The 253,065-nt window shown below is 40.8% G+C and overlaps 3 protein-coding genes across 6 annotated transcripts; 1 reads left to right on the top strand and 2 right to left on the bottom strand.

Moving 5' to 3' along the window:
* The first annotated feature begins 6,828 nt into the window (after window positions 1-6,828).
* LGMN (legumain) lies at window positions 6,829-32,449 on the top strand. 2 transcript variants are annotated; one of them, XM_071557641.1, is made up of 16 exons: window positions 6,829-6,916; window positions 7,966-7,998; window positions 10,983-11,076; window positions 12,503-12,656; window positions 19,677-19,774; window positions 20,618-20,699; window positions 21,229-21,314; window positions 23,794-23,869; window positions 24,320-24,382; window positions 25,266-25,332; window positions 26,926-27,044; window positions 27,709-27,798; window positions 28,461-28,658; window positions 28,960-29,130; window positions 29,939-30,006; window positions 30,801-32,449. In XM_071557641.1, the coding sequence occupies exons 4-16, from the start codon at window positions 12,519-12,521 to the stop codon at window positions 30,838-30,840; spliced, it is 1,296 nt and encodes a 431-aa protein (XP_071413742.1). In that variant the 5' UTR covers window positions 6,829-6,916; window positions 7,966-7,998; window positions 10,983-11,076; window positions 12,503-12,518; the 3' UTR covers window positions 30,841-32,449. The 2 variants fall into 2 exon arrangements, with proteins under 2 accessions (XP_071413742.1, XP_071413744.1); XM_071557643.1 differs by lacking the exon at window positions 10,983-11,076.
* Window positions 32,450-38,015: 5,566 nt separating this feature from the next.
* Window positions 38,016-105,879, bottom strand: RIN3 (Ras and Rab interactor 3). 2 transcript variants are annotated; one of them, XM_071557645.1, is made up of 10 exons: window positions 105,501-105,879; window positions 85,616-85,802; window positions 82,005-82,119; window positions 64,830-64,902; window positions 61,770-61,861; window positions 56,558-58,048; window positions 53,841-54,149; window positions 45,224-45,355; window positions 41,197-41,360; window positions 38,016-39,291 (listed from the first exon to the last, which is right to left on the bottom strand). In XM_071557645.1, the coding sequence occupies exons 1-10, from the start codon at window positions 105,545-105,547 to the stop codon at window positions 38,983-38,985; spliced, it is 2,919 nt and encodes a 972-aa protein (XP_071413746.1). In that variant the 5' UTR covers window positions 105,548-105,879; the 3' UTR covers window positions 38,016-38,982. The 2 variants fall into 2 exon arrangements, with proteins under 2 accessions (XP_071413746.1, XP_071413745.1); XM_071557644.1 differs by lacking the exon at window positions 105,501-105,879 and adding an exon at window positions 86,369-86,514.
* A 3,483-nt stretch (window positions 105,880-109,362) lies between these two features.
* On the bottom strand, window positions 109,363-204,010 carry SLC24A4 (solute carrier family 24 member 4). Of its 2 annotated transcripts, none has more exons than XM_071557646.1 (17): window positions 203,346-204,010; window positions 200,783-200,893; window positions 148,683-148,759; window positions 147,445-147,519; window positions 145,489-145,573; window positions 141,690-141,793; window positions 140,889-140,963; window positions 139,859-139,884; window positions 139,116-139,169; window positions 137,912-138,054; window positions 131,274-131,443; window positions 130,316-130,460; window positions 120,433-120,599; window positions 120,047-120,161; window positions 117,765-117,877; window positions 117,089-117,154; window positions 109,363-115,464 (listed from the first exon to the last, which is right to left on the bottom strand). In XM_071557646.1, the coding sequence occupies exons 1-17, from the start codon at window positions 203,500-203,502 to the stop codon at window positions 115,312-115,314; spliced, it is 1,836 nt and encodes a 611-aa protein (XP_071413747.1). In that variant the 5' UTR covers window positions 203,503-204,010; the 3' UTR covers window positions 109,363-115,311. The 2 variants fall into 2 exon arrangements, with proteins under 2 accessions (XP_071413747.1, XP_071413748.1); XM_071557647.1 differs by having other exon boundaries at window positions 137,969-138,054; window positions 203,346-204,009.
* Window positions 204,011-253,065: the final 49,055 nt, after the last annotated feature.

Here is a 253,065-nt window from a genome sequence, read left to right on the forward strand (position 1 = left end):
CCTCTTGGTTAGATTAGTGCAGCTGTGCCAGTCAAAGCACAAATCCCTCTTTAAAACTGACCAACTGCAGGTGATGAGGGAAGATGAATAACAGGGCACAAGACACTTCTCAGCTACTTTCTCCCTAGAATTTTGACTCAGTGACTTCCAAAATCAGAGGTGGAATCAGCATTTAAAAGGCCTTCAAAGCCTTTTCTTTTTATTTCTTTAATAATTAATAGAATATTTCAAAGCATACAGGTGCAAGAGCATCTTAGCTAGAGATTTTGTAAACAGAGGCACAATTCTGTTTCCTTTTGCTGGAATACACACCCCTCTTTTGTTTTCCACAGTATCACAGAATGATTTATAAAACGAAAATTATCAGAAAGCAAACCTTCCATAAACATCTAGCATAGAAAATGTTAGAATAAACTGACAGGAGTCTGAGGGGGAATTTTAAAAAAGCTACATTTTAACATGAAATGATGGAAATTTTAAACTCTACCTAGTGGCTGTAATTGTGGGTACATAAGTACACAAGGTACAATGGACCCAGGCTAAAATACATAACCAGCTCAGAGGTGGGATATTTAAGGTTAGACCACTGTTCATTTACACCCTGGAAAGGTTGCTCTGTCTCCACTGTTGCTTCCTCGCTTTTGTGTCAAAATGAAAGACACAAAGTTTGGCTGTGCTTGTATTCCTTCTCCTGAGCACACTCAGCTGCTTAACTGTATTAGCCACACACACACACACACACACACACACACACACACACACACACACACACACACATACATTCTTTCAGTCTTTCTGTTGTGACTGGTTTTCTTTTCTTTTGTTACTCCTTTTTCTTTCTTTTCCTGCAATAAATCACAATGAAACATTTTCTGCAGTGTACTCGCTACCTTATTTCCTTTCTCCATACACAAATGACAGAATTAGCATATTATTCTTACAGCAAGAAACAAAGCCAGCTCTCCTAGATGCTGCCAGAATTACCAAAGTTACAAGATCAAAAGGGTCTAGTGACATTTAAAAAAATAGCAACCTGGAGAATACAAAGTCTGGAGAGTAAAATGCCATTTGAGGATTTGGGGGTTTATTTGCATTCAGCTATATACCTTTCTTCATGAATTTTCATGACCTCAAGGTACTCAGAATAATTCTCTGAAAGGGTAGACGTTTACTTCAAACAAGAGGATGCAACTGGATGAAAAGAATAATGTGAGTGCTGTGTGAAAAGTCTTCACTGGGCCAGTTTGGCAACTTCCTGGCTTAAATGTGAATTATATGGATTAATTCTGGAGCTGTAAATGTATATATTGCCTGGGATAGCCTGAATCTAATATGAAGTGAAGTGGATTTTATCCAATAGAGAGAGAAAAGAGCATTCTTCCTGAGAGTGGCAAAGGGTAATTCAGCTACTTGGAATCTGAGTGTAGGTATCCACAGTGATACTGCAAACATAAAATATATTTAGACATTATTTGTGTACAGGGAAAAAATCATTATCAATGGGCTGCATTATCAAAGGGCTGCATGCAGTGAGGTTTAGGAAATATGTCAGTCAGATATGAGGGTTCCCACAACTGTCTGGGACGAACTAAACAAATAGAAGTCAATTTCACAGAATATAATTCTGGCTCCATATACTTCATAATTGCCTTTTTTTCCTCCCCAGTTTTCAGAGGATATTCTACAGGTAAGAAAATGCTGATAAACTAGATTTGCCTACTGCTGTCCAGTACCTTATTTCACAATTTTAAAAATACATTCTCCATTGCATAGTCACAGAGTTATTTGGAAGCCACTGTCCATAAGGACATGTTTGTTGTCTTTTAACCTTTAGACTTCTTCCTCTTTTCCCTCCTCCTTGCTTGTTTTCTCTGGTACACGTTGTCATTCCTTTGAACTTCCTGATCATACGGACATCTGAGTCTTTCACCTCACACCTACTTTATTCTACACCAAACCTTTGGTTTTTTCTATACAACTCACTTGACTACACTTGACAACTACTTGACTACCAAGGCAGAAAGGTGTTGTCTGCAGAAGAGACACACAAAGAAACCAAAGTAATTTTATGTTTTGTGTAGGATGAAAATTGAAACCTAACCTGAGTGCATCTAGCTTTTCTGATGAGCCTTTTCTCAGCTCTCCATGCAAGTGTATGTTCAAGGTCTGGGTTTGCAACCAATGCTATTGTGTATGTGTTTGTAGTGACCAGGAAGTCTTGCACTTACACTTTCTGGCATACTTACCAAACTTCTCCGGGTGCAAATATAAAACAGCTATGTGCAGACAGGTCCTAGATCAGGATCTCTAGGTTCTGTCTTCAACATATGCATCTGTATATGTTCCTATTCCCCTGCTTTTGACACAGATTAGGGTAGAAGTATATGCCCCAAATTCTATGCACCAAATCTACTTCCAGCGTGAAGAAAATTACCAGGTGCAGTTCAGTCATAACTTCACTCTTCCACTGCTCCTTTTTCAGATATGCAGAAATCAGTGACTTGAATCTCCTGGCATGCTTTCATACTCTTGTTCATTCATTGATTTATTGACCAGAAATGGACACAAAATCTCATAGAGTAAACCTCAGTTCCTCCTTCTCCAGCATAGCTCTGCCTGGAGAATCAATACCTGCTAGAAATATTGTATATCCATGGAGATTGTTGTCTTTCCCCATAAAGCCCATAGGAGAAAGGAACAGTAAAAAGTACCTAACTTCTTTCAGTCTTGCAAGAAACTGTGTTTGTATGGCCATGTTTATAGGCTTTGGTACAAAGGACCCTTCCTAGGCCAATGCTGTAGTGCCTTATCATTAAAAAAAGTTTTCTACTCTCTAATCTCTGAGTATCTGTTGCAGTATTTCTTGTTCTGTTTTCTGGAGATGTTGAAATATTTTTACCTTCCTCTTGCAACAATCTATCATGTTAAAGTACCTCTCCTGGATCTTTGCTTGTCTGTACTAAATTGCCCCAGGTTTTTCATTATTTTCTCATAATAGATCTTTCTGCAGCCTGTAACTGGTTTTTTCTACACTACAATTCAGTCAATCATTTATTGACATGATATACACAAAACTTAACTAGGAACTGCTACATGCTGAGGAGCTCTGCATATAAATGAGGTTCTGATCTGCAAATCTTCTCCCCAAATTGGAGCATTTATGCTAATGAGTAAAATTAATGTATATACAAATATATATATGGCCTATGGTTATTCTATGTCAAGATACATACAAATAGTTTTTCTCTCTACAATATATATATAGAGGGAACAAAGTGATCCTTTGCTCTCACTCTTCTCACCTTTCTCTTCCTCTAGAAAGGGTCATTGTGCTCACTGTTTTTCTCTGGTGTTGTCTCAAGCCCTTTCCTTCTACTTGCCTACCTATTTTCAAGAAAAATATAGGAATCTGCTACACTGAACACTGTCAAATGTAGTGAAATATGTCAGAACAGTTGAAGAAAGCATGTGAAAAGCTGTAGGGATAAGATTTTCCCTTACTTCCTCTCAAAATGTATGTGTATATATTCCCTAAGCGATGCAAGTGAATTAAACATCTGAATCCTTCTTCCTCCCAGAACTGCTTAATTTCAGTTTATCTCCGTAATGATATGCCTGACATTAACTCTCTTTCTTTCAGAATTAAGGTCACTTATGATTTTCCTCACAAAATAAGTATACATATTTTTTTCCTTTAATCATTTGATAGCTAAGATCACTCTGTTGTTATTCTATTAATTTTGCTAAAATGAGAATTAAATCTTCCTTCATTCCAAATATATGGAATAACCCTGATTGATATTTGCCTTTACAAGGCAGCTAGTCATGCATCATTACTAGTCTGACATCTAATCTCTTTGCCAGTGAAGATGTGAAAAGACCAGGCTCAGCACATTGTTTCATTTACCCTAAATCTCTCCCACTCTTTAGCTTAAACATTAGCTTTTTCTTCCCAGAATTGTTTTTTTGTTTTATTATTAGTTACCAAGTTAGTGCAACTACAAAGAATTAGCACACCCTAATTAAGCTCGATTCATGATTCCAGTCCATTTTCTCCCAGCTAAAAAATGTCTTTGAGTCGTTTAAAAAAATTATTGAACAATTCAGCAGCTCTTAAAGGAAAGTGTAGGTGCAGTACAAAATGGCTTCCTGTACATTTTTAGTATGTTTTCTGCCACATTAAAACCAAAATCAATGACTTTTCAGTCTAAATTTTGTCAGCTGTCAAGTTAGTGACATGAAACCATAAATACCTGTGATAAAACATCTCCAGAGTTGTGCCAAAAATCTCAAAACCTCTTTTGGGGAAACCTGTGTATTACCAGAACTACTACTACCATGCCAGCACTACCAAGCCAGCCTGTGCTCAGCAATGTCAGATTTAGGAGTTAGAATCCTCTCAGTGCACTCTTAGCAAAACTGAGTCGGAGCTAAACTACCCACCCTTAGTGTACGGCAGCCTTCTGGTCTGTAGGACTTCCCATCCCTGTTTGGTAAAAGCTCTTAAGAAAGAACCTACCTTATCTGCAGTTCTGAAGTTTCACATATGGGGTGGGTGGTTTTGGTTCTCATATGGTCAACACTTTCAGAGTTTGTTGGCATCTTAGTTATCATTTGTAGCGTGTGGGTTTGGTGGGTTGGTGGAACTGCCTTCCACTGTTGAAGTTTTGTTATGAGACATACGGGTGGTGGCTACTTTTGCTTTTTAGCACTGTCAGAGCAAGAGTAAAATGTTTCATAGAATCACAGAATGGCTGGTGTTGCAAGGGAACTTAAAGATCATCTAGTTCCAGTCCCCCTGCCATGGGCAGGGACACCTTCCAGTACACCAGATTGCTCAAAGCCTCATCCAACCCGGCCTTGGGCACTTCCAGGGATGGGGCAGCTACAGCTTCTCTGGGCAACCTGTTCCAGTGCCTCACCACAGTAAAGAATTTCTTCCTAATACCTAATCTCAACCTGTCCTCTTTCAGTTTAAAGCTATCCCCCCTTGTCCTATCACTACTTGTCCATGTAAAAAGTTTGTCTCCTTGCTCTCTTGTGGCCCCCTTTGGGTACTGGAAGGCTGCGATAAGGTCTCCACAGAGCCTTCTCTTCTGCAGGCTGAACAACCTTTCATTTCATTTCAATCTCATGAATCCATCATGGTTTTACCTACTTACGTGTTCTTCTCTTTTACAAAAGGTTGTATGTATGTTTGTTTACATAATCATAAAATACGTACTTTTGTGATGGACAAAAAATTATTTCTTTAATTTCCTCTCTTCCATGATAGCAGCAGTCTCAAGGATCATACTGGATTCCTGTGCAGGAGATTAGCTGCTTCTGTCTGAGCCCCATGCCTGTATCCTTGTAATCTCTCTGCTTACTTCAGTCCATATACTCATCAACACCACTCATACCTTTCCCTTAGGCAGACTTCCCACTTGATTCCTAACTTTTCAACTCCATCAAAGAAACAACTGTATTCAGTAGTAAAAATCCGACTATTACTCGAGAGTCTTTCGTACCTCCCTGATACATTTTGACAGAGATGTAGGATTTCTGTAGCAGTCTTCCTATCTGTTATTTCTCACAAAAAAGAAATTCCTGATGATGTTTAATTAGTGTAGAATTTATAGACAGGTCTTTAGCAATGATAGTATTAGACTTAGAACTGACAGCAGACACAAGGTGTACTTACCTCATGTAGCCCAGTAACAAGAAATGGTATAAAAAACACCTTTGGACTTGGATGATGGGTCAGCAATGCTTTTAAGTGATATTAGATATCTTTTAGGGCAGGAAGGTAATAAAACATGAGCAATAACCCACTTGGCTGCTAAGCTCAAGTTAAATGAGGTGTAAGGAAGATTTAGGGCTTGCTTTTCTCCTGAAGGATAATCATCGTGATGGTCTTGGTCAGTTCGAAAAGATAATTCCTGAACTGAACCAAATTCTAACAGCTGGATTGTGTCAGGAGGCATGTCAGGTTACTGGCCATGCAACTTCCAAAGAACTGATGATTAACTGTAATGACCCCTTGCATTTATGACCGTAAGCAAAACAGAGTTGGTGCAACAAATGCAAATGGCAGAGTCAGAGCAAACCCATGACTTTCCACAGACTTTCAGAAACAGTTGGTCAGTCACAAAATGCAAAGTTAATAATTGGGGGGTTTTTTTGCAGATATGCAAGTTCTTTGCAGTCAGCAATGAGGAAGCTGGTGTGCTACTTTTTATGTGGTTTACTAGGCGAAAAAGCATGTGCCTCTACTTTTCAAAACGGATCTTTACTTCTACTTCTCTCATTGAGAACGAACAAGACTTTACAGAGGTGTTAGTTCATGACCAAACGCCGCAACACCTGACGTTGCGTGCAGGTTTCGGAGCATCCGGGACTCTGCCGGCCATCCCTGCTGAGACACACAAGAACCGTGTGGGGCCGGTCGTTTTCTTCCATTGTTTCCCTTTGGGACATTTCTCTGCCTTCCCATCCCGGACCTCTTGCCTCCATCCTGCCCCAAAGGGACAGGTCCAACTCCGACGGGAAGGCGCAGCCCGCGATGTCCTATTCCTGTCCCGTGGGCAACTTGCGCAAACTCCGCCGCCCGGGATGCTCCCAGGATGCTCCCGGCGGCTCCCGAGCCGCGCGAGACGGGCTCCCCAGGGACACCCGGGACCACGCGGCTCGCCGAGCAGCCATAAAACTACAACCCTCATCATCCTTTGCATGCAGGACTCGCGGCTCTCTTAGCTCAGGAACGCGCTAGGCCTGCTGGGGCTCGTAGTGCTGTCGGACGGGTGCCCGGCCCCGCCTCCGCCCTCTCGCGATTGGGCGCTGCCTGGCTCCGCCCTCGCGGGCCGCGGTCGTCTGTCCCCGCACGGCGGGGGCCGCAATCACAGCGGCCGCGGCGGCGACTCCTCCGCACGGCGCGGTGAGGGCGCGGGGCGGGGGTGCGGCTGGGCGAGGGCGGCCGTGAGCGGCACGGGTAGGGACGAACGGGTCTAGGGGAGCGGTCGAGGGCGCTGGTTTCTCTCCGCGTCTCCGAGCGCTGCCAAGCCCCCACCGCTCCGCCCGGCGCCCCTCGGCCCCGGGTGCGGGAGCTGCTCGGGGGCCGGTCGGGCGCGACTGCGGTTCGGCAGTGCTGCCCCTGAACAGAGGGGTTCGGGCGCTGCTGTCCGCCCCGTCACGGGCCCGCCTGGCCCGGGAGCTGCGCTGGATCCCTCCCTGCTGGAAGCACTCGAGCCTCTCCTTTCGAGGGTCGTTGCCCAGGGCTGGCAGAGGAGAGAGGAGGGAGATCGGGGGGAAGGCAGTGGCAGCAGCTCCGATTTAGTCCGCAGTAACACGTTTTTAACGGGGCAAAAGGATAGAGTGACAGTTTGTGGGGTTTCTGCAGGGAGCTGGTGCTGCCCGAAGGGTGCTGCGCAGGGTCTGGTTGTTTACAGCTGGGGGACACCCTTGCCGGGGCTGCTCGGGGCCAGCAGCGCCGCCGGTGCCAGGTTGAGATGGGCAGCACCGCGTTGGGTGCCTGCGTTTGAGGGTTAAAATAAATGTGGTAGCGAAGATCGGAAACGCTAAGATAAACCATAGTAAAAGACGTGTGGAAAGCAGGAATCTCGCGTAACTTCCCCCAGGAGTTTCTGCATAATCACTTCTCCACAATTTCGTTCTGTCCATGCTCCAAACATTTCCATGTTTGCTGGACAGAAATACTTACCCTTGGCTGACTTCACCTCCCAAGTCGTGCAGTTTGCACTGCAGTTGTTCATGCAGTGCTTTAGTACCTGTTTTTTCCTACTACCAGGCGCTTTGTAAATTTGTGGACAGATGTGAAAGAAAATAGAAGAAGCAGTTTTACTGAAGGCTTAAGATCTGCCAAATTTGAATTTGGGGTTTTTGAAGGGTGTAGAGAAAAAAATCTCCTAATCCAGTTGTGTTAGACTATCACCATTCTAGGAATGATTTTATTTTTTTTATCCCCAGGTAAATTGTGCCATCTCTCTGCTGCTGAGAAAGGTAAATCTGCAAACAGTAGAATAAACTTTACTTATACCTTCTTTAAAATACATTTGTTTTACATTAAATATCATTCTGAATTAACATAACTACAAATTCTTGGTTTTTTACAGTAAAAGTAACTTACACATCTTCAGTAACAATAAAAACCATTTTACTATAAGTTTGGATCATATTAAGCCAGTTCTTAAAGTGGTTATTGGTAGACTTTGTAAAGAAATGTTTTGCAACAGAGACCGTAATCTCCTTCAAAATGTACCTTATCAGAATTTACAGTGATAAAGATTTTTTCTTTCTACCATACAAGTGCAGAAAGAAAATCAGACTAATTCTGCAGGAGCCTAATCACGGGTTTAGGTGCTTCTGTTTCTGTAGCAGCCAGCACAGCGTGTAAGCAGAACATTGCTGACGGAACTGTGGACATCAGTTTCCCCATGAGGAGGACTATAGTGAGTCACATACTTTGTGGAAATCAGTGTCTGAGTATTACAGTGAAAGGCAATATGCAAGCATTGTGTGGAGACATTAGTTGTGGCTTGATTTTGGAAACTAAAAGGTTACAAGAAGTGAGCTGAAAAAGAGAGATTTCCTAGCAAAGCTGGAATGATCATCTGATTAGCTTAAGGCTGTTATTTTTCAGCAAGATTGTTGTTAGTTTACTTACTTCACATGAAAGGAAAATAGAGCTATGGTTTCTGTTTATGTATCTCTTGGAGGTGCTGCTTGAGCTGTTTGGAGTTTAAGCTACTCAAGTGTCATAATTCTAAATAGTAGTGGAAAATACTTCTGTCATCTCAACCCTCTTTCTTTAGAGTGGTATCCTGTTGTTCTGTGAGTTTTGATCTTGGAGAACTGTTTCCCAAAGGAAAGTTGAGAACTTGGGGAACAGGCAGTTGGCCAGAAAAATTGTTCCATCAGCAGCCAGCCATTTCCACATGTGATCTTTCTTAAGCATCCCTCTCTTATCAAGGCACAGCTGTGTACTAACTATCTAGTGGGAAGTGGTCAAAGTACCTCTATCAGGAAAGACAGGTTTTAAGAGTGAATTGTTCTGACAAAAGCCACTCAGTTCTGGACATGCATCTTCCACTGACTGCAAATGCACAGCACCCTATCTTTGTATGTATGTGCTGTGGTTCTGTCTGTAGAGGTCTGATGCTCAACCCACTGTGTCTGAGATGTGCCTTTTTCCTGACATGATCTCAAAGCAAAGTTAATTAACTCTTCTGCCAAAAAGAGTAGGCAGGACTGATAAAATCTTTTTATATTTTGTGGGTGCACCAAAGCTCTAAGATGATCTTTTAGTGAGTTTTCAATTTTTCCACAGTCTCATCTCACTCTCTGCATGCATTTAGGATTGCATGTGACAGATCTGTGGAGAAGGGCTTTTTATGTACCTGTGGTAAGCTGCTCAGCTGAGCTGCTTTCTCTTAGTATAACTTGAAGACAAAGCATGTGATGGGGAACTTTCTCTTCTCAATTGTAGGTCAAGAACACTTCAACACAACCCAGAACAGTGTTTTAGATTGCCCACTTGCACTTGGAGGCTTTCTTAAAAAAAGTAGAAATATGGGGAGTGTGGTTGTTGGTTTGATGGGGTATTTTTGTTTACTTTTTGCGTTTTTTTAAGTAGTAGTTGGAAACGAGGAATGAAGACCTATTCCCACCACACAGATGTTTAATGGTTAAACCTATTTTAAGTGCTGCTTGGAGAACCTTGGGGAGCTGACCATTTATTAATAATGGTTTATTAGTGCATTGTGGTATGTCTGGTTTTGGGTTTTTTCCCCACTTCTTTCTGGTGTTAATTTGATTTAATTGCAGTATAGGGAAAGACAGATAAATGAGATGTCATTAATTAGTGCCAGAGAGGAGGTTCTTTTTGAAATAATCCATGACAAAATACATATAATTTTGCTAATACAGTGCAAATGTTTCTTGGTGTTTGTCGTTTCTTTTGTTTTTTCCCCTGGGTGTTCTGCATCATTCACAACTTTGTCTCTGCAAGAATGAGAAACATGAGGGTCTGTCTAGGTACCCACATACCACATGGGAGACTGTTGAATCCCTCGTGGAGGGACTGCCTGATGGCCTTGATAGCTTAAGACTCTGTTCCTGACCTGGCCCTGGGTTTTTCTGTTGTGTGCCTGTTTCCAGGCAGAGTCAGGGGTTGGTGTGTGGTACATCTGTGCCTGCTACTGGCTGGTGTCCTGAGAACTACAGATCTGTGTTGGTATAGTCAGGAGTGTGAACTCATCAGGAGACAGTCCCATCAAACTGTCTCCATTTCAGGACTTGGCATTCCATAGTGTGGTTTTTTTGTGAAGCTGGTTGAGTCTCCGTTGTGTGGTGGTGTCTCAGTAACTGGCAGTGAAGTGACTGTTTCCATGTGGTGGAGGCCTCAGTGCCAGGACCTGCCTTGAAAACAGCCATCATGTTACATGGCACAGTGAACGGCTGGCAGCAACACAGCTGCTATTGATACATCCTGGATTTCAGTGAATGATGTCTCAAAGAGCTAAGAATCATGTGAAAGGATCTCTAGCAATCATTTGAACCATTTATTGTCTCTTTTTTTTCCCATGTAAATATGATTAATGTTCTGGCTGGAGAAAGGAAAAGTTAGACTCTAATAAACATGGAAAGAAGTTTCTTCTTATGATATCGATACTGAGCTCTGAGGGATCTGTTGCCATGAAATTCAGCTCCATATTCCACTAAGGCAAACTCAGTTAAGATTTCTAAGCAGGTTGACTAAAAAATACTGATTTTCTTTTCTTACTTAAAATTTATAGGCAGGTTTTGCAGATTTATTTGGTTCTATTTTTTCTGTTCTGGAGTTTTTCTATGTGGTAACAGCCCTTCCTGTAGGAGCTGATTTGCTAACATGATTTCTTTACTTTGTGCTAGCTCTAAAAAAGGATAAAAAAGCACCCCAACTTCCAAATATATATATAATATATTTTTCATACTATTGCCTGCAGGACTAAGTCTTAGTTACCAGTGGATCCAATCTTGGAAAAAGACCCATTTCACATGTTAGGTTAGCAGTCTTCACTGTACACTGCTGCTTTGGAGGTGAGCTGGCTGCTTTTCTCTTTCAGCCTCATTTGACTGACTGCAGGTGGGTGGTTTTGACTGGGAAACTGAGACTGACTTTAGATACTGTTTAGATGGTTTAGTAGTTCTGATACTGGTTTGTTAGTTCTGATATTTTGTCTTGTGACCATATTGTGTTGTGTGGTGTGGGGATTTCCAGCTTTTATTCCAGAGAAAACCATGCTAAAGGAGACTACCTCCTACTACAACATCTCTTCCATACATAGTAGCAATGATGAACTGCCAGGATCTCTCTTCTGTAAGTAGGCCAGTGTAGAATCCCAGATGGCAGTGCATGGGGAAGTACGTAATCTTTGTGCTTGTGCTAAGAGCATACAAATCTTCAGGGGAGTTTGCTTTATGAGTTACCCATAGGATGCAGCAGACCTGAGACTGTGACCACTGTATGTAGCCTGCCTGCCTCCTCCCCCCAACCCAAAGAGCAAACCTTTAAACCTGTGATTAGATATGGCCAGATTGTTTGCTTTTAGTGCAAATGCTTTTTCAGACAGTCAAGGTTCTTAGAAAGTTCCCTGGTGAGGACCCTTCTAGTCCTCACAAGAAAGTAGAAACAGCTATTTCTGCAAGGGTTTTAACGTCCCCTCTGGCTCTGCTTTTCTGAATTTGACATTCACAGCCTCAGACCTTTTTCGTCTTGTGCAAACACTTAACCATTGTGCAAAAGAGTCGAAAACGCTACTCTTTCATGTGGTACTGGTTTACATTTGCTCTCCACTAGCATAACAAGTTGCACAAATAGCATGAGGCTCTCACAGCCTGCACTTCCACCCAGCCCCAGCAGTTAGGGCCATGTCTCTTGCAGAACAGTGGCACGGCCTCTTTCCACCATGTCTGGCACAGAGACATTTTGTGACCCTCTGACCTTCCAACTCCCCAGCAGTTCTCCATGTCTGTGTCCTTGAGCCTGCATCACCTGGCATTTGACTCAGTAATAATGGGCTAATTGCCAATGAGTGGAAAGCAGGGAATCACATAAGCAGAGTCCAAGAGAATAGTATTAATCTGAAAAAGTTTAATCTGTGAAATACTTGATAGTGAGGCTTGTTCCATATTTGAGGCTTATTCATTACCAGCTATTATAGAACAAAACAACCAGAAGGAACTGAATGACTTGGTTGTCCTATTCAGAATTTCTTTCAGTCACATTTGAAAGGTGACAGAAAACTATTGTAACTAGTAGCAGCTTAGTGCTAAAGGAAGATATGACTAGAAATTGTGCTGTGAGTTAAGTGGTCTGTAAAACAAACAAAACACCACAGGCAAGAAAACCTTCTACTATGATAGTACTGATGTTTGCCTTGCATTTGTATGTTGACTGATGTAGTCTCATCTGCTTCTCTCCAAATTCTTCATTAGGAAACTAACTTTTCTCCCATTTGTGCAGTAAATAAAGAAGAGAGATGATACTGAAAGCAGTTGTGCTGCTGGGCTGTGCTCTGTGCATCAGCATGTTCCCCATGGAAGAACCTGAAGATGGAGGCAAGCACTGGGTGGTGATTGTTGCAGGTTCGAATGGCTGGTACAACTATCGGCACCAGGTAAGCACGGCTGGTTCCACGTGCTGGTGCTGTCCATGCTGCAGGAAACGCCTGCTCCCAGACTTGTGGGAAAGTGATAGCTGCCTGTCATCTAGACTAGATCAGACCTTCTGTCACTTGGGCAAGTGCCTCCACCTCTAGATTCCCAGGTGTATGTCAGGTGTTCAAAACAAACAGCAGGAAGATTTGCTCAGCACCTGCTCTTAGTTCGTGTTACAGCCCCAAGAATTCCCTTCCACTGCTCCTTTTACAGTGTGATTTTTTTTTTTTTTTTTTGCTTACAACTTTGTCCAGTCTTTTATCTCCTGAAAAAGCTGTCATTAGCAGGAGAAACACATTCTGCATCCTGGGAGACCTGTGTCATTTAGGATAAATACTCCATTGCTAGGCTAGAGGATCTAACCTCAACTTGCAGGGATACAAACGATGTCTAGAGTCAAACCTCATTTTGAGACATGTGCTTTTTTCCATTTTTTTTCTTTCCATTTGTTTTCCCCTTTTCATTATGCTATGAAAAGTTCCTTTTCTTCTCTCCAGAGAAAAACCTGTGAAGGCTGCAAATACATCAGATGTTTTGAGGGGTGGAGTACATGTAGAAGAGGTTGCTTTATAACCTGATTCAGTTGCTGACTGTTCAACATCATGACCTTGGAGCTGTGTTGTCACAACAAGGATACAGTGCACCAGGGTGCAGGGATCAAAGTGAGTGGTGGAAAGAGGAGAAAAAGGAACAGGAACTTCTGAGTTTGACACTGCTGTGAAAGCCAGTGTGTTGTGGAATTATGGTCTGAGTGTAGGTGGCAGTATGGACAGGATTAAATCCAAGTGACTTAATTCTGATTAAGTTCAAGACTTATAATCAGCAGTCAGAGGTCTTGTGCAGTATTTTCCCTTGACGAATTCTCAGGCAATCCTTTAAACAGATTAATCTATGCTTAAATGCAGTCTTTTCTTGAAGCTTAAAACTACCTCTTGCTTTCCTGGAGAACAGGGTCAGTTTAATCCTGATTTATGTATATATTGTAAAGGTTAGAAAAGTAGTTTACTAGACTATTGTTGGTTAAGGTGAACTCAAATGGAGATTTAAATACTAGTGTACAAAACCAGCATTTTAAAAACTGAACTGTATTAACTGAACTGTCTACATCTATTTTGCTGAACACAGGAATTTTAAAGTACTGCCTGTAAAATCTAGAGATGCTTCATTCTTTCTCTTTGTGTTAATTGAGGAAGAAATGAACCTTCTATATGTTGGGTGCATTGGGTTTTGTGCAAGTTTCTCCTCCCCCTCAGCTCATAATCAGTTTGTAACTTTCAGTGTAGTGATGAGTTTAAAACTAAATGAACTGACTGACAGTCTTGTTGCATCTGAAGAACTTGTTACTGGCGAGTGCTAGCTCAACAGTTTGACAGGCAGGTTTTAGGGATTTTGCCAGCTCCTTACACTGTAGCTATCACCTGATAATCATAGTTGGTGTATTACAGCCTTAATATAAACTATTCTTGTTTCAAATTAAAGAGAGTTTTAAAGTTGAAATTGGAAAACAATTATGAAAATACTAGTTCTGTACTTGATCACTGCCTGTCTTGGAGTGTCTAAATATAATAACTGAGTTGTGCTCTGGTTGTCGCTACTGTTGTATAACCAGTTTAGCTGGGGCCCTTCCACTCCAGGAGGAGTTAATATCACAACATTCATTTGTGTGATTCTTTGCTTTCCAAGGGAGAAACTGTAGAAGAAAATATGTTGTAGTCTAATTTGCTTTCCTCCTACCATCATGTTTCTTCCCTAGAACTTGTCTGACCTAGCCTGTGTACAAGTGGATTTGTAGATGTGAATGTGGCTGTAAGTAGTTACTCAATCTGGCTTTTTTTATTACCCGGACTGGTTGCTATTCTGTACATGTGACTAAGACTCATAATGTCCTTTTGTAATCTGAGACCTCAGCAGACACATCTCTGGGTTTCAGTGGCTCCATTCAGCTGTTCAGGGTACAGTTAATATATGATGTTACATGTGTGTATTACACTTACATTTTGTCAACTCCAGTTGTTTTGCATGCTGCCTGCACACAACACAGTCAAAAATGCTGTGTTGCCTGCCACAATAGTGGTGGTATATGTTCATCTAAGTAAACAACTAGAAAAACAGAGGAAATAGATGACACCTTGAAAAATGTCTCATTTTGTACATTAGAAGTTTTGGGGAAAATAATCTATCATTGTATGCTGTACAGACCCCAGGAACAGTAAGTTTGTAAAGGCTTTGCAGACCCTGGAAACACTGAGTTTGCACCTGTAATCTCAAGGAATCTAAAACTCCATCTATGACTGGTTGTTTAGCTGTCAGGGATCGGGATCCACTCTCAGCTGTGCAAACCAAGTATAGACAGGGTAAGGAAAAACCCCACCATTTGCATTTATATATGAGTGAGATTCACACCTTCCAGGCAGTTGTTTCTGGAACTGTTTCCTAATCAGAGTAGTCTAAACTTGTCTTATGCATTTATCTAACCAAGTTCCTAAAATAAATTTTAAGTTTTGAGTAGTATAGAAACCCAATGTGATAGGCTTAGTGTCATTGAAAAGCTGGCATGCATATTGCTTTGTGTTTGTGGCTTCTCAGTTCTTTGGTGTTTTTGTCCTTATCTTAGTGGTTTTGATGAGAGTTGATTGGGCTCTAGAAGGACTATCAATGTGCTTCTCTCTTCTCACCAGTTACTCGACTTTTCTATAGCAGCCTTTTGGTTACCAGACTGGCTGCTATTCAAGAGTACTTTCCTCATTCCTTGGGAAAGTGGCTCAGCTCTCTACTACATGAAGAGCTGGATCAAATACTTCTGGAAAGCTTACTGGCATACATGAGCAAATACAGCACTAAATGCTTCTGGTAGATTTAGAGAATGAGTCAAGAAACTAGTTCATGTGAAGAGAAATAGTCTGCCTCTCCTGAGATGATCGTACCAGCTGACTGAAATCTAAAGTTGGCTTCATGTCAGATCAGAGACAGACCAATACTTCCTGGATACGCCAAAACACATAATCCATGAAAAGCCTGATGTGAAACAGTCTTACAAAAGATGGATGACATACTGAAGGAGAAACATGCCAGATAGAAAAAGTCTCGCAAAATTCAAAAAGAATTTGAATTTGCATACATGGGTTTGTTTTCAGTTCTTGGTTTTAGTCTTATATTTACTAGGCTTTGTGAGTCAGGGACTGCATTTATTCAGGGTTCCAGTCACTACCAGCCAGAGCGCTGTCTTAATCCAGGACAGTCTTAAAATCTCCAGCCTTGCAAGTAACAGACATGATGGATGTCTTGGCTGCCTGGCTTCAATTAACATTTTCTCACTGTGCTTACAAAATTGAAACTGAACTTACAGGAAACCTTTCCTAAGTCCTTGACAGAGCTGTAGCTTTTGACTCATTCATTGATGTATCTTTAAGCATAGCAATGAGACATGGCTGGCATTTCAGATATACTGAAAGCATTTCTACCATGCTTATATATTAGGGTTCATTCTTTTTTATGCTGTGGTGTTTCAGTGTGTCTGTAGTGGAAATTGTGCCACTTTGCAATGAAGCTGACAGTTCATTACATGTTTTTCAGTCATGAACCTGGCAGTCATAAGACAAGAAGTAACCAATTTCACCGAAGTCCAAGGTTTTCCCTTTAGGAACTACTTATGCATGCTTTGTCATAAACAACTTGCTTTTTCCAAAAACCTGCCCAAGTGGTCTACTTAAGAACTGTGTCATTCAAATGTGTAAATAGCTCTATGGCAGAGGAAAATAGGTGTTAGGTGGTTTTTTTTGGTTTTTTTTCCTTTTAGAATTTCCCCCAAATGTACAATTTTGGGAAACAAACTGCCCATCCCAGGAAAATAGGCTAATTCACCCTCTGATCCCTATGTTTTCAAAATCTAGGAGTTAATTATTTAAGCAGATCTTCCATAGAAATTTGCTGATGTAGCAACAGGTTTAGACTAACCAGGGAATGAAAGATCTGAACCATGTTAACAGCATTGACTCTGGAGATGGCCTAAGGTCAGTTGTACACCTTCTCCTATTCTGTGCAGGGCAGGTGCTGCCTACACCCAAATTGTGGTCACAAAAGCATGATTTGCATCTAGTGACAATTTATTCAGTAAATATTTATAGCATTACTTTCACCGACTAAACCAACAACAATAATACCAGTGAGAGATTTGGAACAACTGAACAGCTATCTGTTTGACAGTGGTTTGGAGGTACAGATAAGCCAGAAATATTTCTGAGAGAAGCAGTCTCAAACAGCTGTATTTGAGAGGCAGTTACATATCAACAGGAAATGCTGTAGCTTCACATACGCCTCCCTACTCTGGCAGCAGACTTTGCTATTCTGCTTGTATAGACATTTATGGGGTTTTTCATGTATGCGAAGGGAACAAAGAGAAGCATGTGACTAAAATCAAAGGTGACTAGTCAGGTCAGCTAATTCTGTGCAGTAAACCCTGACTGTTTACTCAGAACTGTCCTACTTTAGCCCATGGAGTTTAGCAGCAAAACATGTTTTTGCTGCTCTAGCCTTTGTTAGTGGTAACATTTATGCTACCAGCAGGTACAGTTCTCTTACCCTTGAAAGGCTGGGACAACCCCCAAATAGGCATAAGTTGAGGTTGAGAGGAATTGATTACATTGATCTGTCTCCCCTCACTGTAGGGAATTTAACTGATTAATATTTACTATTAAAGTCTAATTTACTGTATAGTAAGACAAGACATACTAAGCCAGCAGTCAATGAACCAGAAGGAAGGAGAGAAGGGACAAAAAATGCTGATAATATGCATTTACAAAGCTTAACGAGTTTTGTGTATTTGGTATTAGTTGAAAACACCTCTGACATCCCTACTGTCCAGCCACATGTCTTTGGGAGCACAGACATTTGCTGGTTGAATATAGTGATACTGTATCACTGTGGTATGTCTTAAGTGTTTGCCTGCCTTGCCAGCCTATAACTGTTTCTGTCAGCATAATAGAGGTGTATTATATTTTGAGAGCGGGAGGGGATGTATGATCTACTCATCAATCAGTGTAGAGAAGCCCTGGTTAGTGTTTTCTTCTGCTCGGTTTGCTTCTGAAAATCAAATACATGTTTACTCAAACCTCTACTCTTCTATTTCCTATTATATGCAATACCTTTATAACTTTGTTTAACCTCTACCTTTTGACTTGTGGAGGCAGCATCTGGTATAACATTCAGGGAAATGCAAAACTAAACCCTGGGAGTTGTCTGGAATAGGTGGAAGAGAGCATAGGCTACTTGCAGTAAGAAGTGGAACTGCTCTAGTAAGAATGGTTTAACGTTCATCATTAGTCACCTGAGGGATTTTACTGTGGGAGTGTTCCTTAGCACTGAATGTGCCTCACCCTTCTCAGTATCTCGTACAACTGTCTTCTCTTTCCAGCTTCATCTGCCCTTAGAAGACCAAGAATTATAAAGTTACAGGATTTTAGAGTGTCCTTTGTGTTAAACTAGTATTCTGAAGTCATCTGAATGTACATTGGTCCACTTAAACCACTTCAGTTTGCTTTCCACTCTATCAGATTATATTAGTTCAAGAAAGTAAGCTTTGAAGCTTGCTTCTTGCCTGCATTTGAATGTGCATTTATTGCATGAGGTGGAGTTTTAATGGAGATTTCTTCCATTAAACCTGCGCAGCTTTTTCTAGCATGTGGTGGGTTGTAGTTCTTGAGTTTAGGAATAATTGTTAATGTCCCATTAGGTTGCTCACAGACTGCAAGGTTAAAAGAAGATAATCATTTGAGCTGGGGTTACTAAGAATTTAGCATTCTGACTTACTGTAATGTCACTTTAATGCATATTGTTATTTCTGCATATTGTTATTTCTTCATTTTTTTTATTCTGTTAAAAAAATCTGCTTATTCATATCCTGTACGAGTCAGGAAAAGAGCCTGAATTGCAACTCTGTAATTCTGTTTTCCCCTGAAATCTCGTCCTACTGCCCTGAAGGTGTTACTCTATAGAGTAAGCAATATGTAATTAGAAAGAAAATTTTCCTTAACCAAAATTCTCACCTAGTAAAACAAAATTTAATATATTCTTTGCAGTGATGGCACTGGTGAACCACACTTGCTTAGGCCAAGGACAGTCTTCAGTGCCTAGTCTTGCAGGCTTGGTGCAGAACTAATTGAAATTGGTGGAAATCCAGCTCTTTTCTTCTTCTGCTTGGCACATTTTGAATTTATCTGTCAGTGCACAAGGTTTTAATTCAGATTTTCTCACAGAATGTAGAGCATTGCTGAGAACCTTTTGTTAAATTTTGTTGTCTGTACCAAGGCTGAAGTAACTTCTGGTTTGTTTAAGTAAGAAATAAAATTAGGTAGCAAGACAGATTTTAGTTATAATGCAACTGCTCCTGATTAGCAAGAGACATTAAGTTTTGGTCTAACTTCTAGCAACTGTCAGTCTTCTGTTTTGGAATGCAGTTTCTTGTGGACAGTACCCGGCTCTTAGGTCTGCAAAGCTATTTTTCGCCTGGTCTCACAGGTGTCCTAGTTTTGGCCAAGGACAGAGTTAATTTTTTGCAGTAGCCATGAGGGGGTGGAACCTGGAGCTCTTTGTGGGTGGCCAAGACTCTAAATTTATTCAAGACTGTCTCAGGTTATTGTTGGGGTGGGGGATGCTCACTTCCAAGAAGGGTGTTGTTAATCTGGTCAGGAAAAAGTGTGATGTGGTTGGGAAGAGACACTATTTGTTGTGGGCTTCTGGTGTAATTCCTTCTTTGTCTTACACCTTTTGTTTTTAATATTATTGTTGTTACTGTTCATTCTTTTATCTCCTTGCTGTTTCCAGTAAATTGTTCTTACCTCAACCCTTTGAGATAACCTTTGCCTTTGTAAGTGACAACGTGGGTTTTTTTTAGTGGGACTACTGAATTGGAGAACACCATTCCTAAACCGTGACAAAGGTGACATTTCTGTTAAAGGTGGTAATGAAAATCTGCTTAATTTCAGGCAGATGTGTGCCACGCATACCAGATTGTACACCGAAATGGAATACCAGATGAGCAGATCATTGTCATGATGTATGATGACATTGCTGATAATGAGGAGTAAGTGATGAATGTACACTAGTTGCAAACTATATGGTTGCTACAAACGTGCTATAGTCACCAGTATGTTTGTGTGTGTAGTGGTTTTGTAACAAAAGCTTTTAAAATGATCTGTGATAGGCATAGAGACATTTTATCCATCAGCACAATAATTCTCCTGTGAAATGTGCTCATGAACTTTCTCAGTCTTACTCCACAGCTCAGCATCAGTTGTGGCGCTGAGGACTGCAGAGCTTCGTTGTTAGAGAGGAAGGGCCCTTAACTCCCAGGCAAACAGGGCACAGCAGATAAATAGCCTAAACCCACAAACCCAGGGAAGCTCCGTGCATGACTTGCAGGGCTTTTTTGAAAGGACGTTATCAGATTAGTTTCTAGCGTGTACATTCAACGAAGAAGGGTACAGGTCCCATTCTTGGTGACTGTCTAATTGTGCTCTCTATGACACAGTTCAGTTATACAGCCTCTAATTCTGAGACAACTTCTGTCAAAATCAGCAGACTTAAGTGCAGAGCAGCACTGGGAGCAAAGAGTTAAGGGGAGTAAAGGCAAGACTGCAAAGAGAAAGATGATAGTATAAGAGACCACCCACCTAAGTCTTCAGATTAATTGGCATGATTTGAGGTGGCATACTTGAATGTACTTCGAGGGTAAGGACACCTGAGAGAAGCATATATAACTGTCTGAAATGAAAAGGCCTTTATATTCTGAGATCACTTAGTGCAAGTTCTCATACTCTTGGATGAGCTGGCCAGTCAGGACTGTTTAAATGGTTTCCTGGTTGTTCCATGGCCATGGTATGGCATGTGGGTAATTATTCATATTTATGTTCCATTTACTTTTCAGAAATCCAACAAAAGGCATTGTCATCAATAGACCTAATGGCTCAGATGTGTATGCTGGAGTGCCCAAGGACTATACAAAGGAGGTAGGAATGAAACCCCATTCCCCAGGGAAGGTTCAGCATTAGCCAATATTCTGAATAAATCCTTTCAGCCTATAGCTTACACTCCAAAATGTGCATACTGTAAAGCCTCCAGCTTGTTTACCTGCATAGTTTGGCATGAAGATGTTCATGAGATGAGTATAAACAATAGATGCTTTGAGCTGAAGCAGTGGTCATAAAAGTGAACCTTTATACTATTTCTGTGCTGGCACATGAAATAAAGGAGGAAAGGTCTTGCATTCCTAAATGTTGTGTCTCTATCTGAAGAACAGCTATGTAAGACTAAATGTTTCTTTAAAATAGAGCAGTAACCCAGTCACTCAGTGATTTTATGATTCAGTAGCCGAGTTATCAGTGGCCAATGCATTAGATAATAATGGATTGAAAAGGATGGCCAGCTGAACTTGCCATCTATGCATGGATTCTCACTTTCAGGAAACTGTCTTTCTAAATGAAGATTTTGTTGTTGTTTTTATGATCAGATTTAACTTTAATCCTCTCAAATCCTCAGGATGTTACTCCAAAGAATTTCCTTGCAGTTCTCAGAGGAGATGCGGAAGCAGTGAAGGGAGTGGGATCAGGAAAAGTATTGAAAAGGTAAGACAAGTTTAATTTAGAAAATAATTGCATGTATACATCGACACTGATTTTAAGTAAAGAATAGGGTAAATTAGATTATTGATGGCAGTTCAGGTCATTCACGTTACAGTGGTTCTGATTTCTTAAACTATCCATCACGAAGCAACTGCTGATTATTTGACTAGTATGGAATCTGACATAGGTTAAGGTATGAAAACTAGAGCATACTATCAGTTGTATTAAGGTATTTGTTATTTAGACTATTGTCTTTTGCAACAGTGGCTATTCAAAGAGAGCATTATGAAGGTTTGGAGACCTCCAGAAAGGGTTTTCTAAGGCTTGGCTTAATGTTTGTGAATAGTGATATTAATCACCTGAAGCAGTGAGACTTAGCAGTTTGCAGAGGGTCAGAGAATGCTTAAACAGCTCATCAGCTGTAAGAATTGCATGTCTAATCCCAGCCCTGGTCTTTGGGGCACAAATACAGTTATTGAGGATGAGTATAAATCATAATTCCATTCCCAATGAAATGGAATTATGGTTTATACTTGATGCAAAAAACCCCCAAACTCTGTGATTGAAAAAGTAATGTAAGCAAATAACCTTGTAAGTGATGTATTATGCTTAAGTTATTTGTAAACAAAGTTACACAAATGATTTTAAGTTTGACAACTTATGTGAGCAATGATTCAAGAATAAGGGTAATATATTTGAGAGCCTGATTAGAAATCCTCTTAGAAGGGTAGCTGGTGGCAGTTATTCATCTTGGTTTTACAGAGTTTGAGATATGAAAGTATGATGCCTACTTACTAAGGTGTGTTCTATTTCTTAGGGCTGGTAAAGAGTTCTATTTTTTTAATGTACAGTAATTTCTGTAAAACGTTTAAAAATTTAAATTTGACCATTTGGAAGGATTAACATAGTTAAAGAAAAAATGTGAAGTGTCTGTCTTCATCTGACAGTTTAATTTTAGAAGCAAAACAATAAACAGAACAGAAGAATCCCTCCCTGGCATTGAGGAGAATAATAAAAAAGAAGGGAAGGACAGTAGTCAAATAAGCTATTTTTCTCAATTGTTTGAACTTCATCCTGAAAAGCTGAGGTAGAAAATTATACATGCAACAGATATGGGCAAAAAGTTAATAAAATTCTGCACATTACTAGATTGTGCCCTTCTAGTATCTAGGATGAGTCAAGAGGTGACTTGAAAGCATGTTTTTGTTTGGGAGAAAGTACTTCTGAACATACCTCACTTAATGAAAGCTTGATGTTCCAGTTCAAATAAGGGAGTAGCTCTGCAGAGGGCCAAAGACTTTTATGTACTCAGGAAGACAACTTGAACCCACACATAAAAGTTCTAGTTATTTACATTTCACCTTGTTTGAATTTTTTGCACTTAAAATCAAGAGCCACAGCCAGAAAGTAGCACCCAGCCCTTCTTTATTAGGCTCTGCTTTGTGAATTATCAAGTGGCCTGACTTTTGCTATTGGGTGGGACAACAACTGGATTATCCTTTGACCAGAAGGCTTCCAGGTGGAATTCCAGGTTGTGCCCCTAACTAGCAAGTTATTGGCCAGGGAGAAGGCTGGAATGTGTCCGCTTGAGCTGCTGCAGTTGCACCTCTTTGCTGGACCCTGGTACAGAGGATCAGAGGGTGGCCTGGGGACTCCTCCCAGTCTGTTCACACATTTTATACTTAATTGTCACTGAATACAGTTTAAAAGCAAAATGCCTTTGCAGATCTGGCTGTTTGGGCATGACCTTGCCATCACCCAGACATGATCCATTTGATTTAGAGTGCCTGCAGTAAGACTGTGCAGCAGTCTGCTGCACAGACGTGAGGGAATCAGTCTGTGAGCATTCAGTGCTCCCCTGACTGCGGGGCCACTTGGTGCCAATGCCAGTCTGGCCTTATGGGTGAGTGTGTACCCACACCAGTTCATCATGGAGTTGTAGGCTGGCACTGATTTGGCTAATTATGGTCATACAGACCACAACAAGGTGGTACATGCACATACCTAAGGATCTAAGCGAAGAAGTTTTTATGATTTGTCCCAGTGTTATTGGTGCCTCAATGTAACTTAGTTAGAAAAGCATTCATTTTTTTACCAGACTGATACAAATGCCCACAGTATAACAGATTCTTCAGATAGCTATTAAGAAACAGTTGTGCTTTCACCAAACCCTACATATCAGCCCCTGCCTCACAATTAGTTTATGGTTTGAAATGTGAAGTGTAATTGCCATATTCCCTGTGCTTGAGGGATTAGCCCATATCCCTGTTTTCATTCCTTTTGCAGGCACTCATTTCCTCTCATAAGCACTCAAAGTAGTTTGCTTGGGAGGAAAAAGTATTATGAAGAGGAGGAGGTGCTTCAGCTGTATCATTTTCAGATATTGACACATCTTGACACTGAAAAGCAGATGATTGTTGTTGTAATGAAGATTAGGCTGGAGTCATTAAAAAGAATTTTATTTGCAATTTTTTCGTTACAGTGGTCCCAAGGATCACGTGTTTGTTTACTTCACTGACCATGGAGCCCCAGGACTTCTGGCTTTTCCTGATGATGATGTAAGCATTTTGGGGATAATATAAAAACCATCCTTTAAGTAACATACTAAAATAATAAGTAATAAGTGTAAAACATGAAAATATCTAGCGCACTGCTCTATTGAAGGGAGAGGCATTTTGGATTTTTTTCTAGTTAGAATCTGAAGCATTCAGTTGAAACTAAGTTATGCCATTTCATGTTTCATTGGACTGTGGTGGTCCAAGCAGACTGTTTCACACAGGTATGACTTGGCTTCCTGGTGGAATGTACTTTACCTTCTGGGACCGTTACTCATCTTTTCCAGAGTGGTAAATACTAGAGTATTGTATTTCAGAAAGGCAAAGCACTTTTTTTTACATTTGTTGGGAAAATAGTGTACATATTCACAGCAGTTAGTATTTATGCTTATTAAGTGAATTGTGTATCTGTTGAGCATAAGAGGTTTTAAAACAAACCTTCTTATTTTACAGCTTCATGTGAAGGACTTGAATAAGACTATTTGGTACATGTATCATCACAAGAAATACCAGAAGGTAAACAAGCATATCAGAAGTTGTGAAATTAAAAGGAGCAGCTGGCATGGAAGAGAGAGATATATCTTCATTTTGAGAGTTATTCAAAGCAGGAGGACTCTGTTACATGCGGTGAAACTCGCATTAGGATTTTGCTCTTAAAAGGGTTGATCCGCTCCAAATTTTCTTTCTTTTGTTCAGCTTACTGTATTTGTGCAGTCAGTGGTGAGATGTAGTGTGCTGCCATTTGCTAATGCTATATATTCTGACTAGAAGAACAGGATTTGTAACTACTGCATCTCCATAATGTGTACCTGACTATTTCTTCCTGTGCTTTGTTCACTTCAGACCACGCTGTTACTACAGGAAGTTTGTATATACCTCATATTTTTCTTACACTTAGTAATGAATTTTAAGAGACTACCTCTTTTCAGAAAATTCTGTGCATTTATGTCATCATGTGTACTGTTAAGCAAAAAAAAAATCCATATTTAGAACGTTTTATTAGTGCTTTTTTTTAAGCAGGTCTTTGTGGTAATATGTCTGCTGTGGTTGGCTGTATTTAGGAAAACTGACAGCCATCAGTTCCAGAAATACTGCATTCAATAATGATACATTTCTGTGCCTAGAGAGTGACTGTATATTTGATCTGTGCTTTTGTCAGTAGATCCCTGTGTATTCTATAGGGATTAATATCACCTTTTCATTATGATTCTTTCCCATTTTCACATAGTTTAGTTACTGAAAATGAAAAATTGTTTTTTGTTTTGTAGCATTATGTATAGCTTTTGCTTCCAGAATAGCAGTACAAGCCAACTAGCTACAGCTGAAAAGCACTGAAGGACTTTTCTCCACTTCCTCATGGAATTTCTTAAGGTCTCTGACACATTTTTTTGTTTCATAGATGGTGTTCTACATTGAAGCATGCGAGTCTGGATCTATGATGAATCACTTGGCTGATAATATCAATGGTGAGCAATCAGATAACTTACTGGACTTAAATGTCACAACTTGTCACAGACCTTAACAGGTATTGACTATGTCAAGAATAGGTGCAAGGCACTTTTAATAGTTTTAGCAGGGGAGCACAAGAAGTAGGGTAATTAATACTTTACATTTACATGAAGTTCCCTTCAAAGAATTAATGGAGTCTTATAAAAGACTAATAATGCTTCCAATTTCTTGCAAATGAGAAGTTGGACAGGTATTTCTTTTCAGAAACCCTGCTGTTGCCCTTAACTGGTAGAAGTTATACAGACAATTCTTAGCCTCAGCACTGCTAGCAGCAGGTGTGAAATTCCTGCTCTCAGTTTCATTGAGAAGCAAAGGCACTTGTGAAACACTGTGGTCAGGCAATTTTGCTGCACATTTGCACAATAACCCAGGATATGGAACTCAGATTTTTCAGGGTTTCTAAGGTCCCTGCTGCAGAGCTGGAGGCTCAGCCTTGATTAGGGTGAGGAATCACAGTCTTTTGAAACTCCTGTTCTGTGGCAGGGAGACCAAGTAGTAGTTTTGAAGCTGTGATTCCAGAGATCAACCATGTATCCACCCATGGTATCCTGGTTCTTTGGCCCTGGAGTATGTGCCTGGCACCCACCTAGAGTTCTTGAAGCCCTATCGAAGATTTACAGCAAGTTTCATGTTGGTGATTGTTTAAGATAAATGCTCAGTAAATCAGCATTTTTCAAAGTTTGTTTTATCAGAAGTTCCCAGTCTGAGGACTCTGGTTTTATGACCAGGTCAGCCACAGATATACAGAGGCAAAAAACTGACAGTTTATATATTACAGTACAAAGCTGTCTCTGGCAGCTCTCAGTGGTTAGCCAGGAAGTTTAACTTGTTACTTAGTAAGCATTGTAAAGGCTGATAAAATGGAGCGCTTTACTACACAGACAAGATTCAAGACTTTTTTTGACTTCTGAACTTTAAGCTGGGTAGAAACAACATTTTAGCTCTATAAAATTATGGGTAACACCTTTTCATTTGAAATATGGACTTCAGTTACACAAGTATGCTATGTGTTGACTTTGGCAAAAAGCCAAAGTAGCTTTTGTCTTAATATCTGTAAAGATGTATTTACAGTATTTCTGGTGTGTGAGCACATGTAGTTGTTTTGCTTTTCTCTCAGTGTAGAGTGTTATCTAAGAAAATATATTACATACAAGGTGGCACTTTTTGGAATAAAGATGATTTTTAAGGGATTCACTTTCAAGTTTTGGGAAAAGTTCTCCTTATTGCAATAAGAAAAAAAATGCATAGTTGTCAGTGCACAGTGTTCTCAAGCAGTTCTTCGAATAGTAGATTTTTTCCTTCAGAAGTGCATTTTCCAGACCACCTCCAGACCACACATTTGGCAGCAAAGAAGAAGCTCTTACAGGAGCATTGAGGCTGATAAGAGAATTATTAACAGGCTTCTTTCCTTCCTGCAATTTAGAAGTAAACGATTGAAAGCAAAAATACTTAGATGAATATATCACATGCAACTAAGTATTAAATCCCGTGAGGGAAGTGGGGGTTAAAAAAAAGTGAGGAGAAAGAAACCCTTTCTGTTTGTCTTACAGTTTATGCAACAACAGCTGCCAATCCCAAAGAGTCATCTTATGCATGTTACTATGATGATGAAAGGCAGACTTATCTTGGGGACTGGTACAGTGTGAATTGGATGGAAGATTCAGATATGGTAACTTACTTAGATAAGTTTTCTTCATTTTCATGTATGAAAAAATCAGTAGGCTTTTTAAAAATAGCTCTATTACAGGATTTATGATAATACTGGGGTTTTATGTGAGACTGAAATCAACAAATTGAGTTGGTAAAAGTATTTATCTACTGCTCAGAACCATATGTAAGCTTTATTTGTTTGGGCTACTTAATTTTTTTCCGAAACTAACTTTGACAAATACCGTCTTCTTTGGTTATTTATAAGATAGAAACTTTCTAACTTCCATTTCCAAATTCACATAATCTTCGTTAGCTAATCTGAGACCACATCTCCAACTGTGTTGAACAAATTGGGCAGTTCAGTAAGTTATTTAATACTGAACAGCAGCTAACCCATTTTTAGCATAATGGAGAACAGTATTAATGAAACAAATCTGTGGTTTGTATGCTAGCCCACTGCCTTCTTGCCCTTTTACTGAAAGATAAGGAGATCACTGAAAGCAACATGAGACTGTGTGTCAAATATTGTTTTCAATTTTAACTTTTGTCTTTCAAAGGTTATATAGCTATTGCCTCATACTTCCTTCTGCATACTGGCAGCTAAGACCCTTTTTGGGTTTCCTTGCATTTTTAGAATAGCTGAATTTAAGTATCTGTGACTTCATGGAAGTTTCTTCATGCAGGAGGATCTAAGAAGAGAAACACTCCACAGGCAGTTTCAGCTGGTGAAGAAACGCACCAACACCAGCCACGTGATGCAGTATGGAAACAGAGTATGTATTGGAGTGAACTTCCTAGTCAGATATATCTTGCAGCCTTTCATGCCCTATGTTTTCATACCTTAAAACAAACAAACTGAAACAAAAACAACTGTAAACTGGCAGAGTTGATTTAAAAAATGAAGTTTATCCTAGAAAACCACTTAGCATTTAAGAGATGATGGCCCCAATGCTAAGGGAAATCAGCCTTGCATATGCTTTAATCCAAGGAGTCAGGATCCTAGTTGTCTTCCAAGCTCTGCCAGTGATTTCACACTTCAGTCAAGTATAAGAAGGGTATTTACCACTTCCAGGCATATTATGAATATTAATGAAATGTTAAAAAGTACAATGATCCTTCAGAGGGGAAGAGCTAAGAGGTGATACAACATTTATAATAGTCCCACTATTCAACAGATTAAATATTTAAAAAAAAAGATGTGAGGTTACTTCACCTGGCAGTCTTTCTCCCCACAGTGAGTTTTGAAAATAAAAATTCCCTCATTTTTGGCACCCCTGAACTCATTGTATTAAATATCCAACATGTGCACACAACACACGCTTACAACCCTATGATCTCCTTTATTTTGTCAAATAAAGCAAGTTTAGAGAGTTAGGTTTTCATGGCAAAGCAAAGACAGACTACAGCTTCCATCTGTTTACTTTTAATCTTTCAGAGTATTTCCTCCATGAAAGTGATGCAGTTTCAGGGCAAGGGAAGGAAAGCTGTGCCCATTTCTCTGCCACCTGTAGAACACTATGACCTGACACCTAGTCCAGATGTGCCCTTTGCAATCATGAAAAGAAAGCTGATGGCTACCAATGACCTTTATGAGGCTAAGAAGATTGCTGCACAGATGAAAGCATATCTGGAGGTAAAATCAAATAGCTCCTGCAGAACAGAAGTCAGTATTGGTGTTGTTACTGCTTTCTTTATTTGACAGAACACTAGAAGGACTGAGCGATTTTGGATTCCAGAAGTCAGACTTTGTCTCCCTACTTTTCATTTTTATGTTAAAAGACAAGTCCAAGAGACTGCTAAATATAAAAGGCAAAAGTGGGTTCCTTAAAGAGCCGAAAAGCTGAGTGGGGTTTAAAGAAAGAGAAATTTAATTCAAAGACTTCAAAGTAGATCTAGAAAAACCATTTTTTAAGTTCTTATTGTTTTATATATAGGTGAAAGAATTTATCCAAGAATCCATGCGAAAGATAATCACTGTAGTAACAGGATCAACAGAACAGACTAACCAAATTCTCTCAGAGAGATTAACCATCAGCAATTATGACTGTTATCAATCAGCAGTGAACCACTTCAAAGCTCATTGCTTCAACTGGCACCTATCTGTGGTAAGTCAATCATTAGATGTAACCTGATCAACATACTGGAAAAACTAGCAGAGTGGTCACAGGCACATCTCAGAATCATCTTTTATTAAAGTTTAATTAATATTTTTGGAAGCAGGAGAACACTTCCATTACACCTCTAGGTAAGCAAGAAGATTATTAAAAACAGACTCCAAAATAATACCTAATTTTTACTAGTTAGTGCTGTCCATTCAACAGCTTCCTCCCCAGAAATCCCTATATTAAATAAGTAATGTTGTATTTCTGCTCAGAGCATTTCTACTGACAAAACACACAAGCACCACCACTGAATTCATAATCTGGATGCATTTAGATTTCTGTATTATGATTTTGTTGCATAGTTCCTTGCAATAGCCTTGCTGCTATTTCCATGGTCTTGTTGAATTCCTGAGAGCCACTTTTTTGCTTGGGGGTTTGATTACCATTTGCTCTTCCTGGGATCCCAGTGGAGCATCAAATCCTGGTGTTAGACAGGTTTGTTAGACTTTTTAGACAAGAATAAGAGAGTCCTGATGTCAGGCAAGATACCCTCTTTAGTGTTCTGGTTTGTGTGATTTCAAGAATGTCACTGGTTGGATGGCCTTGCCTAAGAGGCTAATGTGCAGCACAGCTGAATTTACCTAATGAAGTTCAAAAAGCGAAGTGCACAGAACAAAGGTTTGTTTAGCCCAGTACTACATCATCAAGACCATCAATTGAATGGCCTTGAATATTAATAGCATTTCTAAAGTACTTGTGCAGTTCAGTTTGGAGAAACACTGAAATTATTAACAATGTTTGTTCATTTCAGTATGAGTATGCCCTGAGACAGCTGTATGCCTTGGTCAACGTTTGTGAAGGAGGATACCCCATTGACAGGTAATGAGCTTCCCAGATACACAGTGTGTTTCTTCTCTGTGGCTAAAAAAGCGGAAGTCAACAGGCAGATGAAACCTAATCCTAGAAGCTTCTCACTTGTTCTGCTCTATTGACAAATTTGTCAGTAAAGTTCTCACTCTACCCAGAAAGTTAGAAATGTTTATTTTAAAGAGGTATTATTATTAGTCCCTTCCCACTCATAAAGGTCCATGTTACCTGTAACCCTTTAATTTCCTTGTTGAGCCTCAAGGGAAATTACCAGTCAGAGGATCCCACTGCACTGCACAACATAAAATAGCATGACTGGTGCAAGGGTGTTGCCCTGCAACTCCTGTGTGATCTTACACTGAAGCAAGGTTGGCAACTGCTGTATTTTCTCTCCTGCCCCCTCAGATTCTGGTTCAGAACCCCACAGGGGTGACAAAAGGGAACGTGGTGCTAGGGCCCTCATCTATGAGAGTGGTAAGAAAGCAGGGAAGTAATGGGCCAGGTTGACCCTTATGGTGGTGTGGTAGGGCCAAGGGGAGCATGATGTTGAAATTCTGTCTTGAGTGTTTGTGGTAGAGCTTGGGATCCTAGCTTGTGAGTCATACAAGAGGCAGGAAAGGGAGAGAGCAAAGCAGAGGGGTTGGGGAATGTGAGAGTGGGCTAGTGGTTCAGACAGTATGTACCTGCAACCCAGAAGATGAAGAACTGCTGCCCCCACTCCTGGTGGAAGCCTGCTGCAGGCAGTTTGGGAAATAGTTTGAGAGCAGAGCATCTGAAAAATTACTCATTATTTTTCCTTGTTGCAGAATATGCCTGGCCATGAATCAAGTGTGCCTTGGGTATTGATGGAAGAAACAGTTCCTAATACAACCTTTACTACAAGTGTTAACCTTTCGTAACTGTAATAATCCAGACTTTACATGCATGCAACCTAAAGAGAGTCAACCACTGTACTGGAACTGTGCTGGGATCTGAGGCACCTGACCACAAGCAGTGCAGCACTTGCCAGTGCTCTCCTCTGCATCCCCACCTGCTGACAGCCTGCTGCTTTGAGAGGGGCATTCTGGCAGACCTCCTGGAGTATTCAAGATGGAGAATTTGTTTCAAAAGTACAATGCTCTTAATACGCCACTATAAGCCACCTATGTGATTGCTAAATCCATGCTAAACATGGGTTTAAACATTGAGTCATTAATTCTGGAATTCCTTTTATACAATTGCTCACTATTAGCTTTTTAAAAAAAGTTAATGAATTTCATTACAGTGACTAATTTGCAGATTGGTTAAAGAGTGAAGAAACCAAAGCTTGTTCTGTAAGCTTTAACTCCTTAACAGTTTAAAGAAATGAGTTGCATTAGAGAACTGTTTGACATGAACAAGACAGTTAAATTGTGAGTAGTAAAATTCTTCCTAGGTAGTAAACACTGTTTCCCAAAGAAAAAACATCTAATGCTGTAAATTTAGCACCAGTATTCTGTAATTAACTGTATATACACAAAACCTGTCAGAAGTCACAGAGTACTGGAATTGCCTGTGAATGAAAATAAAGTTGACAGTTTCATCCACCTAGAGGGCAATGCAGTATTAAACATCTTGGGTCTTGAAAATGGAGAGTTAATTAATTCTATGGCATTGCATTAAAAGGTTAACCTGTCCCTGTAGGACTTTTATAAGGCAGGTCATCAAAAAAAAATACCCATGACTGAACAAACAAAACCCCAAACAAACCCCCAAACTACAACTGAAAAGCAGCACTAACAAAAAAGCATCAACAGCCCTGGATCAAACTTGAAGGCACCACTCCACAGAGATGACTCAGTAAAGCACAAGCAGGGGAAGATGAGAGGTTGTGAGGTGACTCACAAGGTTTCAGGTTATCCATACCTTTTTATTCATGGAGATGGGAAGCACAAATACTTCAGAGTTCTTTCCAAAAAGTGTGTTAAAATATGCATGAGAAAAGAATTAGTTTTGACAAAAAATACCCCTCCATCTCCAGGATATAGTTTTGTGTAGCTCCACACAGAGTAGAGGGAGTTGTAGGAGTTGTAACTGAAACTATTTGTGTATAAAGAACTAGATAAAGCCAGAAACATGAACACTTTCACCTGAGTGAGAGAGGTTTTACTGAATTAATAAATGAAAGTTTACACATTGGCAGTTGTTAAAAGTTCAGGTATGTGCTGCTTTTGAGTTTCTTCTTCTTTCTTTTCAGCTGTAAAGCTGTCTGTTTTTAGCAGAAATCCAAAAATAAGAGTATGAAATTTGTGACTGAATGTGTTGCCTGTGCCCTCATGGCAGGGAGGAAAGGCTGGCCACACAGGACAGCTTTCAATCAGTTTGGCTGCTATCATGAAAGAGTGTACCAAGAGCCTCCAAACTATTTGAAAGAGTAATTTCTCCTGTTCTTTCAAATCCCTGTTTGAATATATACATTAAATCTGTTTTACTCATCTCTGCATTTAGAGTTGTTCTCTTCTCTAGAAATCCAGGCTCTTCCTCAAGCACATAGCATTGTCAGTTCATAGGTTTAACAATTTTTTTCACCCTTTATAAATACCTGTTTACTTCTGAAGCATTCAGAAAAGGCTTTTGTTCTTTTGGATTTTCATGTCTAGAATGCAGAGGTAAAAAAAGCCCTCCTAGTTCCTCATAAGTGTTATCACTTGACAGCCAAGAGTCTCCAGCCATACTAAATAGACCTCAAAAAGTAGCTATCAGATGAAAAATCAGCTGCTAGCACATGTTCTTATTTTTACACATCAGTGACACCCAGGTGGCACTTGTTACCAGCAGGTGCCCTGTCCCTCCTGCACACCCTTGGAGCTCTGAGGCAAAACTGAGACATGAGAGTGGGACTTTGTTCCCTTTTCCTCTTGCAAGAGTGATTTTCAGAGCTTCGCTATCCTAGGTGCCATTGTTACTGCTTCCCCAGGGGCTGTGCCGAAATAAAAGCCGGACAATCTGCTGAACATGTCACTGCACCCACAATACTGTCTGAGATGCAGCAGGTTCTCATCCATGCCCTCCAAAAAGCACTTAGGTCCTCCTGAATTTTCAGTTTCTAGCACAAGACTCTGCAGTTACTCAGGGAACAGCCCCACAGAAATAAAAAACAATAACCTTCACCTGCACAGATCAATACATTTGTTTTAAGGCCTCCAACTAACATTATACAGGCACTGCGGGTTGTTTATTTTGGAGTGGTAATAGAACGTAGTGAGAAAACACTTTTAGGATTGTGCAAGGGCAATCTTATGCCAGAGCATCTTGTGGTGTATTGGGCAAGCGCAGGCACTCTCACTCTTCCTGCAGGCATGGAGCTGCTCAGGCTACCGTTCCTAGAATGTTGTGGTGACGGAATGCAAAATAGGGAAAACACTCAAGTTTCCAGCAAATTGTCACCACCAGGCAGAACAGGGCAAAGTTGAGGCTGTGTTAATTAAAAAATTGCAGAATAGTTGCATATATCCGTAACCCCGGGGAAGAGTGTCATTCACCCCAGCCAGGGCTTCCTGTTCCTCTTTCTGCTACAGTGGAGTTCAAGGCCCTTTTCCTACCTGTGTGACAAATTTGCTGTGTGTTTCTACCCAACATCCTGCTGCACAGAGTCTTGCCCTTGAAACCACCTGGAGGGCAGATCCATTATCAGCCTCCACAGTAGCCAGTGTGGTGCTGACTGTTTCTATAGAATGCAACCTTAGATGGACACTGGTTCAGAGCATGGGTAACCACCCTTCCTTCTCTACCAGCAATATAGCAGAATACAGTTCATGTGAGTTGGAGATACTGCACTTTTTTAGACATTCCAGTAAGCAGTATTATTTAGCTCTCTTCAAGTTGCATCTTGTCTCATCAGCACAGCTTGAGGTAAGCACTGAGCAGCAGTTGGCAGAAATTTGAGAGCCTCTCATTCTCTCAGCCTCTGCTGAGAACAGCAATGGAGGAGCAGCAGAGGGAAAGGATGCTTAAGCTAAAGTACTGACTAAATAGCATTTTGTGCTAAGTGCTTGGGCAATTCTGAATTAGAGGCTATTTCCTTCTTAAGGGCACAATACCCCAAAAGAGACAGGAGACAAAAGAAGTACTACAATTCTGTAGTCTCACATACCACAGGCAGAGCTAGCCAGTAGCCCACAGAAGAAACACCCATCCGCGGAAGGACTCTGGTGGGACAGGCAGGGTCTTCACACCAGCTGGATAGGAGGAAACCATTTTTCACAGTGCAAGGGGTTGAAATACTGGAGTAGGGCACCAGGGAGACTGCATGAGCTCGAGCCCTGCAGACAGACTTGCAGCACTGGAAGATGAGGCCCTGAACAACCTTGGGAGGCAGAGCTACCTGAGCAGGGATTGACTGGTGACCTCCAGGGGTCCCTGCCAGGCAGAATCACTTCACAAACCAGTGGAAAAAAGCTAGTGTTATGCCAGGTTTTAAAGTACAGTTGGTGTGACTGGGGCAAGAGGAGGCCCAAAAGCTCTTGAATTCAGCACAAAAGCTGCCTTTGATCCAAGGGCTTTTACTTTAAGTCATATGTGACCTGCCAATGTAATCATTCCAGTGAATTATTGACACATTGCATTGCTGGGTGAAAATTGGCATTAAATCAGCTCAGTGTGGGCAGTGGCTACACAGGCTTTTTGTTTCTTTGAACAAGTTGCTGGGTTCAGCTGGTCTCCCTCTTCCTCTTTCTCACACTAGGATCCTTTTCTTCTGAGCAAATGCATGATCATTGCACAAGGTTTCTCTGTAAGGGAGTGTTTGAGGAGGCCTTGGCTGGTTTGCACAACCCTACTTGGTCAAACCCCCTTGAAACACTCCTGTCTGCTGAGGGCTCACATGAGGGCCGGTGCGTGACTCACAGTGTGACCGCCTTGGAGGTTGCAGATCATCGGACTGGGCTGCTTCCTTCTTGCCTGGGTTGCAGTGTGAGGAAACCCCACGGGAAAGTCAATGAATAAAATCCCATGGAGCATTTCAAAATGCACATTTCATTCCCACATTTGACTTCTTTTTCTCTCACCATTCAAAATGTCAGATAACAGCCCAAAGCAGCGCAGGGCCCTGCACCAAGGCCAAGAGGAAGGGATGTGCTGAACTCCACTCCAAGCTTTGCCAGGGTCACCAAAACATCAGGTTTGTTCCAGACAGGCTGTTTCTGCGTGCCCCGATGCAGGCAAAACCTGAGTCCCATCAATGAGCTGTGAGCTTAGAGAGGCAGCAGCTGTCTCTGCACTGAATCCTCCAGGATGCCATCATATGGATCATCTCCCATCTTGTGTTTCCTGACAAGATACAGCTGTGGTCAGACTCTGGAGGATTCAGGTCACCTCTGTGCCCCAGAGATGTATATTTACTGAAGTTGTTGCTGGTGGTTTATATGGGACCAAACAGACCAGGTGTAGCACAGCCCCTGAGCAAGACCTACTCTGCACCAAGTCCTTCCACAGGGATTTCCTTCCAGGCAGCTTGCAGCCAGGCACAGTTATTTGCATTCCTGTCAATAATCTCTGAGTTCAGAAAAACCATGGCAATCTTTGCAAATCAAATCAGAACTTTGCTGTTATGCCAGAGGAAAATGTTGCATGTGCTGTTTGGGAGCCTTTGTAAAAGTCCACAAAAATTCAGCTGGCACTCTTTGCATTTCAAAAACTGGATTTTGGATCTAGACTTTAATAAATTTTAATCTGAGCCCATTTGGATTGCAGTGATTTAGCACTGTCACAGTTTCTACAGGCTCCACTGACCAGCTCTACATCCTGTAGTACCCCCCAGCCTCAAGTCCAGCTGCTGACACAGATGTCCCAGGACACTGTGAGGTGTTGGAGCACTTCAGTTCTGTTGCTCGACCTTGGCTGGAGCAAAGTCCAGTTGCTTGACCCTGGCTGGAGCAAAATCCAGTTGCTCTCCAGAAATATCCAGAACAAGATCAGTTCTAGCTTCCTTCCTCTCATGTTTCTACTTTGACCTCATACCCATCAGATTACTCTTGGGTTCACAGACTGTGAATGTTACAGTGTAACAATAACCTGATCAGGCCAAGGACTGTAGCACACATATACGTCTTTGCTTAACGTAACTTGAAGCAGCCATAGCAAACCCAAACCGTTGGTCACACATTCTGGTCTGGTGCTGGGAACTCCCAGCTCAGCCATACATGGACCTCATGCAGTGGGATGATACCTGTGCACTAGTGGTGGGAAGCAAGGTGGGTACATGACTTGGAGTTCTAACAAGAGGGGTGCAAAAGCTGGTACGAGGTGGACCAGAGCGCTAGTCTGGGCCCATGGTTTGGATGGAAGGATGTGTCTCTTTTGGGAGAGTGGGTGCAACAGAGGATTTGAAGAGTGTGTGGGATGATAGGTTTGAGAAAAAAAGAAGGTTTGTAAGTGATGCTGCCCAGAGGCTGGACCATCCTGCTGCTACAACCTCAGAGGTGACAGTCAAGATCATCTTCAGTATAGTCAACATGGAGCAGGTCAACTCTCAGAAAACAGGGTGATTGTACCTATGGTGGAAACAGGACAACCATCCTCTCTGGGCTGCATCAGGAATTTACTGGCAGTGCTCCAACCAGAGGGGAAAATTGCCATGAGCTTGCCCTGTGCTCAGGGCTGGTGGTGGGCTGAGGAGCCAGGCAGGGTCAGGACATGTTGCCTCACGGCTGGAGCAACCCTGTGCCCAGCCCCTCTGTGAGGGCCTGCTGTCAAGCTGTTGGCACAGAACATCCAGGGCAGGGTGCCAGAAGGGCAAGTGCTGATGCCCTTGCGACAGCCTGAAGGATGGGCATGGGAAAGGTGCTGTTTGGGCAGAGAGGCCAGCAGCTCCCAGGGCCATGAGTGCTCTCTGGGGGCCTGTCCCATCGCTACAGCCCCAGCCCTGGGCATTCCAGCATCTCCCTGGAAATGGTGACAGGCTGAGGCCAGGCAGGGCAGGGCTGGGGGGAGCTGGAGACCAGCCCTGCTTCAGCATAACTGGGGCAGTGGCTGACAGCCCTGGGAGGCTGAAATGGAGTCCTGGGCCATGGTCAGGATGGGAAGGCACTGGGGAGGCACTGGAGGCAGCCATGCCTGTGAGTGCTCTTGGAACCTTGATGGCAGCATCACTGCCCAGATCAGTACTGGAAACCTGTATCTCAGGTTTGGTCATGGCATCCTGAGTGCAACACTGAGAGCGGCGCAGGTTCCCAGCAGGAACACACAGCCCTGCAAGAGGGAGGGGTTCAGCTCTGGCATCCTGTGGGTGTGCTGCCCAGAGGCAAGGCGGAAGTACTGACAGCTGCACATAAGCATAAATAACCACGAATTTGGAGTCAGCTCAGAGCCAGTGTCACACACTGCAAGCTCTGCACATGATATCCTCGAAACCAAGATTGCTGGTATTCACTGTTCCTCATTCTTGGTTGTTGTCCCTTTCTGGCAACACGTGCATGCAGCCCAGGCTGGCAGATGCACAGCACTGGTTTGCTGTCTGTAAGCAAATTTGGCCACTGAACTACAGCTGGGACACGTAGACACAGACATTTATTTCAAGCACCAGAGACTAAGAGAGTAGCCAGTTCAGTGTGATACCATGTTGCCTTTGGAGCTTCAGAACTAAGGTAGAGACCTTGGGCAACTTGACCCAAGGGGTCCCAAATATTTTTGAATGCTAATGGAAAGAAACAGCAACTTTGAGCAAAACCCAGAGTAAAACCCTTTTTTTTTTCTAATCAGAGCTTTGCTAGGCCTGATTCCAAGTTGCTGTAACATGCAGACAATCCAGTATCTTATGCTCACAGTGGGAATCTTGCCTGAATGAAGGCACACAGAAACAGGGACCTGTATTGCAATTAAAATTCCTACTTCCATTATCCAATCCTGAAAAATTGTTTTCAAATTCAATGAAATGCATTTTTGCATTGGTTCAATGTGTTCTGTGGGAATTTATGTTTTCAGGGAAATTTAAGACTGCAATGACTGAATGACTGAACGCACAGGTAGAAAGGAGAATTAGGAAGTCCTGCCTGCAACAGCCTGAATTTATTAAAGTAATAATCTGTTGTGACTTATAGGTAGGATAACACTAGTGAAAATGACAGCAAGGTAAAAAGGGACAGGTATTTAATTCTAGCTCTTTGTGACCTTAAAATTTTAATCTGATTTGATACATTAGGCAAATTATTAAATTCTTTACAAAGGCTTATTTCAAAATAATTGCACCATATCATACATTGAAATAAATATACAATTAACCAGACACTATCATACAACCCATGTGATTTAAACTGCTGTACATGTAAAACATGGTGAAGACTTCCAACCTTTAAGAAAAATGCATCTATGAAAATGCCTATGCTACCTGATTTCAGTGACAAATAGATGGAAGAAAATGTATTCTTAGTGAAGGTACAGGATCATCTTGCATGGTTTGTAATTATGTGGATTTCAAAAGGCAAAGATGTGTTGTTGACAGCAGGATAGAGATAGGGTTCTGCTACAGGTGGCATCTCTATGCCACTGAATACATCAGACAAGACTCAGTTTATTCAAACTGGGTGAACAGATATTGTAAGGCACAAACACAGTCTTACCTTCAAACAGAGTGAGGTGTGTGCAGACCTTTCACAGGCCTTGTGCACAGAGGTGATTCACACCTGCCATAATTTATTATGAAGTAAACATCCACATTTCTGCAAGATATCTGGATTTTCTCCACTGTCCATTTACATTCTGCAATGTCAGTGGGTTGCTAGTGGGAGGTTCTGAGGCTTGATACTTCAAGTTTTCCAGAGGATGAATGTTCTGAATGCTAGTTTTACTGCTGCAAACGAACTCTGCCAAGAAATGCCTGTTGTTCAGACAGCATCTACAATTAACCCACCTGTCCTGTGTTGAAGGCCACACTACAGAGACCTTGGGAGAACTGCAGCTACCAGAGGATCTCACAAGGTAAACTATCCAGCCCTTCCAGGAAGACAGCAAACAGCAAAAAAAGCAGCACAGCCCTTAGAGAAAGTCTGACTCTTTGACAATTGGAACTGGTGGGGTTTTGGGGTCTATTGGTTTATAAATAAAATGGAAATCTTTCTTGGTTTCATTCTTCAGCAGAGAGGATTTAATATGGTGAGGAAGGGCATCTTTGTCCAGCTGCAGCCACTGGTCATCAACATAAACAAAGAGTCTGTAGTCCTTGGGACTGGAGACTTCAAACTTCTCAGCACACTGCTGGCTCAGCTTCTCAGCTGTGGTGTCGCTGCGGGAAGCAAGTGTCCTTGATTGAGCACCAATTTCCAGAAAGGAGATAGAGATGAAATCCTGAAGAGAAACATGAGGATAGACCTTGCAGTTAACACAATAACTTAGGACTGAAGGAGGTAGAATTCAGTCCCAAACCCCTAGCTGCCTAGAGCTCCTAAATGCTCCCAATATCCTCCAGTTGTTCTCCAGTGTCCTAGTTATTCTCTCCTTTTTCCCCTCTGACAAATAAGTAAAAGCTTTTTTCTGATTTTTGTGAATATCCTTAGTGAACAGTCTGCAACAGTTCATTCTCCCACTTTTTAACAGCTCCTGAAGAAAAAAAATGTGCAAAGAAGTGACAGACCAAAATAAACAAATCACAAACATCAGAGATCTGACCTGAAAACTCCATTTCCCAGAAACAGGAAAAGACAGTGTTGTGACCCTTGTAACTGCACAATCACCCAAACAGCACCTTGGCAGTGTGTATTCTGAACTTCCTTCCATCAGGAAGGAAATAGCAGAAGATGTTCGGCTGAGAAGGCTGATTTACTTGTATCCTGTTTCAGGCAGTAACAACTGTTGTGACAACTTTCCTTTTGCCAAACACATGAGGAATGAAATCTAGAGAGCTTTTGGTCACAGTGGAACCTGCATGTTTAATTTGTATCTGTAAAGTTCAAAAAAATTCCCAACCATTTTGGTCAGAAAATACAAAGTTTTCTCAGCAGAAGTGAAATTTGCCAAATGTGTGTCAAGCTGCATTCATAGAATATCACTGCAGATGATCAAGGCAGCCAGTAGGATGGGCAGGGGCTTCTGAACACATCATCACGCTGTTTGTCTCTGCCAAGGATGGGCTCACACGTCTCTGATATTACCACTCGTTCAAAGGGGTGGAAAACAGCCCTTCAACTGCTACAGGTGGTGGAAATCTTCTGGGGAAATGTGGCATTTTTTCACTCAGGTATTACACTTCATGCTAGGTACTTGCTATGAGCTACTGCCAGAGAAGCGTGCGGGGCTGGATGGATATTTGCTGTATCTCATTCACCATTAACAATTTCTGAGATCATCAAGGACTGGTTTGACTGCAACATGGGAAACCTGTTCAACATCATGCTTTCACAGGGCTACATGGACTGTGTCTCCCCCTCAGGAGTTTTTCCCCTGGCTTTCCACACCACACCCACACCCACAAGCACACACACTCCCAAACACATACACCCTGCCATGCAGTTTTCAGTTCTGCATTGTGAAGGCTCTACTGAACCTAAGATGCGGCCTTTGCTGCCTCCCTGTGGGTGACGATTCAATCACGGGACATGGGGATGACAGGACATCCTGCCCTCCCAGACCTGTACCCAGCCTCACCATGGCTAGAGGCCCAGAGCACCCATCCGTTTGGGACTCTCTCCCGCTGGTGCATGGAGAGGTCTTTGCCAGGCCATGCACAGCATGGGCTTCAAAGCTACCCAGATGTTGCTGAATCTTTCCTGCTGCTAGACAGGAGAAGATAGGCTCTGGAAGATGCTTAGACTGACTGGCTCTTGGGCTGTCTCAGATCCTCCTCCAGCTTTATGCCATCTAGCAAAAGCCCTGCATAGCCTGCTCACATCTCCTCAGTTTAACCCATGACTTCGCCAGGCACTAAGGGTGATGGAGAAGAGGGGTTCCCTGCATCCTCACCCTGGCTCTCCATATGCGAAGGCTCCTAGAACAGCTCCTTTGAAAAGGAACAACAAAATCACTCTACAGTCATATTTAAAACTACATTACAAGGGTACTTCAAGACTTCAAAATGCATTTTGTAAGTAGTATGTGTGTTTTTTTTAAGATCTGGAAATCTTGCACCATATATGCTCTTTTACTAGTGATTTTAATTAATTTTGTTTTAAAGTAATTGCCATATTAAAAAATGGTAAGTATGGAGAAAGAATGCTCATCTTACAGGTTTTTACCCTGGAATATAATGCCAGCTACCTGCACTGATGAGCGGGAAGCTCGGGCCTTGTTCAGTGTCCTCCGTCGCTCCCAGCGGTGAATGGAGTCCTGAACCTCCACACTCAGCTGCCGCGTGACAGTGATTTTGTCGTAGTTCTTGATGTGCTCCAGGACCCCATAGGTGGTTGTTAAATAATAGGAACCTGCAAAAGGCACAAGTCTTGTATGAACAACACACCAGGACGGGCCATTCACTTCCACTCCCACCCTGCCTGCTGGTGCCCATACAGCAGCAGCAGCTGTCTGACCCTTGGACAGGGAGAACAGCAGTGACTCATGTTAACCTAACAAAAGGAGACCTAACAACCAGTGTCCTCCATTCCCTCCTGCTCCACATAACTGTCACTGCCCAGACAGGAAAGGGTGTAGATATACTGGGAGGGAACTCAACCTGAAGAGAAACAAAAACTACTTTCACAAACAGACCCAAGCCAGAGATAGTTTATTCTTGGGGACATGGCCATCTTTTTGTTGTGTTTGACAGAGCCCATGCAACAGGTCTGTAGCCTGGGCTCTTGAGAAGTCCCTATAATGTCAGGACATAGGAACAATCATAAAGTACTTGCAGGGGAAACACAAGGCCTGGATCCAGCCCCTCCAACTCCAGCTACACTGCTGCAATATTTAGACCCCGGATCTCCTCCAGAATCAGCACTGTTGCAGGATGTGTCAGACCTGCAGGAACAAGTCACCCTCCTTTCTCTATTGACTACACAGGGAGCCCAGGTGTTTGCATGTAATTCTTGGACTATTTAGAGTTGCAGGATAAATCTTGCTCAAGGAGAGAAACAGGATAACGTGGCAAAAGCCCTTTTCTCTCCGAAAGCCTCTGACTGCTGTGGTGTTGGTTGCAGCAGGTAATAAATAACTAACTGCAGCCATGGGGAAGCAGTTGGACCATAAGAACCTGTGGCAGGACAGTCCTACCCTGATGTGCATACTATGCAAGGAATATGCACAGGAATATGCAAGTTAACTGCTGGCACCAGGATGCTCTCTTGGTATTAAATTATGCTAAAATTATGCTAAATTATGCTAAAACCATCCTGGTTCACCAGACTTTGAATACACATCCTCCTTTCTGAAGCAGGATTTGACAGATAAGATAGTCTGTGGGCTTGTAAATCTGTGACTACCAGTCCATCACTTTATAACTCTAAAATCCCAGTCCAACTTCCATATGGCAAATCTTTCCACATACTTCCTTGAAGTGTGCAGCTTCTCCTGAGAAGCAGGGACAGCTCTGCATGGTCCCAGGGATTGAGAGAGAGATATGGTCACTCTCTCATATGGTGAGTTATATTGATCTTTGCTTAATGGTTGTTTCTTTTGCTAGCTTTGATACAATTACTTTAATATAATTGCTTTGTTACAGTGCACTATATCACTTTGTTATAGCTTTTACAATGTGTAGTAATTAATCTTGATTAAGATCTTTCATCTGTTCACCTATTTGTTAATTTGCCATGATAAATAATTCATTTTACATAAATATGTCAGTTTTGCCATCACTAAAACCTGCAGGACAAAGTGATTTAATCACATCTCTGTAATTCCTCATATTTAAAAGATTGACAGTCCGAGGCTAAGATCAGATTCAGCTGCACCTAAACCCTTCTCTGAGAAGCAGTTTAGAAAGCAAGGGAGTCCTTTCTTCGCCTTCTGACTCAGCAGCAAGGCTTTTTGATAACTTTGTCTAAGCCTCCCACTCTCCCGTGACAGAACCGGCTTCATCAACAGAGGTGAAATAAGCCCTGATAAGGACAGAGGTGAACATGAGGAAGCTGCTGCTTTGGTTGCAGGGCACCCAGTGACTGGTGTGTTCTTTCCCACCTTACCCCCCGGCTTGGCTCCGCTGACCAGCGGAGGAAGGGCAGGACCAGCCCGCAGAGTTTCAGGGCAGCAGCGCAGTGTCCCAGAGGGGCGAGGCCAGCCCAGGGGGCCGCCCCAGCATCCCGGCGACAAGAAGACGGGGAGAACCGTCCTCTGCTCGTCACCCCAACGGGGACCCCTTTCTAATGTTTCACACTCATTGCAGTTGCCTCTAGATGGCACTGGCGCACCATCCAAACCTTCCGAGCGCTTCAGCAAGCACTGCTGAGCTCCGCGATCAGCGCCACTGGTAGCTGAAGGGTGGCTAAGACAGCACTTAATATTTAAGAGCAGTATTTTTAAAGCACCGTTAAAGTTTGGTGTAGAGGAGAGACCAAGACACTGCCATTTGACTTCACATACTCGGTGGATCGATGAGGAATGTTCCACAGCTATGCAGGTCTGCACACACCCAAAATACTCTTATTTTTCTTGTCTCCCACAAAGAGACGCTGAGAACAGACTAAGAAGCCTGAAAGTGCCATTTCCCCCTTCTTAAATACAGTTACTACTCTCCCTTGTCTGTCATTCACTATTTCTCCTGCTCTGGCTGCATCAGAAGCCCCTGTGAGGGGACCTGCAACCTTGTGCATCCCTTCCTTCAGAATCCAGGGAGGAAGATTTCATAGTCCCACCCAACAGGAATTCATTACAACTTTTTTACGAATTAATTTTCTTCCACTTCTAAGTATCCTTGTTTCCACTCAGTCATACCCCGTCATCTGTCCTTGCCTTTGCCTCAGCAGTCAACATTACTGCTGTTACAAAATCAATTCAAGTATAGCTTTTATTTGGAGGAATTTAAGTGATTTTGTGTATTGACCTATGCAGTGTCTCAATTTCCTTGCATCTGCTTTACTTTTCTTGCCTTTGATTTTGTATCTGAATCACCTTTTGCCATTCAACTTTGAAAGGCCTAACTCAAGTTAACTTTTGCCAGTTCTGTATTTTGACATCGCAGAGCTGTCTTCACTGAGAAGTTCCTTCTTTTCCATTCCCTGTATCTGCAGTTACTCTGTCTTCTTTCTGATGTGATTATTCAGCCAGTAAGATCTGGAACTCTGTCACAAAATTTGGCCTCTTTGACTAGAGTGCACATTTCACACACTGCTTGCATCGAGTTAAGAGAACTTCCAGGAAGCTTTGCTTCAATACCCTGAGCGCCTCAACCCCGCTGATTTCAGTAACCAGCCTGGCTGGTAGTGTGCCCATTTGAAATGAAGAACCTGTCAGCAGTGTAGTCACCAAAACCAGCTTGGTTATGTCAGCAAAATGCTGTTCTTTGGCTAACATTTTTTCTGCTAACAATTCTTTTCAGCAGAAAACCTAGTCTGTGTAGAAACACATAAATAAAATTAGTCTGCTGTTGTTCACCTAGGACTCCTTTCTAGAACCTCAGTATTTACCAAAACAAAGTCTAAAATAAACCCCATCTTATTGGTTTAGTGACTACTTGGTGATAAATGATCTATGTTCCTAATTCAGAATGCATAATTGTCACTTGGAAAGCATTTGCTTCCCAAGCTATTTTTAAGAAACTAAAGGCCCACAGTTCCCTGGGGTATTTGTTTCTCTAATAACAGAGGTCTTTATTCACATCCAAACTCAATTTTCCTCTCTTACCTGACTTTTCTTTCTCTGCCTCACTATGATACTCAGTCAGAGAACTTTGTCAGAGAGTTCACTCAAACTTAAGAGTAGAGTGACCGTAAGAATGATGTCTAGCCTCAGGCATACAATGCAGTGTAAGAAATGTGATTTTTCCCCATTAGAATAAATAAAAATGTTCACACAATGGTTTGCAGCAGCTGCTTAATTTTAGGCAAAGACTTTCTATCTTTTTAGCCTTTGGGCCAGGGAACACAAGCTATTTCTGTTTAGGATACTAATTCAACAACTTAGTTCTCATTTATTCTGGGTCCCTGATTTTGTAGCTGGTGTCTAAAGGCACTGCACAGCTAAAAGGAGTTAAAGTGTTTGACAATAATTTTAGAGTTTCAGATTTGAAAAACTTTGCCAAAGCTTATCCACAAAGTCCAGCCAGAGCCTTTCTGCCCCACTTTCACAAACACTGAAGTGAGGTAAATAATGACTTCCCAAGTGAATATCCCACAAGCAAACACTGTACTCTTACCTTCCCCTAGCTGCAGAGCAGGGTCCATGAGCTCCATCATATACTCCACATTCAGAAGGACTTCAGTCAAGTTGCAACGGGCTAACACATACATGAGCACAGGGAGGAAGTCATCTGCACCATATGGCTTCCCTGAGCAAAGAGAGACACAGAGTGGTACCAATAAACTCACTACAAAAACGTGTTCCCACATAACAATGACAACTTCTCACCCAGCATGTCCTTTGCAGACTTTGGCTTGCATTACCTCATGAGTTAAAGCTCAAAAGCATCAGCAAAGAAAAAAATTCTGAAAAAGGGAAAGTTAGATCACTTAAAAACTTGCTTCAAGCCCAAAATATGAGCTTGAAAACTTTTGTGAACTCCATTTCTGCCATTCTGTATTGACTGGAGAAAGAGAAACTTCAGTTTCATTGATCACAGACATATGGCAATTTTTGAAGAGTGCAAAGCCTTCCATTTTGTCACTGTGATTTGACACTGACATCAAGACTGCAATTCAGGTTAACAATATTAGCAGGAAAGTTGTCTATATGCATTAGGGGTATTTATTCTCTAGGCTTACTCTATGTGTGGGACCAAAACCCAGAAAATAGAATTTGAGACAGAATTTTAGGACTGAAGACTTCTGTGTTTATATTCATTCAGAAGGCAAAACATCACACTGTGTGTTCTTAATCAAAACAGTTTCCCAAGATCTAGGATCTAAGAGGAATCACCTTTCTAGCCATGATGTCTAGCTAAGAAAATAAACATCCCTTCTACATTAGATTTAGATTAACTTTTGAAACTGGTGTGCAGCAGGTGCTCAAGATTTGCCGTGCTTAAAATGTATCAACAAAGTCAACAAAGTGATCTAATGCGTAATCTAAACGAGCTCTTTGGGATCACTGAGGACAAAACTCCATGCATGTTTACAGTCATCATTATAAATAATTACCACTTAAAATAGAATCCAAACTTAAGATTTGCTACATAAATCACAAAGAATACAAGTATAATTTTTCTCATTTGAAGGATGTTTTCACTTTTCACTGACATGCCATAAATTCATCAGAGAAAATCCATAATACCAAGTTTCTTAACAGGCCTATCTGCCCAAAATTCAGAGTTGACCATTCCTCTCAACCTAATCCCAAAGTGCTTTTGGTCAGAATGCCTTTCCTCAGACTCTGGGCAGATTTTCTCACCTGAGCATTTGGATGTGTTGGTTTCATGGGCCATGTGTGTCTCACTTGAGAACTGCTTGCCTCACCTCAGAGAAGCAAAGCTACCCTTGATGTAGCTTTGGTGAAATTAATGCTCTAGCCTTTTTTGGCCCATAGTACACATGATTTTCCATGGTAGGGCATAAATTCCTATTTCTCAAATGTTCCCACTGACTTATTTCAAATCTTTGCCATGAGTAAGGTTTCTTTTTTTGTCATTCATAGCTGACACAGATTCTCCACTGGCAAAGAAAAATATTCTTCTGAAGCCTCCAATAAACATGAGCTTAGCCCATGATTTAAAAAAAAAAGTGTGTCTTTGAAATAAAACCAGTAATACATCTACTGAGCATTGATCCAGTTAAAACAGTGTTGGAGAATGAGAGATTGTCAGGGCTGTCATTCAGTCTGTTTCTGACAGAGCCCACACACACCACAACACAGACAATTTATTTAATGAGAGCTGGATTAACACTTTCAATTCTGATTGCTTTTTATGGCTACCTTTAGTTAAAAGAAACAGCCTTCAGTTTTCAACCAAACTGTATGTGGATTTTATTGTTCTATTAACATCTGGCTGAACATTTTGTTTGTCCATTGTTGCTTTGGCTTATGTCTCTGTGAAAGCTTTAGCTCTCTGAAGGGCCCAATTCATTACTGTCATATACATTACCTTAATACAAGCAGCTTAGTATTACAGCTATTCAATATTTTCCAGAAAAAAAATAAAAATGACACAACTGAGACATGAAACGTAATAGAAAAACTGCACAGGGAAAAGCTCTATTCTCCTTTTGATCCAAGTAAACGAGAGGCCAAGAGGGCCAGTTCTGTATAAAACTGGTATAAAGGAAGATGAAATGCAAAGATTTGGTAGGCTATTTTTCCCTTCTTTAAAACTTTTTTCTTTATTATATAGTAGTTACAGACCAGTGGCATGGATAAAATGATTCTAATCTCCTGAATGCCAAGGGATATCCAGTACAATATTGATTGCAGAATTTTCCCTACTACTTCTCTTTTATCTGCTTAGGCATCCATGAAAGTTGCTACTTCACAATATAAATTTCTATCCACTGGGGAAAAACGCCCATCAAACAAACCAAAACCTGGAGGTTTTGTTTGCTTTTTTGTTTGTTTGTTGTGGGTTTTTAAAATACCCCCAGAGAAGATCAACAACCAGACAAGGGACTGATCAACTAACACAGAGTGGAAACAGCATCTTGGAACTAAACATTTCCATGTCCCCATTCATCAACTTCTAGTGTCAGCTGAAGTGAAAGTTAGAGGACAATTTTCAAGAACTCCTACTGAATCTCTCTGTTTCTTTTTTGTTGACTGAGAAGTGGTTGTATGTACAAGCAGGCATGGAGTCTATTTTTCACTGCTATCTCATTTCTACAGCTAATTTAGCTGCTTTGCCCACCAGTTCTTACTATAAACTTTTCTGAACTTTAAGATTTCATAGGAATATTATTGGACTTCCATCTGTTTATATAGTTTAAACATGAAAATTATATACAGTTTCTTTTTTAACAATAAATGCAAAATAGGGATGGCTGACTGCAATAATGGAAAGAGAACACATTCTTCCTATACTGCATGCTCACAACCTGGATAAATTACTAGACCACCCTAATCCACCTGTGATGCCTGATTCTTAAATACCCAGATGTGCAGCTAAAGCTGAAGTCAGCAGGAGCAGAATGTGTCAACAAGAGAAAAGCAAAACTAGTCATCAAGGACCTAGCTCTAGTTCCATGTGTTGCCACAAACTTCCAGTGTTGCCAAGGGCAGGTCAGACACGATATATTGCACCTATTCCCCATAGGCATTGAAACAATTTCTCTCACTGAGTGCACATGGGACCAAGGACAGGTGCCTGAGGGGGCAGGATTCTGGATCACTCCTTGTTGTCCTGGCTCTGGATGCCACAGCAGCCACAGGAACTAGCTTTGACATGTACAGCCATCAGAGCAAGCATGGCCCTGAGGTGCTCTGTATCTCAGGCCATCTGTGGTGATAATAGGTGCTGTCAGCAATTCAAGTATGACCTGGAGCAGGAGGCCACAAAGATATATGAAATAATGCCTGTGAACCAAGATACCCAACAGGTTGGTGCTGCTCAGCATTGCGTAACCCACATGCTTTCTGTGCCATGAAAGGCACCAGGGCAATAACCAGGGGCCATCTGGGAGCTGCAGAAGGGATGTTCTCTGCAGGCTGCTGCCTCTTCAGCTCTGCTTTCAGTCTGGGCCAGAGCCAAATTCCTAGATCTGCATGGCTTGCTCCATCTGTGGTCTCTCACAGAAGGGTATTTTTGTGGCTGGCAGAGTTAAAGCTAGCTCTGACCCTGCCTCTGGTCTCAGTGACAGTGGAACTGAGCTTGCTTATTCAAGGTGGTAGTGTCCTACTCCAGATATGACTTGTTTGCTTTATTTCCCCTTCTTCCCTGCAGGGTCAGAAACATTTATTTCATAAATATCTCTAAGAAGCTTAAAATAAGCCTTCTCTTCTGCCACAAACTCATCCTATTATGTTTACAGCAAAGCAAATACAACGTCAGCTCCTGGCTGAGATGCAGCACTTGAATAGATGGATATTAATTAAACACATGATTTAAAGCAACTGGAACTCTGCCCAATCCTCCATAGAGAAATTACAGACTATTTTAACACATTCATACATTTCTTTTTCCTCTGTGTAGATTCTGAAAACCAGCAGAGACTGATGATGTCCTGCACCTTGTTCCACTATTATACAAACACTGGCATGATATCTAGCAGCAGATCTCTAGGAAGAGATCAGCTGGGAAACCTGAGGTACAGAAAGGTTAACAAAGATTTGTTCAAGATCATAAGAAAAGATTGTGACTATATTTTTTTTTGCTGTCTCATATATCTCATACTACTTTAGCAAGGTTGATTTATGTATAGTTGAATTAAGCAAGTTAATAGATGCAGATAGCATGAATCCACTTCAAAAATACGTGGTTTAGAGATCAGAGGAGTTTGTTCCCTATCAAAAATTTGAACTGCCTCTTTGATTCAAATGTAGAAATTGGTCTAGCTGGCAAAACTCAGTCCCTCAGTCTTCATTAATAGTAACTTAAATCAAGCATCCTCTTCCCAAAGATATCAAAGTAAAACTGTTTATTTTCCTTCTCAGAAGTGAGATATCATAACAAGCAGTGTGGTGAGATTGCTCTGATTTAGTTTTAGGAGCTTCTAGCATGGGTTCTACACTGGCTACTGAAGTATTTGAGTTCAGTTTCCTTTACAGAAGCTCAGCTTCCCCACTGAAGGCACATATACCTTTGTTAACTGCAGAGCCATTTAGAAGTGCATCAGAGCAGCTAATATTTGTCTGCTCAGTTCTATGGAGGGTGACAAACTTCTTTCTAAGAGCTAAGGAAGAGAAATATTCCAATGGAATATATGTCCTATCTATCCTCTTTTCCCAAAAGCACTGGCTATGAAAACCTATGCAATAGAAATTATTAAATCAGATGTTTCAGGGCCAGTCACCTGGTGAATTCCATCATACTACAGAACTAGTTTTGAACTATATACTCCAGCTCCACGTGCAGTTCAAAGATGGCTCAAAAATTAAAGCTTCATAATCTTGGGTAGTTCAGAAGTTAAAAGTGCTATAGTAAGAAAATTGTTCTATTTATTCTTTCTGAATTACCTTAGAAATCAGTCTGCCCATCTTTCAAACTTCCAGCTTAAACTTAGAGCCTTTCCATGCCAGATCTTCCTCACTCATGGACTGATTGAATTTGGCCTGTTTGTCTCACAGTTTTTCTTGGTAAACCAATGCCTATTGCTGCTCTGTTTTTGTTTTTCCATCCGTTCTCTTCCACAGAGTGGCAGCTCCCAGGCCTGGTGCTCCAGTACACACCACACATATTGCAGTTTTGCATCTTATTCCCCACTCTGCAAGTGTCACTTGTGTTTTTGATGAAAAGCAGAGACTCTTATTCTGCTCATATCACAAAATATGCCTTTAATATTTTGTCTGAGTAAAGGTATTTCAGAAAGATACATAATAAGCATGTTTTTAATCCATAAGATTACAGTGCTTCTGCATAAATCAGCTATGTGCCCAGTTGTTCCTGTGGGTACTGTGACATGCCTTCCAAATGCAGGAGTAGCATGATTCCTGCCTCTTGCCTTTTCTAGTGCACAGAAAAAGTAATGCAACGACAACAACAAAAAAAAGCCAGCTAATTTGTGTGGGGTGAGTTTCCAAACTCTATATTTTCTATTATTTTAATGCATTTTAATCTCACTAGCTACTCCTAGTATTTTTAGCAGGCAGGTGACATAATTTTAGGTTGTAGGTTACATTCTCAGAGGCATATGTTACTTTTATTCTGTTTGCATATAAGTTGGAAAAGCTCAGCGAGACACCTCAGTACTATCATAATTGTCCCTTTGGGGAACATTCATTTACTAATATTACTGCCTACACAGTACATACGAGCATCTGAATCAGTACTCCTAAATGCCTTTTATAGCCAGTAATGAATTAATCAATATTGTCACTGAGGTTTGTCTTGAGTCATCTCTCCCTAAAGGAGAAGCTTACATGTAGCCAGATGAGTCACCTGAACCCCACTGATTCCTCAATGTACGTAATGAGAAGCTGGGCACGATACCCATCAGTGGCCACCTACAGCTCAGTGTAGCTACAGATTAGTCCTGTTTCAACTCTATCTTGTAATTGTACTCAGCAGTCTGTTGGGAGAAAGGTGTATTGACAAAGCCAGTGAACTTTCCTTCCTAATTCGCTCTGACAAATCAGACCCACAAATTGATTGCCTTCAGCTTAAGGAAGAAATGCTAGTTTAAACCACTGAGGATCTGACCTGTTCAGTTCTTAGTCTTAAGTATCAGGGAGTTCAACCACAGCCTGTTTATCAGCCTTATTTTGTCATGTAGTATGAATTGCAATCAAACCAAAGATCTCCTCCTTTCTTAAAATGCCTTCATATACATAAAGTCAGGCAAGGTGGACTTCAAAGTTTCATGGCTCTTCCAGCAGTGCAAAGATGGGCACTACCACAGGCACAGATGTTCCTGAATAAGTCTATCCTTAGTTTTAAAGAAAACTCGGTACCTCTTGGGACATCCTGGCCAAACCTGGGCCTCAAAATGTTAAAAAAATCCTGTTTTCATTTGGGACTGGAGAAAAACAAGAGTGCTTGATTTGGTGGTATTTGCACTATTCTTTGAGATATGAAACCCTATTCTTAGGTCAGCTTATTCTGTGGTCATCCTAAAGTGAATAAAGACCTAGGCTGAGCTGATCAATTACTAGTTAAAGCAGAAAACATAAGTAGTTACCATGTTATCAAACATAATTCTTCTGACAGTGGTAGACTGATTTTGGTCCTTCAGCAGAGGGAATGATTAGTTTTGTGTTTCACATGCTCTGATCTTGGAAGAGGAGGGAACTTCCTAGTTCAGCAGTGGGGAAAAGGAGCTTAAAGAAGAGGGTATTGCACAGGAAGCTAAGCATGGTCTCTGCTCTTCCTGTGTGAAGTACACTGTGCTGCCTCATGGCTGGCTGAAAGCAAAAGGGGCTCTGTGCTGTTGCTCTTGGGATGGGCAGGCAGCAGGATGAGAATTCCTACCTTCTGAAATCTGGTCTGAGCAGCTCTTCTGCACACCAGCAGCTGGAAATCTCTGCCAGAGAAATATTTCAGGTTGCTGAATACTAGTCTTTGCCAAGTGGAAAATGAAAGTGATCTGGGCTCAGTTCTTTCCATGAAAGGGGTTTCACACATTTCACTTCTAAGTGGATCTACAAGGCATTTCCAAGTCTCTCCAAGTCCACTGTTTTTCAGGAGTTAGGCTGTAGCATTCTCCTCCCCTTAATCCCTTTTTCTGGTCTGAATTAATTGGGGTGCATTTCCATAGTTCCAGGCCAGTTTTTTTCTTACCAGGCCCTGATAAGCATCACTGGTCATATATAAGGGTGAGGGAACTGGATGCATAGGGTTGAAATGTGATTCTGACCTACACCCTGCTGGCAGTAGTACTCATGAGAAAACAGGTGAAATGAAGCGCTTTGGTTGGCATAGCAGACCAAAATGAAGTCATCTGATTTCAGGAATGTTAATATTTCAAAACATGTAGGTTTTTTAAAATTATTTCCCTGACTCCTAATTTTTGTTACGTAAAATAAAACAACAATATTTCCTTCAACTGAGAAATCCCAGCCCTGTGCTAAGGTGTGACATACAAGAACATACCACCAGCATCAGAAGGAGGCCATGTCTCTTATGTGGGTTTTAATTAGTCTTGCAAGTCCTTGATCTATACCAAATTTATTCTCAAGCATAAAACAACGTTAAAACAAAGTTACAGCAAATTTGCCTGCATATGTCCACATCTTCTCATAATATCTAAAGACAGTGAGAGGTCCTGTCCACCTTGTAGCTATGGCTCAGCCCTGGGATGGCTTCTTACTCTGCTGTTAATGTGTCTAGGCTGGTCACTGAACCTTGCTGCTTACTGTCCAAGGGATGACCTTGAGGTGAGGCTCAGCAGGGATGTAATCCGTGTTTGAGTGCTCCAAGTGTTGCCAGTACAAAAAAAAGAACAGCTAAAAGCACCTTTGGAGATTGTGAGTTCTAGAATAGGTTATTGCAAATACCTGGCTTCCCTCCAAATTTATGCATGGCTGGTCATCAGCTCACCAGGATACAAAAAAAAGCTCTGGCAAGGCAGATTGCTGGAGGAAGAGAGATCCTGGTCTATCTGCAAAGATGCAGCCTGTCTGCAGGCCAGTGGTTTAATGTGTGCATTAGTGGTTGGCCTGAGGCTCAAGTTATGTTTATACTCAGAGCACGTACTTCCTCACACTGATAAAGCAGTGGCTTTTGGAATTTACTGGAGTATCAGGAATTGGTAACAAACAATACGAGCATCCTGTGTCTTCTCCTCAAATTAGGCAAAACTTTGTGAAGACCAAACCAAGAGACTTGTCTCAAAGACCCATTCCTAGAATTTACTATTACTCTGCTACAAGCTGGAACAGAGCCCTGAGGATATATGGAGACCTGTGTAAAAAGGACATGACAAATAAAATACACACTTAGAGGTAACTGGTTTTTGGAGTTATGGAGCTTAAAGTTACCCAGATAACATCTTATACCTGCTATTACGGTCACTTCATGGTCACTTACCATTTAATTCTTAATGCAACCTGTGAACAAATATATATGTACATATATACACATATATATATACACACACACACACACATATATAACAAATACATCAACCACCCCTACTACCTCCAGTGTGAAAATTATCAAAACAGCTGTATCATAAACCCTGTTCCTTTGATACATGTAGAAGGACCTGTGAGGGCCCACTTCAGTAGGAGCACTGTACCTGGGTTTCCCTGAGCCATGGAGTCATAGATGAGTTTGCAGGTCTTCAGCAAGATGGCAATTTTCTTTTCTGGTGAGTAGGTTTTGTGCATGGTTGAGAACTTGTGAAGGATCTTTTCCATCACAACTGTTTCAGGCACACTGGTTGTGATGCCTAGGTCAGTAGTAGTTGTGTTTTGTATCACAAGTTGGTTCTCTTTCAGCTGCTGTAAAGATCCATCTTTGTTGTGTATTTCTTTTAATGAAGAATTAATGGCTTCCTTCAAGGGTTTCAGGACACATTTGTACAAAGCTGTCTCAGCAATCACTTCTGCATAGAGAAGGGAGAACACCAAAACATGTCAGAAATAATCACTTACAGTAATACAGGTGAAGTAGGAGTCCTAAGGCAGCACTGCTGCATAGCAGTGAACAGCGAACAGGAATTACATCCCAGAAAGTAAACATTTCATTACCAACACCCTTCACAAGTCCTAGATGGGCTTGAGATGAACATCAGTGTGTGGTCTTTGCCACTAAAGCTGTAGAAGACCTCCTGCTACCAGCAGTCCCTGCTCTCTCTGCCTGACTCCTGGCTGACCAGCTTGACAAAATCAGGCACCAGGAAAGCCAGCTCTGGGGAGAGATGATGAACCTCACATAAATCTGCTTCTTTTCACAGACCTGTCCTTACAGATGCCCAGGTGGGATTCATCTCATGTACCTCTCCCTCTGACTTGTTCAAGATATTCACTTTGGATGAAATTAATTGCATCCTCAAAACACCCTTTTTTTCCTCAGTGAGTGGAAAGCTGCTGAAGCCACCAGCTCAGAGACAGACACCAGCATCTGGTCAGAAGTTTCCCACCTTTACTGCTCAGTGACTCTTAATTACTCATATTTCAGACACCTCTAACACCAGGATGAGGAAATAGTATGTGTGGGTTGAGTGTTTGATAAATATTTAGCAGGAGACAAAACACAAAAGGAAGCATGAGAGACTGTGAGAAAGTCTTCTCTAACTCCTAGACCCCAGAGGCAGAGCTAGAGGGACTGCCAGAGATCCTCTTGTTCCCCTGCACTGAGGCAAAAGGGTCACTGGCAAAAGAGCTCATCTGCTCGTGCAGTAAGGAATGAAACAGGAGGCAGTAAGACTTATGTATGCAAAATGCAACTATTTTTAAGAATCCAGAGAAACAATCAACCTGAAGCAGGACAAATTCAGATGGTAAATCTTCCACAGTGGGAATTTCTGTCCTCCACAGAAGACAGTCCTCCTGAGGCTGACTGGGTCATATCATCCCGTTAAGCAACTGTCAGTGAACAGAGCTAGATCCAACCAGGCCCATCTGTGGGAAGGTAGTAGGATCCCTGTACACATGCAGCTCTACCAAGCATAAGGACACTTCTTTCTGCCTGCTCTCCCCCTTCAATAATCAAGATTTAAGACAGACTTTTCTATGCTGATATACTCCTTCTGCCTCGAAGGAAAAGGTTATTGGGACAACAATTGCAGGTGTTACATAAGGTGCATGAGAAGTGAAACTGTAGGTCTCCTCTCCTAGCTATGGCAAGGTGCTGGCAGAGGGTCTCTTCTGCTGGGCTGTCTGCAGGATCACGTGAAGCCTTGCTGGATGAGCAAGAAATCAACAGGGCCTGCTGAAACTGGCAGCAGACTGCCTCTTAGTCCTGGCTCACCACTTAGCTGGGTCCCATCTAATACTGGGGCTGCAAAGTCTCCCAGAATCCCTGGTCACTTCTCTTACTGGCCATGCTCTGGGGCTTCCAACTCCCAACTTGTTTTCAGACAGCTTAGGGATCCACACATAGCTCTGCATTGGTTCTCAGATCCTCAAGAAACATACTTGAGCTTTCAAAAGAGCATTTGAGTGTATACATGCACACTTTTTCTGGCTGTGCAGCTTTGACTTGGATAAAAATCCTACAGCTCTCTGTGTATTCCCTCATGGATACACATTAAACAGACCAACCCAGTCCTTAGCAAGGAGGGAAGTAGCACATTACTCCCTCACAGGATATGAATGGAAAGCAATGACACACCTGTGAACAGTTAAAAACCTTATTTTTACTCCAAAAAGGCAAATTTTGTGTGTGGCAAATAGGTGAATGCTGCATTTTGGATCCAGCAGTAGTCTTACAGCAGGCAGCTCTTCCACACCTCTGAGTTCTGAGTCCCATAGAGCTGAAAAAAGGGATTCCTCCAGCCTGCCACGCAAAATCATCATAGTCTTGTCCCTCCCACTGTGAGATAGTGACTGACCCCTAATCTGTCTGCCACATGCAGGGAGTTCTCCATCCTCACAGCAGAGCAGTGGATGTGGAAGGCCATGGGGAACACAGCTGTGAAGGGAGAAGTTGGCCTTTTGTGTTTCCAGTGAACTTTGTGTGTGCATGCCTACACAGACTCATATTTGCATGAGTGTGAATGCATCTATACATACATGTATGTCTCTCTCATACACACAGACACACACCTCTTCTGCTTAAAATTTTCTCTTTAAAATGTTCATGATGGGATTTTCCCCCTCACTGGTCTTCAGGTGTTAGAGCTGTTCCTCCAAGTGCTGGCAACACCACAAAGTAAATTTCAATTCGTACCCCTCAGCTTTTAGGCGATGGTTTATAATTATGTAAAGCAGAACCTGTGTCTGCATAATCCTGTCTTCCTCCTCACCTTCCCAAATCATGCCCAAGGATTAATAAACCACAGTCACCTACCTAACTGTTCCTCGGTGTGGGAAACTGGATCTGTCAGAGATTTCAACTCAGTGCTCTGCACTAAGTAACTCTTCAGCTGCGTCATCATCAACCGGATTTCTTGTAGCATCTCTGTGCTGGAGCTCTGCTTTGCCATCATCTCTAAACTGTACACTCTGTAGTCCCGCACCAGGTTGCCAAAGTATGAATCCTTGTCCTGTGCCAGTTCCACTATCTTCTTCTGCAGCTTCCTGTCACTAGACAAAAAGACTGTGAAGACGTTGGACAAGTTCACAAAGGACAGCCTGTTCTTGGCCTTGGCCAAGATTACAGAGTGTGTCTTTTTACCAGATGAACTACTCAGCATCTCCATGTCATCCTCCGTGCTGCTGGTGGAGTAGGAGTCTGGTTCAGATGCTGATGCCTGAGCTGTGGCATTACCTACCAGCTCCTCCAGGGACATGTGTGAACCCTTCAGTTCAGCTGAGCTTAGAGATTTGTGGCCATGTCCTGGTTCAGTCTTGTGTGTGCCAGTGGAATCACCTGCCACTGTAGCTGGGCTGTCCTTGCACACAGACTGCGCTGTGGCTGTGACCGTCTCTGCCACTGTTGTTTGCTTCAACTGGCAGGAACTTTGGATCCTCGGTACCTGGGAAAGCCTCTTCCTTCTTGGTGGTGGAATAGGAGGTGGCTTTCCTTTCCCAATGGCATTGATTTTTATCTCAGACATGCCCTCCTTTTTCCCTGCAGGTTTGAGTTTTGCATCCTGATACTGGGATACAGCCCTTTTGGGAACCTCCCCAGGCATTTCTAAAGCCTTATTACACAGCAACCATTTATCTCTGCTGTCTGTACTTGTATCTTCTTTTTCTTCTGCCCCTTCCCCTTTCACTATTTCACAACTTTCAGGCTTACCCACACAGCTCTCCTGCGAGGTCCTCTCACTCAATCTCCTCCGTGGGGGGACAGAGGGCTGGGAGCCCTTCTTGGGGCTCACAGAGGGCTGGGAACCCTTTTTGGGGCTCATTGCCGAGGGCTCACTGACCGAGCAGCTCTGCTTCCTTTCTTCTTCTTTACTGTCACCGCCCTCAGTTCTCATTTCCTCTGTGCTCTTTCCTGGTGGCTTAAGAAACGGCTTGTTTTCTTCACAGGCAGTCATAGGATCCTGTGGGAGTTTCAGAGAAGATTTCTGAACCAGAGCATGAGCAGGTGGAGGTGGAGGGGGCCGGCGAGGAGACCTTCTCTCAGTAAGCATGGTGGCAGCAGGGAGATCGACATTCACGGCATGGCTTTTAGGAGGAGTTACATCTGGAGAAAAAGGATTACTGTACTCTTCTATAAAAATAGGATTCACAAACCACAGCCTGTCATTTCCTATTGACAGCTCAATTTCACATGAGCAGTGGTTTGTGCTACTTGCAAAACACTGGGTAGATCTTGAACTATCTGGGTCTTTTGCAGGGTGGGATAACTCCTCTCTTCTTCTGTGGTTTAAGTAGGAATCCCAGAAATCTGACCAAACAGAAAAAAAAAAAACAAGAAAGAAAAGAAGAATGAAAAAATGTTCTGAGAAAATTTTAGCTGCTAATGATAATGTAGAAGACCTACCTTTTGTTAAAATAAATGGTACACAAGTTTTCAAACCTCTGCACAAAAAGTGCGAAGAAAGGGTAGCCTGTATTATGTGTGTGAGATGCTTAAAACCAGGAGATAAGCTCAGAAGCTTCACCTCTTTCTTGTCAGTGAGCAGGAAGTAACAAATACAAATTATTGTGAAAAGGGATCTATGGCTTGTTCTGTGATCGCTGCCCTCCAAATAATTGTGGATACCTGAGGTGAGGATATGAAGACCCCAGGTGAGTTCTGTCTCCCTATTGTTCACCATGGGAAGGTGAGCTATGCAGCTTATAGGTGAGATATACAGCCTGGATCCAACATGCACTGGGAGCACAACAGATGAAGATGACTCTACTATGCAGCAAGCTCATGTGGAAGACTCTGCTCTACACAGAGGTCTGATCCTGCTTTACAGTACAACCAGTCCAGAAACATATGATTTTAAACACCTTCCCCAGAATAAAATTACCCTTAAAGTCCATAACTCTGGATGACAATTATCTATGGTCATGCCTACTCTGTTTTGCACCTGCCTGCAGGTGTCAGAGAAAACGATAATGCCAAAGACTGTACATAGGATGGACTAAGGAAGAGTTAAGGGCTTCAGTGCCATTACCTGTGATTGGAAAAGACACAGTGTTTCAGATGCAAGTAGTCATTTCTGTATGCCAGAAATCTCTTACTAAAATTTGTCTTTGAATTACTGTTTTTAAAAAATTACAAAGGATTTTTTACAAATTTTGCATAGTATTCAGTACCACATTTAATCTTTTTCCCGTCCCTTACAAGTCTGATGGCTTTTAATTACTCTTAAAGTTCTTAATCCAGGGTCCACTACTGAAAGCATCAGGAAACAGGACCCAGCAAACTCCATGTGTTCTTACCAAGGAAAAGGGTATAAACCCCTGAGTATATGTATTAGGTGATGACTATGTATATGCCTACAGATTTAGGGACAAGGAGAAGATGGGAAATCCTGGAAACAGGATGCAGATATCTAAATAACTATTTCATCATGCTTGGTCCCTGCAAACAGAGCTGACACTGACAGCACACTGTTCTGGGTGGATTTCAGGGGACACAAAGAAGGCTGGCATATAATGCCTGAACCCTGCCTTGTGCTTGGTGTTGTTGCTGTCTCGCTGCTAAAACATCACACCTTGGGCCCAAGAGGGGCTGGGTCTGCACACATGTGGAATGATTCTCAGTGCTGAGTACAGGGTACAGCTCTAAGGTCTAGAAGTGAACTAAAAGACAGTCCATTCCCATCAGGATACAATTGCTGATTTAGCCTCTCAGAGCCTAGGCTAATGTCCATGGCAAATTCAGCTTTATAAGCATGTCAGGATGTTTTATTAGGGTGGCTGACATTAGGACAGCTTTATTCTCTGATTCCCTTCCACGAGAGAGAGAAGAAGAAAGAAGCTTAAAATAAAAGTGTTGTCAGGAACAACAGCATTCTTGACAACAGAATTCAGGAGTAGATGTACAGATGTAACTGCGCACACTGGCATCACGCTGCCAACAGCCTCATATCTGAGACTGTTTAGGCTACTATTTTCCTTAAAAGCTCCAGCTCCAGCTCCACTGGGTATCAGCAAATGACAGTGGAAGTTGCTTGTTTACATCAGATTATAATGCTGTGAAGTCTCATGGGCTGAGGAAATGGTAAATTAACCAATTTACCAAAGGGAAGTTGGTAATTTTTCTCAGCAGTGGCCAGGATAAGATGCTGTGATGAAAATGCAGTGCTCAGACTGTGGGACCAGATGAGATGGTCCTACCAAGAATTACACAGCTGCTTCAGAGTGGGTGTTTCCCAGCACAGCCACACTGTCTCATACAGGGAAGGCCATTTGATCATCCCCCACTGCTGTCCTGGCTCTTCCCTTAGTTTGCACCCTGGGAGAGACAATTACACAGTTCTTTGAGTCTTTGGCATGTCTGTGATGGTAAGTGCTCTTTTTATGCAGTGCAACACACTAATTCTCCTGCTAAAATGCCTTCTGTACCACCAAGATCAGGACTAAAGGCCCTGCAGTACTTCCTCAGAACAGCCAGATCCTCTGTGGAACAATTCAACTTGCAAATAGACATTTTACTTTTATCTCCTTTGAAACACATGTCACAGTGAAATAAATAAAAGCAACATGTGAGAATTTCGACTGCTATCTTTCCTTCAGGAGTGCCATTTTGAGCAGCACTTGTTTGTATACCCATTTGTACCCAAAATATTTTGTTCTAGCGAGCAGTGAACAGCGTTACTCGGTAGTTGAGCCTGTTGGACTTTGCTAAGACAACATGGCACTCCAGGAAGTTGGCATTGTTTCCCAGGAAGGCTGTACACAACAGCAGCTTTTCTTCTGTTGTCAGACACTTTCCTGTCATGCAATATACCATGACAAACAAACCTCCAAGCATCACCACTTTTATTACCAACAGTACAGGAAAGAAGACTACAACCAACAGTGTTTTGGTTCTTGTGCTTTAGGTCATCCTTCCTTTCAGAAGTTGCTGGAAACTGTTGCCTGAATCAGGATATCCTCTCCTGGGTCAAATTAAACATGATACACTTCCTACATTTTAATCCAAATTTTCAGACTTGTTCTAATAAAATAAAGTTTGCAAATTGTGAAGTGTCTTTTTAAAGCAATACATGCTGGATGGACACCCATATTCAAGGATGTTTTGACAAACTGGAACATACTGAAAATAGAGGATGCTGAAAATGTTAGAGGCAAATCTGGTGGTCAAATTCAACAAAGCTCCCTGAACTGAAACCAGTGGGGTTTGTCCCTGTCTTCCGGGTAGTATGACACAGAAGATCCAAAAATAGATCCCTAAAGGCCCAGGATGCTCTACTGAGTATCTCTAAGTGAGCAAACTCTTCAACTTTCTCCATTGGTTGGTTGTTTTCAACACCTGAGGGAAAAATGAACAGCAAAGGAGCATGAGAGGGGCTAACCGTAAGAGCTGCCTCAAGTGGAGTGTGTTAGATGGGAAGGATTAGGAAGGAGACTTCCTTTAGTGAACAGAACTGCTTTTCCCATCTCTGTAACTTTACATATCTGATCTAAAATTTGCTTGTTTGGTGTTGTCACTAAAAATAATGTTCCATTTTGCATCTGATTCGTGTGAACCAAGAGGACATGCTGGGATGATACACATTTCTCTACAAACTAGAAATTCTGCAAGAGGAAGCAGAAATATCAAAATTCAAAAGTACCACACCTCCATCAGTATTGCTCCCACGCATCAGAAGGGGAAATTGCAAAGGTGTTTTCCACATAGCTCTGATGCCAGCTACTTCCAACGTGTGTAAGCCATTCTGAGAGACTGTGCCATGCTTTAGCTGTCAAAAGCCCCACAGTAGGACTGTAGGTCCCATGCTCTGCACAGAGGGCCAAGTGGAAGTTTATGTCCAAAGGGGCAACTGGCCTTTTTTTCAGCATCCTTCTATGAACACAGAGGTCATAAACATCTTCCTCTTGCATTTTGGCCTCCTCAGCTATTCCAAAGAAAATAGTTCATCTGGCTTCCTGTTGTATTACATCTGTGCAAGATGGCATCATTCTCACAAGTCTGAGTCAAAATCTGGCTGCTTTGAGGGACTTACCTATCCCCAGACTAGAGATAATTTCAAGGTCTTGAAAGCTACTGGCTTCTAATATTGCTTGTGGCAGCTTCAGAGTGAAGGGCAGCAAATCCCTGTGAAAAGAAACAACGAAAAAACAGCAAAAGGATAAACCCCATAATTATTAGGAACTCTAGATTTCACTTGGTTTTAGTAATTGGATCAGCTCACAATTTCAGCCCTGTTCTGCAAAGTCCTGGCTGGTAAGGCATCATGGACACTGTGCTGGCCTTGGTTGCTCTGATTTCACAAGAGACCACCAGCTTTTGTTGGTGATGCTTCATGCCATGGCACTGACTTGATCACTGTGTCTTGGCTTTGTCCTCTGAAAACAGTAAGAATGCCTCTCACCTCAGGGGAGGCCACAAAGGTTGAAATACTTTCCCATGGAAAGTTTGGAGTCGCAAATGGTAATTATTGTAATTAGAAAAGCCAATCTTTTTGCTGTGGAAAGGATTTGAAGTAATTTTTCTTTCTGTATACCCCTCTCTCCCTGCTCTGTTTCCTCTCTTACAAAGCTTTGTAAGTGTAAGGCATAGGGACAAGGCAAGACTCAGAGAGATTAGGGAAGGAAAACCTCTCTTGGGGAAAGGTAACACCTGGGTGAAGGGACAGACCATGATGAAATGCCACATGACACTGAAAAACACATATATCCCTCTACTGTGAGGGCTGAGACTCTGAGGGATACCAATGAGACTTCGGACTGCTTGGTTTCTGGAAAGATGCTGTATTTTTACTGAAAAATGGATACAGTTTCTCAGAGGATGTTCGCTGAGTTTCACTGAAACACACCCTAAGTCTCAAATTATTTAATGGAGCTCTTGGGCTGGCAGTGAACTGTTCAGGTTTGCCTCTTGCCCAATGACAATTTGCTAAACCTGTTCTTACCTCAATTCCCATTCTAACAAGGACCAGAAAAGCCAGTCCCTAAAAGGTAGCAAGAAATGTTGCAGGATAATTTTGTACATTAAAAATGTTAACAAAAAATTCTACAAGATGCAACAAGCTGTTATAGACAAAGCTGGCCTTGTGAGTAGGAGGTCTCTGTTACACAAATGCACACCCCAAAAATGCATGGGACTGCAGACCCCAGGGGGCCTGAACAGTTGACATATGAATGCAGGGGGCCTATTTTTGTCTTTATTAGCAGATACACACCTTACTGATGTGCTGTGTACTCCACGGGTTCTCTGTGCACCACTGAGCGCTCTGGTGTCACATTGTTTGACATAAACTGATTTGATCTCTGGCTTATTACTTTTTTGTGGGAGATATCAGGTTTAAAAGAGGAAGAGAGTCTTGGACCTTCTGCTTTCTTTGTTATTTTATATACATGAATAGTTCCCTTCAATTTTTTTTTTTGGGGTGGTGGGGGGGAGAAAAATACAGCTAAAATCAGAAAATATTAAGACATTGCTCTAACAGAAAAAGAATATGGTTTGATTAATGGGGGAGCATCTTGCAGACCAGCCACCAAGTCACCTGTTAACTACAGGTGTTATGATCTAAAGTAATCTGTCTAGGCCAAACTTTCTTTTGAGAGGAGCCTGTCAGCCATGGTGAGCTGTTTCCGGCTATTCATGAACGATTTACTGCATCCCTGAGAACAGGTCTCTCCACTCACTGGCACAGAGACCTCCTACAAGCTGCCAGTAAATTATATGACTGTGCCTTTTTATTACCTGCTTCTCTCAGAAAATTATTCCCTTTTTATCTTGTCCTTTGAAGCTACCTGGGAAACCATATGAACCATCCGAGTGTATATTTGACACTCAGGAATAACATCCGTAACAGAAACTAACAAAGAGCTTACTTTTCTTTCTTTCTTTCTGAGACTTTATCTTAAGCCATGATCCTTTTTGCAGGTAAGCAGAAGTGAGCATATTTTCCCTCTCACCAGCTATTTGACTACAAACACGCCAATTCTTTTTTGCATTTGGGCTCTTTTTGGCTTTGGTAAGACAGAAATCTTTCTATGAGTCCAAGATTTAATTTACGATCTTTCTATTGGGTCTGTACCCATCTAGATGGCTAAATATGTTTTAACTGATGAGGGTGAGAGAGGGCATGGTCTCTTGCATGTGGGTAGGAGTTGTGGCCCAGCAGTGTTGAGCTCAGCTGGCTGCAGGAGCAGCCCTCAAAACAGTGTGAGTACGACTGGTTGGGCAGGCTGCAGCACACTCTGTCATGCTCTAGACAGGCTGTTCCCACTATGTGACCTAATCCAGTGACTAACATGACTGCCTTGTAAACATAGCCTGGATTGCTTTTTCCTCTTAAAAGGAAATAGCTACTTTAAGAGTCATTTTAGTTTATATAGGGGAAGTCAAAAGCCTAAATTCAACTGAAAACCAGGCCTGCTGCAGTAGGGATGGGGTAAGTAGGCTGGGGAGGTATCACTGCAGTGTGCTTGGCACAAGGACACAGAGTAGAGGAGGCTGTAGACACACGGATTTAATCACACAGAGGGACTCATCAGCTGCCATCAAACTCTGCCCTAATGAAAATGACTGCACAGTTCCTTACCACCCCTGTGCCCATTATGTTTGTTATTTCTGTGCTGAGCAAATAAACAGTTGGTTATATTTATAAATTTTGGCTAAAAAACATACATTGTTTCAGGACTACTCTCCTTGACAGATTACCCACAGATGACTAAGTCCTTTGTGCCTCCCACAGGCAGCAGTCCACCAGTAGGTTTGCTAAGTCTGTTTAAAGCTGCTTTAAATAAATGGTTAATCCAAGGCCCTTTACCCTCCCTGCACTCCTAGCCCCAATTCTGTGCCTCTGTCCTTTTTGTGTACACACCTTCTTCAGACAAAGCTTCCAGTTGCAGGGTTGCAGCTGTAGTTATGGTCTACTTGGCTAGAAACTGGGTGATCTGGCCCTATTGTACATACAAAAACTCCTCCTTGGTCTGGCAGGTTAGAGAACACCAGAGAAAACAGTGGGGTCTGTGCTGTGACTGGATACTGGATACTGACAGTCCAAAGAGGAGAGCAAAGTGGTTGTGCCATGGAAGCAATAAATCCAACTCACCTACTGACACAGTAGAAGGCAACCAGTTTGAAGACATCCTCAAATACAAGGACAGATCCTTCCAGGTACAGGACTGGTGAAAAACAGAAAAGACTAATATGAAGAGGCATAAAGAACTGGCTTTAAATTCAAGACCAAACTCAATGAGACTCTTCAGGGAGACACTAAAGAAGAAATATCTCGGCCTGGTTTTCTGAATAGTTAGGTCAAGATATCAGAGTGCCGTGACACTAATAAAAACAAAGGGAAATAAAAAAACCCTCAGGCCACAGCCAAAGGGTTCCTTACAAGCCTATCTGTCTTTAGGGGTGTGCATATCTGCAGTACATACGGGGCTGACCTTGTGACTCTTCATCCTTGAATCTGGTTTGGTCTGAATGGACAAAGTGCTTTGAAGTAAAGGAAAAAAGAAGAAATTACCGTTTCATTACTATGTGTGTGGGCCCTGACCTGGGTCATGCAGACACTGTGAGCACAGTCTGTTTGTATCTCTCCTGTCTTCTCCCTCCTGTTGTGTTATTCAGTGACAGCACTCTCCTTTAAGTGGGAAAAGACAATCTATACCATATTGCAGAGTTCTTCAAGATGACCTCCTTTATAATAGCATGCTCCAGCATTGTGTAGCCCAAATCTAACATGTTAATATAGAGCTTTTGGCTGTTAAGCTAGAAAAAGTTCATGGGATGGTGAAGAAAGTTTCACATTGACTGATAACCCAAGGCACAGAGAAAGACTTGGATCTGCAGTTGAGACATGTTCATCTTTGCTTCAGCTTGATAGTCTCACAAACTGTCTATACCTGTTTGGACACAACACACCATCACAAACAGATGTTGGTTAAGGAAATCTGTGGTGGATTCTCAGAATTGCCCAGTCACTGCTAGGAAAGAACTGGAACTCAAAGTCACCCTGTTCACAGTGCAGGAGCATGTCCCGAGTAGCTGGGGAGGAGAACCAGCCCCCACTCCTACGGCAGTGCTCACAGACACTACGCATCTTCCTTCATGCTGTTCTCTAGGCTGCAGTTCAGAGCTGTGCACATGAAGCTTCCTCAGCCAGCCATGATTCACAGCCCTGGGAAACATCTCCAGATCCTTGCCGTGCCTGCCTGGCTGTTAGTCCCCTACAAAGCAGGACCTCCAGCACCTGCAAGAGGAAGGCATCCACCTGGCTCTTGCCTCTGTGCACTGGCTTTTGTTCTCAGTAGATGATCCCACTGGAAGGAAATGCTCAAGATTGTCCTTTGTTCAGCTTCATAGCTCATTCCCTAAACAAGGCATTTCCTCCTTTTACTTCTCCCTTTGTCCTAGCCCAGGCCCAACAGATTGCTATTTTGAGCTGAATACACCAATGTAGGCATTTTTTAAAGAGACAAAGGCCATGTAATTCTCAGAAGTCATTCCTAACATCAATTTATGTGGGATCAGCACAAACAGATTAACCTCAGTGTGTGCACTGATACCAGACTGCTATGTGGATTTTAAAACATACTTCAAGAAAAACAATCCCTTTCCCTTACTTTATTTTCACAACTGGAAAAATCATGTTTGGCAAGTTTTTTCTTTTTCCATAATAAGAATCATGTTTCAGTCATGGATTTTTCATTAAGCATCTACCATGAAAAGTTTCTGTAGTTTGAAACGCATCTGCTTTGCAGTTCTGACACAGGAAACAAAAATAAAGACAAAACCCAGTCCTGTTTTAGAGAATGAATTAAAACCCAAGAGTCTGAACTCACTTGAATCCCCAGCAATTAAACAAAGCCTTTTGTACAGATGACAGTTTTAAGGGCTTTTTTTTCTGTTAAGAACCACATGTTCCCTTTGGCATCCTGAGTTGCAGGTGCCTGTAAGAGAGCAAACTGCACCTGTACATGTTCACACGTATGAGCAAATTGCTTGGATTTGGACTGCTGATTGTTTCTGCGCCAGGAAGCTCTGCCATTTGGGAGCTTGAATGTTAGACAAAAAAATATTAGTCCAAGCCTCTCCATGTCAGGCATATCCATATACAAGTGCCTTGCCACCATACAGCTACTTCTACTCATATGTATAGTTAAATAGCATAAGCCACCACTGATCATCAGGAATTATATAGCAAGAGCAGACTAGGTACAAAAAGCTGCTGGAGCCTAAGCTGGACTGTCCCTGCTCTGAGAGGTCATAGGAGGTAACAAACCCAAGCATATTTCTCAGCAGGCAGCTCTCATGGGGATATTTTTAGGCAGCCTCTGAACAAGTAAGAATAGATGGAAGAATAGTAAGAATAGTGCTTTAGATGGGTCATTACTCAAGGTAGTAACACCAGCAGGACCAATACTCAACCCAAAATTTATTCTGAACAATGGCAGTGTCAAGTAGCCTACACAGGTCTGCTGTGGCTCCTTGGACCTGCTCCCAGCATGACACCCATGGGGAAAGCCACACAATCTCTTGTGAGGAACGTCTTCATTGGGAGAAACCGTAATAGTTACTCCTTAACCTGTTTTTATCTAAACACCTGCTGACACTACTAAGTAGTGCTTTGCTGTTGGATGGCAGATGATGGGTTTGGTACAGGAGCATCTCTTGTGGGAATGGTTGTCATTCTCTTGTGGAGACCATTAAGTGCATCCTGCTGCATGTTTCTGGTTCCCAGAAAGACAAGAAAATAGCAAGTTTGTACAGCTAAAAGGGCTCTGCTGACTGTTGGGGACAATGTAGTTCTCCCCCACTGCCATTACTGCCCTTAAGATATCCTGCTCCAAGAAGATAGTCAGGAAGAGGTGATTTTCTCTGGCTGTGAATGTGTTGTGGGTAGATGGGGACATTTCACTTTCATAAGCACTGCTGCTCAGGGAGAGATCATGATGCTGCCATTTACAGGAACTCATGCTTTTTGCAGAATCTACTGGCAGACATCTGCCAGACTGCTGTAATCCTGCTGAAAACTGCAGAGACAAAAGTCACCTTCCTTGGCTCGTAAAACTAGACCCAGGGCACCTGAAGAGCAAGGAAATATCTGCAGCTTACCCTAACAGTGGCAGAATGTCAAGAATATGATCAAAAGCAAGAGCAAAAATAGGCTGGGTTCTGTGACAAAATATATTGCCACAGCATATTGAGTTTTACCTGATATTTAGAAGCTTATAGAAAAACGTCACCTTCAGGAAATAAAAGGGGAAATGTGTAGATCAGTGAGCAATTTTGAGCAGTCTGAAACAAAGAGATAAGAATTAATTGATTTTTTTTTAATGGGTGACAGAAGCATTAGCAACATGAGTTAGTGGTTCATTGTTGAGCATACACTGTTTTGTGTCCTTTGTGTAACTCAGTAAGTGAACAGGACATGGCCAGGTTATGCACTGCTATAAATATTTGTGATTGTTGTCTTGTCTTTCCCTTTAAAACAGCAGCATGCCCTGAAGAGCATCATCTTTAGGCGCTGGCAGGAATCACTATCCATGTTTCCTTTACTCTTTAGATCTCCCTACCAATTTTTCATCCAGATCCAGAGGTCTTTGAGTCACTGAGTATTCTGCCTTCCTTTCCTTTTTGATTTTTCCCCACAGAATTGTGCTTGCTAGTCCTGCTGTTCTGGTCACATGGACAAAACAACCCAGTTTCTGTCTTACTGCTTCACTGGCTTATGGGACCTAATTACTTCAGCTTCTTCTCTAATGGCACTGTTAGTCCTATTCACTGTTTTTAGTATCTACGTAATCCTTCAGAGACATCTGAATTCAAAGATATGAATTCCTTATTCTGTAGCAGTTGTATTGACAGAGGACTACTAAGAACACAACCATCCTCAGAAGTCCTTATTGGATGTTCTTCAGATGTTCTCATTTTTCCGGATTGTGGCAGACTGTGAGATTTATCATCATGGCTGTGATTCCACTTTTCTATTTCTACTTTCATATTATAAATCCATAGTCTCCTAACAAGAGATGTTTCCCTCCTCTCATAGAAGTAATTGGTTTGATACCACAGTTGCCATGACCTTGCTTGCACTGACCTTTGCGCTAAGCAGCACTGGACAGCGTTGCTGCTGTTCTGCTACCGTCAGCAAGTAAATCTCACTGTGAAGACGGGAACACTCAAGGCAGAGGTTACCAGCTTTCCTACTCCCAGAAACTGATCTTCCTTGCTGTCGCAGGTTAGCAGTTTCTTGCCCCTGGGGAATGACCTCTGGTATTTTAATCGAGAGCTGCAGTGTCTACTGCAGCTGCAGTGCTGGGCCTGTTGTGTCTGTCACAATACACTGCACTTGTCCTACCTGCTGTGCTTTACAGTGATGTGCAAGAGCCTGATGGAATTCCTTCAGGTTATCGTTTCAGTGCCCCAGCCACATGCAAATCTCCTTCAGCCACTTATACATTCACTTGGCTCATGATGTATCAAGAGAAAAAGCTTTAGCTGGATGTTGCTAAAGAAGAAAATGTGGACTACATTTGTAGAAGTCCATAGCATGTTTATGGTACCTTTCTGCAACAACTCTGTTTGTTTGAAAGTTCCTAGTGTCTGTCCCTAACATTGTTTCTTGTTATTTCTTGATGACCTTCTGGATGGGACTGTATGGCCTTCTAGTGCTGTGTTCTTGTAAAACACTGTCACTGTTTGTCTGTTTTCTCTTCTCAAGGCCTTTTTATTTATTCTGTGATCTGATGCCTCTGCTTCTTCCATCTGATGTCTAAGCTGTAGTTTACTTTTTGGTTGCACAATTCTAGACTGTCTTGGTCAACCTATGTCTGTTTTGTCTTTCTTGTCTTTCCTAATGCTTCTTTCATTAAACTGTCAGTGGTTTGGGTTTTTCTCGCTCATCAAGGAAGAGCTGAAAGTTCCCTAGTTTGAATTTCTACCAGAGTCTCCTGTTGTGGATTCAACTCATACTTTTTCACAGGATTTCAATTTTATGGCTTCCTACAGAGTTTAATCTTTTTGGCCATGATGAAAAAAGTCACTCCTCATGGCAGTTCCTGGGAAATTGGAACTAATGAATTATGAAAGTGATAAAGTGTTAATGAGCTTGGTTCTAAAGTGTAAGAGAAATCTATTTTTAAACTGTGTTTTTCACAAAATATAATTATGTTGTGCAGAATAAAGTTATGTCACTAAAGAAGATGCAAACCACAGGTCTTTGCACTCTTCTCAGGCTGGGACTGAGTAGAGGGGACACTCAGCTGACATGAGTGTTTCCCTCTGTGTGCATTCTGATGCTAAGAAAAAGAACTGTCCTCACATCTACAGCCCCAGAGGTCTTGGCCACTGCACCATACTTTGGCTCATCAGCATTCACCCCTGCAGGTGGGCAGCACCTTGGTGTCCCCTATGATTTTATGCCTTTTATTCAGCATAAAATCCAGGGACTGCCTGGCCTCACTGTCTCTGCTTCAGGATGCTTGAGCAGAAGTGTGTTACAGGCATTTTGCTGCTCTGTTTCCTCCTCATTATGATCAGTGTTTCATCAAGTGTTGAGAGGGTGCCTCAAGCACAGCTATCCCAGTTCCTCAGTGCTTTCCTTAAAGGTAATGCCAGTGAGCAGCTGGGTCAGGGGTTAAGGGCAGGGCACAGGCTGGAGGATGGCTGTTTGGTTTAAAAGCACTTGACTTCCTTGTTAGATCCTCACCCTGCATCCCCTTTCCAGATATGGAATAAACACCTGAAAGTCTGTGGAAATTCCACTGTTTCTTCAGCCGGACACTGGGGAGATCCAGGACTGCTTCCCAGGACCAGATGGCAACATGAGTTATAGCTGGAGTTCTAGGTGTAACCACACAGGCTCTGTTTTTGCAGGGATAAGGGGGAAAACATGGTCTTTCTGAAATGTTGAGGTCTGAGTGGGCTTCCAAGGACATGAAGGAGAGTAGGATGACACATTTAAATGATATAGTCCCCACAGTAAGCAGCTGAGCCAGTGCTGGGATCATTGCTGGAGAAGTCACATTTTGCAAGTCATTCAGCATCCACTTGTACATCACAATGGCAGTACAAGATTTATGCTGCCCAAATGCCCATTCAAAGTCTCAGGGCTGAGGGCTATGGCTGAAAAGACAAACTGGATATAAATACTTGTAAGTTGCTCTCAGAAGGCAAATTTCTTCGGTAGAAATTTGTGAAGCGAACAAAGCATTCAGATATATAAATGGTCTCCCCTGTGCCTCATGGAAAAGGAAACAATGCTATGATCTGAAACTCTGGGCATTTAGTTTTTAGCAGCAATCTCCAGGTCACATGGATAATCTTGAAAATCAATCTTTTTGTGAAAAATTTATGCCATCATATGGATGTATTTTTTTAAAACCCATTTTTTTTCCATTTACTTCGGAGAAAAGTCTGGCTCTGAGATATGTCATGAAATACCATAGAGTTGCAGCTAATCATACAGAAAAGGAAAGTTTTCTGAGCATTTTAAGGAAAGCCATCCAGTATCCAGAACCACATTCTGCATGAGAGAGTTCCAGGAAGAAAGACCTTTCCAAACAAGACACTTTCGAAAGGAGAATGATAAAAGGGAATATACTACTCTGAAATGGCAGAGGTCAATAGCGTGGACAAAAAAAGGAAAAAAAATACATTTCTGTTTTCTGGAGCAGCAATCCCACCTAGCTGCCAACCTGGAGAAAGAAATTCTTCTGGTTATCACTTCTGGGGGCATAGATTGCACTGTCACTGACTTTGACAGTCCTACTCAAAGTTCAAAGTATGAAGTCCTTAATGCCTTCATTTCAATTTGAACAGTGTCTTATTTACCTCATTTGCAAGTCTAAACTCTCATTTATTAAGCTCTGTAAGATCATCAGATAGCAAATGCTGTCCAAGGACAAAAATTATAATTCATTCCAGTTTAGTCACTGAGACAAGGGCAGTTGTATTATGGGTACTGATTTAGAGTAGATGTTTTAAAACCAGTAAGCTTTTTGGGCTGTGTTCAAGATACTAAGCAGAGTAGGGTAAGATAATATTATCCTGGAACAGCACGCATAGTCTCTAGCTCTGATTACACGCAGATTTTGCATTATGCCTCTTGGGAGTGAAAAATAAGCCAAAAAAAAATCCAAAGTGAGGATTAACAAAGCTAACAAGACCCAGAGGGCTTCTTTCCAACAGGCTTTCCCTACAATCTGTCAGTTTAAAGCTCAGAGTAAAAATGAAAGTGTTTGTATGGAGAGAGGGGAGGTTACTCTTCAGGATGAGAGCTTAAACAAAAAAAAAAAAAAAAAAAAAAAAAGAAAAAAAAGGCCACCAGCTATAAGCAACCAGAATGTTTCCAAAACAACTTGAAAACCACACAGAAACCTGGCACTGTTACATCTTGAAAAAGCAACTGCACAAGTGTCTTGTGTTTTAAGTGTCTTGATTTTAAAAGTGCTCTATGTTTTAAAATAACCAGTGTGTCAAAGCAATGTGGAACTCAGCTCACATGAGATGGACTTGGTGAGTCTTTCTGCTTTCCTTATGCATGGCTGCATTTTGATGAGAAATGATGAACTTGCACAACAGGTCATAAAATGTGTCCTCATACCATGTTTTACAATATCCCCCAGGCCCTTGGTCACTGCTCTTGCCAAACCAAAACTCTGAGCTACTAGTTCAGAGGAGTCACCTCAATGGGAAACTCCTTGACTCTAACCCAATTTTCAGGGTTAATAGTGCTGTGGATAACGGAGAATTCATCCTTGGCAGGCAGACTGACCTTGGGAAAATGTCTAGGTTAGACATTTTTAGGGAACTAGAAATCATTCAGTCTCTATGTCTCATCAAGCCACAGAGAGCAGACCAGACAAAGAACATGTCTCCTATGCCCTTATTACAGCTCACACAGAGCTGGTCTTGGGCCTGATCCTGCCTGTGGAGACAGATGAGATCCAGCAGAAACCAGCAGCAAAAAGGCAGCTGAAGACCAGCACTAGGGCAGAGCTGCCCAGTTATCCCATGCCATGGGGCAGACCTGCTCAGTGGTATGTTTTTCATATAAGGAAGCTGAGTAGGGGATGGTAGGCTTTTTTGTCTAATGAGAAACATGAGTAACCAGAGGAAATTAGCCCATGCTGGGACCTGGGTGATGCAGACCAATTATTATCTGTGTCTGAGAGGCTAATCTGAAGATAACTAGAGTAGCTCTACATCTTATAGGCAGCAACAGGAACCACATTGAAAGACAATGTTCCTCAGTCTGATCTCCTTAATGGCAAGGTGTCTGCCGCACTGAACAGGAGTCATTTACTACAAGGAAAACAGGATACTAGCTGCATGCCCAGAGGCCTCCTTATATGCAATTAAACTCTTTAAAATTTGAACCTTAGGGTCAACTGAATATGCAGCTTTTCCAGTCTCTCCTGCTAAAAATACATGAACTTTAGTCATCTACTCGGTAATCCTTGAAAAAAATTAGTCTTGGAAAAGTTCTGCTACTGAAATATATAATTTGCTTAACTGAGATGGAATCAACCAGTTTTGGTTGAAAGAATGGAAGAGGGATCTTCTATCCCAAGGGTGTTGATAACTGTTGCTATTTTTTCCAGCACATTTCTGCTTTTTTCAGGCTAATCAGGCCCAGGGTTGACAGCATTTTTTTACTTTGCCTCAATCACATGCTCCATCATGCAACAATAAAGGAAAACATTCCCCTGAAGCAAATTGGAAAAACTGACTCTCCTCAGAGTAAAGCAGCAGAGTTGACTGCCAGGCTATACAGAAAGCACACCAAAAAGTCTGAATAGTTCTGTTGGTACCTTAGTGCTGAACAATGTCAAGAGTTTGGCAGGCAACAGGCCTGTCTGCAGCCCAGTAAATGCAGTGCTGACTGGGAGCTGGTTTGTTCTGGGCTTGTGATGCACAGCTGGCCGAGTCCCCTCAGCAACCTGTGCCTCAGCCCTCAGCCTGCAAAATCAGTGTCAGGACTCTGCCGTCCTTGGGAAAAGTCAGCAAAGTTCAGTTTGGCAGGGAGGTGAAAGGGCAGCTTCTCAGCACACTGCCATTGATGCTTTGCCATGGCAAGGTTGGGTACTGTGTGGCAATTTGGTCACAGTTTGGCACTGAGTTCTCACCATCCCAAAAGTGCTTTCCCCCTACCTGCAGCATGCTGTCCTGGACCAGAAAGCAGCTCTGATGGGCTCCTGCCTCCACAGTCAGCTTCCTTTCAGATTTGCCCAAAGCACACTGGAGGCTCATGCAGTCATCCATCACTACAGAATGTAACCCCATTCTTGGTCAACTACTGCTCCTGTCACCTTGTTGTCAGACTTGTCTCCAGTCTGCCAGTCACCCTTCCCAAAGTCACCCGTAGCCCCTCCAGCCCCTTCTCCTTTCCAGACTTTATTTCACATAACCCAACATAGGGTAGCACCTCTAAGGAAGTATTGCCCCCCCACACCCTTCTGCTTTCACATCCACATTGTTTCTCTTTCCCAGTTATAGCCTCCATGAGGCAGAGACAGACAGGGACCAGAGGGGCATGAGGGCATGGACACAGGCAACGGAGAGCTGAGGAATGGCAAGGGCTCCTCTTGTGACAGCAGTATCAGCACAAAGTTACAGCCTGACGGTAACAAAAACCTGGTTCCTGTCTTTTCTACCAACAATGCCCATACCCTTTTCTATCTACTTTACTTTTGCTCATGAAGCTACAGTACCTTAACTACTGGTTACTGGGACTACTGATGTTTTTTGCCTTATACACACACACACACACACACACACACACACAGACACACACACACACACACACACACAGACACACATTGAGTAGAGGCATATTCTGCAATAAACTTGAAGCTGAGGGTGCTTAATGACCTTCCTGGATGGTAGAAAGTCTCAAGGGCAGTTCATGAGCTGGCTGCAAAGGCAGTCTCCTCTTTGTCTGCTTTATCACTGAATAGCAGTGTGGGGTATAAAAAAAAACCACCCACACAACCTAAAAACAAAAAAAGCACTACCTTGATCTTTTCACCCTGTAATGTCAGGTTCAATCTCTAATCTACTCAGAGGAAACCATATCTATAAATAGTCCTACCCAGTTTTCATGCCTTAGTTTACAGAATTAATAATTCTTCTTTCTGGTGTTGAAAGCTGCAGAGCTTCCACCCAAGGAGGCCAACTCTTTTGGTTAAAGTGACCATTTAAAAAAGAACTGTGCTACCATTACTGTGATAACAGAAGTAACCACATATACTTTCTGATGGGCCCTTCTGCCTGCAGTCTGTTGAGCCAGAGATTATCTTGAGAGGTTTGACTTGGGAAGGATGGAATCTACATTTACCCCTCGGAATGCCACTATCCAACCAAAAAGTCCCTTTAACATCTGTTCAAAAACAGTCCAGGAATCTTGCAGTGCTATTAATGACATGTGATGAAGTCTATTTCAACCTGCAGCAAGCTCAGCTCTCCAATATAGTAAGGGGCATATAATTACATCTATCAGGCATTACTGGGCCTTTTTGGTATGTTGAGGTACCTGATATGAGTTAACTCCAATTTGCACTGATTAAATAAACTAAGCACATTCTGTCTTTTCCCATACACAAGGGGAGAAGGAACCAAAGAAAGGAAGGTTATGGTTTTTGAGGAGATCACAGGAGAGACACTAGCACAGAAAACACTTATTTTTTCACCACCATCATTCTGTAAATCCTAGCAGTATTTCACAAAGAGTTTGGCTCTTAGAGAATGGGAACTGGTTTTGCTGCTTTATTGAAACATCCCTTCTGAGAACTGCTGTCTGCCCCAAGCTTGCCCACGGCCTGGCTCAGACTCACTGGCTGGTTCCCTCTCATGGAATTCCTCAGGATGGCAGGGACCCCAGGAGGTCTCTGCCACAACCCCCTGCCTAAACCAGGGTCATCCACGAGGTCAAACCAAGTCACTCAAGGCTTCATCCAGCCCAGTCTTCAAACACTGCCATGAAAATCTGCAAGTGCTGCCCAACTAAATGGCTTCATCTTAGAAGTCAGGGTCATGCATACCAGCACATGTGCCAGTTTATTCACTTTAGCTCTGAAGTGAAATACCCAGTCTTTCTGACCACAGTCAGTACCACAGAGTTCTACCTTTTCTGTCTTCATTTCAGTTCAGAAGGAATCCAAAATAAATGCAATTAAAATTAATTTTAAAAATGGTAGATTGTCTTCTTTTAGATCATTCTCATGTGTTTTTTGTTTTCCAAGTATTTGCAAAATTTTAAGGTTGCTTCTTTAGTTGTTTCTCTGCATTTGTGAAGGTTATTTCTCTTTCTGAAAAATAAAAAACTGTCTATCTTCATTCTGCTTCCTGATTCTACCAGGCAGACTGTTAGGTAAAAGACTTGCAAAACTGAGGAAGTTATTGCAAGAGCTGTCAACACTTCCACAAAAATATTCATATCAGAGTTCATCTGCACAACTGGCCACTCTCATTAAAGGAACCTAATTGTGAGCATGCTCCAGTAACTGAGCTATCCTCCCATTTTCCCCATGACCTAATTTGTGCAGAACTTTAATGCTGTTCACATGGGAAAATACCACCTGTCCATGCTGTGACATGTTAACAAGTACTTTGGTCTCTGAGTTTGCTAATCCAGCCTCAGCGTTATGTATTAAAATAAACATTAACAAAATTAAACAGGGAAATCTTTTCCAGTTGATTTCACCCTTCTAAAATCCAGGGTGGAAAGGAACACCTTTGTTTGTCTAAATTGTCGTTTGGTCTCCCCAGCAAGGCCTGCCCTCCTACTGCCTCTATACCTGATGTAACTCTTCTTTCTGTCCTGATGGACAGAGTTGCTGGGAGGTGGAGGTCCAAAGTGGTCAAGGCCTCATAAACTTTCATGGCAAACAGCTAAAGACAGTTAGAGAATTAACCAGGCAGGTAAACTACTACCACATGTTTCACTCAAGTTGTGACCCTCTCCTAAATCCCTACTGTCTGTGTCTAGCATTTTGCATCAAACTCCATTCCACACTTCCTGAACTCAGACTTTAAGAAAGGCTAGATGAGGTGACAAGGGCAGACACTGGATTTCTTTATCAACATTGTTTTTGCTACTAGACTTGCAATTTTGCAGCAACACTCAGTGATTTCTCTAAAACTGCTTTTGAGTGCAGTAATTGCCTAAACCTTTTCTGTCAAGGTGTATTGTTGGTGCTTACCACAAGTCCACACCACATATCCTGAAGTGCTGCTGTCCATAAACCAGAAATTGAGTATAAACTACCATGTCCAATGGCACCATGTCTCATCTTCCAAAGAAGGTATTAATCGTGCTCTGCACATTTTTGTATTACTTGGTGATCATTTATTTTTGTTTTCCTATTTGATTGTGTAAACGTTATTTCAAGACCGTCATGACACTCTATCTTGTTCAGGGTTGGTTGCCAGAGAAGCTGGAAGGGTCAGAGCACACAAAGTTTTAATTTAAATCTCATAATTTTCCTCTAATAAGTTAAATAACCACACTACAGACAAGACCTCACTACAAATCCCTCCTTCAGCTGTGCACTCATTGATTTTGTGGGGCTTAACCCAGACTTGGCCCTGTGTGTTGGAAAACGTACTTCTGAACAATTATGCCCGGTGGCATATTGGCCCACGTAGTTATGGCTTAAATAAGGAACAATGACAGCAACTCCAAAACACGGCCTCCTGTGAACTGCCTCTGGAAAATAAACCTCCAAGTGAGGAAAGCCAGTTGCAGCCATGGGGATGCAGGAGCATGATTACAGGAGGCGGCACCCATGGCAATTTTAGGCCAGTCTTGATCTCCTTAGGGCATGAGCCTGAAAAGTTCAGTACTGACTGGGCAAATAAATTCCATCATTATTTCTACAAAAATTCTAATATTATGAATAACACGTTCTTCTTTATTCTGTGCAATTGCAGATACTTCTTTTAGTGTAGTTTTGCTTATTTGGAAAGGAATCACATCCTCTCTTTTTTGGTACAGAGAGTTTGGAAAACAATTACTATACATTTCATACCAAAGCATATGTGAAAGACTCTTGAGAAATATGTAGTCAACTCATGTGTTTCATGAAATCAAATTATTTTCAGCTATTATTCAGAAAATTTCCCAGGAGAAAAGAAAGCATTTACCACAGTTTAGGGTGCTACAGCCTTCTTCTATTAAAGGACTTAACCCCTGTGGCAGGTGTCTTCATAACTCTGTGAAAGTAAAATCTACTGCCACTGCCTACATCCCATAGTCTACCATACTCAGATGCTTCTTTCAAGCTCTCAGTTTATGCTACTTCAGAAATACACATTAAAATTAAACATATGATTCTTTTCTTTTTAATACTGCCACAATGGAGCTGATGTCAGTGGAATGACTTCCCATGGTATATACATAAAGAGGAGGAGGAGTTGAACTGAGGTTACCACCAGTTTGCTAAGAAGAGCTGAGGAAATGGTCCTCAGTTCCTGGGATGTTTAAAGTATGGCTCCATCTTGGAATGAAGCAGAAGTAAATGACAACTCTCAGAACAGAAAGTGCACAAAGTAGTTGAGATTTTAGCAGAGATTGAGAGGTAGCTTCCAACAGTGCTTCTCTAAATGGAAGAAATCTTGTAACAAGCTTTAGCTTTGAGAGCTTTCCACTGTTTTGAGTAAGAAGTAAGGGATCTTTCAGGCTGAGAGAAAAACCACAGAGACACAAGTCTTTGAAAGCTTCTAGGTTCCTCCACTTTCTGATGAACTACGTGGTACTTGGCATCTGGTCTTTGGTCTTTACCATACCTTCTGACATCATCAGGATTTAGACTTCCTGTCTGGAGGAATTGCAACCAAAGAGGAAGCACCAGAAGAAAATTTTGTAAAATCTATTCTCCTATTTCATGACTTTAAGGGCTACTTCACAGAACAGGTGAAAATTTCCCATTAAAAAAAAAAAAAGAAAGTGGAATGAGGTTTCATTTCTTGATTCTTTTACCTAGTGGGTTCTTTGGGGATTTCCACTTAAAAAAACCAATCACAATTACATCATGTCTTCCCCTCAGAAAACTGTACTTCCCTAAGTATTTCACCAAACATCAACAAAGCAGATCTGATATGGGGAAAAGAAAGTGAAAAGCAACGATCCACCATTATTTGGCAGTGCAATGCTAAGAAGGTTCCGTGTTTTTTTTTGTCATTCACTGCATGGCCATCTATATAAGGATCACAGGGGCTGGGAAAGAACCTCCACATTTGTCATTATGATACCAGGGAAAGCCTCTTCAGATACTATCTGAAAAGTAGGAAGGAATGAGAATAGCTTTTAACAAGCAGCTAAGCAGCAAAACTTGCTGGTTAATGCTGCATGTGGTGAAAGTAAGAGATGGATACCACTATAGAGATGGCACAGAACAATCAGCAATCATGTCAGTCTCTAAGGGTAGCACATCCTTCTTTGTGTGTCTTGTAATGCTGAGATTGCACTGAGTCTCCCTAAGAAGGACAAGAAGCAGCTGGCAATGTGCTTTAAAACAGTAAGCTGGTTGCAACTTGAATTTTAACTGAAGAAAGGATCTCCATAAAATCAGAACTATATATGTCAAGGCAAATTCAGCTTCCAGTTTACATCTGAATTCATCTAGTCTGTGGAATCTAACAAGTTGAACTGAGGTAAAGAGGAAAGAACTTGTTCCCACTTCTTCCAATCCTTTAGGAGGAGCTCGGTCTCAGAAAGGGACAAACAGCTCTCTGTGAGGCACATTACACAGATGATTGCTTATGTGTCAATCCAGAAAGGAAAAACTGGGAGCAGGCCAGCAAAACCAAAGGTGCTTGGTCCCCACTACAGCTGAGAAGGGGAAATCTTGAATGGCAGGGGAATTACAGGCGGTCCTTTTGAAAGGCATTGAAAGGTCACCAGCTCTGCTCCAGTTCATGCAGACTCAAAGAGCAGGTAGTTCTTGGGAGGATTCACCTCTGTTTGCAAGGCTCAGTGGCAAGCTGAAGCCTCTTTGTGGCAAGTCCCCACCTGAAGAAGGACTTTCTACAGTTAAAGACCAGATTCTTGAAAAACCCTGGCAGTTCACAGTGGTTGTGAGGCTAGATGGGGTGTTTTACACCCTTTCAGGGGTGTAACAGCAAACTTTCAACTGACTTGTGTTGCACAGCAAGACAGCAGCTCTGAGGATGCTCAGAGGTCTCTTACCCTGACACAGAATACCAGAGAAGAGGGAAACTGAGGCAAGACAAGGTACTTAACTAAGAAGATCATGTTCTAGTCTTAATTATTTTAAAGCATTTAGAAAACATATAATTTTATTTTTGAAGTGGGAGTGGAGTTATAAGGTTAATATATAAAAGTTAATGTAATAGATTCCTCTGTGACACAGGTTTACCATCTGACCTTTGCAGTAGACATAATCATTTGGCTTTACTAACAGGAAATAATTCAATTTCTCCTAAACTTAAAAGCCAGGCTACTTACCTAAGTGAGAAAGGAAGCAAAAGCACGACCATTTCCGTATTGAGTGTGTTGTTGTCAAAATGGTGTGGGATAGAGAACTGAGGGGCTTTCTACAGCTCAAAGGTGAGATAACCCCAAGTAAAAATAATGTGAATATCCACCATAGGAATGCATGAGCCTCATGGCCGCTGTGATAGCTGCACATGTGATGGCAGCTCTCCTGCTTGTTTCATGAGAGCTGAATTTTAATTACCCTCCTCTATTTTTTGTCACTTGTATGAAAGTGGTGAAAACTGATTTAATTCTTGTTCCTACCAGAAAGTTGTGTCTCTGAATTTATCCTCTGCATTAAGTTAGTGATAAATTAGAAATAACAAGCAAGCGAGTTGGAAAAGCATGGCAGAAAACTCTCTCTAGTTAGGCTAGCTCAGTGATATTTTTGTACTAAATTTTACTTTGCCCGTCCTCAAATAAATCAGATTTTATGGGACAGAACACAAGTCAAGAAGTAACATTTCTATAAAATAATTTTTCTAGGATGATATGATTCAATTTTTAAACTTTTATTAAAAAAACCTCCACAAACCCCCGAATCATCAAAAACCTATTCCCCACCATGCAGAATCTAAGCCCTAGGTCAAGTTCAAATAGCTAAATAAAGAAGAGTTTCCTCACCCCGCAGCCAACCCTTGCCCTTGTATTCTTAACTGAACACCTTAAGTTGTGGCAGAAGGTTTGCTGTTCCTGCCCTCAATGCAGCATCTCTGCAGTTGGTGCTCCGAGGAGCAGGTGGATGAGAGAGAGAGCTTTCCAGGGGAGTGGAGCAGCCACACAACGCTGTGGTCTGGGTTTGAGATCAGAACAGATTAAGGGATTCAGCGGTCCCTCTGGCTTTAAAGCGTGTTAATGATGCAGAGGTATGCGAGGAACCTTAGGAGAAGGAAAACATTCTTTTGAGCAACTGTCAAAATTCATTTGAGCAAGAGGGAAAGAAATAAGTCGCAACACTGATCTGCAGAAACAAAAGTGGTTTAGCAGAGAATATAACAGCTACCCTGGGGAGCTGGCTTTGGGGCAGAGCTCAGCAAAACAGGATTTGGATGTGTTCATCCAAATAAATAACAGTGTGGAGTTTTTTGACAAACTGTTTTGAGTGCATGTTTCCATGACTACCCTAAAATTCAGGTGCTTACAAATATTCCTTAGAAAGTGGAAATCACATGCCTTACCCATGTGTTTACACACAGGACAGCATTAGTCATGGCTGGCAGTGAACTGGGGTCATTTTCACTTGCTTGTGGCAGACTTGGCTATCCAAGGAACAGCATGGATACCACCAGCCAGGAGGCCCAGTTGCTTCACAGAAACAGTGAGGCATTGAAAACAGTTTAGGAGTAACTGGCTGCTCAGTGTGACTGAAAAGGCAATGTAGCATCAGTTAGATGACTGGTGACCCTCAAATTCAGTGGCAGAAATAGACAGATTCAGTGAGTTAACAAGGCTTAGTCTGCCAGTGCCTTGCACTTTTCTCAGGACCACCTGGTGAAAGGCAGCTTCTCTTGCTTGACCAAAGCACTGGCCCCCTCATCTGGAGGTGCTTTATTTTCCTGTTGTGAGTCTGTAAATGTTGCACAAGGTGTGGAACCACAGGGGAGTTGAGGTAAAGCAGCTGCAGGAAATACTAACTCAACTACACCATAAATACAAGGTCTGCTGCCGATCACAAGAGGAACCTGCTCAGTGCAAGTGAGATTACATCAATACTGGTGATCACAAGAGGATTCAGTACAATAAGCAGAGCAAGACAAAAGAATGTATAGACCTTACTTGATTTTTCTTCTTTAATGTTGTATTCCAGCACACCAGGAGCCTCGTTCTGCACCGGCAGGCGGACTGCGAGGACCATGTTGTTCACATTATCCTCTTTCCTAACTAAGAATATCTGAAAGAGGAGAAGAGAATCAAGAGCTCAGCTACATTTTGTGAGCTTCCAAACTTTATTTTAGGTCATTGGCAATGAAGATTTTTATCAGTACAATCCACCTTTAAGTGGTCTTATTTTAGCTTTGTTCCACTTAGTTGAGCTTTACAATAAAAATAATTAATAAAAGGATATTTCATCTGGGTGAAATTCAGGCATGTGAAGGAAGTTTCCATGCATCACTGATGTCCCACTTAAGCCCAAGGCAATCTATTTCACTAACTGAAGAATATAAAACTGCACTCACAATTTGTCAAGTGATGTTTCTCTCCTAAGTGCCCTAAATCGTGGACAAGTCACTCTATAATGTCCCAGTTCAGGTCTAAAGCAAGACAGTCACCTGTGTATTGAGTGGGAAAGGATTCAAGTGTCCATGAGTAGAACATAAGGCCAAAGATTTTGGTGGCTACAGAGTCTCATGACAGAGCTTTTTTCAAGGACCAGAAGATTATTCGGGTATCCTGGAAGGACTCTTCCCCAATTTCCTGTGTGAAGGCATGAGGCCAGACCAAGTTGCTCAGGGCTCTGTCTGTACAAGTCTGGAGAACTTCCAAAGGTGGAGACTGCCCCTGCAGAGTCTCTTCAGGTTACCTGTCCCGCTAGTTACTGTTCTCACAGGGAGAATGTGCTTCCTGAATCCAGTCTGAACCCCTCTGGTTTCACGTCTTATCTGGCCTGTCACGTCTTATCTTCCCACCATGCAGTGCTGAGCACAGCCCAGTTCCATCTTCTTCATGACCTTCCTACCTATCCATCCAGCAAGGTACCAGGGACTTGCTGTGTGGTCCCCCCGAAGCTGTCTCTCCTCCTGGTTGAACAAACCCTGATCCCACAGCCTCTCCTCAGTGGGTCTGTGCCCAGCTTGCTGCCCACCATCCCTACAGGTCCTCTCCCATAGAGCTGCCCAGGCAGGCACTGCCAGCCCTGGATTGGTGCCAGGGCTCTGCCTTTCCAGAGAAAGTGCTTTGCCTTGCCCTTGTTGAATTTGGGCACAAGCCCTGTCTCCCCAGGGACAGATCCCTCAAGTGGTCATTCAGGTGTGTTGAGTGGTCCTGAAATCACAGAACTGATGTGCTTGAAAGGAACTCTGGAGATGATCTAGTACAAACTCCATGCTCAAAGATGGATAAACTACAGTGTTATTCAAGATGGTGTGTTTTGGGGGTTTTATTATCTCCAAGGATGGAGGCTCTGCAGCCTCTTGCATAACCTATTCCAGCACTCAATCATGCTGACAGCAAAAAAGTTTTTATTAATGTTTAAAGAGAATTTCCTGTATTTTAGTTTTTGCCCACTGCACCTCATCCTTTCACTGGATACACTGAGAATGGTCTGGCTCAATCCTATCAGGTATTCACACACATTGATAAGAGGCCCCTGAGTCTTTAGTTGGAGCCAGTGGAACCACTGTAGCTATTGGTTCCCATCTAAGAGACCAATAGAACTGAAAAAAAACCCTAAAAAAAAAAAGAGAGAAAAAACAAATAAAAGACCTCATTTTTTGTATTGTGTGAGATCCTAAGTGTGTTTCTATTTAAAGCTCATTGTCAAAGTTATTTTTAGCTTGTATCTAGAAGCTGTAGCTACAAAGAAATCTTCACCTTTATCTGTTTTTTGATAACAAGCTTTGGCAAGAGAGAGTCGAGGTATTTTTAAAGAACTGAATTCAAAATTCAGGCTAATTCTGGAGCCTGGATATTACTATTAGAAAGAGAAGTGTAAGCTTATAAAGCCATTAATCAACTGTAATATATAGAACTCTATCAAGAAAACATTAATTTCTTCAACAGAGAAATTTTTAAAAAAGCTTGTCTAGCAGCCAGGACTTTTTCCTTCATGAGTCTCAGTCATAAGGGCATCTGTGCTCACTTTGAAGTGCCCATGCTGAACACACAGCTTGGGGCAGCTTCACAACCTTGCACAGTGCTGTCATGCTGGCCTCTGCCATTCAGAAGAAATAGAACCTCAGGGGCTCAGGTCCACCAACAGGACAGAGAAAATACAAATAAGCGCATGACAAACAGGTGCAAGACTTAAACAGGCTGATTCCTAGCACAGAGCAACCCTCACCTTCTTTCACAGAAAGTATCTGCAGGTAGAGGCTCTACCTTCCCCAGGTTCTGCCACCCACATGGCAGCATTGCCCCTCCAACCATGACTGTCAGACCACACCATCTCATATTGCATTGGTCAAGCACTTTGTGTGAAATTTAATCTAAGCAGCGAGGGAAATGAAACCTGGAAATGAATCACTTCTGTTTTCCTGATTGGCACGCCTGGTTGCCATAGTTCCAAGGGCTAAAATTGGACTGTGGCTGTTCAGATAAGTGAGAGGTGGGATTTGTGAGCTGTACCTAATCCTATGGCCAGGTCAGGACTGGTACTGAAGCCAGCCTCTTCTATTTTCACCACTGGTGGGAACAGTGTCAGATCAGCTCAGTGTGGGCAGGAGAGGATGCTCTGGCCATGGGACACCTCTAATGTGTCACCACTTCTCCTGCCCCTTTCAGGCTGCAGCTGAAATCTCCACCTGAGGACGGTGTAAACAGGAGGAACAGAGGTAAGATTTTTTTCCAAAGCTACTCAGAGGTGGGGAACTGCCTGCCTGCAAGGAGTATATAAAGGCCGAGGAGGCTTGGGGCCATATGAGGCTACATCACAGACAGTCACTCAGGTCTCAACTTACAGATCAGAAAAAACAAATAGAATAATTTGCCCAAGCTATTTGTGAAGTCTAATTCAGGATGAGGTGCAATGCACAGCCCAGACTGCTCAGGTGAGTCTCACCGGAGGATGTCACTTGGCTGTGCCAGCTTTTAGCCCTGGGATAGACAGACCCAGCCAAGGGATGGGTCCAAACACCCTCAGAGCAGGAGTAAGTGAGTTGCTCCTGTGCTTCAACATCATCTCCGGTCATTTGCACCCACCCTTCCCAAAGAACCCAGCCAGAACACCTATAGCCTGCTATGTCTCACCTCTGAGACCCCAGGAATGCCAAGCAGCTCTCTTTGTAACAGAGATGTTTTCTCTAAGCAAGCTATAAGCTTTGCATGAGTGTGCCATTTCCTAACATTCAGTTTATGCAAAGCAGATACTGATTATCGTGATAAAACCAGCTCCCAACAGCTCCCAGAATTTAGCCTTTTTTACAGGGATTTTTCTCAATTGTTCCACATTAGGATAGTCACCATACCTATTGATATGGTGGTCAGTGGGAAGCCGTCTCCATGAATCCACATGCTAAGCAAATAAAACACCAGATGGGAGCACATGCTTCCCCAAAGCCAATGTATCTGTCTTACACCACTGAGAGTGGTGAAGCATTAAAGAGTAATGGGAACAGAGAGCAGTCTGCTAAATATTTTTGTTTCCACATGAAAAAATATGCTGCTCTCCTAACCAGCCCCACCAAGGACAGAAAATGTGGCTGTCTGAACTGAAATGACTTTGGACTTACCCCAGCTGTTTCTTTGCCAAGGATCACCTGAGCCCTTTCCTGGCTCATGTTCAGCTGAAGCCAGACGGGACACGTCTTGATGAGTTTGTCAAGGATGCTGATCCCTGGCAGTGGGAGGCAGTTTCGCAGGGCAACAGCCTGACAGAGATGTGTCTCTTTTCCCTCTTCACTGGTATCTCCAACAGGGCTGAAATACAGAAAGGGAGTCCCTGGTAAGCAGAACTGCAAAACAGAAATCTTTTGAGGAGTAAGGACTGTAAATGCAATCTCAGAGGAAGGCGCAGAGGCACTTAGAGGGGCATCAGACCACAGGCACCTCGCTATGATAGCAGGGAAAAAGGGTGCACAGGTCTCAACAGACAGATACACCCCATCCTAAGGACTATGGCCACATGCTGATGGTTCAGAGCACAAGTTGACAGAGTGCTTTGTGCTGAACTCTGTTGGTTTTGGCTTAGCTGTGAACAATGCCTAAGATACCCACAGATACAGGTAATAGATACATAGAGCTGGCCAGCCCTGCAGAGGGTTGAGCATGCCTGTCTCCTGGACCCCATCCTCCAGCTGAAGGATCTGAGCAATGTTTCAAGGTTTCAAAGATAGTGATGTGGCAGAGAAAAGGGGCTGCAGAGCCACAGTGTTGGTCTGAGGTGGGCAGGGACCAGGAGCCTGGAGCTCACCCTGCGGCCACACTGCTGTCAGCACTTCTCCAAACACACAGGAACTGTGATGGGCACCTGTGTGGTATCTCACCCCAATCCAGGGCCTGTCAGATGAAGAATTCCAGCAGAATCCAGAGGCACCATCGCCTGTTCTTGAGTTCTGGCAGCTCCTGCCCCCAGCTCAGATAGTCCGCAAAGAGGCAGACTAAGACACCTCAGTTTAGGAATAACACTGAGCACTCCCCATCTCGCTGACAAGTCTGTGCTGGTCCTGGTGGTTGTAGAGGTGGCCACTCCTCCATCTCTGCACCCAGGAAGTTACTGGTGGCTGCTCATGTGGAGTGGGAAATACTCCACCTCCACTGTCACTCACAGAGCACAGGAGGAGAAGGAGAATGCGTAAGGATTCATCCAGCAGCAAGTTACCTCCTACAGAAGAGGTAGCTTTGCTAGTTCCCATACAGTGATCTGCAGCAGGAGAACAATTTCAGATGCAGCCCTGAAAACAGCCCTAGGCTGTTCAGCACGACTCAGCAGGTTCTGTAGGAGAGGATTCACAGGACACAGACATAGTGAATGCCTTCCCTGTGCTGAGGGACAGGAATGGGAGGCACCACAGGAAATACACGGAGAAACACCAGAGGGACCTTCGGGAAGGAGGAAATGAAGGCACACACTTGTTATTTTGGCCAGTCCTAAAGATATAATTGGAAGCTCCAGAAAGATTAATGGGGGATGATGAATGACAGGAGAGGGGCCATCATGTGGCATCACATGTAGCCCAAACACACCTTATATCTCAGGGTTATTCTCAGATGTACAAGACAAGAACACTGCAATTATGCTGTTGAGAATATTAGTGATCTGGGACATGCTCTCCTTTAGATTCCTGTACTGATCAGAGAAACATCGAGCTAGTTCTCTATTTTTAGTCCCTGCAATCTAAGGCAGATTGGTATTAAATTCTGCTTTCTAGCAATAGTGCTGATTTGACAAAGTATTTATACATGTGTTTAGCACTGCAGGCAGAGGAAATACTTTTACTGCAAGGTCTGGTCACAAGAACTCTACTGGATAAGACCACAGATCATGGGGATACAGGTTTGTAATTCATCAGATTAATTGATTTTACATGTAAAGAAAATATAGGAGAACATACACAAAATATGTTTCTCTGCACTAGTTTTCTGCTTAGGTGTTAGAACTGAGAAAAGGCGGACTCTTACTTTTGATTTGGTCTTATTTCAAATAATTTCCCTTTTCCTTTTATTTTTAAAGATACAGATCTTAAAGTAGTACATTTCAAATAAGGTCAGTCTTAAACTCCTGAAAGCGAGTCCTTTCAAAAGTGATGCTGTGGAAAGTGACTTCACAGTCCTGATTGATGGCAAGTTGAATGTGAGTCAGCAGTGCCCTAGCAGCCAGAAGGCCCATCCATGTCCTGGGGGCATCAAGCACAGTATCAGCAGCCGGTCAAGGAAGAGGATTGCTCTGCTCTGCTCTGCACCGGGGTGGCCTCACCTTGAATATTGTGTGCAGTTTGGGGCACCACAGTGTAGGAAAGACATTCAGCTATTAGAGAGTGTTCAAAGGAGGGCAAGGTAGATGTGGAAGGGCCTTGGGGGGAAGCTGTATGAGGAGCAGCTGAGGTCACCTGGTCTGTTCAGCCTGGAGAAGAGGAGACTGAGGGGAGACCACATTGCAGTTACAACTTCCTTGTGAGGAGAAGAGCCGGGGCAGCCATTGATCTCTGTGGTGAACAGTGACAGGACCCAATATAATGGCCTGAATTTGTATCAGAGGAGGTTTATCTTAGATGTTAGCAATATGTTCTTTACCCAGAGGGTGTCTGGGCACTGGAATAGGCTCCCCAGGTGAGTGGTCACAGCACCAAGCCTGCCAGAGTTCAAGAAGCGTTGGGATGAGGCACATGGTGTGACGCTTGGGGAGGGTCCTGTGCAGTGCCAGGAGTTGGACTCGATCCTTGTGGGTCCCCTCCAACTCAGCATATTCTGTGATTCTGTGAAGTGCCAGATTTTATAAAAATAGTCTTTCAAAACCCAAAAGCAACAGAGATTTCATTTTTAGTAGTTTTTTTTTCTTTTGCAACCCTTCAGAGACAGCTTTCTTAAAAAACTACAGGTGCTTCTGCAATCCTAGAAGTAGAGTTAGGCTATTAGTCTACATAATCTTTATTTTAATCAATCCATTTTCAAGATCATAGCCAAGACAATAAGAATGAGAGAACTGTACTTAGGGGAAAAAAAAAGCAAACCAAATAGAAATAAGTGAAACTCTCTCTTCACTTTTGATAAAAGCCCAGCTTGTCACATAGGTGAGAAAATTTCTTTCAGATGTAACAGCATATGATTTTAATTAGTATCATATGAACATATAGAGTAAAACAATAGAAGACAGCTTCTGGAAGTTAACCTGATTCATTTCTTGTTTGTTTTCACAGAAGAAACAACAACCAAAAAAAGCCTAGTAACCATGTGAAGGGAAAACATGTGTTGGATGGCAACATTCATACTCAGTAATGGGAAAAAAGTAGTGAGTTGAAGGAAAATAAAGGTGAGTTATAATGAAATATTCCATAAGACAGTTAGCAAAAGCTACTCCCCTAATTAGTCACATAGATATTAACCTGATTTTGCCAATGGTGTGTGAAACTTAGATCAAAAAACGGCCAATGTCTTGTGGTGGCACCAGAACATACTACAATAGCTCCAGTGATGCTGAATTTTGTTAGTCATCAATTATGTAAGGTGAAAAGAGCTGGCAAAGCACTGATGCTCAGGATTCCTATTGCCTGGAGGGAAACAAGGGTTATCAACAAAGACAGGAAAATAATAGAAGCCAGCTTGGACATGGTGAGCACCACACACACAGTGACCCTGGCACAGTGTTCCTTCCCCACAGGGAAACCCAGGCTTGATGCAGGCATCCAGCACTCTGCTCCCTCCCACAGGCACGTCATCCAGACAGAGTCCTGTTCACAGCAGCAATGTGGGTTTGGAAACAAGAAGAGACTGGTGAATAAAAATAACAGAATTGACCTTTCAGCTCATGTGGCTGCATGTAGAACTAACTGTCTAATTTTGGAGAATGGATTAAATAGTAGAAAATAATTCCAAACTCAGTCATAAGATGAAAAAGAAAGGTCCTGGAAGTATTTGTCTTAATGGAAAATCTCATTATTTGAGTATGTGGAGTCTTTCAGTACAGATAATTTAAGGCAGTGAATAAGGATTTTTTTTGGCAGAACAGGAATCCAGCATTTTGGAGGCTCTCAGAGATGAGGTATCCTTCTCTCAAAAGCAGCCCAGTCTGGAACAAACTAAGCAGGTTCTCCTACCTGTAAAGAGGGATGAAAGCACAGCTCAGTGAAAGAGGAGACTGGTAAAAGGAAAGACAAGAAGAGTCATTAATGGGGTCATCTGGAAACAGAGCAATATTTGGCTAGACTCTTCCTGTCAGTGAGTTATAACAAATGATGGATAAATTCCCAAGAGAAGAGGAGGGGGATTGCATTGCCCAAATCTCTTAAAAATGCCATGTTTAGAGCAGTAGCAAACACTTTATTGAGTCAAATCTGTGCTGGCTAAGATGTGAGAGTGACTGACCTACCAGACCTTTTCCAGCTGTAATGCTGTGACCTGTGACACACCAGCTGACGCAGTTATGGCACTGATGCTTGACTTCTGTCCTGGGCACAGCTGTCACAAGGATTCAGCTGCTGGGCTGTGGAAGCATTTAATCCAGCAATTTAATCTGGCTCTGCAGTAGCTCTGTGGCTGCATAGAGTGGAGCGAGCCCAGGCAGCCCCTGGGTTCTTGCTGTGGAGCCAGTTGGAGGGATTTGCAGGGCCACCACAGTGACCAGACAGCTTTTCCTGTTTTGCTCACTCAGAAGTCCCGCATCAGGTGATTTCTAAGCTCACAGTTTTCAGAAATAAGATGTAATTCTCTCCTTCTCCCATAGTCCTGCAAAACCCTTTGGCTGATAGAGGCAGGCGCTCATTTTGCTGGGTGTGATGTGAAGCTGAAAAACTGGCCCTAAAGCCACCTGCTTTTCTTTGATTTCATTGAGTTCCTACTGCAAAGTACCTTTAAATCTTGCAGCAGCTCTGCTAAATTGGACTCAGCTGGGATGCAGGGAGCTGTGTGCTGCATACTGACTGGCAGCACAGGCTAATTAATTGCACAGTGATTACATTCACACACCTGCCCCAGGCTGGCAGAAGGTATCAGGTTGCTTGTTGGATACAATAATAACGACAGGGGTGATTTGAATTATTGCACAGTGACTGTACACTGAACTAAGGGTTTGCTGTGCCATCCTCAAGGAAAGAGATACAATGGTATATTTGCATTTATAGAAAAGCAGGAACCACAGCTGGTCTTAAAATGTGTTTCAGCTGGCTTGCAACTGAGGGAGAAAGATGCACAAGTGGCCATAAACTCCATGTACCAGGTTACAGGGAAACTTTTTGCACAAAAGCCACCTGGTACCTCAAGGGATACCATTTGGGATCAGCCAGCTTGTCTCTGAAGCTCACACATGGAAACCTTTCAAACACAGCAAAACACATGACAAGGAGCACCTCCAGCAGGAGGAAAAGATAGAAACTCCTGAAGCCAACACACCAGTCCCGGTGGAAGTGTATAAACAGTGCTGGTAATTTCTGTCCTTAAAAGAGAGAGTTGGGAGCATGAGGCTTCATGGAGATGGGTCAGATGGCAGTGGTGAGATTAAATGACTGACAGAATCCTCACAGATCTGTTTTGCATCCTCTATCACAACCAATCCAGTGGAACTCAGTTGCAGGGCTCTGTACCTGCCACTGATATTAATCTCTGTGCCTGTTTTTTCTATAGTCACCTCCTTTCCTTATTATAGAACAGAGTTATGTGAGCAGTACCTAAAGTACACCAAGGTTCCATCCATTAGAGCCTTGAGACATGCACAGCCAACTATATTTTCTTTGGTTTGATATCACTTCCTATTAGACAGATGTTGAGGAATACATTTAATGCAGGTAGTTTGGTGTGCAAGCTGCACAGACTCATTAAAAATCCTTGTTCAGATGTGAATTCATGTGCTGTTACTTCCAATTCACTGTGAGGAAAGTTACGCAGTGCCACAGCTAGAGGACATCAAACTTCATTTTGTTTCTGTCTTGGAAAGTGGTCATATCTTGATGCCATCTTCTTAGTCTCATAAACCAGCCTGTCTTTGATCACTTTGTCAGTTCAGATCACATTAATCCAAAATGGAGGAGAACGATTAATTTGCTCCCTGGACCTGGCTTGGGTCACTTTGCTGATTCTCATTTCTTTCTTCCAACAGGCAGTGAAAGTGAGACCCTGCACCCAACCTAGCTACAGGGAGAGCTCCATTATCTTTAAACTTCTGGAGTAATTTCATCATAAAACAGAGTATTAGGAAGATGGGAAGAGAGCAAAGTGACATATTGAAAAACACATAGCACAACAAATAACTGACTGCTAAATGTAAACCCCGACTTGAAGGAAATTCAGGCTATAATAAATGCTCTTTCATAACAGAGTCAAGAGATCTGACAAAAATCAAACCAACAAACAGAAATAAAATAACCAGCAATGAAAACCCCAAAATGTAGGAAAATGAGTTCTTGGGACCTTCAGGGATCGCACTCAGCTAAATGTCACCCTCTAGCCATAAATAAACAAGTTTCTTGTTATGGGCAAAACGAAAGAGAAAAGATGTAGGGTTTTAAGTAAGCCATGGGAGCTTCCTTCATTGTAAGGTTCTCGGATATACTGAAAAATTGGATCATGGAAGTGATGTGAGAGGCTTGATGTGTCCCATGAGGCAGGCTTGACAGTTCAGGAGTCCTTCCAACCTTGTAGAATGCTTGTGCTGCTGGTCCACCTTGGTGACAAGCTCATAGCTCAGGAAGTTGTGCTTCTCAAGCTGTGGTCTGCGGAAAGCCTGTGGTTGGCAGAGCACTTCCTGCTACTCACTGGTCCCCATGTTCCTACTCTACTTAAATGTCCACCCTTCAACTGTTTGGGTTTTGGACTTCAGTTGGTGCTCTGTGTGTCCAGGCGTTTTGGCTCAGCCTGAAAGGATCATGCTTAATAGTCAAGGCAGTAGCTGTTCCAGCTGTCAAAAGGTAAAACAAAACAAGGGTCTCCTAAATACCCTGACACCTCATTGCTCAGCAAAACTCTGTTTCCCACCTTCTCCACTTTCTGTTAGAGGCACCCTCAATTTCAGCAGTGAGGTTTTGCACCCTGCCATTGAAGTCTCACCCCTGTAAGCTTTTCTGTACCTGTCAAGGATTTCCAAATACCTGCTTCTGTGGTGGCTAGCAGGGGTTTGCACACACAGGCTGCAGACATCCAACTCTCCCCAGCTGCACCTTGCCTGCAATGTCCACATATGTTTGCCAAAGTGGAGCAAGTCATCACCCTGCCAGGGAGCTCTGTTGGTGGCACAAAGGAATCAGATGAGGACCAGCTCACCTACTGTTGAATCATTCACCAGTTCACCAAGCCTTCACTGCTCTGTTATATAAACCAACAGAGGAAATTACAAAAATGAATGAGTGCTACTATACTTCTGGGGCAGAAAGGTGTCACAGCCACTTGTGCAGGTGGGAGAACAATAATTCATGTGTCGATTTATTAAGTAACAAGTGGTCACAGAGTTTTCTGCTCACATATGACACCAGGTTGCTGTCTTTTCCACCACGGAGGTCACCTTCAAGGTCTGATAGATGGTGCCACACTGGAGGAACTGTGTGGACTTGTACTGTTGCCTGCAGAGCACAGCAAAGATAGCTGAGCTAGCTTGAAGGATCTTAGGAGCAGGCTTTGTGCAAACCCATGGAGCAAACTGGCAAAATAACTAAGCTCTAGTGCCCTGCCATTACCAAGTTTAAAACTAACACAAGTATTTTTCCTCATTACTACCATCATACAGGCAAAGGACATGACTACAGCTTATCCGCATTTGAGTTGAGAAGAGTCTTGCCTCCACTCAAAGGTCAGGAGTTGGGTCAGTTCTGTAGAACCTTGCTGGATGTTGTGAGGGATATGTAACCATTGTCACTCATCAGAACATAAACCTGGTGTTTAAAACCAGTGGTGGTTCTCTAATGGCAGGAGCAGTGTTCCAAGACTCTCAGGAGAACAGGAGCTTGCAGTGCTTCTCCATAAACCCTCAAACTGTTCTTCCCTCTAAATTAATCAAGCTTAGTTGTAAGTGCCTACAGAGAAGCAGCAACAATACTCCTGTCAGAGCCTCTTGTTTGACCTTGTAAACAACCTTTCAGCAAAAGAGTGTTCTCAAAGAGCAGGGAGGTGCAACTAAATGTTTATTAAGTTGCTAGCTTCTCTGACTTTCATTAGATCTGTCCCTCCATTTAAATACACAAAGGTGTGTAAAGACCTGCATATGCATAAAACCTCAAATACGAGCTAATTCACATTACTAATAGTTCCTAGGTCAGCTCTACTGCCAAGAAAACTCACACTTACACAGCCATGGCACACGCAGGAAAAAGACAAAGAACAAATATCAAAAAATTCTCTGAAGGAAGACTCCTTCTTTCAAAGACCTCCCTTTTTTCCCCTCAGTCTAGCTGTTTCCTGTATTCATTAAGACCAATGGACTGTGCTGCCTGTGGCCCCACACTGGACTGGGGCTACTATATCCTGTTGGTGTAAAATGTCTTGGCTGGTATTCACCTCACAAAGGATACTGCTGTCTTTATGTAACCTTGCACATACATATTTTGCATTCAAAAATTTGTCTTACAGATATCAACCATCTTTTTAGTCAGTCAATACATACTTTTGCAAGTCAAATCTGCTTTGCAGGTTTTATTAGCTCTACTCCCTTACTAACAACAGACAGATAATGATAAATCCATCTCCTCCATACTCATTATCAGAGATTTTCAGGTCATTTGTCCCTTGTCTATTTCGAACCCAAATTATTCTCTTAGGAATTTCAGTGTGGATGGTTTATACTCCTACAAGGCCCAGTCCAAAGCAGGGAGCTGCTGGAATACCAGCCTAGCCAGGGTTTAAGGGGCTAGAGGAAGGACATTTTTGTAATCAAAAATCTGCAAACATGTTTGCTGGATAATTCTACTCCAGCTTCGCTGGAGAGGCTTGTGCAGTGCAGGAACCAGAAGCAAATGTTTCAAAGAAGGAAAACAACTTTTTAAGCTGTAAGATCACAAGAAAGCTCCAGACCTCCCTCACCCTCCCATGTCAGTGCTCTAGAAGGTCACAGCCAAGCCACCAAGACAGATGGGCTTGTTCTCTGCATTCCAAACACCCCTGAAGTGCTGGAAACCCAAAGCACCCCCTAATTTGACAGCAGGACCAGGGCTATGGACAGAGGTTTTGCCCTTTCGTGGCTCATCTGGGCAGGAAGGAAGATAGGAATGGAAACTTGGGGAATGCTTTCCTACATTGTACTCACTTAACAAAGAGGGGAAAGGGAAACGGAAAATAAAGGGGAAGGACAAATTTCCCATTCAAACTTCATTAAGAATAGACTGTGGTTTTGTTTGAATAAAGCAATTCTGTTTCAAACCCTGTATATAAAAAATTATTTGAATCTGCATGATGTATCAGAGCCCAATTCCTGGGCAAAATACTAAGAGAAACATCAGACTAATTACAAAAATTATGGCTTGCTTATCCTGTGAGGGAATTGCGTGTAGCCATATGAGACACACCAGACACGAGGAACTAACCACACACTTGCATAAAGCTCAGGAGTCTTCCCCTCTGCTAAGAAATACTTGCAAACTCTTATCTCAGTCCTTATTTGCAACTAGAAATGGCCATTTTGCCAAGGGAAAATGGACTTTCATTCTGCAATATCTGAAGGAGCAGCATGCAGGCTTTCTGAGGTCCCCTCTCTCAGAAAGCACCTCGCAAAGGGGCTTCAAAACCAGCCATTCACTTACTGATCTGCACTCTTGCTCACGCACAAATATTGATATTTTGGGTAAAATTTCCTTCCATTGTCAGTATGAATGAATTTCAATATGCAGTGCTCTTAGTAAAAACATAAATATCTAAATTTGTAAACTTGCTCTTTTTCATCCTAAAGCCTTACTCCATCAAATTCATATTCTTCATGTTGGACTTTGATTAGGCATTGGAGAAACATATTCATTTCTTGCTTTATGGTCTGATAGAATCCCTGCCTGCATTCACACTGGGGCAAGGTTAGGGGTCTGCCTTTTGGAGGGAAAGAGAGGAAGAAGAAAAGACCTTGTAAGGGTATTTAAAGGATATGGAAAGGTTCCCCACCTTCTAGTGGGGAACACCTCTAGAACACTTAGAAACACATAGAAACTATAACACCTCTAACACCTCTCAGGTTGAATGACCTGTCCTGTGGGTGGCCATGGCCCTCATCATCCTCTGCTGGTGGAACAGCCTGAGGCCAAAGGTCTTGTTAGTGAAGCGGTGTCAGAATCTGCTAAAATGTCCTTGTGGTGACTGGTAGCTCAGCACATGGCTGCAAAACACGTCAAGCACCAAGGCAAACCTGTCAGCTCCCACAGACCCCACTAAACCATTGCTGAGACCTCAAGGTTGTTCATTTAAATGTGTTTATGGTCACCTGGTCACCAGGACTACTCTGTAAGTAAGTCATGAGCCAAAGGCTGTGGGTTCATAGCAGTTTGGACAATCTATAACATCATTGCCTTGGTTGAGTCCTCCCCAGAACATCAGTGCTGCACCCACCCTCACCTCCAGGTTGCTATTGCTTGTCCAACGCTGGGAAGCTCCAACTCAGGGAGCCAGAGGGTGGAAGAAGGTTTGTGCTGGACACAGCTCTCTGGCCTGGCTCCCTGTTCAGCTTAGTGAAGTATGAACAAATATAAGGCTTGGATTCAGCCCACTGGCACCAATCACCTCCCTGGAGCTGCTACTTTTCCAGTAAGAGCAGAGATCCTCGTGGGTGCCTAGGCTTGTAAATGGGACACAACAGTTAAACACCTAAAGTTAGGCAGGGTAAGTTCAGGCTAGATCTAGATAGCTAGCTCTAAGTAGTAAAAGCAGATAGCAGAATGCCAGGCCAAGGGACTAACCCAACCATTTACCCCTATCTCAGGCTGCCTTTCACAGTGCACCTTCTGCAGTCTCTGCTGGTTTCCCAGCAAAGAGGACCCATCTCTGCTGGGAGGGTAACAGTTGCTTTCCCTTTCGGTTGGAAATGTTACCAATTAGATCGAACCTAAAACTATTTAATTTCTAATGCTAAGAAAGGATTAGAATGGCAGTTCAGTACAGAATTACACCAAAATGTTCTGTGTTACATATTTATCCTTTGGACAGAAAGGAAAGTTGTCAAAAGCCAAGGTCTTTTATGTCTGCTGATTCAGCAGGATAAGCTCTGAATTTTCCCTGGTTTCTGCTTTTGGGGGGGGGGGGCGGGTATCAGGACCAAAAAATTCCTTGAAGAGAACTCAAGGGGGTAAAAAAGGAAAGAGAGAAGAGAAAAATTCTTGGCAGGCAAGATGAAAGGTTGGGCCAGGTCCCAGGCTGTCATTTAGCCAAATATGTGGGACCAGCTTCTTTTGCCTAGAAGTCTGCTAGTAATTTGCAGAACAGTGATTCAGGTAGCCAGCAGTGCTGTCAGTCTCCAGAATCTGCTATTTGTTGGTCTCTTTGTTTCCTTGGTGAATTTTTCCAAGCAGCAGAAAATTTAATACAGTTCACAAGGGGCTGCAGCTGCTTTCTGTTCTGCCCAACAGCTGCTTTCATAAGAAAGACACAGGTTTCAAAAGACTGACTTTCTTCAGAGAGCCATGGAAGGGATGTACATGAGCTGTGTGAAATCCCTATATTTGGCAAAGTTTTTCCAGCATCCAGAAGGTTGTCTGTATTCAGCTGGTTTCTACAAAACACTTGAAATTCCCCACCAATGCATTAGCCTTGCAAAAGCAAAGAGAAAATACTAATTAACAGGGTCAGGAGATAATTTCAAGTAGTAAGACAGGTCTTTCAACACTACCAGGAGCAGTGCTGATACACAGACCCCAAAAAATCACCTAGAGCAAATACTAGCAGCCCCAGCCCTTGCAGAACTTTCATCAGAGCCAGAACTCCAGCCCTGGAATTTCAGAGAACAACTCTCAGGGGGTTTTTGTGCTCCTCCTCATCCAGGGAACTGGAGGGTACTGCAGAAAGGGCAGTCCCCTGGCCCCACTTCCATACCTGCCTGACACAGCACTTATGCTTCAGCTGTAGAGGCTGTGTAAACACCGAGGAAGCTGGTTCAGCTCCATAATCCAGCAGGAAACTCATGCACCAAAAAGAAAAGCCTTTCTGAGAAGGGGATCCTGTTGCTAGCATCACCCCAAACTGAACGGATGCTCTGGAGCAAGCCCAGGGTTCCACTGCTTAACAACCAACCAGGGGATTTGGCTACAAAAGTAGGTGACTATAATAAAAACCTCTCTGTGGGTTCGTGCCTCAGTTTTCCTTCCTCTAAAGACAGGAGAAGATACCTGCCTTCAGCTGGCTGTTGGGAGATTTAATATCCATGAAACACCCAGAGATCCGTTCATACATACAAGGACTTTATAGTAATTACACAAGGTGATTATAATTACTGAAAACACTTTATCCCTTTTAAAGGTACCAGTAATGCAGAAAGCAGAAATCGTTTACTCAGACACATTTAGAAAAAAGCTTATAGAAAGGCTGAGATAGGCATAGGCATGTGTATATTAACCTATTTGAAAAGAACTGCATTCCATAGCACTCCCTGGCTCGCATGCATGTAAGACAGTGTCTATTTAGGAAAATGTGACTAGTATAACCAGCTATGCAATGCTCACATCTGCTAATCCTTTGCTGCTCAAGTAATCATCATCCTTTGCAAAAAGATTTATACTATTTTGGGTGTGGGAGAAGAGAAGCTAAGCACTTTAAAACTCTTGCAACTGATTATCTGGAGGGAAGCATTGCCTCAATTTTCCCACTCCAGCAGTGATCTCATTTCTGGAGGTAGGTAGAATTACTTCAGATAGCTCAGGTATTGGACAGTGGAAAGGATTGCAGCTACAATATTTAGTATATTAAGTGACACTCGTAGTCCTATGTTATTTGCACAGGTTAAACAGCTCTACTTCCTCGACCACAGCTACTTTGCAGCGCTGTGTTATCAGGTACTTTCACAGAAACACCACCCCACCACCAAACTTCACAGTTAAAAGACACGAGGCTGAAAGCTTGCCTTTGCTTCTCTGAGACATAAGCACCTGACAACCTGGGATGGATTCTGAATTCAGGCAGCTCTAATTCCAGAGAGTTACTTCCGACTGACATCAGTGCATGGCTCCAATTGAACCATGTGCATCTGTATGTTTTAGGGATTCCCCCTGTTGGAGGAGAGAATGAGCTTGGCACTTGTGTTCCTGCATTGTAATGGATGCCAAAGGGAGTGCTGGAGGGGAGAGTGGGGTGCCAAGGGTCTTGGCAGAAAAGACAGCATGCACACAAGCAACCTCGTGTAATAGCCCATGCTCCTCCATAGGAGCAACCACAGCACAAGGACAACTCTTTCCTACCCTGTGTATCACAGGCAGCCCTTTTTGGCAGAGAAGCATAGAAATGGTTTGACAGACATGTTTTAACCCCTGCAGACCCTGTGCAGCTTATTTGGTAGAGTTCTCATGGATGCCTGTCTGCCTGTTCAGCTGTCTTCTTCTCACTGCTTCTCTTTGTGCAGCTAGATCAATGCCAGAGCCAGGGTGTGCTCAGCACCCTTACATCTCCCACTTTCCGGTATAAATGTGTCCCACCTCTGTAACAATGAATTTCAGAGTACTCCCCTGCTGGCTGGCTCTCCTGGAATTGCTGTGCACCCTTGTTCAAGTGGTGTGCATGCAGGACAGGACTCGGTCACATATGTCCCCCTCAGGCATTTTGCTCTTCAAATTCATGGGCAGCCCCCATTGATTTCACCCCACAAGTGCCATCCTGTGTCCCCCGTGGCCCATGGCTAGTAATGCTAGTAAACTGGCCTAGCTTTGAACACGTTCTACAGCTCAGAGAAATTAGTCAGAAACCCAGGACATGCCCACTGGGACATGCCCACTGTACAGGCATTGCCTCCTCTCATTCAGTAAACTCTGGAGAAGAAAACATCTTCACTAAATCTCTTATGTACCACCTGTGCCCAAATTTAAAGAAAGACATTTTCTCATACAGGCAGACAGGCAGGAATTATTTTAGAATATTAATGTTTGAAGGTGTGTAATGACCAGCAAATATTAACACTGGCAAAACCCCCATCTGAACACATACACCCCCTCCCTCCCCATCTTAAAGTTTTTAGAAATGTAATTGGAGAAACAAAAAGTTGGAGAATTTTGATCTCCTCATCCTCAAAGTAAACATGCCATAAGGGCTATTTGTCACAAAATACATATAATTGACTAGCAGAATTTCTGCTGTAGATCCTGCAACCTTGAGAAACAGATATATGTACCCTCCCTGAATAGAATGGTGACTTTCAAGCCATTCTTCTGTTAACATCAGAATTATTTTAGTTAATAAATTCTTACATTGCACTGGTGACTATAGTGCTGATACTAAGCTATTATTTGTTCTGTGATAACTGTGGTACATGGAGCATAAGACCAACAAGCTTGAGGCCTTGATTTTTGAAAATTAGCACCATTTACTTAGGGGTCTGCTTATCTGTGTTGCTATACCCTTCCCAGTCCTCCCTAAGGATAAGGGTATGTTCACAGCTGGACAGGGCCCTTACCTCTCTTGTCTCAAACTGACCCAGTAATGCAACATGTGGGTGTGGCAAATGGAAGTAGCATCCTTGAGGAGAAACTCATCCACAACCCAACTGCCTTGGCAGCCAGTCAAAACCTCATGGATGAAGACAGTGGAGAAGGAGAAGAGAGGTGCATTTTTTACTTGCTTACCAGAAAAGAGATTCTGTAGGGACCTGAGAGAGATCACAGGAGCTCCTTGGAGGATGCATATGTGGGGGTGGGTGGACAGATTGAACTAAAGACAACTGAGGGATTTTGTCTAGGTCCTACCTGGCTCTAGATGAGAATTTACTCTGGAGATTCCACTTCAGTTACTCATGCTGAAATTCCTGCCCAACACCATAGAAAAAAGTTAATCTCAAAATCAGGATTAGGAAGTAATCTAGGACACAGACTGAGTTGCAGACCACCGCAGATCAGTGCCTGTTCTGAGATCCAAGAACTGCAATTTAATTGCCCTTTCAGCATGACTTTGCATTAACTGCTTCCACTGGTCTTGAAGGCCTTCTTAACCTGCTCTTCTGCAATGACACAATGTTTCTTTTCATTCTTGTTTTCTCAGTTTTGATCTGCAACTATTCAGAAAGAGAAATCTGACGTCTTTTTTGGTAGTATGAATACTTTAAAACTACAGAATATTATGCTTTTCTTTTTTTTTTTTTAATGATTTTTATCTAATGATCAAACATCTCAGGTTTGTAACATTCCCCAGGAGTCCCTTCCACATAAGGCCCAGATAAGCCCGATGATCTAGTTTCTGCTCTGAACAGCAGGGCTGCCAAGACCAGGTTCATCCCAGAACATCACACACCTTGTGACTGTAGGACCACATTGTACTGATGACAGCATAGCAAGAGGCATTATAACCTCTATGCAGCCTTCTGGAGAACATGTGCTAAATGTCCTTTCCCCTAGTTCATTCTAATTCTAAATCTAATTAGAAAGAATATAATGACTTTTTAAATATATAAATTCAGTGTCATTAATTTGTAATTTCTCACAAAGGGCAACTTAAACAATCACAAACATACAGACACTCTCCTCTACATGAGTGCCTTTGGGATACAGTTGGGAAAGTGTGATAGACTTCCGGGACACCAAGGGCTTTTGATGACCATATCTACCCTCTACTCACAGATCCATCTGCACTAGAATTTGATCAGTCATTCCAGACAGCTGCCATTTCTTTCTAATTATCCTTCCAAAGAGCTATTTCTTCTATTCTCAAATGCAAAAAATGTTCTCCCTTTAAAATTATAAAGGCTAAAAATCTGTGATGGATCATATTTTGTCCAAGTTTAACTGAGGCACTTTGGGTTCTGTGCTCCCTACCAATAAAACCAGACAATCATTTAAAGTTCTGGTATGGGATCTTGCTACTTTTTTTTTTTAGCCGACTTAATGGATTTGGTTTAGGTATTGGCTTTTATGTCTACTTTTTCAGGTAATTTTAGAGATTCTTTTGGATCTCACAATCCTATATTGTTGATCTCAGAAAAGCCACCTATATTTACTGATGGTTGAGTTAAAATATAGTCCTACTAGCATTTGGAAAAATGCCATGAAACGGATAAACTCTGAGGTATCTGGACTATGTATGTGTAGTTTGATAAGGGATAGAACCAGCCCAAATATTAGTCAAGCAACCCTCACAGTTACTCTCCAGAACACAAAATTCCATGTATGCCTGTACACACAGAACAAGAGAGATGGACACAACATATGCATACATTTTTCAGCTTATGTTGCCCCTAGGTTGGAAAGTCAACAATACAAACCAGCACGTAGCCATTTAGGACAGGAAGTAAAAAACTATATTTAGCTGAAACCATAGTAGAAAGTATATCATCAGAACAGTGCTTGCATTTTTGGCCCTGTTCCTATAAAGACTGGTATAAGACTGTCTGCAGTGATGAGAAGTTCCTACTCAGGGGCAATATTCCCAGTGTGGTCTGTCTACCAGCAAATAATGGGACAGTGGCCTCCTGTTCTACCACCAGAACCACTGCAGTGCTCCAAGATCCGCTAAGCTTGGCAAGTACTCCCTTAATGGAAGAGCTGGAAAGATCATGTAACAAATCGGTGTGGTTTTAAACATGCTTTTCTGTTAAATGAATTTCAGGAGATTTTTGTCTCCTCTCTGGACATAGCAAATTTGAGGAGCTTTGGAGAGCACCTCCTTCTTTGTATCTTTACAGTAATATGCTGATCTTGGTGCAATGCCTCTTGAGCACAAACGTTTCCTTCTTGAGAAGCACCATCCTCCCTGACTGGAAAGTGTTTCATTGCTTGACAGATAGCAGGTATATGATAACCTCGATTTGTTTCCGTGCCTGAGCTGTCCCTTTCCCACCTAAACGCCACATCTCGCATGTTCTAGGTCTAGACTTTTTTGAGCAGTACTTTGTATTGGGTCTGAGACTTCCTGAGTCTGTCAGGATTTGTTCCGCTGATTCAAATAAGCTTAGATTAAGCCCTTTACAAAGGAAGGGTTTTGAGGAGTTTTTAAGCACTGTTTTCTTGGTTCAAACCTCTAAATGTTGGTATTAGACTTATTTACTACACTGCAGAGACATATATGTAGCCTGGGTAGAAGAGTCACTTGATAACAAAGATTCTGTGGCCAACAAATATCTAAAAGCTTCCATTCCAGAAGAAGTCATGGGTTTGACAGCATGTTTGATAGGATCTCCACTCAGCTCTACATAGGAGATGAGACTAGACAATAAAAACAGCTCCTTTCGAAACTAAAATCTATGAATCTATCAGAGTTTTTCAGATTACAGATTCCTCCAGTGCTTGACCTCTTGATGTCTAAATTCATCACACAAAATCTGTTAATTGTGGTGGTGGGTTTTGTGCCAAAAAACATGTCACCAAAAAGATCCACAATCATTGCTTCCTTAGGTAATGTGGTGTGCCAGAAATTAAAACCACTGTGACCCATCCCAGCTACCTGAAACAGCCACTATCTCAAAGGATTAACAATATTTGCACATAACCTCTGTCTCAGCTCCTGTCTGCTCTACTCATCACCTCCCCCATACATTTGCCAGATGTTGGAGTGAAGGCATATATCTTTTCATGGAAACATGGTCACCATGGTCAAGCAGCTCACATTTCTCCAGATGTTTCGTGATCTCACCACTTACTAATGTTCCTTGGAGTTAGCCTGACTCAAGGTCAGAATTACCAGTTAAATTTCCCTGTTTCTCTCCCAACCCACTTTGGAACACTTTGATTAGACTGGTTTCTATTCAGTCCCTAGCTACACTTCTCCCTCATTCCTCTCTGAGTCGCTACTAATTCTGGAGGCAGAGTTCTCCCCAGTGTCTTTCTGTCATTTCACAGGTACAAATCAACAAAACCTCCTTATGTATTTTCTACAAGCAGAACAGACCCTTCAGTCATTACCAGGAATGGATACATGAATACTTCTCAAGTTGCTGGTGTACTTCTACAATTTGTACTGCCACAGTTTCTGTGCACAAGAAAGATTTCTCTTTTAAGTAACAACCTGAAGACTATGGTGAACTGAGATGCAATCTCAGCAATTGCTCATGCAATTTTTTATGCGTGGAATTTTAAAATCAGGTCCAGATATTCCATTGGCTGCTTGCCCGATGTTACCATATCTTTTGAAAGCTACCAACTTTATCACGAATATTTTGTGAAATTGGCACCTAATTAACTGTGACTGGAAATTAGCTAAACACTATCTAGAAATGTTTCTAATTCTGTAATGTATTGGAGGTCACTAGGTATACATGCTGAAGTGTAAATTTGAGGATCTTCACCGATATTATAGCATGCAAACGGAGAGAGTTAAAACGGCTTTTAAAATACCCAAGTTCTTTTTTATGGGTGGGAGATTGAAAATAAAGACAATCAGTTAATGAAACAAAAGGTCATTCTGTTAAATTATTCAAATGCTCAAAAATTTAAGAAGTATGCAGGCAGCATGACCATTGATGCTTCAATATTCCTCCAGCTACTTGATTTACAGGCCAAATCTAAAGTCTATGACTTGTTTACTTTCTCCTGCAACTTCAGATTGAAAGCAAACCTTTGCAAGCCTGTGGCTGCGTTCAGATGAGCTGAGAAAGTGATAAACAGAATATATCTTTCAGTTTATAATACTTAACAGCTTAACTATCACAAACGCAGGGAATGTCTGCAAAGGGCAAATTCTCTGGTTTACCACCTACTAAGTTCCTCTTGCCAGTCTACAGGGATTGAATGCTTACATTTTTATCTCAGTGTTTAACATTACATGGAACTGAGGAATTCCACCTTGAAGCAGGAGTGGCATAGTCCCACCTCATGCAAACAACTGAACAAGGCAAAAGTGGTGACAACTGTAATGCAGGGTTCTCCCGCCATCCCCCCCCTCCACGTGGGTATTTGGGAACAGTGCTGAGGTGAAACCAATGCACAGTAGCCTGTTAGCAGCAATTTTACCTCCCTTTTGACTGAATGTACTCCAAGTCTGGCAGCACCCTCAGTGACTGAAAGTGCAAATATCCCATATCTATCCACCCATACAGCCTCTTCTACTGGAGCCATCACAGGCATATCTGGGAGCTTTTATTCATGGGAAACAGGTTGTCTAACTGTGTCAAACAGGTAAGAAAAAGTCTTAATATCTGCTATTATTATGTTTTAACATGGAGGGGGTGACCAAAAGTTTCAGGCGCAATGTAATTTTCCTTTGATTGTTTACAATAGGAAACAGAAATGCTCAGTTTCAGCACAGGCTTTATGATACAACCAAGCCTTGGGAGTACTCCATCTTTATCCTGGAATCCCAGAAGCCAGCTAACTGTTGCCCCAGTCAAAACCTATTTTCCCTCCCTCTGTGTTTGCTTGGGGCTTGATCCTGCAAGGTGCAGTGTTTGTTGGCCAGGAGCAAGGAAAAGCCATAGTCTTTTCCTGACAGAAATTGCATTTGAGGTCTACTGGGAATCTGTGGACAGGGTTTGTGCATATCTTAGCATGCAGGAGCTGGAGTGACCATCAGTTCATAGTGATGAGCTCTTCTCCACTTCTGCATTTGAGCAGAAACAAAGCAAGCCTCCCAGAAAAGCTTTGTCACATTTCCCAAACCAGAGAACTCCCTTTTTCTGTCCTTTGCCCTAAACTGCAGCTTGGCATTAATCCTTCTTCTTCTTCTTCCCTAAATAGCTAAGATTCAAGCTAAATAAAAGTATTGCAGATTGTTTTTAGCTGGAACATGTTAGCTAAAGGAAATACTGTAAATTACAGCACAGTCTTGCCACACCATTGTGACTGTGTAGCTGATAACTCAGCAGCCAACTTACAAATGCAGCCGAGAACTCCTTGTTAAGGAAAGCAACAGTTATTAAAAATGAGCAGTCACTAAAAATTCAGGACTTACCCTGAGTCATCCCTGGCTCCCTTGTCTTCTGCTGATGTTTTCATCATTACAGCAAACTTTAAAACACTTTCTGTTTCACAGTGGCTTGAGAGTTCCTCGGTAAGAAAAGCAATTCCTTTCCATCGCTGAGCAGAACCTCCACATCCTCAGATTTTGTAGTGAAGATGGTATTTCAAGGGACGTCAGGGGGAGGATGTTTAAAACCAGCTTCGGACTCAGTAGTATCGGAGGGCAGAGGACTAAACAAGAGCTGAAATGAAAGCAAACTACCAAGAAGATCCAATTTTAGCCTCTCTTATTTCTACTTCCTGTATTTATATGAACAGGGGATTTCAGGAAGAGGCAGTCTTTGGTGGTCAAGGGTGTGTGTGTGAGAGAGAGTGTGTGTGTGTGTGTGTGTGTGTGTGTGTGTGTGTGTGTGCGCGCGCGCGTGTGTGTGTGAGAGAGAGAGAGAGAGAGACTGTGTGTATGTGTGTTACAAAGCCATATTTAGTAGTGCAGGCAGGTTAACCTTATTGGAAAGAGGGGCCTGAGACTGTCAACTTACTTGTTTCTCTAACTTAAGTAAGTTTCAGGGAAAATTGTTTTGCAGACCACAGGTATATCAGGAGGCAACGGAGCAGAGTGAACTTTGTAAAGGATTTTGTAAGGCAGCAAAGCAGTAAGTCTCTGTCTGCAAATTCCTGAAGCATGTGTATTTCTGCTGCTTGAGTAACTGGAACCAGATGGAGCTTGGAAACCTTTATATTTACACAGGACCTGAGAAAATGAAATGTCTAACACTGGCAGAGGACAGCTTCACAAAAACACTCCCAGTTAAAGCAAAAGCTAATGATAAGCTTGTATGACTGCTAGTAAATGAATAGCTCTACATGCTGTGAAGCTGCAGTCAGTCTCAGAGTACGTTTGACCTGGAGTTATTGAAGTGATCAGGCAGTGTTTGCTATATGGGAAACGAGACCAAATACAGAACAGCTCTGGAAGCTGGGGACTGACAGATGTGCTGCCAGACAGGGCTGGTGGTACTCCTATTTGGCAACCCCATTGTTTCAGAAATATTTGATGTCAGGAGAATACATAATGGAAAAAATAAGGCAAAAGTAGGAAGCAGAGGTGGAGAAAAGCAATTGCATGGAATGAAGAGAGAAACAAAGGTACCCTTTTGCCCTTTTTATCTTAAGAAGGAATTTCTTCAGCTTTCTAAAAATAGATTGTGCCATCCAGTGCACAGCAGAAATGCAAATGCCAGGGCATTACCTATGTATTGGCAAGAGGGAAACTAGATCTCAGTGTAGAAGACAGAACAATTCTGCTGTCACTGAGCTAGGGAGAGTCCGGGTGTCCTTTACTATTACCAAGTCACACCCTCTGTGTATTACAATACTAAATTTTCCAAGTTTTTCATTATTTGAATTCCCACCTGATTTTTTGCCTTATCTAGTTTTAAATTTTCAGCATTTCATAATGCTCTTTTCTCCAAATTAAGGACCTCCTTGCTCCACCTCCTGGAGTAATTTTCAGGCAATGGCAAAGTCATTCAATGAAGAATTTAGTTCTCTTAGGCAATCAGGTTGGCTGAGATTCATTTAATCCTTACTACAGGCTTGTCAGATCTCAGCTCTGAATTCTTCTGTGGATTCTGGGCACAGAAGTCTAAGAAAAAAATATGTTCTAGATTTTCTCACCAGCTGGGCACCTTTGAAATGCACCTGAGGCATTGGCATAAGAACAATCTACATGCCACACACAAATTCAGCTCTATCCCACATTTCCATTTCCCTCCTCTGCAATTCGGCAGGCACCAGGCTCAGTCAGCAATTACCATTGCTTTGCTGGAAAATAAGTTTGCTGAGACAAAAAACTGTAAAGTTGGACTGCTTGCATGGACATCCTCAGATGGGAAAACTTGTTCATGCAAATAGGCAGCTGTCTTAGGTGAAGATCTAAGATTTCCCAAATGCAGAATATCAGAGGGCACTAGACAAATCCATTGATACTTTTAGGGAAGCAGAGACAAAATTACTAGAACTATTAAAAAGACTTGTGTAATGGGAATAAAATTGCAAAAATACAGAATACAAAAATCCAGTATTTTGGTGCCATCTCAGTTTCATATGATTTGACCAAACTATTTAATATTGTTTCCAATGTAAAGAATCAAGTTTCAGAAATGTGAAGGTTGGAAATTTGTTTTGTTAAAGATATTGACCAAATTTAATTTTTTAAAAATCTCACAGTTTTCTGCAAAGAACTCAGTATTTCTGTAATATATTTAAAATATGAAAATCAAGGCAAATTGCAATGTAAGAAATTTTGTCTGGGCTTTACTAGGTGTTTTTTAAACCAGAGATTTGATAGGTTTGGAAAGTGACACTGTGTGAATGTGATAGGCTCTGGAAGTAAACAATTATACAAAAGCTGTTGACAAAATAACATCCAGTTAATTGAAATTGACGCTCCTCTGTGTTAAATCCAAGATGAATGGAGGAATTCATGTCTTTTCTAGGATTGATTCACCCTTTCCATCATAAGCCACAGCCTGGTGCAGCCCCTTTTTCTAATTTTATGCAGCTGAGTTGGAAAGGTTTAAAAATGGCTTATGGGGGAAGCCATTAAGTACAATGAGCACTTTGGGTATAATAAAGTGCTCTCAGCATATGCAGACATTACATGACAGTTCTGCTTTCCATACAGTAGGAAGGGGCTGCATCAATAATATGGTATAAGAGCCCATAGGAATTGTCATGCCTATTGTGTCACTAATCCATGGATTATGCGCCTTTTATAGAGCCTATTACATAAGAGATCATGATGGGTCATCATGTCAAGGATGCAAGGATTAAAAGAAGAGATATTTTTCACATTCAGATACTGATTCTTGAAAGTTAATTCAGTGTACAAGAAGGAACCTTTTCTTTCTCCAGCTTAGAAAAATTCAGCCTAGCATACACTAAAGAATGTACCCTTATGTAAAAATCAAAGACTGCAGGATATCCCCCATAAGACTCTTCTGTAGATGCACAAAAGCCCACAGTGGTTAATGACAGTTTTACACAGCAATAAGGATTCCAGTCTCATGCACAGTGCTTAAGAAAAATAAGATCAAGCTTTGTTTTACCTTGCATCTCCTGGTTGTAAACTGCTTAGGAGTACTCATGAGAAGACTTGTCTAATGAAACTGTTAATACACCAGACCATGTGATGGAGTTAACACTTAGCTACTCTTTTTCTCCTTTTTTGCATTTAAAAGCTTTTTATGAGCCCAGAATAGACTATACCAGAGCCTATGTACATATATACCAGAAGTCACCAGACCCTGAGGTGGACTACAAGGATGTTGGAGATGGGCAGTCAAGGGTAAGAAGGAGTTATCTCCAGAGACTGGGTAACTGGGACAGGAAAATAGTACCGTGCAGCCTTCAGACCTTGGTTTCAACCCCTCTGCAACATCCAGTACTGTGTGAACCTGCTGGACACCACTGTACAGTGGGACAAAGCAGCCAAAATGCTCTTGCTCGGGGTTTTTCTGAGCTGGTATAATTGTTTCTGCCTCACTAGAGCAAACTGTGTTCTCAGCAAATCACACATTTCTAGTCCTAAAGGAGTAAATTGTGTGTTTTAGATTTGCTGCAAGTCAAACTGAAACACTTAACTCACTCCAAATAATGGCTTGATCCAAGCAATACTCCCTGGAATACATGAAAATGTGGGCCTTCTGTCATTCAGTTCAGCAAGGTCCAGATTTCACCACAATAGTACAGGCACATGTCCTATTAGGGTCCTGAAATTTTAGATTTTCAACAATAAATATGAGAATGTTTCCCATCTTCTCATCATGTGAGAAAAAAACAGAAACACTCTAGTTGTTTATATAATTTATTGATAGTGTACATATTTTTATATAGTGCATTATAATACTGACTGCTATAATCTTTATAAATGCTGAGTTAACTATTTTTTAAAATTCTCACAACAAAAATAATCAAATTTCATGCCAACATTTTGTAACAAATTATCACATTAAATCCATTTGGATTCCATAACATATTTATCTGTACAATGGACCCCATATCACAGAGCATTCACAGTGCATAAGGTCACAGTCGTTGAAAAAATAAATAACATGAGAGATTTCTGTTATTTACAGTTTACAAACCCATCCCTTTCTGTTTTTAGAGTAAGCAGTTCTAGAAAGTTCTAATAATATTTAAAGAGGTATTGCACCTCCTAAGGGTGCACTACAAATGCCTGCAAGTATGAAACACAGGTTTTCAAAAGGTTCAGAATTTATTTTAGTGATCATAAATGATTTTAAACACTTTTTTGCAATTGAGGAGATAGTGTGAGCCAAATTCTGTGCTCAGTTCCACTGATACAAATTTGTGCCAACTACTGGGACATTAATGGACACTGGCACCACTCCCAAGACATGAAGGCAAGAATTTGGTCATAACCTTGCTGCAGTTACAGCCATTTGAAACAGAGATGCTGCTGGGGAAGGAGATTTACAAGTGTTCTTTGCCTACATAACTGGTGTATGAATGAAGGCCATAATCTTACCGTAAAAATTCTCAGAAAGGAAGAATCTTTATTGTTGTTATTAATCTTTCTGGAGATTGTACCTGTCTAGTTTTCATATATTCTGATACCTTTAGAATTTGTCACCATGTCTAGTGCTATAAATCAGTCTTTAGATTCGTCCTTCAAGTTTATCAAGACCATCTCACTGATAGGATGGCAATGATTGCCTACATTCTTTGTGCAAGTGAAAAAGGAAAATAAATGGGATTAAATTCAAACTGGCAATTCTTGTAAGAAAATGTCCAAATGGGATTAGTTTCCCATAATCATTCATTTCTTTCAGACAGTGCACTGTATGTCAGAAGTATGGTAGCAAGCAGAACCCCATGAGGAACAAATTGCCACAATCACTACACATCTCAGCCCATTGAGAAGCGGCTGCACGAGTCTCACATGTCAGGACAGCGATGTATAGGACTTCACAGATTTCTCTGGGGAGAAAACATCAGGACCACAGGGGGAAATGTGAGAAGAGTGTGTGCTCAAGTTATTCAAAAGGAGGTTTATAAATATGTACACAGTAGGTCAGACACTGGAATGCACACATCAGCTGAATGGCATTCTTCTCTGGAGCGGCACATTGATCCCTTGTATACAGATTTTTGAAATAGTTCAAGGGAATAATAAAGGGCTTGATACAGAATTGCTGGAAGTAAATGTTGTCATTTACCTGTGTAGCCATCACATAAATCTCCCCACCCAATAAAACGAAAACTGTGGAGTTGAGACTCAGAGAAACAGAAGGAAATTGTGCAGCAAATGCATGAGCTGCAGAGATTTTTCTTCTGGGTGTTTATACACAAATAACTGAGAGAGACCTGAGGTTTGCAAAGATAGATCATGCTCAAAGGTGATGTATTTCAGTTAGGAAGATTCTTTGGTTTCACCTGGTTAGCAGTTATTTTAGTGTCTGTTTCATATTCCATTAGGTCTGATCTTTCCTTGGCATGAATAATCAGGCAGTATTTATACAGCTTAAAGCACTCTACCAAAACCAACTAACAGTAGGACACAAGTAAATGGCATTACAATTGCAAGAAATCCAAGAAAGGAAGACAACAAAACTCATGGTGGATTTGTGCAGCTAGAGCAAACACATAATAGAGAAAAGTGCAATTAAAGCACAGTCACAAGGGAAATCAAAGACAGAACAGAATCTTCTCTATAATTGCTAAGTATTAGATTAGTAAAGACCTTTTCTATTTGTTTATATGTTGACAGAAAGTTTACAAATATAATCTAAATCCAGAAACTGATTTTATGTTTGCTACAGCAAGCATATAAAAACAAAATAAAATTGGCACGCCAATGACTGAGCCAGGAGAAAGGTGTTGACTATGCTGTACCTGTTGGGAAGACTTCAGGTGTTCTTCTAGGCCAGACTTCAGGCCAGAGAGCAGCCCTTAGATCATCAAATAGACATTAAGAAAGCCATATCTGTAGCTTCTTAGATTTAGATACATAGATCCTGAGCTTGAAATCTTTACTCAAGCAATATTTATAATACAGTACAATTATGGTAAATAAATGGAATGAAACACTGCTGAACTCCCACTTGCTACAGACAAGACTGCACCCTGTGGGTCTGTGTGGGACTGTGATACTCCAGGGGAACTGCAGCAGAAAAAGAGCTGCTGAAAGCCCTCCTTGGCCAGCTGTATTTCAGTTTTGATCCTGCTCTTACACACATGGACAGATGCACAGTTTGGAAGTTTGAGATAAGGAATGTGTTCTCTTATTTACAAGAGTGGAAATAGAACGTGGTATCAGCACAGCAGAGGCCCGCAGATTCTGGTCAAACCTTTTAATTTGAGGAAGAAACAAAATACAGATCTGAATATGACAGAAAACCCAGAAACCATGTTCTCCTGTTGTCTTAGAACACAATCCAGCAAGGCACTTGGATATATGCTTAGCTGTAAGAATGGAATCAAACCTACTGAAGTTAAGCTTTGCTGGATATGGGATATCTTTTTCTGAATTGTATTACTTTTCAGTGTCAGTATGCTGGCAAATTTCAGATCACAGTAACAGTTTTCCCTCTCACATCCACCAGCTTTCTTTTCACTCTTGAGCTGAACATTAACTCACAGAACATTGCAACATACATTCCAAACTCAGCCAGCTAACTTTTGCAATGGTTAATAAAACAAAAGGGCTGCAAAATTTTACAGACACAACCTGAACAGCTGCAGGATAGAACTGTATGAATTGTAGAGAGCCAAGCACAAATCACTCCTTTTCTTGAATTGAAAATTGCAAAGTTTGTAATGGTTTCCTGACTACACATGCCAACCTTTTCTTCTTTCCTTTTTTTCTTTTTTTTTCTTGTATACATGTAAAAGGCACTAATCTGTTATATTCAGCAACAGCCTCCTGAATTACTGATACATTCTGATGTGGGTTTATCCGACATATAACCGCTTATCAATCAGATCTTTCTTGGACCATTCAGTTTACCTGCAGGGCTTGGTGTTACAACTCTCAATTTATTTTAGCATATGGACAATGACTGTTTGATAACCCTTTAAACTACTTTATCTGATTATGTGTCGTCAAGGCCCTGATACAGCATCTCATAATTCTTTGGCAAACAATACATCCTTGGTCATGTGGTGGTGCCAGAGGAGAATCCTAGTAATGTTATTTATAATGATAAGCACGGCATGATACCTGTCTCATAGCAGTAAATGCATGAGACTACCTCATGAAATACAGCATTAGAGTTCAATATAAATTGTCCTGAAGTGGGACTAGGTTCAGGGAGGGATGTAGATGACAGGACCAGCCACATGATTGAGGGCAGTACTACATTCTGAGACTGTTTCTTGCTAAAACACAACACTGTTTTTCTGGAGGAGGTGATATTCAGTTTAGGCAGAGTAATTCTAAATGATGTGTGAAGGACTCATGGCATTAACAAACATAAATTCGTGCATATTTGGGCTGGGGCCAGCTGCTACAGAAAAAAAATGATGTCCATATTCTTCCAAAGTTGCCTGGCTCAGAAATATGAAGGTACAGTACAATTTGCTATCTCTACCTTTGATGCCCTCATCACTGTCAACTCAGCTTTGACTAGGCTGACCAGGGGACAGCAGGGGAGAGAGTAAGACTAGAGGGGGATGGTCCTACAGCAGTATGCTGCAGTATGCTGCATTTTCACAGCCTTTCTGCAACAGAAGACTCAAAGACGAACATGAATTCCATCTTCTCAGCTTTATACTGCAGCAAAAATGTCTTGAATGCCTGGAAATGGGGTCATTGGCATAGTTGAGATAAAATATGTGTACTGCCATGCTTGCCTATTCAATAAAGCATTTAAATAATGCTGTATTTGTGGCCCTCTTTAGGACTGGCTTGTTTAAAGACATATTAAGGTGAGAAACCCTAAATGGATACTAATACTGACATTTGTAACAAAGTGTAAAGCAAATAAAAAATGTGTTGCTCTTTTTTTCTTTAGGAATATATTGAAAATATTTCAACAGCAGAATACACTCCTTAATTTCTACCAAAATATTTTTTAAAATAGCCTTAATTGTAAACATATTGGCTGGTGTAAACAGTATTCTGCATGTCAGCTGGCTAAACATAATTATCTGTCACTTGTCAAAAGAAGGAACTTTCAGAGTAAGTGCTTATTTACTAATGTTTTAAAGTATGTTCCCATTGACACAATTTTTTATATATAGTCTTAATGGTAAATATTAATACATTTAAAAACACATCAACTGTTAGTTGATAGGTTTGGTTTATAAACATTAAAAATTAAAAAAAATCTATGTATAAAGTTAACTGTGCTTCTTTAGAAACTTTATGTGATCATTCACATACAGTTTTAAAATGTTTTTAAAGTTTAGTAGCAATTCAAAATATGCTATCTCAGTAATTTGCAATTATATGACTGCTACAATGTGGAATGTCACCCCTTATTTTAAGACTCTGGGCTATGTCAATTACATCCAGAGTAATTCCTTATATCAGATTTAGGCTGGTGGAAAAGATATCAAAACTTGACATCTAGTTGGTGTTGAAAAGAAGTATATTGTGCTTCAAAACTTGCATGCAATCAAATCAAAGACCATATTCTCTTGACAGATTCGCTTTTCTCTATGTGATTCTTAATCTGCACTGCTCCATGACAGACACTCATCTTCATTAAGCTTCTGGGAAAAAAGGAAAAATGGTGAAGAATATACCAACTTCTTGACTAATGAAATAGACTTCTTCCTCCCACCAAGCAAATTGAATCAAATCCAATCATAATCAGGGTGGGTTTTGTCGTCAGAAAGTCTGGATTACAGTCAGCTACTACTCCTAGCTGATAACAATAACTGATAATTACTGAGCACCCATTTACATTTTATTTGTTTAGTTTCTTCTAAATTTATACAATGGGCTTACAATGGCCAATGCAAAGGTTTTTTTGTGGCATAATATTCCACAAATGTCAGTTTATGTGTACAGCATTCCTCAATAACAATAAAATATATTTTTCAAGTATGAATTTCTGCATGTAATTCTCTTCTTCAGTATGCAGATACTCTGACTTCTAGTGTGCATCATCACAAGTGATACAACATACAACCATTTCCTCTTCTTTCTCTGCCACATTGTTCATGTTCATTGAACAGAGTGATAAATACTCAACGTTGCTACCAAAAACTGTCAGTGCAGTTCCTTTATAAGCAGAGCACTTGAAGGGGGAAATGAAGTCCTCAACAGTGCATGCCATGATGTGTGCCTTGGACTTTCTGGTCCTGTAGCTGAGATATTTTGACTGAGCCAAGAAAAGTTCTGAACTTGTCTCTTATCCTTCCACGGAAAGTAAATGTCATAACCAAAAGAACTATAAAGACTTTTCTCCCATCCTCTTGCTAAGCTTCATGGTGGTTGATTGTCTGCAAAAGGAGAATGCAAACCACAATGCCCAGAATGGGCAAACAGAATGCCCAGAAATGGGTCCTTTTAGAGTTCTGCATAAGATCCACATAGCTTCATATCTGAGCAGCAGTACCCAAAGAAGAGGAAAATGCTTTGGTTGCCTTGAGCTAGCATGTTAAAAGGAAGGTATGCTTTCCTTCCATGTAGGTAAAAGTGCTTGTTAGCTGATGAAGCAGGAACGACACTCAAATTACTGATGGAAAGAAGGTAGAAATGTGAAATGCCTCCTGTCATTTATAGCATGTGTAATCAGAAGAATTTCAGTCTCTCTCTTTGTCGTGGTTTAAAGTTCTTCTCGGCACATAGGGAAGTTGACAAAGGTGAACACATTAAACTCTATCATTATAGATAAACATAGGAAAACGGCATAAAGAAACAACACGTAGATGCCTAATTTCTTGTCAAGTTTCCACTTATTTACATGGATTCCAAACACCTGCAAGCAAACAAAGTGTTAGTTAATTAAGCCCTGAAGGAGACTTTAGGAAACAACCATTATAAGCCAAAAATTAGTATTTTGAATTAGAATACATTCTCAGTATTTATAGCTAAAAAAGGAAATGTGGTTTTGTGATCAAGAAGAGCAATATAAAAGCCTCAACTAGGAACTCAGACTGTGGTCTGACTCTCAGTTGTCCCAAGATTGTTTTACAAAACAGTTAATGAACAAAAGTAGAGCATTGAATGAACTCAGGAATGTCCCTCCCTCAAGTGTTCCCCTGCAGATCCTTTATGTCCCAGTAGTACACCAGCACTTTCTTGCCCATTCTTTCAACAGCTCCAGAAGAGGTGCTTTCTCTGCTGTTTTGCTGTGCTCCAGAACTAAGGGGAGTAATAAGTCACAGGTAGCAAAGCAATTAAGTCCTCATGAAGACATCTATTTTGATGGTGTTGAGTGCCTCTAAATTATTATTTGTTTTGCTCAAAAATTCTCCACTGAGTTTTGCTGGGAAGGTCTGTGCAAATCAGGGTATTCAGCAGAACAAATGAGACAATAATAGAAGCCTCAAACTCAGCTGTTATGGCTTCTGCTATGAAAAGATTCTTTCCAGAAAAACATGAAGGGCTTGTGTACTAACACATCTGCATAATCTTCCCATTTTTTCCCAAAGTGCTGGTTACCAATATCCATGCAGTAACACCAGATACAATTCTCTACAGAACATCTTTGTTGTTTCACAGGCACTGTGCAGCATGGCAGACTGGGGATAAGACAAGAAAAGAAAAGAGCAGGCTCTCACACCTTATATATTGGATACATTAGGAAGTTAGTAGCAGAGTAAACATCCCTGGTCATTCTATCACTTAAGTCGTGCATAGGTGGTGTGAAGTTTTGTAAGACTGAGCTGTGCAACAGTGTGAGATCTCCAGTGATGATCCCCTCCTCATACAGAGCATCTACAAAGCCTCTCAGGCCACCAGTGAAAGACATGAGTATAAGTGGATATTTTATACCTTTTTGATTCCTTACACCTGATTTGATTCTTCCTAGAGAAGGTTCCCTGGGAGTCAGCAGGATCAGACCTTAAGTATCAGCAAAATTGACTTTTGAAACAGAATTATTTTTCCAGCTCTACAAGTTGTGTTATAAGAGCAAGTGTCTTACACTGAGGGAGACTTAACATGTCTGTTCAAAGTCTTGAGGTTCTCAGTCCTCCCTGACTAGTCTTCATTAAGGGTTTAAGCTACAGCACTTGATTAGTCCAGGCTGGTTTTGGAAATCAGAGATAAGGGCAAAGGGTAATGAACCATATCTGGATCTTGTTCCAGCATAAAGTAGAGACAGGTCTGGGGTATGGACACAAGACTAAAGAAGTACTACTGGATCCCACAATACCAACACTGAAATCTGTGTGACCCACAGATTCAGCATCTCTTTGCCAAATGCCAGATTTCAGTCCTCACTGAGGACAACGGTAGCTCTTCAAGTCATTGTATTGCTACAAGAATGAAACTTTACAAAAACCAATGCTAATTATTTCTATTTTGCCATTCTATAATGTGAAAATACCTAATAAGCATTTTGCAATTGGAATACTTGGAGATGCTCAAACACTTACAGTAAGTGCCACTGATCCTAGCAAAAGTCCAACTGAATAGACCAGTCCTTTGCTGTTTATCTTAACCTGTGGGAATTAGAAGAGACTTTTAAAATGCTCAGCATGTAACTGTGCTTTGGAGAATAAAAATCAATTTACTGATTTATAGTCCACCCTCTGTTTTGAATAGCGACACATACTTTAAACTATGCAAATCCGCAAGAGATTTATCCTAATGAAGAACATGAACATTAAGGAATCAAAGTGAATGTATAGCAATCCCATCTCCATTATAAAAAAAAAAGTCAGCATTTATAATGGGATTTATGTTAAAAAATGCTCAGAAGAGAGAGATATGCTGTTATTCTCATCTTACAGGTACATGGAGACAGAAAACTGTGCTGGAAGTTCTGTAGTGAGAAAATTATAGAGCCATGAACTACTCATGGCAGTATTTTTCTGCTATGCTGTGTAATATAGTTCAGTTGACAAACTGGAAATTAATTGTAGCGTGTGGAAGGAGAATTGCTTTCTTAACTTTGTGTTCCTTGGCAAAGAAATAACACCTTATTTAGCAACTAATGACATGCTCAGCAGGTTGTTTTGTTTATAACATATTTAATTTGCATACTTTCTTTTTAGGATTTTTTAAAAATAGAATAAAAGGAAAAATGATGGATTTGTCAAGTATACGTACGGTTGATCCATAATCAATCGCCATGGTCTGCAAACCCCATGGAACACCAAGTCCCACCAGAATGTCAAAGACATTGCTCCCTACTGTGTTGGATACTGCCATGTCACCAAGGCCTGCAGAGAAAAAAATCCAACAATTCTTCAATAAAATCAAAGTATATGACCATTACTCTGTGTACTAGGGGAAACCAAAGGGAATGATCTACATTGATGCAATCCCCTCTACAACTGGCTGGAGTATCTGAGGTAGGGAGACAATTTCCGTAACATCTGCACAACTTTGGAAAAGAGCATGTAAAAACTGTTCACTAACTACATCTTCCATCTGCCTTGGAGAGCCTTTACAGGGTGTGTGGTATCCATTTAGCATTTGAGTTCAATGTCAAAGTCTCATTCAGGTAGTCAGCAGCTACAGGGAATCTGCAGATTATGTACAGGATTTAGTCTATGGCTACATGACCTTTATATCATGTGAATGATGAAAAGAGATCCTGAAAATAACCCAAATAGATGGTTGTCAGAGATATTAAGGAATTCTGTGGTGCTCAATCAGTGATGATTTTACACTAGGAACAATAAAATGCTACAGGAAAGAAAAAGAAGAGGGAATGGTGATGAAGTAACTAGGCATTACTCAAAATCTACTTCTAATACTCATCACTGGATGGCATCTCATTCTGCACCACTGTCAATGACCATAAGGAAGGCAGAATTCTTCTCTGTCCCTGCTAATTTCCCTTAGGCACTGCCCTAACCACTGAATCACTTCCACAAAGTGAATCCTGGAAAAGTGGAACTCTGGTATAAATGGGACCTGTCCTACAAACAGTTTCAGAGTATACATGGAGAGGAGACAGACACTGCCACATCATAAATACAGTGTCTTCAACAGGAGCTTTCTGGGAGAAAGGCAATGCTTTGGACCCAAATTATGGTAGTGTTGATCTCTACAATCAGATATTTGTCTGCATTCTGTCAGTAAACAACTTGCTTGAATTCAGGTCCTGCAAAGTCCCTGTATTGTCTTTGAGGGAATTGGGTTGCTTTTTGCCAAGTTAGAGTTTACCTTCACTTTTAGAGGAAACAATCCTGCAGTAGTTTTGCCTAATACTATAGAAGAACTAATCTAAAGAAGCACCCTGTTAATTTAAAAAGGCAACATGTTTTCCTTGTTCTTGCAACAATCTGTTCACTTTAATAATACACATGGAAATTAATTTAGTAGGAAGGTGGTTCCGTAAAAATTTTGAATACTGTTTTTGTACTTTTTTTTGTGGTATTTTCCTGCTCACAACAAATGATACAATCTGGAAAATTAAATATTTTAAATATATAATACCTTAAAGCAAGTAACATTTAGCAGCACTACTTCTATCTGAAATTACAAATGTTGGGCTGTTGAGTAGTTAATTTAACACTGCATAACACTTTTGTTTGCCCAATGATGTGTGCTGGAGATCTCATTATCCAGAAGAAAAAAAATATGGGAAGGGAAAGAGTGGAACAGAATACAGTTAGGTAATTTCCTTATTCTACTACTGTGCAGGGGATCACACTGTCAGCTTTAATGTTTTTCAGCAACAGGAAGGGATGTTGCTACTGGTATTTTTCAAGTAAAAAAAGGAAATATAAACAAACTTAATCAAAATTTAAAGATACACGAGAATATCTTTGACAATTTCAAATGGACAGCTGAGGAGGACATAACTGAAACATATCTAAAACTCTTTTCAGTGTGGCTATTTGTATCTCCAAGTGGGAAAGAGGTCTGCATTTGGATGAGAAGTGCTCCTGGAGCAACACTGCTTCTGCTGGGTCCTCTGAAACCACTTCACTTCCCCGGGCTCAAGAGGTCTTCTAGAAATCAGTGTAAGTTTTACATGAACAAGTGTTGGTCAGTATATATTCCCCAATGTAGCTTTTAACAGCTGATATTCTAGTTTTGTCTGTGACTCTTATCTTTTTACCCTGGCTGATACATACCATGCATGGGATATCTGAGTGTTGAATTACCTTTAGAATGCTGGAATGCCCAGTCTCAATAAGCAAAAGATAACAGGACAGGGATTACTTTTTTGATTTATAATAATTAGCAAAGTGTTTTAGCTGTTAATGAGGCCCTGAAACAGCCAAAATAAAATTTAAATAAATTAAAATAAAATTAAATAAGAAAATAAAATAAAAGTATATAAAATTTTTTAAAATGGACAATTTTGTGTATGGAAGAAGCAAATCACAGAGCAAGTAAGTAAGATTGCAGTTATGATTCAGCAGACACAGTACCTTGTCTTGCTACTATTAAGCTGGCCATGCAGTCTGGGACACTTGTTCCTGCAGCCAGGAAAGTAATGCCCATGATCACATCTGGTATCCCAAGGGTGTATCCAATCACAGTCACCTGAACAACAAGGAAAGCAGATTAACTTACCGTATTTGAAAAGTCTCCTCATTCCAATACAGTTGTGGCTCACTCTTAAATTTAATTTCTGGTGTGGACCCTAACAGGATTAGACTCAGGGTACAGAAAGCCAAAATTATAATAATTAGAGTATGAGCTGAAGAGACTACACTACAATTACATGCCTTTCTATAACAAATGAACAAAAGATCCGTTATCTGTTTTGAGAAGCGCATTTCACTCAGCATGAAGTTCTGCTACGGACACTTACCATCCACACCATGAAGTAGGAGAACAAGGCAATCCAGAAAGTGGACAAGATGAATGTCAGCATAAAGCACTTCTCCCAGCGTGGTTTGCTGCAGTTTGGAATGGTGGTAAAGAGCAAGAATATCAATGGCCATGTCAAAACCCATTTAATTTTGTTCATTTTTCCATCTGCAGGACAAAGGAAAGAAACAGTTTAGCATTCCCATCACTATCCCAGGCCCAGTTACACATCTTTGAGCACAGCAGATGATCCCAGTAGGATGTTTACAATTGTGCATGTCAGCTCATTTTCCAGTGTAGCTTTCAACTAGACTTGACCTCATCACTCTCAGCCAAGTTCTTTATGCACATCCAGAATCTCACAGTTAAGCCTGCCAAGGTCAACATAAACCCTTGAAAGAATTGCAATGATTTATAAGCATGGCTGATTTTAAAACCAAAATTAAGTCAGGTTTGTTGCTCTTTCAAATGTCTGTATGACTATTAATCCAGAATTAAAAAAAAAAATAAACCAAAAGAAACAACCAAAACCCCCATTCATCTCACCTTAAAAGGAACACTGAAATACAAATAGTGAAAATAACTTGTACATTCTGTGCAGCTACAGAAAATACTCTCACAGAAAACAGAAGCACAGACAACCTATGAACATGGCAAACTTTTTTTCACACACCTCACTGTGCTCACTTGGGCAGAACTTGAAATAAACTATTAGGAGATCTAGAGTTGCTAACTTTCTCCAACTGCACACAGCACCACCTTAAGATGGTCTCTCATCTTCTGTAAAAGGAAACTGAATATAGTGACTCTCTGTATAAAGCTCTCCAAAATCAGATGGTGAGAAATACCCGAGAACTGTCATCACTGAAGACAAGTATGCACCTTCTCATTTTTAAAAAATTTATAGTACTGTAAATGTGTGCATAAATCTCAATACATAAAAGAGAATTATTTTATAATTGGGCCATAAGTAAATGGGTTACTACTTATATGGTTAATGAAGTATCCTTCGAGCAGGATAACAGATTTGTTTATCAGGCTAAATGAGAGTATCACAGCCAATATCATGGTCACTTTTATTTGGGTTTTCTTTACATTTTGCTAGAATTCTGATAGTAGGGATTTATTGCATTAACTGATACTGCTATGCATGAGATCTAGTAAAATGTGCCATTTTGTATAAAGTAATTGATAACATCGAAAAAAATTATCAGGTATGTCTTCACGTGAAGTTATTTAGTTGAATTATAAAGAGCAGTTAATAATCAGTGAAAGCTCCTATCAACTTTACCAGAAATTTTCTTTCAGCAAAGACTTTGAAATTTAGGATGTGTTTAAATGGGAATTTTTGTCAGTGAATTTAATTAGATTGGTATCATTCCTCTGGACCAATATATGTCAGATACAGTGAAACTAAATATTAAACATCTAAAAATTAATAATACTTTTGTAATTTATGAGGCTACTTACTAGTCTAATTTAACTTGGTGAGTCCAAATGGAAGTCTTCATTAGTTTACTTTGATACATATTCTAGCACTAAATTTTCTTGTCTGAGTTATGAAACAGCTTCTTAAGATTTCCACGTGAATTCAGAGGTACCATCACCCACAAGGAAATCTTAGACTAAGCTTGGCTCTTTTTTCACATTTAGCTGCTTGTAGCTGTGGAACTTGTAATGCATAGAACTACTGAAGTCTCTTAGGGTCAATTCTAATTCTAGAATTTTACTTATCAGTCGGGATCTATTACAGATTTTACAGAAAAACCTTTTCCCCTCTGGTGACATATGTTGCTACACAGATGTTTTTGAAAACAGCCATCTTTTATCTGCTCAGTCCAGAACATGACACTTCTCACTTTAATTCTGTTAACAAGGCTGTAAATATCCTATGAAATATCCTACGGTAACAGACCTCCTCCCGTTTAATTTGTTGCAGTTTGGATCATTAGAAGACTCCTAGCTAGCTGATTTGTCTTTGCCTACTCAACTTGATAGGCTTGGTTCACAGTCAAACGAGTCAGCATGGCCTAGGCCAGTATTTTCCTCAGTATGTAATTCCAAAGGCACAGTCAGTGGATGATGGACAGGAAAAAATTATGGATCTGATTCTGATCTATGTGGATGCAATCTGAAGGACTTTGGTGCTGCTACACATAGGTAGTCCCATTTCTCTTTTCAATAACATAAATAAGGGAATCACCTGAAGAACAAGTAGAGAATAAATGTACTCAGCCTCTGCTGGGGAATATTTATCTTGTCAGGGATCCTGTCTAGTACCCTGAATTATTCAAACAAATGCTCAACTGAGAATGCACAGAGCCTTACCCCTGGCATTACCTGAGTCCTAGTGGAGGAAGACTTGTGTTTCCATCATCTTTGCTGAGTTTGAATGGACATGTGTCAGATTAAAATTTCTGGCTCTATTAGTGGTGATGCTTTATCCACACTGCTGAAACTGCTTTTTAACAGCTAGATGGTTTGTGGCAGAGACATTTGTGTTTATTACATGGCAGCTAGGCTTGAGACTTTGGGGACCAACAGCTCCTTGTAATTCTGTTTTCTAGGTTAACAGAGAAGCTGAATGGTCATTGCAGTGAGCCTGGAATAGTTCTGAGCCACTATGGCCAAAGCAGCCTACTTGACACATTCCACATTAGCTTTTCTCTTGTGTCAGGGTTTGCTTTATAAACTTTTGTATAAAGCCTTAAGTGTATCTGGCCTTGGTTCTGCCTCGGGCCATTTTATTCAGCTCTTACAATGTTGGGTCACAGAACCTGTGTGGCACCCAGTGCTAAAGAAGTCTACTCTAAGCAGTTTTTGAGAATTTATTAAGTATAATCAACAGTAACCTCAATGAAGTGAGACTTTATTTTCTTAGGAAACTGATTACTTTATTCATTTCACATAGCTTGGATGAGTGCAAAAACAATATATCATTTGAAAACGTATTTTTTTTAATCTTTCAAAATTACTTCTTTTGCTATTCTGTTGTTTTGGGTTTGTTCATCCACTCTAAAATAATCATTAGAAGGATTTAATGACAGATTTGTTAAAGTGGAGTATACTTGTAGCTCATGAAAAATTGTTTTACAAGTGTTGCACAGCTCCCTAGTACACCCACAAGGAAGAAAATTATGTCTCATTTGATACACAGCTGTTCTCTTCCTTACAAGACTTCAGCACAGTTGCTTTAATAGTGGTTCCAGCCCCTCCTGTGAGCTCTGGCTCTAAAGACTCCTGCAGCAACCCACATAGCTGAGTAAAGGTGCATTTTGCACTCCCCACAACAATAATAAAAGAATATTGCTTTACTACAGAAAGCAACACTGGTCTATATTCAATTCACTTTGCTCTGCTGCAAAACAGAAAGATGAGGGTTTTTTTGCATGAAGTTGCTTTTACTGCTTTATAGATCTATTTTTTTTTTCTGTTTCCACAGATATTTGGAAGGCTAAAATGCCAAGTATTTCAGAGAGGTATCATTATAGAAGAGCTTGATTACCATGTTTCTGAAAATGAAGCAGCAGCCCTACAACAAAGAGCCCTTTGCTAATTTTCAATGCATTTCTGGGCTAGTCATCTTCCCAGATGTTATGCTCACAATAATGACTTTCACATACAGATAGTCTCCTGGTGAACAACAAACATCACAGCACTGAGAAGAAATGAGTATTTCCTTAAGGAACTAAAGAAAATACTGCCCTATTCACAACATTCACACAGAGCTGAGAAGAACTCAGTGTAAAAGTATGAAACTACATTTGTGTTTACCTTCAGATCAGAAGTATTCTCTTTACATAACTGCTGACTATCCCCATTTAGTGTATTTTGGTTTGCAATTTACTGTATTTTAGTTTTCAACACAGCAGCCTTGCATCACACCAGTAAGATTCCCTTGGTATAAAGCTGAATCAGAGACACAAACTTAAAAGTGCTCCAAATAATAATGGGATCAGGTTAGAACTAGTCTGAAGCAGAACTTTCAAAGCCATAAAGTGCAGAGAGCCCACATGTCCTAGTGAATAAGCTGTATAGAAAAGACTTTTTTAAGTTTAGACAGACTGGAGTCTGCAACTACACCATCAGGAGTCACCTCTAAGCTATTGTAGGTAGTTAAATTTGGTAACTTTTCACTCAGCTTTATAAAAACCCAAACAGCAAGTAAATTTCTGCTATTGTTCTGCTATTTCTGCTGCTGTTCATCAGAATTCAGACTGACTAGAAAACTTCAATATATGTGAATTAGACAATATGAAATCATGTCTAGTCATGTGCAGTATCCAAAAACACAAGAGAGAAATACAATTTTTGTCCCAAATATGGGACTCAAGGCAGAAAGAACTGAAACAGATATAACAAATTAGATCTATTGTGAATTTTCCACTGAAAAGTGTATTTGTTGCAAAATAAGAAAAAATCTGAGAAAATGTTTTTCAATTTGCTGTTAGGAAAATTACACAGCAGCTGACTCTCCACCTCCTTGGAAAATCCTTATTGATTTCAGCTCTACAACTTTTCTTAGGAATTGTGAAGGCAATAGACTCTGTGTTACCACACGAACACTAGAAAAAGGCTACATAGTGTGTAAATGGGTATTCAAGGAGGCCCAACCTTTGCCACCCTTCCAAGTTGGCAACACACATATTAAAGTATTTTGTTTCAGTCCTCCTGCAACACATCTTTGGAAACAGTTTTCTTTTCCTCTGGAAAACACTGAGGTTTTACTTCTCATCCTCATCCAAAACAGACTATTTTCCAAACTACTGATACTCTTCTCGGAAGTTCCATTTTCCAGAATAAAAGTTGCAAATTCAAGACCATGAGATCTGTCCAAAACTACTCAGATTTCTATTCTAAGCTTGTGCTTTTACCACACTTTGTATATTTGGATTTATGTCAATAACTTTCAAATAAAAATTTTTGGCGCAGTGAAAGCTGGTCCAGAAAAACGAATTTGCTCTAGTACAGACAAACAAGCTTTACTCTCAGTCACAATAGGTTTACACAGGACAATATTCAACAAAAGTAAAATGCAGAAATACTCCCCATATCTTGTTAGACTTGGTTGGATATTGGCCTGGTTTATTTTGTATAACCTCGTTGTCTACTTAATCAAATTTTAAGGGAGAACTGGCATTTATAGACTTCCTCAAGACTCTCTTTTGCCATTTCATAATTAAGTGATGAGTTACTAAATTCAGTCTTTGACCAGTTCTCTTCCAACCTATCCAGTGCATCCTCTTCCAAGGAGTACACTCACTGCTCCTCTGCAACACTGTTTCAGGTTCAGTTTTCCACAAAAGGAGTCAGATTTGTGACCTCCAAAAGCATGATGCAAATCAAATTGCAGTACATGAGGTCAACAGTGAGAGGTGCCCCAGAAGAACACTTTTGTTCTGAAATAAAATTCTAAGGTAGATGTGCTATTACATAGGCAGTGGCAAGAGAAAGCTCTTCCAAAAAGCCATTTTGTAATACTACAGTTGAATCCTCCTCTGAATTACCTTCTTGGAAGAAGAAGTCTCTTGCAACATCAAAGGAGTTATGGAAACTAGCTCTCTTCCTAACTCCTTAAGTCACCTAAGTCTTGTTTCCAGTCTTTGGCAAAAGTACCATAAAGCAGGCCAACAACACAGCCTGAGGAACAACTACAAAGAAGAATCAAAATTCACAACAAATCTTACTTAAAATACATTAGGAGCAGGAAGCATTCTGGGTCCACTAGTGATCAAAGTATAAAGGAGCACTGAGAGAAGATGGGGCATAGCAGAGAAGCTAAGAGAACTCTCTGCATCAGAGACAAACTGGAGAGATTTCTACATGGAACTCCTTTCTGCCTCTAGCTCAGCCTTGAGGACATGCAACTCCATCGGTGATATAACAAAGATACAAAGCATCCTGGGTGTTCAAGTGAGGTACACCGGGTCTGCCTTCTTCACTGTGTTTCCAATAAAAGAAGACAATAAGTGAAGCTCATTGCAGCCAAGTTCAAAGGATGTAAAAAGAGATGGTTCTTCCCAAAACCATGAAACACCTTCCCAAAGGATGCTGTGTGTGTTAAATATTTGCAAAGATTCAGTGAAAATTAGACAGGTTATGAAGAAGAAATACACTAAGGTATTTTAAATTAAAATTTTGCACTGAATCCAAGAAGTTCCATCAGCTGAAAACATCTGTACACCGACTTGTCCTATCTCTTTCTTCCCCAGGTTTCTTCATAAAATCATGGCTGGAGTCAGAAATATTGAGCAAGACAAACATTCGGTTTGAATGAGTACAAGAATTTTAAATGTTTTTAGTAGATACTGTTAATTTTTTTTTTTTGCTTCTACCCTACATGTTATCTTTCTATGGTGGATCCATACAAAAATGGGCAGAATTGCTGATCTCCTTTATTGCCATCTCATTTTAGCTCTAGGAATTATTATTTCTATTTTAGCTAACACCATCACGACTTACATAAAGCACCCATGCTCCAGTCCTGCAAGAGAAGGAGTTCTTCCCTTCTGTGAAAAGAGCAGGAGCTGAGAACATGGAGTATTTTAAAGGGTGCTGAACATGTGACAGTGGAAGGGATTTAAGCATCCATTAAGAGCTGCACAGAAGTGTTTTTTTGAGTCTGGGCTCTAAAGGACTCCTGAGCTATGCAAGGGCTTTAACACATCATTTTGTTGTCAACATATGCCTGCTCAGTTTCATCCTGCTTTATTCTGAGCTGCGGGGTGGGTTTTATTTAAGATCTGTTTACAAACAACTGTAGAATAATCAAATTGCAAAGCTTCAAATAAGCCTTTCTCCTGGAAGATAATCATCACAGCCTAAAGGTTAGGTCAAGAAAGAAATTCCTCTTTTAAAGGGAATGTTTTTTCCCCCATAGAAACCAAAGGCAAAGGTTAGTTTGAAAGATATCTTATGCAGTTTCCACAAAAACTATGTTTCTCCTGTTTCAAAATGGGCCTGAACAACACCCTGGGGGTGAATCTCTCAGTTTTTTTTCACAAAGGAGAAATAGGCTGGAACAGTTTGTGACTGTTTTCATGTAACAAATTTATTCCTTGTTTCTACATGCTAAAGGTCTGCATTAATTGTGAGGATTGCTGTTGACAGAAGATAAAAAACAACAAAATGCAAAACCTGGAGATGCCACACAATTACTGGGAATCATTCAGAGATGGTGCAGTGCTTTAAATTTCACTTACTTTTACCTCTGTTTCAGGAAAAAAACCAACTTGTTCTTGCAAAAGGATCTAGAACATGCAATTTGAAGGAAAAAAATCTCAAACTAGGCTAAAAAAGGTGACTATAAAACAGCATAAGAGAAGGGGGTTAGGCCAGTTCATAGCCATTTCAGTTGCAGCTCCTAAAATACTAGAGTGAATTTTCTCCTTAGGATATAGTAAGCAGGTGAATTGGAAAGTTCTATTGAAAAGTGAAAGCCTGTTCTTCACGGAACTCTTTATAGTACTGAAAGAATGCATGAACTTCTGATCTTTAGAAAATGTATGTGCCTTCCTTCTGGCCTGAAAATATATCAAAGAAAAACAGAGGGGATTCTGGGAAACTGCCTGCAAACTACCTTTTCCCTAAAGCCAGTTTTAAATGTCAGCGTATTTTTAGGCTATGGATTGTGCCACAGCACTTAAACAACAACAAAGCATGATGCTGGCTCCTCACATTTTCTGCAAACTTATTGAAGTGGTACTTTTGAAGGCAAAAGAAAGGAATTCTTCTCAGAATATATGAGTTGAGCAATGAGAATCCAACCAATAGATCATCATCTCTAGACAACGGGAGTAACGAAACCTGAAGATAATGATGAGGATTTTGCACAACAGTTTTACCACTTTTACACAACTCTTTTGAGCTCATGTTGAACTTTTGCTCCATTCAGTATCACCTGTAGCATCACTGGTTCCACTTTGGCCTGTTACACCTCATATATCTTTCAAAAATCTTATCTTTCTCAAAAATGCAGAAAAACTGCATTTAAAGAAGACCAATGGCATAACTAATAACTCCCTCCTTAGTTCAAACCATTCTACCTATAGTGAATGTCACACACTTAGGAAGCTCTGTTTGAAACCTACTTTTTATTCATAAAGAAGTTGTCTGGAATGTAGGAAGAAATGCATGATTGCACCACCCTGATCAAAACTGGTATCCAAAAACTTGCTCAAAACATCTCAGTTTAAGAATCTTTGCCAACACATGCAAGGGTAGTCAAGGTTTGGAATAGGCTGGTTGTGGAAGTAGTAGAATCACTGTCTCTGGAAATGTTAAGAAAAACGTGCAAAATGTGGTACTTAGGGACACAGTTTAGTGAAGGACTTGGCAGCATTGGGTTAACAGTTGGACTCAATGATCTTAGAGTTCTTTTTCCAACCTTAATGATTCCAGAATTCTTTGATTTTTTTTAAATGGTTGGGGAGACATTTTTGCTTTTTTAGATGTTGTTTATTACAATATGTTATTATTATTACTAGTGCAGTTAAATGCCTCCCTGACATCCGATCCCGTCAGATCTCGGAAGCTAAGCAGGGTCAGCCTCGGTTAGTACTTGGATGGGAGACCTCCTGGGAAATGCCGGGTGCTGTAGGTTCTAGTCCTGAGGACTTCACTGGCACTGTCCAAGCTCGCTCGGCTGTGGCAGATGAACCTCAGGACTTAAACGGTGGGGCCAGTTCTGTGCATGCTGAGCCTCACCTAAAATCCACTGTGCAGGCTGGAAGGGCACACCCATGTGGGGAGAGCCCTTCCCAAGTCTTCGTTCACGAAGCCGAGCCACACGCACACATTATTATTACTACAGTCATTAACAATGTGTTCACATGTACAAGCATATTATTGACTTAGATCCTCTTACTTCACTGTACAATAAAAATAGTTTTACATTATCTCATTAATTATCAGAAGCCCATCTAGTGGGCCTATCTTCAGTGAATTAATCTGTTTTCATTCTTCACTGCAATTCACAACCTCTGGCTGCAAGAAGCTCCTGTGGGAGCGCAGTAACACCTGAAAATACAGTTTCATCTAGTCTTCACACAGTATGCTTCAGTGTTTGTTCAATCACAAATATTTCTTCTAAAATGATAGCACCTGAAGCAAGGAGATCTGTAAGAAACTAGAATCGTATACAACCTGGCAAATTCTCCCTTCTTTTTCACTGCATGTGATACTCATTTATGCCAAGTAATATTTGCGTTAACCAACCACTGTGACAGACAACTCCTGACTACATGTCTGTGACGGGTGATCTAATCTCTGCTGCCTAATCTCCAAAGCATGTGGATGAGAGTCAACCTGCAATGTGCTAAGGGCAACAGCGTAAGAAGGTTGGTTATCTACATAGCCCTTCACACCACAGAATTTCAAAAAAATTTCAAAAGGTGATTACTATTGCATACAGCTATTCCAACAATTTTAAACACACTTTCTCCCCCTAAACCTTTCCTCTTCTGCATATAAGAATTCTCCCCTACAGTCACTAAATCAATTTATTTTATATTTATACACCTAGCTGCCTTTGGCCTAGCCAATTCCAGTAGATCATTACTAACTGTTGACGTAAAAATTAGTAGTAGTGCAGTGCCCATCAGGTCAGTCCCGCATAGTTTTTAATATAAACCTGCCTTACATGCTTTCACTTTGCCTCTGGCAAAACAGCACTGCCACCATTATTGTTCATGATGGCTGAAATACACCTTTAGGACACAGCCTCCAGCCCAGTTTTACTGTCATCAAATCAGCCTTCATACAGTCAAACCAACGCCTTTCCTCCTCTCTCTCTCCACAAATATTGTCTCTTCTTACAAGCCAGTGTTTGGCATTTAAATTATCTTCTGTTTTGGTACTATAAACACCTGAAAATTAAGCCTTACCTGGCACTGAAAATGGAGAAAGAGTATCCTGTTCATTCTCCTCCTCTTGGGTCCCCACAGGGATGTTTCCATTTTCGATATTCTCTTGTCTCCTGTTCTGAAGTGCTTTGCTTGAGCCGTTGGCAGACTGGATTAACCGCTGGCGCTGCACAGTGTCAAAGACAGAGCTGTCATAGTTTGGAAAATATTGACTTTGCAAAATCTTAGTCTTGCTGTCTGTCCAGCCCCAAGCCCATGAGCCATGAAGTTTCTCCACAAAGCTTTTCTTTCAGTCAGCAACAAACTTGTCAATGGCCTACCTGTCTTCATCAGGCTAGTTTTGACCATCCACCTCAGAATTAATGGCAGGAGTCTTTCAAGCCATGAGGGAGAATGTTGCAATATTTATTCTTCCACACCATGTTTTAATGAACATGGTTAGTCTAAAGCATTTCTCGCTCAGCAGTTCCCACACAAATGAGCAATAGCACCCTTAATCTAGTGGTAACACTCAAGACATCTCTGCACCATTAGAGCTGGCTTATGAAAGACTCCAGCAAATACTAAAGAGGGTAGGCAAATCTCTGCGGTGATCCTGAGGTGTTGCTAATATAAGAGCAATTCTAACAGAATTTTGGTTGCCCTCTTCATTATCCTTCCTTAGCCTGACCACTTCTGTAATGATCCAACCAATTATTCTTCTGCAAATAAGATCCAAATGTGCACATATAAACACACATACTCTCTGAAATAAACATCTTCTGTCAGGGAGATAATGTAGTCCCTCCTTTTTGACTGTTACCCAATCAAAACAGGCAGCATCACCCCTTGGGAATCAGTCTTCAAATCTGCTGTCACACAGCTCTATCCCATCTGTAGGAACATGGGAGAATCTAAGTTCCAAAATCACTGTGAGCATAGCACAGCTGTTTGGTAATCCCTCTGCCTCATGGTCATTGACTTTTCTTAGTGACCCTACCTCATTAATGATGAGTCGGCTTGCCATTCGCATTCTGGTGCGTGGTCCAAACTTATTCGTTATCATGATCCGTAATCCAGCTTCGGGGAACCGGTACTTGGGGGGACTGGAGCAGATTATCTCATCCACCATCACAACACTGTTCTTGCCATACTGCTGTATCCCCTTCACTATTGATCACAATGGACAGAGTTAGCAGTGTTAACTGATCTTACCATGCTTTCCATTGCTCAGAGTCCTTTTCTGTTTCTGGTGGGGGGAATAGTCATCTGAATGCTTGAATTTATGAGTGACTTTTCTGTAGTATTTCTGCAGCCGGGTGGATCTCCTCATCAGTTGTCCACTTTGTTCAGATCACGTGCTGCAAAGGGATCTCACTCTACTAAGGTAGCCCCCCCAAGCCACTCTCAAGTGAGTGGGAGCAGTTTTTACCCAGCCATTCACACTGTAGTACCAGTTTTCTTTGCTTATGTCCCACTGTGGTTTGGTACACCATCTCTGAAAGCACTTCCAGGGTGGCAGTGTAGACAGCACTCCTGAAACTTCTAAAGCTATCCCATTGGATCAAGGTGCTGCACATCCAGAAGTCCCTAATGTTGTGCTCACTCCTTCTGGAAATCTTCACTTTACCTTCACAGAGTATTACCAATATTTCTACCATGGCAAGATTTGAAACGATGAAAAGCAACAATTGTCAAGAACAAATGTATGCTGTAAGTAAGCCTTTGTCAATTTAAAGGAACATACACCAAGGTTAAGATTACAAAGTTAACCAAGTTCCACCATGTTAAGAACACAGAGACAAAGTTATATTTGGAATCAACACAAGTACAGGCAAGGACTTTAAAAGCTCAACAACAAACCAATATTCTCATAAATGCTACAGACTACACACAGAAAGCAGAGTAAGGCTCAGCAGACAGGAGACATACTCATGTGGTGTTAGAAAGCAGGGCAGGAAATATGCATACTACTGTAATAAATGTTAATTATTATATATAATATTGTAGAGAAAAAAAAGTTCTTTGCTGCTTGTTTTCTGCTTTGCTTAGCTTGGCCTCCCCCTCTCCCTTCCCTTTTGCATTGTTACTTACATTAAGAAGAGGAGATAGAAGTGAAAGATAATTAGTGCATGGTTCCACTCAGGAAGCAAAGGAAATAGAATCATAGAATCATAGAATCGATTGGGTTGGAAAAGACCTCCAAGATCATCAAGTCCAACCCTTGGTCCAACTCTAGTCCATTTACCAGATCATGGCACTCAGCGCCACGTCAAATCTGTGTTTAAAAATCTCCAGGGATGGTGAATCCACCACCTCTCTGGGCAGCCCATTCCAATGCCTGATTACTCTCTCTGGAAAGAATTTTTTTCTGATATCCAACTTAAATTTCCCCTGGCAGAGCTTAAGCCTGTGCCCCCTTGTCCTATTGCTGAGTGCCTGGGAGAAGAGACCAGCCCCCCCCACCTGGCTATAACTTCCCTTCAGGTAGTTATAGACAGTGATGAGGTCACCTCTGAGCCTCCTCTTCTCCAGGCTAAACAACCCCAGCTCCCTCAGCCTCTCCCCATAGGGCTTGTGCTCCAGTCCCTTCACCAGCCTTGTTGCTTTCCTCTGGAATTGCTCCAGCACCTCAATATCCTTTCTGAACTGAGGGGCCCAGAAATGAACACAATACTCAAGGTGTGGCCTCACCAACGCAGAGTACAGGGGAAGGATCACTTCCCTGGTCCTGCTGGCCACGCTATTTTTGATACAGGACAGGATCCCATTGGCCTTCTTGGCCACCTGGGCACACTGTTGGCTCATGTTGAGCTTCCTGTCAATTAGTACTCTAAGGTCCCTTTCTGCCTGGCTGCTCTCCAGCCACTCTGTGCCCAGCCTGTAGCGCTGCATGGGGTTGTTGTGGCCAAAGTGCAGGACCCGGCACTTGGCCTTATTGAACTTCATCCCATTGGAATCAGCCCATCTCTCAAGTCTATCCAGATCCCTCTGCAGAGCCCTCCTGCCTTCCAGCAGATCGACACTTCCTCCCAGCTTGGTGTCATCAGCAAATTTGCTGATGATGGACTCAATCCCCTCATCTAAATCATCAATAAAGATGTTAAACAGGACTGGACCCAATACAGACCCCTGGGGAACACCACTGGTGACTGGCCGCCAGCTGGATGCAGCTCCGTTCACCAGCACTCTCTGGGTCCGACCCTCCAGACAGCTCTTAATCCAGGAGAGGGTACACTTGTCCAGGCCATGGGCTACCAGCTGTTTCAGGAGTATATTATGGGAGACAGTGTCAAAGGCCTTGCTGAAGTCCAGATAGACCACATCCACAGCCTTCCCCTCATCCACCAGGTGGGTCACCTGATCGTAAAAAGAGATCAGGTTGGTCAGACAGGACCTGCCCCTCCTAAACCCATGCTGGCTGGGTCTAATCCCTTGTCCACCCTGAAGGGGCTGTGTGATTGCACTCAGGATGAACTGCTCCATAACCCTGCCAGGCACGGAGGTCAGGCTGACAGGCCTGTAGTTGCCAGGGTCCTGCGTGCAGCCCTTTTTGTGGATTGGGGTGACATTCGCCAACCTCCAATCATCTGGGACCTCCCCAGAGAGCCAGGACTGTTGGAATATGATGGAGAGTGGTTTGGCAAGCTCTTCTGCCAGCTCCCTCATCACCCTGGGATGGATCCCATCTGGTCCCATAGACTTGTTAGGATCCAGCTGGCTCTGTAAGTCAGTAACTATTTCCTCCTGGAATACAGGAGGGCTATTCAGCTCCCTCTCCCTGTCTACCAGCTCCAGAGGCCAGTTGTCTTGAGGGCCACCTGTCCTACTGGTGAAAACTGAGGCAAAGTAGGTGTTAAGTACCTCAGCCTTCTCCTCATCTTCCTTAACTATATTTCCCTTCAAGTCTAAGAAAACTATATTTCACTTCAAATCTAAGAAAACATTCAACTCAAACAATGGAATTAAAATGGACCAGTTCTAAACACACAGTAGTCTACATTGTTATTCTTTTGTATTGTTACAGTGTTGAAATATTTCTGTTTTTCAGGAAAAAGACAGGATCCATGCATGCATCTAAATCACATCACACAATAAAGGTTTTGCTGTCTCAAATATTGTCTAACATATTTGAAGGTGAAGAAATATATCCTCCATTATGATTCAGCAAGAAAAACTTAGCAAGCTGGTAAATCACCAATAAACATCAGTAACTTTTACCCTTCGGCATTTGAGTGTCCTGCTTTATTTCACTAAAATGAGTTTTCAAAGAGTACACTGGGGTCACCTGAAAGCGCCATAAAGAGATCTTTAGTTTCACAAAGAAATGTGTCCTACTCCAAGAATTCATTCTGTAGTCTTGTCTTTCTGCTTAGTATCTGTAATGCAGAATAGAACTAGTAGTAATTTTACATTTGCTAAATGTGAAGGAGTAATTATCCTCCCCCCCTCTCCAATATGTAAGCCAAGTTAACCTCACTGAAAACTGCAGCTGATGACGCAAATAAGAAGCACATCCATTCCACTGATTCTCAGAGTTTTCTGTGAAGGAATATACAGCCAAATGAGCTTCCTAGGAATCAATCCCCACAGAAGGGTACCTAGGAACCAATCCTCACAAAAGAGGACTCAACCACATCAGCTTAACATTTGCTTTAGTTAGACAAAGAAAAACAAATGTTTGATAGTAATGCTGCTAAGGCAGAAAGGCCAGATATTAACAGTCTCATCAGATTAACTGCTTTCAAGTGAGTTTCTCCAGAGAAGTACCCAAAATGCTTCATCCAACAATGTAAAGAAAAACATGCAAGCACTAAAGTTACTCTGAAATGGTTTCTCAGAGCCCTAAGTAAACAGTGAGCAAACATACTCACCTTTATAAAGTACCATGATAGAGACTGATACAGAATACCTCACAAGAAATAGATATATAAGTAACTGCATTTATGTTGACCTAACTGCAGCATGTTGCTCTTATTATTTTCATAACAGCTTTTCAGTCTGACTCTCTGTGCCCATAAATATTTATACCTTAGCTTCATATAGTATGGATTCCACCTAAAACTTGTTTTAAGAAATGTGAAACAGAGAAAGGGCTTTTACACTTCTTGTTCGTGATAATACTTAGTAAAAACATCCACTGAGAACAGCTTTTCTTTTCAACAAACTTACCTAAGCATTCTGCTCCCTACAAAGGCTCATCACCAACAACCCTGTCAAAATCAACAGAAAGCCTGATGACTTCAGCTCTGATGAGGCCCTCAGAAACCCATTTTTTCCAAGAGCTTCTGGTTTCAGGCAGGAATTGAACCATGCCACCTGGTGGAAATTTGGGTCAACATAATAAAAGCCAAGGGTAGCACGTATTTGTACTTTGAAAACCAGAGCAGTACTTACAAAGTACAATGATTTCACCTTCACCTCTATGTGTAGAACTCAACCTTGAAATGGAATTTTTCTTATGGTGAAAAGCTCTTCTTTTTATCTCTGAAACTTGAGTGATGGAAGCTTTTATACTGTACCATAGGAAACTCTTGAAAGTAACAAAATTCACAAGCATAAAAGAACTTTGCAGCATGTGAATCCACCTTTTATCTGCACTCTGAGCAAAAGACTAACTATCCTTGGTAGAATGACAGTTCTTCGCCCAAAGCAACTGTTCATTTGTGGGAAGTAATCAGACTTTCCTATTCTTGAAAATCAGATTAAGGTTAGACCTACACCTAGGTGAAGCCAAGGGAGGTTTTTTTGGTGGATCCTGAAAGCTGCTAACCACTGGCTGAAGGTAAGGCAAAAGCCAGCTCTAGTTCTCTAGTTCTCTCTCTGCTACTAGCAGTGCTCCTTTCTGAAAGCTGCTGCTGGGAAGGATGCAGCCCATCTTGTGAAGCCAGCCAAGTCTCAGCTAACAGGGAGTCACTGACAGGTCACAGCGTATTTTGCCTCAGCAACAGGGAGAAGTAAGAGGCTGTCATGTGATAGTTTTCTAGGACAGCTTCTTGACAGATAGAGCATCCATCTATAAAGCAGCTAGGCTAACACCCATCCTCCTCTCCCACTGCTCACTCCAAATCCTTAATCTCTTCTTCCTCTGTCCTCTCTCATGTCAGGCATGTTTGCTCCCACACTTTAAACAATGGTCCCTCCAGTGCAGCATGTATTTGCATAATGGGTGCTGGAGAACGCAAAGGGAATCTGACAAACTGCAGTCCCAGTGCATCTTTGAGGAAAATGAGAGAAGAAATCTGCTGTGGACAGTTCCCAGTGGAGATATCATTCTCATGAGTCCTAGTTTTTAATAGCTTTCTTGCTTCTTTTTGCATGTTCTTCACAAGCATTCAATAATCTTCAGATTTCCTGAAAAGGAAATAGGTGGACAGGCAAGCACTCTGTGCTGTCATCCCTTTACTACAAGGGCTGGAGAGGAGAGCCTGCTGGGAATGACTCTGGAACCCAACAAATGCCTCAGAAGTAAAACCCACTAATATCTTTCATTGAATAACCCTTTTCCCATGTCCCCACTTGAATACACAAGCCATTCCTGCTCCAGGAGGTATCCTCTGAACCTTGCACATACGCACCTCCACATCCAAGTGACGGACTTCACTATATTATAGTCAATGTTCACAAAAGTTCATTATAAAATGGAAGTATTTCAAAGACATCTTCATTTAATTCTGCTACAATGTCATACAAGGAGCAATCTTAAATCAGTATTTTCTAAACCCCATATCTGAGACCAGAGTAGCAGTGTGCTGTCATTGCATAAACCTGTAGCCAGTAACAGGACCTGTCTTAAAGAAACCCCAGCCTAAATACTAAAAACAGAAAAGAGTGGAATTCTGCTCTAAATTGTTGTTTGCCACCATTTGTTGTAACACGAGGACCCTTCCAATGCTACCTACATTGCTGATGAGTTCAGACTTCTAGAATGGGAGATATCTGCAAAGAACAAAGCAAGGAGACCTCACTTATTAAGAGTAACCCAAGTGCTCACTCAATTACATGGCTTGTGCTTTGAAACTAGGAATGATTTAGCCCTACAGAGAGAAGAGGAAATGGCAGAAGAGTGGTAAGGCAAAGATAAAACAGGCTTACAAAAAAGTCAAAAATACCCAGGTGTCTTTGCTTACTTTCAGTACCAGACACTGGATATCATCTTCTTCCCTTTATGACAAAAACACAGATAGCAAAGAACCTGCATTTCTCTGTTTTACACGTGCCTGGCAGTGTACACAGAGCTATTTAGATATGTGAAAGCCAGTCTTCTGAGGATCTGAACCATCAGGTAATCCTTCATGCCCACCAATCTGCCCATGTCCTTGCCTTCAAAACCTGTATCTCAGCTTCTAATTACAAAGTAATTTTTGAAGTGAAAATTACCTTCTCCCTGGCAAAAAAATAAATTTTTTTCACAATGTTGTAGCTCATTACTGAACAGAAGATAAAAAGGGAGCAAAATTGCCAATGTGCAAAGCAGCTTGTTTTCAGAACATTAAAAAAAATATTTTTTTTTATCTACTGAATTATCAAGTTAACACTTCTTATGATTGAATAGTAACATTGTTCTGATCCACATTAAAAAAAAATAGGATATCCTGTGAAGTACTGTTTTTCCAAGTCCTGTCTGCTCAGCCTTACCTTTCCATAGTAATGGAATGGATGGGTCATCACAACTAGAAGCATAATATTTATTACCATCTTCCAGCTCATTGTTGACTGTGTCACCATTTCCAACATTCTTGCTTCTAAGGGTGAAGAAATTTTGCATCCTCACATTGTACCTGAAAGTGCAAAGAAAAGGTCTGAGAGTGCTGCATTTTGCATTTTCTTGGCAAATTTTTAAGTGTCCGAGAACAGCTTATGCAGGCAAGCAGTAAAGCCTAGATGTATGTTCTCTGACAACTAGTAGGAAGTGAAGAAAAAGGACTATCCAATTCAATGGCAAGCTGACAGGAAAGCAAGGACTGCGTCTATTCTCTCATGATATACAGCAAACTGCAAAAAGGCACTAGAGCAGATTTAGTGAAGGCAAAATGCTGGAGCTGTGGATTTTGAAGACAGGACATTCACTATACAGCAGCTTCTTTCCTCCTGCATCAGCTCGCAATTCACCTTGCTGTTTCTCTCAGTACTGTGTTCCCTTTGAGGGGTTCTTGAGCATTTCTGGGAGTGATGACCATACCCTTCTGAAGGCAGAACACATCTATTTTAGCGCTAGGATGGGATCTAAGAGGCCTGTCAATGAACTCTGCTAAGACTTGATGTAGGAGAAAAGGGAGTTCGAAAAGGGTGCTTTGTGAGGGGAAGGCACCAAGGCATGTCTAGGCAACTTGAAATAGAAGGGTGGACTCACAGACACTTGCAGTAACAGTCAGACCTCTGACTCTCCTGTCAGAGGCAGTGACACAACAGAAGAACATATCAGTATACAAGCTGGTATCAGATGCTCTGAATATAAATACATGCTTAGCAGTCTGTCTGATGTTCCTTGACCTTGTTCTCCAGGGATTACAAAATACATGTAACAGCTGAAATGGTGCGTGCTTACAATCCAGAGTAGCTGGTGGACTTTTCATGTAACTTTGTATAAATGACATTTTTTTCTCAGCTTTTTCTGAAAGCTGATTTACCTCCATGAACTATGAAAAGCATGGATGAAAATATCTGCTGTTGACAGATCACAAATCTAGAAAGAAACTGAGTAAGCATGAAAAAACAAGCGATCTTACAAAGACACATGACTGGCTGTATTGTCCTCATGCAGGAAGGCCAAGGACAAAACTAGACCAAAAGAATGATGGTCAGTTAACACCCAAAAGGAATACCAAGAAAAAGTACTTACTTCATGATAAGTATGTAGAATGAATACATAATGATGAGTACAAGGCTTTCCCACCTCAAAGAGACAAAAAGAAGTGTTAGGAGGCCATTTAAACAGCTGTATGCTTTACAAGTTTTATGTAGGAGTATGCCTTAAACATCTGGTACAAGTCACATTTGTGTACACAGAATTCACATCATTAAGATTAGATGGTGTCTCAGCAGAATCAGGGGGGAAGCAGACTCTACAGTTTCAATAAACATGCAAATAAAATGCAATGCATATATTTCAGAAATGTGCTATGCACACTGAAGCCACAGCCATACTCTGAGGATCATATTACCAAGGCCTTTTGTAATTTCAGTGCTGGAGCACAGGCCAGACACTCTCACAGCACTCTTTTAGAAAATGTTTCTAATCTTCCACACCTTGAACTGTTCTTTGGGACACTTTGCATGCCCATAAATGTTAACAGTCAGAAGCTGAGCAGAACAAGTTTGGTAATCCTCTCTGCATATGTGAATCTTCAAGCCTCATCTATAGCCTATGTACTTTAATGCTTCCAAGTTCTTAATTTTTTTTTTTAGTTTTCCCTGATCCTCATAAAAACTAAACCCAAAGAAAAAGCATAAGATTTTCCAGATGGCAAATCCAGCTTATACTCTCAGTGTGTAAAAATCAAAAAGTCAATTACATTACAACTCTGTTTACTGATCAGCCTCATGGCAAATACAGGACTGTATGGAATAATTTACACAACTTACCATTCTATTTTCTCATCATATATGAACTAGAAGAAGCAGAAAAAAGGAAACACATAAATTGACCATTTCTCTGACCCATCTTGCAAAACAGTTGAATTGTTTAGCACATATCAGCCATATCTAGCCAGACCTACTGGAGGTTTGACCCTTTCTAACCAGAACTTCCACTGTGTGGATTGTGGCCCTCACAAAACACAAACCTAGAGAAAAAGGCTTGGATCCCTGTCAGTGACAGTTACAGATACTATTTAGTAAAATGGTGCAAGCATGCAAAGAACAGACAAATATGCACACATGTACCCACATGCTGTGCTGTGTAAATGACAGCAAAGTCATTTATTCTGAAAAGACCTAACTCTGGAGTCCTTTTAACAGCTAGACTAGTTTTAGCAGAAAAGGCAACTATTTAACTTCTGCTTTCAGGCCAAGTGGTTATACACACTTTACTCTGCCCTATGTAACTCCTGTAACTGAATACACAGCTAGGGATTAATTTTTATTGCAAAATACAGACTAAGTGGATTCTCCCCTGCCTTGCTACCAGACACATTAAATGTGTACGTTCAGGAACTACTACACTGCTCTGGATGAACGGAGTGGTATCTCACCTGTGCTCTTCTTAGAAAAGCTTACCCAGAATCTGTGAAAGAAAATTACTCTCAAGGAGCAAGTAACAGCCACCTTCCCTATTTAAAATAGAAGTGCAGCTCAAAATTTTTCATCTCCACAACAAGCAGTCCCCTAGGTCAGAAGAGAGTACTAACTGCACTGCTAACAGTAGCCTGCAGAACTTTACAAACCATAGGTACAAGATGAATGGACAGTGATGGACATGATGGATACATATTCTGTGAGGCTGTATGAAATTTTCATATTTGAACCACACACTGTTGAGCTGAGCCCTCGCTTTCAGATGTCAGTAGAGGTAGCATGGAAAATAATTACTTGCCAGTGTGTATCAATGGTTAGCAGGCTGATCTTCCAAAAATTCAAGCAATGAAACACATTAATTGATAAGAGAACTACTTACAACAATAAGTATGATCACAGATATTGTGTAGTATACAGAATCCCGGAACACAGCCCACTGGGTAAGACAAACCACCTGAAAAACATCACACCTTCAGGAAACAAAAATATTTGATTCTAAAGACATCAAAAGGCCTCTACCTGGCAATAACTTAGGTGTGTGAGCAGAATTATTAGTATTATTAGCAACAATTCCAAAAACAAACACAGTTTTATGCTAACAGGAAGACATATCAATGAAGATAATGAAGCTATAATAACCACCAGTAATAAAAATCCTATGGAAAATTCCATTAATGAAATACATTTCTTACAAGTTATATGTGATTTGGTAATAATTTCCATTTTAAAGTAAAATGCATTGTAATGCAGCAAATCAACTGTTCCCTCTTCTTTGTATTTATATCTGATACCTTGCACTTACTACCTGAAAAAATATGATAGAGTTTAAGCATGTACTGAGTAGATGGAGCAAATGTCATGCTTGTGCCCTGGATTCTTCAATCATCACCATACCAGAAAGGATCAGCAGACGCCTCTGATCAGTTGACTGTAAGCACACTGTATTGTATAAGGAGGAACGAGTTTCCTCTTTTCCTCTGTATGCTACATGTACAGGGTGCTGAAACTATAGCTGAACTTTTGGGAAACATTTGCTATTTGTAAAGCATTTGCAAATTCTTTCTAACACTTGACATTTCTGTCTTTGACTATTATTTATTTGGGTTTTTTTTAACATTTGCTCATGAAACCCCCTACATTGTAAGCAATTGAACTGCATAAAGATAAATATCTTACTAACCTGTCCTGCAAACAATCCACAGACACCAACAATGCAGAGGATGTTGAAAACTGCTGAACCAACAATGGTCCCTACTCCTACATCTCCATGAGTGATAAATACACCTGCAGAGGGAGCAAAACATTCATAATTACCTCTGTTATTTCATTTTAGGTCACTTAGAATATATACTACTTGAAAAGATTGTTTGAAAGTTTAACTAAAACATGTTTCATAATTAATGCTTACTTCTCTGTGTAACAATTTCTACTTTTAGTCTAGCTAGCAGCTACCCAGTTTTGGCTTAAAATCTCTACTTAAATACTTTTATTAAAAGTAAATTATTTCTTAGCTAGTTAGTTCAACAGTAAGCTCTCTGTTTCACAGCTTGGTTGTTAGTGGTGCAGTAATCCATTTTAATGACCATAAAACTCCTCCAGTCAGTCACATTGGAATCATGGAACATATTTCCAGTATAATAAAGCACAGAAATCTTTCTTCCAGGTGAGCAACCAGATAACTTTTGCTAAAGGTATATGATTGCTAAAGGGAGCCTTAGAGGCTTACACTTGCTGCTTTTCAATAAGTCTGATATGAGGCTATGATATACTCCTTTAGATAGTATTTCCTTGAAGTTTGTAAAACATCAATCAGGATAGTAACAGAAACACAACGAAGGCTTTACTAAAGACATTTATCTAATTTAAGCCACCATGCTACTAGAAAGCTACAATCCAGCTGCCAAACTTGGCTGGACAAATCCCATGGTTGGCAAGCTTCTATCAATGGCTGCAGGATGTTCAGAAGGAACAGGTGAGGACAGAGGGGAGAGGGCAGTTGCACTCTACGTCAAGAAATGGATAGACTTTAAAGAGCTGTCTCAGAAGAATATCCATGAGTGGCCTGAAAGGTTATGAATAAGAATTGGAGACTGAGCCAACAAAGGGAACCTCTTTATCTGTGTCTACTACAGGCCACCTGGTCAAGGGAAGCCTACTGACAAAACCTTGCTCCAGCTACAGGAGGCATCACGCTCACAGGTTCTCATCCTGCTGGGGAAACTTCAACCATCCAACACCTGCTGGAAAAGTAGCATGACGAGCTGTAGGCCATCCAGGAGACTCCTGCAGTGCATGAAGGATAACTTCTTAAGCCAGGTAATAGCCCTACCAGTGACAATCCAATACTGGACCTGTTGGCCACCAATGCATGTAAGACTGGAGGCAGCCTAGGCACTAGTGATGATGCACTGGTGCAGTTTTCAGTCTTGAGGGACATGGGTCAGGCAAAAATTAAAGTCAGGACTCTGAATTTTAGGAAAGCAAACGTTCAGCTGTTCCAGGAGCTAGTCAACAGGAACCCTATCAGAAACACCCCGAAGGGACAAGGGAGCAGGACAGGCTGGGCTTAAGGATGTTTTCCATTAAGCACAACAGCTCTCAACACCCATGTTGGAGGTGTAAGAAATTAGGAAAAGAAGGCAAGACACCAGCATGGCTGAGTCAAGACCTGCTGGTCAAGTTAAATGGCAAGAAAACCTTCCACAGACAGTGGAAGCAGGGACAGGTATCCTTGGCAGAACGTAGGGATGCTGCCTGGTTACGTAGGGATCTGGTCAGAAAGGCTAAGGCACAGCTGGAGAGATGAACTTGGAAAGGGATGTAAATAATAACAAGGGCTTCTACGGGTATATGAGCCAGAAAAGGAAGGTCAAAGAAAGCATATCCCCCTGATAAACAAGGCTGTCAGTCTGGTAACAACAGATGAGGAAAAGGCTGAGGTACTCAACAACATTTTGTCTCAGTCCCCACCGACAATCTATCTTCCAACAGTGGATGGACTGGAAGATGGGAACTGAGGGGAGCAAATTCACTCCCATTCTAAGAGAAGATCAAGTTTGTGACCACCTGAGGAACCTTAACATGTGTACGTATATCCATGGGAGCTGACATGATGTATTCAAGAATCCTGAGGCTGATGTAATTGCCAAGCCACTCTCCATGATACATGAAAAGTTATGGTAGTTGAGTGAAGTCCCAGGTGACTGGAAGAAGGGAAACATCACTTCCAGTTTTAAAAATGGCAGGAAGGAGGACCCTGGGAACTACTGACTTGTCGGCTTCAGCTCTGTGCCTGGGATGACTTCAGAACAGATCCTACAAAAAGTTGTGCTGAGGCCCATAGAGGACAGGGAGGGGATTAGAGATAACCAGCATGCATTCACCAGAGGCAGCTCTTTCCTGACCAGCCTAGTGGTCCTCTATGGTGGAGTGACTACATCAGTGGACAAGGGAAGGAAGGGCTATGAATGTCATCTATGTGTGACACAGTCTCCCACTGTTTGGTGAATGAGGAATTGGTTGCATGGTCAATAGCTGAGAGTCCCCACAGACATTGGTGACAGTTCCCAGGAACTGTCCCTCAGGAGCACATAGCAGGACAAGTACTGTTTGGTTTCTTCATCAGTGCCACAGACATGGGACGAAGTACATCCTCAGCAACTCTGCAGTGGACACCAAGACGTGGTTGCCATACCTGAGGTACAGGATGCCATCCAGAGGGACATGGGACAAGCTCAAGAAGTGGGTCCACATGAACCTTATGAGGTTCAACAAGGCCAAGTACAACTTTCTGCATCTGGTTCATGATGATCCCTGGTATCAAAACAGGCTGGGGGATGAAGGGATTAAGACCAGTCCTGCCAAGAAGGACTTGGGAGTGCTGGTGGATGAGAGGCTGGACATGATCCAGCAATGTGCACTTGCAGCCCAGAAAGCCAAACGTATCCTGGGCTATATCAAAAGCAGCGAGGCCAGCAGGGCAAAGGAGGGGACTCCATCTCTCTACTCTGCTCTGATGAGGCCCCACCTGGAGTGCTGAGTCCAGCTCTGGGATCCCCAGGACAGGAAGGACTTCAACTTGTGGAAATAAGTCCAGAAGAGGGCCACAAAGGACAGGTTGAGAGAGTTGAGTTTGTTCAGCCTGGAGAAATGAAGGCTCTGGGGAGAACTTGTTGCTTCCTTTCAATACTTAAAGGGATCTTCCAAAAAAGATATGAACAAATTTTTTAGTAGGGCCTCTAGAACCACATATAATGGGTTTAAATTAAAAGAGGGTAGAGTCAAACTAGATAAAAGGAAGAAATCTTTTACAATGAGAGTGGTGAGATGATGGCACAGATTATCCAGAGATGGCCCCACCCCTGGAAACACTAAAGGTCAGGTTGCTCTGAGCAACCTGATCTAGATGGAGATGTCCCTGTTTAATGGAGTGGGGTTGGACTAGATGATGTTTAAAGGTCCCTTCCAAACCAAAACCTAGAGGAGGAGGCAGTACTCTAGGTGGGGTCTCATGAGTGGAACAGAGAGGCAGAATCACTTCCCTCAGCCTGCTGGCCATGCTTCTTGTGATGCAGCCCAGGACACAGTTGATTTTCTGGGCTGCTAATGCACGTTGGGCTGCACACTGGCAGATCACGATGAGCTTCTCATCATCCAACACCCCCAAGTCTTTCTCTTCAGGGCTGCTCTTAATCCATTTCCAAATATATCATATTATCTCTCAAGGGACTTGAATGAATCTCTTCTTTTACTTCCTGTGTTCAGAATCAGACATTACCCTCTATGTTTTGAGAGAAGACTGAGAGTTTCATGAGATATTTTGAGTAGTTAATTATACCATGAACCACAGACTAGCTGACAGCTGCAATTGCTGATTATACATTGACAGAAGAATGGTAGCACTTTGGGGTACCTGTGCTTGATCTGCTGCTGATTTTTTAACAGCATATCTAATAAAAGCTTGTGTAGGGGCTCCATACCTATAACAGATGCAAAAAGTTCTGGAGTGGAGCTGCCTGCTGCCATGAATGTGGCTCCAGCAACATCTTCACTCAAATGTAGTTTCTGGAAGAAAACAATTGGTAATTTCAAAACTGCTACTGTATTTACATTGTGGAGTTCTACAGTTACATATGTAACTGCATAGTCAACTGTGGCTTACATGCAGCTGATCAGGGAAAAACATCATTGCATATTCAAAAAGACTGTAAACATCTAAAATTATTTTCATTAATTTACTTTTGACAGTCTAAACACAATAATTCAAGAATTAATGGCAATTATTGGGGCTTCTAAAACTGGAAAATAAAAATCCATAAGAGAAAAATAAAACCTCTGTGAATAAATCTTACAAACAGCTGGACTGATTCTGGCTTCATTTTACAACTGTGCTAATCAGAAGTGAGTCCGCTGACACAGATAAAATTAGTCCAATTAGACACAGAGAGGCCTGGCTATGGTAGACATCTCTTTTTATGACAGTGTCTCTTAAGCTCTAATAGGATATAACCTAGAGTTCTCAGACCAGCATAAACGTGTAGCTCCACAGGTGGGCTGCATCAATTTAACACCACCTGAAGATCTTTCCCTTGAATGATAAACAAGTTTTATGGACCAGGTTTTCCTTTTTGAGAGTCTCTAGACTCATCTCTAGTACGTGATTTTTCCTTCAAGGATTGAAAAGTAGTCAGTGACAAAAGGACAAGCATAAAGATTCTGTACTTCTCATGCAATTTACATGAAAACATTTCAAGCTGATGACAAGGGCATCCTACAGAACTTGACAAAACAAACATAAATCTGATCTACTACCAGTCATAGATTTGCAGGAGCTTAAACCTAAGCATGCTATCTAAACTCTGCTTAGTTGTTCTAATGTTCAGCAGAACATGAGACAAGAGGTAAAGATTTTATGAAGGATCAGTAACCAGTAACTGGTGCAACAAAGTGATATGATTTAAATATGGTCTCTAAGGTGCATGCTGAAAACAGAACATCTGAAAATGGGAAGAAAAGACCCCTATTGAGTATCTTACTATTACTGACTACCTTCCTTATTCTTCCATTTGTTCTTCTAATGATAAGTGTAAGTACTTAGCTCTGAGTAACACTAACAGGAATTTGGTACATATAGCCATTGGAAAAAAGACATTTTAACTAGCTACAGGAATTTTTCAGGGAAAGGTCACTCGCACTTTTGATTAAAAACAAAGAAGATGAGATTTTCATTTTGATGTCAAAAAGGAATTAATATCTGTATTTTGTATTCGTTTTGCAGCATTTCACCAGAGTCTAACTTAACACAACATTTATATGCCAAGTACAAATTCTACCTTGTCCTGATCTTAATTAGAACCCTACATGGAATTATTGCAAAGTCTTCCCAAAATTATGTAAAGGCATTGCATTTACTTTTTTTTTTGCATATAAAATATGAATTCTCTTTCCATGTCAAACCAAGGTGCATACTTTTCTTACACATTCTCCCTTTTCTCCACTTTGTGTTAGGACCTCTTACATTTCCTTTCTCTTTGCTCACACAGTGGTAGGTGTGCAGTAAGACTTGCACAGCCAATATATTATTTTACCAACGTATGATTTCTTTTCAAAAGTGACATTTCAAAACAGGAGTACAATAATAAACCCAACTCATCCAGAACTCATATCTCTCCTAGCTACATGCTTCAGCTATTTTAAGAGTGGGTTTTGCCACCTGATATCATTAAATCTCTGACTTTTTCTGCTTCAGTGTGGCCAGGGGAACAACTGTGCACAGACCACAGGTTCATTTTTGCACAGAAGTGCCAATCATTTGAAAATAATAAAGGTAAAAAAGTTGACAGGAATGAACTGCAAAGAACAATTACACAAAATGTATGACTTTATAATAGTCTCTAAAAAAATTTCCAAAAGAATAATAAAGTTCTTTAACATACCTCACAAATTTTCTCTAAGGATGGAACAAAGAAGTCATCACATACTATGGCCAAAGCATAGAACATATAAAGAGCCTGTAAAGAAAATAAGTTCAGAAAATGCTTCAGATTTTTCTTGTACATGAAAAGAGGAAGAAAGGTAATGCTACCTTTATTCAAACTAGCAGAAATATATGGCTTCATTTTGTATTCCATTCCAAATAAAAATCTCCCTGCATAAAACCAGATTTTTCAATGTAAGATTTAGTTTAAAAGTACCACAGTTTGATGGAATAGGGTGCCACAACAGACTTCGTAAAAGGAAAGCAAGGGATAAGACTTAAAAAATTATATAGTCATCTTTGTATTTTCAATTAATTAACAGGCTAAGTAATTAAACAGAAAGTAACACCAGGGTGATTAACAACATACAGAAAATAATTACAGCTGGAAATGAGCAGACCCTGGCCACAGGTCACTGCACCAAAACTGTTAGGTATGATTCTGGTTCTCTGCACACATGTGATGCCTCCACTGTCTTATGTGGTTTTATGGGCTGTGCCGATGGACTGGGCCTGATCCTGCCATTGTCCATCAAACATGAGTCCTTTTTACTTCACTTTCCCTGAGCTGTGAATGAAAAACTGAAGACTGCAGGCCTTACTTGCTTTGTATTTTCTATGGTAAAATATAAAACTACACATGATATTTTCTATATTTCTTCAGGGTTGGGTTTTTTTTTAAATTACAATTGCATCATTTGTGAAGAGGCATGAAAGGAAAGAAAAGGACTCAAGGATCTTTCACACCACACTCAATGTCATCAACAAAGGAATCCCAAACTCTGCCTATACAAGATGAAATATAAGCAGATGTCTGTGATTCAAGCTGCCAGGATTTTATCTCCACAAGGATAAATTAATAGGCACTGCAAATTCTGACTTGCATAATTTTCTTAAATAAATCACAGTCATAGAATCATTTAGGTTGGAAAAGAACTCTTAAGATCACCAAGTCCAACCATTAATCTGACAATACCAAGACCTCTACTATACCATGTCCCTAAGATGTTACCTTTTAATCATTTGTACTCTATATATAGACATATTAGAAACACTGAAATCGAAGTATTACAAACATGTTGATATATACAGAGGTCTACTTAGTAAGGTCTCTACCATGATTAGCATCTTATGAAAAATAAAAAAGAAAAAATAAAGTAAATAACATATAAAAAAGAACAGTAGAGAAAGACTTACAGCAATGATATGAAGCAGAATTCCTCCTTGCTGACGTTCTTTGTTTGTAAATATATCTTCAGGAAATTCATTAATGGCTGAAAGAGAAATACATTTTAAAAAATTACAGTATCTATAAATGGAAGAAAGAAAAACAGGGATGCATCTGTAGAAATATATGACTAAACATGAGTGCGTCTTTTGATGTATTATATCATAGACCTGCCAGTTCAGAATTTCTTTTCTTCTCTGTAGAAAAACCAGAGAACTGATATTTAGGTGTTATTATCATCACTCCAGAGACTTAAATCAACCTCCACTGTACTAAGTTTCACATTCTTAAACCCTTATTTATACTATCATCACCTCTGGGATAGGCACAGGCACAGAAATTCATCCTGAAATAATATTTTTGGCTTCAAGTATATCTTGCCTGAAAAATTACACAATGGTTGTAACCTTCTATCAGTCTCTTAGCTATAAACTACAGGGTTCCACAGACTTGCAAATCATTTCACAAAGATTAAAGTAATTCCAAGTACTTTCTCCAGAAAGTCTACTATCTCAATCTGTTGAAGGAAGGAATGAAGCAGAAATGGTAGGTGAGGAATAGAGACATTCAAAGACATGAGTTCTGGGGTTATTTCTGACTGACAGTGATGGACAAGACAGGCGGGGATAAAGGTCTTTGGTACTTCAGACCGGAGTCTGGGAAGTTTAAGGATGAAAATTATTTCAAAGAATCACAGAATCCTTAAGATTGGAAAAGACCTCTGCAATCAGAGTCCTATCTTTGACTGAACACCAGCATGCCAACTAAACCAAAGCACTACATGCCATGTCCAGTCATTTCTTGAACACTTCTAGGGATGGTGACTCCACCATGTCCCTGGGCAGCCCACTCCAATGCTTGACAACCCTCTCAGGGAAAAAATGCTTCCTGGTGTCCAACCTGAGCCTCGCCTGGCACAGCCCGAGGCCATTTCCTCTTGTCCTACCCCTGCTTGCCTGGAAGAAGAGGCCAACCCCCACCTGGCTACAATCTCCTTTCAGGTAGTTGTAGAGTGTGGTGAGGTCCCCCCGAGTCTCCTTTTCTCCAGACTAAACACACCCAGCTCTCTCAGCTTCTCGTTATAAGATCTGTGCTGCAGACCCTTCACCAGCTCCGTTGCCCTTCCCTGGACATGCTTGAGCACCTCAATGTCTTTCTTGTAGTGAGGGGCACAAAACTAAACACAGTACCCAAGGTGCAGCCAGTGCTGAGTATTGGAATCCACTGGAATCCAAGTTGCAGATGTAGCTTGACAACATAATCCTCAAAATGTTCTTACAAATTTACCATAAAATACTGAAATGCAAGGAAGGAAATAGAGGGAATATATGATTGTCTTCCCCATATTCAAGTCTGCAACATTAAAGAAATTCTTGGAGCACCATATATATTTATGCTGTTCCATTTTCAATTTCAGTGTTGTATTTTCTCTATGTCTTGGTATAATTCTGCAAATAATAACCATGAACATAGAAACCAAGAAATTGAGGTATGGTTGATGTTTTTAGCTACTAAAATTCCAACACACTAAACCAGCCTTATTTTCAGGAAATGTTGTACTGAATCTTTGAAGATTACACTTTTTAGAGTATCTTAAATTTGAATTACCTGTAATCACCAGCCATGCTTGAAAAATCTTAGCTTAAATGTGAGGATAATCTAGTTTTAAAGACCCAAATGACTTCTCATCTACTCAGTCTTTCAGTCTTACATAAATACAAAAACATCTCTTCCAGTCTGTACTATACACACCTACATATGTTGCATAAGTCTACCTTGACAAAGACTTGGTCAATTCCTCCCTGCAAAGCTGAATATCCTTTAGCTCTGTTTTTTTCTTAGTGCCCACTACCATGAATATATTTTTTTAATTAATACAGCAGCAACAGGCAGTGTTTAAAACCTTATATACATAATTCATACCTTCTATCAAAAAGTCAAAGTTACCATTTTATGAAATTTCTCTAAATTCTCTTACTTAGTATTTGAGAACCACTACAGTGTTGTTGAAACTACTAACGATCTACAGAATATTTAGCATAAAATAAAAGTCCAGCAGCAAAGACTGACTGTAATTCCTTTACTGATTTGCATTAGGCTTTCCGTTAAGATCTAGTCTCATTGCTATGTTCTGACCAGAACCAGTATCAGCATGTGACATGTTGAATAGAGTTTTCAAAAGATACAGGTGTATCTTTTCTTTTACATCTCAGACAACAAAAACTGTGTAAAATTGTAGTAAATATTGCTTAGGTACTCCTGAATGTGATCCTACTGCTAGGCAAATATTCTATTCCTGGTCCTCCTTTTGTCATCCCCAGGAAAAAATGAAAGCAACAGAGGATATAAATATATAAATGCATCAGCACAATAACACCCAATGGCTCACATTCAAGGGTATGCAGAGTGACTAAAGACTATCAGCAGGACTACCTTCAAGAAAGGGATCTGGGCTGCTAAAGACCTCCATTGTCTTCAAGGGCCATGATCTGCACTGTAACAAGATTTGTGACCTTATGAAACAGACAAGGAAAACAGCACTACCATACAAATGTAAACCACACCACAAATAACAAACTTTTACCTATTGAGCCAAACAAATTCAAGTACCTCTAAAATCAAAATATAAAAATAAAAAAAACTTCCTCCTTTCTGTTTGGTTTTCATCACTGTTACCCTCAAACAATGAAAAAGTTAGTGGAAATCGCCATAAACAAAGAGAAAATGCACGTTGTAGTTTTGAGACACTGTGTGTTCAGAGCGGACATTCTGACTCTTACTGGCTGACAGTGCAAGATAATTCACAAACTATTGGTTATGATCATAGAATCATAGAATCAATTGGGTTGGAAAAGACCTCCGGGTTCATTGAGTCCAACCCTTGGTCCAACTCTAGTCCATTTACTAGATCATGGCACTCAGCGCCACGTCCAATCTGTGTTTAAAAATCTCCAGGGATGGTGAATCCACCACCTCTCTGGGCAGCCCATTCCAATGCCTGATTACTCTCTCTGGAAAGAATTTTTTTCTGATATCCAACTTAAATTTCCCCTGGCAGAGCTTAAGCCCGTGCCTCCTTGTCCTATTGCTGAGTGCCTGGGAGAAGAGACCAGCCCCCACCTGGCTGGAACTTCCCTGCAGGTAGTTATAGACAGTGATGAGGTCACCTCTGAGCCTCCTCTTCTCCAGGCAATCTGCAATGCTTTTGTCTACAGATAATCATTTTAAGATGCCAAGAGAAGCTCATATGCATATAACAGCCCAGCAGTTTCCTTGTAGTGATATTCCGCTATAGTAATATAGCAATATTTAATATATGGTAATATTTACTATAGATATAGTAGTATTTATTATAGTAAAATACAGCAATATCTTTCTCCCTATGCAATTCTGGAATAATACTGAGATGCCATCAATTTTAAGAACTCCTTGTCAGTTACACTAGCTGCCAAAAGCAAAGTTATTTTCTTCCACATGAAATAAAGAATGGCAAAAAATTAGTAAGCACTCAAAGCATGTGGCTTTAAATAAATTCTGCCTATTAACAACTAAGAATAACTGAAGCGATTAGTAACTAAAAAAGCATTAAAGAAACTTTTCCTTTGGGAGAAAAGCACAGAGCTACAGCTGATGGTGATAATAGTATTAGTAATAAATAACTGCTTGCAATAAATACGCGCTTCCATAATATTAAATAGCATGAAGACAACTGCTCAAAAATAATACTCCTCTCTCCACAGAACTCATGGCATCCACTTGTTCTCACAAAGAGACACTACAAAATCTTCTTTTAAAATCAGGAAACTGAAACAAAACTCTAGATCTTGGCACGAATTTCTTCTTTAATGAAATGGCCATCTACCAGTGAGTTCCAAGGTAGAGTTTGGAGCTTTGGAGTATAAATCTTTGCTGTCTTTATGACTTTAATATCCAGATAATCAAATTTTGTCTAACTGTCATCTACAAATTCTGTATACCTTATCTACATGCACTGTTCTTTATTTACTAGCTGAATTGTGATTTTAGGATTTTAAACAATGATTTGTTTTTCTTACCTACTGCCTTGATAACCTGTTTTTTCAGGAAAAAGTTGTTTGGATTCCCTTGGATCCTAGCTTAGGCCTGGGGATTCAACAACACTGAACTGAGGGGGGCAGTGGTATTGCCTTATCAGTTTAAGCTGACAAAGGATATATGACTTTATCAAACAACTTAAGAGAGCACAGTCTGCCCTCATGGTACAATGTGATTTGTGTGCAGAGCAGGGCACTGCTCTACTTCACAGAGATATTTTCTCCTGTATGGGAGACAGAGCTATCTGGATGCCTGAGTGGGAGCTACATCTCCTTGGTTTCTACTGAAAAGAGAACAGATGGGAGAAGGAGATGAAATGAAGAGCAGTACATCTAATGGGGCTAACCCTTGCCAAAAAAAGGAAGGGAACATACACCAATCATCTCAAAATCAGCTAGAAGTATAGAAATATTTATCCTGCTGGTACTGTTGCAAACTCATGGCTCCTGCAGCTCATCTTATCCAGCACAGATTTGAGGAGGATGGGAGGGGACCAAGAAAGCCAAGTCTATATTGAAATTGCCATCATTCTGTAGCTCGTTCCCTCTCTCCAATGATGGAATGAGTGGGGAAACAAAAGCAGCTTATCCAGCTATGAACTGGGGGAGACAACACCACCTTTTTCTCTGAGTCATGGACATAAAAGCATCCTTGATTATGGCATGACAGAAAGGATGATTCACCTTTGATACGAGCTCTGGCTGAGCTGTCTGTGGCTAAAGAGCTATGCAAATAGCATGCCTTAGAACAGACTCCAAGAGCAGCTGCAGCACAAGCTGCCTGCATGGCTCTGGAGGGAAGACATGGCATGCAGCAGCTGGGGTAACCCCAGCATGCCAATGACACCTGCCTGGACTTAGGCTGTTACTGGATTAACTCCGGGTACCGTCAGAGCATTGTTCCCACATGCCCTATCCATACTGTGACAGGCCGGCTGGCAATGAAGTTAAGTTTCAAAATCTCCTAAGCCTGACAACCATCTCAACAACCACGTGGATCCATAGTTATGTAACCTGTCTTGACATGTGATTTTTTCACCTTATTAGCAGTTGATTTACTCACAACAAACATGCCAACTCCTAACATCTGCTAAACATTTCGAGACCACTACAACTCCTAAAATTTTTCCTCACAGGCCAAAGGGATCTGTAGATGTTTGAAAGAAGATGTGCCATCAGCTCCTGCCTTTGCAGGAAGGGGTTAGTCACACGATGTATGCAGGAGCCCGCTGCAGGCATCTTGCTCCTCTGCCCATATTCCTCTGTCGCTTCAGGACATGTTACATTTAGAGATTGCAATGCATACCCTTTTGCCCTGGCATTTAGGAATTGCTGGTCATCAGACTCACCCAGGGCAGAGGTAAAAGGGGAAGAAGGATAGGTAGAAGACAAGATTACATACTTCCACTTTTACCCCCTTAATAACCATATTCCCAAGCCAGCTTGAATATTTCAATATTCTATCATTTGCTTAAGCACTGCAAGCAGCTTTAGGCACCTCTGCACTAAGTGCATTTCTGCTTATGTGCAATTTGCTTTTCACATTCCAGGTCCTCATCTTTCCACGGCTTGGTGTTGTGTTCATACACATATAATTGTGCCTCAGTGACAGTGAACAGACTCACTATTGTGTGCAGAACTGAGCTTCTACATGCCTACCAAGCAACTGCATGCACTGTTACCTGGTGGCAGCAGCAAAATGTCAACAGGTTGTGTGACAGGAGTTGAACTTGAAACAGACTTCATCGTACTGCAACTTGCACTAATTTATCATTCTGTACTAATAGAATCTGTTAGAAGATTTGATTGAAAGCCAAAAAATCATCACTTCTTCTAACAACATCTCCATGAATGTAGGGGTCCTGTATCAGTTGAGTTGCAATAGGACAAGTATGTCTTAAATCACTCTTGCTTTTGAAACATTTGTGACTTTAGCCCATGCTGCTCTTGAAAATCAGTGCACTGGGAAGATTTTTATAGAAAGGTGTTTAGTCACTTTGAAAGCATCCTGAAGGCAACGGGGAGAAATTCCTCCCATATTCTCTTTACCACCAATGTCAAAAGGGTCCTGTCATATTTCACTTATTAGCTCAGGCGCTGAAGTGGTGACAGTCTTAGAAATGACTGTGGTGACCTCAGTACGTGTGGACAGTCTCAGGAAATGACATAAGACACTCAGCTGATCCTCCTGCACAACCTGTGCACTGTCAATATTGTGCTAGTAATTGTGTAATTTAGAAAAGAATAGCAGGTTGCTTTTGCTCGCAGGAAAGTATTGCCTTATTGTAGTTAGGTATTCTAGTGTTAACCCTGGAAACAAAGACATCCCAAGATCTTACCATCACAGTGAAATTAGTTTACTCAACTATAAAATGTATGATATGAAAGTCCTCCATTTTAATACTTCCCAAAGTAGATATAATAAATTTTAACAGTCATTAGAAAATCATAAGTGTGCCATAGTATATTAAAGGTATATTTAAAAAAATACAGAAAGCCTAAATTAATGAAAAAACCTGCCATAAATCTCAAATTTTAAAATAACCCCTTCTAAAATCACGAGTTAACATGCCCTTAAACTCTAAATTTTCAGTGAAGAAAAATGGTATATTCAGCAAGTCCTTTTATACGTGAAAGCTGGTAACTTGGAAATATTACAAGGACCAAAGAAGAAGTAAAGAATAATTCGCTGATAATGTTGGATATCCTCTGGAAAAAAATAAGAATTACCAAGTTTTAAGCTTCCATTTCTATTAGATAGCAATTTCCAGTTTTCTGTAGCAGGATGACATGTGGATTTTCCCTCAAAAACTCAGTTCAGCTTCTGCTGGATACTAACCTAGGCACCAGTGTTACAAAATCATGAATGGGCCATTCAACGAAAAACAAACTTTTACTTGAAAATTCCTGCAAAGACATTTCTATAGAGGTATCTCTTTAGTAAACCCATTTTGTGGATTATATTACCTGGACAGCAACAAAGCAAGCAAATGAAACACAATGAAATTATATGAAAGACCCCCCAACTTCTTAGACAGACATTTATGCATCCATGTCATGCTGTGTGATGCCAACAATCAAGCTTTCCCTGCAGGCAAAGTACCATCCAGCAGGAGGCAAACTAAGCATCCTCCTCCACAGCCCTCACCTCACAAAGAGGAGAATTATGAGCAAACTTTATCTCCATGGTATATTAATTCAATTTGCATTGTTTAGGCAAAAAGAGGACTACCAAATGAAATGACATGTGCTATGGTAAGTGGCAGCTTATGAAGCAAATAACCAACTCAATTCTCAACTATTATTAATTTGATATATGATTGTAAAGGATGGTGTATTAATTAAATATTTGAAAAGCTCTTCTTCCATCAGTATGAAGTTATGAAAATATCTATACAAGACTGAATTAGGTACAATAAAAAGGAATTTTTACAACTTATTAAATCCTGGACTTACCTTGAGTTTCTTTTTTATTAAAAAAAAAAGTATTTGCACTCATTAAGAAAATGTCAAACAATGAAATAAGAACAAATGAAGAATTATCCATCAACAAAAACTGAAAGGCACAATGAAATCTCAACTTCTGATTTAAGGAGTCAGTGATGACACATGGATGCACAAGTACTACAACATGGGCATGCAACAGCATATCAGATGGCAGCATTTCTTGCTGCCCTTTGTGTTAATGGTTTTAATGTCCTCAAAATAACTCTAGAAGGTTCATAAGGTTTGGGATAGTGTTTGTTTGGAGTTTTTTCTCCCTGGCCTTTGGACCAGTCACAGAACTTCTGAACTCTTCTAACTCTTCACTCTTCTGTGATTATGATCCCGACTTTCCACAAAGCACATGTGTTTTCTTCAAAACCCCACCCATGGACACCAACCTTTTTATTTTACACCTAAACCAGGATACTAAAGTAATTTTCACCTTCTCCCCTTTTCTACTTACTGTCTCATACTGTCTCAGCTCTGTTTACACTACTCTGAGCCAAGGCTGGCAAACCAGTTCAAACACTGGCAAGGTCCAGCACTGCTGCAGCTTATTCAGACAAGTCATTTCCTGGCTCAGGGGGAATAATTCTGGTTCTCAGGACTGAACAAACACTGTGGAACAAAATGAACAGGTTTAAATTATACTACCTCATGATTGCTATATGACTTAAATGCAGTCATCTATGACTTAAACACAGACATCAGTAAAAAATGGTGTCTTCTATATGAAATTTGCCTCTGGTTTCCCAATTTGAGGTTCCTGCATTTGCATTTCCTCTCACCTTCACCTTTCTCTCAATTTTTACTTCTTGAAAGTTGATGCTTTCTCTGCTTTACAGCATCTTATTTCATTGGAGGGACAGAGCCCTCTGGCTGTGCAGTGTTTTGGACTTAGCTTAGCTGTGTCCTTTTTAAATACAGATAGAAAGTGGTGTCCCTGGCAAGATCACTGCCCAGTAGGAAAAAAGGTTTTACAAAAGGGATAATGACTAGATTAGCTATCAATACTGTGACTCACATAAGAAAGGACAGTTATTAAAAGGTCAGGCAATTCTTCATCTCCATAGAAAAGAAACATTCCTTACGTTTTTCACAGGCAAGCCTTCCAGCTGCAAACAAGCTGGAGAACTAAACATCAGACTGTGAGTTTTTGGTATTATCAGCTCAAGCTCAACATGGTCTTGTTTTCTCACTTCCAGTCAGACTCCAAAATCTCTTCCAAAACTAAAGGATGGAAAGTACTTATGCTCATCGTTCAGCCTATCCATTAATAAACTCAGTTTGTTCACCTTGCAATAAGGGCAAGGAGAGGTTGCCTCGTCTGAGATGTCAGCAGCATCTGCAGATTCTATGCATGGACTGTACTGCCAGGGAAAATGACCATCTGGTTTCTGTGACAGTGGGCTTTGAAAATCAACTGGACAAGTTGTAGGACTTCAGTGAAAAGATTACACAAATTCTAGCATAGTTTTAAGACATTGTGGAATAGTAACCCTCTTTGAAATGACCCACTCCATCTGGCACAAAAGGACACTTTTACAGATAGTGGGTTTTTAACTCCCCAATTTTGTTACTGAGTATCCATTGGAGCTTCTCTTATATATACTGCTGTTGTATTATGCCTAATGAATAGCTTGACAATCAGAGACAAACCAATCTCTCTTCCTTGGGTCCCAAAATGACTCTCTGAGCAGGCAGATGTACAAGGAACAACCACCACAGAAGTGGGCCTTGACAGATTTCCCTACACTGCAGGATTTCATAGCAGGAAGAAAGAGTTCCCTGTACCACTTGAATATGCAAGCAGAAGGGATCAGTTAAGTGAATCTGGTCCAAGGTAGAAGTAGTCTTCCTCTCTGAACATCTGAGACCTCATTTGTCAGAGGTCATCCATTTCAAAACTGGGTTGCATTATTATTCCATTGATATCACATAAGAATGGGATCAAAAATGCTCCTTAAAAAGAAAACCTGGCTATCCATAACAGAGCTAAAGACAATCACATTTGTGAATGGATATAGATGGAGTAGCAGGAAATAACATCTTTCCTTATAAAATACCACTGATACTTTTCCATGCTTGCAAACTGACTGTACTTTTCTGTACAACCAAGTTCCTTCTTCCTGCCCTTCTTCCATGAATAAAATAGGGTGGTTATTACCTCCTTATACCTCCTGGAGGTAGACCTCAACACAGAATATGAGGCTATTTCTTGCCTGGTACATCCCCAGTAGAAGTGACAACCACATTCAAATGGTAAAATAACTGGCAAAATGTGACTTGATCCAAGTCAGCCTGCAGATTAAGTCTGAACTGCTGGTAGCCAGAAAAGCTACCAGGTTATTTGATCACATGTAGAAAACACTGAGAAGGAACAAATAAGCAACTGCAAGAGCTGCCAGAGCAGCTATCATTCAGAACAGAAGTGCACTTAAAACAAAACTGTGCTATTGTGCCTTCAGCACAGTTAATGCATAATAATAGGCTTTTGAATCCCTTCTACTTCAGTAAAAGCTGCAGTATGGCTCATTTAAAAGCAGCTGTATTGGCACATACACCATTCTTTTTCTCCAAATGCATGGAAAAGGAAATAAAATTCAATATTTATAATATACCCAAACCAATTAGGGATTTTAACTACCCAGGAAAATTGTGACACTCTCCAAGTTGAAGTAGCACAAGAACTACACATGCCTAAGACTCTACCAGGCTAAGATTATGTTAAATAAACTGCTTTTCTAGAAAAATATGGGCATGAGATAACAGAGCAGTAGCAGTCTTTAAGTCAGGCCTACAAATACCAGAAAAAGATAAAACATTACAACAGGCATGGGTAAACTTTCCTTACTTAGAAGTTTTTCTTTCTGGATATAGAGAGAAAATTATAGAAGACAGCTGTAAAAAGACCTACCCAAACATTTATTCCACCCCTTGCCAATTTAGGATTGCTTCCAACAGTGAGTTTTCTTGTGCTTTGTCTCAAAAAAGTTCCTTTAACCAAGAGGGAACAGGTAACATTCAAAGGTGCTATAATAAGGCAGAGGAAGCCACTCAAGGCTGTTTTTAGGTGATCCTTCTGGAGGCAGAGTTCCCAAGAGAGTTCAGTATAGGCAAGTCAGGATTTTCAAGGAACTCAGACAGCATGCCCAGACCTTACAAAAATTAAGCTGTTGATGTCACAAGCTGCAAGCAGCTGACAATTTGCTGAATTTTGCTTTTATTTTTGAACAAAGATGAATTTTGAAAAATTGCTTCAAGTTGCATATATTAAGCTCTCAAAAAAACCCCAAAACAACCGAACAAACCAAAACCAAACTCAGTAGTGTTAAAAAACTCTGGATCTATAATGAAGTGAGGTTTTGAAGTCAAATATTTAGGATCATTTTTGTTCCAGGTACCCCTTGTTGTTTTGAAAGACTCATTTTCATATAGAAAAGAGAAACACAACGTTTTCTCCCTGTGAGCCATGCTCATGTGGTATAGCCCATTCTCATTACTTCTTTGTAAACCATGTAATAGCCAGTTTTTACCTCTTCTGAAACCATGGTCCTGGAATCGTGCAATGATATAGGAACATCAGCTTTCACTTAAAACAAAAAATCAGCTTCTAATCTTTGTGTTTCTAGAAGAAAGCCAAAGCCCAAAAATCTAAAAGACATAAAAACGTAGAAGACAAACATTGTTCATCTTATCAACAAACACCATAATTTTGCAGGGTCAGGTTTACACTTTATGAACATCCAGGATTACCAGGAATACTCCTCAGTTCATATGCTTTAGCTCAAAGTCACAAATACATGCACATTTCAGCATGCAGTTTCTGCTCACTAATATAAAATGATGTCAGCATGTTTCCTATACCATAGGCTAATGTCCACTTCAGCTCCTCCACACAAGTAATCCCATCTAAGGCAACCGAGATTTAATACTCCAGCTCCTATGTCATGATTTTTTTACTACATAAATAATTTTTCAAATGGCAGATTTGCACAGTTCTCTGCTATTTTCCCCCAGAAATATCCCTTGGGGCATTTTCTCATTACTCTGGAAACTCAATAGGAGGGTGTAAACACTACTGGATTACTTCAAGAATGATCTCTTTTCAATTCTAGCCTCTACTATATACTTCAGCAGCCTTGCATTTGATATGAAATCTGGTAAGTTTACACCAGCTTCTTAGAAGATTTTGAGACTTCCACATATGTAGCAGCCTGATAAGTGGCACTGGACATTTGAAGGAGGGTAATGAAATACATAGCAATTATTCCAGAAAAAAAGTGATTTTAATGCAGAATAGAGGCAAACAGCAGGAGAATCCACTGCTGCAAAGTAATCAGATAAGCATTACAATAATTTCACAATCCAAAATTAAAGTCCTTCTCACACTATCTTCGACCATGTGAAATCCTATTCCATGACTATTTAATATCTGTAAATGAATGCTGAAATAAGTTCATACCAAATCACACAGAGGAGAGACATATCATACTGCACTTGGAGCAGCACACACACAAAGCTGAGTACAAGGCCAAAAGCCACTGAAGTGAAAAGAGCAAAAGGAGGGAAAAAGGAGGGGGGAAAAGGTACATTGGTTTAGTAATGTCACAGCCCAATCATGAAAGATCCATAGAGGGCTTTTTTAGACATCAGAAGTTAAGCTTAGAAGAACGTACAGTTGAACACAACACATCTCACTTTAATCTAGCCAGGTCAGCTGCCATTAACAAGGGAACTACTGTCACACAAGCCTCAGCACACATGGCACAAGCCCAGCTGGAGGCCTGGATATATAGGTCAGAGCTGGAGCTGCTGCTTCATTGCTGCTGGTACCACAAATAGTTCACCTAAACTCACGTGCTCCTCCATTACTGGAAGAATTCTCAATCTGTAGGTTTGGAATGTTGCTTTCTAAAAGCAGCCATCCCACTGTCACAATCCTGAGCGCATGTACTGTCTGAAACCAAGCCAGAGAGCAGCACTCTCATGCCAAAGCAGCCACCAGAAGTGCAAACAATTTAAAGAGTGCAAGCAGATTTTATTTTAATTTCTTTCCAAACTTCACTGCTTGATGAGCAAATCAATGAGTTCTCTCCAGCTTACTCTGTGCTGGTTTACTACACAGCATGCATACAGACTATGGGGTAACCCTCAGCAGAGAATCCTAAACCAGCACATCAAAAATATATTTCTACCTGATGGATAATTGCATAAGGCTTAACAGGTACCAAACTATATTGTCTGGCCTTGAGAAGCAAGAAAAATACATTTATCTGGACCATCAGAAAAGCATAGACAGGAAACAATCACTGTCCATAAATATCACTGAAGCAACTATAAAAAAACAAAGGGAACTATGGAGAGCCTCAGACCACGGCAGGAAAAGGATCAATGTCTGAAAGCTAAGGAAGGGGTGAAAAAATCAGTTAAGTATATGCACTACATTCTGAACAAGAGGAGAAAGAGGAAAATTATATACTCATCATACCAAACAGTAGCAAGTATTTAGGCCAGATGCATTACAAAGCACTCTCTGAAACCACATACATCAAATTAAGAAAATATCTCTGAGAACACCATCCAAAATGTGCTTAAGAAATGTCACACCAAGATGGTGCCCACAAAATACAGGTAGAAAGAGCCAGAAATAACTCCTTCAAGGGATCTTTTCTGGTCTGGTCTGAATGAGGTGAGAGGCCAGTGTTACCCACATCATACTCTATGCAGCGCCATTCAATGCACCTAAACACAGAGCTGCAGAATGTACAGAGTGCTCTGCCCATATAAGAAGAAGACTGCATTGCTCTACTGTCTTAGAATAAGCAGGTACCATCTTCATCTCATTCTGTCAGGTGGTTCTAAAACTGGTTTTGCAGTCCTAGTAGCAGCTTAGATTAATTGAAAAGGAAAATCCACCTTTCTAACAATTATTAGAAATACACAGAACATATATATACATTCTGTTTATATTCTCTCTACATATACCCATTTAGGTTTCCCTCAAACAGTTAGGTGAAAAAACCCATCGTGCACAAACAAGGTGGTTCCCTGTATTCCTGCTGCACACCAGGAAACAGAGCCAGTCTCATCAAGAAATCTGATATACAGCTGTAGGAGGAGAAGGGTGCTGAAAAGTGTCAGAAAAAGAAGCAATGTGGACTAGGAAAGTGAGTACTCAAAGACAGTAGAGCCTCACCACAAACTTCACCTGCTCTCAGCTGATGTAAGGAGAGCAGTGCTTAAAACTGCTGATCTGATAGATCGTATCTCATCTGCCCAGAGAGCCAGCCTAACATTTCATGTTATTTATATGCCCCTTTTGGATTACTAAATCTATCAACTTATAGTGTCACTATGCCAAGTAATACCAATCTTTCACAGTCAGAGGGAGGACAAAATGTATGAAAATGCTTCATATTCTTTGTAACTCCCTTCAACAGCCTGGCAGAATGTAGCCAATGAATACACTGAGCTGACTGACCTGTTTGTGTATTTCCATTTACTTGGAATCAAGAATTTGCAAACCAGTTACAAACACCAAGGGACACTACCAGATAAGTACCATTTTTCTAGTCTTTTTGTTCTGTGAAAATGCTTCTTCTGGTACCTTGCAATCATCAAACACTGGGCATAAAATGTTGTACCTGGTGTGTGAAACAGTAATGGTAAATCTTTCTTGCTTAATAATGGATTATGCCTTTTAAAATTCCTAACTTGATCATGGCAGTGCTTTGACCCCAGTTGGCCAGCCCTAGTTATAGATTACTTCAGTACATCTCATCAGCCACTAACAAATCACTCTGCAGTCATTCAATCACTGTGTGAAGCTTTTAAGTTATTTTCCAGAGCACTTGCTTTCATTGATGTTAAACTAATCTGAGACAGATCTTTCAAATTAATTTTGCAGTGAAGACACAAGCTGAATGATAGAACATGATTTCCCCAAATGCGTAGTATGGTTAATGCCACAGTTGGGAATGACAAGTACCAGTTTTATTTCCAGAAGTTGTTCCATCCACTAGACAAACCTCTTCCCATTCTTACAGTGAAAGCATAGATTATGGTTTAATACAAGACTGGGCAGACTGGGCAGCTGACCAAGTAACAGCTTGTTTTTATCAGTTAGGTTTTTTTCTTCTTAAATTTAACAGTTGGGAGATTTTGAAATGTGTCTGCAGATGAATCAACAGCTTAAATGGCTCAGTGAGCAAAATAATTGTATGGATTTTTTTGTCAGCATGGGGATTTTAACATATTTGTAACTTTGCAGACATAACAAATTAGAGTAAAAGTCATTTCAGTTCTATTTTGGTTCCCTTTAACTCTCATTTCTTAACCATATTTCTGCTGAAAGACTAATATTGAAATTAAGAAGCATAGCTCTACAAAAGTTAATGGAGCTCTGCTGATTTACGTCAGCTTGAGATTCCAGCCCACATATTTTTCTTTAATTAGAACGGTTCAGAGGCATAAACAGTGCAAACACTGGAAGTGCATGATGTTGCTCTCAAGTCTGAGTTTAGAACTAGACAAAAGAATTCTAAAGTAGAAAAAAAATGTGTGGACAGTACATTTCAACAAAGACAGAAAAGGTTCTCATGGTGTTTCATAACAACTACAAGGCACAAATCAAGGGCCCAGGTTCCATAATGGACTGTGAGTGCTCTGTCTATGTAAGGTCATCAGCACAAGCCCAGTCCACCTGTTACTGAACTTACTATTAAAATTGGTCTCATTTCAAATTAACTTCTTATTTTTAATATTAGGGACCTATTTAAGTAGTCTGACAAAGCTCCTGTGATGATCTTATACAAAATATAGTCACCAGGCAAAGACACATTTGTCTTTATTTCACTGAAGACAGTTTGAGCTGTATCTAAACAGCAAAACTACATTCTACTATATTACAGTGCTATTTGCACTGGGAAATAATTATATTTATATTTTATACCAGTGATACGTTACAAATATATATATATATATCACTGGTAGGCAAAACAAAATTCGACATATTGAGAAACATATGTTGACATTTTAACCATTAATTATACTCAGTGAGACGGGTGCCCTTTTCCAATGGATTCACACCATTAAGGTTAATGATTTATGCACCTACTATAAAAACAGAACTGCCAAAATAAAGCTGAGTGAGTACACAGGTTCTGATAAAGGTTCAAAGCCACCACATTAGACCTTCTACACAATGGATGGGGAAAACTACTGAGATATTCATGTCAAACTGGAATCCTTATTTCAGTTTTTAATCTAGGTGGACACTGTTCTGCTAACCGCATAATGAACTAGTGATAGCCTGGATAGACGTACTCTGAAGTACTTAGTCACTCTCTTAGTCACATTTTAATGTGATGCCCCATCCAAGATAAATTTCTCATAGAAAGTAACTGGACTATGACCCCTTAAGAAAGTAAGTGTAATCCCTGAATATTAGAGAATTCCAGCCATATCCAGTAAGATACACTGTCAGCAGCCCAAGCTAGGCCTCATCCCTTTTACTCAAGGGATGCTGTGGCAGTGAGGAAGGTGATTGCCAAACTGAAATAAACTCCATTTTTTTCAGAAATATTTGGAGCACAGGAGATCATCAGACTCAGACACAAGTGGTGTTTCCCACTGGAAGAGGCCTGCCCTGGTGTTTGGATATGACACACCACACTGGGACTGGGCTGTGAATGGTGAAAATTTAAGGAAATGACAGATTCTAACACATACAGTAATAACTGTTGGCCTTAACAAATACCAGCAATATATAGAAATGACAGAAAAGGCTGCAGCCAAGGAAGAGTGATGGGGTACTGCCCACAGGGCTCCTCTGCCACCTTTGTCAAGCAGAAAGAAATTTGGTTGAAAACCTGAAGCAGGCACAACTTCCAAGAAAGGGAGGATGGCACAGGTGTACCAGCAGGCTGAGGAGGTGTCAGTGGCAGCTGGAAGAAGCTGAGAAGAGGGTGGTAATTGTCTAAAATTAATGTGCAAAGAGGGAACACTGTACCCATGAATAACAGACCTGAACAATCACAGGACAAGTAGAACCTTTTTCTAATAATAAATGCAGCCACATCAAGACAGACTAACCTTCCAAATAAAGCACTGGTAAAGGTATTGACAGCAAGAGTGCTGCAGGAAAACTAGATCTAGGATACAGAATAATGTTAATGACTGCAGCAAAAAAACAACACAGTCTTTACAAAGTCACAGTTCTCCATACGCTTGATAAGCAATCAAATATTTGATTTTCCCACACCAAAAAACCTCACCCCATCTGGCATAGCTATGGGTTCAAGGATACAGACTGCAGGAGGGAAGAGTTCAGTGGAGATGTAACAAAGGCAGTTTGTGTGCATTTAGTTTAAATGTAAGCTGCACTTTATAAATAAGCCTTTAAATGCTAGCATACTGACATGCCTGAGATATAATAGTTAGATCACAGGCCTGTATATATTACAAATAATCAAAGTAATAGCCTACGTTTGCAAGCAACTTCCTACAATTCAAATCCAACAAAGCAGAGTTGCTAACCATTTCACACAAAAGTCATGCCATCATTATAGCATGTTTTCCTCACCACAAAAAGCTAAAGTAGTGGATTATCTTCACAGCATTCTTAAAACTTATTACTACACACTATTTGTAAAACATATGTACATAATACAACTAAGCATAATAGTTAATATCATAAAACAAAAAGAAATCATAAACGACACTAGAAAGGATCAAGAGATTACTGATGAAGTAATTGCTATGAAAGTAAAAGGTTTTAAGGAAAAACGTAGCATGTAACAGAAAAATCCCAGAATATTCTGAGTTAGAAGAGACCCACAAGGATCATAGAGTCCAACTCCCAGCCCTGCACAGGAGTCAAGAGTCACACCATGTGACCGAGACTAACGTCCAAACACTTCCTGAACTCTGTCAGGCTTGGTGCTGTGACCACTGCCCTGGGCAGCCTGTTCCAGTGCTCAACCACGTATGGGTGAAAACCCTTTTTCTAATACGCAACCTAAATGTCCCCTGACTCAGCATCAGGCCATTCCCTTGAGTCCTGTCACCACATAGAAGAGATCAATACCTCTTCTTCCTCTTCCCCTCACAAGGAAGTTGTAACTGCAATGAGGTCTCCCCTCAGTCTCCTCTTCTCCAGGATGAATAGACCAAGTGACCTCAGCCACTCCTCATACGGCTTCCTCTCAAAGCTCTTCGCCATCCTTGTAGTCCTCCTCTGGATGGTCTCCAATACCTGATTATCTTTTTTATATTGTGGTGTCCAAAACTGCACACAATATTCAAGGTGCAGAGCAAAGCAGGGCAATCCCCTCCCTCGACTGGCTGGTGATGCTTTGCCCCAGGTCAGGGTTGGCACTCCTGGCTGCCAGGGCACTGCTGACTCACATTCAACTTGTCAATCACCAGGACCCCCAGGTCCCTTTCCACAGCATTTCTTTCCAGCATCTCATTCCCCAGTCTGTAAGAACATCCGGGGTTGATGAAGAAATCAAAGACTTTTTATGAAGACACAAAGAGCCAAGAAAGAGAAGACTGAAAAAAGTGCAGAGCACACAGAGAGAAGTATAGAAAATTAAATGAGTGGGAAATTACACAAAACATGCACAGTAAGGAATAACTACTAAGATCCAAAATGATGTGCCATTTTTGACTAAACACTCAGGGATGTGCTAATGAGACACGAAGACAACCAGGAAGAAAAGCCTGAAGATCTGAGAACAGAAAAATGTGTGAGAAACAGGCACAGAAACACATACTTGGAAATTAACCATCAGAGAAGTTATGATTGAAGCCAGCAAAGCTGAAGATGTCATAAGGAAGAGAAGGCAAGAGAAGGAAGAAACATGAATTATGCCAAAAGAAAAATTAAAAGGAGGTCAAGGAAACTATGACTAAAGCTTAAGATACCCAATACAGCACGACACCAAAGAAGACAAGGGGAACAAACAGAGGTAGTGCCAGTAGTATCAGCAGAAACATACAGACAGATGAAGAACTGTCCCAGTGATTTCCCTAAGGACATGGACACACAAACGAATCACAATTACCCCACATAATTCATTAGGAGTGAACCTATGGGAACCACAGATGCTAAAATCATTTTAACCAAAACAATCAAACTGTAATCCCCATCAAAGAACCTGCAAGACTGACTAACATGTAAAGAGCCTGAACAAACACTATCAGTCAGGTGATACTTGCAGTTCAGGGCAGGTAATCCACAACACTTCAATTATTTGCAATACCGATTTGTAAAAGATAGTAAATTAAACCCAGCAGTATTTACTTGAACCAAATCATTATCACCATGGCTTTTCCCTGAAAAATGACTGTACATTTTGGCTCAACTCACTATCATTTTTCTTTAGATTTTAGAATCTTCTGTGTGCCAAAATATAAATTACTTGTTGGCTGACATTTGAACAGTATTAATTAATAAAGTGTAACAGTTAGGCTACTATTCTGTCCTCGACTCAGGCAATACCATGAACACATAATCTTGATTAAACTATTTGGATTCAGGTCATTCAGATCACCCATTTTCAATCTCATCATTTTGTCACTTCTGATGATTTGAATGCAAAGGGGTTTTACAACTGAAGATTGGGTAAATAATAGTATTTACATTAAATGGCAAGAAACTACTTTCCTTATTATCAAACATAAACTTGCCAGTAAGAACAAATAATTTCAAGACACCTACTGAAATGTAGGGGATCTGGATTATTTAGATATTTGTTAGTTGGACTTCCTTGTACTTTGATCTTTTTCAAAGCTCAGTTAACAACATCAAACAGATGTGTGCTTGCTGTGTTTTTCTGATAAATGTGTCTATAACATGGGTGAGTATTATTTTGGTGACTTTTCTGAAAATATTTCAGTCTTTAGAGATACTAAACATAATAGTCTTAAGATGTTGACTCTTCCTTACACAGAAATTTAGGAAAGGAAAAAAATACACTCTAATGTGAGTGCATGCAGTACAGAGTCACAAAATAGCCACTGTGGTCTCAGAGACAACAATACTAGACAATGTCACATTTCATGTTTTGAAGTGTCAAACACTATGTGGTCTGAGACTATCTAATCCTGTTATTATCTGCCTTTCCACCAGCAAAAAGATTCACTGAATTGCAGTGGCAAAAACAATACTGCTTTTCATCAGGTGACTTGAAGCAGACTCTGACTACTTTGAGCAAAAAACACGAAGTTGAATGAACTGGAAGAATCCTCTTCTACTCAGAGTTCCCTGAATTGCATAGTCAGGTATAAACAGCATGTTAGCTCAGGTTTGAGTCACCTGTTTTACCACATACAAGTAAATCCCCACTTAATTTAATAGACTAATACATCTTCCCTCTCCCATTCAACCATATAAATGATATAAACTCCTGAAGAGTGTCAAATAATTTGCCCTCTAGCTGTAATGGTATTTTATTAAAACATAAAATAATCAATATAATGGATTATCAGAGACAGATCAGAAGACTGTGCTGTGTTGAATGACCATATTTAAAGCAACTCCATATCAAAATAAGAAAGGAAAAACCCAGCATTAAGGGTAGGGTGAACGTTTTTACAGAGTATCAAATATCTCTTTCAAAGTTCTCATTATTAGAAATCTTGCAATCCTGTTTATGATGAAATAGCCACTAAACTCCACTCTAACTGCATTAAGAAACTTCAGGATGAGGTGTGTGTTTGTGTGTTGTGTTGCACAGAAGTTATTCCAGTTCTGTCCCACAATCCAAATGAACCTTGACTTCCAGCCCAATGTTTCTGTGACTGGAGGAGCAGAAGGTTCGTGTGGCTAATTTATTCAAAGGTAGGTGCCCCAAAAGAAATCTGAGCATCATGAACATAGATACCTATTTCTGTGTAATTATCCAGCCTGACCATTTGCTGTCATTTCTCTACCTCTCAGCTTCACATTTCCATCTTGTCACTCATGCTTACCTCAGCCTCCCACTCTCTTTGCACCAAACTTGCTGTCAGGCCTTTTTAAATTGCATTTCTAATCCACAGCCTGCCTCTCCAGCACTCATGGGACCTTCTTCCATTTCAGTCACTTTCCTACATTTTAAGTTAGACCCTAATCTTGGGAGTCCCTTCAAAGCATGGCTAAACTTGCTTTCCCTAATAAGGGGGGCACTGACACATGCTATACTAAGGCAAAGTCTTGGGCTGTGCTTCCTGTTGAAAGCTGGGAGGGGGAATTCAATAGGGATAAGTATCTTTCTAGGCATCCTGTTTGTCATCTTGTAAACTTACAGACCCCTAAAAGTGAAAAAAATACAGGAGAGAACAATTTTTTTCAGGTTACTTTTTGTTTACTGAAGTAGAACATATTTGAAAGTGGTTATGAAGCACAGCTGTAAAAAAGCAATAAAGACTGCATTTGTGGTTTGGTTTAGGGCTTTTTATTTCAAGAGATTGTTGGCCACAGCAAGGATATATAACATTTCCCTACATATTTTTTTCTAGTCTTTTAAATGAGTCTTTTGTATTACAATATAGCCTTAAATAACTAATAATTCTCCCTTCTATTCCCATCTTTTAAAAGTTCTCAAAACTTTTTGTAACTCTGGTCACAACAGGATACAGAAGGGCTGAGATAAGAAGTTTTTGTCACCTACAATGAATCAAAGCAATTAAGAAGTCAGAAGCATCATTTCTAACCTTACAAAATTGCAGGACAGAAGAGCAAATCTTTGTAGCAAAGGAATGAAGATGCAAGTTTTCAAAGATGACTGGAGGATTTAGTCCTACTTTGATTTCATTCAAACTGTATATCCAAATTCCTTAATCAACTGTTCAGATTTCACCTAGGAAGTTCAGATCTCATGATACTAGGGAGAAAAACTCTAAAATTCTATTTTTTCCATGTGCACTGTAATGCAATGTAATGCAAGACACTACACTCCATGGGTCTAACAAGAAATTCCAATGTTTTCAAGTAAAATAACAAATTTAAATATTTCTAACATGCCAATTACCTCAGAATACAATTGCAAATGCCATGTAAAACAGAATAAATATCTACAGCTGAAAAACTGCAATACTAACATTCCAGGAGTTCAGCTCCTAGAATTGTATGTAAAGAATCAGAATCCATTGTGAGATCAAGGGTCAAGGTAAGTCCTGTACTGCTTCTACTATTCCCTTTGCAGAGAATCTGGAATAAAAAAAATACAGTGCCAATATACAGTTTATGAAGATAAGAAAGCATTAACTGGCTAGGAGTAAAAATTGCACAGCTTATATATCACAGCACCACCTGGCGTGGATTGCCATGGCGTGGAGACAGATTACAAGTGGACAGACCTTCCAGGTCATCTAATTTCATGTCAACCAGCACAGAATACATCACTGTAACATACCTTTGGTGGTCTCCATTTTCTTTTAATTATAAATTATTTGTTTTGGAAGACATAAGTCAAACCTAATCAGATTTCTGAGCAATATTTCATGCAGAAGTAGCTTCTAAAATTCCAGTCACAAGACTGATAGTTCAATTTTAATTAACAAATATGCTGTTTGTAAACTCTGTGACTTCTCACTTCACGATGACTGTCAAGTATGCAAGATAACGTGCCACTATCTTCTTAGAAATATAAGTTTATTAAGTGTTGAGAGCATAAAAATGTGGAATCTCAATGTGAAAATGTAAGGTGGATTAGCAAAGATCAAGATACAAAGCAGCATGACCCCTCAAATCCTATGAGAGAAGATCTTTCTATCAGGTGATGAAGGGGCATTCTGCTGAGATTACACAGAGGATTACACAGCACACTTAATTGCATTGTGCTTACCTGTTTACATCCTTAGCTGTTTGGAAAGTCATAAAAGATAAATTAATTCTCTCATTATTGTATCAATATTAGGATAGACAGACTTAGCAAAGGATGTCCGAAACACAGAGCAAAATGTCTTAAGTATCTGGTACACAGGCAATCTATGCATCGTTTTATGAAGTGTTCCATTTCCCTCCAGCTCTCTCTGCTAAAAATGTTACTGTATGACACACATAATCCAAAAAGCAAAAGGCCTTATTTACCTCTTCTGTTGTCAAAAATGAAGAACTGCATGAAACTCAATAGAATGTGAACTGGTATAGTTTAGCAGAAAATCTGCCCCAAAAGCCCCTGCTCCATCAACCAGACTGTTCTCTTGCCAAAGACAAGAAATGAGTTGGTGTGCTCAGCTACATCAGTGCTCTTTGTCATGCACATATTTGTGGGCTTATGTTTAATTTTTTGTCCCAGGTAGGTACAGAGCATACCAGCATCTGTCTAGTCAAGCAAAAGGGCTGAAATTTAGTACAGAATACAGAAATCTGCAAAATTCTGATATCTAAATATTCCATAAAATGGATTTTCCTATTCACAACAGTCCACTGTCCTCCATTCTGCCAAGGGAAGAGCATTCTTGACAACAAATAGCAATACAACTTTCATGAATAAGCTGGTATATCTCACTCTAAATACATACAAAAGAAAAAATGAAACTAAGAAAAATGGACGCAGTTTCTTTCTAAAACACTCAGTAGGAATATTATCAATACTCTTCCTCTGTCATTGTCATGAGTTTGGATGAAGGCCAAGTAACTTGCAGACAGGCCTTTCTTTACAATCAGAAGCTTGGTGAGTTTCTAATTACCTCTCAAATTCTGCCAGACACTTTTGGCAATTTTGAAATAGATTTTTTGTAATTGCAAAGCCATTACAAAAAAGAATCTGATAAGCTAAATCACTTCGATAAGTTGTGAGTCTGTATGCAAAATGCTTGTGCACACACATCACCCATTGTCCTGTAAGATAACCTCCTGCAAGCAGACTGAGCATTAACACTGCCACTCAAGCTGAAACAGCCTAAAGGAACCAGAAAATTTATTTCATTACAGTTTTAATTTTGAAGATCTGTTACCCAAAAGACACCACCTGCCAAGTTCTTCTGAAATACAGAGGGGTATATTTCCAAGAAAGAAAAATCATGAGTGTTAGTCACAAATACACACTATGCTCAAGTGGCAATTGAAAATTCATTTTACTGTGTGCTTATCCCCTTCATTTCTCATTTTATGTATATATAACTCATTTAAGTTTTGCTTAGGATCAGGGTTTGCTTATTTTTCAGCTTTTCTTTGAGGTTGAAAGTATGTTTTGCCACAACATGATCAACTGTCAGCAATTAAATTAGGTAAAACAATAACAGGCAATTTTGAAAACAATTTTCAAACAAACTACTCCCTCTTCAAGCAAATTAAATGAGCAAAATATCTGCAAATCCTTGCCAGTATACTGCAAAACCAATTAGGTCTATGCTTTTGATAAAGTAAGCTGACAAGAACCTTTCACCTCTTCTGTAAGATGCAATTTGCCTTGGAAATTTCTAATTTCTCTTTTGATATACAAAACAAAAAAAAAAGAAAAAAGACAAAATGAAAGATCAAGTACTTTTGGATGTGTACTAATAAATAATGTATATTGTTATTCCAAACATTGTTTAAGTTTTTTAAATCTAAACTTACAGTTGATCAAACATCCCTTCAAAGTTACCATAAAAATAACTCAAGGATGTTTTCTTTTACCAAAAATAGTACAAACTGCCTGAAAAGTGGTTAAAATTATGATGTCCATTCTACTTACCTATCACCAGAATCTAAACATATACCAAATAACACCAAATATGTGTGAAGATGGGTTCAGAGAAGTCTCACAGTTCTTGGGAACAGCTGAATATAGAAGGTGTCCAGCTTGCTGTGGTATAATTTTTTGCCTACTGACTAAAACTCATTTGTATGAAACACCTTGACCACTCTGAGTGCACAGGGATCTTAGAAAACATGTCTCCCAGCTTTTCCATCACTACTTTTTATGTCAGAAGGGAGAAAGCGAGCCATTTAGTTTCTTACTAGAATTACACGCCTCATTTATGGGCAGCCCAGCTTCAGGAAGGCTGAAATCTTACAACAAAAGAAAAAAGACTCAACTGAGATTAGTCCTATGACCAAGAATCTGAACATCTGCTGTCCTCAAAAAGGAAGAGACAGAGTGCTCATTTTCTCAGTTACTTCAGTGTGTTTTCCCATTTTCTAAGAACGAAGTCAAAAAAACTAAAAAGAAGACAAAATATCAAGCAGTAATCAACTTGCACACATTGGACAAGATTTTTTTTTACAATCAAGTTTCTAAATGTTAAGTACTGTTCTTCCAAGGAGAAGAATTTGGTGTGGTTTCTTTTAAATGGTCCTTTTGATAAGCGTTCATTTTTCCAGTGTTCTTTCAATGTTCAAATCAGAAAGGCAATACAGTTTGTCCTCAGAATATTTCAGATCAAATTAGCAAACAGATGCAAAAATCAGTGACGAGATATCCTAGCATAACATTCTCTCACAGCAAATGCTTTTTCTCTTTTTCCAATTAGTTTTCATAGATTTGCACATTTTGGAGCCAGAAAGGATCTTTCTGATCAAGTATCTTAATTTTTTATTTAACCTATCACAGGAGAGGTTATGCCAAGAAATCCCACATAATCATTTGTTTATTAATTCAGTGGGGATTTAAATACAATACATTACATCGCTAAGTAATCTATTTTGAAGCCAGATTATGCTCATTGTTGAAAAATTCATTTGCTTTTTAATGTGAAATTATCATAGACTTGATAGTGATTTCCATTTCCTGGCAGATGAAAGTGCCATTTTTTCAAAGACTTCAGGGCAGTTACACTCTTTTATATCAAGTAAGGATCTCATATCCCAGGGTATAGTTCAGCATCATTACTGCTTAAGACATGACAAGATATAAAACTGCAGGATTTTCACCAACTTATTAAATGAATTATTTCAATTTCTAGTAAGCATATGGGCACTGAGGCAGTCGGTTCTGTAACAAGAAAAAAGATGTTGGGCTATTTTAGTCAGGTATGGGTATTCCCGTGTCCCTGAGTAATAGACACAGACACAAGCTTATCTCCATAAATGATTCTAAAAAGCAGGTTCTGCTCCTGACAGGGGCTCTTGGTGGCTAATGTAGTATATTTACATATTATAGAGACAGAGAGGATTCCATTTTAGTGCTAAAAAAATCTTATTACACTAGAATAACCTAGTTGCAGACCCATACTAAAACATCACTGTACAAACATAATTACCAAATGCAGCAAACTAATTCACTTATTCTTTAGGCAAAATAGCACTTACTCTGGTCTTATATATATGAAGCAGCTATTTTATCTGCATTCTTCTTCACTGTTTCAGAAAGGGAATTGTCAGGCTTATATGGCCACAGCAGCATTTTAAAGAACAAAGGGATCACATGCTATTCCTTGGTGTTCTACACGAGGTAAATCCCTGCCGCAACCTGTTCCGTGAGAGCACATCCCACACCCTGAACACCTCAGCCGTATAACTGTTCCTGATTTGCACTTCAGATATGGAGAGTAACCACAGTGGTTACAAAATGGTTGCAGTGACTAAGACTGGAAAGAGTTCATGGCTTGCAGTTTCCCTTGACCTGAAAGGCTGCTGCATTCCATGAGATCCCGGTGAGATGCTGAACCCCCAGCTGTACCACTCAGGTGTCACAATTGTTAAAACTGATTGTATCACAGTGAATCCATATTGTGAAAAATAAAAACAACTGAATCTAAAGAACTATGTATACTCAGAGTCATCTCAGGCTGGTGGGATGGCACATTTTAAAAGATCCTATTTTGAATAAAATATCAAATTCTGCCATCAAGCACATATGCATATTGTAATAAGAAAAACGTAAGCTACATTTTACTTCATAAACTTTCAATATTGAGAAAAAGAAGATTTGAAAAGTGAGGATTTCAACATCAAGGAAAAAATACATCTGAATCAGCTAGATGGCTAGAGGTACAGGAATTCTCTTTAAATAAATCCAGAGTGTTAAGTGAGAACTAGGCACTACTGTGAAGAGAGCACACTGAGAAGTACTTGTGGACTAGAGAGAGAAATACATAACCTTGAGCAGCTACTAGAACTCCTAAACTAGATACTGATGGATTTGAACAAGAATGAAGCTTTTTAGTAAGAGTTGAGCATACCTATAGCACAGGAGTCCAGATTTTTCTGGAGATTAAAAATAGCTCTCATTGCAAAGAGAACGTGTATCCAATAGACCAGCACTAGTTCTCACCATTGCAGTACCAACATTCTACTAACAATAAAAATCAAGCTGTTTCCTTCAACAAACTGCTTATGCACATCAGTTATTACATAGAGCCAAACAGGGAGCCACAGTGTGGCCAAGAGCGGTAAAGCTAGGGATAAAACAACAAAATAAATCTGTAATGTTTCTTAGTTACACAGTGAGGTTCATTGTTTCATCTTAAAGCCCCAACAGTGTTTCCACCATTGTCCCAAGCTTTAAATCATAAAACAAAAATCCACGCTAAACCCTGGCTGAATGAAGCCAAAAAGAGCTTTGATGCAACATAAAAGAGACTCGATTTCACAGACAATGAACTCCATCTTCTTTCTAAGGGGCAGAAGAAAACCAGCTGCAGACAGATCCCTTCTAATGCTGAAGGCACCGTACATAATTACAACCCCTAGATATGCAGAGAGCAGCACGAATTCTGTCTCAGCTTTATTTCTTTGCTTCCAGTGGCTTTAGTATACTGGATGTCAAGGAATGTTTGATTCATGAGTAGATTTCAAAAATTCTGCTTAGATGGAGAAATCCTTGCCTGCCATAACATAAGAACCAACATTTTACACATACGTGGTCAATAAAAGGAAGGAAACTAAGTGGTCCTCACACAGTGATACAGAGTCACTGAAATGTATTGTCATTCCCCAGAAGACAAATATTATATCCAATATGTACCAACCTACAGCAAAATGAAGACTTGTATTCGACTGACTTTGTTACAAACTATATAGTATGTTGAGCTGAATCAAGAGAAGAAACTAATAACTAATAGTAGTTTTCAGTGACAAAAAAGTATAAACACCTGTGTATAACTTTCATGCTTGCATTTCTTTATTGCATCGTTTCAACAAAGCACTAAAATCGCACATAACAGTAGTTTATATAGTATCTATAAATATTTTTGAAATGGGTCCTAAGTCAGTTTCTATGTGTAGAAAAGGCCCATATCTCAAATGAAAAGACAATTACATAGTAGACAACTTCTCAAATCATCTTCAAAATGGCAGCAATCACTTCAACTAAATCACACACCTGCCTGAAACACATTTACAAACTTTTCATTGTTTAATATTCAGAGCTTCCTCATATTGTCATGGAGCCATTTCAAATGGAAAATTTTCAAGCTCATCATCAGAAAGAAATTATCTGCAAGACTACTGATTTTGTTTTTAATGTGGCACCGAAAGTGTTTATGCCTTTAAAAATTGCTAATTTCTTCAAGAGCAGAAGGACCTTTCAAAGCTCTAGGTACTAGAGAAGGTAGTGAGTGCAAACTCCATTCACCAGATAGAAGAAGAAAATAAAATAAAACATCACAGTAATGAGGAATGAAGAAACAGCTCTGTTCTACTGTCTCTAAGTACATGGTCACTTGATAACCTGCATGATTGTGTTTATCACACAAAAGCTGTTGAAAGAATGTTTAACCTTAAAAAATACATGCTGAGTATGGACCAGTTCATATTTGAAATACCCTTGATTAAGGTAGGAATCAGAAGCTCATGATCTTCAGATTTCAAAATACGGTATTTATTAGATCTATGCTCAGTATCTACGCTCCTTCTAGAAAGCTGAGGTCATTCCATTGCTTTCAATGTCTCTGGATTTACACCGCAGAGCAGAGTGTCCCTTAGTCCTTGCTTTATCTGGGTCAAGGAGGGAGAAAGAATCACATATGGGCTCAGATTTTTTTTTGGAAGTCCCAAAACCAGCAAAACATTTTCGAGGACACACTATGGGAATTTCAGTATTGCACAATACAGGGCTGTGCAGGCCTGGGGACCAGATTAGCCTTTCTAGATGGTGTTTCACCAAAGCTGTTACTCCACAAGTAATTAAAAAAAACCCCAAGTCTCAGGTGGTTGTAATGTTGGAGGAGAAAGTTCCTGTTTTGAATGTGCCCTGCCACACAATTACATCCTGCTCTTTTTCCGCCCACCATCCAAGCTGTGCATGTTCATCTATGCTGAGATGCCTTGAAACAAGGGCAGTTCTTTATGTAGAACTTTACCTGAGCTGCTTTACAGCACAACAAAGGTACCAGCAAATGTGAGTAAGGAGTAATAAAAAATAGGTCAACGATTAGGTCTTCTTAAACCAGTTTTATCACTATAGCCAGCATTTCATGGAAGGAGCTTTAAGATTTCATATCAAGACCATTCCTACCCAGCTGCACTGCACCGAAAGTAGCAGCCTAGCACCATATTCTTGCCTAAGGTCAGGTTCTGACAGATTGCCTGTACTGGCATATGGGAAGTTGTATAAATCCCTTTACTCGTCCATACAGACACAAATACTATTAAAAGCAAAAGTAGGGTCTGCTATAGATCTCTGTATCTTTTATGAGATTAGATGGATTTTGTTCTGTTATTCAGTTGTGTCCTATGTAATAATGTGGGACATAACTGTGTAATGGCTGTGTGACATCCATGCATGTGTATGCAATTAATGCACATTTCAGCAATTGTGTGTACAGGCACTATATTGCACTATATTTTCTTGTGCTATCAGTAGTTCTTCTGTATATATATGACCCAAAAGCACAAAATATTCCCTTTATAAGCTGAATGTTGAGAACAATTTCAGCTAGATGCTTTCCCACCGTAAAACGGCATATCTAGTAATCTGTAGTAGTAACGAACAGCAGACATTATCTTGCTTACAGTGCAGTAGGTACACTGTTTCGAGAGACATTTGGAAAATGGTTCTCAATTACAGTGCTTTTTAGATCAAAATGTACTCCGCAATTTCTACTCTTTTAGCATGTGTTCACAGATGACTCAATCTTCTGACAAATACTTATTTAATACTTTTGCTTAAATAGAAAAATCAGTGAGAAAAACAGAAAAATACTGATGGGTGATCCCTAACAAGGATAAGGGGCTTTTTCAACCTTTTTCTTTGCTTTATGCAAGCTCCAAATGTCTGATTTATTATCTGCTGGCCAGTTCTGCAGATACTACATGATCTGTAGAGGGACTTGGCGAGGGCCTGTGGGGAATAGTTGGAATGAAATCAATAGTTCATGCAAGTAGAAACCTCCAGCTTTGGCTGCAAGCTCAGAACAAATGAAGGGGTGACATGACATTCACTCCTTAAGATTAAAAGCACTGCTCTCTGCTAATCTTGGGCCTAATCCTATGTATGCATGGAACACATAACTCTTATAAGATAGATTTTGTTTCTTCACATACAAGAAATCTTTCTTTTCAATGGTATTGTTTCATGGTTTGCATCCCTCTCCCACAACAGCATCCATTAAAAAATAAGAAGTTAATTTTTCTCCAAGATCTCTGTTTAAGAACACTCAAATTTCCTACTTAGAGCAGAGTCTCTTAACAACATGCTTAAATGCTCTCCTGAATTAAGGCCATAATTTAATTATTTATTGCATGAGATCAAGGTGGCATGTTATTGTAAGATACTTCCTTAAAACATCCGCAGATGTAAATTTATATAATTAAGTTCTTTTAGATCATTTAAGGAGGTTGTAAAAAATGTACTAGTAGTAATTTGTTACTTGGAAGCTTGTGCTGTTGGACTTGTGGTTACTAAGGTTGCCTGCTTAGTAGAACAAGGGGACAGAAAAATACATATTTGTGGGGGAAAAAAGTCACCTTCTAAACATTTTACTTTAGAGTTATTTTGCTTTAATAACTAAACAAAATCAGAGAAGGATTTTATCTGTATTCACCTAATGACCTCTATTACCCACTAGCAGATAAGAACCTTGGAAACACTAACAAAATGTTCACACAAGTCATATTCTTCTCCTGCTTAGGTCCCTCACCACACATGGACATATCAGTGACAGCAAGTATGTGGCATATACCACAGGATCTCCCAGCTGGGCAAATGAGCCCTATGGGATTTTAGATGACTATGCCAGAGGAACAGACTGCCAGGCTGGAAGTGAACCTGAAGAATCATCTGGTCAAGACCTGCTTGGCAAAGTCGCGATCTAGATACGTTCCAGCACCCTGTCCAGATGAATCTTAAAAAGTGTTCAATATCTGAGAATTCATCACACAGTTTTCTTAGCCTTTTCTCATGACATGCTTCCTGGTCCTTGTATCATCTTCGTGGTCCTTCTCTGTACCCTTTCCAGTCTGTGCACAGTCTTTTGCATAGTGGGGACCAAAAACTGAACAAATGTATTCCAGGTGTTACCTGACAGGTGCTGGGATAATGACTTCTTTATCTCTGCTGGTGATGCCCTTGTTGACAAAAACCTGTAGGCTTTCCTTTTCTGCAGCAGTGCACTGTTCACTCATGTTGAGCTTGTCCAGGATCCCCAGGTCCCTCTCCACGTATCTACTCCCCAGCTGGGTAGTTTCCCAGCCTGTACTGCTCTCCTGTAAACATGTTTTCTCAGGTACAAAACCTTACACTTGTCCTTGCAGAGCTTCCTAAGGTTTATTTTAGCCCACTCTTCCAGCCTATCCAGCCCATCCTGCAGGGTGGCTCTCACTTCTGAAGTACCCACTTTCCCACTCAGTTTGATATCATCAGTGAGCTTCACCCATGTGAAATGATCCCATCTTCTAGATCAGTTATGAAGGTATTAAAGTGTTGTGCCCAGCATTGATCATCAGTGGAACCCACTTGTGACAGGCTGCAGGTTTGAAAAGGACCTGTCTACCCCCCACTGTGAGTGCTGCCGCTCGGCCAGTTCCCCACCCACTGCACAGACCACTTCTGCAGACACCAAAACATCAGCTGCTCTAGGAAGAGGCTGGGGGAAACCTTATCAAAAGCCTTGGGGAAATCCAGATAGACAAATCCCACCACTTGCTCCACATCAGTCAAGTGAGTTACTTTGTCATGGAAGGTGATGGAGTTTGTCATGCACAATTTGCCCTTGGTGAATCCATGCTGTCTTTTCCCACTTATGTGTTTCATCTGGCTTGTGACAGCCTTCAGAGGATTCATTCCATAACTTTCTCAGAAGAAAGACTGATGTGTCTAATTTCCTAGATCCTTCTTTAAGCCCTTCTTGTAGATGGGGGTGACATTAGCCTTTTTCCAGTTTTCTGGGATGTCCCCTGATCTCCAAAACTTCTCAAAGATTATGGAGAGTGGCCTCACAATGACATCAGCTTGCTCTCTTAATCACCTTGGGCAGTTATTGTCAAGGGCCATCAATTTGTATGGGTCAAGCAACATGACTTGCTCTTGCAATCTTGCCTCTCAGAGTTCAAAAATCTTCCCCAAAGAAATCTATATTCAACAAGTACTTCAGGGCATACAATTTACATACAAGTGTCCAGAATCATAAAATTAATGATGACCGCTGAATGCCTGAAAAAAACAGACTTGGTTGCTGTTCCAAAGGTAACAGGACATAATGGAAATGTTCTCCTATAGCAGAGAAATGTGCTATAAGCACCGTTCTTGACTGTCTACTCAGATATTATATGTTTCCATGTATTATTTTATTAGTTTGCCTGGTCAGACAAATTTCTACTTGAGCTACAGTGCACCCATCTGACTGATATGAGGTGGACTTGCTTTTCACAGAGGGGAGAACACAGAACATGGCAGAACTATGAAGACTATAAAGAAAGGAAACAGGGTATTTCACCTTTGACGCTCAACTCACCCGCACACCTCCTTACAGAAAAAACCCCCACACAAAATATTTGTTTTCTAGTCAAATACACTCAATCAGAACATCCAGACTACTGAACAGACAGAACCATGTCAGTATTCGTACAGGAGTCATGGACGTGATGGACATTCCCCAGTAAAAGATGAGTAAGTGAATCTGAGAGACAGCTCTAGGTGTAGAGGGAAAGAGGTATAAACAGCACCACATCAATTTCCTGTGATGGCCCAATCTCCTTAGATTTCCATTAAATATACTCTCTCTGTTCAACTCCTCTAGTTAAAAAAAGCATTTCACACTACAGTAAGCACTTAGAGAGTTTATTACAGTTGCTTCCATTCTTTGGATGGAAGAAGCATTGCTACATGTGCCCAAAATTTCTGAGGTCTAATTACTACCTCAGCTTCTCAGCTCTAAGACACTTGGCAAGTGAGACTAATAAGCAGTGAGACATGGAGAAAACCTGCAGTCTGCGCACATTAATAACATTCCACACAGGAGCTAGAGATAATGTACAGTGAGGATGTAATTATGGGGAACTGTTTAAATATATAATTCAAAAATATATAGTATGAAGAAGATCAATGCCACTACTGACAGATCAAGTGTGCATGCTCAGGAGAAGAACAAGAAATCAATAAAAATAGCACTCAAAATTGCACTGTAGAAGGTAACAACCAGTAAGATGATGTATGACAGTGTCTAAGAAACAGTCTTGGCTTCTGTACACTTGGACTTCTGAAGAACTGAATCCTTCAGCGCAGGTTTCCATCATGAGAGAAGAGCACTGAGCTTCTGCCTGGGGCAGTGAGCAACAGCAGCTCTGGTGGCTGAGGCCTGACTGAAGGAACCTGCATGACAAATTTGGGGATGAACAGCATTTAAGGAGTGAGTCAGCAATGCCTACTTGGTGAGAAAAGTAGATTTGGAGCAATCTATATCAACAATGCTTAGAAGATGAATTGCCATCCTGGAAGAGTAAGGAAAGAATCCTAAAATATTTATAGTGTCCAATATGAAGCCAAACCTCAGCAGAAAGAATCAGCTGCCATTTTGAAATGACACTCTCTTTATGCAGACAGCAACATTAAGCACAGTATCCTATTTTTTACATTCTAAACTTCTTTCCTAGATGTATTCAGTAAGCAATGAGTAACAGAAATGTCCAGTTATGAAACATCTCTTTTCAATTCTCTACAAGAGACAAGTGATGGCTTCAGCAACACAAATGAGACAACAAAGCGTCTTTCAAAGTCATACATAAACAAGTTCTTCTAAAAACATTTTTGTCATAGAAAAGTCTATTGAAGAAAGCAATTCACAAAAGCCTAAGACAAATCAAAGCAAAATGAAAAGTCATGGGCAGAATGTAAAGAAATACCAGGCAATACCAAATTAAGAAAGAAGTTGGTCACATTTCCTTCTACCATCTCAGCTGGACCTTCACCAAAATGTACTAGAATTGTGTCTCTCAGATTGAATTTCACTCACGTAACACGGACTATGAAGGATCCTTGTTTTAGAATAGAAGAGTAAACCACACCAAATTCATCTATCACTGTACAAGGTATTTGGGATGTTTGTCTCCACTGAGGGTAAACATAGTCGGCATGACTAACAGTCTCAATTTTAATTGGTTAGCGTCACAAGGAAGGTACTCTCATCATAAGCAACCAATACAACGTGCATTACAGGAAACCAAATTTTTAAAGGTAAGTGTTCACTACTGTCTAAAGAGCCAAATATTCATCAGTCTAAAAATAAAAATAAAAAAAAAGAAAACAAAACCCAACAACCACAACATTGTCATCACTGGTTTTGAATGACTGAATATTATTTAAAATCTGCAGCCAAAACGGCTGTAGCGTAAGACATGGTATGTCATTTGAACACCTGTCATTTTGTGACTAAGTATGTTCAGGGAGGAGTTATTTCAAATGCAATGTTCAATTTGAGAATGTATCGCGGGTATAACATAACTGTCTAGTGTCAAGTATTCTGTGGTTACGACTGTGTCTCTGTCTGTAGAATTCTGGAGCTTCCATTACTGCAGCAAAGCACTTCTTTTAACACAAAAAACTTCACTGTACTCTTGTAAGACAAAAAGTATTTTTAGTTAAACTCCATAAATGAGGCCTGCAACATGGAGGATTAGATCAGAGCCACCAAATTTAGGGCTAAAACAGGATTAATACAGAACTTGAGTAAACAAATGATCCAGACAGTTTGTATTAGCAGTTACCTATCCTCAAAGGAAACAGGAATTCAGCACCTCCCTATTTATCTTGAGATTCCCTAGGGAATTTCTCTTGCACAAAGCTACAACCTTCATTGGGAGAGAGACAACTGGCTTTTACCTGAGCAACACTACTCAGTAACAGGGTAAACTGCACTAAAATCTGCCAAAGCCTCTAGAGAGACAAGATTGCGTAAGTGTGCTCCAGGCACTCCTTACACACCTCAGTAGGACTGAATTCAGCCCAAGCCACTGTTAACAGGGCCATTTTCACTAAAAAAGCTAAACCTAAATACTTCCATTTCCAGAATAGTGTTCTCACATCTCACTGCTCAGTAATTCAAGGGAGTATCACGTATCCTTAAAAAAACCCCAAAAACCAAAAGATACAGATCGTAACTGTCTCAACTACAGACCCAAGTTGATACAGTGTACCACTTTTGCAGCTTTGCACATGTACTAATAAGTAATTACTTATTTCTATAAGTAATCCTTTACTAAGGAGTGAGAAATTGTTGCCAGCAAGGCAAAACAGCTTCACAGTTCCCAGCCTGCTCCACAAGAACTGCTACATTTTGAACATGAGTCTTCCACAGTCAGAGACTTTTGGTCTCTGCACCTTCACTGTCCCTCAACAGTTGTTTTACTGTGTAAGATTCCGTAGTGATGGAAACTAATGCAGTCCTACCTGAAGCCCTTGTCAGAAGATCATTTTGTGTTCAGAAGTCCTCACCAGCTTCCACTGGATGGGCTGCAGGTATGATTTGGGGTTAGAGATCTACATCACATCAGAGAAAAAATACAGATCTTCTAAAACATGGCAGAAAGTTTTATTTAACATTTTCCCTACTGATGAAATGCCAAGATGTCCAGGTACCTAAGGATGTACTTACTGAGATTGTAAAAGACATCTAACTTCAACTGAGATCCAGAGAATTGAGAACATTTACTCCAAGGATTTCACAGAGAAGTAGTCTAAATTAAGTATGGAGGCCTTTAGAAATCACACTCTACACCCCATTTCCCTCTCCTGTTCAAGGGAATTTTCCTTACAGACTTTTATGAGAATGGAAACAATTAGTTTTCAATTATTTATCCAGTTATTTCACTGTCAGAGAAACAATTTCTATGGACAGGAGTACAACTCACACTACACGAACATTCTGCTCTATTACACTGCTGCTATCAGTTCCATAGCTTTGGATGCACTGGAGGAGGTAAAGAAATTAACCTTTAAGGAGGACATAGTACTTTCAGACCATACAGAACACCTGACAGTGTCATCTGGCACATTTCCAGAGGCCAAGGACAACAAACAGCCTCAAGCGCAGAGATTTACAGTTTCTGTTTTACCACCCAAAGTCATCTACCAAGATTCAAGGTACTTCTGTGCACTAGATAGCGCAGTAAGATTGCCTGGAAGTAATTAGTTTTCATCATGCAAGAGGGAAATACCTCAAGCAATGGCTACTTTGCTTTCCACCTGATAAATTAGTTTCACTGTAGTCTTTTCCAGATGTATAACCCATGAATTTTAAGTTGGTTGTAAAAATCCATAGAAATGCAGTTCAGCATCTCCCATCTGTGTGAATTTAAACACCTTTCTTGAACATCAATTGTAATAGTTTTGAAATGTCTTTTTCCTTGTGTCCCCTTCTCCCTCCTCCTTACCTATATACTTTCTAATACTTTAGAAGACACAGAGATATGTCAGTACCTTATTGATGAAATTGAACTTCAGTGTTTTCACTATGTATTTAGTGGAGAAAATACAAACATCTTACAGTAACATCGTGATTTTCTATTATATAGTATCAGAACAGAGTTTCTCTGTTTAAAATTATTAGTAAGCTTCAGAAACTGCTACTAGTCCAATTGTGAAAGAAAAATTGTTTCACAAAAAATTATGAGAAAACTTTAAACTTTTTTTCTCCTTTATAAGGTGCATTAGTAACATGAATTTAGAGTAATGGCTGAGATGCCAAAATAAAGGATATTTCTCTCAGTGGAATGAAGATTTTAATACTTTGCCTTTGATCTAAATTACACAGTATTCTTTAAATCTAAGAGCACAAAATTCCAGACTTCCGCAAATAACCTGGAGCTTGCTAGCGCAAATCTGTCAACTAACAAATCCCTCTTCATCTCTCCAAAGGTCATTAGATGGTCAGCTCACACACTAGATTTACAGACCATGTAAATATAACAGACCAAAGACATATAAACCCTCCACTCTCCATTTCAAGTAGCAGCTCTCCTTAAGAGTGTAAGACAGAGAACCTGCATGCAGGCAATATTTGCAGATAACAATAGCAAGATCCAAGTTTCCACTAGATGAAGCAGTCCAATGCTGCATTTACTGTCTTTGGAGAAGTCCTACTGATGTAAACAGTGGCTTAGAAAGGGCCAGTGGGGCAACAACACTAAAATATTTCTTTGAAGAAAAAAAAAATAACAAACTCAAAACATTGACACCTGCATGAGTCCAAGTCCCTATTTTGTCTAAACACAGGTTGAAACATGACTGATCCTTCCTGATGGATACTCAAGGCATTGGAAATGTCTCAGTTCAAAACAAGATCAACAACTTCAGGTCAACTGCATGATCAGTGTTAAAGTTCTGCACAAATGGTGTACTAAATCAGAATACTTGCTCAAGTGATCCAAGTGAAATCATGAATTAGATCCAGCTTCAGAATACTCAAAAATCTGCCCTTCAAACTGAAATGAACACACTGTAGCAAAGAGTGTTGTAACAAACTTCCAGTTCTAGAGAGCTTTGTCCTGAAACAGAAATATTCCCCGGCAGGTACTGCTGTTTCTGTGCTGGTACCTCAACTGCAAAACCCCATTCTGTAATTTCTGTTTCCAAAAAGGGGATCAAGAAGATGTCAATTAAATAAAAAATTAATCCAAACAACAAAAGTAAATAAACACAAACCCTTAAATCTAGCCATACATTTAGACTACCCTTGAGAGATTGGACTATTTCTGTAATACTGAACAGCAACCATGTTTGTGTGGGTCATTTCACTTTAGCTGTCCCTCCAGCCTGTCCTCAACACTACGTGGGAGGTTTACACTAATCAGCTTTTTCAGAAGTTTAAAATTGTAGCATCACATCAATAACTGTTATACAACATCAGGAAACAGGAGCTGTGCTGAATTATGAAAGCCAACCTGATCCTATTTTCAAGTATCTGAATCTGCAAGTATTTTTCCCCATAAAATTATTTAACATCATAAAGTTAAACATTTTAGTTAAGAACTACTAAATAGAGTGATGTGTGATGTCCTAAAAAGCCAGAGCTATTTTACAGTTAGCATAAACTTACCAGCAATTAATATCTTGCAACAGTATGATTTTTCTCACAACTTTAATTATGTGTTTCTCAGTTTATATACTGAATAGTGAATATTTTCCCAGAAGGGAGAAAAACACACAACTTTCCTGAGTTTGTTTCAAAGAAAATCAAATGATCCAAATTATTTTCTCTGAAACACAGATCATACAACTCAACAGCCAGCAAAGACAAATTTCTATTCTCAATTCTTGTTATTTTGCAGCAGTAAAGCTGCCTGGCAGTCATAGCAGCATCCAAAGGAACACCCGTAGCATTTAAGCCTTTTACATTCTTTGAAAAATCTTTCAGCTAACAGAACTTTTTTCTAAAGAAAAAAGGAGGGGGGGAAACACAAAAGAGACAGAGAAGATAACATCAAACACACATCCAGTCAAAGCACACATGCATTCACACATCAAACTTCAGCAAGAATCCAAACATAGTGTAACTCTTGTTAATCTTATAATTGCAAGAGGCTTTTATCTGTGGCTGTTAAATAATACGATCCAAACTGCCTCTCCAAGATTAAGTGTATAAAGTCACTGTGCACCTAAAATAGCAAGGCACGGAAGAGTGTGCTACACTATTGACATAGAGGAGGGAAAGATTACTACTGTTTCCCAAACACTCAAACGTGTTTACTAGCAGAATATAAACACACTCACTGGGAACATAATGACTGGAGCACTTTGACTTTTTACTACTGTAAATGCCTAATCTGATTACACTCCTTTAAAACAAGCAATCCATTTCTTTTTCCCATATTAAAGATAAATTTTATAGGCAGAAGAGGAGTAAATGTATTTTTGCGGAGGAGAAAAGAAATAATCAGTGCAATGAACTGAGTAATCTGAGAGTAATAAACAGGTGCCTCACCGACAAGCTACACCATATTTACACTCAGTCTAGATCAGAATTCATACTGTGGCATCTAAGTAGCTGCAAATCTGCCCCTGGGAAAGCCAAGATCATCTTGATTCTCTATGAAGCACAAAGCTTACTATTATAAAAATGCTTTTCACATTCAAAGCCCAATCTATTTGGGTAATATTTGTAGGAGGGATAAAGGGATCAAGGTTCCCCACTAGTGTTCAAGAAGTACAAAAAAAAAAAAACAACAAAAAAACCACCGCTGGTTTTTTGGTTTTGTTTTTGGTGTTTTTTTTCTGGAGTGAAGGCATATAGGGTAGAATTCTAAAGGGTAGTCACTGCTGCAGGCACAGCTAGAATAGAGGATTTCCTGGTTCCCATGCCATACTGAAGTACTGCATCTCAATCCCTTGCAGTAAAGATCAGTGAATGACTTTATTAGGCAGCCCTGTAAATTTCGATACTGAACAAAAACTTCAGCTACAAGACTAAAACTGCCATTAAAACAACAAACAAATGTGTAACTTACAAAAAGAGATGCAAGATCTTGTTGTAAAGAACTCCAAACAAGATGAAAACTCTCTCCACTAAGTACAGTGACTGAACTCAGTTTTCTATATAAAACAGATGATAATCTGTCTTTTTATTATAATTCTCAAGATGTCAGTTCGGGGTCATGTCTGTAGGCACTCCAGAATCAGGAAATATCTTCTGCTACAACCTGATCAGTGAGATGTCACAGGTCCTAGCACAGACAGGCACATAGCCCATGTTGTAAAACATAGCCATTTTCCACACTATACTTCATATACAGAAGGTTCTCCTCTCTTCAAGAAGTTATCAGCTGTGCTGCCTCTCACAGCTGAAAACCCCCCCAGAGGGCTGAACTGACTCACACACCACAGCTGACCCCCTGTCAGAAAGTATCTGGCAGAGGTGCAATCTCTCTTCCTCAGAGCTGCACTGCAGCGCTTACTTCAGAGTCCTGTCTCCAGTCAGCAATGGGATAGAACCAAAATATTTGAAATTGGACTCTGGATGGAAAGAATAAACTTTAGTTGTGAAGATTACAATTGTATTAATAAGCAGCATATAGTACATGCATCGCTATTCCCATCTCATCTGCAATCTCATCCCAGTAATGCTCGTGGCATTCAACCAGGCAGGTGCTACAGTAGGGGAGAAAACATCAAATTCTGAAAGTGTTCAACAAGACCAAAAGACTCCACAAATAATTTCATGCATTCAACCAAATCAGAACAATTTCAGAAGTCACTGAGTTTACAGAAACATGGTACTTTTTAAGCCCCTGAAATGCTCATATGATACGGGAACTGTCCTTTTCTCCGTGTAACATCTCCTTTATATGTGCACATTGGCCTCATACTTACATAGGTGCAAACTGGTGAAATACTGAGTAAAAAGAATTTCACAAGTAGTTATTTAGCAGAGACTTAATTATTCTTTAGCCAGTCTGCTTTTTTTTTTCTGTAAAGAAAAAGAGTCCAGAGTGCAAAATGTCTATCTTGACTGTTTCAAAACCAGCTATAAATACTCCTTTCAACATAAGCAATTTGAGCCAGTTTTGCTACCACCAAGGCCATGTGAAAAGTACTATTATTTTGGCTTTCAAAATCCCATAAGACATTAGAAAAAATAAAACTGAGTTGGGTGGAACCAGACTCTGTGCTATACAGAAGATAATATTGAACCAAGTTGACTAATTTCCCACTACCAGTCTGCTGTCTTGCAGGGAAAGCAGCCCAGCTCCAACCTTTAATTACCTAAGTAGTACTTACTAAACTTAGTTGCCCTAAATATTCACAGATTAAAGCAGTTCTGGAGATGATCCCAGATAGCCTTTCCAAGTAAGAACTCTCTCATCACGTGCTATTATTAAACAATCCCGTACAACCAAATAACTATAGTAAACACACATGGTACTGAAAAACACATATGATTAATTGATTAACCTCAAATGTGAAATTCTTGTTCCACACTTGAAAGTCAGTTGGCCTACACAAAGCCTCTCCTCACACCTTCAGGAAAAAAAAAAAAAAACACCCAAATGTTCAAAGATCTTTGAGTCAGGCACAAATACAGGTTTGCTCACACATGAGAAAACACTGAACTCTTTCATTCTTTCCTTTTTCAGGTGCAAGCAATGAGAGGCCCTCATTTTAACCCTCATATGGCAGCAGATTGTTAGTGTTTTATACAATCCTTCTCACACAGCACTCCTAAAAAGCATTCCCCAGTGGTAGAACCATCACCATAGCAGAGACCTGCAACTTCCCTGGTCAAAATTTTTCAATTCCATTCTCTGTTGGTAGCAGCTGGCCCAAAGATGGGTCATCCAGGCACATACTCATCCCTTGAAGGAGCAAATTAAAACATCTATACTTTCCAAGGTTTTTTCTCCCTCTAAGTAGAGGGCATGGAGAAATCATAAGTGCTCTGTAGTGCAGCATTGAGCTACCAGTTGTAACTAGCTGGGAAGCGGCAACCACTTTATCTTCAAAAGTTACACTTCTCATTTTAAAAAGTGCAATAAGGGAGTCGAGTCATGAGCTAATCAGGAAGGAAAGCTTAGAGGTGACAGTAGCAGCAGCCACAGCACCAGGCTCAATGAACTTAATATGCCTACAATTTATTATTATGGAGTTAAAAAAGACACAGCTTAGTCCTGACCTTCTCTGCAGGTTTTGAGTAAGTCACTTCACCTTTTTAAGTCTTTTCCTTGTTCATTTCCATTAGGTGCTCTTAGGGACTGCCACTGCATCTCACAACAAGGACAGAAAACACTACAGCCCTACAGGGATCTTCCACCCTCAACTGAAACAGTCTAATGAATATGCTAGCTTTGGCTTCTTCCCTGTCTAGCCAATCCTGGCTCAACAATCTCCTGAGAGCACCCTGATACTCAGGGCTCATGAAGTGAGATTCAAGAAAGGAAAGAATTATAATATTTCAGATAGTTTCTTTCACATGCTAATCTAGGAGGTTCTACAGAAAAATACCAAGAAAAGGCAAATGGACTTTGGAAATATCTCAAAGTTTCAGTGTAAGGAAAGGAAGCAGACAAAGGACAGCAGCAACAGGTCAGAGGAAGGCTTGTGAAAGGCTTTAGAAGGTAAGAAAAAGGCAACAGTAGTCAAAGATCCTGTGGAGGGATTTAGAAAACTGTGACATAATCAGGCAAAGAATGCAACCTTTAAAAAGGCATGAAAAGTAAAGGGAGAAAAATCCCACCAAAGAACTAAACCAGAAACAGCCTCTCACCATCTAGCACTAAATCTGTAGGGCAGAATCCCAGGTGTTGTGAACTGTCGAGGTGAAATGACAGTGGAGTTAAGGCAGGGTACACCAGCAGATATGCCCCTGAAGCTCTGAAGAACAACTGCCTCTCCCCAAGAGTCTGTGTTCATGCTGGGAGCTCACAAAACTCAAAGCGCAAGCTGTACACACTAAACATGGGGAGGGGAAAATAAATCTATTTTGCACATTTCAGTCAACTTAAGCTTCTAAATATAAATGTCATCCAGAAATTCCATTCCAGAAAATTAAATGTTTCCCACCATCTATGAACATTTTACATCTTGCTATTCAAAGGTTTAAATACCTCTGCAATAGATCCAGTCATATTACCCTCAATCCACTAAACAACTGAGTGCATCATATGCAGGGGAAAAATAATTCATCAGGTTCAGGTGATTTTAGAACATTGTCCAACAAGCAAGTTTGTATGGAAACTGAAGAAGCAGAGACTAAATTATCACCTTCTTACTTGCAGGAAGGCACATTTACTACTGTTCCTCACTATGGGTAAAGAATGTTGCTCTAAATATTGTTATTGCAGCACCTGTCCTTAAAATTAAACCACTAATTTACTGTTGCAAAGGAGAAAACAATTGAATGAGCACATACACATGTAACCTGCATTTTACCTGAAGTGTCTGCTCTGCTGTACTTCAACTTACCGGTAGAGTCCCAGCAGAAAGGAATTTGGCTCAGTTTCTAAGGCTAATACAATTTCTACTATAATGTCTTCAATATCTGTCAACTTCAAAGAAAAAAGAAAACCACCACTCTTCATTGCCTGAAGGTCTTGCCTCCCTGCAGAACAGGAGTGATGCCAATTTAATTGTCAGCAGGTTCATAGAGCATCTTCAGCCTGTTAGGTGGATAACCACATCTATTCTGTAAAATGTCACTAGCATTAATGAATGCAGAACTAAACATGTATAATAAAATTTCATAACTCCTGAAAAAATCAATTGTGAGAGCTCTTATTGGAAATATTAGCAGAACAAAGTTTAAAATTAACTTACTGTAATGAAATTGCACAGTGTCTAAGTGTATTTTTAAATCAGTCATTTCAGCCCTCAAAAAAACTCACTGAGATTCAAAGAGATGGAGTTCAGACTCAGCAGGGTCTGGTTTTTGTGAAGCTTTCCAGATTGCTATGTATCTACATCCAGTTTTACGTGCCAAACAAAAGGCTAAAAGGTAGCCCTTTGGTGACTTAAGCCCTTTTTACAGACTCCCCTTGCTTTTCATTCTAGATTTCTTGCCCAACCAAACCCAAACCTCTCACTGAATTTTGATTTTTCACTTTCTTTTATCACTTTCTCTGCTTACTGCTTCCCAGGGCCTATCTCTTTGCCTTGCTACTACCAAGATTCTCCCACTGCTCACTATTCAAATTCAGTCTCTCTTCACTCTTGTGACCCTTTCATCTATCCTACAACTCCAGGCTCCCCAACTGGATAATCTTAGTCTTTACACAACACAATTCCAACCCCCAAATTTTTCTCTCTTTTGCAGCTTCCAGGGACAATTTTCTATCCCTGTGTGCTTTTTACAATCTACTTCCCTGCAGCCCATTTCTGTGCTCATTCAGTTTTGTCTGAATCCTCCACACTGGTGGTCCAGGTTATGGACTGTTAAGGTACTAAGAGCACAGCTCTTATACTAACAGCACCATTTTCTAAGTTGAAAGCGCAGCAGATATCCACACAAAAAGGTCTGTCTGCATGGTCATACCAGTGAAGAACCCTTCTAACTGCACAACACATTATCCCACGCTGAGGATGAGTCAGTCAGCAATACCATAGAGATCAGCATGCCCAAGTCTCATTAACCTTGACTCTAAAATCCCCAATTCAGGACTTCAAACATCTCCTAAGTGAAAAATAATTCATTTCATTTCCATACCAAATCACAGGACAACTTAGGTTGGATAGACCCTCAGGATGTTAGTCCAAACTTGTGTTCAAAGACAATTTTTTGCAGGAGCCTAGATCAAGACTGAAGTGTCTGCATTTGATTCTTTATTCTATCATGTATTTCCTCTTTGACCTCAGGCCAGTAATTTACACAACTGCTGTCTGCCTGAGTTGTCTGCATTTAGAGAAAAAGAGATGTTGCACTATTACTACATTAACATTTGAGAAATGCTTAGTAATGTGGTTTGAAACACAGGCAATCAGACATCTAAACACTAGAGCTGGGCTAATAAGGGAAGCTTTAGATCTTAGTCTTAGCACTCCAGTGCATTCAACCTGGATGTTTTGTTCCAGTCGAAAAAGTAATGGCCTGTGTCCACAGACATTAAATTTGGTTCTGAAGTAACTGCATTTTAGAAATTCTCATTTTTGTTTCAGGCCTTCATTTTGGTTTCAGAGCAAAGACTTAGCTTGTAAAAGTCCTTATCCACAGTGTGCTTTAACTGGACCCAAACCAACTGTAAATAAATCTGAGTCATAGGAAATATAGATTATATTAAGTAATATTATTATTAGGTTTGAGAATATAGAGTAATATAAAAATACTATTTAATATGTTTCATTTGCCTTTGTTTACTACATCTCTCAATGGCATTTTAGTCAGACACTAATTTACTGTGTGTTAAACTGCTTCCTGCAAATTGGACACCAGGACCTGAGGATATAGATAAACTATCCTGAAGTTCATTTTCCATTTTCAGCTCTCTAGGGGATGCTGCTGGCAGGTTGAGCCAAAGCACAGAGAGATGTTTGTCTCATTTCTTTCTACTATTTTGGATGCCAGTATTAATACACTGCTAGAAAATGAACAGCTCAGAGAGAAGGATGATTATTTTTCAAATTTTGCCTTCAATCAAATCACATTTCCTACACTAGTTCACAAAAAAAATAAATAAACAAAACATTTTCCTCAACTAACTTCAGCTACATCTACTTGCATACCCATTTAATATCCACATTCATAAGCCACAGAGTGTCAGAAGTTCAACCTAAATCTAGGTGTGAGTTCTGACTGGGAGTCCTTGGGAGCCACATGAGAAAAACTTGTCATTAAATATTTGTCATTTGCCCTCAGTTAGTCCACTTAGAGTGGTTTTAAATTGTCACACATCTGTCTTTCCTGGGAACAGAAACCATTGAGATCACAATCAATAAAGTTTACCACTCTACAGGGACAAGAATGAGTCTGGAGACACTGGGTGAGGGGAAACAACCCAAAGTGAACCCAAAACAAATAAAACCCCATCAGCACATGACAAGTGGCTACAGAAATAACCTACCTGCTATCTGGATAGGAAGTCTTTCAGCTACAGAAATATATACATCTGTGCATGCATGCATGCACATTCACAGGAAACTGCATCTGTATGGTATGTGAATACCACACACATAAAGTAACTAAGACATTTTTTCTTAAACCTTTTCTCATTTTCATTTCCTTTTAGAGCAATGCAAGAATAAGATGTTTAAGGCTGGTAACTTCCCTGGTCTTTGAGGGCATAAGACACTGGAGTAACAAAATGTTTTAAACCCACATGTGTGCACTATCAGTAAATCTATCATACTACAACAGTTGCACACTTTGATGTGTGAAGGCAGAGAGCAAGTCTGACTAATAGGCAGGTGGGGAATATTTGCAAATAACATAACACAGTAATTACCTGTATTACCTCAATGAGTACACTCTTTCTGTGCTAGGTATTGTAGGAATGCATAGTAAGAGAATGTGCAGGTCATGATGAGCTTACTAATTTAGGATGTTCAAGAAACAAAGGTTTACAGTGAAATTATTAATACCACCTCCTTAAAAGTGAAGGCCTAAGACATTTATCCCTGCTACAAAATGGAAGCTTCACGTAGGGAGGATCATGACTGCATTATTTAAAAGAAATATGTATTCATCATCATGGCTAGGCTTTGCAAACCAAGATTTGGGAAGGGCTCTCCCCATACTTGCTGCAAGCTTGCTGGTGGCTAAAAAGGCCAATTCAGAATAGGCAAGTCCAGTCATAAAAGGCACAGTGGAAAGTCTCCTTAGGCAATATTGGTGAGGAATGGTTCTTTCTGTGATGTCTTTTCTCCTTAATACTGACTCTGTGTGCATTCTCAAAGGAAGCAGCAGCATCGTGAATGGTGTGTCTCCATCAATCCTGATTGGAGGCCAGAGTGGACCATTGATTACAGTCACTATGGCCAAGGCTGAGGTGTTGTTTCAGGGAGCTCTTGTATCTCTTCTTCAGGGCTCCTCTCTTGTGGCAGCCAGTGGTGAGTTCACCATAGAGCACAATCTTCGGGAGGCAGTGGGTGATCCTCCATCCTGGAGACGTGCCCTGCCCAGCGCAGCTGCGTTCTCATCAGCATGGCCTTGGTACTGGTGGCCCCTGACTGTTCAAAAATGGACACATTGGTCACATAGTCAGTCCAGAGGATATTTAGGATTGAATGGAGACAGCGCTGATGGAAGCGTTCGAGAAGCCACAGGTGGTGGCGATAGATGACCCAGGATTCAGACCCATACAAAAGAGTAGACAGTACAATGGCTCTGTAGATACTGATCTTTGTACTTTTCTTCAGATGTTTATTGGACCAGACTCTTTTATGGAGTTTTCCACAAGCCCTGTATGCCTTTGCTAACCTGTTGTCAATCTCTTTGTCAGTCTTCCTGTCCAAGGAAATGATGCTTTCCAGATAGTGAACTGCTCAACTGACTTAAGCTCTGATTCACCTATGGTGATGTGGGGATGATGGAAGCCTTCCTGAGATGCAGGTTGGTAGGGAACTTCTGTCTTCTTCAAGCTGACTTCCAGCCCAAAAAGATCAGCAGCCTCTGCAAAGCAGGATGTGAAGCACTGCAGAGCTGCTTCTGTGTGAACAACAAGGGCGGCATCATCAGCAAAAAGCAGCTCATGGACAAGGTGATTCAGGGTCTTGGTGTGGGCCTTCAGTCGCCTTAGGTTGAATAGGCTTCCATCGGTACGATATCAGATGTAGATGCTGTTTTCTTCATCGAGGTCTGCCATGACTCTTTGGAGCATCATGCTGAAGAAGATTGTGAACAGACCTGGTGCAAGAACTCAACCTTGTTTCACACCATTGGTTATTGGAAAGGGCTCAGAGAGTGCATCGCCATATCTGACTTGTCCATGCTGATCCTCATGTAGCAGAATGATCATTTTGAGGAACTTGGGGGAACATCCTAATTGTTCCAAGGTCTGCCACAGGCCTTTTCTGTTCACAGTATCAAAAGCTTTGGTGAGGTCAAGGAAAATTACGTAGAGTTCTTTGTTCTGTTCCCCACACTCCTCTTGCATTTGTCTGAGAACAAATACCATGTCTATGGTGCTCCTATTGGCTCTGAAGCCACACTGGCTTTCAGGTAGAAGTTCTTCTCTTCAGAAGCATTCTTGCAAGGATTTTACCATATTACCACATTGTTTAAAGAGAATTTCCATCAGCACCAAATTACATATTCCACCTGTATTTATAATTTATTGCACTAAGTTGATGATCTTATATATTGAAGTGTCTATAAGAATTAAGAAAAAAAAGGATACATCAATCCATCATGTTGAGAATTATGCATTTAAATGAGCACTGCATTTGTTAAATGAAACTGATGGAAATCAAAGGTTCCTATAATGCCTTTACTACAAGTGTACAAGAAATAACTTTTTCTATCCCTTTGGAAAATTACTTTCAACAATCAGTCCCGTCTTTACTACCCATCATTGATTTTTGTAGAAAAAAAAAAACCAACAGACTCTTGTCCTCTCTATGGTACATTAACAAGACTGTCTAAGACTATAGTTTCTCCACAATGCATCATATCTTAAGTGAGCCCCCAAGGTCATAACTAACAGTGTAAAATATACACAGACTCAATGATTCTTGACCCTGACTCAGAACTCTGTTATACACATGCTACTGAGAAACACATTTTATTTTACTGTAGAGGACTGGTTTTTCCTCTCTCACTGTATGAACAAAAAACATTGCTACAATGTGCCTTTTAATTCCACACTAAAAAGTCAGCATGGCTCAGGAAGAAATGCTAACCCTGTCTTTCCCCCAGTCCATAATGCATCCTTATCCACTGCTAACAATGGGAAGAGCATGCCTGAACATTGCCAGCTATTTAAAATCAGCATAGCTCATGAACTGTCCATGGTTGACAAACTGCTGGACAGAAAACACCACTGCATCTTTCAGTTTCAAGGCCACTTACTGACTGGTGTCAGAAGAAAATGGAAATATAAATCCAGATATTTCTAATTCACAGCAAGAAATTTAAGTATTTTCTGTACTGTATACAGGGATTACTTAAAAATATTTGCAACAGCGAACAGTCTGGATCGGTTATTGAACAGCCTAATATGACCCAGTGGAGTCACATGGTGAGAAACATCATGTCCCTCAGTCACTGCACCTTGGAAAAGCAAGTAACCTTCCAGAAGCACTCTGGAAAGGTTACTTGGAGCTCTGGAGGACAGGGAGTCATGGGAACGTTCTGAAACAAGAGTCAAGCCATTGGAGCAGAGAAGCTACAAATCAGACTTGCTGGGCAGATGGCACTGCAAGCTACTGAGCCGGTGGCAGGTGGAAGTGAGAGCTTCCACAAGGCCAAAAACTTGGTTGAAAGCTAACCAGATATGTTAGGATGCTCAAGACAACCACTCCTCCTTTCTGATTGCTCTGCTTTAAGTGAGTGTCAGATCAACTTCTCCTCCCACAGAAATCTACCCAGAGTCATAAAGAAAAGGTAGTTTGGTTTCCCTCAAAGAGGAATAGCCACAGCAGCCATCTGGAGAGTACCTCAATACCAAATAAGCATAAGATTCATAATTCAGAAATTCCAGGCTTTCATAAAATTTCTAACATCCAGACCCTTCTACATGTAATCCATAAATACTCCAGCATCCAGGACAATATAAATACCTCTATCTTATCATGGCAGAGGCGCTTTCAGTGAAGGGGAAAGTTTAAAGCCAGTAAGGATCTCTAATGGAAAAATGCTACACAACACATTAACCATAGTGAGGATTTTGTCTCAGTTCAGACTAGAGCCAAGGTTGGCTTGGTGCTCACAAATGCTCCTACTCCTTTCCAAAGCTGACCTACAGTTTCTTTGCTGCTGTTATGGGATAGACAAAACCTACAACTCTTATGGTTGCAGAATAGTTACTCTGAGAAAACGTGTAGTACCTCTTAAGATATTCACAAGTATCAGTCCTCTGATAATTAAAGCAATCCTCCTCCAGTTATATATATATACACACATACATGTATATATTTTCTCTCTTTTGTCAAAACCTCTGGGTTCTTTTCTAAAGCTGCATTGCCAAGACTTCAAGGTTTTTTGTTCTGATACAATGGCCACAGAAACAATGTTTCCAGAAGAACACAATACAGAATTATCTACTTCAATAAATGAGACTATCTCAGACAGTGTAGGCTAAGTGAGCTTCTAGCAGATAGCAGCTTCCACAAGATTCTAATGCTATTTCTGGAAGCTTATGGAGTTTTTATCCCAAGCTTTATTTCAAAGAGTGAGCTTTTGTTATGACTGTCATGAATTGCAGGGATCTCACAGTATTAAAAACTTCCATAGCTACATTTTCTAACAATTGGGACTTTTTTTTTTACTTACATGTAAGTATAAGAAAATGGGGTGAAGTGGTAAATAAATTAACTTTGTTGAAAGCCTTTGGGAAAAAGGAAGTAAAACTGCAGGCTTGTGTAGGAAGCTAATAAAAAGGGAGCACAGCAATAGCACTGCAATGACACAAAGGATTAACAGGCTCTCAGCAAGAACTCACATTTTCCAGGCTACTATGAAGTTCTTATATCCTAAACACATATAGAAAAATATCCACATAATGTAAGAAAACTGCTCTATACCATACACACCCCCATGCATATGCAGGATCCCTTGTGTTTAAAGCGGACACAGAGATGGCATAGGTAGCAATAAGTACATCTTCTAAAAGAGTCTACAGAGAACAGCGGATTCACTCCATCTGAAAATCCACACACTGTCTTCAACTTTCTATGTAACCTTCATCAAGTCTCTTGACATTTCCTGGGACTTCTCTCTGTGGAGTCATGTGATTACAAGCTACATTCCCATAGAGATGAGCTATGCTACTTGCTCCTTTTTGATAGGTTTTAGATAATTGTACCTTATTCTCATTACATACCAAATCTCAATCCCTGGCTACCAGACAAGAATGAAAAAATATGAATAGAAAAAAAGCAAACCAAAACACCCCACACTAAAAGCAAAACACACAAAAAAACTAACCAACCACAAAAAAACCCAACCAAACAAACAAGAAATTGCCCAGATCTACAGAACTTGTTAGTGAGCAGTAACAATAATGGGTTCTTAGGGACCCATTCCTGTCCAACAAACATCAACTTCAGCTATTTTCAGATGCTTCCTTTATTTGCATCTATCTTACATCTAGCCACTCGTGCAGCATCTCAATTCCTCCTTCAGCTGCAGAAGATACAGAGATAAGCTGTACACAACTGCAGAATAACAGGAAGTGATTAAAAATGCTACAGTTGCAATCCTGTGACAGATTTGATCTGTAAATCTGTGTTCTAACAGAAGAAACACTTTTAAAAAGAAAGACTAATATCATCAGTGTGGCTATAAATCATTCATTTAATGCAAGTCTTGAGATATTTTTTCTTAAAACTTCAGCATCCTGAGGCAGATTTGGGCCTCCCTTGTGTCCAGCTCCTGAGGTAACAGGGAAAAGTGCACCTTAGCGACCTCAATTTCAGAAAGCACATCAAAATGACCCAACTGTATTTATCTACTCCAACTGTTCTTAAACTAATATTACAATTTTTAAAGGAATGGAAGGAGTTGAACTATTTGTTCTAAACTTGTGAAGGAGTTATCACTGCTCCTGAAATTCCAATTTACGCACAATCATATTTTTAATCTGTAAGAAAGTTCTCATTCATACTAAATAGAAATTCCCATCATAACTTTGATAGACATCTTTCTGATCTGGCTTCTACAGTTTTGTGGCCTCTGTTGTCTTGGCTCCAAGTGTGATGCCAAGTACATGCTCAGACATGATCATATTGATGCATCCACATATATGGCAGAAAACAGAAGAGTAGGGAAGAATACTGAGGGACTCCGAACTCTCCTAGTGCCTGAGGCTGACACTATCCTAGAACTCATGCTGCTGCTATTTGCAAGAAGGCACAAACTCAATTGCCATTAAAGAGTAATTTAAAAAAAAAATCACAACTTCAAATTAATTTGGCTAGTGTCAGTGGCAAAATGTCTCATCTCCCACACACCGTAAACTGCAGAGAGGCAAGAAGAGAGAGAAAGGAAATACACACTGAAAAGACAGATGGGAAGATGAAAGCTTTGTGGACTAACACTGATACTAAAATGCGTCATGTATTCCTTCCCTCAATCAATTCTTATTGCCTGGCCAAGATAGATATCTTGAAGTAAAATGGATTCCAGGGTTTCCATATCGCTTACCTCATCACCCCCCTTCACACAATATAAATTCCTACTCTGAATAAATAGTCTATCACTAAACTAGCAAAGCACAGTTAACTGCATAATGGTAGTGAACACAAATTAGTGTGCTCAGATGTCATCTCAAACACAGCATGTTTAGCTACCCATAGATTCAAGAGCTGTGCTCTCATTACTTGTGCAATACATTCATCATGAACTAGACAGAAATTAATAAGCACCAAAAGAAACAAAATAAAAGAAATCAAATTGCCAGCACTAGTCTCATGATGACCCCAAAACATTCTTTTATCTGTACATTAATTTCTGCCTCTGACAGATAAAGTCAGGTCTTTAACACAATCATGTTTACACATCACTGGAGCCTGGTCATGACGACACCACCCAATACATCAGAAGAGCTTATAAGACATGGCAAAGTTTCCCCCTCTTACCGGGCTCTGTACAGTTCTTCTCTTCATGTGTCCCATTAGGTGATGCCATCAACCTTCTGTTCCTCCATAGTTCTGATACAATTCCTCTCTCTGCAACATTTGATTCTCGTCCTGTAGTGAATAGAAAGAGGTTTGCCCACTAATGCCAATTTTTTCCTACATCATCCTAACTGGACTGTATGCACCCACTGGTGAGGAGCATGGGCAGACCATTGGAATGTAAGCACAGCAAAAATCAAGGTGTGACTGGAGCACGTGCCAACAGATGTATGCTGGGTGCTCCTACCTACTAAGGGTGTAACTACCTGTGAAGGTGCAGTATCCATGTTGTCAACATGCTCTGGTCATCAGAACACCTGGCTGTGACCCGCAAAAGGAAAATATTCTGCAGCAAGCAAATTCTGAAGCCTTACCTGTGAAAGACAGTTCCTATACATGAAACCAGCTCAGCGTTGCTGACATAAGCAACAATCACACTTCCATGTAGTCATCTGCACTTGAACATACTACATTACCAATTCTACAAAAAAACAAAAATGTGTACAGACATGTTCCAGTTACATTTTAGTTTATTCTGAGTTTAGAGGAGAAATTTTCAGTGTTGGGTACACTTGATAAAATCAAATTGGTCATAACTTGCCAAAGAAAATGGAAAGTAACTGCACAGTGAATCCTTGTAAGCCCTAAGAAAAACAAACTTCTTTAGAAGTCACTGGAGCTTTTGCCTAAAGTCATATTCCAGAAAAATTCTCACGGAAACCTGCTAAATAGACTACAGGAGCACTTGTGTTAACATAAGGTATGCAATTATAATAATCAAAGAAAGAATAGAACCTCTTAATTAAATCACTTTCACCTCAATCTTATTCATTTCAAATGAACATATTATAATAACAACAAAGCTCTTCCATGGTTGATCTTAAAGTTTATATTCAGCCACCATGTAATGGTTTTATTTTGTTACAGTGACTCTTGGAAAAAAAAAATCTAGCTTCGAAGTCAGTTTTTTAGAGCATTTGCTAAAATACTCTGAGCCACAATTATAAGAAACATAGAGAACAGATGGTCAATGTTTATGGATAATATGTACTGTAAATTAGCCAGCTAAAAAAAAAAAAAAACAAACTACCTGATGCAGCATACCATCAAAAATTAGGTTATGAGGGATTTAGTTGATAACCCAGGAGATTAAAAACTTTCATTAGTCATGGCATTTTTCATGCAAACCTAAAAAAGTTCTGGAAAAACAACATCAACAAAAAACACACTCAAACTATGCAAACATATTCATAGTTCCATTACTTATTTTCACAAACCGGTAAGTTTATGAAAATAGAAAGCTGGAGCAAGAAAAAAAAAGAAAAAACCCATGCGCATGACAAGCAGTTCTAAATAAAGAAAGCAACAGTACACTCTAAATTCACAATTTAAAAAACAAGTTGAAAGTTTTAAGATGAGCAATATGCTAATATGGTCTAAGATGCTGAATTCTTATATGGATGGCTTGTTGCCATCCTAGATACAGCTCAAACAATCCAGGCAATGATTTGAGCACAAGAATATTACCAAGTATGACAAGTTCCAGCAGATTTTTCTTCCCTAAAGCACACATTTGAACTTCAGCTCTAATTTAGGCAGATGACCCATGCTAATTGTGCTGAAATCTGATTTTCTTATATTAAATGAAGATGCAAGATCTGGGCTTAGCTGATTTTGTTCTTAGATCCTCAAGGACTGTTGGCAGCCCTACCTAGAGACCCAGGTGCTGTCCCACCAACCTCAGACTTTGTATTTGAGGGATGCAAAGCATATTGCAAGAAAAGGGCCTGAAGCTGCACACTTACAGCCCAAACTGTGCCAGCAGGTGGGAAAAAAAACAACAATCAACATATGGGAACGATGTGGTTAATTATAAATGCTTTAGTTTAGCAACACAGCACTTGCACAAAGGACGCAAAAGACTCCCTATAATACTCTCTCTACAAAACATGAGATTGGCACTGTTCCTTGCTTAAAACGCAGAATTTTGTGTCAAATTCCTACTGTAATGGGGCATGGGGGGAGATGTTGGATGTGTGTGTTGAGATTGAGAAAAAAGCAGTAGCAGGTGATGGAGGTTTACAATCTAGGGACAAAATGAAAGGTGGCCCGAAGTTCCAGGGGGGACCACAAGCGGCTGGAGAGAAACTCAACTCTGATTCAGCGGCAGGGGGGAACTCCTTCAGGGTCGTTCCCAGGCACACAGCTACCCCGCGGTGCCCCTTCGGCTCCTGACCCCAGAGGCACTGCGGGCTCGGGGTGCCCTGGACAACCAGCTGCCTCCTCTCTCCGGGGCTGCAGCCACGCAACCACCCAGCATGGAGTGTTCTCCTGAGGAACCGGCGCTGTTCCCCTGTCTCGCCCGCCCGCCGAGGCATTTCCACTAAGAGATTCAAAACGGGAACCGCCGCCGCTGGACCCCGCCAAGCCTCGGCTGCTCCCGCGGCAGCAGCAGCCCCCGGGCCGCCCCAGCCGCCCGGCCGGCCCTGCCGGGGTCCCCGGTCCCGCCGCCACTGCCACTCACCCGCTCTGGAGAGCAGGCTGGACATGCACCAGGCGAAGAAGAGGATGGCGCAGATGAAGCCCAGCTGCTGCAGCAGCATCTCCCGCCTCTTGCGAACTTTCCTTAGCATAAGCAGCATAGTCTTCTGCGGGGCGAGCGGCGTCTCCTCTTGTTCCATCCGAGCGAGCGCGGGCGCCGAGGCGGGGGCCAGCGGGGTCGGTGGGAAAGTGGGGATCACTCCCGGCAGCTCCCCGCAGACGGCTCCATTCCGGGAGGGCTGCAGCGGGGTAGAAGCGATGCCCAGGGCCTCAAGTCGACAGCGGCGAGGCGGAGAGGCAGGTGGCGGCGGGCGCGGGGAAGCGGCGACAACCCGGGGCGGGGGGGAGACGCGTCGCGCTCAGGGGCCGGGCTGAGCCCCGCGCCCCACACGCACCATGGCCGGCGGCGGAGGAAGCGGCGCTCCGCGGGCAGCGATTCAGCACGGAGGGACGGACACATCCATGCGGCTCTCTCCCCGCCCGCTTGGCCAAGTTTGAAGTTTATCCCTTTCCTCCCTCGCTCCCCGTCGCCAGCCGTAGGCGGCAGGTGGGCGTCACAGCCGCCCGCGGGCTCCCAGCGCGGCGCCGAGTGGCCACTCAGCCCCGCCGGGCGGCTCGGCCCCTTCTCCCCGCCCCTCTCCGCAACTTTCTGGGTGCTCCCCAGGCACCCATGGCAACGCGCTTGTGCTCTCCCACACCGCGCGCGGGGCGGGGGAAGCAATAACTGGAGAAATGAATTCTTTCCCCTGCACGGCGCGGCAGTGACCCTCTCTCGGTGTCACGTTTGGCGGGGACATCCGTGCGCGGAGGGCAACGGGCAGCGGCAGGTGCCGCAGCGCCGGGATGAGGGCCGGGGTCTGGGTCAGGGCTGGGGGCACCTGCGGGGCTGGAACGGGTCGGGGGGCGGCAGCGCCCGCGGGGCTGGAGGGGAAGCGCCGGAGTGCCGCGGTGAGGGGCGCATCGGGCACTGATAGCTCGGGGTTATTCCACATGTCTTCAGGAGATGCGTTTCAAGATGGACTTCCACGTAGAGAATGGTGCTTCTACACTCAGTCTGCGCTGCAATGTACGTGTGATGTTTAGGACTACTAATTAAAGACCCATTTTGTGAAACAGTGGTTTGTTCCAGACAGTGCCACAGTGGATTTTACTTCATTTTTAATGTTTACATTAATTAAGTGGTTACCGTTAGCCAACGAAGGCAGTTCTGGGAACTTCCTCTTGTAGCACAGGCATCGGTTCTGTATTGCTCCCAGAAGTGCTGTGCTTGTGAGGAAGGGCATGTAAGCAAAATGGGATTAACTCATCTGATCTTCATTTTGATACAGCATTTGATTTACAACAGGAGGCCTTTCAGGTGATTCCCTCTGGATCTTTGTCCATGTGCTTTAGAACATACAGTGCCGCATATCCGGCATTGTTTCTAATGGTGTTCATAATTACAATACAAATATCCTGCCTACAAAACCGAATCATCACCAATGAAGTATCAGCTGCTTTCCCATCATTGTTCAAATGTGTTTTTTAATTTTGTTTGTGAATTCTATCTGCTGTAGAGAGATGCAGCAGCACAATGTTTAGGATGCTGTGGTACCCTGCATGTGAAAGTGCTCCAGATTCATGCTGAAGAGTGCCAATTGTCTCAAGTGAGAAAGACTTAAGCTGGAGAACTAAAGAGAAGCAGTTGTGTTAACCTTGTTGCTTTCTTGCGTGCATGTAGCTACAGAAACTCATGTCTTAACTGTTCAGGCTCCAGGGCCACCTCTGATGGGCCTTTGACTTTCTGATTTACATTAAAGCAGGAAAACAACTGCTCTAGTCTCCTCTCTTTCATTCCCTTTATAGCTGCTGAGAGAGGAAAAGCAACACAGAAAGCTCTTGCCTACTACAAAAAAAGGTAATAGAGAAGATTACAAGTCAGATTATGTCCCTTTATGTTTCTCCATGGCCACATAGGAAATCTCAGAGTTGAAACCAGAATTCTCATCATTCTGAACCCAGAATGGTGAAAGCCACCCCTGTCCAAAAGTACTTGCAGGCTAGTTAGACACAGAGGCATTGGAATGTGGATAAAGGCAACTGAAGGTCTTCAGCACTGTTATTTATAGTGGACTGGGGTTTTTTCATTGAAGACCTTTAAGCTCCAGTGAAGGTGTTGGTTGGCCATGTCAGTAGAGATACAACTTCGTACCCTGTCAATTGTCATAATACTTGAGAGCTAATTCTTCACATGGCTTTCCATCACCTCTTTTCTGGGACTAAAGCCTCTGCATCCATCCAAAGTGGTAGGTGTGAACACCAGTCTACCACCCTCTTCTGTGTTTAATAAGAGTTCAGTGCTGACAAGACTGTAGTTTTCTGTATGAAGATTTTATCTAGCAATAGAAGGATGGTGATGACACTGGAGGGTAATGCAGAAATTTGTTGAGTTTTTTCAATATCCACTTGCCCTAAGCTTGTAATCATAGAATCATAAATTGTTAAGGTTGGAAAAGACTGGTAAAATCAAGTCCAACCCTTAACCCAGAACTGACACATTCACCACTAAACCACATTCACAAATTTCACATCTAGACACTTTTTGAACACTTCCATGGATGGTGATTCCACCACTTCCCAGGGCAGCTTGTTCCAATGCCTTACCATTCTTCACTGTAAAGGGCCATGGCTTCAGAGAAGCTATCCTGATGGTTGGGTCTCTTCCTGCAGCTGACAGAGGTTGTTTGTGATTTTTCTATTTACCATTTATTCTCTTATTGTTTACACTGAAGACAATTTCAAACCCAAGCACTTATAATCTGAAAAGTTACATTAAGTCATGCAAAGTTTGTCAGAATTGAGGTAAATCTGGGTCTGCAGGTGAAGCTGTGATTCACAGGTGTGCTGTATTTGTGCCTATGGGTTGTTTACACAAAGACCATGGAAGTGAACCATTGTTAGAGGTCCTGAGTTTCACATGGGAAGGATTTTCATTAATTCTGTCAGGTCCTATGAACATCACATGGATCAAACCAAAGCACATGGTTAGTAACAGGAATGCAATTATAATATTGTCTTTTCTGACACAGAGGTTTTTTCCTTTTTCTGGCTATTAAAAAGTTGTCTGTTTTAGAGGTTACAGAGATAATAGTGACTATGGAAACCTGGAGGCCTTTCCTGTGAGCAACGGAAAACAAGAAACAAACCCCAAAAAAGTGAAGAGATCTTTTGTAAATCTTACACAGAAGAAATCTGCTACCCCTGATGGTGTGTGTCTCTCCCTCTCCTGTGTACACAAGTGAGGCAGATCAAAGTTCAGACAGTACTAATCTCCTAATCATACAAGCTTCTGATTAGCATTTTTAATCAGTCTGGTGATCACAGGGCAGCCTCAATATTGTTCTTGAATACTAAACTTCCAGAACAGAATACCAAACCACTTCTATTTTGGTGGGGGTTTTGTGAAGTGTGTCAGGGAACTCTTTGTGTAGGATGTCTCAAAGGGAAGTTGTGTGCTGCAGGACTCAGCTGCAGTTACCTCTCCCCAACAGCAGTCAGGACTGGTGCCTGCAGGGTCTGTTTAAGTACATTCAAGCCCTTCACGTGGAGGTTCTTACTGCAATCATGTCCCAACACTTGCATCTGATTTAAGACATCCATGCTGTGTATGGAGGTGTAGTGATACAGTGCTGGGGTCAAAAGAGAGGCAAATGCTTTCTGCCTAAGGTGGCATTACATAAATTTGCATTCATTTTTTAAGTCTTAAATTATTGCTATCTATTACTGCAATGAGAACAATTGTATATAAATGCAATAGGGTCTTCAATTAATAGTCTCATTAAAAAAAAATTAAAAAAATGACAAAACAGAAGAAGACAGACATGGTTTTCTGAGTGATGCCTTCACAGTGAGTGGTTTGGTGATACCCTGGATGTTCTGTTTCCATTATAGTCAAACAAAATGTTTTCCAGATCAAGTCTAGGAATTCTGAAAGATTTACATTTTGAAAATTAAAGATATTTGGGAAATATCAAAACAAAGTGTAGAGGAAGAAAATATTAAAAACAATCCTTATTACTGTGCTTATAATTGTGATAATTTAATTTTTGTGTATGTCCTATGCCAAAATGTTTCACTAGAAGCACATACCAATGCTAGTTACATCTAGCACTGCCAAAATTTCTTGTTTTTCATCTCAAGCACAATTAGTATCTTGAACTCAGTAACAGCCAAAGGCTTTGAATTAGGAAGCGTCTCACCAGAGATCCTTGAAAGCAGCTCATCTGAGAAGAAAATATTGATGCTGTTGTGAGTTGAAGGAGAAACATGTTTGGGTTAATTCTCTATGGCGTCCCCTAAAAGAAGCACAAAAAGCAGCAGCACAGCGGGGCAGCTGGAAAGGCCCTGTTAGTTGTCTGTGAAGATTGTTCCAGCACAGAAGAGCTGTGAGTGCATCATCTGAGAAGCCTGGATGATGAGGAGGTGACTGTTTGTGACAGGCTCTCAACCAGCCATAGGAGCCCTTCCAAGTCCAGCTTTTCCAGCTGATGTAAACAGCATCCCTGTATCAATCCCCCTGTCCTGTTGATGTCTTAGGCCAAAAGATAGTATCAAAGAAAAGCCCTTGTCTTCCCTTAAGACAAGAAAATCTCCCATAAGCCATAAAACTTCAACTGAGAAGAAAGGCATCGATGAGAGAAGAGCCTGAGATCCTGCCTTTCCTATTTGGTCCAGGTGATATATACACACACACACACGATTGTTTAAGCACTAGTGAAAGATACTTTGCTGAACCATACTTGGAATTCAGAAAGCAGATCATTGTTGTGATCAGCACTGAGGGTTTGACCAGAGTCTCTGTGATGGGTAAACCCTGAACTGGGACCACTCTATATACAGAGAAGCTCCAACTGTAGTACACAGGATTCATCCTTGTGTTAAGATCCTCAGTCTTTCCATGCATTTTCAGAATTTTATCTCCCATCCATTTTCCAGTTCAAGTGGACAGTTGCCAGTTGAATTATCATATTATACTTTGGCATGCTTGAAAAGCAAAAGTTTGCCTTAATAGAGAGTTATTTTTGTATTTTAACTCAGACCTTTGTTTTGCCTGCAAGGCTGCAACTAACTCAACCATAAACCAAAATTTAAATGATATGAAGAAGTCAGTCTCACATTGTAATATGGAACAACATTTTCCTTTATCTTACCCAGCTCCTCCCTTGTGTTTTGTATCTTGCAGTCTTCCTGTTGCTGATTTCTCTTTAAGAATCTTGGGTAATGCTACTTGGATTTCTGGTGAGCGTCTGTGATTACACCCTAGATTCAATGCGTAGATTGGAGCCACACTCTCACCAAGACCCTACTTGAGAGTTTAACAGTAGTCAATCAAAAATAATTGTATTCTCCCACAGTATGCAGAGATGTTACAAGCAAGAATTCCTCATAGCCTACATGCCATAAACAACCTCACATAAGCCCAGGAAGGAGGTCAAACTGATGAATATAATCTTACTGTCATACAGTAATAATAAAAGATACCAACCCGATGTAAGTACTTGATGTGATCTCCTTTAAGCTACAAGAAAATAAGATCAGTCGACTCCTGATGTCCCACATGCGCTGTTAACACATTTTAGTTTAGGTACATTGACTCTATTTATTTCTCTAAGTCTGCCAAAATGTCTTCTTGCAGGACAGAATGAGAGACATTATGTGTGTCAGTAGTATTCAATGTGTTCTTCTGCCCATAACATTTCAGTCAAAATCTACCTAAAAAAGGAAGTTTGTTAGAAAAACATCAATATTTGTTCCCTTAATTCAGTATTGTCTAAGCCCTCCAAATTCATTGCAGAATGTTTATGTTTAATGCTCACTAGGTTTCTAGGGATATAGGCAGCTGCTTAAATGCTTGACAGATTTGAAGAACTCGTGCACATGCATAAAGCCATACAGAAATGGGTGTTAAATTGCAGGGACTGTTATACAGAATATCCTCCCCTACACACATACTATTCTGTCTTTCTCAGCTTCTCAAGTCTGCTGTCTCTACTGAATCCTAGTGTCGATTGATTTTACTGTGTTTTCATTTTGCCAGTGATTTTCTATTCCTCTCTGTTCTCCCAGTCACTTTCTCTTCTGCCTACTTCTCTGTTTCCCCTGTGCTTTCCCTCTGTTTTCTATGGATGACTTTGTTCCTCATCTCTTGATCTTCTAGACCCAGTGCAATTTTTTCATTTGTTCCTCTTTCTGTAAACAGAATTCCTTCCTCTTCTTCAAAACTACACATGGGTTTGAGTTTACTTTTGATTCTAAGCCCTATTCCCAGAAGATTTGGGAAATTTGACTGTGCTCACCCATAACTGTAAGGAATGAGGTTAGCTGACATCATGCTAAACACAAGGGATTGGGGCTGGTCAATGCTCTGCAGGCTAATCACAGCAGTTTTTTCCATCACTATACAACACATTTGTTTTCTCTTCATAATCTCATTCCTCTCCCAGATAAAGCAACTAAATTCAATTCCATAAAATGCTCTCCATTTGTTTTCTTTCAGGTAGTTCTTGTATGTGTGTGAAATAAGTGAAATTCATAACAGCTACTGATGAGACATCTTCACACACCTCAATCAACCACACTTCTGTTCAGCTTTCATACCCACTGGGATCTGTTTCCAAAACCCTTTGCTAGTCCCTCAGAATGAGAAGGATCATTAACTAAGCAAAAATTGATTCATTACGGTGAGAAAAATGTTCAACACCTACGTGTTGTTAGACCAAACCACAGGCTGCTGTGATCTTTTGAATACACAGGAGGAAGCTGTGGAGAATTCTCACACAAAAAAAGCCTCAGATGATGTCAGTGCTTGAAAGCACAAAGGCTGAACAGGTTCAGTGAAAGTCCTGTTGGGGTAGCTGGGAGAGATTCAATAGGGCAGCTCCTTTCCCTCATTAGATTAGGAAAAGAAAAAGAGCGAGTATTCATCCTTAGTGACGGTGGAAAAAAACAACTGCAGACTCCAAATGCTATATAAGCAAGGGCAGGAAAGTATGTCCTGGCAAGTTATGTCCTTGAAACAACAATATTGAAAAGGTGAGAACTGTCTTTATTCGGAGACTTGTAGAACATATGCCTGAAGGAACCTGGAAAGGTCATCCTGTTCATTCCCTTTTCCTAAGGCAACATCAACTCTGCCTAATGCTGAGTGGGCTTGCTCTGAAACTTAATATCCACTTTTATACTGAAATTTCTGTTTGACTGCTTATCAAAGCTTTTAAAATAAAATGATGGTGAATAACGTTAGGAACATTTACACCTCCTACTTTGGCTGGCATCTTTTTTTAACACTGTTAGTGAACAGAGCTTGGGGAGTTCTGGGAATTTTCCCCCTCATCTGACCACAGACTTTCAAAAACAAAAGTTTATTCTATTGAAAACCTGTAATATTAAAGCTAATAAGAACCACAACTGTCAGTCAGAAAAGAGGGAGAATATTCTTACCATTTATTTCTGTAAAGTTAGTAGAAATCAGGTTCTTCACAGATAGTAGGAAGAAAACAACCTTGCCCTGGGAAGACAAATTCAGGATATAAAATAAAATGGTAGTCTAGAGGAAATGACAATCAGAGAAATCAAGTGAGTGGGAACAGTGCTCAATGGAGTGTTTGGTATGAGAAATTCAGGGCATTTATTTCATTGCTCTTTCACATTGTCTCGTGTGAAAAAGATAAGAAAGGAGGGTTAATTTGCTCAGGCAATGTTCAGACAAGAGAGGGGGGAACAGAGAAGGCTGGTTCAGAGTCCAGGTTCAGAAGAGTGAGGGGAAGGTATTTGTCTAAGGAGGTGTTTAAGGGAAGGATGGGAGAGCTTTGGCACATAGGAACCAGAGAGGGTTCTGATCAAGTGTCTGTGGGAGCAGACAAAGGGAACCTTAATCAAAGTGGATCAGGAGGGTGAGAAAAACAAACTAGACTGCGGAAATAATCACCACTACATTCACTTTGGAGATCAAGTCTTGTACTGTGAATTTGCAAACGTTTGGTGTAGCAGGAGAGAGACATCACTGTAGCTGCAGTACTTCAAGAAGATTGTTCTTCATAAAAGCTCCCTTCAAGTCCAAACTCTCCTCCAAATCCAGATAACTCATGTTCATTACCAATAATGTAAAGACATGCTCAAATCTAACGTTACTTTTTACAGTATTTCCATGTTAACTTCTTAACAGACTTCACAGTAAGATGCCAGTAAAATTTGTACTTAATGCCAATTTTAACAAGAAATGCTTATCACTGGCAAATAACAAACACAGCCCTCCTGAAAATTAACTTCTTTGGTATACCTAACTCCTTGTAGGGATTAGAAGCCAGCCTTGGTCATAAGTGTGCTCAGCTGCCTCTCAGCACCAGGATAGCCCGGGTTCAGCTCAGCTCCTCTCAGCTGGCTGCTATTTTCAGCTTGCTGTAGGAGAACAGCAAAGGCAGAACTACCCCTTAGTCCAATTTAATAGCAGCTGTTGTGGGTGTCACCTACCTGTCATGTCTGACTCACTCCACCATTTTTCTGTTGTTTTCATTTAAATATTTAAACACTCAAATATTCCAGCCACTTTACATTTCATCTCCTCATAAAGAAGCAATGTTTCAGAGGTGTTACCATGGAAACAATGGAGTGAGGAGGCAGCTAAACATAAAAGTAAGTCATCTATCAGTAAATCCAGAGACATGCTTTGGGGGAACTTGAAATTAAAAAATGGATAATGAATTGGGCTGTTGCTGAGCATCTGTTTGTACTTATTGCTTATAAGTGACAAGAGGACACCTTTTTGCCTGTGACAAGAAAATAAAACTTGGCTGAGTAAACTTTTCAGTAGCTAAAGTCCTTTCTGACACAGAGATAACACCACTTTGGAGATGACCACCAGAGTTACTTATCAGCAAGGTCAGGCAACTGAAATGGTATTGTTAAGGGTCAGCAAGACCAGTTCCTCAAAGAAATCAATCCCTACTGATAGCAGTGAGCTATGAACATCAGAGTTGTGACCCAAGATACTGGCAAAGCTTAATCAGACTATGGGAAAAAGGAGATTAGCATTACTGGAAGTAAAAATGCAGCTAGATATGGCAAGCCCCTTCCAATTATGCAAATTAATACACAGAGCCATTCTGCTCAAAAGTGGGTATTACATTATACTTGTGGATAAATATAGAGGCATATCTTTGTCCATTTGTCACTATATATTCTGAAATACCATAATTACCTCTCTCAAGCATGGGAAGGAGCAACTCATGGCTTTTGCCTGTGCTCAAAACATAAAACATTTTCCTGTGACTTCCTCAGCCTTAGCTTTGCTGAACTATATGTTGTCTGGAGTGAAGATAACAAAGGAAAATCCAATGTTTCTGGCCAAGAAAAGCTCAAATAAACCTCTGCAATAGATATCACGTTCACTTCAGGCATCAGCAAATTGACCACAGAAACACTTAAAACATTTAAATATGCTACACAAAATGTTCTGCTCTGAACAGATTCAGAAACAGACCATTAGAGATTTGAGATTTATTTGCTGTTCATAACTCTTTAGATTATGTTTTAAACCATCGTACTTTTACTTGTGGGCACAGGAAGTGTCCTGGGAGATGTCTAAAACCTCTTCCTGGTGCTAAAAATTATCTCGATGATTAAGAGTCATTCCTACTATCAGTGGCCACTAGATAAAAATCATAATTGTAGACTGCAAAGTGGGATACACCTTTAGAAAACCTACAGCTCTAGTTTGACTTGTATGCTGAGCTCCTGTCCATCGGTGTGCAGAGTAGCCTACAGTATTCACTCCATGGCTGTCCTCCCCTTGAAGGCTGCCCAGAACCTGCTCCAAAGGTCACCCTTGGAACCAACTGAGCTTTTACTGACCTTCAGTGCCTCCCAAGTCTTTCTCTTTGAAACAATGATTTTCTTCTTCACAGGGAGCCACAAGGAGATGGAAGCATTACTGGTGGAGCTTCTTCCTTGAAGACTTGGAAGTCTACTCTGTGCAGGTAAACAGCTGCCACTGCACATTAGGAACACTTTGAGGTGAAGGAGGGCAGGCCAGACCCTATGTGCCTGAAACACTGATTTAACCTTGCACTGTTGAGAGTGCCTTCCTCCTGGAGGGTTGCACAGAGGGTCAGATGGTAAATGAGGTATCTATAAAACACACAGCTGTGAGGGGAGCATGAGGGAACTTGTATGCTGAGGCTTGGAACACTGGCAAGACCTTGCTACCAGCAAACCCCAAGAAGCAGATCCTTCCCATACCCAGCTGGCTTGGGAGCACAACTGGCTGGCAGAGCATCAGGGCATCAGACAGGTTGCAATGGTCATCATAAAATATATTCACTACACAGCTTTTGAGAAAAGATAATTTATGCAATTTTTTCTACACACACAAAATAATAGCATAACAGTACTGCTAAATAAATGTTTATCTGGAGAAAACTGATCAGTTGTCCATTTCACAATCATTTTTAAAAGTTGCTTTTAGCCTTGTGATTGATGGGTTCTCACAGAATTGGTTAAGCTGTTGGCATTGACTGTGCAAAGGAAAAGAAGAGAGGTGGGCTGTGTTTTACGCAATTTTTTTTTCTCCCTGTTGGAAATCTATTGTAATTTTCCTACCCAAACTATCATGATGGTTGACAGGCTGAAAATAAATCAGATCACTGAGGTGAATGTTTCACAGAAAGCTATTGTGTAACTGAACTGTATTTCCTACCTTAGCCTTCCACACCCTAACAAATTAATTTAAAAGAAGGAAGAATTCTGGAAGATTTAACTAGCCTTAAAATTTGTTTTCAGTTTTTATTATAAAGTAACCCTAATTAATGAATTTTTTATTATATGGAAAGCAGACCCACTAAATCTCCAGAGGCTTAGCTGTGACTTTGCCAAGAAATCCAAGTGAAAGGGCACAGCTTTGTTTTAGATCTTTTTGTCCCCTCAGAACAGATCAGAAGCTTCAGAGCAAGGCTGCCCCCCGCTTTCCGTTTGCTCCGTGCCTGGCACAGCCTACTCTGCCATGTGCCATGGCTGTGTTAGCTGCCATGGCACCATCCTGTTATGCCACTTGTTTGAGATGGGAGTGCAACAACCCCCAGCCTGTGGGATTTGCACTGCTGCATGGTGTGTGGTGGTTAGGAAGCTTACAAGCACTACCCTTTCCTTAATGTTTCTATCAAGTACCCTTCTGAAGGAAGACCCATTTAATCTCTTGTTTAAAAAACTACCTTTCTTCTTTTCTTAGTGTTTCTGAGTTGCAACTTACTGATTCTGATGCATCCTAGACCAAGTGGTAAGAAAACAAAAATCTTTCAGCTCATCATCAAGTTTATGAGCAAGCCAGTCATCCAGAAAAAAAAACACTTAAAAGTCTCACACAAAATAATAATCATGTCCAGGGCCTGATACTTTTTCCCACGTTTGAACAGGCAGATGAAGCAATTAATGTGAGTAGAGTTACATGAAATCCAGACTGTGTTTTGCTGCCCCTGAGACAGTGCCCCTGGCTTAGAGCTTTATGGAGGGGATTACACTGAGTTACTTGTGACCAAGAGACACTGAGCATTGACACACTCACCAATGTGATTTTCAAATGCCAACTTACAACAGGTAAATATCCTAGCTAGTACTTTTCTTACTTTTAGGCTGTTAAAAAAAGCCACAACCAAAAATCATTTCAACAGAATCCAAAATGTTGAGATCTCTTCTTTGCCTTGATAAAATTTCTGGAAACTATGAATGCTCATTATGTCTGTTGAACTCAAAGGTTCTAAGACATCATCACACTTTCAAAAATCTAATGCTATTTAACAAGCAAAGCCTAAAACTTTGCTGAGAAGCAGACTGAGTGAAGGAGAGAAAATGTTTTAGCTTTAGCTCAACTGCACTTTTGAACTTCTCAGTCACATCTCTTTTGCTACCTGAGGAATTTTAAGTAAGTAAATCAAATGTCTGATATTGAGTCATGTGCAATATTTATTCTGAAGGCTCATGCAGCTTCTTTCACTCCTGAATTATGTATAACATGCACACACTGTCATGTCTCAATAGATCATTCTATAACTCCATCAAGTACAATGAAAGTAATTGCACACTGTAAATATATATCTCTGTGTATGTGTATGTAGAGGCTTAGTAAGAATCAGTATTAATGATCATCCATCCCTACAAAGGACTAAACAATTTATTGAAGATAGGGAAAGGTTTTGCTGGTGGAAACAAATATGAAATTAAATTAGTCCAGCATTTAATCTGGGCACCAATTGGTGCTGGAAGTTGCAAAAGAATGTTGAAGAAATTAAGTTGCAATGAGAATGCTTGGGTTTAGTGCCAGATAGCTGGTGACTAGTTTAAATGCTGATATTTGGAGGAGTTTGATCCTTCAGTAGTTTTTTGTTTGTTTATGAAAACAAAAGTGTGAAGAAACCACATACCTTTTCTAACATCTTATTTCCTTTTGCTGGTCCAGACGGGCTGTGCTAAAGAAAAACAAAGAATAGCCTCAAGGCAGATGCATTAGTCTCTGCATCAGTATCAGTTTCTCTGCTTCTCCGAAAGTGATTTCACAGTAGGAATTCCAGTAGGAATTAAAACATTTTCCTACAGAAGACAAATAGAGAATGAGAGCTGTGTGGTGCAGAATACAGATGGGACCCAGAGATGCCGACCAGGCTGATAATTTTCTTTGGTCCATACCATCGCATACACACAACCACATAACCATAAAAAGCTCTCATCAGCCAGCAAAATGCTGAAACTTTGAATGGCTCCCAACACTACAGTACAAAAATTTTGAAGAACATAAAACTAAGGATTCATCTGTCAGTTAATCAACTGTTACAGCTCTCAGCATTTGAAATTTTTTTATTGTTCAATGAACTTACTGTTGTGATCAGGACCCTGGTAAGGCTATGACTAAACTGAGGCACAGAACTTGCATCAGCACCCAGAGACATAAGTGTGGTGGGGTTTTTTCTTTTTTAAAAGGCATCAAATTTTTCTTTACAACATAGAGAACCATAGGAAAAAGATGACCATGCAGAAAACAGTAAGAATAATAAATTAGTTCTGCCCAATCATCATTATTCAACTATTCCTTGTAGTCATTCCAGGAATAGCTGCTTTGGATCAATTTGGAAACTGCTGTCTCAGGGCAAGCTAAGAGAGATGAAAGGAGAGACTCTGCAAACCTCAGTTGATGTTAACAACTGTGATGGATCAAGGCATCTGCAATCACCATCTGATTAGATAAACTTGTACACAGGGCAACATAAAAAAAAATCAAAGATAATACAGCTCACCAAGTCTCTCCAGTGCTCTGTTTGAGCATTTTTGAGGCTTGTGTAACAAGACTATTTCAGAGAAGTGTGAATTAAGGAAAACCTTTATCTAGAGCCCTGGGAACATATTTCTGGGTAATAACCTAGTATTAAAATTTGATTTTTTTTATTTGGAGGAACTCCAGCAAAACCAATAAAGTGTGCATGGAGAGAAACTGCAGAGTTTTGTTTTCTTTGTGTATCTGAGGAATTCCCAGACAAAGAGTTTCTTCATATCTGCATAAGAAGATTTTGCTTGCTTATACAATGGGTTTCCCTATGCACCTCTGCAATGCTTGTTTCGTATTTTGTCTAAGAAAGCAAAAGTTTAATAAAGGTAATATTTCAGAAACAGAAACAGAAATCAAATTGAGATAAGCTTAGCTACAAAGGGACTGAAACAACTGCCACAGAGCTGACACATTTGGGATAGGAATCCTGGCAAAGTTAAATGGAAAAAGGTGCTTAAACCAAACACTGATATCACTGCAGCCACTATTGAGCATGACTTACAAAATGAATTAAATTTTTTTATGCAAAAAAAAAAATAACAAAGAATAAACTAGGACACTTACAACATGAGTCTGTGTGTTAGAAGGAACCTCAAAGGAAATGTAGCAATTCCTCTGGACCTCGTTTATAGGATATGCCACTAATTAAGTCACAACTACAACACATGAGGGGAGCATGACTTTCCAAGTTGTGTACATATGAAGAGTAAGAGAGAAGGAAGTCTCTTTGGGCTGCACAATGGTTTTTGTTATATCTCTCCATTTCAGCAAGTTATTAAAAGAATAAGAGAAAGGTGTATTTTAAAACCATAGAAAATAATCACCACACACCAATGTGCTCAGCAGTGCAGAAAACACTTGACAATTCTCCAATTTCCAAGGCACACCTAACAAGTTAACCTTTTGTATTCACATGCTGATTACCAGGCAGGAGGTGATCCATGTTTGTCTACGTAGGTCTGTGGAAATACAGGCTGTATGGTTACAAAGTGGGAACAGTGTACCATCTGTCTAATACTATCCATGCAGCAAGCACAGCACTATTTTGAGCCTCAAACTCCTCAGGACCGAAGAGGCAGAAGACGAGGGTTGCCATTACACTGGAGTTATATTTATGATGTGTGTACATTTTGCCTGGGAGTGAAAATCTAAGACTAGCAACCAAAAATATTTGGGGAGTTATCACAGTACCCTGCATTAGACTTTCCACTACACCAGATGATACTTTGTTGTCCCAGAAAGAGGTAAATTGCTACCTAAAGCTGGCAGATTTGCAAAATGCAAAATGCAGGATTCCTGTCTGTATCTGTGAAGACTGAGTTAAAGAAGGGACATCATAAGAACAACCCAGTGGCTAAATGTCATCTGCATAAGAAGCCAGAAAAATAATCCAGATCAGGTATCACCAAACCATGTGCTGGGGTGCTAAGACCTGGCTTTGCCAAAGGTAGAGAACGAACATCTCTCCACACCCAAGGGTGGCAGTTACTAGAACTTAAATAGCAAAACTAAATATGAAGATCGTGTCTATGAAAGGAGTTAATCAATTCATACAGCAATCATTTCATGAATGTGCATCATGAGGCATATTCTGTATTCACATATATGTGTATCCAGTATGAAAAAAGTGATAAGTTAACTAAGCCCTGACTTCCCTTAGCAACAGAGAATATTTTCCTCTCAGTTTAGAACTGTAGCTCTTTTATGCTTTATTACCATATAGTTCTCCAAACAAGTCACTTGTGGCAAGAGTGTGTGTCTCCAGGAACTGCAGGAAATCCCTCCAATAGCTGTTGTTTGGTCTATGTCTTTTCTAAGAGCTGATGCTTACTTCTCAAGACAGTGAATATTCCACCATCTTTCATTGTCATGATTTTGCCTCATGTTTGTGCTGGCTGTATCTATATTCCTGTCTTGATGGAATGCAAGTCTGTCCTTTCCCCCCCCCCCCTCCCCCCCGAAACAGTTGCATCCTTATGTGACCCCACAGTTCTCAGAGTGCTTTAGCTGACATATTGGCAAGTGTTTCTCTTCCATCTTTGTGAGCAGGAGCAGTGCTGTTACTGTAATTTCAGATACAGTATCAGTTAGTGTAACAGGTTACTTTTACCTAGAACTATTCAAAATGTTCTATCTGGGAACACCTTATTGCCCATTTTCTTTGCTTTTTGTAGACCTCTTTAAAAATCTTAGCAGTTTTATCTGTCTGTTCAGCTTTACCCATTCTTAAGTCAACATCATTGCTTAGGAAGTGCACAGTATTTTTGCTGCTTAGTCTTTTGAAGTTAAAAAAGCCTTAATATTGTACCAGATATCCATAAGTGTTTTGTTAGATCTGTGCTATCTTTGCTTATCTTGCTTCAGAAAAGAAGTGTCCTCTTTTTTCTTCGTACCATGGCACCAATGCACCTGGAAAATTGATAGCTCATTTTCCAGGTACCAATGTTTAAGTGATTTGGAGCTGTATTTGAAAGAATGACCTGGGTATGAAGCATCAGTTGGGTTTGTACAGATACTGTCTTTGTCTCAGTGGTTCACTGATTTTTCATAAGATAGTGGTGTCTGTCTTGTTTGCATAGTTTATTTTCTCTTGCTATCTTTTTATACTAGAAGGCTGCTCTAGATAAGACAACAGTTGTCTGTCTATCTCCCTGTGGTTCTCTTCCTTGTAATGTAGAGCAGAGCTGCAGCTTAAAAAAATATTTTGGGTTCACTGTGGCAACACTGAAGGGCTTTGAATCTCTCCCTTAGATTTGTGAGTCGAAGTCCTGACATGGAAGTACATTATTGCAGGATACCCTCCATTGTGTTAAGGGTGTTTTTATTCTATTGACAATACAGAACCTGATGTCTACATCTCTCAGCTGAGTTCACATGATTCTGAGCATTCTGACTTTGATGAGAAAGCTGCTCATCTTTATTGTGGTCCCAAATCTCTCTTGCTCTATTCTCTCCATTACATGACTCATTTTTTCTGGGTAACAGTTCAGTTTCTCCTCTTGATAGTAAAGAAACTGTTTACTTTCTCGTGGTGTTGCACTACTTTTACTTGTGTATCACTGTCTGACCTCTGCTGTTAAGGCCAGTCAGATGTTTGAAAGCTCTTTACCTTCTATCATGTCATTTACACATCAAATTTCATGTTTGAAGTTGCTGAAGCTTTTTGGTTTTGTATGGTGCTTTTTTATTTTTCATTTTATTTATTTGTAAACTCTGCAACAATTATTGCACATGACCCAATATACAGAACACTTTCCACCAGAATTTTCCACTCTGGCTTTTTTTAATGCAGTTTGTTACCTCTGCCTTTTGTATTTGCATGAATATTAGTGTATTTTCCTTCCTTTTAATGAGCCAGCTAATTACATGAGTCTCTTCCCTGCTTATACCCAGCATTTGCAGGTGAACGTGTTCACGTGTACATGTCTATGGCTGTTAGTAAAGTCAATGTGAGCTCCCTAAACTGTCGTAGTCAAGTACATTTGTCTTGTCCCTATAATTTCTGACACATTCACCTTTTTAGAAATAACAATGCAGGAGCTGATGTTTTTGTGATATGCTGGTTTATTGTTTTTCCAGATCTTTTCTCACAAAGAAACCTTTTATTTATGACATCTTTTGGAAGATTAAATGGTTTTTAAAGCACAACTAGGATTTTACAGTTTGTCTTGTTTTAATGCTCTTGCTAACATAGGTAGCAGTTTTTATCAGTTGTGGCTGATGGCTGATGGTGTGGCTGAGTTTACCCTGATTTCCATTATGTCTACATACAAGTGCTACTAAACCAATCCTCTGTTAAGTCCAGCCCTGTAAGGGTAGATAATGAACGGTGTTGCTTTAAACATGTTTCTTTCACTTTATTTTTTCTCCTTCTTTTCCTTCGTGCTATTTAGTATTCAGAGAGACAGACATCCCAGGCCATGCAACAGGCTAGTGCTTTCTCCAATTACTCTGTCTACTCATCTAACACTTCCAAAAAGTAGAACTCCTGGAACTTTGAGGCACCTATATGGAATAGTGTCTATTGAAAACCTCAGGTCAGTTCTATACTTCTTGCATGACCTTTGACCGATCACTCATCATGGCTGTACCAAGATGACTAAGTATTTAATTGTGGTATTTATGTCAAAATGGACTGCTCCATAGTGCTACAAATGCACAGGGATCCTTATAAGGTAAAGAAAGTTTGCTGCAGAGGAGTCAACAGTGTCTTTCTCCTCAAGCTGAATCAGATCCATTAAAGGACAGAAAATATCTTCTTTTTTCCCTTCTTTCTCCTCGAGGCTACATAGAGATCAAGCCAGTTTTACTCTCTATTATGTTAAAGGTATTTTCAAAGTAATCTCTTAATAAAACTTCAACCACGCTTGTATGCAGTCCCTGTGTGGATGTGTATAAGAATTCTCCATACACATTGCATTGTGTTGGCACACTGTGTGCCCTCACCTGGCTGAATATGCTAACAGGAGCATTGCAGCCCCTCCCTTCCTCTTCAGTGAACACAATTCCTCCTTGAGCTGCAGCCACTGTGAAGTAGTAACATGAGAATAACCTCTCTGTAAACAAGGTATGGGCTCCTGTCTTAGCAAGATCAACAGAGAATGACCAGAAGAGGTGACACTGTAAAGGTTTGGCCAGAATGCAGGTCTACATATGAATTGCCATCTCAAAACAGAATGAGGAGGATACTCACAGGATCACCTATACCTTCAAGTACCAGACCAGTTTTTGTGGGATGAGCCATTTTTCTCTATTGTAGGCCTAGTTATGAACAAGCTTAACTGATCACATTCAGTGATGCATTTTCAGGGTTTAACCCGAAGCAATGCATGGACAGCTTGAGCAAAACCATGCACCAATTTGTCCTTGCAAGTCTTTTCAAGTACCAGCAGGGATAAACAATGTACAAGAACTTTCCAAGCAACCAAATTACCAAGGAACTATCTTCCCTTGGCAGCTTTACATAACTAAGCTAAATCTAATTATAAAACTGAGAGTTTAGGGACTTTCATGGGGTTTGTAGCAATCTCAGAAGAATCACAGCCTGACGGAATGAGGATCAACTCACACTCAGCCAGCCAGATAATCATGAACCACATGGAAAGTCATTTTATCAGCCAGCCAAGTAGAAGTGAGCAGAAAATATTAGTTTTTTCTCTGAAGGAAAAGCAGTTCTGTTTTATATATCATTTTCTTAAATATACAAGAGATGATAAAAGGCAGTTGGTTTTGATGTCATGTATCTTGAATGTCACATTTCATTCTAAACTGAGTAGCAAACACGATTTTATCTGAAGATGATGTTAACAGTGTTAGCCAGACCTACATTTCTCTATCCTGTTACTCTTAGATTGCCTGAATTCAAGCAGGATTTGTGCTCTGATGAACACTCTCATCCAGTCTGATTTACTAGATAGGAGTTAAATTACCTCCAAGCCTATATCCAAAGATTTGCTGGCTCTCAGCCATTAGAGGGATAAAGCTAGCACCCAAATGAAAGCTCAAGTTAGCAGCACTGTACAGGAGCACAGTGCACAGGTGAAGGGTACTCGACATTTGCTTGCTCAGTGACACCCAGTGACATCAACACTGCTTAAAATGCTGGTGTTATATGTGGGTATTTGGCTCAGAAATCATATGACACAGTTAAATTGGACTGACAAGAGACGAGGAGTTTTTAGCCAGAAGAACAAGTCTCAGGTGGCAGGTAAATGGGATTCTGTCAGAACTGCGTAATGATGAGACAAATGCCCACCAAGAACTCAAATGGGTGCATCAGAGAGATACTGCACATGGACCATAGGGTCACTATTACAATAAGAGCCATGAAATTAAGAGCCTGTCACCTTTTCTAAAAGATTTATATTCATGTGGTTATCTGTAATGGTAATTTGTTACTCACAATAGCTTTTTCGTATGTTCCAGAGAGTTGTTTCACAGAGGCCATCAGCAGTAAAAATCTTTGTCCTTCATTAACTTCTCATGCAAGCATTAATTATCCCACAGATTCTGGTAATAATAGGCTTATGAAACTGATGTTTGAATGTACCCATAACCTCTGCAGTGAGCTGTCCCATCCATCAGCAAATCCAGGAAAGTAACTGAGGAAGGAATACACTTCTAGAGAGTTTCTATCAAGATTACTTTTCCTTCTTCCAGGACAGTTGAAAAATGGATTAAGGAGCCTGTTTTCATTTTCCAGGCTCATCTTTTCCTTCAGTAGCTTTTAATCACTGCATAGCTTAGTTATTAATGTCTCTGAAGTCAGACTCGGGCTATTTTGTGTATATTGCTATGCAGTTCTTTGGAAGCACAGAAGGTACACCGTTCTCTCCTGCCTGTTTCCGTTACTCCTGTTAATCAGTGGTAATACTGGAACCTGTGGTATTGGGCACTATTAAACATGACAAAGCTGCATGCCCCTAGGAGACAAAACTAGACAGCTGGTGAGACACACGCAGGGGGCAGAGTACAGAGACCACAGAAGCAGCATGAATTAGTATGACAAGCACAAATTCTATCAGATGAGCAGTCCCAACTCCCAGACCAGTTACTGATGGTCCTGGTCCTAGGAAGATGCTCCGAATCTGCACCTATAAGATGGTCACGGAGGCTGCTGGAGCCCCACGCAGATGCTGTGGTTTTCCCACAGGAAGTACCTTTTAAGATCAGGTCTTCTGAATGCACAAAAATGCAGAAAATCTCCTCAGTCTCCCCCTGACCTTTCAGTAGCATATCATCATGTAGCTGAAGGAGATATTTCCTAGGAGTAGGATAGGGAGAGTGCTAAGAGCAGTTATTCTTGATGACTGCACGCTTGGGTAGGGGCCTTAGCCCTCAATGCCACTTTTCCACCAGTCCCTCAGGAGTTGGAAAACCTGTCAGCATACATGTTCCAGAAAGCGGAGTCCAGCAAAAGTGTTCAGCAAATCAATTTTCCCCACCTGAGAGGGTTTATTATAGTGCCTGTTAGATGCCACAGGCTTGATAGAGCACCACCTTATGCTGTGAACTGTGGATTTATGTGCAGTCCTCTATGCCACCTCTCTCCTTTCTAAACCTCTCATCAGATCACAAGTTAAAAATACCTGAAGTACCATAGCCTGCCTAATTTTCTGTATGAGAATTGAGTTCTCTGTCAGCACCATGCAACAGTGAAACCTGCAGTGTCCTTACTTTAGTGTGCTTCCTGGTCCTCTGTGATACAGACACTAATGAACTGTAACCTGGGAAACCACTGTAAGTCTGTTGGCTTAATGTATGTGAGATAATTGGGAAGATTAAGGCATCTTTCAGAATGGAAATGGAAGAGATCTTCAATCCCCACAACCTCATGGTCTTCAGGCTGTTCCTTTAGAGTATCAAAGTCTCTTGAAACCCATGGAGCTAGTTTTTGGGGGATTTTTTTCTGCCTGCAATGAAGCAATAGCGGGTGTCTGGAAGTGCAAGAATCTCCAGCTACCAAAGTAACTTCAGAAAGAAAGAATGTATTTGCAAGATTAGGGTAAATAATATTTTGCACTTTGATAACAGAATCACGCAGAAGTTTCTAAGTCCTGTACATAGAATCATAAAATCATAGAATGTTAAGGGGTTGCAATGGACCTTAAAGTTCATCTAGCCTCAATGTTCCCTGCCATGCGCAGGAACACCTGCCACTAGACCAGGTTGCTCAAGGCCTCATCCAGCCTGGCTTTGAACATGGATAGGATTGGGGCATCCACTGTGCCAGTGCCTAACCACCCCACCATGTGTCGGTTAAATCCCATACTATCCCGTCAACACTACCCTTACCTTCTACAGGTAGCTGAATGACAGGGAGCATAAAGGAGGGTAAGACATTCACTCAAATTCACACCACAAACTGGACTTGGACTAAACCCAAGAGTCCCCAGTCTCTCCTTCTGGCTTTCTCTCCATAAAAATGCTACCCTCCCTCATCTGGGCCTGCCTTTCACTTGCATGCATGTCTGTCTATCTGATACCTCGCTATACACCTGTGATCTCTAACACAGAGTTAACAGGGCTACAGTCTGCACCACCATGTTTCCTTCCTTTTCTTTAGCTTGCTTGAGAAATGCTGCTGTCCTCTCACCCCTGTCATTTTGTGTCTCATCTTCTGTGTCTCTGTACAGGTGACATCTCAGCCTGACAGCAGTATCCATGCTATTTGTCTCATTCAAAACCTTTCTAGAAAATAATTTTCCTGTGCTGCTATCTGGATCCTTCAATTTCTCCTCCTCTTGCATTGCATTAATATCTTTTCTTTCTCATCTTTTCACTCCCAACCAGCTCTTCCATCCTCTGCCCCATCCTAGCTCTTGTCTTCTAGTCATTCTCAGAGGGAACAAAACATACTTCTAATCAGACTGTGTCAGGACCCACTTATTTGGAACCCTAGCATGCATTCTCTCTCTTTATTTTGCTCTCACACAAAAGAGGCATTCCATGAAGTTTCATAGACATGCTTATGTGGACTCTCAAATATTTCTTAAATTTTCTTTGGCTATGATGTTACCAGAATGTTGCAAGCTAGCTAGGCTGCTGGTAGCTGAGGCAATCTGCCTCTGATATGAAGCATAATGTCTCCACTGGATCCCACATCTTCCTATTTAGCTGTCTGCATCCTGCTGGGTTGTATATTATTCTTAGATGGCAAACTTAGGCTTAGAGGAAGAAATTGCCTTTTTGTTCTTGTTTGCAGACTACCTACCGTACTGGGAACTGAGTCCATCATTCCCGTGTCTTTGACATTAAGGTGATAAATAAGAGTGGAAATTACAGTCACATAATTGTCACAGGGAGAGCAAGTGGTAGCACTGACAACAGAGCAGCAGCATCCTGTCTTCCCTCCTTTCTGTTCATCCCTCATTTCAGTACCTCTGTGCTTCTGCATCTGCACACATAGAGCCAGTGGAGCAGTAGGATTTGTCACCATCTAGATGTCTCCTGAGAATTAGATGAGTAAGATCACATGGCTTTCTGCCAGCCAAATAGTTGTAAGCTCTTCATTTACAAGAAGCTTTCACTTGAACTTAGCTGCCACAATCCAATTTGCTCAATTTCAGTAAGGTTTAAATTGTTCTTCCTGCTCTTTCTACACTAACAGCCCTGGAACAGTATGTAAAGAAGATGTAAATAATGTGTCTGAGAGAGATTTTCAGTTGGATGTGTTAAATCTTCTTTTTTGCCCCTAAAAGTGTCCTGGCAAGAGAAAATTACTAGTTGCAGACATGTGTTTCTATCGTATCTATCAGCAAGCACACTAAGCTGATTTGCAGCCTTGGACACTAACCATCACTCTACTTTCAGGTTGCTGAGGACTTGATTTATAAACATGACAAAAACTAGGATGCTCCCAAAATAGAATATGCTTTAGGATTCAGCATACTTAAAGCAGAACATTAAGGTGAAAAAGCAAAGTGTTGATCATGTTTAGAGTGGAGTGTAACAGCACACTCCAAAGAAAGTAAGTCACTTAAATGTTGTGTAAGAGCAGATCACTTGGATTTAGTGAAGATGAGGGCGCAGAGGGAGATGCAGAACTGGGAGTAACTGGATGTGTACAGAATAGGAAACAAGTGCATTTTCCCCACCTTGAAAGCTGTGCCATAGGTGCTAAGTGGCCTCCTGAGCTAAGCAGACTTTCCGTATAATGAATATTTTCTTCTGATGTTTCTTCATCTAGGGCACTGACCATCATAAACCTCTTAAATTTCAAGTGCTATTTTTATGGCCTCTTTATGATTGGAGTATCCTCACTGAAAGGATTACAGGGGTTACTTCATGTCTTTCTAGCCAAATGCATTCTGGTAAAGATCAGTTTGATCTGAAGTCAGCTGTTATCTTTAGCTTTGATTGCTAATCATTACCAAGGCCTTTGTTCTTTGATTGTCACTAGGGAATCCTAAGTACAGTGTATGTTAACTAGTACCTGGCTTATCAGCAAGATGTATATCATCAAATACCAGAAATAGATCCCTGATATTGTTAGGAAAAGTACCTGAAAGTAAATTTAAAATAATAGTATTCACCTGATGATTCCCACAATGTTTTAATGATTTGACTTTAGTGTTTTTAACAGTTTTATAGTAAAGGTATTTAAAAGGGAAGGCAAATAGGGTGATCTATTTTAAAAGGGATGAATGCCCTCTAAGTAAAGGAATGCACAGCCTAGATTGAAGCATTTAGGCAAATTAAAGTTAAATTAAGAGTTTAATATACTTGTGAGGTTATTCAGAGGCAATCTATAGTAGAAATTATGCAGACACTGCTTTCATATTAAATAGCATGTCCCAGCTGATCATCAGCAAACATCAGAAACCACAGTGGTGATTGGTTACACTCGTGTACTAAAGCTATGTAGAACTTCTCAATGAAAAATACAACTATGCAGAGTGTTCTTTGGAAAGTACAGTCCAAGTACTGTGTCATGAGACCTTTCCTAGCGTAAAGAACTCCTTAGAGTGTGTGTACAGCTGTGCTCTCTGTAAGCTGCCCTGCTGTAACTGCGTGCCCGAGCATCAGCTGCCTGAGAGTCCCACCTTTTGCTCAATTGCTTCACACCTTTCAATTTTGAAGAAAGATGCAAGATGCCCAGTGCTGTTTTCATGTTGCTCAAGCCAAGGAGTGTGTCCAGTGGAAACTGTGGGAGGCAAAGGAGGAACATGAATATATGTGTGTAATCTGGCACCCAGAAATGCTCATCTCCCACATTTATTTTAGAAATTCTTCCTATGGGTGCTTCCTTTAATCCCAAAGGTCTCAGATAAAGGATTCCTTGAATACACTCCAGTCTGAGCTATTTGATCTGGGAAAAGAATTACATCAAGAAATTGTTCTCATCTATTAAGTTAGCTCAAACAAAGATGTTCAATATTAAATTTGAATTATAAGGTCATCCTCTGCCTTCACATAACAGGGAAGGGTCACAGAATTACAGAATGACTGAGTTGGAAGGGACCTCTCGTCCAACTCTCCGCTCAAGCTGAGTTTGCCGAGGACCACATCCAGACGACTCTTGAATACGTCCAAAGATGGAAAGTCCACAAATTTCCTGGGCAATCCATGCCAGTGCTCAATCATCTGAACAGCAAAAAGTGTTCTCTGATGTTCAAAGGGAACCTCCTGTATTTCAGTTTGTGCCTACTGCCTCTGGTGATCTGGACACAGTGCTCCAGGTATGGCCTCACCAGTGCTGAGAAGAGGAGCAGGACCACCTCCCTCAACCTGCTGGCAATGCTTTGCCTGGTGCAGTCCAGGATATCATTAGCCCTTATTTCCAGCAAGGGCATATTGCCAGCTCCTGCTCAACTTACTGTCCACCAGGACCCCCAGGCCCTTTCCTTTTAAGTTGCTTTCCAGCTGCGGCGTCCACAGCATACACTGGTGCCTGGGGTTGTTCCTGCCCAGGTGCAGGACTTTGCACTTCTCCTTGTCGAACTGGATGATGTTCCTGTCAGCCTATTTCTCCAGCCTGTCAAGGCTTCTCTGGATCTCAGCATGACCCTCCATTATATCAGCCACTCCTCACAGTTTTGCTGAGAGTATGCTCTGCCCTATCATCTACTAATGAAGATGTCAAATGGGATGGGATCCAATACTGACCCCTTGGGTAAACCACTGGTTAGTAGTCTCCAACTTTGTTCCACTGACCACCATACTCTGGGCCTGGCAGTTCAATTTTTCAATTTAATTCAATTTTCAATCCACCTCACTGTCTACTTATTCAGCCCATACTTCATCAGCTTTTCTACATGGATCTCCTGGAAGACAGTGTCCACAGCTGAAGTTGAGATAAACAGTATCCACTGTTCTTGACAATCATCTATCAAGACAGTCATTTCATCATGGAAGGCTGTCAGGTTGTTCAAGCAACCTTCCCTTGGTGAAGACATGTTGAGTGCTCCCATCACCTTCTTGTCAGAGCAGCCTACCTATGGGTTTAAAAGCTCTAACAGCAGTACAAAAATCCATCAGCAGCTTCTCAAATCTTATCCAAACTCAGTTCCATTTTCATTAAAAAGCATTGGTAAAACACCTTCCTTCATTAAGTGTAGTTGGAATATAAAAATATATAGGCAGCTTATTAAAGACACTTCCTTTTCTTGTTGTCAAATCTTCCATGCCACTGTATCTTGGGTCAATATATATCTGAGGCAGGCTTATCACCCAAGAGACAGAAGCATTCCAGCCTCACAGTTAAGACAGATAATTAGGCAATTCTTACAGCATGGCTACCCTCAATTCACATTGTGGGTAAGGGGTAGTTCTTAAATAAGAAATGTTTTGAAGCCTGTAACATTAAGATGAGGAGACAGGAATAGGATCTTTACAACCTGTGTCTTCAATGGGATTGAATTCTGTGGTTATTTGTATACTTTTTCAAAAGGTGATCTCTGTGTAATGAGCAAAACTCTCATTTTAAAAGGCACTTGCTTTTTGTGTGGGACTGAGATCTCTCTGTGCAATGGAAACACATAGAATCATAGAATCATCAAGGTTGGAAGAGACCTTTAGGATCAAGTCCAACCATCAACCCAGCACTACCATTGTAACCCCTAACCTGCTAAACCTATCACTCAGTGCCAGATCCAGGCACCTCTTAAACACGTCCAGGGATGGGGATTCCACCACTTCCCTAGCCAACCTATTCCAGTGCCCAACCACCCCAACAGTGAATTTTATTTCCTGGTATCTAATCTGAACCTCTCCTCTCTCAGCTTTAGGCCGTTTCCTCTTGTTCTCTCACTGCAGGTACAGTAAAAGAGACTGGCCTTCACCTCACTGCAACCTCCTTTAAGACAGTTGAAGAGAGGAATGAGGTCCCCTCTGAGTCTCCTCTTCTCAAGACTAAGCAAAACCAGCTCCCTCAGTTTAAGTTTGTACTCCCTTTGAGTACAAGCTCCTAAGATCATTAGAGTCATTCTCAAGAGTCCTCCTAAGAACATATAAGAATACATAATATGGACATCTTTTACCATGTTTTTGTCAGAGTTTGTATTTTAAAACTATTAAAATAGTTCCTTTGTACCAAAGATATCTGAGACCTAATGATACTGTTCCAGTTTAAAAGAGTCCAAATTAAAAGCTTTCTTCTTTTCCTTTAACTGACTGCTGCAGTCAGGAATTAGACTGCAGAAGGAGTTTTGAGGGTGCTTTTCTGTAGGGGATTTGGAGGCCATGCAATAACAATCCTTGTCATTTTAATTTAAATTTTTATCTCTGTAGCCAGGAGAACACATTGGTGCAATATTTGCATTGTCTACAGCAAAGAGTGCATCTCTCTGCAGCACTGCTGATCTCCTGTCTGACTGGCTAATCTTAATTGTGGTCATAGCAGATGATGGTGTTCTGATGCTTCAGCCTTTGTCTTCTGGTTTTATTTTGCTCTTTCCTGTTTTTCTACCCTGTTCCTCTTTACAGGCCTGTGCATATCAGAAATACCCTTTGGGATAGAACAGGCAGAACTAGTCAGCAAAGGCTGCTTCCCATCTTGAGGCAAATGCTGATGCCAGTGCCAGTCATTGCCTTCTATCTCAGCAACACAATTTGTAAGTAAATTAAGTTGTTGAACTGTGATCTACCTGCTCACAGCAGCCTCCCCTGGAGAAGCAATATCTTGTCCTTAGTGGTCAGGAAAAGGTAAAGTTTGGTGCCTGGAAAATAGTTAACACCAGAAGCTTGAAGATAACTAGAGCTTTATGTTTTAAAGAATAAGAGGAATTCGAGAAATGTGGCCTTGGTATGTGAAAGCCCCAGGAAGTAAATGGTCTGAGCACATGCACCAACTTACTGCTTCGTTTCAAACTGGGCAGTGTTAAGTGAAAAAATTAATAAACTGGAATGTTCCACACTGGATACCAAGAGCTGCATAAGTTCTGCTCAGATTAGAAGTGAATAAAATTCTGCTTCCTTGCTGTTTACCCTCAGCTCCAGGAAAGTCCCCAGGGTGTAATTATTCAGGCCTTTCTCACGTGAGCTGAACAGACTAGAGCTGCTCATACTCCCAGAGTGGGAAAAGCAGGCAGACACCTGCAGCACGATGAGGAGGACCTGCCCTGCCCAGGGACTGAATGGGGCAGGGACCAAGGGAGGCTGAGACACAAAGCACAGAGCAGTGCCAGCAGACACAGGCTCATAACCACAGAGATCTGGCCACCAACTCTCGTTTAATCAAAACAACTCCTTTGCAGCTTATTAAACTGATTAGAATTGATTACTTTTTAACAAAGGTATTGCTTTGATCTTAGGCTCAATACAAAGGAAACAAAGGTGGGGAACTGTTATTATGAGATAAAATAAAAACTTGGAGCTTCCTTCTCCTTGTGTTTGATTCGGAGTTGTGTTTCAAATGGAGGTTCGCAAATAAACAGTTTGTTGAGCACGTATAAGATAGTCACTATCTCTATTTAAACAGTGAATTTAAATCATTCTAACTCCACACTATGCAGGTCCTCAAGCTGCATTTACAAGGTAGCACTGAAGAGTACAGAGAGAGAGCTCTTGTTTTAAGTGGTATGAGAACGACAATCCCCAACCTCCATTCAAAACCCATTAGCTCTGCTTGGGCAGGTGGTACAGATGTACAGCCACCTGGCCTTTCTCTGCCTCTTATTCATCATGTCCTCCCCATAGCAGCCACACCGGAGTTCTCTGCTGCAGGTTTCCCATCGGTTCTTTAGGGTAAAAGCATTTCCCTGTGTAGTGAGAACTAAATCTCTGACATCCAAAAATAGCATTTAAGAACTAATGCTTAAACAGAACAAGATTTAATAGAAACAATCATTTTAAGATATAAATAAAATTAGAAAGAAGTTTATACACATAGGTAAGGAGTACATGATTTGAAGGTGAACAGCATTGCCACAGACTTTATGTTTTAGAGGAAATTCCAGTCTCTAGAGGCTTCTCTCTGCCTTTTGATGTATAATTACTGTTACAGCCTAAGGAATAGTAAACATCACCCACAAGCTTCATGTGGATGTGCCAAAGAAATTTTCAGTCTACTAACACTTGCAGACCAACAACAGAAGTTTTCAACCAAGTCAGATATGGTGAAGACGGAAGAGAAATATTACTAACATATGAATCAAATCTGTGTTTCCACAAGATAGCTATAACTAACTCTCTCAGTACCAACTAAAGATGCAGTGAGTCTAAGTTACCTACGTTACCTAAGCAAGGTACAGCCCAACAAAATAGATACAATCAAGGTCTGTTTCAGTTCCAGCCTATTTCTGCCTTTCAAGATCATTCAAAAGTATTCACCAAGTTAACATCACAGAGGTTTTCTTTTCTCTCAAGTTAGAAGAGAACAGAAATTTGAGCTAACAGTCCAGAAGGGGTGCATTTGCTGACCCTTGTGTAGCAGACCATGTACTCAATCACAGTCAAGCAAACAGCCTAGTGACCTCAGAACAGGTATGTAGACTACCATGACAGTTTAGGTTGTAGGAAATATGACTGGATTCATAGGAAAAAATTAGTTGCATTGCCCAACACTGCACATTCCCAGCAAGAGGGCACAAGGCATACTCAAAACCTGAGAACAAAGTTTTTAGTAAGATGTAGTACTGCTGAGAAAGAATGACAGCAGAAATGGAACAACAGCTTGGGCTCATGTGATCAGTCACCACTGACTGAAAAGTAATGTTGTTTGCATTGGTTTTCACCCAGTCTCTGTGAGTTTATAGGTACCTAGAGCCACTGCTGTTCAAAGAACAGAACTCAAAACTTTAAAATATATTTTATGCCATTAGTTAGTATCTGAATAATTGATAATTTCTAAAAAGATGATTGGAAAAATCAATCTGAAGAGGCTGTAAGTAGCACCTGGAGCTCTGATTATTTCTTCCAGTGATAGCTGCTTTCCTGTCCAACTTGTCATGACTCAGAGGAAACTCACAGAAAATACACTTAGTACTTCAACTAATGGTCTACAGTTAACAAATAAACTAGACCTTGGAACTTGGAACCAAGGCATGAAGAAGTTAAAAAATCACCTAAAAACCCCACAAGACTTTAGCTAGCACATGCCACATCCTGGTCAGACTTGGCTTCACAGCAGGTTAAAGAAAGGTGAATGTGGGATCATATAAGCCCGCACTATTGAGCTTCACAGAAAGTCATGATTTAAATCCTCATAGAACTACTGCTGGGCTTGCCTGTCTGGAGAGGAAAACAGCCACATCTGGCTACTCTGCAGGAAGAACTGATCCATTTTAGTCCTTATACATGCAATATAGCCTCTTCCCAAACCCAAAGGCTTCTCTATATGTGATTGTGAGTAAATGCTATAATCTTCTTCGCTAATTAAGTAGAGGTATTTCCCAACATAGTCACAGCAAAAGTAGTTTATTACCATACTTTGTCTCCAGGGGAGGTTTAGGCTGGAGGTTTGGAAACATTTCTTTACTAAGAGAGTGACTGAGCACTGAAAAAGACTTCCTAGAGCATTGGTTGATGCTTCCAGTCTATCAGTGTTTAAGAAGTATTTGGACAGTGCCCTTATTAACATGTCACATAGTGGTCAGACAAGTTGGACTAGGTAATCATTGCAGTTCCCTTCTAACTGAAATTATTCTACTCTATACTTTAATTTCTAGGAGTGATGGCAAAATAAGAAAAGTCTGCCAGAGAAAACAATTGATCAGATAGTGCCCAGAGTATTGAAATGCTGCATGGTTAGCAGTCTTGCTGGAATTAAGAGCACCAGCCTCCTGACTTTTGAAAAGACTGTGTTTGGATTAGCACAGGAAGGGAGGACTCAGGAGGGAACTCCAAGAATGCTGTTAGATCTCTGAAGAAGTTTGCCTCAGATTTAGCTCAGAGGTGCAGTGTCCAACCTGCCCCTGTGAAACGTGCCAAGTTAGAAGACACAACACACTAATGTTGCACCTTTCAATAGAGCTGTTTTTAAAACTGGGATCAATCACAAGGAAGACAAATTCAGTATTCTGACTGAGGGCTAAATCCAAAGAAGACCTGAACTTGTCAGAACCTGAGGGACCTCACAGATCTGGGTAGGGTGTTTGGGGATCCCTAGGTAATGTCCCAGGACAGTAAAAGAGGAGCTGGCTTCACTGGAAATGGGCACACCAAGCAAAGAGCTGCCTGAGCCAAGCCAACAGGGGTTCTTGCAGGTGAAGCTCAGAAATGGTGGCAGAACTGATTGAGGAAGAGCAGGTGAGTTTTGCTTAGCCCCATGTAGTGCCTGCTGCTGGTGCAAGGGAACTCATCTAAATTCACTGGTCCTCCCCAGGGCCACCACCCTGACAGGCTGTACTGCTGGAGTACGAGGCTTTGGTACAATGTTTGAGCTATAGAAAGACCATGTCAGTGTTCCATGCATAACCCCAATGTCTTACGGAAACAGCTGCTTGTAACCGGCCTTTCTGGCGTTTTTCTGAGAGCTTGGAAAGCTTCGGGGCTATTAGTAAAACAAGTTTCCTGGAGAGGAAGGTTGTGAATGTGCAAAACTCTAACTAAAATTGAAATTTAATATTTCTTTGTGGATGAAATGGAAAGCTATTACTTTCTGTGCTCCCAGAGGATGCATTTCTGAAAAGATCTGCACTGTCTTAAAGACATGTAAATAAATTGCTTAGATTCAGGATTCATTGTAGTGCTGAGGTTCAGTAGGAAGCTGCTAAAATATTTGAGCAATGCTGATTAAAGTCAGAGAGTGAACTAGTCAGATTCACATTCTAAATGAAAGTCACATAAACATTACTCTCACTCAGCTTCACTAAACAAGCAAAAGAAGGGTATTCACTTCTGCTTGGACATTATGGACCACATTCAGCAGGAATCAATTGCTGCTGTACCTAAGCAATGCAGCAAGCAAGGTACATGAGAGAGTGATCTGTTGAGCCTGTCACTGGACTGGCTGGAAACCCTCCAGGGTCAGCTAAGAGGATACTCAGCACACGAATACAGGAGTGATTGAGGCTGTCTCCTACAGCCCTTCCCCTTGGTTCTCTTTAGAGGAATGCCACACACAAGGTGAAGGGAAAGACAAGCAGGCCACTGCAAAACAAGAACAAAGAAAAACCTTGCTCAGCATGTGGGCAAACAACCAGACCCCCAAGTCCGTAACCTAGTTCTTCTCTTGAGTGGATCTTTTCTGCAAACATGATCACCAGCTGTCCTGTTTTGGAGACAAGGAAATGGAGTTAAAGAAGTTAAATTAGTTACAGAAAGACTTTCATCGCTGCCCAGCATTGCAAAGGCAAATCATGAGTAAAGTATTAGCATTCAGTGAGCTGCTGACAGGGCCTAACTCTCCATGTATTAGTTGATAACAGCCTCCATAAATTCCAGCTGTTAGAATCTAAGGCTAGTGGCTTACTACTGAAAATTTCAGACTCATGCCTGCTAGTGAGCCTTATGAAATCCAGCCACTTGGTTTGGGTACAGGCTGTGATCTAGAGATGTCATGTCTGGCTTATTTTCAAAACCTGTCACCTAAGATTTGCTGTTAACTCCCCACACTGCAGACACATATACCCAACTCTTAACAGTTTTGCCAGGTACACCACAGCTTAGTTCATGAGCCTGACTTCAGTAGCTGTTTAGAAAACATTGCAAGTCTGAAGCATTACACTATTTTCCTAGGTTCTAAAAATGACAATAGAAAACAGTAACCACTTGCTGCTACTGTAGTTGTAAGAAGCGCAAACCACAGAATTCAGAGGACATGTCTGACCAAAAAGTACTTCCCATTTTCTATTTCTGAGGGGGGAAAGCCTTGTAGATTTCCATGAAAGAAAATTACCAGAAATAACAGCCTTGTTTTTGTTATTCTGGTAGATTCTGATATCACATAAATTCACACCTATTATCAAGTTCATTCACCCTAGTTTTGTTCTAGGTGCCACTGTCAGAGCTCAGAGGAGTGTCAAATGTGCAGAAGTTCCACCTGGTCACAACTTTCTGCTGCATTTAACTCTGGTACCAAGTAGCATTGGGGAGAAAAGCCGGGGGGAGAGCCAAAACAGGCTTGGTCTGTCAACTTCCCTCAAAAGTCCCAGCGCAAAGAGGACAGCCATTCATCCACACAGAGTTGTCTACCTGATTTCAGGGTGTGCTTCACTTTAGAAAAATCTTTTAGACACCTAAAATGAGACATAAATCTGTGACTTTTTGCCCTAGACTATAGGCTGAGGATCTGGACAAGTAGTACAGATAAATCACAACAGCTGGAGGCTGTTTCAGCCTTCCTTCCAGGGCAACATATACTGGCTGCACCATCAGCCTGTATACATCCCAAAATTACTTTACTGTTGGCTGAAAAAAGAGCTTTTTGCCAGTGTTTCTGTGTTTCAGATGGCTCTTTCCCATTTCTCCTAAACACCACGAGCTCCCTATGCTCCAGGTCTTACAGTCAGCACCCCTATCATCTGCCCTTTCCCACAGAGGAACCTGGCTCCAGCCCTGCCTGTATCTGTACAGCTAAACAACAACAGGACAGAGGCTGAGGTCAAGTGAATCCCAGGGGGTCACAGAATCACAGATTGGCTTGAGTTGGAAGGGACCTTAAAGCTGATCTCATTCCACCTCTCCTGCATGGGCAGGGACACCTTCCACTAGACCTCATTGCTCAAAGCCCCTTCCAGGCTGGCCCTGAACACTTCCAGCTTCTCTGGGCAACTTGTTCCAGTGCCTCACCATCCTCACAATAAAAAATCTCTTTCTAATATCTAATCTAAGCCTGCCCTCCTTCAGTTTAAGCCATTACCCCTTGTCTTATCCCTATATGTCCTTGTAAAAAATCCTTCTCTATCTTTCTTGACCTCCTTTAGGTACCAAAAGGTGCTCTAAGGTGTCTGCAGAGCATTCTCTTCTCCAGGCCAAGCAATTCCAGCTCTCTCAGCCTGTCTCTATCAGAGAGGTGGTCCAGGCCCCTGACCATACTTACATCCACACTGCACAGTGTCCTCTGTGGCCTTTGTAATGCTTTGTGGCCTTAAGAATTAGGACAGGTGATGGTGTTTAATTCAAAATGTCTGAAATTTTAAAACCTAAACATATTATATGATTTCAGCAGAGTGATAATTTTATAGCAAGTGCAGGCAAGATACCTGTGCCATGCAACATGGCATAAGGGCAGACAGGAATGTTGGAGGGAGCAAGGTTTGCTGGAGTGCATCAGGGGACTGAGGAGGGGTCAGACACTGCACAGTGTTTTCCATCCTGCCTGTGGGGGATGATCTCTGCCAACTGGCATAGCCCAGCCACAGCAAGCAGTAACCTGCCAGCTGAGTGACACACATAATTGCTCTCCTGTGCTTAAGCTCACTACCAGATGTTATATTTAGTTATACAGACACAGAGCCTTATACCCAAACACTTTCCCAGGAAAAGACTGTATGTCAGCAAGAGAGGGACTAGCCCTAAAAGTTCAGATAATCCTACAGCCCCAAGAGACCAAATCTTATGGATAATTTTGCCCTTTCTCCCTTCCCCCCTCCCTCAACTTTCTATCAGCAAAAAGTGAGTAATACCAAATAGGGATGGAGCAATCAATTCACTGCAGTTCACAGAGCATGAGGAGGGCAATAACCACCAGGGGAAAGCCTGTCCAGAAAACACCATTTCTGCTTTCAGAGAGAACTCAAAGAGCACACAGGAAATCATGCTGCAAACCCTACTGAGAATAACAAGAGCAGTCTCCAACACACAAGACTGGGGCCTGTGCTATGTGATGCTGTTTTCAACTCCCCTAGAGATGCACAAAGGGCATGAGGCAGTATCCTGGATTCATCCCACCACAGTTCAGTCATGTAGCTTGAGTCAAACAAGTTAGGAGCTCAGTCACCCTTGGATTCTACCACTAATGGAGAGAAATTAGGTACAATTTTGTAAGATCCACCTAGAACCTCAGTTAGGTTAGTTATCTACAGTAGAGAAGAATGAATCTACAATCGAACGATTGATTTTGCAGCAGAAATTATCTCTTTGGGATGTTTTTCTGAGGAGGGCCATAGAAGAATTATGTAGAACCAGCAGCATGCTGCACATGAACACACCAGTGTATTTGGCCCAACAGAGAAATCAGGCAGCAGAGAGGCTGATTTAAAAAAATTTAACCAATTTTTCCAGGCAAAACTTAAAAGGCGATCAGGGAAAAGGAAGTGAAAGTTTCTTACACAATCCTGGTTTTTGTAATCTTGAAAACTATTAACAATTGAGAGCAAGAAAGGCATTTACAAAAGCAAACACTGTCTCTGTGGTTAAAAAAAAGAGAAAAAAAAGTTACTGAATAGCTTTTGCAAAAAGTTTTGAGATGCCCTTTATTTCAGAACAGGCCCACCTCAAAGCAGAGCTAAGTAGGTTGCTCTGTTGCAGGTCGGCACAGATTTCTTCACCTGGTGTCGCTTATAAAAAGACCAGAAGAGGGTATTGATATTAACAGAGAATAATATATATATGGCTGTTCCCTGTCATCTTTTGATACTGTTCTTATGAAAAGGTTTCTAGAAAACAACAGAAATCTTTTCAGATGCCATTTCTACTGAACTGGGGCACTGAGGAGCTAATGGCTGTGAGAACCATCAGTGAGAGAGAGATGCTTTGGGTGCAAAGGCTTTTACATTTTTCTTTTTCTTCAAATGCACTCAACAGATTTGTGATGGATTAAAGAAGTGATTTACCACAAGATGATGGGGGAAGAAGAATAAAACAATTACTGTAATTATCATAAACAAATCATTATTTGTTAGGAAAAACACCCAGCTACTAAATCTGTTTCAAAATATATGTAAATGCCTTCAGGGTATTTGTTAGAGGATCTGCTCATCTATTCAAAGATCAGCTGCAGCAAATGCCCTTGTTTGAGATCAGTGATGCAAGACCTTCATCACCAGTGACATCACAACTCAACAAAAACAGGATTGTTTGTCTGGATACCATAAGCTAAATGTGTCCTTTCACTCTAAGTCACGTAGTTGATGAAAACACAAACATTAAATAGCTTACTAAGGACAGAAGCTGACCTCATGGCTCTCTTACTGACTTCCTCTAGACTAGATTCAGGCTGCCAAAACAGAACCCAGCTCCAGGAACACAAAGAAGTTGCAAACCTGTTCCGTGAAGCAGGTACACATTGTCTCTGTATGGAGAAAGCTCAAGGTAGTGTTGAGGAGACAAGACAAACTGTGTGCTGTTAAATGCCCAAGGGTACAAGCCCTGCAGGGAGACAGTGCTTGCAGAAGAGCCCTGGGGAGCTCTAACCAGGGTAAATGTGCTGCCAGGCCAAGCTGGGGCCTGCCTTAACACTTGCCAGGAGAACATCAGCCCCCTGGGAATCACAGAGCTGTGCTGGGCTCTCTTTATGCCTGTTAGATTCCTCCATCAAGTACAACTGAGCCTGACCCTGGGCTTTGGGTTTCCCTCCTCCCAGGCACCTGCTTTCTTGCCTTTGGAGAGGCAGCACTTGCAGTGCTACATATAGCACAGGAGAAGGGCTTTGGGAACATGCAGAGCTGCCCTGTGCCAGGAATTACTAAGACAAACATATTCAGTGAAAAAGTAGCAACTTGCAGAAACACTGGAGGAAAAGTAACCTGCAGCATGACTACAAACTACATTCTGCTCCATTTGAGGCCTCAGACCAGCTGCAGTGCTGACTACAGGCTGAGTGGGCCAGAAATTCTATTTCAAAACTTTTTCTCAACAGAAAATATACATTTCATATGAAAGATTTATATGATCTGAAGAGAAACTACAGCAATTTCAGGCAAATACTTTTCTGAGTAAAGCTCTTTTTTAAAAAATACATTTTTCTTTGGAAAGCAAAGATATGGATATACTTCGCTAGGGTGAAAACCAGACAGTTTCCTGGAGTCCAGTTGCAGAGAATGAAGAAAAAACTCACTGATTTCTATGAATTTTATTTTTAATTAGCACTTTCCACGTAGAGAAAAGAAATTCTCACCATGTCCTAGTTGGCATTCATTTATCCAGCAGCTTTCTGGTCCTGTTCTCCCCAGTATAGCCCTTCTTTCTCTTCACCTTCCACAGCTCAGATTGTCACATCAACTTGTGGAGAGTGAGACACTTAAGTGGGGGCTTTCCTCTGAGAAGCTGTGTGTGACCAAAAGTAATACTGAAAATAACAAGAATAATGGGAAAAGAAAGAGAAGTACTTGCTTTCTAGCACATTTCTTATATGCCACTCGTCAACAGTCCCCACACTCAACTTTCCTAGGCCATGTGTCTATTTGCAAATAGAAACATTGCAGCTCTGCAGGTTCCTGGTGCATACATCTAACTTCCATTTCTGTAATTACCATTTTCAGGATCTGTGAAGACATTCTGGCACAGCTTCAGCTCTCAAAAGTGTAAGTACAGGGAACACTTTAAGTTTGGGGGTTTTTTTAGAGGATTCAAACAGTGAAAGCTATACGAAATAGGAAGGGTTTAAAAATCTGCAGTAGTTAAAACTATGCAGAAAGTTAAAAAGTGCCAATGGGGCTAAATATCATTCAGATAACAAAACATATGTAGAGCAAGTTACATAGTTTGGAAAAATACATTTGTAAGAACAATGTAATAAAATACAGCATGACCTCTTTTCCTATGTTTCACATGGCTGAACAAGCAGATATCTTACGAAACTACACAAACCTCATGATCTTTCAAGTGGTCAGTCTCTCTTTCAGCAGTGTCTGCAGTACCACATCCTGACTGAGGTCAAGTCCCCAGGGGCATGCTCTTCCTTGCTCTTTCTTCAAGAAAGCATCTTCCCTCTGATACCAAACTGCAAAAGAAAGTGAATGCTTTCTCAGTGGTACTTAGTGAAAAGGAAAAATACTTCCCATGACCTGGGTCTGGAAAAATTAAACCAGATCAATCCTACAGGAGCAGGGTAAAACACATGCAGGGTTAAAGGCTGTTTCTTCTGCAAGCATGGGTTAGACCCATGGTACTGGAGATTACTCCTGGACAGCAAATACTGAGGAGGGATAAAGCTCTAAAGTATAGTATCAGAGCAGTAACATTTGGTACTGCCTTCCCTACAAAATTCATTACACAAGGTCCAAAACAAAGTTCAGCCCTGAACATACTAATGGTCAATTTTTCAACAATATTTTATCATCCTGATTTTCCAAAGTCTGCATTTTTCTCAGTTGTGTCTCTTTCCCTATCATGGACTGGAGTGAAAGCCAGACTATCCTTTCTCCATCAGTTAGAAGATAACTATATCTTTGAATGTGCTTTCATCTAATTCTCGCACACAGCACTACTAGAAGAATTATGTAGCTTAGTGTTGGGAAGATGATGTATCAGATTGCAAAGTGTTATTAAATCTACCCAATAGCAAGAGTGGGATGAAATGCAGCAGTTCCCAATTCACAGCAGCAGAACATCAAACGGAAACCAGCCAGCAAAGATGAAAGCACATTTAGGGTGATGAGGTTCCATTTAAAGGATGTTGAGGCTCAGCAATGATGTGGTTCAAAAAGATTTATGCAGCCACTCAGAACGTAACTGAAAAAGGTACATATCACACAGGGAGTAGCAGGAGCTTCAGGGCACTAAAATAGATTTCCTTTACTTGATCATGTGAGAATCCAGAGACTATCCTGTGACTTGTGAGCCATGACACACCGTCTATCACTGAAAACCAGCAAAAAATAATTCAAGACAACAAAAATCTGGCTGAATCTGGATGTTTGAAAGTAACTGTTCACATGTCAGAGGGGACACACATACAGGGGACAGACTTGGAATAGCAAAGGTGAAAAATCAAAATTTCAAATTGCCGTTTGCCCCTAGACTAAAGCCTCTCAGTAACAAATATTATTAATAAATATTTTGACAGCTCTTCAGTATGATAGATTTCAGAGGGAGCTAGCAAGTCCCCATCATAAATATCAGATCAGCCAGAGCTCACAAACAAGGCAGCAGAGTCAGTAAGTGATACTATAGGAAGCTCATGATCCAACTTCTGCACTTCATGACAGCAATGCCGGTGCTGAGAGATTCCAGCAACTGATTTCCATAGGCACAAGATGAGAGATCCCTTGGGAGATCTGTACTGGGTACACTGCTCTAACCTTCCTTCACCTTCTCTCTTTTCCTAGCAAAGGAAGAAAAAAACACACACAAAAAAAGTCAGGCAGATATAACTAAATCCAGAGTGGGGGCTGGTGATGAGAACCTGCCAACAGTGATGAGTTTTAAGACATCTATTAAACAGAAGAGGAGGAGGCTAACAGAGAAATTACAAGAAGTTTGAGGTGTGAAAATCTACATGTCTTTGTATTTATATGCATGATATAAGCAAGATCTAAAAGGAAAGAATGGAAGCTGGAAATTCCTGCACATTTCAGAATATCTCACATTCCCAAACATTATGCTGTATGTGAGGTCTTGATACCTTTAGAATCTCCAGCAGGAAAGAAATTTGCTGTAAGTGTTGGAAACTGCTGAAGGTCTAGTCAACTGACTAAGAGCAAATGACAGCTGGTTTTCTTATTAAACATTATGTAAAACAGTAACACATAGGCTTGCCATGTTAAATCCCCCCTTGGGGAACTTGGCCTCATGTGTAAGCCTAAAGCAGCTTTTGCTGGAAGCAAATGAAAATCTATCCAACAACTACGTCTGAAAACTAAAACACTAATGAGTCTCCAGCAGATGCTGCAATCAGCTACAGCAATCATCTGGCTGCTTGGCCCCTCTTCCATTCAGGATATATTTTGGACGTAATGAGTTTATATGATTGGGAAAAGGTGGCAGGAAAAGGTGGCAGGAAAAATTCAGGAAACTCATCTGCACCAGGTTAAGTTTACAGCAGGAAGAATTCTGCTGCACTGGTGATACAGCAAGGGGGGATGCTACTGGGACACCTCCCATCACTCACAGGTCTGGGCCTGACAGAGGGGGAAGAAGGAAAAGGGGTAGCAATCCCAGATGCTCAGCAGGTGAAAACAGGAATAGGAGACCCAACACAGTGAAAGGGAAGAAGATGAGAGAAATATTCCAGCTCATTCCTTGGAGCAGAAATAAAATACAGGAAGGTTAAATCCAGACATCAAGGGCAAGAGCAGCAATGGGGTTTCCACATATTCATAGGAAAACTGTGAGCCCAGTCAACTCTGGAGGCACTGGGGACGAGAGCACAGGTCCCTTCTGGGGAACACCCACGAAGAGTCAGGACAACCTGCCCCAGACAACCTACCAGAAGCCTATGGAGTCTCCAGTCTTTCCTTTGAGAAGGCTCCTATTCCTCCTTTGCTACAATAGTGTTTAATTGCAGGGCCACAAACACCAGCAGCAGAGGTGGAACAAAACTTCACACTCCAATTGAAACCCTCATCCTAAACCATAACAGTCAGAATATTAACCTGGGTATTTTTCATCAGCAGATCTCAAACCACCTACTCTCAGTTTGCAGATACAATCATGACTCAGTAAGAGACTTTGCTAAAGCCAGAGAGGAAGTGAGGAGACTAGAAGAGCTCTTGTTTTGGGACTGCCAAGCTTCTTCCTCTTTAACCAGAGAGGAGGCCACAACTCAAGAAAAGACCCCCTCTCTTTTCCACTTCTATTCTCACGCTGCTTTGCATATGAGAAGTGACCAAATGTGGCAAGAGCAAGTCAAATTAAGCATAAAATGGTTTGGATAGCAAGGATACACCTTTTGCAGAGAACTCATACTACTACTTTGCTGAGCAAATATTTGAATGGAGTGGAATCAATTGGCAAGTTTCATATGTTATTTTCAAGTGAATACACCAGATCTTTTACTGCACTGAGAAAACAAATAATCAGACCCCAAATTCATGTACTTTCCCTTCAGCAAGAGCCACATTGCATTGTTACATCAGCAATTGAAATATGACAGGGTGCTTTTGTTTATACTCAGAGAAGTCATATACAGATTCCATCTGTTCAACATTTGGAGCAAATTTGCAGTGATTACTCAGGCTGAAAATTGCTTTGGAGTTTTGCCTGTTGTTTCTTTATTTGAAATAAATCACTGATGCAGTGCCTTACTTCTGAGCACAGACATATCTTCAAGCGAGAGCACAGCAGATGAACTTTGCCTGTTCTGATTTGCAAGACATTCAGGTGCTGCTGACACTGGGTGTTTTTCTCAATTAGGCTTTGGAGAATTTGAGGAAGAACTAAAGTTGCTGCTGAGGTGAGGAATTCATATCTTGGAGCTTTGCCTCTGTAAACTAAGACTCATTCCACTTTGAACAAAGTCCATCCCATGTCATGGGTTCTAGGACAGGGCCATCGATACCCAACATCACATCACAGAGTTGCAGGTGCACTGCTAAAAGCAGTCTGATAGAGGTAAGAGTTAAACTGAGGCACAGATGACTCCCCGCTATTCAAACTCATGGGGTCCAGACTTAGATCCAAGCTGGGAAGCAGCAATCTCTTGCTGAACAGGACATAGCCAAGACTCTGGATCGTAACAATATCAAGGAGAATTAAGAAACTATGGAGTTTTCTACAGCTTTGCTGATTGGGCTCTAAATCAGAGAACTAAAGAGATGAATTTCAAACTCAATCCTTGATATGGACAAAGAGGAAACCACAAAAGATAAAAATTAATTTCATTCAAATGTAGTTGAATATGCTCAGCTGCAATTTCAGGGAGAAATCAGAGAGGAAGAATTTAGCTGATTGGATTTTGAACCAGAAACAACTCCTATTAAAGTGCCAGATGTTCAACAGTAGTCACAAATAATAAGGGTTAAGCCCTAAATCACCATTATCCAGTCCTTCAAAATCCTTGACTGATGGGAGGCTTTTTTACATGAAGGTAGGCTATTCTTCCAACACTGCCTAGCTTGAGATGTCAGTTGGAGTAAAGCAAGAGGACTGGCTACCCCAGCCAGCAAATTAGTAGGATGAGACAGTGAAAGCATGTGCTGCTCTGAGAATCAGGCTAACTGTGTGGGTGGCAGAGAGATGGGAAATGGGTTGGAGGGAGTCAGTATGCATTGCCAGCCCCTGATCCTCTGCAAAACTTGTTGACAATGGTGCTGCAGCCAGGCAGCTTTGGAAGATGAACAGCTTGGCTGGTGGAAAAACCTGTTCTCTGGCCACCCACACCATGGAAACCAGCAAACAGTTGGATTCAGATGGATAAAAGGTTATTTCTATGGATGAAACACACTCAACAATTAAGGGTAAAGTGGCAAATTTAGGCATCAACTGAGCCCTAGCTAACACCCAGGAACTGCAGCATGACTTGTGAGACACTGACACCATGACACCATCTGGGTATGATTTATGCTGAACAGACTGCATATAGAAACAGATGGGAGGTGTCAGCTTTGATCAGAATTGTTATGACGGTGATTCCGCAGCACATTATAGAGCAGACAGCCTTACTTTCCCACACACTTCTATAAAGAGGAAGATGTTTATATTCATGTTACTCAGAAAATTATTCTTGCTGAATCCCCACTGGACAGAGTCCTAAAGTTATACAGCTGGGGCAGATATTTATTGTTGTATTGGATATGTTCAAGCAAGATAGCCACTTTGTCTTATTCACTGTTCCTAAAATAAGGTCCCAAAGTATCTTTTTCAGGCCAGTTCTCAAGGTCAAATCAGAAATTTGCTGAGGCTGTGTTCAAGTTTGTTATGAAATGACTCTCGGGCCCCACTGTCCCTTAGTGCTGCCATCCTTGTTATTTCAAGTGTCAGTCTTAGAAGGTTTCCCTTATGCTTTCATGACTTGATGTAGTTGTAAAAGTTAATGTTAAGTTTTCACAATGGTGAAAAAAGGCAGATCAATGTAATTTGTATTCAAAATAACAGAAATGCCCATTGGAAGGGACTGATGGACAGCTCTTATCTAATCTGGCACTTGAAGGAGGATCATTTCCAACACTGGAACAGGTCAGCCATGGCTTTAGCTACCTGGGGCTTGAAAACCTCCAAATCTGAAGACTGCACAACCTCCCTGGGCAGCACATTCAGAAATCAAAATGCAGATACAGAAAAATCCCTAAACTCTGTATTCTCTAAGCCTGATTTATGATTTGTAATGCAAACACCTGGCATAGATACCTTCAAGAAGATATTTCTAGTAGGGATAATAGACCATAAGGCAAATTTTCTGTATTACCACTGTCTATGGAGTTTCCTTAGGCCATACAGTTATTAGAAAACTCAAGTCAAAAAATATTAAATCAAAATAGCTAAAAAAAAATGCTACAGTTGAAAGCAACTATATGTATGTGCCAGATCCTCAAAGTGCAGATAAGTAAAATGACACAGATATGGTTTGTACAGCATAGAGAAATCTGGCCACCTTTCCCAGGAAGCAAGAGGGTCCTGCTAGTGCTGCCCAGGGCACAGGACCACTGGTGGTTAGCTGTGGGTCCCAACTGCTACTGAGAAAGCAGGCACCTGAGCTGCTGCTGAGCCATGTGGTTCAAGAACAAAAAGCAGCAGATGGCATAGCAAGTCATTATAAAAACAAAAAAACCCCTTTTTTACCTCTTCCTTTAACTAATCAGGTTTTCTGAAACTGTAACAAAATGGAGCACTGTACCACACTGTGCTGACACATCCTTCCTGGATGTTGTGTCTTGGGGCAGGGATGCAGGGGGAATCACCTGTGCTGCCCTTACCAGTGACAGCACTTGTAGGACACCAGAACACTTGGGGATCACTAGTTTTAGGGATTGTTTGTAATTAGGACATAGATAAGAAAGACTGGATTAAGAAGCAGCCAGGTTTATGCTGAAGGAGTTTTTCTCAATTTTCCCCATGCCCTGGAGAAAAAACTCACTGTAATTCCAAAACACTACTGGCTTCTCACAGTCTGTACTCTTTACCTACCTGGCATTATCAGAAGTGATCCTGAAAATCACCTGCCAGATCAATCACATTAACATGCCAGGGCAAGGTCCAATTTTGTGCAGTAAAGAGGTAGAACCCAGCTGCTCTGGAGTCAGACAGGTAAAATGGATGCACAGGGTCTGGTGAGGAGGACAGTCAGTGAAACTCCCTAGAAGCTGCTTTCCCATTAGTCAATATAATGAATGGTTTGCAACCCAGGACAGAGCCATGGGAAGCAGGAAAGTTCCCCCATGTGTTTAGGGCAGAGGAGGGGGCTGTGGCCTTTGGACAGATGGTCTCCTGTCCTGCTTCTGTACTTGGTGGTGCAGTCAGATTGCTTTCCCTCTACTTAGCCACAGGACTCCTTGTGCTGGTGGGCTTACAAGAGTCACTGTTCGATGCTTTCATGGACACAGCGGGGAGTCCATGCTTATGGTAGTACACCCAGGCTGTGGTTCAGGAAGCACAGCAACATCCCATTCTTCCAGCATCATCCAGTTCCCTCATTCAGCTTTACAAGGCCTATACACAGGCATATGCATACAGCACAGTCCCTGGACATCTAACAAAAGGACAGCCAGCATCAGACTGCAAGAACTTCTCCCAGGCTCATCTACACTTCTCAGACATCTTGCAGGCACAGCAAAGCAAGAACCTGACTAGGAAGGATTTCAGACTTGGCCAAGTGTTCAAGTAGAGGGGAAATGCTTTCATTTCTTAACTTTCCCTTAAAATAATGCAGACGATCTGTTCTGGGAACACCCACCCAGTGAAAATCCCTCTGGAGACTGCCTGCCAAAGCCTGTGAAAATCCCTTCTGGGAGCTGTGTCCGCTGTTTCAGACACAGCCTGCTCATAGGAACATAAATCTGCTGTCCTCACTGATGAAGATTATTCGAGTTGGATTTAATGTGCCTAGGCACATCTTTCTTAACTTAGCTCAGATAACCACCTGCTACTTCACGTGCATTTGTTGCTCAGTACAGATCTCTTAATAGAATCACCCCTCCTGCTGGCAGCTGTACCTTTTCCCACTACCTACCACAGTCTATGCACAGAACAGATACTAGAGAAAAGCCATTCCTCTACACTCAGGAATTTGCAATTGCAGCATTTTGTCAATGTGTCAAATGTGGAGCAAAGAATACCTGATATTTAAGGAAAAAAAGTAATAAAGTATGGCACAACTTCCTACAAATGTAATAGAGATGACGCTGACAGAAATTTAACAACAGCTGTAAAAAGTTCCCTACCTGTATGATTTACAAGAGGATGTGCTGAATCTCTGTCTGAAAGTCCATACTGTTTGCTGCTGGCATTTCATTCAGGGGTCAAAACCACTGCAGGAGAATTCTAAACTCTACAGGACAACTCTCTCCATAACTGCAATTTCTATAGTAAGGAAGAGAGGCAGGGAGAGTAGGAATAAACCCTGTATTTTAGCACTTCTGCTGGCAACTTGTTGAATTGTTTAAAATTAAAGGAATCCCCACTTTTTTTTTTTTTGGACAACAGAACTTTGGCACACAGAGACCTTTGTAAGATTTGGCATAAGACAACACTGTTTGCACCCATACCCCAAAGTAGCTCATACTAGTAGTTTGCCAGCCACTCCAAGCACAGTACCATTTCAACACCCTGCTGGCAGCAACTCCACCTGCTGGAAAAAGCCCCATGTCCCAGCTGGAGTCAAGTTTTCTAAATGCAAGCTAAATTTGAGAACTTGACTTTGCTGACATCCCCAGTGATTTCTCAGTATTAACCCCCAGAACCAACGAGTGGTGCTGTAAGGTTTCATATCTTTCTGAAACAACTGATCGGAAGTCAATCCTTGTTCTAATCCAAGGGTTTGATTCTGTCCATGTTCTGTATAATTCACCCCTTTATCCACGTATATCCGAAATACACATGTAAGAAACAAAGTTTATCCTACACTCTCAGTTTTTAGGTAATTTAAAGGCAGGAAATTCAAGCTGATTTAGTTTATCTAGTTTGATACAAAGTGGATGAAATAATCACAATAATTATTTGTGTCTCTCAGCCAAGGCTCCTGGAACACATTACAAGCATAGGCATGGGACTTCATATTCACAGATACCTACTAGGGGATGATTAGATACCCACATTACCATCATCTTAGGTATAAGTACTCAGCACAGAGGATTTCTCAGGGTGTTCCAGTTCTGAATCCATTATTTATAAGGCTAGAACTTTGAACTGAAACAAGCCTTCATAAGAATTTCACCTTCAATTTGAAATTCTATCCAGTGGGGAAATTACACTGTCAGGTGCTGTTGCACTCAGTTGTTAATTACCTTCAATGTTAATGTGTCACTTCTTACCTCCAGTGTAATTTTATTTCCAAGAGATGACGGACTTTTATCATCCCTTTCAAGCAAAGTACACTCTATTAGAAAAAGTATCAAAATGTGGAGGTTTATCAGCTGAAAAAATTATTACTTAACCTTTCCTTTAAGTTAGCCATCTTTTTATTACTCTTGCATTCCTAATTTCCAATTGATAAAGAGGAAGAGAGAGATAGCTGAAATCTAAACAAGGCAATAGCAGAGTCAAGCATACCTCACAGGATCTTGATACTCAAGTCTCTGTCCCTGATGCTACTTTCCTCCTAGAGCAAATCACATTCCTACTTCTCTCCTAATACTATTTAACAGCAACACAACAAGCTGGTGTATGCTAGAAATTCCAAGCATACAGATTGCAAGGTGGTAGAATATATCCATTATAAAACTAGTATTTTAAGCAGCTAGAGATCCATTCACTCAGCTGAACTAATACAAATCTTGTGATTCAAAGGATAAGAAATAGTCATTGTGAATTTTAGTGAATATTATGGTCAAATCAAAATTAATTATTAGCAAAAACAATTGTTTGATTCAGTTAATCTGAGAACATAACATCAGGATATTTTAAAATCACCCAATGTTCTGAATCCACAGTTTTCTAGGTTTCCTACTATCAAATGCTGATATCAAATGCATTCAAATCTTGGAATTATCTGGAAAATATCTGATTTTATTTTTTTATTCTGAGCTTTTCAAAATAATCTAAATGAACATTCGGTGCTCACAAATATTAACAGGCATAAGAAAGTTCATGTAATGCTGTGTTACTTAACTCATTATTTTGATGATATTTTTCCCAATAATTCAGTGATTTTATTACTCTAGTAAAGTTTTTTGCAACAGACAGATTAAACGTAATCTCTGAAGATACATCAAAACACCTTCAGTACCAATCTCTATGATTCAAAGCTTTTTTCATAGCTGTATATCAATGCAGTAGCTATGATAGTGTAATAACATCAGAGATAAAATTCGGTGGCAAAATCAGAATCTGTTATTAGAAAAAATACATGCAATTATTGAACCATTTGTATTTTCAAAATGTATCACCTAATCTAATAAAAGAGCTGCTCTCTTTTTACCCCATTTTCAAAATGTCTTGTGTCAGTTTTAGATCATTCCAATATCACAGAATTTCTTTGCAGTAGAAAACCAAAAAGTTAGTTGCAAACATACTCCTCAGAAAACCTTTATTTATATCAAACTTTGCCTTCAAAATTATATGGAAGTTCCTCTAACATTACACTGTTCTCAGTGTATTTTTGCCTAGAAGACAGAGGCTGTGAATTTGACTCAATATTAGGAATGATTTTCTACAGTTGTAGCGCTCCTTCATTAACACTCGAGATATCATCTATTTACTATGTGAGAGGGACAACTAGCTTTTTGTTATTAAAAAACATCTTTCAAGAAAAGCTTTAAAAATGAATTTCCTTTTGATTAGTCTGCCACTTCAGGAAAGGCATTTAATCATTATCAAAGTGTGTCAAGTGATAAGCTCAGATGTGGCAATAAACAGCAGGCACAACTTTGATGCAACACCTCACACACAGAGCAAACAGCTTTCTGCAGTTTGTTCCAACAATTAAAATATTCAGCATTTTGCAGGAGCTGAACTGCTGTGTGAATAAGCTCAGGACACAAAGACTGAGATGAAAATGAGCTTCAGGTCTTCAGTGAGCTTCCTTGGGTTTCACACCAAGTCAGGACTATCCAGCCTATGGTTTTGGTGAGACCACTGTACCAACACTTGCCACAGCAGAGCCTCCGTTACTGCATCTGTCTCAGTGTGGGCATGAAATAATGCTGTACATTGACTGCTGAGACTTCTCCCATCTCTGGAGTCTCATCAATACCAAGGAAATGTTGACAATTTGATTATGAACCATTATCACTTGGGAAAAATGAGAGAAATTGAAAGCAAACATCTGGTAAATAGAATTAAACATGTTCTCTTATCACAAATTATGTGTGTTCAAATCACAGAGTATCTGCTGCAGGTCTGCTGATCAGCATGCATGTTCACATCATGGATGACAAAAAATTTTTTCTCCTTTTATATCAGCATTGATTCTGATACAACTCTGACAAGTGCTCCAAAATCGCTTGCTTACCAGCCACTGCAATACTGCATCATATGCATGTAAAATTCACAACATCTTGTGGCACTGGATGCCTCCACATTTATTAACATCAAAGTCCTTTCTCCTACTTGCAATGCTCACCTCATGACTTTCATTTACAACTCCAGCATCAACTCCTTCCTTTAAAGAGGGCAAGATCTTCAGCACAATGAGCCATACTTCGTGACTGTCGAAATTTTGTCATCTTATTCATACCACACCTACTAAAATGAGTCTGCAAAAATGTATGAGGACACAAGAATAAGCATTAATTGAACACACTTTAAAGTATCTAATTTTGGGCCTGAATACCACATCAAATACTTTAATATCAAAAATATAAGTTCTTGTAGTCCTTTTCTAAGTTATGCTATAAACATTATCTGCTAGTTAAGTAGAAAAGATCCATGTAATTTTTCAAACAGCTGCTTCTTGCCAAGCAATATACTCAATGAGTTTAAGTTAGTTTATTTAAGGAACTGTCATGTAGTATCCACTCACGTCTTTAAGAAGTCCTTAAAAACCCCTCAAACAAACAACAAAGAACAGAAAGTGGCACATTTACATTTTCTGGCCTCCTTTTTATTTTCCAGAAGCAACTTACCTGATAATAAGCTGCCATTAAATGTTAATAAAACAAAGGTTACATAATTCACTATCCAGCAAGGACTAAGCAGGATAAATCCAGAGACTAATGATGGTTTGTTTGGGATTAATGGTAAGCGTTGGATTAGTTGAGGACTTCCTGGTATCTGCATTTCCCAGCTCTCAACAAAAACTCCAACTGCAAAAGACTAGTGCCACCTTTGGATGAAAACTCATACTAGATTCCTCAGTCAATCTGATTTTCTGTTCTGCTTTTTGATTAGATACTTCATCATGCTTTCAAAGTTTAGTAAGATTTAATCAGAAGAGTATTTTTTCCTTCTCTCTCTCACATCCCTTTTTAGTTTTTTCTCCCATTCAACTTTAATTTTTAAGCAATAGAGAAAAAGTTCTTCCCTCTTCTCAGTGCTGATATGAAACCTCATCTCTTTGGACTTAATTCTTGGAAATGTATCAAAGTCTTCTATTAATTGTCACAATACTTAATTAAGGCTGATTTGTAAAATATTTACACAAAATTGTTAAGCATTTGAGCAAGGGGCAGGAGGGGAAATCAGTGAAAATTTTAACCTAAGTTTAGGTAAAGGTTTACATAACTTTGATTCTTATTTTAATACTTCACCCATTTTCAGACTTATCCTTATTTTACCTTGCTTCAGACAGCCAGAAACACCTTCATCAGTCATCAAACCTGCAGCACTTCATTCATCTAACTAAGGAAAGACCGCTTCATTTTGAAAGAGTGTATCCAAATGTGGGTACAAGCTCTGGCTGGGAAGGAGCTCACTTTCTCCATGCCCTGCTATGTTCTGAGTTTCTGACCAGAACAGCGTTGCTGTCACACCAGTGGTTTTGGCTGTTGCTGAACAGTGCTTGCACAGCACCAAAACTTCCTTGTTTGTCCCTCTGGGCTGGACAAGCATGTGGGAGGGAACACAGGTGAGACAGTGGACACAAATTGGCCAAAGGGATATTCCATACCAATATGTCTTCATGCTAAGAGGTAAAAATCTTGGTGTAGAGGGTAGAACATCTTCTATCATAGCCATTGCTCAGAGAGTGGCTGGACATCAGGCTGATCATGAAAGATGGTGAGAGCAGCTTTGGAGCACTTTGCCTCTACCCTCTTTCCTTCACTTTTCAACTGTCCTTACCTCGATCCAGGCATTTTCTTGGTTTTGTTCCTTCTTATTCTCTCCCCCACCCCACTGGGGAGGACGGTGAGCAAGCAGCTGTGTGGGTGCTTTGTGTGCATACCTAACTGCTGGTCAGGAGCAACCCACCACACCAGGGTTTGCAAAAGTTCTGTCTCTCCAGTAGGCACACAGAAGCATCTTATTCCTTAAGGCAAAATGGCACAGCATCACTGGCAGTCAAATCTACATTCATGTTTGGTACTAACAGAGAGTAGAGACTGTAAGCTAAAATCCCAGAGAG

The sequence above is a fragment of the Pithys albifrons genome, chromosome 6, assembly GCF_047495875.1.
Source record: "Pithys albifrons albifrons isolate INPA30051 chromosome 6, PitAlb_v1, whole genome shotgun sequence".
NCBI classification, from domain to species: domain Eukaryota; kingdom Metazoa; phylum Chordata; class Aves; order Passeriformes; family Thamnophilidae; genus Pithys; species Pithys albifrons.

Coding starts and splice junctions, on each gene's coding strand:
- LGMN (XM_071557641.1), top strand. CDS start 12,519: ATGATACTGAAAGCAGTTGTGCTGCTGGGCTGTGCTCTGTGCATCAGC. Junction 12,657..19,676: donor GGTACAACTATCGGCACCAG/GTAAGCACGGCT, acceptor GCTTAATTTCAG/GCAGATGTGTGCCACGCATA. Junction 20,700..21,228: donor CCAAGGACTATACAAAGGAG/GTAGGAATGAAA, acceptor TCAAATCCTCAG/GATGTTACTCCAAAGAATTT.
- SLC24A4 (XM_071557646.1), bottom strand. CDS start 203,502: ATGGAACAAGAGGAGACGCCGCTCGCCCCGCAGAAGACTATGCTGCTT. Junction 147,520..148,682: donor TTCTGCTTCATATCATTGCT/GTAAGTCTTTCT, acceptor TTTTCTTTACAG/GCTCTTTATATGTTCTATGC. Junction 115,465..117,088: donor TAGGATCAGTGGCACTTACT/GTAAGTGTTTGA, acceptor GTTTGCTTGCAG/GTGTTTGGAATCCATGTAAA.
- RIN3 (XM_071557644.1), bottom strand. CDS start 86,421: ATGGTGCCTCTGGATTCTGCTGGAATTCTTCATCTGACAGGCCCTGGA. Junction 85,803..86,368: donor CTGACAGGCCCTGGATTGGG/GTGAGATACCAC, acceptor TCTGTATTTCAG/CCCTGTTGGAGATACCAGTG. Junction 82,120..85,615: donor TTGGCAAAGAAACAGCTGGG/GTAAGTCCAAAG, acceptor CTCCTCTTTCAG/ATATTCTTAGTTAGGAAAGA.